This window comes from Pecten maximus, chromosome 1 (genome assembly GCF_902652985.1).
Source record: "Pecten maximus chromosome 1, xPecMax1.1, whole genome shotgun sequence".
Lineage (NCBI taxonomy): Eukaryota > Metazoa > Mollusca > Bivalvia > Pectinida > Pectinidae > Pecten > Pecten maximus.
Window position 1 is genome coordinate 56,064,977 of NC_047015.1, and position 257,793 is coordinate 56,322,769.

The 257,793-nt window shown below is 35.6% G+C and overlaps 9 protein-coding genes and 3 long non-coding RNA genes across 14 annotated transcripts; 7 read left to right on the forward strand and 5 right to left on the reverse strand.

Annotated features, from left to right (window-relative positions):
- Positions 1-20,098: 20,098 nt before the first annotated feature.
- On the reverse strand, positions 20,099-22,825 carry LOC117338671. The gene is made up of 3 exons (XR_004535013.1): positions 22,790-22,825; positions 22,010-22,069; positions 20,099-20,185 (listed from the first exon to the last, which is right to left on the reverse strand). It is a non-coding gene; the product is annotated as an uncharacterized LOC117338671 (long non-coding RNA).
- A 1,518-nt stretch (positions 22,826-24,343) lies between these two features.
- Positions 24,344-31,514, reverse strand: LOC117338681. Its single transcript, XR_004535024.1, has 3 exons — positions 31,468-31,514; positions 25,243-25,287; positions 24,344-24,387 (listed from the first exon to the last, which is right to left on the reverse strand). It is a non-coding gene; the product is annotated as an uncharacterized LOC117338681 (long non-coding RNA).
- A 46,297-nt stretch (positions 31,515-77,811) lies between these two features.
- LOC117338692 lies at positions 77,812-106,507 on the forward strand. Its single transcript, XM_033900043.1, has 22 exons — positions 77,812-77,941; positions 83,790-84,083; positions 84,479-84,634; positions 85,801-85,959; positions 86,577-87,909; positions 88,405-88,586; positions 89,306-89,476; positions 90,874-91,032; positions 91,599-91,720; positions 92,162-92,311; positions 93,391-93,540; positions 94,200-94,337; positions 95,494-95,596; positions 97,418-97,647; positions 98,627-98,857; positions 99,696-100,146; positions 100,368-100,540; positions 102,085-102,318; positions 102,945-103,115; positions 104,045-104,205; positions 104,760-104,873; positions 106,311-106,507. Exons 1-22 carry the CDS (start codon positions 77,866-77,868, stop codon positions 106,381-106,383), a joined length of 5,031 nt encoding a protein of 1,676 aa, XP_033755934.1. The 5' UTR covers positions 77,812-77,865; the 3' UTR covers positions 106,384-106,507.
- Positions 106,508-106,618: 111 nt separating this feature from the next.
- LOC117320969 (polycystic kidney disease protein 1-like 2) lies at positions 106,619-111,435 on the forward strand. Its single transcript, XM_033875486.1, has 6 exons — positions 106,619-106,894; positions 108,080-108,209; positions 108,670-108,929; positions 109,652-109,826; positions 110,778-111,227; positions 111,350-111,435. Exons 1-6 carry the CDS (start codon positions 106,619-106,621, stop codon positions 111,433-111,435), a joined length of 1,377 nt encoding a protein of 458 aa, XP_033731377.1.
- Positions 111,329-112,371, forward strand: LOC117338708 (polycystin-2-like). The gene has a single exon (XM_033900044.1). It carries the CDS (start codon positions 111,487-111,489, stop codon positions 112,252-112,254), a length of 768 nt encoding a protein of 255 aa, XP_033755935.1. The 5' UTR covers positions 111,329-111,486; the 3' UTR covers positions 112,255-112,371.
- A 4,641-nt stretch (positions 112,372-117,012) lies between these two features.
- LOC117338739 lies at positions 117,013-118,600 on the forward strand. Its single transcript, XR_004535028.1, has 6 exons — positions 117,013-117,097; positions 117,139-117,261; positions 117,338-117,397; positions 117,515-117,675; positions 117,714-117,735; positions 118,117-118,600. It is a non-coding gene; the product is annotated as an uncharacterized LOC117338739 (long non-coding RNA).
- Positions 118,601-119,314: 714 nt separating this feature from the next.
- Positions 119,315-133,167, reverse strand: LOC117338724 (suppressor of fused homolog). The gene is made up of 10 exons (XM_033900045.1): positions 132,959-133,167; positions 130,526-130,660; positions 129,871-130,007; positions 127,225-127,370; positions 126,704-126,789; positions 124,852-125,007; positions 123,200-123,361; positions 122,486-122,627; positions 120,296-120,364; positions 119,315-119,484 (listed from the first exon to the last, which is right to left on the reverse strand). The coding sequence occupies exons 1-10, from the start codon at positions 133,135-133,137 to the stop codon at positions 119,392-119,394; spliced, it is 1,305 nt and encodes a 434-aa protein (XP_033755936.1). The 5' UTR covers positions 133,138-133,167; the 3' UTR covers positions 119,315-119,391.
- Positions 133,168-133,366: 199 nt separating this feature from the next.
- Positions 133,367-171,589, forward strand: LOC117338746 (regulatory-associated protein of mTOR-like). Of its 2 annotated transcripts, none has more exons than XM_033900059.1 (32): positions 133,367-133,631; positions 134,739-134,841; positions 135,038-135,198; positions 135,440-135,520; positions 136,194-136,340; positions 137,624-137,805; positions 139,113-139,172; positions 139,939-140,039; positions 142,188-142,332; positions 142,920-143,100; positions 144,148-144,231; positions 145,272-145,382; positions 145,792-145,866; positions 146,801-146,866; positions 147,304-147,402; positions 148,196-148,288; positions 148,637-148,780; positions 149,245-149,410; positions 153,273-153,353; positions 153,846-154,105; positions 154,840-154,940; positions 157,698-157,863; positions 158,349-158,565; positions 160,301-160,415; positions 164,025-164,149; positions 165,691-165,786; positions 166,720-166,826; positions 167,099-167,229; positions 168,026-168,112; positions 168,981-169,097; positions 170,142-170,271; positions 171,392-171,589. In XM_033900059.1, exons 1-32 carry the CDS (start codon positions 133,458-133,460, stop codon positions 171,458-171,460), a joined length of 3,975 nt encoding a protein of 1,324 aa, XP_033755950.1. In that variant the 5' UTR covers positions 133,367-133,457; the 3' UTR covers positions 171,461-171,589. The 2 variants fall into 2 exon arrangements, with proteins under 2 accessions (XP_033755950.1, XP_033755960.1); XM_033900069.1 differs by having other exon boundaries at positions 149,245-149,374.
- Positions 171,590-178,095: 6,506 nt separating this feature from the next.
- Positions 178,096-192,905, reverse strand: LOC117338760 (cyclin-dependent kinase 1-like). Of its 2 annotated transcripts, none has more exons than XM_033900078.1 (8): positions 192,873-192,905; positions 192,275-192,365; positions 188,293-188,449; positions 186,525-186,648; positions 185,693-185,863; positions 184,529-184,692; positions 183,019-183,160; positions 178,096-181,622 (listed from the first exon to the last, which is right to left on the reverse strand). In XM_033900078.1, exons 2-8 carry the CDS (start codon positions 192,309-192,311, stop codon positions 181,503-181,505), a joined length of 915 nt encoding a protein of 304 aa, XP_033755969.1. In that variant the 5' UTR covers positions 192,312-192,365; positions 192,873-192,905; the 3' UTR covers positions 178,096-181,502. The 2 variants fall into 2 exon arrangements, with proteins under 2 accessions (XP_033755969.1, XP_033755980.1); XM_033900089.1 differs by lacking the exon at positions 192,873-192,905 and adding an exon at positions 192,816-192,833.
- An 83-nt stretch (positions 192,906-192,988) lies between these two features.
- LOC117338785 (brain protein I3-like) lies at positions 192,989-200,426 on the forward strand. Its single transcript, XM_033900126.1, has 4 exons — positions 192,989-193,056; positions 193,668-193,722; positions 196,722-196,972; positions 197,603-200,426. Exons 2-4 carry the CDS (start codon positions 193,674-193,676, stop codon positions 197,732-197,734), a joined length of 432 nt encoding a protein of 143 aa, XP_033756017.1. The 5' UTR covers positions 192,989-193,056; positions 193,668-193,673; the 3' UTR covers positions 197,735-200,426.
- LOC117338771 (programmed cell death protein 2-like) lies at positions 199,728-209,811 on the reverse strand. The gene is made up of 6 exons (XM_033900099.1): positions 209,695-209,811; positions 208,360-208,520; positions 206,503-207,261; positions 205,766-205,873; positions 204,761-204,912; positions 199,728-203,125 (listed from the first exon to the last, which is right to left on the reverse strand). Exons 1-6 carry the CDS (start codon positions 209,776-209,778, stop codon positions 202,998-203,000), a joined length of 1,392 nt encoding a protein of 463 aa, XP_033755990.1. The 5' UTR covers positions 209,779-209,811; the 3' UTR covers positions 199,728-202,997.
- A 60-nt stretch (positions 209,812-209,871) lies between these two features.
- LOC117338779 (target of rapamycin complex subunit lst8-like) lies at positions 209,872-221,074 on the forward strand. Its single transcript, XM_033900111.1, has 9 exons — positions 209,872-210,114; positions 212,594-212,645; positions 212,895-213,057; positions 215,240-215,315; positions 216,600-216,674; positions 217,387-217,464; positions 218,275-218,399; positions 218,891-219,033; positions 220,560-221,074. Exons 1-9 carry the CDS (start codon positions 209,992-209,994, stop codon positions 220,679-220,681), a joined length of 957 nt encoding a protein of 318 aa, XP_033756002.1. The 5' UTR covers positions 209,872-209,991; the 3' UTR covers positions 220,682-221,074.
- Positions 221,075-257,793: the final 36,719 nt, after the last annotated feature.

Sequence of the window (257,793 nt, forward strand, 5' to 3'; positions counted from 1 at the left end):
GTACGTGACCATTGTCACCAGACAGGACGATTCAGGTCAGCCGCGCACAACGATTGTAATATTAATTACAAATATACCGGACGTATCCCCGTCGTCTTTCACAATCTGAGGGGTTACGATTCCCATCTCATCATGCAAGCAATAGGTAAAATCCGAGACAAAGAGATCAAGTGCATTCCCAACAACATGGAGAAATACATCTCTTGTTCACTGGGATGCATGGACTTTATCGACAGTTTCCAGTTTATGGGGACGTCACTGGAGAAACTCCTCGGAAATTTATCTGCAGAATGTAAGGACAAGTTCTCACACATGACGCACCATTTTGATGACGAGAAAATCGAACTCCTCCTTAAAAAGCAAGTGTACCCCTACGACTACTTCGATGGCCCCCACAGGTTTCGAGAGACTAGTCTCCCTCCAAAGGAAGCGTTTCGCAGCAGTCTGACGGGAGAGGATATATCAGAAGAAAAGTACCACCACGCATGCAAAGTCTGGAAAGAATTAAGTGCTCAAAATCTTGGTGAATATTCGGACATATACGTCTTGACAGATGTACTAGGTCTGGCCGATGTATTCGAAAACTTTCGAAATCTATGTCTAGAATCATATGGCCTCGATGCAGCTCATTTTTACACTGCTCCCGGTCTTGCATGGCAAGCAGCTCTTGAAATGACAAATGTCAGACTCGAACTGTTTACCGACATCGACCAGCACTTGTTCATTGAGGAAGGCTTGAGAGGAGGCATATCCATGATTAGTCATCGATTTGCTGAGGCCAACAATCTCTACGTCCCAGGATATGACCCAATAAAACCAACAGAATACATCACCTACTTGGATGCAAATAATTTGTATGGCTGGGCTATGTCTCAATACCTGCCGACTCATGGCTTCGCCTAGCTTACCGATGATGAAAAGGACATGCTTGATATCACGACAGTTACTGATGATGCGACACGTGGATATATACTAGAAGTGGATCTAGAATATCCAACAGAACTCCACGATCTACACAACGAATACCCACTAGCACCCGAACGGGTAACCGTGGGGAAAGATGAACTTTCTGACTACAGTAAAACCTTATGGCGGAAGCTGTCACACTGTGGAAATCTACATGATGGTGAAAACCTTCATGATTGTTTGGATCATTATAACTCAACACAAAAACTCGTTCCAAACCTTAGAAATAAGGAAAAGTATGTAGTACACTACAGAAACTTAAAACAATACCTCTCACTCGGAATGAAACTCGGTGTTAACCTTCGAGCAGGCGCCATGGTTGAAGACTTATATAGATTACAACACGGAAAAAAGGAAACAATCTCGAAACAATTTCGAGAAAGATTTCTATAAATTAATGAACAACAGCGTGTTTGGCAAGACAATGAAGAACTTAAGAAAGAGAATGGATGTCAAGCTTGTCAGCAGTGAGAAGAAGGCAATGAAACTTACATGCAAACCCACATTCCACGAGTTCAGAATTTTCTCTGACGATTGAGTCGGTGTTCACATGCTTAAGGCAAAGTTGTTTTTGAATCGACCAATCTACGTCGGATTCAGCATTCTTGACATCTCAAAAACATTGATGTATGATTTCATTATAATTACATCAAGCAGAAATTTGGATCTAATGCCCGTCTTCTCTTTACCGATACCGACAGTCTAGCATATACCATTCAGACAGATGACTTCTACCAACATATGTTAGAGGACAGTGATTTATTCGATACATCAGAGTTCAGGAAAGACAATCCACTCTACAGTATAAAAAATAAGAAAGTACTGGGCAAAATGAAGGATGAGACTCATGGCGATGCGACCCATGCCTTTGCTGGGCTCAAATCAAAGATGTATGCATATACATATAATACAATGGAAGATATTGGAGGTACAGAAGTGGTAACACATGTGGAATCAAAGAAGGCAAAAGGTATCAAAAAGTATGTTATTGAAAACCACACTCGTTTTGAGCAGTACAAGGAATGTCTTCTTCAAAACAGAATTATCATGTCTCATATGAATCAGATCAGAAGTTTCAAGCACCAACTCTATAACATATCGATGACTAAAATAGGTCTGTCACCATTTGACGACAAGCGATATCTGCTAGACGATGGGATTACTAGCTACGCTTACGGCCATTGGAGGATACAAAATTAGGAGAGTGAACTATCCTAGAAAGGTCTCATTTCAGGACCCTGCCTAGTGGGAAAAGGTGTACAATCGACACAGATCACCTGAGTACCATTATGTGGGTGGTAGATGACTCTCAATAATGTAAATAAATCATATTGTCCATTTTAAAGTAGGCTCTATGTACAGGCAGACACAAGATGGGTCCCTGACTTATGTACTGCCTTATTGACAGGGATTATAAATATCGATTGTTACAATGTGTCGAATTATATTTTTACCCATAATGCACTGCCCGAAAGAGTATAAATAGACATAAAGTCTGAAATTTTGTCATTTCATACCTGGACACCGAGGAGTAAACATGTATAAAGTTCAATGTTGTGACTGTCGAAGATGGTTTTCCAGAATGGATGTAATGAAAAGACATCAGAGAAACGTACATGATTATGTATCAACACCACTTCAAAAAGACAGCCAGCCAGCGCCGCCGCCGCCGCAGGAGGGCAGTCATGCGTATCCGCCGCCGCAGGAGGGTAGTCATGCGTATCCTCCGCCGCAGGAGGGAAGTCATGCGTATCCGCCGCCGCCGCCGCCGCAGGATGGCAGTCAGCAAAAGCAGCGGGACTTTGTTTTTAAACATCCCTTTACTGCAAATGTATCGGGACCCACATCATGTGGAAATACTTATTTTATCAAGACTTTATTACAAAATTGTTTGTCAAAGATATCGCCAGCTCCACAAAGAATCTTGTTGCTCTACAAACGCTGGCAACCTCTCTATGATATCATCAGGTCAACGGTTGTACCAAAGGTGGAATTTATTTAGGGGATACCACTTGATTTAGATCAGGACTCGTTCATAAACTCTAGCATTAGAAACCTTGTAATACTTGACGACCTAATGTCTACAGCATCTAAGGATCCGAGGATCATTGAGTTGTTTACATAAGGGAGTCATCACAGAAACCTGTCCGTCGTTGCCATCAACCAAAATTTATATTATAACAAGGACCCTACTCAGAGACGTAACTGTCATTACTTGGTTTTGTTTAACAATCCAGTGGATAAACAACAGGTCATGACTTTAGCCAGACACATGTACCCTGAAAATGTTCAACACCTGATGAGGCATTTCAAGGAAGCTACCAGCAAACCCTATGGATACCTTCTCGTCGATTTAAAACCAACTACACTTGAATCTCTGCGCTTGCGCAGTCATGTCTTCGTTCACGAACCTATAAAAGGGGACATAGAACAGACGTTCGATCATTTTGATAGCAGCAGTCATAGTGAACGGACGTATTTCCGGCAGCAGCAAGAAAATCCTGAACATCCTCACCACTTTACCGAAGATATTCCACAGCAGCCTCGAGAATCAGACCAAATGTCTGCCTGTGACGATTGCGGTATCATGTTCCAAGACATGCACGATTTACAGAGACACTTGAAAACCTGGTGTCCAGAAAATGATTCTAGGAAAAGGAGACGAGAATCAATAGAGGAAGAAGATGGGCCTAAGCCAAAAAGGTGGATCTCATATGAAGAGTCCGACGAGGAAAGTGGTGAAAGTGAAGAAAATGAAGTTTTCAATTCATTGATGAAAGAGGCAAGGTCTTCAAATGAGGCTACATGGAATAAAAAGTATGATAAATACGTAAACGAGGGCATGTCTGATGACGAAGCACAGAAGAAAGCGAACGAGAAGATGAAATTGTCTGATATGGAGCAATTTTACCACAATTATAAAGCCATTATCCAGTACATTCTTCAGCTACGAAATGGTATGATCCACGGAAAGATCATAGATGATGTCACTGAATTCATAGACGATGGATATGGGGATCGTAAAGCGATCAAGATGGCACTTAAAAACATCGTCATGTTTTAGAAGAGTTTTGGGACCATGACTCCGAAGATGATGAATCGGACGTTGACTCCGAGGATGAGGAATCGGACGATGACTCCGAAGCAGATGAAAACTGATATAAATAAGATTTGTTGTTCAAAGCTTCATTTCAACGTCTGGCACTTGACGAGGAAAGATGCCTTCCTGGGAGCATTATCTAAGAGATATTTATTTTAACCCTGCAAATGCGGGGAGTTTCTCCGGACCCGACAAATTGTATAGATATGTACGGAAAGACGGAAAATACGTCGTCAGCAAATACAAAATAAGAAAATGGTTACAACGTCAAGAGCCATACAGTCTTCAGAGATCCCTACGACGTCCATTCAAGCGAAACAAAATCATAGTGACGGGTATCGACGACCAATGGTCGGCTGATCTCATGGACATGGTCAAATTCAAGAGTGCAAACGATGGTTATTCCTATGTATTCGTTGTCATAGATGTCTTCTCTAAGTATTTGTGGATGAGACCTCTAAAAGACAAGAAAGGTGCATCTGTAGCAAAAGCACTACAGGATATTTTATACGAGGGGAGACAGCCGGGTCGGATACGTACCGATAAGGGCCAAGAATTTCGATCGAAAGAGGTGAATACACTCATGGATGGATATGGCATACAGCATTTATATGCCCAAAACGAAACTAAAGCCGCTGTAGCCGAGCGTGTAATCAAGACCATAAAATCCAGACTGTACAGATATTTCACGCACAGAAGAAACTACGAATACGTGAAGAAATTACAAACGTTTGCCGAGAGCTATAATCAAACGTATCACCGGACGATTGGTATGCCCCCCACAAATGTGTCTAAAGATAAGGAGACGTCTATCTGGTGGATAATGTATTGGCCGAAAAAACAACCAGTCTTGCCAAAAACGAAGAAGGTTCGTAAACCTTTCAAGTTCAAAGTTGGAGATAAAGTAAGGTTGTCCCATTTGAGAAACCTTTCATCCCGAGAATATGACCAAAAATGGACGGGGGAGATATTCACCATTTCTCAAAAGATACTTCGTGGAGGCTTACCGGTGTATAGAGTCAAAGACTATGATGGAGACGAGATCAAGGGAACCTTCTACCAGTCCGAACTACAGAAAATAGATGTTCGGGATGATGATATGTGGAAAGTTGAGACCATTCTGAAAACCAGAGGAAAAGGTCGAAACAAACAATACTTTGGGAAATGGCTATACTGGCCGAAGAAATTCAACTCCTGGATACGTGCGTCTGATGTAACCGATTTGTAGGAGAGTGAACTACCCTAGAAAGGTCTAATATCAAGACCCCTTGTTATGGGAAAGAGTGTACATATATACAGATCGCTCAAGTATTATAGCACGGGTGGTAGATGGCTCTCATTTAGTTGTAAATATTCATTTGTCCATGATAGAGTGGGTGTTCTTTGTAAGGATGGATGTGGGATGGTTCTCCGACCTACATTCATTCCATCGCGACGGGGAAAATAAAATGTTGTACATAAAAAGTCTTGTTATCTTATATTATGATCTAGTTTGACCTAAAAGTTATTTCAAAATAAGTTACAACCGATCTAAATATAGAACTGTCAGTAAAACTCGTCACCAATGTCCCCTCAACTCATGACGCCATCGGTTCCCCCCTGACGAATGGGGCGTGACCTCTCTTGCATCATCTATGCCCCCTGAGGGAGGTGCCAGGGAGGTGGAAAGGATTATATAGGGGAGTGCACCCGATGACCCTGCGCCAGAACCCTTACTTTTGTACTACTATGTCCTATACTTACCTCAAACGGAGCTGTCCTATACTTACCTCAAACGGAACTGTCCTATACTAACCTCAAACGGAACTGTCCTATACTTACCTCAAACGGAACTGTCCTATACTTACCTCAAACGGAACTGTCCTATACTTACCTCAAACGGAACTGTACTATACTTACCTCAAACGGAGCTGTACTATACTTACCTCAAACGGAGCTGTCCTATACTTATCCAAACGGAAATGTCCTATACTTACCTCAAACGGAGCTGTCCTATACTAACCTCAAACGGAACTGTCCTATACTTACCTCAAACGGAGCTGTCCTATACTAACAACAAACGGAACTGTCCTATACTTACCTCAAACGGAGCTGTCCTATACTTACCTCAAACGAAAATGTTCTATACTTACCTCAAACGGAACTGTCCTATACTTACCTCAAACGGAACTGTCCTATACTTACCTCAAACGGAGCTGTCCTATACTTACTGCAAACGGAACTGTCCTATACTTACATCAAACGGAGCTGTCCTATACTTACCTCAAACGGAGCTGTCCTATACTTACCTCAAACAGGAATGTCCTATACTTACCTCAGACGGAACTGTCATATACTTACCTCAAATGGAAATGTCCTTAAGTTACTTCAAACGCAATGTAGATTATACGAAAGATACATCTGAGGTTAGGTACGGGAGATGTAAGGAAATTATGATAGACAGAGAGTAAAGGCAAAGCGAGTGATATATGGCTGTGTGGTAGTGTACGGTAGATATATGGTAGTTTGGTAGTGTACTGTAGATAGGTGGTAGTGTGGTAGTGTAAGGTATATATATGGTAGTGTGGTAGTGTACGGTAGATAGGTGGTAGTGTGGTAGTGTAAGGTATATATATGGTAGAGTGGTAGTGTACGGTAGATAGATGGTAGTGTGGTAGTGTACTGTAGATAGGTGGTAGTGTACGGTAGGTAGGTGGTAGTGTGGTAGTGTATGGTAGATAGGTGGTAGTGTGGTAGTGTAAGGTATATATATGGTAGTGTGGTAGTGTACGGTAGATAGATGGTAGTGTGGTAGTGTACTGTAGATAGGTGGTAGTGTGGTAGTGTACGGTAGGTAGGTGGTAGTGTGGTAGTGTATGGTAGATAGGTGGTAGTGTGGTAGTGTAAGGTAGATATGTGGTAGTGTGGTAGTGTACAGTAGATTGGTGGTAGTGTGGTATTGTATGGTAGATAGGTGGTAGTGGTAGTGTACGGTAGATAGGTGGTAGCGTGGTAGTGTAAGGTAGATATGTGGTAGTGTGGTAGTGTACGGTAGGTAGGTGGTAGTGGTAGTGTACGGTAGATAAGTGGTAGTGGTAGATAGGTGGTAGTGTGGTAGTGTACGGTAGATAGGTGGAAGTGTGTTAGTGTAAGGTAGAAAGGTGGTAGTGTGGTAGTGTACAGTAGATAGATGGTATAGTAATAGTGTACGGTAAACAGGTGGTAGTGTGGTAGTGTAAGGTAGATATGTGGTAGTGTACGATAGATGGGTGGTTGTGTGGTAGTGTATGGTAGATAGGAGGTAGTCTGGTAGTGTATGGTACATTGGTGGTAGAGTGATAGTGTAAGGGAGGTAGGTGTAGTGTGGTAGTGTACGGTAGATAAAAGGTAGTGTGGTAGTGTACGGTAGATAAACGGTAGTGTGGTAGTGTATGGTAGATACGTGGTAGTGTGGTAGTGTATGGTAAATAGGTGGTAGTGTGGTAGTGTACGATAGATAGGTGGTAGTGTGGTAGTGTACGATAGATAGGTGGTAGTGTGGTAGTGTACGATAGATAGGTGGTAGTGTGGTAGTGTACGGTAGATAGGTGGTAGTGTGGTAGTGTACGGTAAATAGGTGGTAGTGTGGTAGTGTACGGTAGATTGGTGGTAGTGTGGTAGTGTACGGTAGATATGTGGTAGTGTGGTAGTGTACGGTAGATAGGTGGTAGTGTGGTAGTGTACGGTAGATAGGTGGTAGTGTGGTAGTGTACGGTAGATATGTGGTAGTGTGGTAGTGTACGGTAGATAAACGGTAGTGTGGTAGTGTACGGTAGATAAACGGTAGTATGGTAGTGTACGGTAGATTGGTGGTAGTGTGGTAGTGTACGGTAGATATGCGGTAGTGTGATAGTGTACGGTAGGTAGGTTGTAATGTGGTAGTGTCCGATATGTAGTGTGGTAGTGTAATAGTAATCATTATAAACGAGTGTATGTTTTGGTAACACATTCTATTGTAGACTTAAGACCTTGTTTGATCACTTTGTACCGGTCTAGCGGTGCAAGTATGGCCTGTAAAATCGAATAACTCGATGGCAATATTGCGTTTTCGATTAAACTGATGATGAAATCAAAACTGATGTCGATAGATAGAGAAAACAACTCTCATTCAGACGCACCCTCACACATAGCGAAACACATATACAACGACTGAACACACATGTTAAAGGCATAATTGTATACGCATCACACAATTAAGTATCATACTAGGTACCACACAATGACAATATAGAATTATTACAGTCACTACATAAGTATTTGAAAATACACATATATGTACATATATAAAAAGGATTGGAACCGTCATTAAAATGTCAGAAACGAAAATATGAAAAAATTATTACATACCCCAATCTGTTATTCCTCGTATCACACTCTGTTATTCGCTGTTGCTTTTGCTTGTTGCTCAATAAAGTGAAAATGAAAAAATAAGGGAAAAGTGCCTAAAATTTGTAATTTCAGTAAAACGTTGTTGAAAATATGAGCATATTATCTACTTAAATGAATAATAGTGTAATGCGATGCAATGCACTGTGTTTCATTTTTTATCATTTGACAAAAAAGGTATTGTTTGATTTGTGTTTAAAAATTACAGCGCGGTAATACTTCTTCATTAAAATCTAAAATTGTACTTTTTAAACGTGCGCTTTGTTGACAAATAAATGTTTTTAAACAACAAAATAAAAATCAGAACATCATAATTGACTGAATGATAGCATCTTGATAAGAAAAGAATATTAAAATGGAGATTCTTATTCACTCGGTTCAACAGAGCAGAAGTCGTTGATCGCAACGTCTAAAATGGACGTGGCCTTTTGACGTCCATCGAGTTTTTGCGGATGGTTCTTTAGTTTATTACAAACATCTTAATATATCTCGAATAGGTTTTTTTTCTATGGCTGTTTCCATGACAACATTGTTATTATCGGTTGAATGTCATAAATATAAACCTGTCTTTACCGACATACTTTTGGTCCGAGTCAACATGTCGGCTAAGTATATTGGTTATCGAGACCTAACTGTTGTTTGTGTGTGTATAATAATTTGAAAGTATTTATTTTTAAAAGAAAAGATCCATTACCTGTATAGAACTGCTAATGTTAGATATACTATAGTTAAGATTTTTAGACTGAAAAGCCATATTAATGCAATAATAACTTCATAACAGATATACGCGACGGATGCCATTTGCAGTCTAATGAATCACACTTCTTTTTATATCATATTTTGTCTTTGCCCTGAAAATGCTAACATACATTCATAATATAAATGGCTTTGCATGTGCACATAAATTACGTAATTAAATTTGCATTCGTTTAATTTTGAGTCAACACTATCACTACTATCACTATTGGTCAATGCCTGTCAATAGCTGATTCTTGAAGATATAGTTTATATTAAATATTTGATGATCAAATACGATGTATACATGTATATATATATATGAATGATGTGTGAATGTTTATGTTGGAGTTACCTCCCTTAAATGTTTGTTTTTCATGTAATTTTTTCTTTTCATAGTAAACTACAGTAAATTTATATATCTAATATTTATATTTATACGATCCACTTGCCACCTAAGGAGAGAATTCATATCGGCTTGATCTGTTATTCGATTCTTTTGACAGATACCATCAAAAGTCAATACAATTTGTTGAAATGAAATGAACACTATAAAATTGTATGAAATGAATCATTCTCGACTACTGTGAATATATATGCTCAGGTAAGGCCGGTTTACAGAAGTAACTAGAACTGGCGCCAGGATGGCTGACTAATACCCCCGTAATCTGCACGAGTCAATGGTGAATTGGAACTGTTAATTAGAGGATAACTAAGATAACTCAGTAAAATAGTGACCAGTTGCCATAGCAACCATAATTATAAAAAAAGTGGCATGCACATCTACACATGGTCCTCTAATATTTGTATGAAGTTTCATTGAAATCGGCCCTTCGGTTTAGGAGGAGTTGTCCGGACAAAATTAAAGTCATGGTTCTTATCAGAAAACCTGTTTATAGTGACCAGTTGCCATAGCAACCATAATTTTGAGAAAAGTAAAATGGCATGAACATCTACATTTATATTTGTGCGAAGTTTCATTGAAATCGGCCATTCGGTTTAGGAGGAGTTATCCGGACAAAATTAAAGTTATGGTTCTTATCAGAAAACCTGTTTATAGTGACCAGTTTCCATAACAACCATAATTTTGAAAAAAAGAAAGTGGCATGCACATCTACACATGGTCTTCTAAATGTGTGTGAAGTTTCATTGAAATCGGCCATTCGGTTTAGGAGGAGTTATCAGGACAAAACTTGAAGTTATGGTTCTTATCGGAAAACCTGTTTTAGTGACCAGTTGCCATAGCAACCAAAATTTTGAAAATATAAAGTGGCATGCATATCTACACATGATCATTAATATTTGTGTAAAGTTTCATCGGAATTGGCCCATCGGTTTAGGAGGAGTTGTCCGGACAGACAACTTCAGACGGACGGACGGACGGACAACCTAATTCCAGTATACCCCCACCCCCCTCTAACTTCGTTGCGGGGGTATAATAATGGGTATATTTTAGCCGTTCTGGACACAAAATCTTAGTGTTGTTTGGAATTCAGAGGGATCGGGAGGTTTTTTTTATAACTATAATAAAGAAGGATCGATTCTGTCTAACGCAATTTGTATCGTTATTAAGAGTTGATCGGTTTTGAGAGGGATCGGTTTTCGGAAGCTGCACTGTATCATAAAACTGCTACTACTCTTAATGTTTTTTAAAGTAATTACTTTAATAAGAATACATATGTTTCATGTTTTCGCTTACGTGTTGTCTATGATGGCTACAGTAAAGAGAGACATTAATACAATCCTTTAACTTATGCAGTGGCGTAGGAAGCGGGGGGGGGGGGGGGGGGGGGGGGGGGCACTTTTTGACATCCAAAATCTAAAAAAGGGGTAAAAACACGAATTTATATATTCATTTCGATAAATATCTGTATATTTACGAACCGATAATGTTTTCTTGAAGGCAACGATAAACACTTTATCTTGTACATCCGGAACATTCGGACTTTTATACTAGTATATCAATCCTCAGACCTGTGTGTCGGTCGTCTGCACTAGCCTGGTAAGTCAATATTTATATCTTAATACGAAATTTTGCTTAACTTTATCACATAGATTCATTAAGTTGATTATAATTTGTGAAGTTAATTGAGTCCATAATGAGAACAAGACAGAAACACAACATGAATAAGAATGCGCGGTTTTAACGTGAATCGAGTGATACTATTTACCCCCCCCCCCCCCCCCCCCCCCCCCCCCTTTCGATTGCAGATCCACAGGGGGGCTTCGCCACCCTGGTACCCGCTTGGCGGCCCCCAGACCTCTCGCAAAAAGGGAAAAAAATCGGCTTGCGCCTACGGCGCTCGAATGATCACTTAATTACTGGACCCCCCTTTCGGAAACTCCTAGATCCGCGCCTGATCCCGAATTATTGGTAATGTGCTATATTTCATTTTCCGCGGAGGGCTTAGACCCCCTTGAACCCCCTATCAGGGCGCTGCCCTGGACCCGCTGTACGGCCCCTCAGACCCCTCGTAAAAAGCAACAAAAAAGCCAAAAAAAATCGTCTCGCGCCTACGGCGCTCGCATTATTACTTAATTACTGGACCCCCCGCCCTTTCGAAAATCCTGGCGATTCATGTTTTGCCATCAATAATATATCCTGATTTGCGTAAATAACTGATTTTTTTACTACATAAATTATCAAAATTATCATGGGATGTTGAAATGATATTATCATGGGATGTTGAAATAATAATTATTGGCTAATTTTGCGGTTAAAAACAATTGTGCCCCCTTGTGCGCCCCCCCCCCCCCCCCCCCCCCCACACCCACACACACTTTTTGACGACTTCCTACGCCACTGTTATGTCAGACATTCTCAATATGGTTTCGTTTTGGGGCCGAGAATGAAATATGTAAAATCATTCAGAAAAGAATCCATTTTCGATATTGTAATGTTATACTGTGTGTGTTGGACAAGATAGTCCGGATAAACTTAACTGTTTTCTGTTTATTTCCACTTCCGGTTACATGTATATTACGGATTGTAATTTTGTGTAGCATTATATATCGGAATTACAATCATATGGAACGATACTACAGTTATTTTACACTTTCGCGTAATTCAGAACGCTCTATAAATCATCAGCTGTTTACTTCTAAACAGCATACTTTCATGATCATGAATTGTACGTTTTCATCTGACTATTTACATTATAAGCGGTACGTTGTCAATGCTTAATTAAATGTTTCGCACTCTCTTGTTCATACATTGACCACAGTATGGGTTTCAGTAGATCCCCATGTTGAATTTGACGATTCTTTTACTAGTTTCAAAATTTGAAATCTCATGACGTAAAAAAAAACCTTGAAAGAGTCGACAAATGTCAGAAATAATATTCTAGAAACAAATAAACCTCTTTCGTACTAGAAACGCGTCCATCCAATGATGTCCAGTAAAATGCAAAACTGTTTTTTGATACCACAGAGTGGCTCATCGACACGAGTCCTACTGAGGCCAGAGTCCTGCCTGAAATTGCACCAAGAAAGCCAGGAGAGTCGAACAAAACCCACATCTTAAGAAGTTTGGAAAATATTTGATACATGTTTACATTCTGAACTTACGATATAGCTTACAAAATTTTAAACGTGTACGGCACGGTACAGCAAATAAACAAAAACAAAAACAAAAACAAAAAACAAAAAACAAGGCAGGACTAGAATTCAGAATTTTTAGAACTACTTATATAAATGTCGTAAATTCGACATATTGAACAGTTTTATCTAAGTTCGAACAGTCATAATCTCCTAGCCTAATCATTAACGGTCATCATGCGAATAAAAAAACACATTCCAGTACATCCAAATATTTTAACTGTTACATGAAGTATGCATTTTTATTTAACGAGAATTCCTGACGGATTTAATGCTTTTCTAGTTACACACGACTAGAAGTGACGTCTGCTGATGGAAATTAACCCAGGGTCCTATTTTATTGCTAATATAAATATGTGACAATATCTATAGCCACTGAAAGTTCAGTCTCTGTGACATCATCTATTCCGAAGAACTACCATAGCAAAATGAAGCACGAGTTTCAATTCCATTCAGTTCCATCTGTGGACCATATATGAACGTAAATTGTCTTTCCTTTCTGGAGAAGAAGTCATAAGTACAGTGTTGAATACAGCGACCACGGGGCTTACTGACTAGAGCGATTCTTTCTCTCTATCATCATTCAGGAGGAGAGGTATTTTGCAGACTGAAGGACGCTACGCCATGACAAGAGCTCTTTTGGCTCTCCACCAGTAGAGGTAACGGGAGCTTAATTAAGTTAATCTTTGTTCTGACATGTATGGTAAATAAGGTAAACCAAGTTCCATTAAAAATAAAATTATGCTTTGAGTTTTATATATCTCAACTGTCTTATTCATATGCTTCGAGTTTTCTAATTTACCACCTTCGAAGTTATATGCTTAGACTTTTATAAGTAACCAGTTTCTATGTTATATGCTTGGAGTTTTATAAATTACCACCATCCAAGTTATTTTTTTTCGAGTTTTATAAGTTACCACTTTCTAAGTTATATGTTTCGAGTTTTATAAGTTACCACTTTCTAAGTTATATATTTCGAGTTTTATAAGTTACCACTTTCTAAGTTATATGCTTCGAGTTTTATAAGTTACCACTTTCTAAGTTATATGCTTCGAGTTTTATAAATTACCACTTTCTAAGTTATATGCTTCCAGTTTTATAAGTTACCGCCATCTAAGCAATTTTACGTTAAAACACTAGATTACTGATACGTAAGAGAGTGCCACCTTTAGACCCGAGCTTAAACCGAGTGTTACGTTGTTATTGAATTACTACTTACATTTTTACATGCTAAAATACACAAATTACAACATACATATTTCTGATATTATGAAACTATGGGAAATTAAAACGACTGAGTGTTATGTAAGGTATCTTTTGTACACACACGATATCAATTCAAAAGTGCTCAAGTGTGACCACGCATTGACCATTTAATCTTAAGCGACGACCGCCCAAAGTTAGCTTATCAATAATTTAAATATCGGTGTATCATCGTCAGAGATATGCTGGCTTTATAAGGACCCAGGTGATTAACCGTGATATTGAAAAAGTCTACTTAGAGTTTTGTAAAAAGATTTTATGTGTTAAAAAATCCACATGTAATGTAATGATTTATGTTGAATTGGGTAAATTTCCAATTGTGTATACCTAGTGTTATAATGTAATTAAGTACAGGTTCAAGCTATTAAGTTTTAAGAATTGTATCCTTAGAGCAACATACGATGAATTAATGTATATGTCAAAACGAAAAAAGTATATTCAATTGGTTAACTTTTGTAAAAGATAAACTTTTTTCACTAGGTCTTGGTGATATGTGGACAAATCAAAATAATTTAAATATTTCTGTAGACTTGCCATATATTATGCAAAGAATTTTTGACGCTGCATGACAAGATATGTTTGCATTATTGGAGAATTCCTCAAAATGTAATTTATATAGACTTGTAGTAGATGATATATCACTACAACATTATTTAAGTAAATATATAACAAAACGCAATAGAATTGCTTTTAGTAGATTACGTCTCTCAGCACATACTCTGTACAACTGGTCGATATCAGAATATTGGAAGAAGTGAACGTTTGTGTAAAGTTTGCCATTGTTGTGACATAGAAGGTGAATATCTCTTCTTCTTCATTTGTCCTAACTTTCAATCCTTCAGATCAAGATGCATTAAGACGTATTATAGGAAAAAAATCATCAATATTTAAGATGATGCAATTAATTAGTACAACTAACTTTAAAGATTTAACAATGTTATGTAAATATGTACATGAGGCCACACAATTAAGAGAAAACTTTATTTAATTAAAAAAAAATAAAAAATCACAGATGTCTATTACGTCACTGCTATATTGCTGTGACCGCCAATTTATCGTATTGTATATATGTTACATGTACTGATGAGCTGTAAAGCTTAAAGTCAATAAAATGAATGAATGAATGATTAACCGTATACATTTGTATCGGGTTATTGTTCATAAAAAGATGTACCATCTTTAGTAGTATACTGCCAGCTCTTTTTATAGTAACAGTGACCTTATCCCTGACCCAAGAGACGCTTGAAATCCATATAACACATATGCATATCTCACTGAAAACTCACTTGCCCCTAAACAACGCCACCTTATACTCCAAGCAAGCGAACCATTCCTGCCGCCATTAATGAAGAACTGAACGTAAAACAGACATCTTCCACCAATTCTTATTACGTTTGTTTGTCATAGTCAACAACAGAACACATAACCTGCCACACATGGTTGAACGCTCAAGAACAGAAAAAAATGTTATATAAATAAAGGTATTAAGAAATAAATATGGAACACAAGAAGCGAGACATCAAATATCTACCTATTCCCTTTTATAAGACTGCAGATGAATACCAATGGTCAAGCAATGACCTAATTTTCCCTGAAACAGTAAATTCATTTCCATCACTGGTGGTTATACCATCTTCCGATTATTCCACGGGTATGATATCTATAGGATTACTTGTCTCATGTAAATTTGATTCCCAGATATGTTAATTCTCACACATATTGATTACTGTTATTTATTTATCGTAGAAATTTAAATCTGTAAATCAAATAGAAAAAATCGGCAGGCATGAACACTTAGTTTATAAAATCCCTGTAATATGCTTTGACTAATGATCTTAAATTCTTAAGAAATATAGATATCAGCTGTAAATAAAGGCATACGTTTAACGATTTTCAGCAATGTAATGTCCATATACTTATAATAATCTTAATGACATGTCATAAAGACATTACCATTATCGAGCAGTCGAGTAGACGAACACGTTTCTAAAAAGGTCATTCCATGTTGTTTTAAAATTCACTGTGTCATACAAAGGAATCAATTATTATTCGCCGGGCTAAAAATTCACTAAATATTTGAAATTCCTACTTAAATAGTTAACAATCTCATTGTTACAGTTAAGAGTTTTAGGTTATTTTATTTATTTCTTTTATCTATTTATTTATCTATTTACGGTTAGAGAAAATCTAAATGAATAACCCTAAGCTTATTTAGTTTAAGATAAAGAACAAAACACAATATCATATTTATATTTCCACTTAATTCAGACTCAATGAACCTACCACAGTTAACTCAAGTCATTTTTTCATTGAACTATATCAAGTCCGGCGTAAGAATACATTTGTAGAGCATGGACTATATTTTTTAATTCCTTTTCAAAAGTGATCATATTTATGTGAAATAAATTCAATTAAAACTAATATTTGTTTTAATTCGTTATTAAGTTTGTTCACGAAAAAAATCCGGAAAGTATTAACCATATGTAGACGAAGAGTGATGACGTACATTTCAGTAAGTTCTGTGGTAGACTTGCACAAGTCCCAATTTGTCAAGGACAAAATATTGTACAAAAATATAAAAAAATATATATCTAAATATAAGGATTGAACAATGATATGTTGAGGTGTATGGGGGTATAAACCTCAATAGGTCTTGAGACAAATTTATTATGAACTGCTATAAATGAACACCTGATATCGTTTCAAATGTTCATGGGTTTAAAAGACTATTCCAGAGCAAAGATTCCTGAGTGACGCACCATTGACAACAACTGTCTATACAGTTTACCGCCCAATCTGGTTGTCTTGCATAAATAAGCGAAATTGTCGAAAGTGCAAGCAACCAAGGGTGTTAAACGGTATAATTTAATAATGACCAATTTAAATACATTGGTACCTATATTGACAGTTGAATTTGAGCCCATATTTATGTTTATATGGTAAATATGCAATCTAATTAAAATCTAGATGGTCATTCTCACTACGTCACATGAACATCTAAACACATCGCATAAGGGGTCACGTCAAGATGACCTTTTGGATTAACCAATCTTGGAGATAAATTTCGTATGACCAAACTAGCATGACTAGAGTGTATGGCTTGCAATCTGTTTCAAGTCGTTTCGTCCAATGAAGCATATAGCTATATACATGCTGTACCGAAATGGTTAGCTTCATATGCTTGACGTGACGAATGGGTGAGATCGACAACATCGAAAAATTGACAATTCGACCTAATAGTGAAATGTTGAAAAAACAAAGGTCATTCTGACGTGACCCCTTATGCGATGTAGTTAGATGTTCTTGTAACGTAGTGAGAATGTCCATCTAAACTTTAATTAGAATGGGTAAATATGTTTCCAGTATTCAAACTACTTTCGCATTTATTTAATATCTACAAAGTATTCTATTCTGACAATTATTTGGTCTATGAAACCAAAGCGTAAAACCAGTTATGTTTATATGGTCACGCGGTTGCAGTTAAGATTTAGGATTATCATTTATTTTACATTATAACAACAAAACATGAATGCAAAAGTATACCATATAGACAACTAAGGAATAATTATAATCAACTGTTTTGTACCTTTCTGGCGCGTTCCTGACTTTTTAATTATATTACTGTATTCCGGGTATCGTCAAATTGTGGTACATAGGTAACATTTTGTTTATATATTTCCAAACTAAAAGAAATCATATTAAGCTTAAAACTTTCAAATTTTAATTCAAAATGATAAATGATTGTGTTTTCTTTTTTTCCTTCCTTTTTTTCTGAGTTTTATTTATACATTTTGTTTCTTTAATTATTTTTTAGATATCTTCTAAATTACTACTATATTATATCCTTATATTGTACCATTTGAAAAAATCATTATTTTGCGGCTGTTTGATAAACCATTCATTGTCTTTCCTTAGAGTGACAAGTCAAAAATACCAAACAAACCTAATGTAATGTAGCCATATCAGATATATATATCTACATCTCTATATATAACATCCTTTAATGTGATTTACACTTTTCTCAACAACAAATTATTCATTACATAATATGCCAAAGACTTTGTGTTTACGTAGACGTGAACATCTAGGCAGCCATACAATGGATGACACATGTATATCATAAAATTTTAACATATATATAAACACTAAACGTAGAGAATTATATTCAAAGATTACGATTTCAATGATCAACGTGAATGTTGACTATAAAATGTCATATACTTCTTTCGACCGGCACATTGGTCCGCCAGGTACGTTGCGTTGATTACTGTTCAAACAAAAATTTTGAACAAAAATAAGTGTATTTCTGAAATTTCTGATGAACCGGTTACGACATACACGTATTCAAATATATTAACATTTTGGTTGCCAGGCAACGATATAACCTGAGTAAAACGACTTGCAGTCTATGTGAGCATAATTGGCAACCAAAACATGACATCAATCCATGCCGCGCATGGATATAACGTGCAAATAAACGTGTCATATTGTGCTTAGCACACAATATGATGTTTGTTCGCAAAGCTCTTACATCTATATCGACCATAGACACCAAAAGAAGACAGTTTAATCCTTAAATAATAATCAATGATAGCTAATAAGTGCATTTCATTTTGACGTCATGGTTAAATAAAAGCGATGTGAGCAGAAACTCACCCATATACACCCATTAAGTGCGTGTTTATACTATAAAAATTGATGTTCCGCCGTATTGTGGTGGTAGCAAAACATGGTTTGACTAACATTAATAAGTCTGAACAATAAATATTTGTTTTAAATGTTTCAATCAATAAATGTTTTGAAATAGGAATCAGAAGCACCTGATATAGGCTGGATAAGGACGAAATACACCTTCTTTGATGGTGGGAATCCTAATATTTATAACCCCGCAAAGAAACCTAATATTTATAACCCCTCAAAGGAACCAAGAACAAGTGATAAGCAGATGTCTACGGCTATGTAAACCACGTTTACAGTAATAATATATTAAAGAAGAATCCACTTATTGCATATTGGCTATTTTCAAAACCAACTTATATGCATAAAATATTCCCGATATTTCCCATCTTTTTTATAACCCCGGTTATAAGCTTATAAATAGTCAGTGTTATACTATGCAAATGTGTCTATATATTTTTGGGAGGTCCTCTTTCTGAAAAGTACTGATCTATGATAAGTAGGTGCTTTTAAAGTGAAAAAACGTCACCTACTTATCACATGTTCATGGTCCCTTTAATGGGTTATACATTTTAGGATATCGTCAAAGAAGAAACATTTCGTCCTAACCCAGCCTATATCAGGAGCTACGTGGGTGATTATTTTCGCGATTTCTATTTGTAAACTATACAAGTTGGGTATGTTTCCGCGAAAAGTTCTTTTGCAAATGTTCCATAAATACTATATACGTCATTAAAAGATACGGGGGGAATTTTTGCGACAGGGTGACCTTAGCATATTAAAAGCGTAATGTTGTCTTCACGTAAATTTCCACGTTAAAAGTATATGTCATGATTTTAAAAAAATTAATCAGATTTAGATTTTTTGGTTCTGATGTGATTTTGTTGATGGGTTACGAAGATATTTTATACACAAGTTTTGTGTTACAAACGCAAGGCCTCACGGGCTAACACACCATCTCTGTTAACAATTAAAAATAAAAATGATTGGCTTTCATCCTTTTTGTGTGTGTGTGGGTGTGAGAGAGTGTGTGTAAGTGTGTGTGTAATTAAAAGACGTTTTAGTATTTTATTAAGAGGCAAACTATAAATTTATTAATAAATCTATATAACGTTTCTACTTACATGCTTTCATAGAATTGCACTAAGTTTAGTAAACAAATGCATACACGTAAGTCAGTAATTTGGTACCGACATTGACACGCATGCAGAATCCTTATAAAAATAACCCGCGCCCACCCCACCACACCTCACCACACCAATCCCCAACCCCAATCACCCAACCATCCCCACCCCAACCAAGAGTTCAAAGATCCCCAGCACAGGTTTAATTAAATGCTGGTCTAAACTCTTTTTTCCATTCTGTGTGTATGACTACACATATATTAAATGAGCATAGTTACCGACATGTCTTATCTTGGTGGCAGGACTCTAACCGAACGGCCTGGAAGAAATAAAACGATAATACAGTTTGTATAAATGACAAAAGGAAAATGGTGATAGTAAATTATTAATCAAAGACACAAAAATAATTCATTAAACCAAATAAAAAAACAATCATTTTAATTTCCAATCTAAGTAAAATACAGCCTATTATTATCTATTACGTTAGGAAGATCTGACGATGGCCAGAGAGGGGTCTTATTCAGATGACCAGTCAACAGACCAATCGCAAAGCGATGGGAAAAATTACCACTTGCAGGCCACTGGCCAATCTTTATAACATTATGTGTATAATGATGATCTGTATTTGAGTCAGATTGTTTCATTTGGCCGTTCTTTTTCAAATAAGGATACCATGAACGGTACAATAGCTCACACGAGGACAGTTTAACCAACTGGAATGCATATCCTCATATTGTGACAATTTAACCGGAAAAATTGAAATATTTGCACGGAAATTATATTCGATTTGCCATGTATATGAACAACACTTGCGCCAAATCATTTATAATATGTCAAAAACATTTAAAAACATAAAACATTTAAAGTTGATATTGAGTTCTGACAAAAAACATCTTTCTACAACTATAATTCCGGAAAGTGATATCAACCCAAACCTCAACCCTCAAACTAGAAGTGAGTGCCCTGGTACACTTTTTTTTTTACTGATGTCTTTTTACACTTGTGCCAAAAAAATAGCATCAGCATTGACATAAAATGTATCAGTCCAAAATGTTTAAAATAAAGCATCCTTTTTTCTCCAAAAAGTATCCAATCCAACCTTGGGAAATAATAGTTAAACCGTAAAGCACTACTCAATCAAATTAGTGCCCTAGTACACGCATCACGGAATTTATTGATGCCTTTCAACACTTGCACCAAACACTTAACATTTAGAATCCAACACTGACGCCTTGGCGAAGACATAAGCTTCAAGCTTCCCCTCTCGAACTGAAATTTCCCTGCATTTTCCCTTGGTGGCCGTGGTCGAAGAACCATACGCGCCTACGCGCTCGTTCTTAAGAAAGTAGCCCAATTATGTCATAACTCATCTTAATGTCAATGCAAGCTTATATCAATCAGAATGCCGATATTTATGGCTGATTATTTGCGAAAGAACAAGTCTTTTATACCACACAAAATTTCTAAAACCTTACTCCTTTATGTCGTTATTCGATTATGATAACTATTTTACATTTGACCTAAAATGTTCGGAGCGTATCCTTCTGGGAAGTTGTTGTTTCATGGTCAACGTTGTTAAGGTTAAGGCCATTTCTTATTTGGAACTATACTATTTCCTTAAACAATATGAAGTCAAGCGCATACCATGCTTGTTGATATGCCTAGTGGTTCTGTTGTCACCATCCTACGTCTCATTTTGAGAATGTGACTGAACCCGGACTCGACCTAGTTTTGTATGCGGCCGCCGTCGATGACCCCCAAAACCGCTTACTCTTCCCGAACACATGGACTTAGTTCTTGTTATAGATTAAAGATGGACTCCGTGCAAGTCTATATCTTGCTCTTTATATCGTTCTTGTTTCGTTAGTATGTTACTATTTTCTTTATCATCTCTTTTCACAAAAAATAACTAACTAAATGAATAAATAGATAAAACTATAATTTTAGGCGGAAATTATAAGATTATTAATTTCAAATTACACTTGTTATTAGCCACACCTATATATAAAAAAAAAAAAAAAAAGGGCATCGGTGATATTTGATCAAATTGAATAGTCATATAACTATATAGATATTTGTAACTTTGATTCAATACAGTTAAATACTTGTTATGCTTTTCTGTCACAAAATACTAAAACTATACCTTGAGGTTGCCTGGCGGGAATTCCAAGGTTATTCATATTATGATTGCCATTCGCCTCACCTAATACAAAAAAAAAAAAAAAAAAATGCTCCATCAAATTGAATGATTGATAAATGGAGATATTTGTAACTATATATAGAAGATATTCAATATAAAATACATGGAAACAGTCTGCTTTAAATGATGGATAGCTAATAAATACAAAAAAGTGTGAAACTGCGGATAATTGACATTTTGAATGATACATGTATATATTTTCGAAATTTTAACCACTTTTTACTTTTTTATTTTATATGTTGAAAGTCTCAAACTGACCTTACTTTTCCCGATATTTTTTTTTAAATTGTATTAAAGATGACAATGATGTTATGATGCATCCTATATCAAACTTCCAAAGAAAATAAGCGTAGGTTTTTTCCCCTAGATTGACATTCAAAATCAGCATTTATTTTAGATTTTTGAACCAAACTTTGCAGTATTAATGTCATAACTGTACCTAGATGTAGCTTCATTCTTACAGATTACAAGAAAATCAAACCATATTCTATGATATTGTTACCCTTCGACATGTATTTGGTATATACATTTTGATGCTTTGCATATTTGGTAGCTGTTTTTTTTTTTAAATATAAATGTAAAAAATCATAGTCGTTATAAAGCTTGAACCCCCTCAAAATTAAACGCTCAGAAGATCAAGATATCAATGCTGCAAGGGTTGGCTTTATTAGCTTGAGATTACAATCTTAAAACCTACATTGATGTACATTGTGCAACACTCACATATGGTATTTCCAATGCGGATACGACCATGCCAACCTGGAAATAGAAATGTATTTTGCTATTTGGGAAAGGAATTAATATAAGCTTTAAGCTTGTTTTCCCATCCCATTTGCTATTTTCTGTATATGTAATGTTATTGTGTCTTGTTGAATAAAATAATATTTAAACTAAGTTCCTGATAATGAAACCGAAACTGTAAAATGATATTATCTTATATCACTCTTATTTCATTTCGGGAACGAAACGCACGTGGAAATATAGTATCTTTATAATGAATTTAAGTAATGAATTCATAATATTCTAAACATGAATAGAATACATTATGAAAGTTCTAAGACTATTCAGTAAATCCAGGTACTGAAAATGAAACTTGAGATAGTGATGTCTTTTTATTATTTCAACAATATGATAAATTTGGACATTAAGTAATATGAATGTATGATACACTGTTATAACGATTTAAACATGTGAAAATATAGTAGGACGGCATTATATATTGTTAAGAACTTCGCTTGATAAAAACATATGGTAGAATTAAGTTTGGTTGATACAATAAAGTACAGTACTATATAGCATAGGAAAGTATGGTATGGTATGGTATGGTATATTTAGGATAGGAAGGTATAGTATTTTATGGTACTGTATGGTATGGTATGGTTTGGTATGGTATGGGATAGTATAGCATAGGAAGGTATGGTATGGTATGGTAGATATATAGAATATAATTATATCGTATATCATAGCTTATTATAGTACATATAATATAGAGTATATATAATTTATTTTATTATATACAAGTAGTATATAGTATATCATAGTGCAGCGCAGTGCGGTAAAGTATATTAAAGTATTGTTGAAATTTGAAATTTGCTAGTTATTTGCTAGAGAAGACAAGGCATAATTGAACTGAACGGACATAGGATATACGATAAAAGAGAAATATCGGCCGTATTGAGAAATCTTTAGATCAAATAGGATTTAAAACAACAAAAGCAGAGGCGATGAAACCACTAACCTATCTTGTTCTGTTAAGTAGGATTTCACTGATATGGAAGACAAACAATTGCTGATAAACATAGTCTACATATAAGGTTATTTTCCTATGCTAAACCTAATGGCATAAATCCGTAAATGGACAAATAAAACCAGGTTTGTTTAAATTAACATTCCTCAATAAATATTTTTAAGTATCAATACAAAGCATAATACAAAAGTTTTCGATTGAAGCAAGGTTTAATGTGCATATACCGTAATTTCCTTAGCATTAACAGTACCTATGTATATTCTGCGGGATGTGTAACAAACAATTTTTAGTTTTGTAAAATTAAGTTCAAATAACATGCACTGGCAGATTGTCCCTGGGTAAAATGACGATACAGTGTATTTCATTTTCATGACCGGTAGCAGTGAGCGCTAGATGTTATTTCCTTTTGTTATCCATATCTTGCATTAGTTTGTAAATCTTTAAAATGAAAACAATACATAACAAGGATTTACTTTTATTCCCGTTAAAAAAACAGATAGTCCGCTCTTGACCAAAGAGATATAATTACCTCCTCGCCCTCTTGGTCGTGGTGCAAGGACTCTCGCTGGTCTTCCTGAAAGAAACAAATCATAAATATAGTTTTAAAATAGCAAAACAATCTGTATTTAATTATTCATTAATTACACAATATATACATACAACAGGGGAGGAGAAAATGTAGCAGCCAGACCAGGGTTCGAAGCCGGGACCCTCCGAACTCCAGACGGACACTCTACCACTGAGCTACCAGGTCGCCGATGATCGACCCAGTCCAGTTCCGCTACATTCCTCCCTCCTTTTTTCAAGTCTTCGCCCCCGAAGACAACAAGTTCGGATATCCCCTTGCTAATCATACACCTAATGCTTTAAACGATGATAGGCAAGCTCCCCAATTATGTAACAGGAGAGGAGAAAATGTAGCAGCCAGACCGGGGTTCGAACCCGGGACCCTCCGAACTCTAGACTGACACTCAGCTACTGAGGTACCTGGTCGCCGATGATCGACACAGTCCAGTTCCGCTAAACATACATTAAGATTCGGTAGAAACTTAAGTATTTTTTATTTATGCGTTGTTATAATCATTGTCTTTGTCTGGGATCGATGTGAATATATGTATTAACATACACGTTTTGTAATCAAAGACACTCATGTTTGGTAGACAAAGACATACATGTTTGTTAGACAAAGGCACGCGTGTTTGATAAACAAAGGGACACACGTGTCGTACACAAAAACACACACGATTGGTAAACTTGGTAAACAGAGAAACTCTCGTTCTCGCAACAGTGTTACATATATTGTAAATATACAAACTTACAATGTATGTTTCTTGAAATAAAAAAAAAAGAGAAAAAAACTCACATTTACGGTTGTTATTTTACTTTCTGGATCATTTCACATCACGAATAACCATCGAGAAATAATTACCTGCTTGTCCTCGTGGTCGTGGTGCAAGGACTCTCGCGGGTCTTCCTGAAAGATACAAATAAAAAATATACAGCTTTAAAATCGCAAAACAACCTTATTTACCTATTAATTATTTAAACAAGAAATGCATACATAAATATTAGAGCATAAACTTCAGTATATATTTTCGATCATTGCCAAAGACAAACACGTATTATAAACAGAGAAATACTCGCTTGGGCAACAATGACACATGTGATGAGAAAACACACATGGTCTATATACAAACATGCATGATTATGTTTCTTGAAATAAGAAAAAAAATTAAAAGAAAGAAAGAAAAGCTCACACATTCGTTTACGGTTGTTATTTTTACTCTCTGAATCATTTCTGAATACATATAACCAAATAAAATACTTGCAGTAAAGTACAGTGCACAGTAGAGTAGAGTACAGTACAGTACATAGTAAATCACAGTACAGTAAGTACACAGCAAGGTACAGTAAAGTACAGTACACAGTAAAGTACAGTACAGTACAGTTTGTTTTGTTTGTTTATGTTTTACGGCCCATCGACAACTAGGGTCATTTAGGGCCAAATAATATACTAACATGTTTTATTTTTAAAGTTAAAATCAGATAAAATTTGTCATTTATAAAAGCATCCGTATTGTATATTTAGATCATTATGATAAAAAAAGTTGGTTAAAAATGGTAAAATATGTATATGTACGAATAGATTATGTGAACTTTGTTATATAAATAGAACGTCAAAGACAGTAACGTAAAAGACATCAAAGTCTATAAAATAGATCGATTTCTTTCAAGTAGCTAAATATTGTTTTCGAATCCACGGAATTGAAAAGGATTTTCATATCCGGGACTCGAAAGTATTTATCACGAATGTGCTTGAAATCGGAACATTCTATTAAAAAATGCTCCACTGTGAATTGAGCATCACATGCATAACACACCGGTGGATCCTCTCGTTTGAAAAGGAACGAATGAGTGGGATATGTGTGCCCGGTACGGAGCCGAGAGAGGACTATTTCCTCTCTACGATCCTTCCGAGTTGGTTTTGATGTTTTAAGTTTTGGTTGTACTTTAAAAAGTTTGTTGCTCGTCTCGAGAGACCAGCGTTGCTGCCATTTACTCTGAATGGCAGAACTAATTACAGGTTTGAAATCTGTATATGGTATTTTAATATTTGTTTGTTGCAGATTTAGAGCAAGTTTTGCTTGGCGGTCAACAAGTTCGTTGCCTTTAATTCCGACATGGCTCGGAATTCAAAGTAATGTTATTTTGCATTTTTTTTTATTAAGATACGAGATATTCGTAAAACAAGGTTTTGTATGAGTATATTCTTTGGATCTCGTGATTGTAAATTCTGAAGGACAGATAGAGAGTCGGAACAAATTATTGCCTTTCTAATGCGTTGTTCTTCGATATGGTCGAGGGCCAAATCGATGGCACATGTTTCCGCAGAGAAGATAGAGGCACCATCTGGTAAGCGGATTGAAGAGCAATGGTGATCGGAATAGCATGCTGCGGAGACCTTTACTCCATCTTTTGAGCCATCAGTGAAGATCTGAACGTGATCGGGAAAATCTTTAATGCATTCCCGAAAGGAGGATTTGTGTTCTTCGGGTAATGCACTCGATTTTGCCCTCACGTGTAGAGTAAGGTTAATATCAGGTGTTTCGACAAGCCATGGCGGTACATCCGATATGGTGTATTCGCCTATGTTGTCTAAGCTTATGTTAAGTTCATGAAGAAAATTCGAAATTCTAATGCCAAATGTTGGTAAGAGTTTTTGGTTTTGAGTGAATATGTTTCGGTATTGAGGATTGACAACAAGATCAAAAGCCGGGTTTTTCGGGTTGGATTTCAATTGGGCGGCATATTGAAGCGTAAGTTTTTCCTTCGGTCATTTAAAGATGGTTCATTTGCCTCTACATAAAGGCTCTGCACTGGTGTTGTTCGGAAAGCACCAAGTGCTAGACGTAATCTTTGATTATGGATAGGATCCAACATTTGCAGGTAAGAATTCCGTGCCGATCCATAAACGATGGACCCATAGTCGAGTTTTGATCGAATAAGTGCCCTATAAAGGCGCAAGAGCATTTCACGGTCCGCACCCCAGTCGGTGTGGGATAGTACGCGTAAAATATTCATTGCCTTTGAGCACTTATCCTTTAGGTGTTTAATATGTGGAACAAAGGAGAGTTTTGAATCGAAAATTAGTCCGAGGAATTTGGTTTGCTCTACAACTTGAATTTTGCTTCCATTTAATGTTAGATCGGGATCATTATGTGGCTTTCGTTTTTGGCAGAAGTGCATGCAGACAGTTTTTGATCTGGAAAATTTGAAGCCGTTTTCATCTGCCCATGTTTGTAGTTTGCCCAAACATTGTTGAAGTTGTCGTTCTATCGTGTGCATGTTCTTCGACCTATAGCAGATCAAGAAGTCATCAACAAATAGAGACCCTTCAGTTGACTTACCGAGACATTTAGTTATACTGTTGATTTTCAGACCGAAAAGAGTTACGGAAAGGATCCCACCCTGAGGGACTCCCATTTCCTGTTTAGCTGTTTCAGAATACGTTGAGCCAACGCGAACCTTAAAATGTCTGTCAGATATGTAGTTTGAAATGAATTTTGGGAGATTCCCACATACACTAATTTCATGCAGGTCTTTCATAATACCATATTGCCATGTAGTATCGTATGCTTTCTCCAGATCAAAGAACACAGCAACAAGATGTTCCTTCTTTGCGAAAGCTTCTCGAATAAAGGTTTCTAATCTGACCAGGTGGTCTACTGTTCCTCTGCGGTTTCTGAATCCGCTTTGGAGTGGACTCAAAATATTATTGGATTCAAGGAACCAAACTAGTCTATTGTTTATCATCCGTTCAAGTGTTTTACAGATGCAGCTTGTTAGAGAGATAGGGCGATAATTATTTGGTTCATTGGCGTCCTTACCAGGTTTTGGAATCGGAATAATTGTTGATTCCTTTCAAGACTCAGAGATCTTACCGGAAGCGAATACTTGATTAAAAATATATAAGAGACATCGTAATGATGATTCTGGTAAATGTTTCAGGAATTGGTACGGAATTTCATCTGGCCCAGCTGCTGAATCGGTCGATCTTTTTAGCGATTCAAGCAACTCCTGGAGATCGAAAGGCTTGTTGTAACTTTCTGTGTTGGATGATTTAAAGTTAAGACGTTTATTTTCTTTGTCTTTTTTGAAAGTTTGGAATTTTTGGAGTGATTTTTGGCGGATGAGTTCTGAGCTATATTTTTAGCAAATGCATTTGCAATTTCAGATGTAGAAGAGAAGATTTGGTTACTGTTGATAAGATGGGATGCTAGTGCCGTTTTTCGTTTTCCACTTATTTTTCGTATCTGATCCCATATCTTTTTTGATGATGTGTTTGAAGATATTTTAGAAATGTATTCCTTCCAGCTATTCTTTTTGTCGGATTTAATAGATCGCCGAGCCTTCGCCCTCCAAATTTTAAAATTATTGTAATTTTCAGTTGTAGGGGAAGTCAGGAATCGTCCTAGAGCTGCCTTTCGGCCGGATCTATTGATAAAAGATTCTTCAGATAAAAGGAACTTGTAGGTTTTGGGACGGACTTTGGTATCATTTTTGTGGCAATAGAAGTAATCGTTTCAGTGAATGTTTTAAATGGGTCATCGAGGTTAGTGAAATTTTCAACAGTAAGCTCCTCGTTGCACAGGTGCTGGAATTGGCCCCAATCTGCTTTGTGCACATTCCATCGAGGAAGTGGTTTATCAAGAGGGTTTCCAATATTCTTAAGAAAAATAGGGAAGTGGTCACTCCCACATAGATCATCATTTACCCTCCAGTCATAATCGAGTAAAATGGATGGATGACATAATGATAGGTCTATGTGGGTACGGGAGCCTGTAGCAGGGTGTAGATATGTTGGGGTATTATTGTTAAAAAGACACAGGTTGTTTTTATCTATGAATTCCTCAATACGTCTTCCTCTCTCATCTGTGTTCGGGGAGCCCCACAGACTGTTATGCCCATTAAAATCTCCGAGAATTATGTATGGTGCTTGGAGTTGCGAGACGAGGTTATTAAGTTGCTCACTAGTGAAAGCAATACTCGGAGGAAGGTCAATTGAACAGACAGTTACTTGTCTGTGTAAAGTTGCACAGACAGCAACAGCCTGTAAATTTGTGTTTAACGTGATAATTCTGTGAGGAATAGTTTTATGGACAGCTACAGCTGCGCCACCTCTGTTTCCTACCGTTGCGATGCTATTGTAGAGCGAGAAATTTCTGAAAGTAATTGGGTTTTTTAACATGACTTCCTGCAGGCAAAATAAGGCAGGTCTAAATTCTTTTGATAAGTTTTGAAACTCTTCTAAATTTGCCCTTAGTCCGCGTATGTTCCATTGTATGATAAAATTGTTCGTATTGCTGACCACTATCCAGGTTCGTGATGGACGCCCTTTGGACTGACAGGACTACTTGGTGTAGGTTGTCTGGTAACAGCAGCATTGCTATCACCAAACTCACTGTCTTCCGCAAGACCGTCGGACCTGTTATGACCATGGATAGGGTCATTTGAGCCTTTGCTGGGCTTTGTGTTGTTTAAGGAAGGTAATCTGTGTAGTTTTACCTTCGGTCTTGAGGTGGTGTAGTTGCTGGTCGTTTATTGGTATTACCAGCAATCTTTTAAAGGTCTGACGGCTGTGATACAGTCCGTCTATGGTGGGTGGCCCTGGGCGTCGATGTTTGTGTTATATGGCGTGCAGGTATATGTGCTGAAGGTGCTGGCAAATTGGTCTTGATAACTGCCGTTTCGTCAGGCTGGGAAGGTCTAACTGATGTTGAGGTGGTCTTAGACGCTACCCTTCCTGACTTGAAACGGCATGCCAAACCGAAAAGAATCTTGTCATTCCTTTCGTCCATCAAAGGTGGTACCTCCGCACGCACCGAAAGCTGGCTTATCAAAGTAAGCTTGTACTTTCGCATCGCTGACTGTAATTTGATGCTGTTGTGTTTTAGATTTTGTTATTGATGCATAGGACAACGCAGCAGGGTCATTACTCTCGACCGCTATCCTGGCCTCAGTGAAGGAAATGTTGCGGGTATACTTTACCCGCAGAACTTCCCTCTCCTTCTTCGAGGAAAGACAGTCTCGAGATGAGGCTGCATGGTTGCCCTTGCAATTAACACATCGTTTGCCGGTGATATCGCAACTATCAGCGTCATTATGACCCTCTCGTCCGCAGTGTTCACAAACCTCTCTCCGCCTGCATCTGTCCTCATGATGGCCATATCTCTGGCAGTTACGGCATCGTAGAGGATTCGGTATGTAGGGCGAGACGTTACATCTCATGTAACCTACCATTACCGATGGAGGAAGGTTTGGCACCGCGAACGTGAGGACGAACGTATTTGTGCTTACTGTTTGGCGTTTTATTTTGATCCGCCTTACCTCCGAGATCGGGATATTCTCCGATTTGAAATGTTGCAGAATCTCTGCGTCAGTGTCGTTCTGAAAGGCAGGGCATCTGATTACCCCCTTGCTGAAGTTAAGAGACTGATGGGCCCTAACATGGACACTGATCCCAGAGAATTCTGACAGTTTCAGGAGATTATCCGCCTGTTGCTTGCGGAAGACCTCAACAAGGAGGTCTCCCGATCTCAAAGGCTTGACGGATTTACCTGTACCGATGCATCTTTTAATAGTTTTCTGAATGATAATGGGCGACAGCAGTACAGTATAGTATAGTACAGTACAGTACAGTACACAGTAAAGTACAGTACACAGTAAAGTACAGTACACAGTACACTACAGTAACGTACAGTACAATACAGTTAAGTACAGTACACTATAGTACAGTACACTATAGTACAGTTGAAATTTGCTTATATAGTTATATGGCAGAAAAGGCAAGGCAGACTTAAACTGTTCTATAATAGGATATGCGATAAAATAAAGGTATATCGACTGTTTTGAGATCAAGTTATACTTAATACAGCGACGTCAGAGACGATGAAACCACATATCAAGCTTGTTTTATATAGTAAGACGTCACTGATATGGAAGATAAACATATACCCATATACATTGTTCAACTAAATACATACATATGTTTCTTGAAATGGAAAACACACTCACACATACATAAACAAGTACGGTTATTATTTTTACTCTCTGATTCACTTCTCGATATCCATCACCAAAGAGAAATCATTACCTGCTTGTCCTCTTGGTCGTGGTGCAAAGACCCTGACTGGTCTTCCTGAAAGAAACAACTCATAATACAGCTTTAAAATGTCAACACAAACTGTATTAAACTATTCATTATTTCAACCAGAAACACATACATTAAGATTCGAGTATAAACTTCAGTATAGATTATTTATGCATTTTTATAGCCATTGTCTTGACTGAGATGAATGTTGATATATATTAACTCGCATATGATTGGTGAACAAAGACACACACGTTTGGTAAACACACACACACACACACGTTTGGTAAACAAAAGACACACGTGTTTTGAAAAAGATACAAACAGATATTTTTGAAAACAAACACACACGTTTGGTAATCAAAGTCACAAAAATTTGGTAGACAAAGGCATGCATGTTTGGTAAACAAAGACACACACGTTTGGTAAACAAAGACACACACGTTTGGTAAACAAAGACACACACGTTTGGTAAACAAAGACCCACACGTTTGGTTAACACAGACACATGTTTGGTAAACAAAGACACACACGTTTGGTTAACAAAGACACACACGTTTGGTAAACAAAGACACACACGTTTGGTAAACAAAGGCACACACATTCCGTAAACAAGGGAACACGCGATTGGTAAACAGAGAAACGTTTGAGCATGGTGAGAAAACGAAGACACATGTGCTGAATAAACAATCATACATATTTCCTGAACTAAAAGAAAAAAGAAAAAAACAAAACACACACATTAGCGGTTGTTATTTTTACTCTCTGGGTCATTCTTCTACAGCAATAACCATAGAGAAATAATAACCTTGTTGTCCTCTTGGTCGTGGTGCATGGTCTCTCACTGGTCTTCCTGAAAGAAACCAATCATTAATACAGTTTAAAAATGGCAAAACAACCTGTATCTTACTATACATTGTTTAAACAGGAAATACATAATTTAAATTCGAATATAAACTTTAGTATTTATTATTTGTGTGATTTTATAATCATTGTCTTTAAACCCAAGAATTTGAGATTAAACAATAACAGCAGGAAGTAAATATCATAATCTTATCAAAATCTCATTATAAATAAACATTCGTACTTAATTTAGGCTAAAATTAATATTTTGCGATGTATCACATTATAAATGTGGATTTAGCATGTTATCATACTATCATCAATGCAAACCTACGCACTGTATAGGTGTAACATTTCATTAGGTTAATATTTTTGCAGTTGTTCCAGTCAGACCTAATTTTATCGGTATTAAATTTCATGCAACCATGCCTCATAAACTTTGTGCTGTAACACTTCTGTATGTAATGTGTGTGCACGAGTGTATATACTACCAACTGCACTGTATGTGATAAATATCATTAGAGAAACAGATACTTACCTTGACACAATCGTGGCTGTAGAACATTCAACCCTACTCCTGAAAAAAAACTACATATAATGCAGTTAGCTTATATATTCGAATATTTCATTACAATGGTCATTTCTCCCAAATGATACGTCTGTGGGTAGCCCATAGACGTAATAGTTATGTTATCAATGTCGTTATTTTATATAATAAGCCAATAATCAATCTGCATCTATAGTATCACTTTTACCGTGGCGACCGGGGTTCGATTCCCCAAACGGATGTGAAAAGGTACCAAGATCAACAATGTAGCAATGATCCTTGGAAGGTGATGCCCAGTTAGCTGGTTAGGTTCAAATCCAGGTATCTGAGAGCTCTGGAACTTGGCCACAAAATGCATATACAGCACCAATTTAGCTTATAAGCCACGACTAATTCTGACGAAAATTTGTAGTATTATAATTTGAACGATGTTGAAAATGCTCTTTTTGGTCTATGCATCCACACCAGAGAGAAGATCAATCTACTGACATGAGATTATAATCCCATCAGTTGTGAGTATTGCTATGTTTCGTCAGAATTAGACTTAAGTGGCTTATAGGATGGATTGATGCTAAAAATGCACTCTGTGACCACGCCCCTCAGCCCTAGGTTTAACCAGCTTGCCGGGTATACATTGATACATTGTTTGATTGTAATCAGCCTTTTTGTCTTATGGACGAAATTTATTAAATCTGGAAATGCACTAGGTGTTTCCTTTTGGGGCCAGCCATTAAGCCCCTTAAGGTTTTGAAGGTTCAACAACTTGTCAAATATAGATTATGATCCCTATGTGGTATGAGAGCACCGTGGAAAATTAACTTGTTAGTGATTCACGGCAGTATCTTGACAATTTTTCAAAAGTTTTTGCGACCAAAAACAGAATAGTCAACGCTGGCACCCCTCCTTTATCGTATGTGTCATTTTTAGTTTCGTATAAAATCATCTTTTAGATGATTAGCTTATTCAAGTACTATCAAACATGCCATACATGATGAATAAGTGAACAAGGAAAATTTATGTTTGCGAATGTAAATGCAGAGATGTATCTTGAACATGTTGTTAAAAATAAGAATGCATTAGCTTTTTCAAAATAAATGTAATGTTCATTTTACTTTCTACATTCGTAAATCATTTTGTAACCATCAAAAACCAATTAGTTTGTTATTAACAGGTTTAAAACGATTAATGTGTTTAACATTGAACTAATCTTGTTGCTATATCAAACGTGTTTGATTTAAAAACAAAAAGAAAAAAAAACGTGCTTACCGATAGTATTTCCAATGCGGAAAGGAGGGTTTCGATCTGGAAAAATAAGAATAAGATGGGTTTTTTATTTAGAAACCTACAGGTATTTATCTATCAAACCTAATTTGCAGTATTTCCAAAACGGTATGCCTTTTATTTGACTAATTTCAAAGAGCCCTCTTTTGGCATTTCTCATTTTATTTATGCATGCTAATATTGATATATAATTATTGGTATATAATAAAGCGGGATTCATGGCAAGTAAAATCAGGTCAATTGTACTCCGTTTGATAATTTGACTAGTTACATTCCTTTGATAAGTATACTATGCATTTATTTTTTAAATCCCAATTAAGCATATTTTGTCGTCGATAAGCAAAAAAAAATATTAGATTAGATTAAAATTAGTTACAACTTACATGTATGATCAGCGTGATAATTTCAATTTCCTAATTGTTAACTTTCTTTTTCTAGATAGCAACATTCAGACTTTCTTTACCTACGTTTTTGATTTTCAAAACAAGGATTCGAGAGATACAGGTTAATGAAGGCTATGGGTCAACATCATGATCTCATTTAGCAATATTCTATATGTCCACTGTAACCAACAGTTGAAATTGTTACGTATCCTCGAGTTGACCTAGATATGTATTGCGCGTGTTGTCGATGAACCCGAAGACCCTTACTTTAATTCTCACTTGCTAAAGTTTCTTGTGTTAAATCATCACTTTTTGTGTTCGTATAAATATTTGTATATATGTAAATAGTTCATTAGTTTTCAAATATATCGCCATATTCCCTTTGAATGAAGTATTTTTAAACGCGCGGTGCTGTCAATGTCCTGTTATTTACACTTCCGTGGAAACGAACAAAGTAGCGGACTTCGGTGAATGCACGATTTTAATTGACTGCATTTTCGCCGTTGGTCGCGTGCATTGAGGTATAAAAGGGGGATAACTCTTATATAAATTTAGGCCATTTTCTCACGAAACCGAGTAACAAACTGGGAGTGAGAATATATATTTGTGTTGTTATTTTAATGCATGTCTACTGAATAAATTATTATTATACTGTTGTATTTGTTTTGTTGCATTCCTTACCATGCTGCAGGATAAAACACACAAAGTATTCTCCTAACTGAAATAGTTGAATTGGGCAGAAAGTTTCATGGGTGTCTTAGTGTGAAGACAGTGTATTCAACATAAAAGTTATAATATTACTTTTGAATAATGTTCCTTTTATGCATAAATGAATACTTACAGCGTCCTACTGCAAAATTGAATGACCGTTGGTTTTGGTTGTGATGCGGGTCAGTCATTTCTACAATGAATTAAAAATATACATTGTAAATTATGATCTCATAAAGATTACGTAAAGGATACTTGTTCCAAATATTAATATATTTTATTATCAAAATGAATAAAAAAAGAGATGAAAATTGGCCCACAGAATTAATAATGAGTTGAAGTGAATCAGATGTATTTGTATTTTTTTGCATATCAAGAGAAAGAATGATACAAATTAAAAATGAAATTTATCCATATTTGGAGAATAACAAGCATCAGTTTGTATGAATAAAACATGAAGGAAAAAAAGAACATGAGGAGAGAACCTTAAACAGTTTCTAACACTTTAACAATTATTATATAGAGGTTTTACCTTCTTCCACTAATGGACGTGTAGAGCTAGCTCCAGTGTTTATAAAACACAGTGTCGTGTTCATTGATCTGTGTAGTCTGCCAGAGGCTAGATGATGGTAAATCAAACTCTTCTTCGATGGCATTTTACTGAGAATGATTGTTGTTTCTTGCTGCGGATGTCTTTTTCGAGTTGTCTTTCGCTTCGCATTTGGACCCGGATCTTTGTCATCCTCTTCCATTTTTCCATTGGAATGAGGCGAGTTGTGATCTTCACCTTTAAAAGGTGTCGTATGTCGTGACACACGGTATCTGCCATCTCTTGAACGGGTGTGGGAATTCCTATCTGGTAGATTTTCCTTGTGTGCACGCATTTCCCCTGAGAGGTCATTGAAGTGTTTGCCCGGCGGTGCTTCTTTCTGGGAATGCAGTGATGTCTGTTCATATACATATTTGCCTTTTCCTTCTTGCTGCGTCCTTACTCCAAGGTGTGGAGAATTTAGTAAGACTTTTGTGATTGTCTTGTGTGGTATTTGCCTCATGTTTCTATTAGCAGGTGAATCTTTTACCGAACCCTGATCCAAATCGCCAATTCCTATCGCTTCCCGTAACCTTCTAGGGGGTTCCGTGTTTTCCAGTTTTTGTGTCCTAATTAACGGAGATCTTGATGAACAGCTGTGATACTGATCGGTACAATTATCTTTTAGTGTATCACCGATATCAAGATTGTTGCCTAAACATCCATGTCCTTCGTCCCGCGCACTTTTGTTTGGAGTGCCTCTGGAATGCACATAGTTATCTGAACCTCCATATCCCTTTTCCTCTGTCGTTTTGCTTGTAGTACAAGTAGGCTGAACAGAGTTATCGGAACATCCATTCCCTCCATCCTGTATGCATTCATTACGTGAATTTATGATATGTACATTGTCGGAACCTCCATCGCTGTCTGGACCGCCATACCCTTCTTCCTGTATCCTGTTTACAGTATTGGTAGTGTACTCATCGCTGTCTGGACTTCCATACCCTCCTTCCTGTATCCTGTTTACAGTATTGGTAATGTACCCATCGCTGTCTGGACCTCCATACCCTCCTTCCTGTATCCTGTTTACAGTATTGGTAGTGTGCTCATCACTGTCTGGACCTCCATACCCTCTTTCCTGTATCCTGTTTACAGTATTGGTAGTGTACTCATCGCTGTCTGGACCTCCATACCCTTCTTCCTGTATCCTGTTTACAGTATTGGTAGTGTACACATCGCTGTTTGGACCTCCATACCCTCCTTCCTGTATCCTGTTTGCAGTATTGGTAGTGTACTCATCACTATCTTGACCTCCATACCCTCCTTCCTGTATTCTGTTTATAGTATTGGTAGTGTACACATCGCTGTTTGGACCTCCATACCCTACTTCCTGTATCCTGTTTGCAGTATTGGTAGTGTACACATCGCTGTCTGGACCTCCATACCCTCCTTCCTGTATCCAGTTTACAGTATTGGTAGTGTACCCATCGCTGTCTGAACCTCTATACCCTCCTTGCTGTATCCTGTTTACAGTATTGGTAGTGTACTCATCGCTGTCTGGACTTCCATACCCTCCTTCCTGTATCCTGTTAACAGTATTGGTAATGTACCCATCGCTGTCTGAACCTCCATACCCTCCTTCCTGTATCCTGTTTACAGTATTGGTAGTGTGCTCATCACTGTCTGAACCTCCATACTCTCCTTCCTGTATCATAGTTACAGTATTGGTAGTGTACTCATCGCTGTCTGGACCTCCATACCCTCCTTCCTGTATCCTGTTAACAATATTGGTAGTGTGCATATCGCTGTTTGGACCTCCATACCCTCCTTCCTGTATCCTGTTTACAGTTTTGATAGTGTGCTCATCGCTGTCTGGACCTTCATACCCTCCTTGCTGTATCCTGTTTACAGTATTGGTAATGTACCCATCGCTGTCTGAACCTCCATACCCTCCTTCCTGTATCCTGTTTACAGTATTGGTAGTGTGCTCATCACTGTCTGAACCTCCATACTCTCCTTCCTGTATCATAGTTACAGTATTGGTAGTGTACTCATCGCTGTCTGGACCTCCATACCCTCCTTCCTGTATCCTGTTAACAATATTGGTAGTGTGCATATCGCTGTTTGGACCTCCATACCCTCCTTCCTGTATTCTGTTTACAGTATTGGTAGTGTGCTTATCGCTGTTTCGACCGCCATACCCTCCTTCCTGTATCCTCTTTACAGTATTGGTAATGTGTATATCGCTGTCTGAACCTCCATACCCTCCTTCTAGTATCCTGTTACAGTATTGGAAGTGTGCATATCGCTGTTTGGACCTCCATACCCTCCTTGCTGTATCCTCTTTACAGTATTGGTAATGTGTATATCGCTGTCTCGACCTCCATACCCTCCTTCCTGTATCCTGTTTACAGTATTGGTAATGTGATCATCATTGTCTGGACCTCCATACCCTTCTTCCTGTATCATGTTTACAGTATTGGAAGCGTGCATATCGCTGTCTGGACCTCCATACCCTTCTTCCTGTATCCTGTTTACAGTATTGGTAATGTGATCATCGCTGTCTGGACCTCCACAACCCCCTTCTGGTATGCTTTTGTTTTGGGATATGGTAGTAAATGTATGTACATGATTTTCTAAGCATTGGTGATTTTCCTCTGGTTTATTTTCCTGACTACGTGAAGTATGGCTTTTATCTATACAAGGTACAAACTGTTCTGAATTCAGTTTAACGATAACATCTACGTCGGTCTTTGAGTCTTGGATTGGGGTTTTTTCCTCATTATAAACAGGGCCTTTATTCTTCCTAGTGTGCTTAATTTCTGGGTCTTCTGTAGTTTGCCTTGTTGCTGATACAAGCACTCCGGTGGTTTTATCACATGCATTATCTGCCATCATTGCATCTTCGGAGTTGACTTCCGGGTTATTTCCCGAGTTTTCCCTTTCAGAATCGCCGAATATCTCCACAGATAGCATAGAGACATTATCACCAAAGTCCACTGGCTTCGTTTTTTCCAATTCATTTTTCGATATTGCAATGGTCTCAAACCTGTTTCGGGAGGATGCAGAAGTGTGTGTTCCATTCTTTTCACGTCTGTCTGTGATGTCGAGACCTGCAAAATTGGACAGTATTTTCAGATTACGCAATGATGGAACAGTCTTAGGTTTGAGGCAAAATGTGAAGTATCCATTTGTGTAAATAGAAATGCTATAAATGTCTACAAGAATAATTTAGTTTTCTTTCCAAGCTGTTTTCCTTTGATGGCATTGGAATGCCTCCTATCAAATAGTCCTATATACTTAGTTGTAGTTTTCCGGGTTAAACTACAGTGTGAACATTCTTGATATTTATATAAATAAATGTATCGAATCCTTATTAAGGAATGCACCTTCCAAATCAAGTTCATAGTTGGTATACATTGGTGGCATTGAATCAAAGTCCAGTTTCCAATGATTCAAAACAACACCCAATGTTTTATCAATTGAAATGATAATTTGAATAATGAACAGTTGCACTCCAATACATTACACTATAACGCATTTCATTAAGATTCATTATACTACAATACATTATATTACAAAACATTATTTACATGTCATCACACAATAATACATTATATTAAAAGCTGAAATTAAGTGAAGAAACTAATTCACATAGTAAAAGAAATAAAATAGTAAGAAAAATCAAACTATAACTGTCGCCAGGATGGCTGACTAATACCCCCGCAATCCGCATGAGTCAATGGACAACTGTAACTGTTATCTAGATGCTGAAATTCAGAATGGCATGTGTTCATAATAAAGAGAATTTAGTCATATGTCCTGTTGAAATCAGTCCAGTTGGAAGAGTTGTCAGGATAATAAAAACCTGTTCATATTGGCCAGTTACCATAGCAATTTAAACAGCTGCATGCACATCTGCACATGTTCCGTAACATTCCCGTAACTGCACATATTCCCTATAATTCTTAAAGTTTTGCGAAAATTGGTTCACAAGTTCAGAAGGAGTTGTCCAGGCATGGAACATTTATGAATAACGACCAGTAACCAAAGCAACCAAAGTTTTGGCATTTTAACAGCTGCAAACACATCTACACATGTGTGAAGTTTCATTGGAATCGGCCCAGCGGTTTTGGAAGAGCTGTCTGGACAATAAAAACCTGTTAATAATTACCAGTTACCATGGCAACAAAAAATTGGAAATTTCCTAACATTCCGTGAAGTTTCGAAAAAATCGGTTTACAAGTTTAGGTGTTGTACGGACAAGAAAACCTATGAATAGTGACCAGTAACCATGGCAACCTCAATTTTGGAATTTAAGCAGCTGCATGCATATATGCACATGTCCATAACATTCTCGTTAAGTTTCGGAAAATCGGTTCACAACTTTAGGAGGAGCTGTTAAGACGAGAAAACCTATGAATAGTGACCAGTAACCATGGCAACCAAAATTTTGGAATTTAAACAGCTGCATGTGTGTGAAGTTTCATTGAAATCGGCCCACCGGTTTTGGAAGAGTTGTCCGGACAAGATGTGTCTACAGACAGACTGGCCGGCCGGACGGACAGACAACCCGATTCCAGTATACCCCTAACTTCGTAGCGGGGTTATAAAGAGAAGTTACTCAATAACTCAATTTAAAATAACCTCTTACCGGTTGACACTTTTTCACCTCCCCTTTTCTCGAGTTCTTTGACAGCTTCATCTTCAGTCATCCTGTCTGCATCCAGAGTCTAAAAGAAAATACACGATAAAAATCATAAAGTCTGATACTAATTTCGTTATGTTTGGAAAACAACTGTTATTGAGATATTGCACTAAGAACGTATAGTCAGTCTACTTCTAAGGATCGTGTATATCAATAGAAAGAAATTTAACGATTAACGATGTGGTATTAGTAGAAAAATAACTTTTGACATGAAATGATTTCTCTTTTTTAACCACAACACAATTATTATTTTTTCAAGTCAATTTCGATTAGACAACAATTCATTAAACTATATACATACCGATATCTAGTCAATATACTCACCGATAACTTCTTCGTGTTAACGTCTTCTTTCAGGCCAAACATGTGTTTAACATTCTGTGGCTCAGATATTGTAGCATCTACACCTAGGAATCCTGGGAAAAAATACACTAATAATGCATTTTCAAATAGCAATACTGGTCTGAAAAGTCGAGTCATGTTTTAAGCGTAATTCTTATTACCAATTGGTTCAACATTCGAGTGTTTGCCTCAAACATGATGATATAAAACAGAAGGATATTGCATAAGCATAAAGATCCTTTTAATATTTTATTTTTGCTTCATTCGCATTACTGTTCGTATTAGTTCAAATGTAGTTTTTTTTTTTTTTCTTCATATTTTGCTATCATAGTAATGGGTAGAACACATTGTCGTGAATAACTTGATTAATAACTGCTTACCGAGTGGTCTAGATGCATATTTAAAATCCTCTTCAGTCTTTGCTGTAAACTAAAACAGATATTAAAAGACGTTAGTGAAAATCTTTAAAACTCGTCATACAAAATGTACATACTGTAAACATATCCTTTTTGGTGGAAATCATATTTAGCCCTTAAAGTATTGTGATTTATAATCGTTCTACTAAAAGCAATTCTTTAAATATTGATTTTTTTTATGGTTGTGGCATTATATCTCCAATGCACTACTTTGTTGACATCTAAAAATGGACTCAAATTTAAGCTCGCAAAAATATATCCACTTACTGTAATTGGCATTAATTTTTATATTCTGATAAATATGCGGCATTTTCCCTACCTCATATTTATGTTCGCTGCTATAGACTATGATGAGTCGTTTTTCGGGGTCGAATTCTACTCTTTGAAACGATATGTTTTCTTTCTTGCCGTTTCCTTTTTCATAAACGACGTTAGCGTCTGTAATTTCAACTTTTCTGTCGGCTTTTCTTAATCCGCCTGTTTTTGGTAGAAATATATCATTTACAGACACTTACATGCATTGTTAAAAAAATAAAATGAAATAAAGAAGGAGAAGAGGGAAAATTATCAGACTTCTGTTTCAATTCAAAAACTAATATCGGCACTCATGTAGATCTTTCCTCTTCATGATTATGGAAATGATGATGTCTCCGAATTACAAGTTAACATACGAAATAGCATTACTTCTATTATGTTTAGGTTCATTCATAACTACCGATAGTACTCACATTTTTTCACAAGTGTTCCAGCCCATGTGACATTTCTGGTAGGAACTGCAAATAATAATACAAAAGAACATACGACTTCAATGTCAATACTTCAGCACAAAATTGTTCACAACATTCAGTACTAAAACGTTACATGTACTTTAACATAAATAATATATAAAAAGAGCACCTGTCCACGTCTACCAAAAGAACTGATTTTTTATGAAAAGTAGGTATTAAATGATTTTGCGACTATTTAGCTGACTATATCAAATCAACTGAGAAAAAAAATCCCCCCCCCCCCCCCCCCCCCCTAAATCGAATTTTAAGAATATTCTTTAGACAATATTTTCATACAATTATGAATATCAACAACTATACAAAGTATGTTTTACGTATATAAAATATGAATAAGGTAAGGAGACTTACCAGTTGTATTGAAGTTGTATTGCTATCGAACTGCGCCATTTCAATCATATTTTCCGCTCGCTGTCTGTATTAACGAGACCAAAATTGTGTGTTTTCAAGAAGTGATTTTGATTCTAGTTGAATTGAAATTGTTTTAAGTAGGTTTTTTTTTATCAGAACGATTACAACGAAAATTGTTTCCAATTTAGATTGAAGGCAAGTTTGGTTATTAGCTCACCTATTAAATAGAATTATCTTTAAATAGCTACTAGTCATAAAGTACTGAATAGATTTTAACAAAATTTGGTCGGAAAAATCCTTCGGGAAAGGAAAACAGATTTTGTATAAATGGTGAGTCTAACCCCCTGCGGTCAGAGGGTAGGCCCAATAGGGGAAATAGAGGTAAGTCTTTTAAATCGCCTCTTGTCCATAGTACTAAATTGATTTAAACCAAATTTGATCAAAAACATCCTTGGTGGAAAGGAAACAGATTTTACCAAAATAGTGACTCCGACTTCCTGTGAGCAAAGGGGTGCGACCGAATAGGTGTGATAAAAGCAATTTCTATAAATTACTACTTGTCAAAAAGTTCTGAATGGATTTGAACCAAATTTGGTCAGAAACATAGTAAGGGTAATCGTTACTTATATTGTTTGAAACCGTTGAGATCCCCATCCCATAACCATATATAGGATTGCTTAGTACCAAGAGAAAAACACAATCCTGTTGTATATATAGGCCCTGGGGGTATTTCCCAAACCCTAGGGTCTTAGTTTCTTTGATATATCTTTAAAACTATTGATATTCCCACCCTATAACCATTTATTGCATTGCTTGGCATTAAGAGATAAATACAATCATAGTGTAAAAATAGGCACTGGGGTCTTTCCCCACCCCTAGGGACTTATATTTTTGGCTATATTTTGAAACCGTTGAGATATGCACCCTATAACAATATATAGCATTGTTTGACATCAACAAATAAAGCTATTAACAAATTGAGCATGAGCATTATTTAAAAGTTAGGTCAAATCCGACCAGGTGCGCGATACAAGCCCTCTGGGCCTCTTGTATTTCAATCGGTTGTCAATTTTATTTTTTACTTTAAGATATCTAATTCACTATTCAAAATAACGCGTATAAATAAATTCAATATTCCAACCATTCTGTGCAACACGTAACATACTGTAGATATACTCAAACAATCGGTCTATTGTCCAGTGAATTACCCTGTGATAAACAAAAACACCCTACATATATTCATCATATAGCCGAGTAAAGTATTCTATAGTATATCACCATTGTAATATGTCCTGGAAAAATATCTATGACTGTACTATACTATTCAGAAATCAACTGTGATGTCATAATATAGACAATGACGTTGCATCATGCATTGAAAATGGCGCAACAAAATAAATGTCTCTGTCTGATTGTGTCCCCCACATTTTCATTTGTGATAAATATAGTTTTGTGATCAAAAGTAACGTAAATTGTTTTTACATTGGATTTCATGAAACTCGTCATGAAAATCAAATTACATATACATGAAGTTCGAATTATTATTTATTAATGAACAGTTCTCTGCACTATGAAAACACTTGTCATGATATTGAGTTGTTTCCCTTGCTTCGGTAAAACACATTTTTGTGGTATTGCATTGTAGCAATAATATGTATTTAATCTATCTCTTTGACTGAAAAGAAATAGATAAATGACAGTTTTGTCACATTAAGCATTTTGCATAAAAGATAAAGATCTGTTTTTGTATGTAACATATTATGTAAAGTGCTTTGCATGGCAGAAATATGTCAGCATAAAACACTCAGGAATTCTGTTGTGTATAACATACTTACCCCCTTTTGGAACGGGCCTTCTTGTCAGGCATGGTCGAAGAGATTTTTCTTCAAATTTGGGCTGGAATCGAAAAGAAATATTATTGCAGACAGGTTTACACAAAGTGTTGCATGTGACAATCGTCCGTTGCCGCCTATTAAATTTTTTATGCAACATTAACCTTGATAGCAATTAACTGATTTCTCAATATAATATTCATTTCTTAACTATTTAATGAGGGTGAGCGTGAAATGTGAATCTGGTGATGAAAAACGTATTTCAGTGACAGAGACTTTCGTGTTGGAGATTTGACTTGGTATGCAAGTATCAGATGTAAGGGGCTATTCTATAAAAAAAAAAAACCTATTCCGAGTACTCACAAAAGTAACACATATCCCTGGCTCGATTTCCTTCCTATTAATTTTATGTAAACTAATATATAAATTGTACGGGTGATACCCATAAACAAAAACCTCGAGTCCTGGGGTGTGGTAGATTTGTGGATTGTTTGTAAACTACATAACCCATATATACATTGTATATATATATATATATATACGAAACATATCTATTTTTAGCAACAATGACTTTCGTAGTTGACCTTCCGATCCAAAACTCAATCCCTGGAAACCAACATCCGGACGGACGGACGGACGGACAGTAATACCCATGCCGGTGAAAATGGAAGTAACTAATAAATCGTCTGACCTACATAGACGTGGCATGTATTTTAAAGTCTTGGACAAAATTTCTACTGACCGAACTTATATAACACAGCAGTCTCAACGGACTGTTCAAAAGACCAGATAAAGCTAATATCATAATTAAAAGTAATTCGGCTATACAGGTTGTACCAAAAAAAAACCCATGACATTAGCATCTTAGAAAACAAATAAGTCAGATAGAGTATAAAGCCGAAATGATTTATACACCATACAGCTGTTTTGTTCTTCTATGGCTTGCCAGAAATGCTAAGTTCCAGAAATGTTGATCATAGGAGACGATCAAAGATCAAAATAGGTAAACAGAAATATAAAAATCTGTCAATATCTTATTATATTCTAAATATTTATTTTTTTATCTATCTATCTATCTATCTATTCATTCATTTTGCATGAATTACATTTTCATACGTAGGAATATTGACACTAGTATAAGAGTCATAGTATTTTGTAAATTTCCACCTTCAAAAACATGGCTGACTTGATTTTTTATATGGAATGTAAACAGCCATTCTTAAATGGCCTTATCATGCATGACTGTGTATACTAAATAGATAGTTATGTCGGTGATGACTGTGTGTTCATAATTATCGAGTGGTGTCACCACATAGGTATTTGGCTAAACAATATAGTACAGTTATATACACCCCTATATAGACTGAGTAGTTGTTGGTAGTCACAACAAAGCAAAAACAAATTATGTCGGCTATACGGATTTGGTTTTCGACGTATTTTTTCCATCACGAAAATTTGAGAGCATTAATTAGCATACCAGAATATATATATAATTACTTTAAGTTGTTCCACACATGTATTTTTAATAATCCAACATATCCACGTACCAACATACCGACAATAAGGGATTACACAGCTTAATCTTCCAGGTGTTAGTAAGTATTGAAATTTTGTATATAAATAATGTCTTGTCTACGAAGACAGTACATTATGTGTCTGTTTTTCTTCATTGAAATTTTCTTCATTAACCGCCTGAGAAATAAGGAATTTGAAATTTTGTATATAAATAATGTCTTGTCTTCAAAGACAGTACAGTGTGTATCTGTTTTTCTTCATTGAAAATTTCTTCACTAACCGCCTGAGAAATAAAAAGAAATTTGAAATTTTGTATATAAATAATGTCTTGTCTACAAAGACAGTACAGTATGTATCTGTTTTCTTCATTGAAAGTTTCTTCACTAACCGCCTGAGAAATAAGTATAACGCGATAGGAATTGTCAGCTATTAACTTTGAGTGTAGGCAAATAACCCCCGTTCTATATATTCAATACATAATACGTTTTATCGACCGCGGTTTGGGGATTTGAGCCATTCTTAACACTATTTCAGCAGAACAGAAACTTACTTATATTTTCCTTCTGCATCATTTGCATTGCATTACATAGGTTTGATATGCAAAAAGAATGGAGCAACTGACTTGTAAAAGGTCACTACTTACTATTATAAGTATGAAAGTCATTTAAATAGCACTGCACCATTTTACTATATAATATGTAGCTGCACTTAAGATCAATGGCTACATATTTTCAATTGGATAAACAAACATTTAAGCACAAAGCCAGCAGGAAAGGCTGAAATGCTGAAAATAAAAAAAATAAAAAAGACAGGAAATGCAGACTTTGCTTGTGCACTCAGACATGCACGTGTCATAATAACAGGTAATAACTATTGGAAAATAAGATACAATTCAAAATATCCTGTTTCTAAACAATATGTTATACATATTTCTACCACAATACCCCGTGTTATTCAACTCTCAGACCATCAGTTAATCATTACAGCTGTTGATTAACAATCTGTTTATACCACACGTGGTATAAACTCTGTACGCATTTCGATTGGCTAACACGGTGAACTTTGACCCAAGCTGCAATTGTTATTGACGTCATCAATAATCTAATGACGTCACATCACCGGGTCCCGGACGTCACCGGTACACTTTATTTGCATACGCGAAATTATACTTGGCCACGTTTCCCTTTGATTCAAGCCGATATTATTGTGGTAGAAACAGGTCACACGACTCGTGATTGTTGGATATGGAATTTATTTCACACTCGTAAGTTATTTTTTAAAAGTTGCAAAAAACACTCGCTAAAGCTCGTGTCTTTTGTAACTTTGAAAAAATAACTTACTCGTGTGAAATAAATTCCATATCCAACAACCACTCGTTGTGTAACCTCTATATATATGATACATTATAACGTCTGTTATTTAATCAGGTAATTAATAATCAATTTTATGTCAATTAAATTTTCTGAATACATGTAATTAATTATCCCATGCTAAAGATATCACATTTTGTTATATAATATAAATATGACCGATTTTCGATTACGGCACGAGTGAATTCCCTTAATCGGCAAGCAAAGTAGTTCTTGTTCATTTAAAAAAATTATTTTTCAAATGATAAAAACAATATTGAATGCTTGATATGGTTATGATTTGTTTTTAATTCTTAATAAATATATCTCTGATTGGTCGACTTGTCAAAGTTCAAAGGTTTCTTTCCAAATCGTATCTGTGTTTGTAGGGTACGTATCATCATAAAATCAATAGCCGTCGTATTGGTGAAGAACTGACACATGTGACACACGATTCTTAGAAGAGCAGAATTTCTGATTTTGCTGAAGTATGAGTCATCGTATTGGTATCCAATTGTTTCTAACTCTTCCTCCTTACTGTTTTGTTTTTGTCACGAACAACAGCCATAATCGTGATTTGACTTTTTAAAACTACACAAAATATTTGCTGTTAACCATCGAACCAGACATAAGTACCCTTTTTAAGGCTTAAACCATCGTTTGTCTCAATGGGGGCGGCCATATTTTCCGCTCGCTGCCTGTATTAACGAGACCAAAATTGTGTGTTTTTTAAGAAGTGTTTTTGATTCTAGTTGAATTGAAATTGTTTTAAGTAGGGTTTTTTTCATCAGAACAATAACAACGAAAATCGTTTCCAATTTAGATTGGAGGCAAGTTAGGTTATTAGCTCACCTATTAAGATATTATTATCTTTAAATAGCTACTAGTCATAAAGTACTGAATATATTTTAACAAAATTTGGTCGGAAAAATCCTTCGGGAAGGAAAACAGATTTTTATATAAATGGTGAGTCTAACCCCCTGGGGTCAGAGGATGGGCCCAATAGGGGAAATAGGGGTAAGTCTTTTAAATCGCCACTTGTCCCATAGTGCTAAATTGATTGATTAAAAAAAAACATCCTTGGGGGAAAGGAAACAGACTTTTACCAAAATAGTGACTTTGACCTACTGTGAACAAAGGGACGGGACCGAATAGCATTGTTTGACATCAACAAATAAAGCTATTAACAAATTGAACATAGGCATTATTTAAACGTTAGGTCAAATCCGACCAGGTGCGCGATACAAGCCCTCTGGGCCTCTCGTATTTAAATCGGTTGTCAATTTTATTACTAACTCTAAGATATCTAATTCACTATTCAAAATAACGCGTATAAATAAATTCAATATTCCAACCATTCTGTGCAACACGTAACATACTGTAGGTATACTCAAACAATGGGTCTATTATCCAGTGAATTACCCTGTGAAAAACGACAACACACTACATATACTCATCACATAGCCGAGTAAAGTATTCTATGGTATATCACCATTGTAATATGTCCTGGAAAAATATCTATGATTGCATTATACTATACAGAAATCAACTGTGATGTCATAATATAGACAATGGCGTTGCATGATGCATTGAAAATGGCGCAACAAAATAAATGTCTCTATCTGAATGTGTCCCCCACATTTTCATTGGTGATAAATATAGTTTTGTGATCAAAAGATTGTTTTTAAATTGGATTTCATCAAACCCGTCTCGAAGTTTAAATTTTTGCTCGTCAAGACTCGTAAAAATAAAGAAAAAATAATAAACAACTTAAGGCTCAGTTCATAACATATCATATGAAATGAAAACTCATTTTAGATCCTCTACATATAAGTAATGAAATTACATATACATGAAGTTCGCATTATTATTTATTAATGAACAATTCTCTGCACTATGAAAAAACCTGTTTTGATGTCGAGTTGTTTCCCTTGCTTCGGTAAAACACATGTTTATGGTATTGCATTTAGCAATAATATGTATTTGATCTATCTCTTTTAATGAAAAGAAATATATACACGATAGTTTTGTTTGTTATCTTATATGTAGTGTATATTGTTTAACTAGATTTCGTTTATTATGCATAAAAGATAAAGATCTGTTTTTGTATGTAACATATTATGTAAAGTGCTTTGCATGGCAGAAATATGTCAGCATAAAACACCCAGGAATTCTGTGGTGTATAACATATATACCCCTTTTTGGAACGTGCCTTCTTGTCAGGCATGGTCGAAGAGATTTTTCTTCAAATTTGGGCTGGAATCGAAAAGAAATATTATTGGCGACAGGTTTACACAAAGTGTTTCATGCGACAATCATCCCATGCCGCCTATTAAATTTTTTTATGCAACATTGACCTTGATAGCAATGAACTGATTTCTCATCATTATAATCATTTCTTAACTATTTAATGAGGGTGAGCGTGAAATGTGAATCTGGTGATGAAAAACATATTTCAGTGACAGAGACCTTCGTGTTGGAGATTTAACTTGGTATGCAAGTATCAGATGTAATGGACTATTCTATAAAAAAAATACCTAGTCCGAGTACTCACAAAAGTAACACATATCCCTGGCTGAATTTCCTTCCTATTAATTTTATGTAATCTAATAAATAAATTGTACGGGTGATACCCCTAAACAAAAACCTGGAGTCCTGGGGTGTGGTAGATTTGTGGATTGTTTGTAAACTACATAACCCATATATATATATATAAGGGTCAAAGAAGTAATATGAACAGTATAATCCAGATAACACTGGATTTCTCCACTGGTTTCTCCAGTTACTAAAACATTATTCTTATTGTAGTTTATTGTATTTCCAGTACTTCTTATATATATGATGTGATTGTATTTGTAATTTTTGTGTTTTGATAAAGGGGCGGATTGCCTCGAAAATTTAACACATCTTATTGTTTACACTGTTTGAATTACTTCTTTGCCCTATATATATATATAGCTTAGAAACACAAATGACGAAGGAAGACAACTTTTTGACTCGTGCCCTGACCGGGCCTCGAACTCACGATCTACGGCACCCAATCGCCTAGCCAGAAATATCCGCAGCCTATACCGCTGCGCCACATCGGCGTTCTCAAATTTTCATGATGAAAATATACGTCGAAAACCAAATCCGTATAGCTGATATAATTTGTTTTTCTTTGTTGTGACTACCAACAACTACTCGGTCTATATAGGGGTGTATAGCACTACACTATATTGTTTAGCCAAATACCTATGTGGTGACACCACTCGATAATTATGAGCACACAGTTATCACCGACATAACTATTTATATAGTATGCACAGTCATGCATGATAAGGCCATTTAAGATCACATTGTTTACATTCTATACACAAAATCAAGTCAGACATGTTTTTGAAGGTGGAAATTTACAAAATACTATGACTCTTATACCAGTGTCAATATTCCTACGTATGAAAATGTAATTCATGCAAAATGAATGAATAGATAGATAGATAGATAAATAAATAAATAAATAAATAAATAAATAGAATATAATAAGATGTTGACAGATTTTTATATTTCTGTTTTTATTTCGGCCCGGTCAGGGCACGAGTCAAAAAGTTGTCTTCCTTCTTCATTTGTGTTTCTAAGCTATATCTATTTATTAGCACAATGTATCATATACACTATGTGTTGGTGATCCGAAGATAAAGATTTGAATTTCCTGTCGTAGTTCTACCGAGAGAAATATATATATATATATATATATATATATATATACAATGTATATATATATACGAAACATATCTATTTTAGCAACAGTGACTTTCGTAGTTGACCTTCCGATCCAAAAATCAATCCCTGGAAACCAACATCCGGACGGACGGACGGACGGGCGGACGGACGGACAGTAATACCCATGCCGGTGAAAATGGAAGTAACTAATAAATCGTCTGACCTACATAGACGTGGCATGTATTTTAAAGTCTTGGACAAAATTTCTATTAACCGAACTTATATAACACAGCAGTCTCAACGGACTGTTCAAAAGACCAGATAAAGCTAATATCATAATTAAAAGTAATTCGGATATAAAGGTTGTACAAAAAAAACCCATGATATTAGCATCTTAAAAAAACAAATAAGTCAGATAGAGTATAAAGCCGAAATGATTTATACACCATACAGCTGTTTTGTTCTTCTATGGCTTGCCAGAAATGCTAAGTTCCAGAAATGTTGATCATAGGAGACGATCAAAGATCAAAATAGGTAAACAGAAATATAAAAATCTGTCAATATCTTATTATATTCTAAATATTTATTTTTTTATCTATCTATCTATCTATCTATCTATCTATCTATCTATCTATCATTTTGCATGAATTACATTTTCATACGTAGGAATATTGACACTAGTATAAGAGTCATAGTATTTTGTAAATTTCCACCTTCAAAAACATGGCTGACTTGATTTTTTTATATGGAATGTAAACAGTCGATCTTAAATGGCCTTATCATGCATGACTGTGTATACTATATAGATAGCTATGTCGGTGATGACTGTGTGTTCATAATTATCGAGTGGTGTCACCACATAGGTATTTGGCTAAACAATATAGTGCAGTTATATACACCCCTATATAGAACGAGTAGTTGTTGGTAGTCACAACAAAGCAAAAACAAATTATGTCAGCTGATTTAGTTTTCGACGTATATTTTCATCATGAAATTTGAGAGCATTAATTAGCATATCAGAATATATGTATTTATATGATTACTTTAACTTGTCCCACACATGTATTTTTGATAATTCAACATATCCACGTCGTGTTGATTACAGTACCTACAATAAGGGATTATACAGTATAATAGTTCATGTGTTAGTAAGTATTGAAATTGTGTATATAAATACAAAAACAGTACATTGTGTATCTGTTTTTCTTCATTGAAAGTTTCTTCACTAACCGCCTGAGAAATAAGAAGAAATTTGAAATTTTGTATATAGATAATGTCTTGTCGACAAAGACAGTACATTGTGTATCTGTTTTTCTTCATTGAAAGTTTCTTCACTAACCGCCTGAGAAATAAGAAGAAATTTGAAATTTTGTATATAAATAATGTCTTGTCGACAAAAACAGTACACTGTGTATCTGTTTTTCTTCATTGAAAGTTTCTTCGCTAACTGCCTGAGAAATAAGAAATATAACGCTATTAACTTTGAGTGTAGGCAAATAACCCCCGTTCAATATATCAAATACATAATACATTTTATGGACCGCGATTTGTGGATTCTTAACACGATTTCTGCTGAACAGAAAAGTACTTATATCTTCATGCTGTATCACATAGTATGTCATTACATAGGTTTGATATGCAAATAGAATGGAGCAACTAACTAGTAAAAGGTCCCTACTTACTATCATAAGTATGCAAGTCATTTATATAGCACTGCGCTGTTATATGTAGCTGCACTTAAGATCAATGGCTACCTATTTTCAATTGGATAAACAAACATTTAAGCACAAAGCAAGCAAGACAGGCAGAAATGCTGAAGACAAAAAAAAAGACATGAAATAAAGACTTGGCTTGTGCACTCAGATATGTAAGTGTCATAATAACTTGCAATAATTCTATTGGAAAATAAGTTACAATTCAAAATATCCTGTTTTAAGCAATATATTATAACGTCTGTTATTTAATCAGGTTATCAATAATCAATTTTATGTCAATTAAATTTTCTGAATGCATGTTATTAATTATCCCATGCTAAAGAGATAACATTTTGTTATATAATATAAATATGACCGATTTTCGATTACCGCACGAGTGAATTCCCTTAATCGGCAAGCAAAGTAGTTCGTGGTCATTTAAAAAAAAATAATTTTCAAATGATAAAAACAATATTGAATGCTTGATATGGTTATGAATTTTTTTTTAATTCTTAAGAAATAAATCTCTGATTGGTCGACTTGTCAAAATTCAAAGGTTTCTTTCCAAATCTTATCTGTGTTTGTTGGGTACGTATCATCATAAAATCAATAACCGTCGTATTGGTGAAGAACTGACACATGTGAAACACGATTCTTAGAAGGGCAGAATTTCTGATTTTGCTGAAGTATGAGTCATCGTATTGGTATCCAATTGTTTCTAACTCTTCCTCCTTACTGTTTTTTTTTGTCACGAACAACAGCCATAATCGTGATTTGACTTTTTAAAACTACACAAAATATTTGCTGTTAACCATCGAACCAGACATAAGTACCCTTTTTAAGACTTGAACCATCGTTTGTCTCAATGGGGGCGGCCATATTTCAACTTATTAAGGAATTAGCTGGTGATCGGCTTTGTTGATGTTTCTGCCTTTTCCGGTTTTTACTTTAAGCTTTTACAGTCTTTGGTTGTTAAGATTTCAATTATAAACTTCTGAATAGATATATTTAAAAAACTAACTTACTGTGAGGTTTTTTCTTCGTCCTTATAGGTCCACAGACACTTTCTTTTCGTAGTCAATTGTCCTATATAAGAATATGTATATGGATAGTTTTAAAAAGCATGACGCAATGGTTATATTTCTGGTATGGAGGGAAAACCTGTCATTAACACCCTGTGTTTAAAAGACACAATATATTACAACTGCAGTAAAGGGACAAAAGCAAGTCCTCGTTGAAATAATATGAGTATCTGTTGTATAACAAATGTTTTGAAAACAATGCACACCTAAAATAGTATGCGGTAATCTAATCTGAAGTGAGTACTTCGGCCCCTACATGGGGTAGTGTGTGTTACTGGACAAACCACTTTATATCCTATATCCAATAAGATAGCAGACGACGGGTCTCTCATATGTTGTTGAACAAGGAAAGTACAAGCTTCTGCATGAAGATCGGACTCAATCTCATCCGATACCCAGTGGTAAACACAAGTATATGAAGTTCTACCGAATACAGTTGGAATAACAAAAATTAAATAGAGGATCGTTCAAACAAAATTTGTTTCTTACCCCGATGAAACTAAAAAACAAATGATATCAATGCTTAACACAATAATGGAAACTATTCCATGTTTTAAACATTGGGATTAAGAACAATTAAGTGGATGGTGAGCTTTAAGTTCATAATTGAAGGCTCTGCCAGCATTTTCGTTCTTCGTTTATAATTTGTGTATATTTTATGGCTTGCATTCAATTATCAATATAATTTATCACATGCAATTTTGTTTTTGTTCATTCACATGATACCGACAGGATTAAGTTAAAAGGTTATCTTAACACAACTATTTATCAGCACGAGTCATATTAGAACAGCGATCACGGCCTAGGTATATGATAGTAAATCTATAAATTCCCTCATGATTATATTTTTCTATTAATAAAACATGACCTCACGACTATTTATTTTGTATTAACAACGATAATTGATATGAAATATCTATTTCCATGTTGTTATTTATAAAAATATATTACCTCATTATGATTTCTTACCAGAACTATCATTTCCATGTCCTATATTTCTCTTTATTTTTATTACTTAAATATAGTATTAGTAATTTATCCTTTTAAGATTACATCTGTTCACATATTGAAGCATTTCCAAAAAAAAATGTATTAGATGTATGTATATTTCATGGCTTCCTGCAGCTGGGGATGGAGGATGTGTGTGATGTACAGGCGTGTGTCTAAATTATTCGTGTTTAACTCAAAGTCTTGCTGTTTACAGGTGATCCCGATTCTCAATCCTCGTGTAATAGTCTGGCTGACCAGCACTCGGCAAGCCTTGTTCTGGTCAGCCAAACTCTTACACGAAGGTCAATTTATCCCTGTCCATGGAACAGGCCCGTTTTGATTATTTTCCCCACACACTATACTTTAAAAAATGACAAATTGAAAGTTATTTTGAATCTTTTTCATCGCGTAATCATGAAAATTTGCGTTAAAATTGATGTCGATATTAATTTGCGTTGTGGTAACGCTACATAAAATGATGACGTTTCGCTATTTTAAGCAGCTTTATTTCCCTATCATATGTGAGATCGATTAAACCCTTCCCTAACAAACACGTAATCACCCTGTGAAGTATGCAAGAAATTAGTTTTAGTCTCTTAAATTCCTATCGGTCGATTAGATGTCGCATATCAATTAGTCAAACTATTAACGCTATATAGTAAGTTCCGCCGAAGTTAACTAACTACATCAGATGTGCCTCACCCCGATTGAAAGCTAACCTGGACAGGATACGAATCAGAATTATTTTAATTTTGGATTACGATAAACTTCAGCAGAATATGTAAAACGATACTAAGGAATCTATTAAAACAATCAGTATCTAAAATGCATTTGGTATACATCAATCCAACATTGTATCAAATTGTCAACATACTGGACTTATTTCTTAATATAGTCCACCTGTGTTTGTTGGGTTTCTTACTTTCACAAGGTCAAGCATCATCGTATTGATATTTAATTGTTAATGATTCTTCCGTCTTAGTTGGTTTTTGTTTCACTAACAAAATGGCCACACATGAAATTGATTTTCTTAAATACGAACCAGACATAAATACCTTTATAGGGATTAAGACTTAAGCCATCGCCTGTCTCAATGGGGTCAATATCTGAGTCCTTAGATCCTTAGCTTTGTTTTTCATAAGCAGTTTCACATAAATCTTACGTTGCTATAATTTCGATTATATATTTTGAATAAATAAGTCCTACACTGACTCACTGCGAGATGTTTTCAGTCTTGATAGCCCAACTGACAGCTAATGCGTTAGGGTCACGAGTCCTATACGGGTATGTTTACAAAGACACTATATAAAAACATGATGCAATAATGTAATAATATATTTTGGCATGAATGAAAAGCATGTCATCAATTAGCACCGAGTGTTTAGAAGTTAAAACTCATGCAGTACAGGGGCAAAAGTACATTCTCGATTGAGTAATATGAGATAATCTGAGGTACAATAAATGATTTGATAACAATGTCTACCAAAAAAAACGAAAATTGTTTGTAGAGCAATATGTACTTATAGAACTTACATATGTGCTATTGAATAAACTAATTTAACAGTCATTAGATTTAATATGAATTATTATTGTGTCAGCGAAAAAACCAACAAATTTCTCGGTATCTATTATGGGGTGAATATTTTGATAGCTACTTGTTAATCTAATCTGAGGTGTGTAGTTCGATCCCTACCTACTCTCAGGAAGCTAAGTAATGTCATTTGTCAAAACACTTAATTCCATTTGTACTAGATAGTAATCTTCTCAAATATTGCTCGGTGAGATAACCACTAACTACTACAGGGGGATCGGGTCAACATACTCCGTCTGTTCACGGGGGAGAAGCAAAGCAAACAAACTGTCATTTACTTGATTGTTGTGAATACTGGTATTGTTCAACCAATGATCTTAAGTCGGAGTAAAAAAAATGAAAAACAAAATAATTTGCCATTTAGAATCCATACATTTGAACAAATATCAAAGTTGCATTTGTATGTCACATACTCTACAATAAGGGCAGGTACTTAATATTCTAAATATAAGGATTAGCAATACCTTGAAGATTATACATTATGTTTAAAATTGGACACCAAAGACATCATTTCTTTCTTTGTTATTTGCGTAACACTTGTAGTTTTATCTTAATATGAAGTGGGTTTTTTTTATACCAGAATTGAAAATTCCCCGATGACACATTATCTCATTAAGATATTTTCATTTTCTACCAATAACGTAGCTTCATAGGAATTTCAGAGATCTTATTTATAAGCATAGTTCAGAGCTACAATTTTAAATAGAATATTACCTCATTAATATTTTGTCTATTAATATTGTTTTGTCATACATCACATGAGGTTTTGTCAAAGCTTTTTTTTAACCTATTCTATTTTTTTTTTCTTTTTTTTTAACTCTTGAATAGGGAATGATTCCTTTAAATGTGATGACGTCATGAAGCATTCAGATTATATTTCTGCCACGGGGTGCAACAATGATAATTATATTTCTATGTATTACTTTGTTCATTAATAAATCTTTTCTAAGGCAATAAAGAATATCGGCACAACAGATAAACAATGACTATATTATTTAGATATTTCCACAACTATCTATACCAAAATTTAAATTAAATCTGATTTTACGATCAGTGTGGGTTGTTTAACTTGTTACCGTATTTTTACTACAACCTACAACGATAAAAAATAAAAATTTACATGACAAAACAAAATTGTTTGCATTCAAGTAAGACTGTGCCAAATTATCAATTTCCACACAATATTGAGTACGTTGAATCGTTTATATCTAGATTTTATCCAGTGCTTCTTATGGGAGGTGCTTACTTTGAATAGCATTCCCTGCCTAGAGCAAAAAAAGAGGTCAAGGTGATTGTCACTTTAAATAGCAAATCAGATAATGCAATCTCAGATCTTATGGTATCTGGAAACGCTGGCATGCGGAACCTACCAAATATACTGGCTTCGATTTAATATGATGTCAAATTAGGTTCTTATACAAACCACAGGCAAAATGTAATGTTTGAACTCAATTTTCCAATAACTATAAAGATAACCCCATTTTGCTAAATATTGTAATGCCCGGTTGATCAATATATAATGCCATTTATTTTTCTTTCTTTTTTTACCTTGACCGATGACAAATACATTTTAATCAGGTTCAGAATTTTATGCTATGACAAGTTATGTTGTGAATTTGAATTGCATCTGTGTAGATTTTCATGAAACATTTAAATACAGAAACTAATCATGAACGGACGCATGCATGTCCGCACGTACGCACGCATGCGCTCACGCACACACATTGTAATAACCATATATCGATTTTTCGGAGGCAGATAAGCTATTCGAATGTTATCTAATGATACAATAATATCGCATATAGTAACTTGTATTTTATATCTAGAATCGAAAACAGAATGTGATTTGAGTTCTGATTTATCGTTGGCTTATCCGACGTTAAAGGAACATGGTGTCCTGAAATTTATTAGACTCGATATAGGGGGCGCTGCAGTCATATCAACAGTCCTTCGGGGGTTAAGGTGTTTTAACCCTCAATGTACCACCTCCTCCCACAGGATATTGTCACAGCTATCTGGTTGAAATTGTTCAAATTCTATATTTTCTCGACCCCTTTCCATCGAGAACATTCGTGCGGAATGCATCCTGTTTTTTGTGTGTGAAATAATCCGGTTGCACTCGGAAAATCCGAATGAAATAATACAGAGGCTCCGAATAAAGGCGACACAATTGAGTTGACTCGATCGAGAGTGGGTGATAATTATGTTTTGTCATCAAGACATGTGACAACTTCATACAATAGAATACACTGTTATATCAATGAGGTTTAATGATGTCGCATGTCAATATTCGAGACAGAACTCTATACCAACGCTTGTTCCATATTTTCAACCCACCCAACAATATCTCGATTCCCGATGTGTGATAAAATAATGTTGCATCATCGTGTTCTATGTACAATTGTATCAGATATATCTATAAGGCTGATCGATACTTGGACTGATAAAGCAGTCACACTGCCCCAGATCAAGTGCAATGCACTTCCCGTACCTGAACAAGGAAAGAGATTCACCGTACGTACTTATATTAAAAAACAAGGCCACATATGTATATTGCAATTCCACAAAACCATACAGGTGACTCCAAATTAAGTTTGAAAAGGAAGAAGAGGAGTATATTATATTTTACCGTGAGGGACACCACCGCTTATTTACATATATTTGGAGATGAAACATAATGCAATCATTCAAAATTTGCAATCAGTGAAGCATTTTTTGAATCACTTAAGTATATAGCGTCTTATGCCATACATTAGATAATAACCCACGCTGCCGTACAAGATCAAGTGAATGCATCTGCTAAAAACACAGAGGTCTGATATATGTTTCCTTGATTCAATGTATAATGATAAGTACAGTCTACTGAACTCAATCTATAATGACATTTTGTTATCAGTTTGATATTTTGATAATTTCATCAGACCCTTCAGGTCATAAAGCATAGAAAGATACCCAATTGCTGTGTGGGTTCACACTTTTTTGTTTTTAATTTTGTATATAAACAATTGAGAATAAAGTTATATCAGCTGATCATTTTTACTGACCTGGATGACAGTGCGGGAGGAGTGTAAATGAGGGAGGAGCCGAGGAAAACTCACGTGATCGGGCAGATGAACTACATATCTTTTCACATGCAATCGTGAATTAGTATGCCAAATTAGAAATTAATATATGTATCCCAAATTATTATTGTACATACCCTAATCTGACAAAAATGAAAGGTTCAGTTTCTCTTCGTGATGTTCGTGTGCTCTCATATGTAAGTAAGTGTGTTGAAAGGCTTGAATTAAAAAAAAAAGTGTATGAGATTTGTTTAAAATTTGCTGTTTATGTAACACAAACGTGTGTTTCTTCAGTAATCAGAAACCTGAAATCAGGAACAAAAACGTCGGTCGCCTAGGTGATAGGAAAGTTAATACCCTGCCACCCGTCAGCTCTGAAACGTAATGTGATACCTGCCTTCGTACATTACATACAAATGCATATCACGCAAGCAGTAATCAAAAGAGCATAGCTTAAAAGATTCTTTAAAAATAACAATATATCAGCATAAATTGAGAGTTGTAGATACAGTAAAGCCAAAACTGATTTAAATTAAACTATGTTTTTAAAAATAGGATACTTTTATAATTGTTTTATTTTTCAAAGCATTTAATACCGATACAATAAGACGAGAACACAGAGGGACATACACACTTACCCACACACATTCCCATGTACACACACATAATAACTCTCACGCTTAATAATTATCATCACATTCTGCTCACCATTAAATAGTACAAAGAAGCACCTACATACATATATATAATTACTGCATGTGTTTTCATCCAAACTACCACACTCACAGACTTGTAAAGAAAGAGAAGGAAAGTGAGACAAGACAGACAGAAAAACAGACAAACAATATGGAGAGTGACAGACGAGAGGAGACATAGCGAAACACAGGTAGAGAGGTTCCTATACTTTTATGTACTTATAAGGTACCATTTACTATTTTCTTCAATAAACATTTTCAATCTAAGGATTTTTTTTATTACGCTCAATGGAGATACCACGCAAAAGCCTTTGTTAGCTAATTGGCGGGTCCCAGGTCAGCGATGAGAGGAGGAATACTGCCCATATAGTCTGTCAGGTTTTAACCTCAATTTAGATCTCTACATAACTCCCAACACACGCTACATCAATAAAATTTAACACACGTCAGTCTCAAACAGCATAATTGATATCAATTTGGTTATAAATGATTTAACATAAGACACACACAGTATTAGAATCTATCAAAGTAAATAGGAGTCATAGAATAAAGCCGAAATGAAAATAGTAATTTGAAATAAGTATACTGTTTGAAAGTTTTCTTTGAAATTATAAATAACATTATACATGTAACTACAACAGTATGTGTGCTTAACATATTAGTTCATGCATTTTTGATTTTCGATTTTTAATCTTTAATTCATGATGAAAACAATATGAAATATCACATTTACATAAAATTGTGTACTGTGATCAATGAACAGACATATCCATATATGCATAAAGGAGATCGTTGCATTTGCAACTAGTCAGATTAGCTACGTACAAACGTGTAAGAGGAGTTGGAAAATGCACGTGCAGACCGGGGTTCGTACCCGGAACCTCCGAACACTAGCCGGATGCTCTACCAATTGAGCTATCTGAACTCTGGCGATCGACCTGGTCCAGTTCCACAAGACATGTACCTGGGATTTGACTCTAGGATAAAACCAGAACTTTAAAATATCATTGATGACTTTGAAGGCTTATAACAACTTCATTTTATGCTTAAAATGTGCCCCTTGTTGGTTAGAGTTCTGAAGGTTTTTATCGCGACAGCTAGTGAAAGTGAACTTCATGTGAAAAATGTTTATACTTTCAGCGGCATCAGTGTCAGTCCGTTCCACAAAAATCACGTGATTATTATTCTACCTCCGATAAAAATATTGATTGTATATCAGTGAAAGTTTGAAGTTTACAATCAATGTAATTTGTTTATAAAGAAAAGTATACTCCTGTCAGTAGTCGAATACCAAGCATTCCAACATTTACTCGAAAGCAAATACCGGAGAGAAAAAAATGAATTAGATTTATAATGAATATGTCCATTTAAACACGCTATAGGCGTGTCTGCATTACATCAGCCTGTTATGTGTATATAGATATATTCCATATATTTCAATTTCATTTCAAATTTCAAATTGTTTTGTTAGAAAACAAATGGATTGAACAACAGGCAAGCCTATATAATTCCGCACCCTTTTGAATTTGAATTGTATGACTAACGATATGGGTTTGGATTGACTTATTGCAGTTAAACCTACATGGTGAACAATCAACACACACATGCCTAAATCATGGTACAATGTTTTACATTTATTGTTTAATACATAAATACAAGTTTTCGGACATTTTGAAAGCCTATGATATGATTACAGTAACTCTTACCTAGTTCAGTACTGTGAATTCTTGTCGTAAGTTTCTAAAGATGGCCGCTGATCTATAGCATAAAACAGTTCGTGTCTTCCTAAAGAATATATCACGTGAGAGTATCATGGTGTCGGTGGCATACATTGGTCAACAATGTAAGCGTATGTATCAACGTTGCCTATTGGCTGAAATCTAAGATCACGTGAAATACGCATATTGTCACTGTATAATAACGTGTTATCTTTGTATGTGTATAAACAGATACATAGATCATTTTGAAGAAGAGTAATTCCTAGAAAGCTATTTTGTTATATAAGAACATTTATTGTAAATGTACTTCATTTCGAGTTTGCATCTCAAAATGTCTAATTGTCTCCCATAATCTGAGTTAGTATCTCTAAATTTCGACTTATTATTTTAAAATTTATAATCCAGATGTTGAAATAAAGACTCTATACCCACAGTGATTTCTCCTTTGGTCTCTTTTTCCCTTGTACGTTTGCTAATATATTTGTGTGCATGATTTGCTTTCGTTTTGTTAAGTAGTAGTTGGAATCGCGGTTTCGTTTTTTATGTCTTCAGTCCTTTTTTCAGTGTGGTTTATCTGATTCACTTTTAAAGTTTAATCCTATTTTGAATGAAACCTACTTTTATTCTGATCCTGTCCGCATCAATGATGGGCTTGTGATACATATGATTAATTCTCAGCCATGATGTCCTCAGCATCACTGATAAGTCCTAGAAAGTCAAAACAGCTGTGGCAGTGTGATATCATGAGCATCACTGACGAATCATAGAAAGGCGAAACAGCTGTATGATGTCCTTAGCATCACTTAATAGCCTGTTTGAAGGACAAAACAGTTGTATGATGTCCTAAGAATCACTGAATAGTATGTTTGAAGGACAAGATAGCTGTATGATGTCCTTAGTATCACTAAAGAGTCCTAGAATGACGAAACAGCTGTATGATGTCCTTAGCATCACTCACGAATGATTAAAGGACGAAACAGCTAAAGGATGTCCTTAGCATCACAGAAGAGTCCTAGAAAGACAAAACAGCTGTACATATGGTGTCCTTATCATCACTGAATAGTATGTTTGAAGGACAAAACAACTGAATGATGTCCTAAGAATAAGAGAAACGTCTTTTAGAAAGACAAACAGATGTAGTATGTCCTTAACATCACTAGAATCCTAGAAGGACGAAACTGCTGTACGATGTAGTTTTACACTCATTGTTTACATTTTATGTATAAAGTACTTCACTCACATTAAAAAATGCATTTCCTTGCGTCTCTTTTTAACCATTATTGCTACATTGTCCACACGTGTGTGCATAAGATGAATTTCAACTGGACCTTGAAAACAATATTTAGGGAATTTAAATATACATGTAACACGACCACTCATTTTGATTGTTTGATAAATATATCATTTCTTCGGACATAGATAAGCCTTTATAAAATCAAAATACGATATGTTTCTGTAGCGAATTGCTATTTTAAACATTCACTTATCATGAATATTCATAGATTCTAGTTTAGGTTTAATGTACACGTATTGACAAAGATATAAATATTCTAAGATTCTAGTTCAGGTTTAATATACATGTATTGACACATCTATACCAAATAGATACTTGTTGGTGATCTGATCCAAAATGAATACTTAATCACTGAAGTATATAGCGTCTTATGCCATACATTAGATAATAGCCCACGCTGCCGTACAAGATCAAGTGAATGCATATGCTAAAAACACAGAGGTATGATATATGTTTCCTTGATTAAATGTATAATGATAAGTACAGTCTACTGAACTCAATCTATAATGACATTTTGTTATCAGTTTGATATTTTGATAATTTCATCAGACTCTTCAGGTCATAAAGCATAGAAAGATACCCAATGGCTGTGTGAGTTCACACTTTTTTGTTTTTAATTTCGTATATAAACAATTGAGAATAAAGTTATAGCTGATCATTTTTAATGACCTGGATGACAGTGCGGGAGGAGTGATAATGAGGGAGGAGCCGAGGAAAACTCACGTGATCGGGCAGATGAACCACATATCTTTTCACATGCAATCGTGAATTAGTATGCCAAATTAGAAATTAATATACGTATCCCAAATTATTATTGTACATACCCTAATCTGACAAAAATGAAAGGTTCAGTTTCTCTTTGTGATGTTCGTGTGCTCTCATATGCAAGTAAATGTGTTGAAAGGCTTGAATTAAAAAAAGAAGAGTGTATGAGATTTGTTGTGATCCACCATGCATAAAACTTGCTGTTTATGTTAGGTAAAACCTGGGTCGTCTAGGTGATAGGAAAGTTACTACTCTGCCACCCGTCAGCTCTTAAACGTAATGTTATACCTGCCTTCGTACATTTATTATACGCAGTACAGGCGAGTCGACATGCATATAGACAATGACATATGCATCGTGTTACAAATACATATTACACAAACAGAGATCAGTTGAGCATAGCTAAAAAGATTCTTTAAAAAATAATATATCAGCACCGTTCAATATCAATTTTTTTTTATATTTCTTTTATTTCAAACATTTTACATGGTATACATAAATAGACATCAACAAACAATCACTTGCACACTCGCACCCGTTCAATATAAATTGAAAGTTGTAGATACAGTAGACTCAAAACTTATTTAAATTGCACCAATAGTGGTGTTTTGTCTTACAAGGACCCGTCAGTGATGCTAAAGGCCAAATATCTAGCTGATGATGAAGGAAATTCATAAATAAAAAGTAAAAACATCACCAACATCATTCAAATCAAATCAAATAATAAATAAGTATATCTGCTTCCTTTTAGGCTGTTGTATAATGTTATATAATACCAAAAGTTACTTAAGGACTGACTTGAATATAGTATGTTATGGCGATGTTTTGTTTTAGTGTTAAGACTCCATAACAGAAATAAATCCTTATATTGTTATATACTATACACAATCTCTGTTGAAGTCTGCTTTTATGGATGAATTCTTTCTCTTAGACATTATTACGCTGCTGTGCCAGCCAATCAAATGTGACCTTACCAATGGCGACGTCATTTTTTTTACGTTATGGGCTAAAATCAAATTTCTGAGCCAATGAAATCGCTTTTTACAAGCAAGGTTAAAGTATATATAGTTAACGCTATCATTGCCCTCCAAAGATTTTAGTGGGGTCATTAAAAAGTAAATAAATACTTAATTGTATCCCGAAAAAAAATTATCGTGCTTCACCTCTAAAATGTGAAAATCAAATGTCCCGGTATTACCTTATTTACTTATATTAAATTTTAAAGGGGATATTTCTAGTACATATTATAATTCAGATCATTTGAAAACAAGAATATGCTATTTAAAAAGAGTTTATAATTCTATCTTTTAATGATATACATTAGATGTTTGTAATGAATATATAATAACTGACCCATAAAAGATTCGTCCTCGGAGGAGCAAACGACCAAAAGTATAGATTAAATTCGCTGATAGTCGTTCGTACAAGTGATATTTTGTTAGTGAGTGGGTTTTTTTATCGAATTTAAGACGAAAAATTGCTTTAGTTAGTCTCTAGGCTGATAGACGTACGTAACAGCCATAGTCACTGGATAAATAAAATATCACATACCTGATAAGATAAAAATTAAGATATGGCGAGGTAGTCCGATAAGAGTGACAAATCGAGTTGACCTCTAGTTATATATATACATATATACTGATTTAATGCAGGTTTACATCCATATAAGGTAAATGGACAGGAAATAAATAATGTTTTATTAGCTCGATAACAGATATAACAAGTACAACCACTCAACAAAAAAGGCACAATAACGAAATCATAATTTTAACTTAAAACCTATCAAACGAAGGCAAAATGCACACAAAAAAGTACAGATATAACAAGACTATGTGTTCTGGAGGGGTAGTTTTTTTCTGCTTCGACGATGACACCCCCCATGCAAACAAATAATCATGCAAACATTATATCGAAATGAAGGCAAAGCCGTGGTGTTCCGAAGAAGCAAATTGTATACCTTACGTTTTAATCCTTAATAAATAATAGACGTATACACCTAACATGGGTCTAACATAACGATACAAAGTACCGTGTAAACAAAGAGCCCAGGTGCATGCATGGAGATATTTAAATCGATAAATTGTCGCTCTTCATGTCATGCTAATGTATTTTAATATATGTGTAACCACCGTGTTCCTCAACAAAGGACAATGTCATGTATACCGAGACACTTTATTACATCCAATTCCTAGGTTGATAGATGTGTCGGTGATCTTAGGAAGATGATCCTTAAAGTTGCTTACAAATTAAAGTCAGTGAAAGTTAACCGTTGACACCAGCAAGGGGTCAAAGTTTGTTATTATTTTTTTTGTATTGTCTTTCGCTATTATAACACAATCACAATAAGGTCATTTAAAGGCGATGACCGAGAAGGATCTGTTTATAGTACCTGCCCACATATCTGGACACGGTAGTGTAACCTCCCACGTACATTATTCGGAGCATTATTTTCTCTGCAGACTTCGTTTTCTCGAACTGTGATAACTCGACAAATGTGCTTACCTCAAAGTAAAAATTAAGTTCAAACATTGAAGATTATATAGAAATTATACTCGGTTATCTCGAATGACCGGGATATCTCATAGTTTCTTCACCACCCGACTGGTGTCGAGATAACGAGGTTTGACTGTATTTGAAATTTGCACTCGACTAACGAAACCCAGCCTTAGCCAAAGGAAAATACACACAATTGGATGTTAAATGTCTGTGTCAGAGAACCTCTGTGTAACAAAGTCGACATCAATTATGGCAGGTGTTTCAATAGTAAGCTTTTGAAAACAGGAAACAAGACGTTGACATCAACACATTGGAATTCTATTATGACTTATAGGAGGTTTCGTCCTCAACAATAAATATTACGAAATGTCTGATATCTGACACCATACTAATAACTCCATTGGAAGATCCCCAACAATAGACGATATACATTTCCAATCTAAGGAATTTGTATTGTGCTAAATGGAGATACCACGCAATACGTGTAAAGCCTTTGTTAGCCAATTGGCCGGTCCCAGGTCAGCGTTGAGAGGAGGGATCACCTGCGAATACTGTCCAACAGTCTGTCATGTTTTAACTTCAATTGAGACCTCTACATAACTCCCAACACACGCTACATCAATAGAATTTAACACACATCAGTCTCAAACAGCATAATTAATATCAATTTGGTTATAAATGATTGTACATAAGACACACATAACATTAGAATCTTTCAAAGTAAATGGGAGTAATAGAGAATAAAGCCGAAATGAAAATAGCAATTCAAAATAAGTATTTTGTTTGAAATTTTCTTTACAATTATAAAAAAAACAACAACATTATAACTACAACAGTATGTGTGCTTAACATATTAGTTCATGCATTTTTGATTTTCGATTTTTAATCTTTAATTCATGATGAAAACAATATGAAATATCATATTTACATAGAATTGTGTACTTTGATCAATAAACAGACATAACCATCTGTGCACAAAGGAGATCGTTGCATTTGCAACTAGTCAGATTAGCTACGTACAAACGTTTAAGAGGAGTTGGAAAATGCACGGCCAGACCGGGGTTCGTACCCGGAACCTCCGAACACTAGCCGGATGCTCTACCAATTGAGTTATCTGAACTCCGACGATTGACCCGGTCCAGTTCCACAAGACATGTACCTGGGATTTGACTCAAGGATAAAACCAGAACTTTAAAATATCTTTGATTACTATGAAGGCTTATAACAATTTCATTTTATGCTTAAAGTGTGTCCCGTGTTGGTTAGAGTTATGAAGGTTTTTATCGCGACAGCTGGTGAAAGTGAACTCCATGTGAAAAATGTTTATACTTTCAGCGGCCTCAGTGTCAGTCCGTTCCACAAAAATCACGTGATTATTATTCTACCTCCGATAAAAAATATTGATTGTATATCAGTGAAAGTTTGAAGTTTACAATCGATGTAATTTGTTTATAAAGAAAGGTATACTTCTGTCAGAAGTCGAATATCAAGCATTCCAACATTTACTCGAAAGCAAATACCGGAGAGAAAAAAATGAATTAGATTTATAATGAATATGTCCATTTAAACACGCTATAGGCGTGTCTGCATTACATCAGCCTGTTATGTGTATATAGATATATTCCATATATTTCAATTTCATTTCAAATTTCAAATTGTTTTGTTAGAAAACAAATGGATTGAACAACAGGCAAGCCTATATAATTCCGCACCCTTTTGAATTTGAATTGTATGACTAACGATATGGGTTTGGATTGACTTATTGCAGTTAAACCTACATGGTGAACAATCAACACACACATGCCTAAATCATGGTACAATGTTTTACATCTATTGTTTATACATAAATACAAGTTTTCGGACATTTTGAAACCCTATGATATGATTACAGTAACTCTTACCTAGTTCAGTACTGTGAATTCTTGTCGTAAGTTTCTAAAGATGGCCGCTGATCTTTAGCATAAAACAGTTCGTGTCTTCCTAAAGAATATATCACGTGAGAGTATCATGGTGTCGGTGGCATACATTGGTCAACAATGTAAGCGTATGTATCAACGTTGCCTATTGGCTGAAATCTAAGATCACGTGAAATACGCATATTGTCACTGTATAATAACGTGTTATCTTTGTATGTGTATAAACAGATACATAGATCATTTTGAAGAAGAGTAATTCCTAGAAAGCTATTTTGTTATATAAGAACATTTATTGTATATGTACTTCATTTCGAGTTTGCATCTCAAAATGTCTAATTGTCTCCCATAATCTGAGTTAGTATCTCTAAATTTCGACTTATTATTTTAAAATTTATAATCCAGATGTTGAAATAAAGACTCTATACCCACAGTGATTTCTCCTTTGGTCTCTTTTTCCCTTGTACGTTTGCTAATATATTTGTGTGCATGATTTGCTTTCGTTTTGTTAAGTAGTAGTTGGAATCGCGGTTTCGTTTTTTATGTCTTCAGTCCTTTTTTCAGTGTGGTTTATCTGATTCACTTTTAAAGTTTAATCCTATTTTGAATGAAACCTACTTTTATTCTGATCCTGTCCGCATCAATGATGGGCTTGTGATACATATGATTAATTCTCAGCCATGATGTCATCAGTATCACTGATAAGTCCTAGAAAGACAAAACAGCTGTGTGATATCATGATTATCACTGACGAATCATAGAAGGACGAAACAGCTGTATGATGTCCTTGGCATCACTGAATAGACTGTTTAAAGGACAAAACAGCTGTACTATGCCCTTAGAATCACTGAATAGTCATAGAAGGACGAAACAGCTGTATTATGTCCTTGGTATCACTGAATAGTCATAGAAGGACGAAACAGCTGTATGATGTCCTTAGAATCACTGAATAGTCATAGAAGGACGAAACAGCTGTATTATGTCCTTGGTATCGCTGAATAGCCTGTTTGAAGGACAAAACAACTGCATGATGTCCTTAGAATCACTGAATAGTCATAGAAGGACGAAACAGCTGTATTATGTCCTTGGTATCACTGAATAGTCATAGAAGGACGAAACAGCTGTATGATGTCCTTAGAATCACTGAATAGTCATAGAAGGACGAAACAGCTGTATTATGTCCTTGGTATCACTGAATAGTCATAGAAGGACGAAACAGCTGTATGATGCCCTTAGAATCACTGAATAGTCATAGAAGGACGAAACAGCTGTATTATGTCCTTGGCATCACTGAATAGTCATAGAAGGACGATACAACTGTATGATGTCCTTAGCACTAGAGAGACAAAACAGCTGTATGGTGCCCTTAGCACTAGAGGGACGAAACAGCTGTACGGTGCCCTTAACACTAGAGGGACGAAACAGCTGTATGACGTCCTTAGCACTAGAGGGTCGAAACAGCTGTATGATGTCCTTAGCACTAGAGAGACAAAACAGCTGCATGATGTCCTTAGCACTAGAGAGACAAAACAGCTGTATGGTGCCCTAAGCACTAGAGGGACGAAACAGCTGTACGGTGCCCTTAACACTAGAGGGACGAAACAGCTGTATGACGTCCTTAGCACTAGAGGGTCGAAACAGCTGTATGATGTCCTTAGCACTAGAGGGACGAAACAGCTGTACGGTGCCCTTAACACTAGAGGGACGAAACAGCTGTATGACGTCCTTAGCACTAGAGGGTCGAAACAGCTGTATGATATCCTTAGCACCAACAAAGTGTCCCAGAGGGACCAAACTGCTGTACGATGTAGTTCTACACTCGTTGATTACATTTCATGAATAAATTACTTCACTCACATTAAAAGTGCATTTCCTTGCGTCTCTTTTTACCTATTCTTGCTATATTGTCCACACGTGTGTGCATAAGATGAATTTCAACTGAGCCTTGAAAACAATCTTTAGGAAATTTAAAACATACTCGTAATACGACCACTCAGTTTGATTGATGGGACATAAATATATCATTTCTTTGGATATAAGCAAGCCTTTAAAAAATCAAAATAGGATATTGGAGATTGTTTTCTGATGCGAATTGCTATTTTCATTCATAGACACTAGTGTTTGTTTAATGTACATATATTAACACTTATCATAAATATGCATAGATTCTAGTTTAGGCTTAATTTACATGTATTGACACATAGATAAATATTCATAGATTCTAGTTTAGGTTTAATGTACACGTATTGACAAATATATAGATATTCATAGGCACTAGTTTAGGTTTAATATACATGTAATGACACAAATTTAAATATTCATAGATTCTACCTTAGGTTTAATATACATGTATTGACAAATATATAAATATTCAAAGACACTAGTTTAAGTTTAATATACATATACATATGTATTGACAAATTTATACCAAATAAATACTTGTTTGTGATCGGATCCAAAATATATACAATTTCTAAGGTATGTATGACCATTTAAATATTATGGTGGTGTAAATAATTTTACGTTTATTTGAAATTTGCAGAATATTCAGAAATTTCATCCTCAGGGAGCCAGATGAAAAACGAAATAAGAAGGATTAATTTTATTTCTTCTGTGGCAAAGTGTGAGGTACAAGGTTACTGTTGCATGACCTTACTAAATCTAACTTTTTCTTATAAAGCCTGTTTTTTAACGCATTGTTATGTTGATGAAGACGAATAGTTTTGCAACGTGTCAGTGGTATTTACATGTAGTTGTATACTGTTCCTACACCTTTAAATGAGTTTTTCAGTACAGTTATATTAATTGTTCTGTCAAACTAAATAATAATATATTTGTAAACAATATGTCTTTTATATCACATTTCATACCATATGAATTATATAAAGAAGATTATTATCACGAATGTTATTTTTATTTAATATCATACCGTATTGCTATAAGGGGAAAATGGGGTGAAAAAAGAAAGAGAAGCTGATAAAAGGACAGATATGAGACAGAAGGAAACAAGATAAGGAAAGAAAAGATAAGGATAAATGATAGAACAAGCACATCATGGAAGGAAATCAATCAATCAACTGAGCTAGATACCAATGGAGGCTAAGTCATAGGATAGTTACGGAATAATCAAAACTTTAATAAAAAAAAATAAGAAATTATGGAATATACTAGTATTTGGTCTCTGTGTCTCCCCCAAAGAAGGCCAATGTCATCTATATAAAGACACTATGTAACCGCCAATTCCTGACGACGAAAAATAGTGCTTTTGGGGAAAGAAGATTATTCCTAAAGTTGTTAAGTTGTATATCACATATAGTACTCTAGAACTTAAAGCCTTAGAGACGATCTATGGTGTCTTATTAGTGCTGTTTTTGAGATAGAATTTACACCCCTTATCGGAATCTGACTTAATCCATGTACTAGTTGGGGGTAGCCTTCCCTACAGATTAAGTCCATCTGATCATGTAATCTTTGTACTGCATAGTTTCTTATGTGTGTGTTAATTAATGCGTGTGAAAGCCTGAGAGGACTTTGCTGGTAGGGCTCTCCCCATCCCATAGAAACCTCAGGCTTCCAATGTATTATAATAATTTTGTATTATTTGCTATTTTACGTGACCTTTCTTTCTGTAGTTATTTAACTATTTCATAATATATTACCTTATCATTTCATCTCTGTAATTAACTGATGCGTTAATTAATGTTCATTCAATTACCAATTGAAGATACTTGATTAGTGTTTTCACAAAAATGTCTTTTTGTAAGTCTTCAATTTAGAGGAAATAAAGAAATAATACTTGTTTATCTCGAATACCTGTGATATCTCGAAGTTGTTATACCACCTCCACAGCCTTCGAGAAAACGAGATTTGAAAGTAAAACGCCTAAGGCCAAGGTAAATAAGTGGATATGTGTGTAAAACAGCACAAAATAACAAAGTCGTCTTCAGTGATAGCATGTGTGTCAAAGGTTTGGTTTGTTTGGTGTGTTTTTGTTTAACGTCCTATTAACAGTCATATAAGGACGTGCCAGGTTTTGGAGGTGGAGGAAAGCCGGAGTACCTGGAGAAAACCCACCGGCCTACGGTCAGTACCTGGCAACTGCCCTACGTAGGTTTCGAACTCGCAACCCAGAGGTGAAGGGCTAGTGATAAAGTGTCGGGACATCTTAACCACTCGGCCACCGCGGCCCCTGTGTCAAAGGTAGAAGGGTGGTTGTTTTTTAAAGACCGATTGTAAAGGTGTGAGGGGGATTTTTTTTTCAAAGACTGATTTTTAAAGAAATACGGGAGGTATTTTTTAAAGACTGATTTTTAAAGGAATTAGGGATGTATTTTCTAAAGACCGATTTCTAAATATGTACATGTAAAGGAGTAAAAGGAAAAAAGATTTTTTTTTTAATTACGCAAGACATCATATTGGATACCATACATGTCTTTAACTACATTTTAACGTCTGTCAAAAACTATGGTATAGATATCAATTTCATCCATTGGTATTTGTATTATGTCAAATGATATGGGCGTGAGGGTCAAAGCACATAATCCATATCTATCAATCCTATGTCAGCCACCTGTTCAACAATAGATCAGACGAAACCAAAACAATTTTGTGTAGGTATGTATTATGTACATTTGTATAGCACTGCAAGATATGACAGAATTAAAGGCATACGGTCATGATATTTCAACAAATAAACAAAACAAAACAAAAATCTCTCGTTTTCATTGACTACATTGTATATAATGTATAATGAAATAAAACGCTTAAAACATTCTTTTTCGATCAACTTCTCCAAATCGAACCCTCTCTAGTCTGAACAAATATCCATGTCCCATGAATGTTCGGTTTAAACAGGTTCAACTGTACTTTGAATATTTCGCGAGGAACGCAATGTTTATAAATGTATGTTGAAAATAGTACATTTAGTTTTATATTCAAATGTTTCCTTAATTACGATAATAATAAGAAAAATAAAACGATGTAAGGATTTTGTTTTTAATTCATTTACTCACCTTAAGTCCTTTTCCTGAAAACTGGAAACGTTTGTTTCTTTGCACAGCTTAGACCCTGTGACTTAGGAAAATAAAATAAAAAAACAAAATTATAACTTTTCTGACACGTGTGTTGCTATCATTTCTATGCGTCATTTTCTGTCAGAAGTGATAATGCTATGTTAACCAAAGGTTTATGTAGGAAATTAATAAAGTATCACTTGTATCAACAATAGGTTAAGGATAATTTGGCAGATTATAGTTTCACGTTTATAAAGATCTATTGTTTCGGTATTGATTCGAAATTGAATTTATATATTGTTGTCTAAGAGCTGTGAGAATTGCAATATATCATGAATATAATATTGTGTTATATCATTTCTCGCTACAATTTTTATTTATTTATTTATTTATTTATTTTTTTTGAGAATGAAAATTAGTCTAAAATATCAATATGTTGATAAATTGTGTCTAAGATAAATTCTAGATAATAATGCAGCTTACACGACTTTCAGCACTTTGGGATCGTATTGAGTACCGCAAGTGGAATATCGATTTAACCATTTTTATTGAGTTAACTCCAAAATAACCTTATGGCTGAATTTGTATCGCGACAGGACATCAACTGACCAATAGTACGTCAACATAAAGGTGTTTGTTTGTACTGACCATCGGTGACGTTAATAGTTAAATAAACAATCCCTTCCGTCCGTTTTGACGATCCTGACAAGATAAACCGGAAGTCCAAGGTTTTGTTGTTCTCGTACGTGCAAACACGCGAGAAAGGATTATCTATATAGAATACAATATATGACTGACAAGTTTCATATTAATTCAATATATGATTGAATGCCTTGGTAGATGGCTGAATTGATTTGGGGTTTACTGAAAAACCAATTCACGTAATGACGCAAAAGGTCAAGTGACGATATCGGTCTATTTCAAAGAATTTACAAATGTCACACAAATTAATAGTGCATTATATTATAAAAATAAAACAAATGTACAATGTATACCCGATAGTGAATAAAAAACTTAATATGCTTCGTCCTTCTAGAACTCGTCAGTGATGTTACAGGCCGGAAGTGTGATAATATAAAAAAAAAAGGAGTAAGGGGGAAAAATCGAAACGGGCTTAAACGAATAATTCAATATAAAAGTTAAGGTTAAAAAAACATAATTGTAAACTACGGGTGTATAACCCGAATTCATATGTGACGTACAGGATAGCAGCCAAACGCGGGGATACAAAGTCCACCAGCACGACCTTCCTCCCGGTTTTCCTAATGGATTCTACAAAAGACATTTAATTGTAATGTGAATCACGTGATTAAATCTCACCAGAAATTATTTTCAGCAGGAAAATTTAACATCGCTCACGCGAGATCTCGCCAATTCACATAAATGCGGTTATTAAAAATATGGCTGCGAAATCTTTGGTAACTCGGAGCTGGATTGTAAAATGAGTGGAGTGATATGTTTATGTGATGACAGGTATGTCTAGAAGGGCCAAGGGGCCGCGGTGGCCAAGTGGTTAAGGTGTCCCGACACTTTATCACTTAGCCCTCCACCACTGGGTTACGAGTTCGAAACCTACGTGGGGAAGTTGCCAGGTACTAACCGTTGGCCGGTGGTTTTTCTCCGGGTACTCCGGCTTTCCTCCACCTCCAAAACCTAGCATGCCCTTAAATGACACTGGCTGTTAATAGGACGTTAAACAAAAACAAACCAAATGTCTATAAAGGATTAGTCTTGCGATATGCAATATGTATGTGTGTTTTCTATTCAAACGACGGAATTTAATAGTTGAAAACATACGATGAAGTGCCCCCCCCCCCCCCCCCCCCCCTTTCCTTTTTTTCACTATGGCAGGAGCTCTGTTGTTAGTCGGCCTATTTCAGATTTTTAAAAGGTCCATAAAACATCAGAAACCTTCGGATTAACCTGACTATACAGACATACATGGCATGTTACTTTATAATCCAACTCCGAGTTTCAAAACATTTCGCGGCCATTTTTGTATTTACCGCGTTCCTGTAATCTGGGGAGATCTCGCGTGGCACAGGGCAATCCTCATAATTGTTTTGTCTGGTTTTATACAGTTAGAAGGTTGTTTTTTTCGATTTCAACTCAAGTTTTAAACTACGTGAAAAGTTTTATCAAAATCAATGGCTGTTTTATCTGGCTATGCATATGAATTTGTGTATAATCTCACATTGCCAAATACAAATTTCAATCTGCCACAGGAAGGACATGGTTTTTGGGTACTTGTCGAAATAATAAAATGATTGCCAGTAAAATACAATACATACTATTCGGGGCAGAGGGTCGCCACAGGAGGTTCCGTTCCTGTATGGTCTTTTAGCTTTGAATCTGGTCTACGTGGGCCCTTTCCATCTTGTTCTGTTCACCACCTACACAGTTCTCAGCTAGGGGATCCCCGGCCTCTCTCGGTCTTTTTCCTTATCCTATATGGTGTCCAAGGAACAGCTATCTAGGTGATGCCTCAGCCTTCTTCAACATCTTTGTTATAGTTGTTGAAGGATTTATAGTTGGACGAGGTCAAGGCAATTATTTGGAAACCGGGTGCGGGTACGCAAGTGCGTACTCATAATTTTAAAAAAATCCTGAAGCTTTGATTGTTTTAGCTTTTTTGTTGTTGTTTTTTGTTGTTGTTTTTGTTGTTGTTGTTTTGTTGTTGTTGTTTTTTGTTGTTGTTTTGTTGTTGTTTTTGTTGTTGTTTTTTGTTGTTGTATTTTCCCCCATAACAACCCCCCTACCCCTCACTTTCGGCACCACATCTGCGTACACATCAAAACAGGTCTAGCTACGCCACTGGAAACTTTTACGATAGCAGACACGGTGGAAGACACGACAGGTCTCCCTTGACCCTGTGATACTTCAAGACAGATTTGACATTACTCATGCTTGTAGATTCTTGACTTTTAAACGTCCGAATGATGATCTTATCTGAGAAAGTCCACAGTTCTGACGAAAATGGATAATAATTTGCAATATCCACATGTTCATATATATAGCAACATTAATTTGATGTTTGAGGTTGGGTCGTATTTGCTGAGTCTTCTGTGTATTTACCTGAAGTCGCGTGTCGTTTGCATAGAGTCTTGGTCATCTTTTTGCCTGCATAGGGTCCAGCCAAGATGATGCTAACTTCAACCCTTCGGTACAATTAGGAGCTTCCAAAGTTGAAAACATGTCATGCTTCCTTTCTGGTTTTCTGACTGTCGACCTATGTCAAGCAAAAATCAAGATATAGACAACAAGTCTTTGAATGTCAAATCATCCGAGAAATTACTACTACATGCTGGGAAAGCAGGAACGCTACTGTTAAGAAAGGGAGTGTTTACATGTGGGTTATGCTGACCGCAAAAATGGAGGTAGGCGATTAATACAGAAATGATATATAGTGTCCCTGATTTTAGGTTGTGAGGGATAGTGAAGATGTGGATATGCACAGGGGCTTACAAAGTGACCATGATGTGGTTTATAGATTTTTTTTTTTTATTTAAAGTTAAATATATACGGTAACTGACAAATTTATACATTTGAATGTATTGAACTTACACCTAGAAATACACTTTAGCGATGTTCTTTTTTTCGTCTGTGGTCAGTCCTTGGGGGTAACGAATTATTGTCTTTATGTCAAAAGTAATTCCATGCGTCCAAAATTCATAAAAAAAGTTCACTTTTAAAATTGTATTGGCCTGGGAATGTTTGGAACTCGAATAACAGTTAAAAACCCGAGAGGTTAAGTTGATACAGCAATTCTGACACGTGAAAATTCTCTCATATAGAAAATACACACACTCGGTCACGCATAAATATTGCTATTTTGACAGCATAAATCAATCATTTGCACCCTTTGTTGTTAAAATCACACTAGGGGAAGCTAATTGCGTTCGTCTATATTTCCTGTCCGTTCATCTCTGGACCAAAGATCTATTCAACACTACCAAAGCTATCACCGCTTGTTTTTGCAATCGATCAACCGACATCACACGTTGGCAACGTCACAGTCACCGGTCCACGCACTGAACAAAGCTTCGACGAAACTGTCCAGATTTGTCAGCTTAACTTAAGATACCGTCGGTTTGTACTTATTTCCCTTGTCAATAATTTATCAGTTATAAGGGGAAAATATCCTGGTTGAATATGTACTCCTGGGCAACTGTCATGAAAATGCGAATAGGTTTCAAGCGTCTAAGTGAATTCGAACATATTTTGTAATTTTATTTATGATTATTTTGAAACTGACTATACATGTGATTACGTCATATTTCGGTTAATTGAACGTTGGCAAAATATGATGTTTTATCTTGATTTTTTTAAACTCTCTGTTGTACATGTAGTCCGTCATATATTATGGAAGTTTTTGATCATGTGCTTATTTAGTTTTTAGTCGTAGGAAGCAGTCGATATTTCCACTTTTCATTTCATCGCCATCGACTAAAATTTTCCATTTTAACTTTTTTCAGAGATATCGGGTAGTTGAAGTTGCATGGTTCAATATAAATTTGCATCAATTTTAACACGAGTTTACCTAGACAAACTGTTTTTAAGTGCTGTATATTAGATAAGATACTTGGTCATTGAATATTGATATTCAGGTGGTGAAAACGTCACACAGCTACACTCGGAAACCGATACTTGATTCTGGGATGTCAGGCATCTGTAAATATTGACAAACCTTGGTCCATCGTTAAAAGGTGTCGAAACTAGCCAGGTTTTAAACTATTCAAGAGATCGCTCACTCACCAACATCTACCAAATGGAGAATTAGAAAATCCGAATTGTGGAAATGGAGGATGCTCGAAAACGTTTATTGTGTTTTTACGTTTTGTTATTTTGGAGTCTGCATGCAGTTTACGTCTTTGGTAAGTCGTTTTTTTTTCTTTCAATTTTCAAATTTTATAAACAACCTAAACTGAATTACAATAAAATGTGGCTAGCATGCTCTTATTTCACTCAAAAATAATTTTGAACTTTCCAATAGATTCACTTAAGGTTAATTTAAAATCAAATCGACAGTTCACTCAATTGTTTTCTTAAATAAAATATAACAATTTAATTAAAGTTAGTTCGATTAGTTTAGATTCAACTGGTTAGATCTTTTTTGAAAAAAAAAATGGCGTCTGATTAGTTGATATAGCTACAAGATAGTTCCAATACGAAACTTTATTATATTATTTTTGAAATATTGTTGATACGAACAAATAAATAAATAGATAAAATTCCTGAGAGTTTTTGTGAACTAGGTATGCCCTCGCTTTGATGTAAGTAGAATGAAATGGAAAAAAGTCTATGATGTATTGGTTTAAACTGTATTTTATTTGGTTATAGCAATGTTACGTACAAATAATACAAATATAAGGATACAGAAACAAGTACTTGGTACTTATATTAATCCGTCACCTGATGTAGATATATCTTGCATTCAAATTCATCTTGGTTGTAACAAATTATCAGGTCACTGTTAAATATTTCAATATGTGTGAGGTGTTGCTGTTATACGATGCTCATTTTTATATGAATGCGTTGTGTTTGTCCTTTTAAAAATAACTGATGTCATGTCATGTCTTTCTTTCTTGCAGTAGTATTCGGGAGGAGTGATTTCATGGGTCAAAGCAAAGAGTATGATCTATTTTTTTCTATAAATGTTAACCAGATGCAGACGCCTGTTGTCATAGCATGTAAATTTAACAAGAGAGAGATTTCATAATATTAAACCATACAAATAGTAAAGCGGTTAACAATACTGTATAGCAATTATGTATAAATATACATGTATATTTACAATTGTATGGCACTGCCACTATATAACCCTACCAATTCAGTTGCGAGTTCACCAGCTTATGAACTGCCAACTGAAATTTGAATTTGAAAATTTCAAAAAAAAAGTCACGACAAATAAAAAAATTGCAGATGGTAAATATAAGCATTGAACGGCTTTCAGTTGGCATTCATAGTCAATATGAATGCCAACTGAAAGCCGTTCAATGCTTAAATGTATATGATAAGCCCGAGTTTCCTCTGGCCCTACATAGTGTCAGGACCAGAAGAAACTCGGGCTAGTGCGAATATCTACCGTCGTGTAATCAAAGACCCCTAAACTCCAAATTACAGTGTACCCTTGCGGATTTTACATTGTACAACACTCTTTCAATTATATGTGCAATTACTCCCCTGGTTGGGCAATTCTACTGATTACCTACCTAATTATTGAGTGGTCGCAGTGGTGACCAGCCAAGCGACTAGGGTTCGATTTCCCGATCGGACGTGAAAAGGTATGGAATCACATACGCTACCACGTGACTTTCCCCGAGTACTCAGTGTTCCGCCCACAGTTGGACCCCTCGCGCGCGCTCCCATCTGGGCCAACAACAGTGATTGATATCGGTTTATACAACTTTGTTTCGCAATCGTAAAATTAATATAAAGTTTATAAAGGTCCAAACATTGAATATATTCTGATTTGATACATGTTACTTGTATGTATCGAAAGTGTTGTTTTGCCACCCCTTTAACCACAGGGGCTTGGAACGATTTTATGAATGATAGTCCATATATATATATGTATTATAGTGACTATAATACATATACAAAATGTATATGGACTATCATTTATAAAATCTTGCCAAGCCCCTGTGCCTATAACAATGCAGAGGGAGACGAGAGTATTATGATCTTTCAAAGTCAATAAAAATCAATCCGTTATTTAAAGATTAACTTGAATATTAAATTAACATTGTGGAGCTTTCACAAATAATAATAAAAAAAAAAAAAAAGGAGAATATTTTCATCTTTAACCGCTTTCCGGTTTATTTCGAGTACACTGCGTTATATCTCCATAACATAAAAATATAATTAATTTAATCCTTATAATTTGATTTATTATACACAATCCTTGTGGAAATTAATTTTATATGGACTATTTTCACTTAGAAATTCTTACGCCGCTGTATCAGCCAATCAAAAGCGACGTTAAGAACTGCGACGCCATTTTTTTTTACGTTATGACCTGATAACCTAAGCCAGCGAAAATGCTTGTTACAAGCAATTATGAATTGCATCACACGTATTAACACGACGTAAAAATCCAGTATATTAAGCTAACGATAATGAAATGATAACCACGAACAATCTTATTTAATACGTTCAAAGTACTATCTTAATGACGTCGGTGGCCATCTTGCTTTCTACTCTCGCTGTCGAATCAAGAAATGCATACCGTCGAAAGTCTTTTTCTCACAATCTAGATATTTCACTTACCGTAAATTTTAAGTTACCAATGGTATTTAGAAAAGCTGGAATTCGTTTAGGAAGAAACAGATACACGCATTTTATAGACGTGGTGTAAGGGATGTGCAGATTTTAAAAGATTTATTTCTGGTGTTACACAAATTCTCAATAACATCTGATGACTGTGAGGGCACGTATAGCATTGCTGTTTTTCTCTATTTTCCAGAAATATGTAACAGTTTAGATCATATGCCTTGTCTTCTTCGAAAATACATATACGGTATCTATTGTCGATATTTAGCCGCAATTGTTGATTGACTTCCGAAATGAGTTCGATACGCTTTCACAAGATTACATTTCCGTCGATGGGCGTCAGCTTAACTGTAGGGAATGCTGTTTTTTATTTCATTTTTTTTCTCCCGTTTTCTTGTAAAATCATAATGTTACCTGTCACCCATTTATGTTATTTTATTTATTTTTTTTTTTTTATATATAAATCGGAAGAAAGGACGTTGATAATGTTGTGATAACTTGTGGCCAATCAATACTCTTGTCATCTTTTTGGCAAATAAATATGTTTAAACTGAAAAAGAAGGTATGCTGATCATACATTTAGGTACGGAATTCTCAATTTTTGAGAACAGGTAACCAGCAATTGGTAAAACTATCGGTGAAATAAAAATTGCACGACCAGCTTTTTACAAGAGTTTTTAATTCCTTTGAATATATTTGTTATAGAATATATGAAACTAATTGTGATTTACAAAATTATTTAGAATGGTTAAATGACAATGAGCGAATTTAAACCTTGTAATCATAAATTTATAGTGGAAACTGGGAGATGGAATAATATTGAATATCAAAATAGAACTGTTTTTATTGTTATACACATGAAATCGGTGATGAATTTCGCTATCTATTGAAATGTCCTTATTTGAATACAGAAAGAAAACTATATTTAGATAAGTATGTATATGAATTGCGAAATTTTATTAATTTTTCAGAAATAATAAACATAAAAAAATGTCAAAAAGTCAAAATTATCTTTCAAAAAGTCTCATAATTTGTCCCCCAATGCATCAAATTTGCTTTGTGTGTACATTGTAGTATGTTTTTCTCTGTACATCAAAAGACGTGTACAAAATGTATATCTGATATACACGTCTCTGGTACATGAAGTTTGTGAAGAAAAATAAAATAAAGTTCCAAAGTTCTATCGCTGCATTAGAGCCAGGCTACGCCCTGAAAGGTCGTTCATGTCAAAATTAAAAAAAATTTTTTTTTTTTTTTTTTTTTTTTTTTTTTCAAAATCAATTTTATTCAACAAGCATGTATATATATATAAACAAATGTCCTCACGCAGGAGGGCTTTCACTCATCAGACATCCTATCTCTCACTCATCAGAGATCCTATCCTCACACATTCTTTTCATATTTTACATACATGTACTGTACACTCTGAACATTTTCGTTCAATCTAAATTATATACACACAATATCACTTAAAATCTATACTAACACACATTTTTTCTTCTACTACTTTGGTCTACTATAATCGGTATATTATAAAAAAACTATCCAGTGGTTAGCCCAAATTTTGGTATTCGACTATTTTGGCCTTTATACAATACTCAATATTTACTTCCGGTTTGTCGTAGCACGTTGTTTGTAAGTAACCAGATCAAATTTCTTGTAATAGTGTTCGATATTTTGATATCAAATATCTCTTTTTAGCGTCGGGTGTAATTTTAATGTAAAGTGATATGTTTTCTTTCAATAATTTCTTCAGTATTATATAAGCCGATTGTGGAGACGTTGTTTTGTTTTGAAATTTTTTAATGTTTCTAGCCTTCCATATGACCCATTTAGTTGTCAAGATAATTGTGTTAGCTATGGTGGCTGTGATGTTATCAGTTGTATCTCCTAGTATCATCTTCTCTTCGTCAATATTCCATATTTGATTAGCTGTGACATGAACAGGGTTATTGTACAAGTTAACATGAATTATATCTAATAGCTGATTTGAAAATGTACAATGAAAAAACAAGTGAGTTAGAGTTTCAGTTTCAGTGTTACACATATGACATAAGCCATTAGATCTGTTCATTAAATTTAATTTGCTTTCAGTGTATATAATTTTATGAATACTTTTCCAATGAAGTTCTTCTATCTTGCTAGTTATTGCAATGTCAGTATTTTTGAAGTTTTCCCATACTTTCTCCCATGGTATTTCCTTATGAAAATGAGTATTCCATTTCATTTCTGATTTAGGTCTTACAATTGGATCTGAAATATTGTGGAGAATTGAAAATTTTAGTTCATGTGGTTTTAAAATTTTAAAATGATTTATTTTCAAGACACATATCTCTAACTTATTGTTAACATATATTTTTTATTTTTTAGCACCAGCTGTTCTGTCAGGTTCTTGTCCTTGCATAATCTCAATATATTGTTTAGGTATAGCTTTCTTTATTTTTGTTATTTCTGCAATCCAGTTTGTTCTAACAACAAGTTTTCTTAATAAATGTTGGTTATTTATAAATTGATTCCTATCCCAATCCCATAAGTCTGATATTTTTTTAATGCCACTTTTTGAAAAGGATGGTATAAATAATGGTTGTCTGTTTAGCTGTATGTTTTTGTTTCCAAACAGTGGCTGTGATGAAATTTGTGAGATTCCTTCTGGAACTATTTTTGATTTCATATTTGCCCATGCTTTTAAATTATTGTAATAAAACTTAGGAATTTTATTGATAATGTTTAATCCTTTCAAGTCTGAGCAGCTTGCTAAGAAGTTACTTTGCATATATTTATTGTCCAATATTTTCAAATAGGATTTTCCAATTGCATTCCAAGCCTCAGTCTTTGTGTGTAGGATTTTGTATATTGTTTTTACTTGTTTATTTTCTATAAATTGCATTAAATTTATCATTCCTATACCTCCATCTATTCTACTGTTACAGCAGACTTTCCTCTCTACTAGATTTACTTTCCCATCCCATATATAATCCCATATTAATTTGTTTATTTCTTGCACGTATTTCTCAGGAATGCCTCTGGCTTCTATTTCAAACCCTATCAAGGATATTATGAAAGATTTTATTATAAGTGTTTTTATTATAAGTGTTTTATTATAAGTGTTTTTTTATTATAAAAAAATAATTTAGATAAAATCTGAATTGGAAAAAAAAAAAAAAAAAAAATCAACACAAATTTGAAATACTTTAACTTTTTATCACGTGACTCAATCAGAAAACTTTTAATTTTTAAAGGGTTTAATTTCAAATTGTGGAGGATAATATCAAATAAATACATGCAGCGCCAGTTGGTATTTTCAATCTCAAATATAGATGCCATACACGTCTGTTTGTCAATTTATGACTGGCAAAGCCAATTTAAACGACCCTGAAGATATGTCTGAATAGCGGATTCACTGGATAAGGGCCGATTATGTGAAACATTTATATTATATACATTTGACAGGAATGATGCCTATGGCAAACGATTATGAATGGAGCACGTGGGGCAACTGGTCCGACTGTGAAAACAAGCTTACGGGTTCGAATCCGTGCTACGGACGGCAGAATCGCACCCGGTCCTGCTACTGGAACCCTGCATTAAATTCTCCAAATCAAACGTGTGAGGGAGATTGTACCAACATAACAAATCCGAACTGCACGTGCACTCCTTTTGACCAATATGCTGTTCAGCCGGACAGTATGTGTATTGATGGCGGATCATCAAGTAGGCATCAAGACGTCCCGTGCCCGCTCACTGGTACGCATTCTCGTTTATGGAAAATACAAATGAGTCCTAATTATAATGAATTTTTTTCTCTAAATTTTATTTCTATTAGAAATAGTCTGATATCTACATTTTTTTTTATTTATATCAGCAGTTTTTATTTATTTTAACCTAAATTTATTTCAGTCGATGTTTAATTAATTTAAATTGATATGGAAAAGGTTAAGATATCATCATCTGTTCTATCCCAAAATAATTCTAACGGCTTATTGGTATTTAATTTGGAACAAATTTAATACAGAAAACTATTTTTAAATTCCCGCCAAAATTATCTCCCTTTTCTATAAGGAAAATAAGTTAAGTATTACAGACGCATACCTTTAATCCAATTACCAATAAGTTTTTATTTTTTATGTTTTGATTGACAGTTGATGGTGGTTGGTCAGACTGGATCAACATCTCGTGCAGTGTCTCGTGCGGTAGTGGTCAATTCCACAGGTATCGTACCTGTGACAACCCAAGTCCGTGTAATGGCGGACAAAATTGCATTGGAAACGACACAATGGTACTCCCGTGTCAGCAACGTATGTATACGCTGTCAAAATGATAAGCTTTGTCCATTATTATACATAAGTCAATAATTGTACTCGCACAAAATAAAACATTGTATGCATAAATACCGTGGTGGCCGATTGGTTAAAATGTCCCGTCACTTTAATTTATCACTAGCCCTCCACGTGCACCTCTGGGTTGCGAGTTCGACACCCACGCGGGGCAGTTGTCAGGTACTGACCGTAGGCCGGATGTTTTTCTCCGGGTACTCCAGCTTTCCCTCCAACTCCAAAACCAGACACGTCCTTAAATGTTAATAGGACGATAAACAAAATAAATCAAACCAAAATAAATACCTCCCATGCCGTTTTTGGGCATGAAATGATAACACAACCATGCTATCAGTATACTGTAAGCCCCTGACTCAAGCCTCTCTTGAAATTCTTAAACAGTAATTATTAAAACTGTCAGTACCTCACCCCAAAATTAGTCCAAAGAAGTTGAGTACATTTTGCAGATTAATGTTTCAGAGTCTGACCCTACCCTGAAGTTAAAAGTCTCTGTATCATCATCAGAAAATGATTGAGATCTACACGATGTAGCCACACATTCAGTTATTTAATGTTGTGTGATTAAAACCCCTTTTCTTTGCTGAGCCCCCACAATTATGACAATATCCCGCCCCCTGCATGCCACCATAACTTTCATGGATCAGACCTCTATCTTGTGGAACAGCCTCCGAATTATATAAAACTATCATGGACATTTGTTGAGATGCCAACCCAAGACTTCAACTACATTTTTTACGAACCAATTAAATGTTGAGAAAAAAAAATTTTTTGCAATATTTTTTTCCAGTGACTGCATATTAAAAATCTAGGTGAGAACATTTAGGCCTCTCGGTTTTAGAATAATATAAAGATAGTGACCCTAGATACAGATGGTGTGTTAATTATATATAGTCTAAATATGAAACTGATCACCAATTCGTCTTTTATGAATGATATTTGATGACCGTATTGAGGAAATTTGAACTACCATATTTTAAATGAGGAATCTACTACACTTGATACATGATTGAACATGCGTACTGTAAATAGAATGATATAAACAGGTGGTCAAGAAGCGGACACACATATATGAAGACCGATGGCTGCTATTGCTATTGCTAGAGATTGTGTGATGATTTTGTTGACAGCGACTGTTGATGGAGAATGGTCAGAATGGGGCAACTGGTCAAGATGCTCAGTGTCCATTGGAACAGGAAGCACGACAAGAGTGAGGACTTGTGACAACCCGCCTACCTGTGAGGGAATATTTTGTGTAGGGGAAAGCAACCAAACAGAAGAGTGTGAAGGTAAAAAAATTATCAGTGAATAGATAAGCTAGTCACTGATGATAGATTTCAGTTAAAAAAACTTAAACTGGTTTTTATGAATTCATATTGAATGTTAAACAATTAATGTTCATCAATATCAATGTTCCAAATGAATGATCTTGGAAATTGATCATAATTGATCATAAATATTTATCATGAATGATCATGAATATTCATGAGAATGATAATATATTCATGAATATTCATGAGAATGATAATATATTCATGAACATTCATGAGAATGATAATATATTCATGAATGATAATGAATATTGATAATAAATTATGAATATTCATAAAAATAATAAAGATCATGAATATTAATAATAAATTATCATTAATATTCATGAGAAGGATTAAGATGATATTCATACATAGTCACAAATTATTCATTGCGAATTGATATCCTGAAGTATACATATATCTTTATAACCACAATGATAATTTGGAGGAATATGTTCCTGGCACTGAGATGAGAAAGTAAAAGAAACACTAATACAGATAATTATTTGTGACACACATCATTGTTATGAAATTATTCTTAAAATATTTTATATTTGTATCATTGAAGTCCTTCAAAAACATTTTTTTTTCAGTTTTACCTACATGTTTCAGCAACAATGTATTGGATCCATTATACTCCTCCATTGACAACCCGATGTCTATCTACATTGCTGCTAATTTCGACATATACTCTATCGTTCAGATATACTACCAGGATATATATTGCAAAAGACAAAATCTCTCTCCTTACTATGTTTGGAATGTTTACTACAGCCCAACGTCATCCAGCAATGAAACGCACATCCTCCACACGACAGAGACGAACCTTCCCTTCTCCGCCAGCGAGTTAGGGTTGTATAGAGTTGTCCTGAGGGTGCACTATCGTGGTGGATCGCCGATCTGGCTGGAAGATGAAATGTACATCAGTGTATCATATCCTCCTCCCTACGCGGCCATTGTAGGCGGGTCTGTCCGTATGCTGGGTGCAGGTGTCCACACAATAGACGGACTCACTTTGTCGTACGATATGAGTAAAGGTGCTGGCCATACGTCAGCACTAGAAATTGCATGGGTTTGTACACCACTTGCTGTTGCCTCGTTCTACGACTTGCTTAATGTCGACATCGATGAAGAGATTCTCTTTCCTGATGACCTATCAACAAACCTTTGGTCTAATCATAGCTTTGTAATGGACCGGATCGATGACTTGCTTCTTGCTGTGGACAACTTCACCTTCATTACCTATCTCAATGGCAATCCTCTAAAAGAAGAATTCTGTAACTTTTCCCTGAGCCCAAATTTCACAGAAGAATTTATCCGGTTTGACAGAGATATAACACGTTATGGATATATGTATGCAGATTTGGTGAACTTGATAGACATAATCACAGAAAAAGTGGACTATTTTCAAAAATTTCTTACTTTCACCGATTACTCTGTTTCTTCTCCTTCCATGGCAACAATTAAGACCGAGGTTCAAAACTGGCTCAACACAGTTCAAACTGAATTCACGCATTTGACAAGATTACGATATATCATAAATAGCATACAAATTTTAATTCCGGAAAACAATGGGGCAGACTATTATTATATTTGCCAAAAGAAAGATTCGGATTATACATCTTTAATAGGGTTTTTGGTTGAGGCTCCTGTGCGAATTCAAGCCCTTCCCCTCTCGGATTGGAACACGCTGGCTTTGGAGGATGAGCAACTGAGAAATACTACCGAGATCTACATTCAACAACAATCATGTTCAGACTTCACAAAACAATCTGATGGTAATGCTGGATTAGGAATAAGTGACGTAGATGTTTTAAATTCTGTAGGATTCCTTATTACATTGAGAATTAGTGCTAATGATTCTTATAGCTATTTTCAGCAAAGAATCCAAGCCGTTCCAGGGGATCCTCCAGCCATCGACATCAGGTAGCATTTAAGTTTGAGTTGTTTACAGTTAAATTTGTTTAAAATTCCCCTCAATGCTTGTTTATTGGACAAAAAAAAACCTATTAAATCACAGAATTTAAAACACTATAATGTAGCATGTGTAATTCATTTATCTATTCTGACACAAAAATTACCTGTATGCCCTTAGACATTTTTTTAATAAAATACCAATATACTTCTTATACTGAATTCACTCACCAATTGTGTTTATTCAAATGAATTGTTCATCAGTTATTTTGAATTTTTCTTGTATAATTTGGAGAAAAATAAAACTGAAAATTCACACAGTAGCTTATTTTAAAAAAACAAGATCTTTGCTGACTGCAGGGATAAAACTTTGTAAAATCTGAATTTAGAAAATAAAATGTTCAAGGGAGATAAAAATATATTCAAGGGAGATAATCAGAATTACCTGAAAATAACTTGGGCCAATGGCTCCGGCATTGTTTTAATAGCCATGTTTTCGTATTTTAGTTGCCGCCTAAACTGCTTACCAAAGACTGCAAGTAGCTCAATTCTGTCTCTACGTGCAAACTGTTTTTCCTGTGACTACAATGAACTCAAATTCATCAGCTACTTTTGGAATGTATACGAGTTTAACACAGCTACCAAAGTTAAAACTGAACTCCAAAATTGGAAAGCTGGATTAGAGAGTGGTAAGTATCATATATATCTGCAGACAAGTACCTTCCTACAAATAAGCCCCCCCCCCCCCCTTCCCTTATCATTTATGTAGAATGATCAATTTTTTAATAGTAAGCAGGAAGTGGTTCACAAAAAAGTCCTCCCCTAGTTCAAATCATACATTTTACACTAGAGAAAGTGTTGAGGATTAATATGGTATGATAATTATATACAAAATGTCCTTGTCTGCAGCTGAAGGGTTTCTATTCTTTCTATCTGTCCATATAGTAACCATTTTATTTCCAAACTAATAATTTGTATCTGCTTTCTGGTTAATCGACTTGTATAGTGTTGCATGCATTTCTGTTGCAATATAAGCATTAATGCATAAACATTTAAAGTGAAAACTCATATACATTTGCACTGTAAACGTACTTTACTCAAATTTTAGCAGATAAGCCTAGAGCCCGATGTTTGTTTTGGCCCTATCACCATGTCTGGTGTAGGGCCCCTACACCAGACATGGTGTCAGGGCCAGAGAAAACTCGGGCTAATTAGCCCATTGATGAATTGGTGCACCAAAATTAAAGAGTACTGGTAAAGTGCAATTTGCCCAATGATAATGTAATGTTCCAGTGCGAAAAAGCCCTAAAATAAGTTGACCACAAAAATAAGAATATTTACAGTATAAAGTGTAGGTACACTTGAATTACTAAAGTCATAACTTATTAATCTCCGTAATATTTTCCAGAACTGAACTCTCCTGCATTTGTGCTCAGTCCGTACATGCTGTCGCCAGATAGCAGTTACATCATTGAACTTAATATCACTCTTTTTGGGAACTCTTCAAGTTTGACTCTTGTTTTAATCAAAACCAACTTACCACCATATGGAGGAAAGTGGGAGATCGCACCAGGCAATGGTAAGTTCACTATTCAAATATAAAGCACCATAAATTCCTATACATGTTACTGCTCCGTAAGACATGGATTCAGAATTTGACTATTATGATATGGTGGCGTCCGTTTGACATACCGTATATCGTTTTTTTTTTAGCGAGTGTCTAATTTTCGCTATTTTCGCGACCCAGACTCGGTCGCGATTTTTAAGATATCGCTAATATATATATATATATAATATATATATATGCCGTATATAGGTGTGCTTAATTGGCCGTGACTCGACTGAACTGTTTTATTCAATAAAAATGTACTCACAGTTGACCATATGTTTTGTCCTTTGTATAGATCTATTTAAAATCATAACGAGAGTGACATTGCCAAGTGAAGCATGGCCATGCTACGATTTGTAACCGTTACATGGAAGGACAAAGAAAATCTGGTTAGGGACAGACCTGAGTTTGCTGAAGCAAACAAACGTGTAGATAAATTATTATTATTACTGTACTTCTTCGTTTTTGTTGTATATGAAACATGTGTACGCTAAAATTTGAATTGCACGCTGTGAAACGCTAAAAATGAAATACGCTAAAAATAAAACGTGTCATTTTGTACAGAAAACGCGAAATTTGGCATACGCTAAAAAAAAACGATATACGGTATGTAATTTTTATTTGTGCAGACGTCTCCTCCTGCGTTTCTCGATTGATCTCTTTAAAAATTTAGTATACTTATGTAGTTGTGTTTTTTTGAATGGCACTTTGATTAAACTATTTTTGCAAGTAATTGCCATTTATAAATCCCCTACCAGTGAAACCAGGGGAGTTTTAGTTTTCCTCCTCTCCGTCTGTGTGTCTGTCTGTCCATCTATCTAATCAGTTTTCCAAATTATATAGGAAGGGAATGTGGTATATATGTACTATTGCTGTTTTGCTGGTGTTTGTTTAATAGTCCACAAATGAGGGATCGAGTGAAGGTCACAGAAAGGCGAGCAGTTTGTGGGGAAGTAAAAGTCAATCTGTTCGATTGCCACTTAATAGTTAGTGTTTTCCATCTGAGTGAGGTGCGTGGTTCGATTCCCTACCCGTGTTGGTTTGTGTTTCTCAGAAATCTGAAAAATGAACTGGTCTGTGCTGTCATGGTTGTGTCTTTGGGCAAGACATTTTACTGTAGTATTTGGATGGCATGCCACGACCTCCAGTAGTTGTTCAGTGTGGTAGTCACCAACTACTACAACAAGACCCTGTCTCAAAATGACCCTGGTTGTTCATGTGGTGATAAACCCAGTAAATAAAATATGGTAAACTTTTACTGTTGTTTAGTAATAGAATAAATTTAAATTTTCTGAAATCGGATATATATTGATAGTTTATTCACTGGTATCAGTGGATTTAATATTATATATTTTTGTTTATTTTAGGGCGAGCAGGAGTGACACAATTTAACTTTAAATTTCAAGATTGGAAAGATGAAGGATATAGGAAAAAGCGGGATTCTAATCTAGACTGGAAGGAATCTCTTTTCTACAGAATTTTTGCCAAGAAGGGAACAGATGAACCGACTCTCCTTTTTCACGGTGGTGAGACTTCATGGTTCATAAGGATATGAAAAATACTGCCTGAAAAGTTTTTGGAATCCAGCGCCTTGAAACTTTTGATATTGGCATAAATGCTTTGAAAAGTCTTAGAATTTATGTTTTTGGTGTTGAAATAAACAAAAAAAAGATAAGTTAAATTTTCCTAAAATATTCGGAAAACATTATTATCCAGAGTGTTGTCATAAAATCATTAACTATGTTACATGCAATCAATTTATTAATAATTTATCTCATTAATTTTGCTATTTAGCTACATTTAAGCCACATCACATTTTACATTGAACATCATTTAGCAAAATAATGAAATAAAATTGTTTATCCTAGCTATTTAATAACACTTTATTTTGTACTTTGTAGCATAAAAAATAAACTAGGAGAAAAATATTCTAGGAATTCAGAAGTTGAAAATTTAATCTGTGAAAAATGTTCTTAAAAAAATCAGATTGGATATGTAAGTTTTTTTATATTAATTTATATACTCGGTTTGAGATGAGGAACCAGAAATATACATATTATGTAAACTTGGCCTTATGTTGTTTGTTTCAAAGCTGAACGGAAAGTGGGTGTTTACTTGCCGGAGGGAAACTCCTCCAACCTCTTTAACCTTGAGATTCTACTGAGGATTTACGATATTTTTGGAGACTTTACTGAAAATAGTGTTACTGTCAAAGTGAGTTGTAGCTTTTCATTGTAAACATTGTACATAGTGATATTGTTGTAAATGTATGTGTGGGGCCGCCGTGGTCGAGTGGTTAAGGTGTCCCGACACTTTATCACTAGTCCTCCACCTCTGGGTTGCGAGTTTGAAACCCTTGTGGGGCAGTTGCTGGTTACTGACCGTAGGTCGGTGGTTTTTCTCCGGGTACTCCGGCTTTCCTCCACCTCCAAAACCTTGGCACGTCCTTAATGACCCTTGGCTGTTAATAGCACGTTAAACAAAAACAAACAAATAAACAAAGGTAATGTATGCTGATGTGTTTGTTTGGCCATACATGACTATAGAATCAGCATATGTTGTCTATATTTGATTCTAAGAATTTCAATCGACTTATCAATCAAATTAAAGTTTTAAATATACAATTAAGCAGGGTCTGTTGTTTTTTTTAAATAGAGCCGTCCATCCATTACCAATACGACCATAAGTCAAGTGTCATCGTTTGTGGACACAGTGGATGACAACATAGATTCGGCCATTGGTTCAGGGAATCTGAAGCTGGTCACGATGTCTGTAGAAAATGCAGCTTCAACTATCAATGACTTGGTAAGATTTTATAAGAAAGTAGATTATATCGTCAAGCCTAATTAAGGTAACTCTGTTTTCACTGATAATGTAATGTATGTATAATTGGAATCCGGCCTTGCCAAGGGTTAACATATAAAAAAAAAAAAAAAAAAGGCTTTGCCGCTAGGGAGCTTTTCTGCCCTCTCAGGTTTTTTCAGTCCGCTCGAAGAAGCCTGAAAGGGCAGAAGGGCCGCCTAGTGGCAAAGTCTTATTTTTTTGTTAAATTATATATATAGTGTTTTTTAATGTAAATTTCTAGTATCTGTTTATATTGAAATTCAAGGGATAATTTTTAGTGCATGTAATTAAGTAACTGTCTAACCTAATATTCTTATTTTTACTTTCATTGTGCAGCAGATATTCCTGTTTCAGTGATTTTGATTTTTCATAAGTTTTTATACATATGTCAAATTTGATTGGAGTATCATTGTATGGGATCCGACTTTGTGGACGAGGGAGTAGTGTAAAAGTAAAGAGTAAAAGTTATCTTACTATCACAAGTTTTGCCCTTTAATTAGCCTAGCTAGTCTTAGGACGTTGGCCTAAAATGTCAGAGTGTGAGGTAGCTAGTTTGATCCCAAGCACGGGTGTAGAATGGTATTTTGAATTGTGGTGAAATGACACCCGCCGGGGACCAAAATACCATTATGGTGAAATGACCCCGGGGTCAAAATATCATTATGGTAAAATGATCCCCCCTCATGGTAAAATGATTCTCCCCTCCTTCAAAAAAATCAAAAAAAAAATCACTCTAACTTGTTTTTTCATATATTTTTTAACATATTTTTTATCAAAACTATTGGTGTCAGATAAGTGATTTGGATGTGAGTCATGTAGGGGAGAGGGGGGTGGGGGGGGGGGGGGGCGGGGGGGGGGGGGGGGGGGGGGTCACTTTACCATGGCCACCTTTTATTTAGTTTACTTCAATTAATCTATATAACAAAATAACAAAATTTGAAAAAAAAAAAGTTTTGAATATGGAGGCTGGAAGCCTGCATCTATTTGTAAGCTAAGTGTTAAATGTTATGTGAAATTTAAACTATGATTTTATTACACAGGATTTTCCAACATCAAGTTTACCTGAAGATACTGGAAGTCTTGTGGTCCTGCCAACATCTGACGACAATGGGACAAGCTACAGTTGGGATACACTCTGGGCCGACTACATCGATCCACCATTGAACACAGCTAAGGAAAACTTATCTATTGTAATTGTTATTTTAAAGGGACTAAATGGCTAGATTTTCACTTAAATAATATATAAAAAAGGGTATACGATTTAAAATGATGTAAAAAGTTATGCACTTTATGTTAATTATACATTTCAAAAGCGTTCATAACAATTTGTTTAAAAAAAATGAAAAAAATAAAATAAATATGAACAACCTAGTAACTATTTCATATTATAATTTTTGATGTGTGTAAACAAAGTTGATAAACATTGCCAATATTTCTCAAAAAGTGCCATAATTTTGTTAACAATCTAATTTCAAGTATCACAACGCTTTCCGGAAATCAAATTTATGAAGAAACTATTGAAATCTAACCATTTAGTCCCTTTAACAATTGACAAGCAAATAAATTATATACAATATATTTTTATAATTCTAAAAGGAAATATGTCATATTTTTGTGTCTGATATTTGACATCAATTTAAAAAAATATTTTTATAATTCTACTACTCCTGAATGGCTAATCAGATTTCAAATTCTAAACCAAAAATTGATAAAACAGGACAAAATATGAACAAAAAGAAAAGAATGCTAGGTATTCAGGAAGGGTTAAAGGTCAAATTATGTGTCTTGTACAATATAAATCTACGTACGTCAATACCTATTAAATTATAAATCATTTTTTGTATCCAAGGTGACGGAGCAGTATTCCTCCATATTACACACCACCACAGTAGCCGAGCAAGGGGCCGGTATGGTTACCGTCAAGCATCTGGCTCAAGGGGTCGGCTCTGTCATTATGGATCGGTCTCTTATCGATGTGGATGTTGTGGTAAGCTAATAAACTGTATGAAATATGTATTATACTATATTGAGTGATATTTTAAAATGCTTTATAGCATATTAAATATGAATTTACAATAATAACCTTTTTAGTATTTTAGGAATCGGACACTTTCTTATGTGTAGATCATTTAAGAATAAAAAAAAAAGAAAATTGTGAAAATTGTGGATCAACACTTGTCCAAAATGCTCTGAAAAAACAAAATACGAAAAGTTTGAGTTATTAGTCCTCTGCCAGTGAAACCGAACATACTGTAGGTTTTCTTCCCCTCCATTTGTCTGTCCACTCAGTTCTCCACACTTCTTAGCCATGCATCAAGGTACATTGGTGAAAGTTGGTATGTAACTTCAGTGTGAGTATAGCTACAGATCTAGTTTGAGTTTCAGGGTTTTTGGCTCAAGGTCAAGGTCACTGTTACTATTTTTAGTGGGGGCCAGTAGGGGATATGCATTGCTAATGCACAGTATTTTGTTTGAAATTTCAGAGCTACATAATAATGATGAAAATGATATGGTGGTGGAATGCAGCACCTCCTGGTGGTTTAATTGGAGATTCCATACATTCAAATTCAATTTTATATAGAAATTTGGTCATTACAGAAATTAAATCACAATTTGATATTTACTTATCTGCCTACTTGCATTTTGGTTAAGCATGTTCCTTTGACATGAAACACATGTGAGAATATTTTTTGTTATTGTTATTGTTGTTTTAAAACATGTAATTTACTAAATTTGAGCTATTTCTTTGAAACTATCCCTGGTCTGTTGTTATCTGCATAGTTTAGTGAAATGAAGATTTCAACACTTTAAATGTTAATGATCTGAACTACACCAAAGCTTGTGAAAATCACAATTAAACTTTCAGTAATCTTATTTTCTATTTGGGGACCCCGGAGGCCGAGTGGTTAAGATGTCCCGACACTTTATCACAAGCCCTCCACCTCTGGGTTGTGAGTTCAAAACCTATGTGGGGCAGTTGCCAGGTACTGACCGTAGGCCGGTGGTTTTTCTCCGGGTACTCCGACTTTCCTCCACCTCCAAAACCTGGCACGTCCTTAAATGACCCTGGCTGTTAATAGGACATTAAACAAAACAAAACAAACACGTGATAATTGGTGTGAGTTATTGCCCCTGTTTTTCAGAATACAGCAGTGACTACAAATGACCTGATATTGACAATGTTTCATAACACGACTATTGGAGACAAGTACCCACTCTTTGCGGACTACGAGACTACATCCGAATGTGAGTGATTTATCAAACATCTTATTTCTATTGTTCTATATCATATAGATAGTAATAGTGAAGTAAAAATATAGATACTAAGAGAAGTGAACAATTAAAAAAAAAACGAAAATAAAAAATATAGATGTGGGGAATCATAAAATCGGTCATTATAGACAGGTTGTTATAGACAGGCGGTCGTTTTAGACAGGCTGTCGTTTTAGATAGGCGGTCGTTATATTGAGGCGGTCGTTATATACAGGCAGTCGTTATATACAGGCAGTCGTTATATACAGGTGGTTATATACAGGCGACCGTTATATACAAGCCGTCATTATATATAGGCGGTCATTATATACAGATGGGACTTGGGTGGACGAGTTGTTAAGGTGTCCCTACACTTTATCATTAGCCCTCCACCTCTGGCTTGCCAGTTCGAAACCTACATGGGGCAGTTGTCAGGTACTGACTGTAGGCTAGTGGTTTTTCTCCGGATGCTCCGGCTTTCCTCCACCTCCAAAACCTGGCACGTCCTTAAATGACCCTGGCTGTTAATAAGACGTTAAACAAAAACAAACCAAACATTATATACAGGCGGCGGTTATATACAGGTGGTCGTTATATACAGGCGGTGGTTATATACAGGCGGTGGTTATATACAGATGGTCGTTATATACAGATGGTAGTTATATACAGGCAGTCATTATATACAGGTAGTCATTATATACAGGTGATCATTATAACAGGTGGTTGTAATATACATGCTGTCATTTTATACAGGTGGTCATTATATACAGGTGGTCGTTATATATAGAAGGTCGTTATATACAGGCGGTTGTTACATACAGACAGTCGTTATATACAGGCGGTGGTTATATACAGGCGGTGGTTATATACAGGCGGTTGTTTTATACATAGGGTCATTATATACAGATGGTTGTTATATACAGGCGGTCGTTACATACAGACAGTCGTTATATACAGGCGGTGGTTATATACAGGCGGTGGTTATATACAGGCGGTTGTTTTATACATAGGGTCATTATATACAGATGGTTGTTATATACAGGCGGTCGTTACATACAGACAGTCGTTATATACAGGCGGTGGTTATATACAGGCGGTGGTTATATACAGGCGGTTGTTTTATACATAGGGTCATTATATACAGATGGTTGTTATATACAGGCGGTCGTTACATACAGACAGTCGTTATATACAGGCGGTGGTTATATACAGGCGGTGGTTATATACAGGCGGTTATTTTATACATAGGGTCATTATATACAGATGGTTGTTATATACAGGCGGTCGTTACATACAGACAGTCGTTATATACAGGCGGTGGTTATATACAGGTGGTGGTTATATACAGGCGGTTGTTTTATACATAGGGTCATTATATACAGATGGTTGTTATATACAGGCGGTCGTTACATACAGACAGTCGTTATATACAGGCGGTGGTTATATACAGGCGGTGGTTATATACAGGCGGTTGTTTTATACATAGGGTCATTATATACAGATGGTTGTTATATACAGGCGGTCGTTACATACAGACAGTCGTTATATACAGGCAGTGTTAATAGGCAGGTGGTCATTATATACAGGCAGTGTTAATAGATAGACAATGTTTACTCCTTACATCAAAAATGTTTACCTATAAAATGTCCGGAAATAGAGTGATATGAATACAACAGATATGCTTGTTGTTTAATTAATTCTTATAATTGAAATTAGTGATTGACATTTTGATACAAATTTTTGATAGTCATTATAAAAGTACTACAGACAGAAAGGAACAAACAATTAAAACTATTTTCATCTGATTGGTTTTAGCAATTTTGCGCGTGGCAGACAATGCTTTAAATAGCATCATCACAACCCGGACCCCTAACAACCCCACAAGTACAGATTTGTACGACATTCAACAGACCATTATAGGGAACAACGACTTTGTCACCTCCAACCCAGACAGCTTGGAGGACATGACACCAATGGAGCGTGCTTTCCTCGTCTCTCAAATATCCAAGTCACAGGGGCTGAGTAAAAATGAATCTGATGAAACGGTACTTATACACTCTGTTTTTGTTCTCTGCTGATAATATATGGAAAGATCTGATTCTGGCGAAAAAGGATTTTTGATGTTTCATAAAGCATATATTAGATACAAAATTCAAAAGTAAGATTCTTTCTTTAAAACAATATTTTTATATTGAGTATTCCAATGCTCATCTGATTTCAACCTAAAGTCGTATTATCCGTGAAGTTTTTGTTGAACTTTTCCTAAGACATCACATTCAGGGATCATATTAGACAGGATGTCAGAATACTCAGGGATCTTATTAGTCAGGATGTCGGAGTACTCAGGGATCTTATTAGTCAGGATGTCGGAGTACTCAATGATCAGTTTAGACAGAATGTCAGACTACTTAATTTCGGGATGATAATTCAAATTGACCAATCAAGCTCAAACTTAACTTCACACACTGTTTCCTTACTGGAAATGCTTGCTTCAGATTTCTTTTAGGGTCAAAATTCCAAAGGTCAAGGCAATCAAAAGGTGAAAGGCCAAGGTCATTGTTACTGTAGACAAAAAATTGGTTTTTGTCCAATAACTTAGTTTCCTTGGAAAAACTACATGAAAATATCACACACATCCCTTCGGAAACAGCTTGGTAGGGGCTGCTTAATTTTTATGCCGAAGGTCAAGGTCACTATAACTGTTAATAGAAAGTTTGTTTCCTCTCAATAAACTGAATTCCCTTGGACAGAATTCTTCCGCAGGGATCACCTATTCTGCACAAGTTCAAGTGTCAAGGCAAACTCAACCTTCACACACTGTTTTCTTACATGCATTTGGAATTGCATGCTTATAATCAAATAATATTTTTCAATTTCATCAAAAGGTCAACAGTCAGATGTAAAATGTCACCATAACTGAATATTCAATGATACCTTGTGTAACACAAAAGGTAGAGTTGTACCCTCAAACCTATTAAATTGGTTCATAAAAATAATCTAATGTTTGTCTTTGTTGCTCTCTAGGCTTTAAAATTTGTACCTGAAATCCTTGCGTCATTGTCATCGCTGGGAAAAGTGTTGAAAGGCATGGTCCACATGAAGCAACTTCCGGTGTCCGTCAACAGACCTGGCTTAAGTACAAGTATGACGACGCTGACATTACCCGAACTTACGAAGAGTCCGTTAGTAAGAAACAACATCACGATGGAGTTTTCTGGGTCGCAGGATCAAGGTGTTGACAACAACGACGTACAGGTTTGTCTTAGGACAAAATTTACCCAAGTACTGTTATTATCCTGTAATAAGCAAAAAGGTTCCAACACATAAATTCAAAGAAGGGAGTGGGCTTATTGCAGGCTTATTTTGGGCTTATTTACTGAACTGCAATAGACATAGGTGGCCTTAATGAAATGCACGTATGGGATTATCGCAGACATTAAATAGATTTTGATACCTTTTGGTTCCCTATACAATTTTCATCCTCCGGTTTGAAATTAAAAAAAAAAATGTTATAGATTGTACTGTTTACCTGAATCATAGATTGGCCGGCCGGGTCCTGAATATAATTCACTGCGGGTGAAAATGAAGAAAGATATTAGACTCTACTGTACACCTGTATCTAAAAAAAATTTAATGATTGATTGGTAGATTGTTTCAGTTAGTCCTGATATAATTCAATTTTTAATAATAATTTTAAATATTTCAAAATCTCAATCTTATCGGCCTACATGCCTGTGTTTCTGAGGACTTAAGTGAAAACCAGTTTTTACTGTCATGACTCACGACCGTGTATATAGTCCTTTTGTTTATGTTGTATACAATTTAGTTGATAAGAATCTCTTAGAATGGCATCGTGTAACGAAGTCAAGTCTCTTTGTCAGATTTTACACAGTGTTACAAAGCTTTGTTTTCCATCCAAATTTCACACGGAAACTTTACCCTGTACATGATTTTAATAAGCGCTACCCTTTTGTGTTTTTGTTAGTGTACAGAGCGCTCATTAGGTGGAATATGGTACTGATATTGGTGTAATTACTGATGATCGACCCCACTATTTATCACCTGAGGGTGTATGTTTTTCTCTGTTTTGTAGATCACCGTATTTGAGAAGAATCCTTTCACGTGGGATCCAGAGGCGCAGTACATAACCTCAAATGTGCTGTCCATGTCAATTAAGGACTCAAACGATGAAGAAGTCAACGTATCGGTCAAGGTCAAATTTCCGAACAAAGGAGACAACAATCCTAAAACCGTTTATCTAGCTTTCCCAGTAGATGCAAATGAAAGTGCATCCCAATTTATCAGCTACAAATTCTTCTGGCAGTTTCCTGCAGATGACATGGCGTTCAGGTTGGATGGCGACACACACGGTATGAAGTTTGTCGTGTATCTGAAAGGCGGCAGTGGAGCGACACGTTCCTCCTACGACTGGCGGTATGAAATACAGGATAGCGATGTGTACGACAGTTTCCTTGTGGTCGTCGTTCCTGGAGGGATGTTCAAGCAGCAGGTCACAGTGTATTTCACCGTCACTGTAGACTCAGGTATGCTAGTCAATATTTCAAGGTCAAGGTCGGATTTGATATCTTTGTAAATTTGTAAGAGAGCTGAAATTCCTTCCTTCCTTCCTTCCTTCCTTCCTTCCTTCCTTCCTTCCTTCCTTCCTTCCTCATACACTTTAAAAGTTTGGTATGTTTTTGGTATTTCTATGGTTGTGGCAATCTTCAGTTCAATATCAATTTACTTTATAATAACATTTTCACAGTTCCTGATGGGAGCGCATCAAGAACTCGTCGTAGCGCTGGTAACGCTACAGCGTCATCAGACAATAGCACAATCCCAGCCACGCGAGTTTTACCATATGACCTGACAGTGTGGACTTCAGGGTGCCGAGTGTGGAACACCGCTGAAGCAAAATGGGACAAAACGTCGTGTCAGGTGAGTGATGTTCAGTAAGGATTCTAGCAGATATTATATATCAAGAACTGATATTATTGGTATACTACCAGAAGGCTGTAGTGGTAGAATTTTTTTGTTTTTCCGGGATGAGGACCCGGGGAGTAATTGCTTTACCCCAGCATCGTCATAGGCCTCGTTGTTGTTGTTCTCCATAGACATGCATCTATTACATACTGTGTTAAATTTTTTTATAAGGATACAGCTTAAGTATTTGATATGTGTTCCTTGTGACCTGCTTATCATGATATTAACCTACTTTCAACCCACTCAGCAAGCTATGTTGTCATCTGATAACTCAGCAAGCTATGTTGTCAGATGAAAACTCTTGTTTACGAGGATTTTGGTGCCATATGCAATTAGCTCATATCCTCCGACTCAAATTTATTTCTACTCAAAATTATAAGTACTTTTTGATAGTTCTACTAATGAGCTATAGATATAGATAGACTTATTGGTAGGCAATGGCTTAATGTCAGACAATTACGGTAAAAAATGATAAAATGAAGATATGTGTTTCAGTAAATAAATGTCATATTGTAGTTGAAGGGATGAAATGACATGACATAAGTTAAACCTGCTGTAATGGACATCTCTATATACAGGACACTTGTCTATAAAGAACTCATCAGACCCACTCCTCCCAATTTACTTTATAATTAACCTCTGTATAAAGGACACCTGTCTATAAAGGACACTTATGTTCTGTTCCTGTGGTGTCCGTTATAGACAGGTTTGACTGTACTGTCAAAATGACAACATTGTGAGGTCATGATCGGAATGATAAGTTAATGTCATGACCTGACAAAGTTAAAAAAAAAAGAGGGGGGGGGACACCATACTGTGATTGAAATTGAAGTGATGTCATTTTGTTGTAATGATAAGATGATGTAATGTCATGAAGCGTCGGCGTCCCACCCCAAAACTTTAAAGTTTTTGGAGTAAGTTTTTGGAAAGCTTGTAAGTCCAAAAGTATACACTTCATGCCCTTCCAAGTTGGTATATACATTCATTAGAGGTCTAGGAGTGATGTTATGGCAAAATTATGCAGAAAAAAATTGGCATTTTGGCATTTTACTATTTAGTGGACTTAATTTTTTTGACACAAAAACTCACTTTAAAGATTTTTGGGGTTATTTTTGAAAAGTTTGTAAGTACATCCATTAGAGGGTCTAGGAGCGATATTATGTGACATACAATTTTAAAATGACATGCCTATGCATACATAAGAAATGAATGCATAGTGTGATTGCTGCCGCCGGTGAGCTTTCGCAATCATTGATTGCACTTGTGTTGTTATAAGATGATGTAATGTCATATGATAGAGACGTGAAGTGATGAGCATGACGTCAGTTGTGATATCATCAGTGTCATGCTGAGATCTTTAACGACATGTTAGGCAAAAGTAATGATTCTTGAATTTAATGACATTTTGTCCTGACACTTCATGGATATTAACGTCATGAATGTCATGTTGTGTATTAATGACGTCATCTGGTTTATTTCGCTCTACTTCTTATCTGTAGATGTCTGCCGACTCAACAGCGACGGAGACCGTGTGTATCTGTAATGACCCGCCAGGTCAACACTTTGCCACCTCATTTTATGTGCCACCAAACTCCATCGACTTCAACTCGGTCTTCGGAAAGTTTGACATTGTCAATAATGGTGCTGTGCTGGGAACTTTAGTCGGAGTGATAGTTTTATACATCATAATGGCGGTATGGGCATGGCGACAAGACAGACGTGACCATGAAAGGGTACGCCAATATATGTATTCTAAATGAACAGCTCAGATGCTCCGTTCGAGACTAATTTCAGGCCTTCAATTTATGGTTTGTCATTTGTGACATTATTCTTTACAATTTTTGTTATAAACAAATACAATGACCTATTAAATGAAGTTGAAATGAAAAAATGTAGATCATGTCATTTTACATTTAGTTAATCAATTAACAATGACTAAAAAATAAGCACTCCCCAACCTTCATACTTAACACTAAGCGTATTTGAGAATGAATATGGCACTAAACTTTTACACTAAGGGAGGGGGCTTATTTGAGGATAGACATTGTACTAAACTTTTATACTAGGGGAGGGGGCTTATTTGAGGATAGATACAGTACTTAACTTTTACACTAGAGGAGAGGGCTTATTTGAGGATAAATAAGGTACTAAACTTTTACACTAAGGGAGGGGGCTTATTTGAGGATAAATAAGGTAAACTTTTACACTAGAGGAAGGGGCTTATTTGAGGATAAATATGGTACTAAACTTTTACACAAGGGGAGTAGACTTATTTCAGGATAATTACAATAAATACTAGTAGGTAGAATTGGTTGATTAAACTGCAAGGTATTACCTTTAAAATGCAATTATTTTTCAGTGGGCGTTATCATATTTGTCCGACAACGAGAAGGACGATAATTATATATATCTTGTTACTGTCCATACGGGACTTGGAAGGAATGCTGGGACCACGTCACATGTTTACATGGCTGTCACGAGTAACAGACGGAGTACTGGCATCCGAGGTCTGGATGACGGCACAAACAAAGTGAGTTGTCTTGTATGTTTATACCCATGATATAATTCTCTTCTTCTTTTCAGTGGATCAGTGAAAGTCAACCTTTTTCGTAATAGCCGTATAATATTCTTTTGGCCCCGGATATGACGCGACAGGTGGCGTTACTGGTCAAGATGAAGTATGTGATCGGTCAATGTAGCGGTAAATGCAAAATGCAGATATGCAGAGAGAGATTTATGGGGTGGTGGGTGAAGGTACTTTAATAAATTACATGTGGTGGGGTGGGTTCAAATTAAAATCATATCTATGGGTCAGTGGGGTTGGAAATGAATTGGCCCTCTGTTGTTGGGTGCATGTGATGTGTTTGTACCATTTTATACCAGGGTACCGTTCACAAAAAAGAGGATATGTGGGAGGGTCATCAAAATTTAAAATCACTTCTATAGGTGGGTCCCCTAATTTCAAAGTGCCTTCCCCCATCCTGTATATGTTTCCCTGCCCTAATTAGTTTCATATAAAATACAAAATACCTGAAATTTTGTATTTTTCCAGCATTTTAATTTGAATTTCCTTTAAAAATATTAAAAGGAAATAGCAAAAATATTATTAATAAGAAAATAACAGAAATATTCAGAAAATAGCATTAAGAAAATAACAACGATGTTAAGAAAATAACAAAAATATTAAGAAAATAGTAAAATTATTAATAAACAGTCTATTACATTTTCAGTATTTTATTGTGAATTCCCTTTAAAATTAAGAAAATAATAGATGGCTGGCAAGCTGGTCGCAGCTTCATGGAGCATATTTTAAATAAGAATTTTACCATAAACTAAACTTTTAGTTTCCCCATATATGTAAATTGCTGCATACCTTAAAGGAAAAATCTTGACATATTTTCCATTGCAGTCAGTTTGATGAATGTGATTTGCTAAATTTACATAATGATCGTGTTTTAGGGATTCGGAACTGGAAGTGTACGGAAGTTCATTATGTGTGTACCTAAATGCCTGGGCAGCCTGACCTGTCTGGACATCTGGCATGATAACAGCGGAAAAGGAAGTGCTGCCTCGTGGCTCCTCAGCAAGGTCGAGATTATGGATCTACAGTCAATGGAAAGGTAATTGCTCTGTTTTTTTTTGTGGCATATCTTGATCAACACCCATCATCTGCTCATCTGTTGTCCTTCAACTTTAAATTTCAATAACATAATTTTGAAGACTAAAAAATGAATAAATAAAAAAAATGGCCAAGTTTAACAAGAAATGGTCTATGGAAATTGGGTTTTTCAGAATAAAAAAAAATGTCTCCGGCCCTGAAAAGTCCTGTCTAGTAGAGCTACTTAAAAATATTCGATTGCTGGACATGAAGAGACAATGCACTCATGCTGCAAGTTCTGGTCTGATGGTTAGGCCCTTTATACCTTTTGGGAATTCAAGATTATACAATAGAAATGGTATAAATCCCCAGACAGATATATACAATTGATGGGTATGAAAACACAAACAGAAACATGCTACACCTACCAAGTGGTATATTTTGGAAAACCCCCCAAAAAAAATTTCCAAAGAAATTTAATATTTAATTTTGTACTAGCTGATAGATTGAATACAGTATATGTTTGGTTGAATACAGTTGATGTACAAAAAGGTTGAATAATTGCCTCTGTTGCAGATTCACCTTTATTTGTAATCGTTGGCTATCCCTGGATGAAGAGGATGGGACAACACAGTGTGCTCTACCTGTATCTGGCCGAGAAGACCTGGACTCGTTTGGGTATCGATTCAGGTATGTTTAAGTATCAAAATACATTGTTAAGGCAGGATTGCCGTTTCATTTTCAACATTTCAAGAAGCAGGATCGTTTTTATGTTGAGTTGGGACAATTTATATAAGTAATTGTAGTTTTTATCTGTAAATAAGACCCTGTCCACAAATAAGTCCCCCATCTTCATTTATGCAGAATCATCAATGCTAAAATTCAAATAAGTAGGTAAGCTGGAATTAGTTCACATACATGTATATTAAAGCCCTGCCCAAACTACCTTAAAATACCTAACTTTTACACTAAGGGAGGGAGCTTATATGAGGACAAGAGGCCCAACAGACATGTATTGCTCACCCGACTCTACAGCAACTTTGAAGTTGATCTAGGTACTTTGAAGTTGATCTAGGTCATCTCTACAGATACTATGCTGATTACAACTTTATTCATATATCAGAGTAAGCTAGGTTTATTCATTTCAATCAATTTTCTAGTCCTTAATTTCAGCATACTTTTGGCTTAATATCAGGTCTTGGAGTCTCTTAGCTATCGATAAATAATTGTTTAAAGATTTAAACCTATTGTATTTGATCCATGTGACCTTTAATGTAGGTCAAGGTTATTCATTTGAACAAGCTTGGTAGCCCTTCAGCCCCAGTATGTTACAGACCCAATATCAAGTCCCTTGGCCTCTTGGTTTTTGAGATGTTGTTTAAAATGTTTAGCCTATTTAACCCATGTGGCCTTGAATTAAGGTCAAGGTAATTCACTTGAACAAACTTGGTAGCCCTCCACCCCAGCATGCTACAGTTCTAATATCAAGTCCCTGGGCATTATGGTTATTGAGAAGAAGTTTTTTTTTAAAGATTTTAGTCTATTTGACCCATGCGACCTTGAATGAAGGTCAAGGTCATTCACTTGAACAAACTTGGTAGCCATTCACCCCAGCATACTACAGGTCTAATATCAAGTTCCTGGGTCTTTTGGTTATTGAGAAGTTGTTTAAAGATTTTAGCCTATTTGACCCATGTGACCTTGAATGAAGGTCAAGTTCATTCACTTGAACAAACTTGGTAGCCCTTCACCCCAGCATGCTACAGGCCTAATATCATGTCCTTGGGCCTCTTAGGTTATTGAGAAAAAGTAGTTAAAAGGAAAAAGTTTGCGCCTGCCGGACAACGGATGCCACACAACGGCATAAGCTCACTTGCCCTTTGGGCAGGTCACCTGAGGTGAGCTAATAAATATGGTACCAAACTAAACACTAGGGGAGGGCTTATATGAGGATAAATACAGTAAGTTAATTCCTAGCATTACATGAGTGCACAAACAATAGTAAGTGCCAAGTGGCTTTGAATCATGATTTTGGCCATACAGGGACGATGGAAGCACTATTAAGTTTGTTGTAAAGATGATGATGACCTTGTTGTTACTGTTAATTCTTGTTTCTGTTTTATACAGAGACAACTCTAGACATTCCACTAACCGATGGCCACCTGTGGCTCTCCGTCTTCATCAGGCCAGAAGACAGTAACTTCACAAGATTACAGCGGCTCTCCTGTTGCTTATCTCTGCTCTTCCTGGCCATGATCGCCAGCGCCATGTTTTACAGAACGGACAGCGGACAAAACCAAGTGACCTTCGGACCGTTAAAGTTTTCACTGACCAGTCTCTACATTTCGTTTATGAGTATAGTCATTAGTGCTGTACCTGTATTTTTGATGACAATATTGTTTCAGAAATCAAGGAAAAAATCAATTATCGAAGAAATGGATGAAAAAGCAGTTACCAAGTTTGCAAATTTACCCGATATCGCCCAAGTTGATGAATATTCTCGCCGGAGAAGTGTTGGAGATGAGAAAGTGTTCTTGCTGCCGTACTGGTGTGTGTATGCGGCCTGGGGTCTGGCCATCTGCTCAGTTCTGGTGCCAGGGTTCTTTGTGATGCTGTACAGCATGGAATGGGGGAAGACAAAATCAGAAGATTGGCTGTTATGCTTTCTATTTTCTTTCGTAGAATCGGTACTTATTACTGATCCTATCAAGGTAAACACACGTTTGATCCTGATTTTCTTACAGTAAATATGTAGACGAAAAACAAGCCCTTTTCTTGTCCTTTTGACACTCAGAATAAATTGTCTCATGAACTTGTCTGTACTGTATTTATCCTAAAATAAGCCCCCTCCCCCAGTGTAAATGTTTTTTACTTATTTATCCACAAATAAACCCTCCTCCCCAGTGTAAAAATTGAGTACTGCATTTATCCTCAAATAAGCCCTCTCTCTTTGTGTAAAAATTTAGTACTGTATTTATCCTCAAATAAGCCCCCTTCCCAAGTGTAAAAGTTTAGTACTGTATTTGTCCTCAAATAATTCCCCTCTCCTAGACTAAGAGTTTAGTATTAAGTTTGGGGAGTGCTTATTTGTGAACTATTTTTATCTATATCATTTGATGTTTCTGCAAAAATGAAGGGAGCTTATTAGCAGATTAATGTGACAATGAATTGATGTTACATGTCTCATGGGAATTGGCATAAATATGTTGATAATTAATGTTTTGTAATAATTGATATTTTATAATAATTAAAATTTTGTAATAATTTATATTTTATAATAATTAATGTTTTGTAATAATGAAAATTTTGTAATAATTAATGTTTTGTAATAATTAATATTTTATAATAATTAATGTTTTATAATAATTAAAATTTTGTAATAATTAAAATTTTGTAATAATTAATGTTTTGTAATTATTATTTTGTAATATTAATATTTTGTAATAACTAATAATTTGTAATAATTAATATTTTGCAATAATTAATATTTTGTAATAATTAATATTTTGCAATAATTAATATTTTGTAATAATTAATGTTTTGTAATTGAGAATTGATGAATGTCATTATAGGTCAAACATTTCTGTATTCTATGTGGAACGTCTGATTAACAGGCTTAAATATCTGAGGGCCATAAAAGAGGAAACACGATGTATTTATACAGGCCCTGGTTTTGTCAACAAACCCTTAACTTAATAAAATTCCTAAAATTTCCCATAGGAAAGCATTGCAGAATTGATGGAAGATTCCTTAACCAAGATTTTTTCCTTAAATTCTGCTTTCCTATGGTAAATTTTAACTTTCTTTAAGTGAAGGAATGTTGATGAAACTGAGGTCAGATTTTTTGTCAAAAACTTCATGAAGTTTATCATCAGATGAATTTTGTTACTTTTCAGGTCATCACTGTTGCTTTCATCCTTTCTTATTTCTTTCGGAAACAATCTGTGGAGAGCCGTGCGGATCTAGACATCCACAAAGTGATGGAGGAGGCCAGGAAACATGCCTCCGTACCCAAGGAAAAAAAAGGTATTACTCTAACTAATTCAATTGTCCCACTATTCAGCCTCATTAATCCAGCCCCACAAATCCAGTTGTCAAACTATCCAGCCTCATCAATGTAGTCCCTCTAATCCAGTTGTCCCAATATCCACCCTCGTAATTCAGCCCACTTAACCAGATGTTCCACTAACCACCCTCATTAATCCATCTCACTATAATCCAGTTTTCCTATCTGCCCTCTTCAAGGATGAAATAAATTTCTTACATCACAAAGCCTTCACAATTTCTGTATAGAACAAAAATAGCGAGCTGGATCGACAAGGCTATTTACCTGGTAGCTATTTTAGAACTGCTTGCAAAGTGTGAAGTGAAACTCAAAGTTGAAATTGTTCAAAACGTATATGGATATATATATACTATATTCAGTTTGTTTTTTGACATAAATATACCCAGATTTTAAAAAAACACTACTTTAATGTTTTAATAGACAGTGTGAAGCCGGAATATCCAACCTCCCAGCTTGGGCGAGAGTTTGTAGAGAAAATGAAAGAACAGAGACAGAAGGAGTTGAAGGCAAAGATGGTGTTTCTGGAACTCTTCTGTTACATCCTCTTTATCACTGTCCTCTACCTAATCAGCTACAGTAACCGCGACAGCCGATCGTACCAGTTCAGGGCCCATATTGAGAACCATCTGCTCAAGAGCCCTCTGGCCAAACCAACATTGGATACACTACGTTTCAACAATGTACGATACTTTACACTTATTTAATGTAATGGCGATATTTTGTGAGGATAAATTTTCATTTCATGACAATTTCATATCAGGGTAAATTAATATATGACAATTTCATATCAGGGTAAATTAATATATGACAATTTCATATCAGGGTAAATTTTCATTATATGACAATTTCATATCTGGGTAAATTCCTATACGACAATTCCATATCAGGGTAAATTCTTTTATGCAATTTCATATCAGGGTAAATTCCTATATGACAATTTCATATCAGGGTAAATTCCTATATGACAATTTTATATCAGGGTAAATCCCTCTATGACAATTTCATATCAGGGTAAATTTTCATGATAATTCCATAGGAGGGTAAATTTTCATTTCATTAAAATTTCATTGCAGTGTCAATTTTCATTGGACAGTTTTTCATAGGCTATTTTCATGGGATGGAAAATTGTCACTTTGTGTGCAATAGTCTGCAAATTATAAAGTTATGAGATTTTTTGGAAACATTTCACAGTTACAATGAGAGAGGTCCATTGTCAGAGCAGGATATATTAGAGTGAGTTTAATCTACATACTTTCAAAGAACATTGGAGAAAATCACATGAATATCTCCCTTTACACATTTGCCTTGCTATTCTTGCATAGATATTTCAGATATTTTCTCTCTCTCTCTTTCTTTTCTTTAAATTAATCTTGATGATAATATATGACATTTTACCTTCCAGGTTGTTAAAACAGAAGATTTTTACACATGGATGGAAGACACATTTCTGCCATTTGTGTTTCCGACACTTTCCTACAGCGGTACTAAGCTAACACTCAGCGAGAAAAGCTATCTCCGTGACAACCAGAACTATAGAGTGGGCCCTATACGCCTCCGACAAGTCCGTGTTAAGGCTGGTACGTCATCAGCACTCCTAGAATTTAAAATATAATTATTTAAACTAGAAATATGATTGTGTGAACATGCATGCCCCTGTTTCGATGAAATTTAATTTGATCATTTTAGGGGTTAAACCTCGAAACACTTACAGTCATACGAGGATGGTGCAGTACTATGTTTGTATGGGGTTTGTCATCCTCGTTAAACCAAGGGTCATATCAGGACAGCGTATTAATTTGGTTTGGGGATTAGCTTATAGTTTGAACAAGCATTCTGAGAGTATTGCTAAAGCACTATACATTTCCCCTACCAGCCCCCGTTAAAAAGTAGCAGTGACCTTGACCTTGACCCAAAAACCCTAAAACTCAAACTTGATCTGTAGCTACTCATACTGAAGTTAAATACCAAATTTCAGCAACATTATGAAGCCCATGAGAAAAGTGCGGAAAACTGAGAAAAATATATATTTATTTACCCCGATTTAACTGCACAGTATTGAGGAAAAATTTTATCACAAGATCTGTAATACAAAATATCAACAGGACCCTTTACTATCACTACCATTCCAAAAATGTTATTTTTGTTAGTTGTTTACTAAAAACAGTAAACATACTTTTAATGCAACTGTTTATTAAAGCATGATGGACAGCAAAATGCTTATTGGCCTAACCTAATTTACGAGAGAAAATTTTAGTCATAATTTTTAAGTGTTTGGCCATTTTTCAATATTGAATAATATTTGCTTGGTTGATAATAAGTAACTTTATTTTAATAAGTAAATGGATGTAAAAATCCACAATTATTTATCGATTATTCTTACTTCTTAAAATGAAATAAAACCCTAAAGATTTAGCAGCAAATGCCAGAACTAGTAACTAGTTCATGCCCTGATACCATAATGTTAACTGCTAATTAATTTTGAATAAAATAATTTGTATATCTTATGATTTTTTTTTCTGCATTTCCAGGTGGCTGTCCTTTTCCACCAATGGCCTCTCGTACATGTTACAAAGGCTACCAAATTTCAAAAGAGGATGACCAGGATTACTGCCTCGGATGGATAGACGGACCGTGCCCCTCGGACGAAATCCTAAAATTGAGTAGCTCTGCTTGGCAGTTCACCTCCGCTGTTGACCTTTGGGGTGTTCCTCAGTTGGGGGACTATAGTTTGTATGGGGGAGGTGGATATGTGGCAGACATGGGCGTCAATTACGATGTCTCGCTTCAAACATTACAAGAACTTAAAGCGAATTCATGGATCGATCGCAAAACTCGTGGTGTGATGGTGGAGTTCACTTTATATAACAGCAATATAAACCTATTTGCATATTTGTCGCTGCTTGTCGAGTTCCCCGACACTGGAGGAACAAACCAATTCAACTTCATCCAAATTTTTCGGGCCTACCAGCACCATGGCAGTTTGGGAACATTCATCTTCTTGTGCGAGATAATTTTTCTGATCAGCGTGTTCGTCTGCTGTGTAAAAATGGTTCAATCTCTCGTCAAACTGAAACTTAGAGTCTTTGAAGATCGTTGGCAGATTTTGAACTGGATTTGCCTGGTTTTGACGGTCGTCGCTATTGCAATGTACTGTGCACGGTGGATCTTTACAAGTCTGACACTTGATGCTTTTGAGAAGAACAAGTACAAGTTCGTGAACTTCAGTCACATTGCCGTATGGGACGAAGTTCTAGCCTCTTTATATCTTTCATTGTGTTCTTGTGTACTATTCGTCTGATGCAAGTTCTGAGTTATAACAACAGAATCACGCAGCTCATCGCGGTTCTGAACCACTGCTCAAGAGATCTGATCGCATGCGCAATCATGTTTGGAATCGTATTTTTCGCCTACGTGCTAGTAGGTCATCTTCTCTTTGGCCGTAATTTGTCATCATACAGAAACGTCCTTATTGCCATGACAACAATAACAAATGCTTTGATTGGCCGCAACAGCATAACAAATTTGATAGAAGTCACACCGTATTTTGCACAGTTTTATTACGTCACTTTCGTGTTTTTCGTCATGTGGGTTCTTATGACCATGATTAATGCCACTCTAAACAAGAGCATATCTATCATCCGACAACAACAACGTCAGGATATGGCCCCATTCGGAATTCACGACCTTGCTGTACGTATGCTTAAGGACTTCGTGGCTATTCTCAAGGCAAATCACCCCGGAAAGAATGACTTCAGTACAAATAAACCATTCAGTGGAATAAATCAACAGACAACAACAGAAAAATACATAAACGACTGTTTCACTGAGGAGCTTGTTGAATATGACCTCGATACTCCAAACAAACACGAAGAGGAACCAGATCGTCCAAATGAATCGGAAGTAATTTGTTCCGCAACACCACAAATCACAGATCCTGTGACTGTGCATGTACCAAAAAAAATATTTTTTTTTTTAACCAAACAGCAGAATAGCCACAACATTTGATAGCTTGAAAGTATTATTTTATTGAAAAATTAATTTTATGAATGCAAACGTCGTTAATGTAACTGTTTACCTGTAAATATACTTGTAATTGTAAATAAAAGGACTTCATATTATTTATTTTGATCTTGTTCCCTCGTCCACTCACATTAAAAGTATTCTTGAGATCTTTGCCAAGTCAATGTCTTAGAATATGGGGCTAAAAAGTCTGCTGCAATTTGAGTAAAAATATCTATGAAAATGTTTGACATTCTTGTTCAGAGTTGAAATATTTGTAATAATTGGTCAGTGACAAAGTGATCTTAATAATCTTTTCAGGATAAATAAAAATTTACATAATATTAAAATTATTATTAAAATTTGGATAGCCTCTTTTAATAAACAATTCTTAGATCATCATCATCATCATCATCATCATCATCATATCATCATCATCATCATCATCGCTCAGTGTTGACATAAAAACAACTGGAAAGTATTTCAATCTGCAGGGAAAACAACCTATGCTATGGTACAGCTTCCTTTGTAAATTCGTCAGATATCAACATTTTCTACCAATTTGAAATAACTTTTCTGAATAATCAAAAGACATGTATATATAGGTTCCTGAATGCAGATTTTAGTGAGCTAGGTTCACATTTTATGGATGTACAATTGTGATAAACGTCACACATATAAGATAGTTATGTAGATTGTTTAAAGTCACAAGTCTCACATTGTCATATTACTTTCACACCTGTATCAGAAAAGACATTAAGGTTTCTTACCCCAAAGAAAATTCAACAATACATTAAAGATGCACACACCCAAAATTTCATTCCTAAAATCTGAACCCGTCACATTAGTCCTCTTGTAATGTATAATACATATAAACACAAACACAAATTCAGAAAAAAATAACATTTATTTAATATGTTCAACATGAATATCGTACAGTCCCTATACAAAATGTATGTGTTAAAGGTTTTTAATATGTTAAAAATGAATGTCATATGTAAGCCCCTAATCAATCGAAGCATTAGAATAACGAACATTTGCATTTCCGATGTCAATCGAGACATTATACACAACTTCATACCATAACAAATCGCTCACACAGTTCTGATCAAACACTTACATCATAAATTGCACTTACAAGCAAATACACAAAGGTTATTTAACAATGTTAAACTCTTTATGAGTCAATTTCTTGTTTTATTCTCTGATAACAAAATATTAAACTCTCTTCAGATGTCAACAACAAAATTTAAAGTGAAATGTCCTATTTATCAAATTTTACAGGTTTTGAAGTGGAACTCTTCTAAAAAAAGAGATAACAAAAGGTCACCTCAATGTAAGGTCGTAACAAGTGGTTTGATCAAAATTTTAAATTCTCAACAGCTTTTTTCAGAGTACGAGTTATGCAAAAATAAATGTAATTTGTATCATCTCGTACGGTCTGGAATATCTAGATCCTGAAGTACAGGTAGTGTTTTTTTTTTAATCTTTTGACCCTTAAACAGGGTTTTGATACATATACATATCTATAAATGTTTTGATATCCTTACTGAATTCTGTAAATCTGTGAAATGATGCCTGTGAAAATTGTTCTTTTCTGAATTATTTTATTAAATTCAACCAAAATATACAAATTCAGGTTTTAACATCGCCTGGCTTTTTTTTTTTTTTTTTTTTAATGGGTTTAAAATTAATATATATCCCACAACAACCAGGGTCATACGAGGATGGGTTAAAACAGATTTTGTTGCAACTTTTACATATTAGTAAAACTGTCAATCATATATTTCAACTACATGTAGTTAAAGAACAGGATAACAAAATTCCAAGGATCACGTTCACAAACAAGAAAAGTAATTAAGAATTGGTTTTAGGGGATGACAAGGTAAGAAATTTGGCTCTAGCAAATGCTGTTCATGATAATGAAATTTTTTTTTAAGATTATAATTATTCATTTTTGTAAAATATGACTGAAAACTTTGCACAACCTTCACACTGCAACCACAAAAATATTATGTAAACTTTTGTATGGAACTGACTTAACCAAATGATTAATAGTATGCGTCCACTTCAAAGGAAATCTTGCTTGTGTGCAAATCTGAAATCTTATTCTATGGATCTTGTATTCAGCAATAAATTAATCTGACTTTTAGGTGCTACATCACCGACAGAATAAACCTAGCTATATAGGCTATATTGTACAGTATATTTCCTACAATTCCAAAAGTTATTATCTATAAATATATTAATTTTGGTGCCTCAAATTTTTGCGCATTTCCAAAAACATGACATTAGCACAATGAAGAATATCAGCGCATTCTCATATTTTCAGTAGGAATAGCACATAGAAAATGTAAATAGGACAATCATGACTTACCACAATGCTTTAAGAGCGAAAAGCGCTAAAATTTTTGTGTTTACATTTATGTCTATGCTATTACCACCCTCCAAAAGTTAGATGTTTTATCTTTTGAAAAAAAAGTATTAAAACAAGAGGCCCAGATGGCCTGCATCGCCCACCTGGATATTTCAGTAATTATGACAAAATAAACTAATTTAAGCTATTAATATATAATACCAGGTATTTCAAATATTTTCCCTCTGCCAACAATGGTTCAAACTGCAGATGGACCAAATCCTGTTATTCTCGAAAAAGATTAAAAAAAAAAAAAAAAATTTGCTATATTCCCCTATTTGGCCCCTTTTTCCCACCCCAACAGGTACCATTTATACTACATTAGATTTTCTTTACCCAGTAATGCTCCAGACCAAATTTCACCAAAATCCATTCAGGTGTTCAGGACTAGTAGGGATTTAAAGGATTTACCTCTGTCAATTTCCCCGATGGGCCCTGCCTCTCCAGCCCAAGGGGACACACCCTCTGTTCATACTAGTAGGGATTTAAAGGAAATGTTGACGGACGCTGCACCACGGCATAAGCTCACCAGCCCTTTGGACCAGGTGAGCTCAAAATGAATTTTATCCCATCCTGCTTCCATATTTTGTATGCAGCTTTTGGCTGTTATTCTTATATTAAAGTGATCAATTTTAGTATGCTGGTATCCCCCCCCCCCCCCCCCCCCTCCCTCGTTGGTGTTGATTAGATACAGTTCTAAATAATTGGTGCCATTTAAGGGAAGCATTGTAAATTCTGCTGGTTATGCAGCATCTGTATCCTATAGATTTCCATATCATACGGTTTAATGAAACCAAAATACAAATCTAATACCTGATGCAGGTAATTGTACATTTAGCTATAATTAACATTTTTATAACATAAAAAGCATATGGCTGATACAAAAAGCATTCTTAGCTAGCCACATTACGTAAACATAATACTTTTAAAACAACTATATTTGGTTGTTTAAAGGCTTCATAACAAATCTGTTAACAATGAACTTAAAAACGTAACAAAATATTCAAAGATCAATCCATGAACACTGGCCACAGGGTACATAGCAGATGAAAAAATCTATATTGCATGAACAATGATTCTGTCAATCAACAATTTCCATAAATATTGTTTACAATGTCATTCAAAGATTTTGTAGGAAAAGAAAGTACAACTATTAAGGATTATTGTCACACCTTAATTACTTCTCGAGTGCCGAAGGCATTATCAGTTTAGATCATGATGTTTTCGTGTTTTGTAATTTCTTGTAAATAACATCTTCACTATCCAAGAGTTCCAATCCTACTACTTCACTAGCCAAGAATTACGATCCACAGAATTTTCAATTTCATGATTATACTGCTTCTGAATATTTTCATAAATTCTTGCAGCCAAATTCTGTATATGATTTGAAAATCCAGAGAAGCATCAGGTTGGGAAAAAAAGAAAGAAAAAAATCAAATCATCTGACATGATCCGTGAGAAGATAGTGCTATAATCTGAGAGACTGAAATGGTGCCAAATATGTGTATATATTCAAATTTTAAAATTCCCAAATATTAGACATATTGCTAGTAATTATTAACAGGATAGATCAATTACTAAAATAACAAGGTCAGTATTTTTTTTTAGTAACAAATCAGATTATGTTTCTTGGTAGAAGATTTCCAAGAGTTCTATTTCTACAAATGTAATTGTGAAAAAATTCTACATTGAAATTAATTGTGAACAATAGAAAAACAAAATATATATTGCTACAGATATCACCACTAAAACTACATAACAGTCTCCTTGTAATAGGTACGATAGAGAGAGTTTAAACACCTTGGTATTTATGGATGAAATTCTTAACTTTTCCCTGTTCACTATTCTACAAAAAAATGGAATGAATACTGGGTTTTAAGCTTTGATCATAAAAACAACATGTCATACTAACAAGGTTAGGGTAGACAAACAAGGTCATGTCATACTGACAAGGTTAGGGCAGACTAACAACAAGATCATATCATACTGACAAGGTTAGGGCAGACTAACAACAAGGTCATGTCATATTAACAAGGTCATATCATACTGACAAGGTTAGGGCAGACTAACAACAAGGTCATGTCATACTGACAAGGTTAGGGCAGACTAACAACAAGGTCATGTCATACTGACAAGGTCATGTCATACTAACAAGGTCATGTCATACTGACAAGGTTAGGGCAGACTAACAACAACGTCATGTCATACTGACAAGGTTAGGGCAGACTAACAACAAGGCCATGTCATACTGACAAGGTTCGGGCAGACTAACAACAAGATCATGTCATACTTACAAAGTCATGTCATACTGACAAGGTTAGGGCAGACTAACAACGTCATGTCATACTAACAAGGTCATGTCATACTGACAAGGTAAGGGCAGACTAACAACAAGGTCATGTCATACTAACAAGGTCATGTCATACTGACAAGGTTAGGGCAGACTAACAATAACGTCATGTCATACTGACAAGGTTAGGGCAGACTAACAACAAGGTCATGTCATACTAACAAGGTTATGTCATACTAACAAGGTTAGGGCAGACTAACAACAAGGTCATGTCATGCTAACAAGGTTAGGGCAGACTAACAACAAGGTCATGTCATACTAACAATGTCATGTCATACTAACAAGGTCATGTCATACTGACAAGGTTAGGGCAGACTAACAAGGTCATGTCATACTGACAAGGTTAGGGCAGACTAACAACAAGGTCATGTCATACTGACAAGGTCATGTCATACTGACATTGTTAGGGCAGACTAACAACAACGTCATGTCATACTGACAAGTTCATGTCATACTGACAAGGTCATGTCCTACTGACAAGTTCATGTCATACTAACAAGGTCATGTCATACTGACAAGGTTAGGGCAGACTAACAACAACGTCATGTCATACTAACAAGGTCATGTCATACTGACAAGGTTAGGGCAGACTAACAATAACGTCATGTCATACTGACAAGGTTAGGGCAGACTAACAACAAGGTCATGTCATACTAACAAGGTCATGTCATACTAACAAGGTCATATCATACTAACAAGGTTAGGGCAGACTAACAACAACGTCATGTCATACTGACAAGGTCATGTCATACTAACAACAAGGTCATGTCATACTAACAAGGTCATGTCCTACTGACAAGGTTAGGGCAGACTAACAATAACGTCATGTCATACTGACAAGGTTAGGGCAGACTAACAACAAGGTCATGTCCTACTGACAAGGTCATGTCCTACTGACAAGGTTAGGGCAGACTAACAATAACGTCATGTCATACTGACAAGGTTAGGGCAGACTAACAACAAGGTCATGTCATACTAACAAGGTTATGTCATACTAACAAGGTTAGGGCAGACTAACAACAAGGTCATGTCATACTAACAAGGTTGGGCAGACTAACAACAAGGTCATGTCATACTAACAAGGTCATGTCCTACTGACAAGGTCATGTCATACTAACAAGGTCATGTCATACTAACAAGGTTAGGGCAGACTAACAACAAGGTCATACTAACAAGGTCATGTAATAATGACAAGGTAAGGTCTTAGAAACAACGAGGTCAGGTCATCATAACAAGGTCGGGTTACAGAAACATCAAGGTCAAGTCATAACAACAAGGTCAGACCATAGAAACAATGAGGTCAGGTCATATTAACAAGGTTGGGTCACAGAAATAACAAGGTCATGTCGTATTAACAAGGTTAAGCCATAGAAACAATGAGGACAGGTCAAGCAATAACAAATTGAAAGTTAACAGGTTTTTTAGAATAAAAAGCAAAAAGAAATTTGTAATAAAAAATTGAATACAATGTATCTAAACTTTGTATCTATTCCAGTGTGAATTAAATGACAGAGGTTTATTCAATCACAAAAAACCAACCAGATATATCGGTATAGGTCACCCAGACCTGATATAGGTCACCAAGATCTGATATAGGTCATCCAGACCTGATATATGTCACCAAGACCTGATATAGGTCACCCAGACCAGATATAGGTCACCCAGACCTGATATAGGACACCCAGCCCTATATAGGTCACCCAGACCTGATGTAGGTCACCCAGACCTGATATAGGTCACCAATACCTGATATAGGTCATCCAGACCCGATATAGGTCACCCAGACCCGATATAGGTCACCCAGACCCGATATAGGTCACCCAGACTTGATATAGGTCATCCAGACAACATCTTGACACTGGCCATGCTCAACAAATTCAACATATTAATACTAAATTTCCACAAGTCACTTAACAATTACTGCATATCACAACTAACAAACAGTCAGGATACATATAAAAATATCTAAGATTCATACCACTCCTCCTATTGAACAGATCTATAGCTCTTTTGAAGATTCTGGCCCCAGTTTTCCTAAGATCATATTTTGTTACTTTACCTTAAATATCAATAATGTTACTAGTTCCATCTTTTTTATAAAGATTTCATGGACATAAAAATACCATTATGATATTTAACAGAAAAAAATGTCTAAAAGTCAAATTACCACTCAAACTTAACCACATTTTTTTTTTAAAGGAAGGACCTTCTAAAATGAATTTCGAAACAAATATTTTTTTTTTTTTTTTTTAAGAAAAGTGTTTTTGAAAAATTTTAAATCTGATTTTATTTTTTTTTTTTGTAGAGAAACTAGGGCCAAATAGTTTAATGCCAGTTAGTATTCATATCTAAAACCTGAAAAACTTGTCCTATTTCATCATAGGTCACAATACAGCTGGCCTCTTGGTGATACTGTTATCACAATGGTTGGGTCGGAAAACCGGAACTCGATTGGATAATTCTGGTTCTCCTAAAATTGAGAATAGTTTTAATTAAATCTAATTTGAAAATAGTTTAAAGCGTACAAAAGTTTTATATGACACAGAAGGGGTGTATTTAGATTACATTGGTACAAAGTCATTCAGGTTGTTACTCCAAATAAGCATTTGCGCCGTGACAGTTTACAGAGTTACTTCCCTTAGAGTAAGTGTAATCACAGAGGGAGTTCCGACTAGCTTTAGAAGTATGAAATGATTTAAAAAAAAACACTCAATCTTATATTTCATGATTTGAAGAGTTTAATTTAACAAAAAGATTTTGGAAAAAGTAGGTACTATTTGCGACTGATCTATCTTCAGAAGAACATGACATGACACAAATTAATCAAAACTAAGATTTAATTTTAAACAGTTAATCACTCATCAACCATGACACAGCTTGGCAGTGAAATAAAAGGTAACATGGTCAAATTTTGTGTAATTTATCATCCAAAATCACCAGATAGATAAGGTCAGCATGTGGTGATTGTATGTGTGTCTTGAGAGGCTACGCTAAGTTTGTGTTTGTCTCCTTGTAATAAGGTGAAACTGATGCCAACTTTATAGTGCTACCTCACTGAAGCATACAGCTAAAGACATCCATCAGGACACCCCACCCAGTCACATTATACTGACAACAGGCGAACCATGTAGTCATCCCACTCCCAAAAATGCTGAATGTGGACAAGTAGACATCCAGAAAATTAATAAAAGCACAAAATAACCCAATTTTATGGAAAACTTCAAGAAAAAAGGGAATGAACAGGATATACAACAGGTGACAGTTACATGTGTTCCACTTACCTCAGAATTATCCTGTAATATTTCAAACTCCTGTGACATTTTTTCGATGAGTGCCTCTGAACAGTAAATCTGTAATAATAAAGTCAAGCAACAAAATTTATTATAACAGATGTATGTTTAATATTTGTGTTTCCAGCCTGACAAATGAAGTGAATGGATCATTTATACACTAAAATATATTGTGAGATATCTATATCACCGCTTCGATATCAATGAAAAGAAACACAAAAGTCCATTTCATTTCAAAATTAAAAAAAAGAATCAATTTTTCTTATTATTACAAGACTCTGAAGATTAACCCCAAAAGAACTTTATATCAAAATATCAGCATACCACATGTATATGTGCACTGCAATTTTTCTATGACTACTCTCTGGCAGGACAATGAAAGTCTCACATTTTTCCTGATGTGGAATTCAAGTTTTGAAAACAAAATAAGGGAAAACAAATAACTGTATATAAGTCTCCATGTCACAGTAAGGTAGCATACATCCTTAAGTCTCCATGTCACTGTAAGGTAGCATACACCCTTAAGTCTCCTTGTCACAGTAAGGAAGCACACATCCCTAAGTCTCCATGTCACTGTAAGGTAGCATACATCCTTAAGTCTCCTTGTCACTGTAAGGAAGCATACACTGTACATCCTTAAGTCTTCATGTCACAGTAAGGTAGCATACATCCTTAAGTCTCCATGTCACTGTAAGGTAGCATACACCCTTAAGTCTCCATGTCACAGTAAGGTAGCATACATCCTTAAGTCTCCATGTCACTGTAAGGTAGCATACACCCTTAAGTCTCCATGTCACAGTAAGGTAGCATACATCCTTAGTCTCCATGTCACTGTAAGGTAGCATACACCCTTAAGTCTCCATGTCACTGTAAGGTAGCATACATCCTTAAGTCTCCTTGTCACTGTGAAGTTCCTAGCCCATAACGTAACTTAAAAATGTTCAAAGGTCAGAGTTACTGGATTTAAAGGGACAATTTAGTCAAGTTTGTTTACTTTTTTATCATTTCACAAATTATTTCATGAAAGTGTACTTCAGTTCTCCTTATGAACTATCCTTGGTCATATATTGATAGAAGTTTATGTTTTCTATGTGTTTTTTTAATTAATTGTAAGGGGGATCATAATCGTATAACCATACGATTTATATGCAAATGAGCAAGTCATCTCTACACACTTTGTATACATGTGTGCAAGCACAGCCCCGTCTCGTGACTGTAAACAACATTGGTTTGCATTTGAAGCTGTTAGCGATATTTTAACTATAGGTTGCGGGTCTCGTACCAAACGTAGACAGTGAATGGATAAACAAAATATATGGAGAATTACTGTTAGGTCATGAATATAACAGATGTGAGTTTTTCGAACGGTTGCGACAACAATGAAGAGGTTCATACAGTTGCGAGCGAGTTTGCCGAGACTTGACCTAGATCGGCCTACGGAGTAATGTTGAGGTGCGACATATTTGTTCTGTACAACTTCCATTATCATAATTCCATTCGTACTTGTTATAAGTATTGTTCTGATTACATCATGGATGAAATAAATCACCTAGGTGGGTATTAGCGTTTGTTTGCATTCGTACACAAATGAAAATACAATCTTTTTCTGCATACGTATCGGCCATATACATGCATGTGTGTACACAATTACATGAACACGAATTCCCGTTCGGTGACCCTGGAATAAACCTGTATTTGGTCGATTTGAATTGTCAAAACAATAAATCATTATTGAATCTATCAATTATGATACATGTAACAACTGTTTGCCACGCATGTTGTTAAAGCAATATCCAAAGAAATAAGTATATGTGAAATTAGATCTACAGTGTCGTCACTCTGTGCTTCGATCGCGTGGATGTTTTTACAAGTAACTCTGTTCCCGCCAGAGGGCGCAACACTATATTTTGAGTATTGCTATATTTGACGTGGGCTTTCTCCAAACTTAAACTGACCATACTGGACATTGGCTACGTAGTAGATAACTGTTGACCGCGAATTCTTTTGTCTGGATATATGTTTTATCGATTCTGCTTGAATTATAAAAAGCATGCTTGACTAAATTGTCCCTTTAAAGAAAACATCTTAGTCAACAAACTTTTCTTAAATTCTGTTATTCTTTTCTATGAAACGGGTGTTATAAGTAGGTTAATAATAGTCCAATGGAGTTTGTAAACCTACCTGTAGGAATGTACTTTGTGCTTTGAGAGGCTCTCCTTGGCTGACAAACTGATTGTCTTCCTGGCAAGATGGTGGTATCAAATGTATTGCATAGTTTTCTGCATTGTGAAACACGAAGAATCGACCCTTCTGCAGTCTAGCTCTGAGGTGAATAAAAGAGATGAAATTAAATCACTACTACTTAGAGAAAGTGTAGCACAATCTCTACATTCTGTGTGATCAGAGGTGCTACAGCTCTGTAGGTAGAACATCAGACAATGTCAACATCATTTTTCGATCCCTACTTGTGATATTCCCTACAGTGTTTTTTTTATGAAAGCTGAGAGCACTGACTATCCTAGAAGTTGTGGTTGCATCTATAGACAAGAAACTTTACCCCCAATTCAAGGGGCCTACCATATCAGTTCAGTGAGGTAGCCACCAGCTACTACAATGAGACAATGTCTCAAATAATTGTGGCAGTTCATGGAGAAATATAAACAAATAAGCCTTGTGGTTAAACTGAGCATATGTCAACATACTTAAGACTGACGCATCTGGTTGGATGAGACATTCTATTCATAAATCTTGAATTTGTCTGTCACTAAATATCTTGTATTCCTAGTGTATTAATCAAAATTGCTAAATTCTCTTGAAAGGTGCCTTTTTTAAGTAGCAATCGGTGCTAACTTCACTTCCATAGTTAAAATCATACTTTTTTTTCACAGAACTTACTTGACAATTAGTGGCAAGAGTTCAGCTGCTTCAGCATCAAACTTGAGATGTACCGCCTCGAGAGTCTCCGGCGGACAAAGTGTGACTGTGTCATCACCAGTGTCCATCACATCACCTGAAGGAGTCTGTGTCACCATGTCAGCCTCCCGCTCAAACACGGTCCTGATAAAATCCCAAACACTGTTATTGTCTACTGTTGACATCAACAAAAAGATTTTTTTTCTGTTATTCTTCTAATTAACAAGAGATCACAGAGGGATCTTGGCGCCCACCATTGAATGATCTTTATAGGTTCCATGTCAGATTGATCTTTACTCTTTTTTTACCCTTCCTCTTACTAATCTGTGTAAATTGAGAAATATCCCTCCAGTGCTTTTTAAACAAGGGTAACTTATATATGAAATTTGAGATTTAGTGATAATGGCTGTATGTCGACAATGTTTTCAGATTGGTCCAAAAATGCATCACAACGGACCAAGGGGAACCTACATATGAAAATTGAGAAAGATCCCTTCAGTACCTTCTATAAAATAGCAATAACAAACTTCAGTTGTCAAAATCCAAGATGACTGTCTGTTGGCCATGTTGTTTTCCGATCGGTCCCAAAATGGAATATGCACAACTAGGGAACAAGGGCAACAGATATATTAAATTTGAGAAAGATCCCTTCAGTTCTTTCTTAGAAATAGTGATAACAAACTTCAATTGTCAAAATCAAAGATGGCTGCCTGTTGGCCATGTTGTTATCTGACTGGTCCCAAAATGAGATATGCACAAGTAGGGACCAAGGGCAACCTACATATGAAATTTGAGAAAGATCTCTTCAGTACTTTCTCAGAAATAGCGATAATAAACTTCAATTGTCAAAATCCAAGATGGCTGCCTGTCGGCCATGTAGTTTTCCGATTAGTTTCAAAATGCAATATGCATAACTAGGGACCAAGGGCAAACTACATATGAAATTTGAGAAAGATCCCTTCAGTATTTTCTGAGAAATAGCGGTAACAAACTTCAATTGTCAAAATCCAAGATGACTGCCTGTCGGCCATGTTGTTTTCCGATCGTTCCCAAAATGCAATATGCATAACTAGGCACCAAGGGGAACCTACAAATGAAATTTGAGACAGATCCCTTCAGTACTTTCTCAGAAATAGCGGTAACAAGAATTGTTAACAGACGGACGAAAGGATGGACGGACCAGACGAAAGGCGATTTGAATAGCCCACCATCTGATGATAGTGGGCTAAAAAGTGTAGGTATATTTCTGACTGAATACGTTTTACTTTGAAATCTGTGTCCTATGATATAAAGATTAAGCCTTTTAATTTCCAACCAAATTTCATTCATCACATCTACAGACTAAGATAGTGCAGTCATTTCCTTTTCGATGATAATCATTTCCTTTTTGATGATATAATCATTTGCACAATTACAGTACACATCAATCACATGCTTCCTGGCTTCAACTTAATATTTTGTTTGTTACAAACTCTGGAAAGATTTCGATTGGCTCTCGCAATATTTAAATCAAAACAGCTAGATTTATACTGAATGACTGCAACTTCAATGCAGCTCACTCATATATGACAAGAAATTTATGATGCTGTTGAGTTGATCTCTGAATCGGGGAAATCCCTCCTGGATAAACCTACCCTGCCGAAATTTCCGCCCAGGAACAGACAGCTGTCACGTGACCCAGATTTGATCCGTCCTGTTCTATCCCAGCCGTTACCTGGTGCAGCAGGTTTGAGTCCATCTCAAAGATTGACCGTGTTCTGGACATGTCCGTGATGAAATGAGGACCGATCCTATTAAAGCAATTATTATAACAGTAAAAATTATTGACAGTATAAACTGTTATGTGAAAATGTTAAATCTCCCTAAAATTACAAAAGTAGGAATCCAACTAAGCTTTTGTTTGTTTGCTGGGTTTATCGCCCTGTGATCAGTCAGAGCCATTTTGAGGTAGGGTCTCCTTGTAGTAGTTGGTGACTACCTAACTGAACAACATACAGGAGGCTCATTGCACACATGCCATCCAGAGAGTGAGAGCAATTTGTGTAAAACCTTGTGCCCAAAGGCACAACCACGACAGCACAGACTTGTCCGTTTCTCAGCTTCCCGAGAAACACAAACCACCACAGATAGGCAGCGTCGAACTACACAACTCGGACCTTCACCCAAGGTTATGAGGCCGGTGCTCTAACCAACTGAGCTATCATGGCACCAAATCAACAACAACTTATGAAAGAAAAGTTAAAAGTTAACTAGACATTTGTTTTTGTCAACAAGAACATGCCTCCCCTTCTCCCCTTAATAAGTAATGAAAACTCTTAACTATGAAGTGAAGGTCATAGTGTCACTAACTGTGCCTGTGGGCTGTTCCAATATGTTTAAGCTTCATTAAGGTATCTTTACTGGTCAAAAGTTATTATCTTGAGAAGACAGTCTTAGAACAACAATTTGAAGGGAAGACAGAAAAAAATGTCTATGAAGGGCCAAAAGCGGTAACACAAGAACCTTGGCCTTTATATGTATGTTTTATTTTTTTTGTATACTGTATTTAGGGTTATGATTTCCTGTGACATCAACGTCATATATATATAGTTTAATCATGAACAATACCAGAATGTCAGCCATACAGATTTTCTGATACATTGAAACAAACACAAAAGAATATGTCCACATACGGAAGAAAACGGTAAAGGGAGATAACTCCTACAGTAAGATAAAATGTAAACTTTATGCATTTTACCCGAATTGCAAAACAAGCCATATCAACTAATATTAATCACGCTTGCTGACCCAGATGGAAGCGCACAAGAAGTCTAAATGTATGAGCAAACCGGGGTACCCAGAGACATTATAACTTTTCACGTCAATCGTGGAATCGAACCCCAGTCGCCTTGGTGAAAGGCAAGTGTGTTACCACTGTACCACTCAACTACTCAGTTAACTATAGGGAGGTCTCAAAGTGGAGCCTATTTTAGTGGCCATGGCGCCTTAGATTCACCATTGACAACCAATTATTGTCATTTAAGGTGCCTGCATGGCCAATAAAAAAAAATTGTGTAAATTTGCTGTTTGGTTAATCTTTCAAAGGTTGCTGTTAATGCTAAAATGAGGTTCACAACTGTAAAAAGTTAGAGAGGTGTTATATTGATCTAAAGAATTAAAAGATTCTTTCCATAAATTTAAGACAACTAGGCCAGGCGAGTGTTTCACAAACAGGGTGTAACTTACACCCGAGTGTATCAATTTACGTGTACACAAGTCCCCATTCGTAAGCTACATATGCTTTGTGAAACGGACCGTAACTTTTACATACGGTTTACATACGGATTAACAACCACTCATAAGTTACACCCTGTTTGTGAAATGGGTCCCAGGTGACTAACTTTGCCAATTGGTGCCTAGATTTTTTGATCTGGTAGCCAATTTCGCCACCTGGTAAAAATATCGTCTTTGAGACCCGACAGGAGAATGAGATCAAACGGTACCTACTCTTTGACCGTACACATAAGTTCAAGGACACCAGCACCTTTCCATTTCTGAGCTGCCTTTAGCTCATCGTCCTTTACACCGACAATCTACAAAACAATCAGTCCAATATGTATAAGCCGTAGCCTTTGAAGTTTTCCTTTATTTCTGCATTTAACCACTGTCACAACATCCAGCAAAATATAATGAATCCATTTTTGTGCACAAAAGTGCTTCCGACATAAATTAGCTTTGTAAAAGTATACTTATTTATTTAATATGTACATGTATAAATTATTTGTGCAGGAATATTTTCAAGGTAAAAATTATTTTTTTTGATGTAATTAGCTTGTGAAGAGACGTTGATTCTTCGGCACATTGTAAGGAAATGTAATCTCCTCAAATACAAATTGTCAAATAATTTATCTACTAGATGACATAGTATAAGCATTTTATATAGACATGAAATACCCACAAAATATATTGAAATTTTATTGAAATGTTAATAAGATATTCTTGTGTACCTCACAGTTGTATCCCCTTACCTGTCGGAACTGTAGATATCCAAATGGAGTGTCCAGGTCAGCGATTTGTGGATCCGAGGTAATTAACATATGTTGTATTTGCGAGTTACTACCTCCATCTAATGGACAGTGCCAAGGTATATGGTCACCCACTTGTAAGACGTTTCCTACAAAAAGAAATATTACGGGTCAATTTTGGAAAAACAAAAAACAACAAGAGGCCCATGGGCCTTAACGGTCACCTGATTTTTGAAATATTTCAGTAAATTTGACACTTTTTGGCCTGACCCATCAGTCTAAGGGATCAGCCAGGGCCAACATTTGCATACCATTAAGCAGTCATCCCATGCTGATAATGTTAACAAATTTAGAATGAATTTCAAAACAAATAAAACAAATGATAGTCAAAAATGTGATTTCCCTATATAAACTATAGTAAAGTTTATCCCCTCCCATGGGGCAAACATGAGACCCCAGGGCTAGGAAATTCACAATTATGGTAAAGCACCTTAAGACCCTTCCATCTGTGAAGAGTATTTGATTCTACCATATCTGAGAGTAGAGGAGAAGATTTTTGAAATTTCAGTTAATTTGACCCTTTTTGGCCCCGCCCACCAGCCCCTGGGGGTCAACCAGGGCCAACATGTACATACCATCAAACTGTCATCCTATGCTGATAATTTGAACCAAGTTAGAATGAATTCCAACACAAATCCAACAAATAATAGTCAAAAATGTGATTTCCCTATATAAACTATAGTAAAGTTTACCCCTTCCCCAGGGGCAAACGTGAGACCCCAGGGTCATGAAATTCACAATTTTGGTTAAGCACCTGAAGACCCTTTCCATCTATGAAGAGTATTTGATTCTACCATATCTGAGAGTAGAGAAGAAGATTTTTGAAATTTCAGTCAATTTGACCCTTTTTGGCCCCGCCCACCAGCCCCTGGGGGTCAACCAGGGCCAACATGTACATACCATCAAACTGTCATCCCAAGCTGATAATTTGAACCAAGTTAGAATGAATTCCAATTGAAATCCAACAAATAATAGACAAAAATGTGATTTCCCTATATAAACTATAGTAAAGTTTACCCACTCCCCAGGGGCAAAGATGAGACCCCAGGGTCATGAAATTCACAATTTTGGTAAAGCACCTTAAGACCCTTTCATCTATGAAGAGTGTTTGATTCTACCTTTGATTCTTTTGGCCCCGCCCCTCAGGCCCCTGGGGAATGGGGACCATGTAATTTACAATTCTGGTTGACTTTTAGCCATAGAAGCTCCCTACCAAATTTCATTGAATTTGGTTCAGTGGTTTTGGAGAAGAAGTCGAAAATGTAAATTGTTTACGGACGGACGACGACGGACAAAAGGCGATAAGAATAGGTCACTTGAGACTTTGTCTCAGGTGACCTAAAAAAAAACACAGAACTATACATTTGCTATTATATCTAAATGAAGCCAAATCAATGTCATTTAAACAGAAAATGTACAGAGTAGATTTGTCATAATGGTTTATATTTGATATAATAGCCGATACGTAACATAATGTATATTTGACACCATGACCTATATTTGATACACAATGACCTACATTTGACACAATGACCTATATTTTATACAAAATGACCTACATTTGACACAATGACCTAAATTTGACACAATGACCTACAATTGACACAATGACCCACATTTGACACAATTACCTATATTTTATACAAAATGACCTACATTTGACACAATGACCTACATTTGACACAATGACCTATATTTGATACACAATGACATATATTTGAAATGACAAGTCATTGATACAAAATTACCTACATTTGATAGGATGACCTATATTTGAAACAAGTTAACTCACTACCATGTGTTAAACTCTTAATGTACAATTAGGTACTAGCATTGTTTGTTCATACAACAATATAATAATGAATTTTAGATAGTCTGCATTTTCTCTGATTGGCTAAATCATGTTAACATAACTCTTGCATTTATTAATAATGTCAATTCAATTGTGACATCTCTACCAACTGCAGAACTTTTTATCCAAAAAAACTGTCTTGACCTCTGTATTGCTCAGTGATAAATTAGCATATTCATATGTCTAAAAATAAAATACTTTCATTTTAAGATTTATACCATTTTTTTTATACAAAATGTATGTGGTTTTATAGACCCGATACTGACACACAATGCATTGTTTCTATTTTAAGACTCCACTATCACCAGAAGACATTAATAAGTTAAGTTTATTACCAGTACAGGATCAATTTTTAATAAGATTCTCTACAGCAAAATCAAATATACAACATAAATATTAATTGAAATAAATTAATTATGAAAACAGTTCCATTTCTACAGAATTTCTGATTTATAAATATATAAATAATTTTAAAATTCTTGATCTGCCTAATGCCTGTCTAAGTCTATTCTTTGAAAGAATTAACTGTTGGTGCTGATATTAATTCCTCTGCCAAATTGTTCCATATTTTTACTTTTTTTTTTAATTTTATTTTTGCAGTGCAATTTTTTTTCTGAAAGTCCAGCTTACCAGGTAATACCTCACCTTGTAGTGACATTTCTCAATATACGTTTTTTTATAGTCAGTATTAAAAAGCTTCCAGTCGCGGACACATAGACAATCACATTATTATGTACCTGTCTGAAAAACATAAGTAGCTAGTTTATTCATAAGGTTTGATGGCCACATTGGAGGAGCACTTTGGTCATCTTCCTTCTTTAACCTGAATGTCAGCTCAAATCCAAACCCACTCGGCTGACCCGGTCCAGAGATTCTGTTAGATAAATAAAAAAAAAAATCAAACATTTCCCATCTTAAACTATATTTATATCTTATACTGAGATAGTGTATAACTGTTTAATATAACTGTTGAATTACTAACTAATATTAGAGTTCTATAAGAGATGAGCATACAAATGGTTTGGTTTGGTTTGTTTTTGTTTAACGTCCTATTAACATCCAGGGTCATTTAAGGACGTGCCAGGTTTTGGAGGTGGAGGAAAGCCGGAGTACACAGAGAAAAACCACTGACCTACAGTCAGTACCTGGCAACTGCCCCACGTAGGTTTCGAACTCGCAACCCAGAGGTGGAGGCTAGTGATAAAGTGTCGGGACACCTTAACCACTCGGCCACCGTGGCCCCTTACAAATGGACTTTTTGTTGCCATAGGAGATCAATGATATCAATACTAACAGGTCAATATTTCTTAAAATATATTCAAATCTTACATGGAACTGATTTACTGCTTTCAATGTTAAACTACTTATATATAAATAAAGTAAGTGTCATACGGATGGACTCTGTTGTCGCCATGGAGATCACTGAAGCCATAGCTGACATAATGCCAGTGAGGGAGAATGGCACGATCCGGGTCGCCAGGGTTAGAGTACATTGAGATGTAGTCCAGAGGGTCCGGGCCTCCTAACCTACAACAGGAAAAAGATTAAAATGTATTGTTGATTAAAAGACCTCTAATCCAATTACACACTGTAACAGCCAGACACTAAAGGTGCAGTTGGTTTGACTTTTACTAAATTTCTACCTCTCAACAGTATGTAATAGAGATTTAGACTAATTTTGTCAAAGTAATAAATATATAATTAAGCTCGAACCTGGGACCTCTGAAGTCTCGTCTCGACAGACATACAGTGCCGTGCCAAAAGTGAGTAGCCACTTTCAACGTCAAAAACGACGTTTTCGCCGTTACGTCATATTTTAATAAAATGAAAGAAATATATTTTCAAGTAATATTGTTATTATATCATACATCATTTTAATCGTGATCATCATGTCCATAATCCGGATCGTGGAATACAGTATTTGGTTTCCTTTTTAAGCACTGTTGTCGGTGTAAACAATATGGCACCACACGGTAGTGAAATGTCACAGTGCCAGAAGCAGACGATCACAGCAATGCACGAAAGTGGAATTTCTGGACGAAAAATTGCTGAAATATTGAACATATCCCGTTCAACAATTCAGAAGTTTCTCCAACGTTTTCACGAGAGAGGAAGTTTAGAAAACAAGCCCCGAAGTGGTAGGAGCAAAATTACCACCGTCTGAAGTGACACTCGGCTTTCGCGGCTGATAAAACAGAACAGACGTCAAAGTTTTCCAGGAGTGGGGGTATTGACCCCAGTGGAGGGTAATATTAATTCTGAGAAATATATAAATGTTTTAGATACACATTTGTGGCCAGTTGTTGCAAAAATGTTTGGAAATTCTTATTGGATATTACAAGAGGACAACTGTCCCGTCCATGTGTCAAGACAGACCTGTCGGTGGAAAACGGAACATAATATTGAAACAATTCCTTGGCCAGCACAGTCCCCACAACATAATAGAAAATCTATGGAGATTACTAAAAATTAAACTAACAAACAGACTGAATGACATTAGGTCAAAGGCAGATCTGGTGAGGGTCGTTTCTGAAATTTGGAATCAGCTGGACCAGACAAGAATACAGGCATTATATGAATCAATTCCGAAGAGAATACAGGCAGTTATTAAAGCAAAGGGGTGTATTACCAAATATTAGCAAATAAGTTAAATTATTTTTGCTATTTTATTGAAAAAAACGTCGAAAATACAAAGCCATATACTTGACATTGCAAAATGACGTTGCGTAGAAGTGGCTACTCACTTATGGCACTGCACTGTAGGTTCTAACCACTTGAACTAACTGTCTTATGGTGTTTGGTCCAATCCACTATATATTCCTCCCCTCTTCCAACAAACTCTTTGACCCACAAGACTGTCATGAGACTATATGCATCAAATATAATAAAAGGACAGCCAAAATGCAATGACTAATCCAGGACTTGAACCCAGGACCTCAATCCAAACTCTAAATTGACATTCTAAGCCAAATATATGATCATGAGCTACCTTAATTAACATTGGCATGCTGTGTCCAGTCAACCAATAAAATTTGCACTTCAGCATGGTGTGACACAACAAGAGTAAAACACATTTTGAAGTAAGATATTAGCTATCATATGGAGCTAAGCTATGGAGTAAATTACAACAAAACTGATTAAATTATATACATTATTTAATTTACAACAATTGTGAAACAAGTTATATGAAATTAAATATATGACTCTTGTTGGCCCAGATGGAGGCATGCAAGCTCAGGGGGTCTTATTGTTGAAATAAAAAAAAGAGTTCAGCATCCAGAGACAGCCCATGTGGTCAGACCCAGGTGACACCGATATGTGTCTTTAAATACCTTTTCATGTCCGATTAGAGAACCAAACCCCAGATGTCTACATATTTGTGAAAGGAAAGTTTGTTAACACTATGTCACCAACCCAACTAAATATAACCACCTAATTCAGTTGTTTGTGACCAGTTAATTTTCCATATTTTTTGTTAATGAGAACCAGCTCTTAAAGTTATATACTGATTCTGAGGCCAGAGTCACTGTACACGTGTGTTCCAAACACAAATGTCGCATGTAATACATCACGTTTTGTATAGCAATGTGTATTTATAATCAATAGGCCATTCTACATTATTATGTGTATTTTTTTTTTACATCCATCACCTGTAAATTATGAAATACAATTTACGAGAAGTGCCAACGGAGGTTGTACTAACAAATAAAAAGATAGACTAAGATAAAGTTTTAAAATGTCAAAAAATACTCCGATCATGAAATGGGTAAATTTGAGGGGCATTTTAATTACACAGGTGTGAAAATATCAGGGCGACACTTTTACCATAGTTTGACGACAGCTGTAGCTTGAAGGGGGTTTGGTTGGTCAGGGTAAATTTCAAGACACGCCCTGTCAATAGACTCTAGTCCTACATAGTCAGGCTCATCCGCCTGGCTCCGACCCCCCGGGATAAACACATCCGCCTGATCTCCATCGTCCTCAGCATCCGCCACCGCAGCCATGCTGGCTAATGTTTTGGTTCACCTGCCCGATAGATGTCACTTCAATACTCTCTAATTTAAAAACATACAAATTATCGCTTACATGCGGACATTTTTAGAATTTAATTTGCTATCAATAAATAATATGAATCGTCTTATTCAAAATTATATATATGATCGACAAATATAGCCATAATTCGTAAATGTATTTTTGTTTAGAGATTAATTGTCCCAAAAGGAAAATAAACATGGCTGCTTCCTTGCCATGCCTCCGTCCGCTCTGGAAAATGTTCGCTTTTCAGTGCATGACACCAATAGCCCCTGATAGTTGACAAATCGCAATGTTGAATCTCACACAATCAGGGACGTCTGAGGTGGATGTCATCGCAGAGTTGTTTGACGAAGAGGATGAGCTGTTTGACTGGCATTTGCCAGTGGCTTTCAATGAACTTCGCCATCGAGAGAAAATAGAGGGTTCTACCAAAGTTACTCAGACATGGCGAATGAAAGAACGAGTATGCATCAAATAGATTGACTTTAGCGTGTATTGAATTAATTTACATTCTGTCTAAATATACAGAGTACTAAAAAGTTTCCTAAAAGTATTTTCATTTTGCACACATGACGTGTAGTCAGATTGTGTCATGTCGTTTTCATTTTTGATACAGTCTGAATACTACGGTACGCATGTCTTCTTGCTCCGCTCTAGTGGTGGCGGAGGTGTCTTTTAGCTCAATCGGTTAAGCATCAAACTGGTAACCTTGGGTTCGCAGTTCGAATCGCTGGTGGGGATCAACACAATATGCTCAATACTCACTTTCCTGTTAGTGTGTTGTGGAGTGGGCAGACTAATTTTCATATTACCACTTTAGTTTTTTAAAATTATAAATTTGGCACCAAATATAACAGAAAGTTTTGTGCTTGTCTTCACCAGGAGCCAAACTGATGATCCGCATCTTTGCAGTCCACCACTCATCAAAACTAATTGAAAGTGAAGTTAAGCTAGACGGCAGCAGTATCTGTGCATTTCTATATACATTGTACAATAGATAGGATCTGCAACAATATAATTATAATAAATACTATATTTAATGTAAAATGTAGGGAATGTATGTACTAGATTTCTCAAACACATAAGGTGACAGATTCTATTGATGCATCAACTCGATCAAATTAAATGAGTCGAGGCCTGGGGCCATGACTGTGCTTAATTTTTTTTGAAATCAGCATAATTCAGTATAATCTCCTTTATTTTTTTGCTTGAATTCAATGTTGTTGTTTTTTTATGTAAGAACAGAATTATTTAAGTAATGATTTCTGTATGATTTCAAACTTTTGAAATTTTGACATATATGGTTCAGCTTTTATTCTTGGAAAAAATCAAAGGGTGACATATGAGACTGATTGGCTCTCCAAAATGAGATTTGACTCTTGGGATTGAAGGGACATATCAATATGACATATATCTTGACCCCTCTGATTTCTGAGAAATAGTGATTTGACTTCTGAAATGGCTAAAGATCGAGGGTCAACTGGATGCCCTGAAGCAATCTTTTCAATCCGGATTAATATTTGATTGATTTAATTTAATAAACTCATTATATAATGCTTCTCATTTGCAGATGAAGACCGTGAGTGTTGCCTTGGTGCTGTGCTTGAATGTCGGAGTCGACCCTCCAGATGTAGTTAAGACGTCACCTTGCGCTCGTCTAGAAAGCTGGATTGGTAAATTGTTTACACTGTATATTTGGTAACACTTTAACACAATTTTCATCAGACAATGAGGCTTGATGGGCTAAGTTTGACCAGAAAACAATGGCATGTAGAAATTCAAAATAGTTAGTCACGTACGGAAAGATGATTTTAAATCCCTAGATATAGTTTCATTGTTTTTACATCTGATTAAAATCTTTTCCAACAGACCCGACCACTTCTAGTCCACAGAAGGCTCTGGAGGCAATTGGCAGTAACCTCCAGAAGCAATATGAGAGATGGCAGCCGCGGGCTAGATATAAGCAGAGTCTTGACCCCACGGTGGATGAGGTCAAGAAGCTCTGCTCTTCACTGCGGCGTAATGCGAAGGTCGGAAAAATGTTTCAACAATATCTTTGTAAAATTATTGAATTATAACTTCACAGTCACATGATTTTAGTTAGACTGTATCTCGAAAATTGTGATGATAAAATCTCTGCTCCTCCTTTAGGGTTGAGACAAGAGGATCTCCAAATCCAACAGAAAGATTCTTAAAATGACAAACAGGAGGCTTTATTTCCTCTGATAATTTATGTAAAAATGATTCAATATTTTTTCATTTTATATTTAGGAGGAAAGGGTTCTTTTCCATTACAATGGCCATGGAGTACCAAAGCCAACAGTCAATGGGGAAATATGGGTTTTCAATAAGGTAACAACTGTCTTTTCTATGGATCCAATAAAATTTGTCCTAAATCATTTCGATTTGACCTTGTTTAAATTATCTTACATGGTGACTATTTTATTGAATTTGTTTTAATTATCTAACGGCTAAGATATACTTTACTCTGTTTGATAGAATTATCTTAAATTATCTCCCTTTGCTAAGATTTGATTGACTGTGACTTATCTCCCTTGGCTAAGATTTGATTGACTGTGACTTATCTCCCTTGGCTAAGATTTGATGACTATGACTTATCTCCCTTTGCTAAGATTTGATTGACTACTATTTATCTCACTTGGCTAAGATTTGATTGACTGTGACTTATCTCCCTTGGCTAAGATTTGATTGTGACTTATCTCCCTTGGCTAAGATTTGATTGACTGTTACTTATCTCCATTGGCTAAGATTTGATTGATTGTGACTTATCTCCCTCGGCTAAGATTTTAATTATTTATCTTGCTGCGGCTAAGATTTGATTGACTTTGACTTATCTCCCTTGGCTAAGAATTGATTGTCTGTGATTTATCTCCCTTGGCTATGATTTGATTGATTTATCTCACTGTCGCTAAGATTTGATTCATTGTGATTTATCTCCCTTGTCTAAGATTTGATTGTCTGTGACCTATTTCTCAAATCTAAGATTTGATTTAACTTCTTGTAGAGCTACACACAGTACATCCCACTCTCAGTGTATGACCTACAGACATGGATGGGGAGTCCGTCTATCTATGTGTATGACTGTTCCAATGCTGGTATCATTGTCGAGTCCTTCAAGCAGTTCTCTGTGCAAAGAGAACATGAGGTGGAGGTGAGTTGTCACTATTTGTATTTCATTCCTTGTTAAAAAAAAAATTCAGAAGTGACACCATCTATTTAAAGTCAAAGGATTCTTAGCTTATCATGACATTGAGGTACATCAGTAGTTTCTTGCATTTTCAGAACAAGACTTTTCATAAGCTTAAATCTTATCCAGTGGCAAACAATTCCTTATGTCCATCTTTCAGTTTCACAAACACCGGAACTTATCAGCGACAAGTTAAAAATGTTACTGTTGATCCGTGATGTATTTATTGTACCAAAATTATTTTTTTCTATGGCCGCGTTGGCTGAGTGGTCAAGGTTTCCCGACACTTTATCACTAGCCCTCCGCCTCTGGGTTGCGAGTTCGAAACCTATGTGGAGCAGTTGCCAGGTACTGACCGTCGGCCGGTGGTTTTTCTCCGGGTACTCCGGCTTTCCTCCACCTCCAAAACCTGGCACGTCTTTAAATGACCCTGGCTGTTAATAGGACGATAAAGAAAAACAAACAAACAAACAAACAAACATACCCCCCACTAGCTTTAAAAATTAAGTTCTGCCATCCAGTGTTAGATTTGCTATCCACTATTCAGTTTTGTAACAGCTTTGGTTCAGAGGGTCAGAACACATACTCGGAGTCTAGACCTGGCCCTTTTACCCCAAATGTGTAATTCTGTGCTGAGGAGTCAAAAACACTCTTTATCAACTGTTCCTGAAGAAATATTTTGTCAGCTTGCCTAAGCCATGTAAGCTCTGCAGACTAGTTCTGTTTTGCATGGTCTGTGAAATTTTTCTTGGTCAGTAAACAAAATGTATATTGAGGAAACTTGCTTGATAATTAATAAAAGGTCCTGAACCAGTGTTACTGGTTTAAATGAAAATTTATTTCAAAATAGCCATATCAAAAAGTGTATTTTGAATTTCATTTTCACTGACAGTAAAAATGAATTTACAAACAATAGTTTTATTTACTAAATTCAGTTTTTTGTTTTTGTGTATATTGATATGAAATCAGATCTAAACTAGTCCACTGATTTTTAGGCTATTTGATATTTTAGACATCATTAATGTAAATTAATGTTAATTAGTAAAGATAAATTATTTTAACCGATTTAATGCTATTTTCTTGTCTTTCCAACGAGTAACAGACATCCTTATGTTTGATTTAAATTTCTAAATTAATGTATGAAGCAATGAAATAAAATTTATTTTTACTGATTAAATGATGATGTCTTGCCTTATTTTTTTACCGAGAAATCCTTATGTTTGATTTGAATTTCTGTTTCTTTTCAGACATCATCGTCAATGAGCAGCAGTCAGAGATTCAACAGCCCAGCACCTTCACCGTCAGCGGTGAAAAACTGTATACAACTGGCAGCTTGTGGGTCCACAGAGTTCCTTCCTATGAACCCTGAACTCCCAGCTGACCTCTTCACCTCTTGTCTCACCACACCCATCAAAATAGCCCTCAAATGGTCAGTATTCTTACTTTATTAGTCCTCTATCCGCCATCCGTCCGTCTGTCAGTTTTCCACATTTTTCTCAGCCATGTTTCAACTTATATTGGTGAAAGTTAGTATGTAACTTCAGTATGAGTAGCTACATATCAAGTTCAAGTTTCATGATTTTTCGGTCAAGATCAAGGTTATAGTTACTATTTTTTAGGGTGGGTCGGTAGGGGACATGTATTGCTTTAGCAAGCAATACCCAGCATGCTTGTTTTCACTGGAAAGAAATTATGATATTATGCCAGAATTAATCTTTGAAATTTAAGAGCTATTCCCGTAGTAATATAGCTACCCTTCATGAGGACTTAGGTTTGTCAAACAAGAACCAGCAACGGAAATTATTTAATGAATATGGTACCTTATCAGAATATTATTAAGTTTTCCATGCTTATAGTTTCTTTAACTCTGGAGCCCTCCCATAGGAAACTATTTTACTAAAGCAACCATAATTAACTTCCAAAAAGTACAAGTGATATCCTGTTTATTAGCTAACCTGCCCGAATGGCAAGTGAGCTTATGTAGTGGTGTTTTGTCTGTTGTCTGTCTGTCTGGCCAACATGAATAGATGATTTGAAATCATTGAATTGATGAAGTTTTGTTTGTTCAATTTGAGGGGGGGGGGGGGGGGGGGGATCCTTCATATAAAAATCTGTAATTGCAAAGGTGATAGAAAGTTTTGAAAAAAAAAATGAAGCACAAATTTTCACACATTGAAAAATATACCAACACTGTAGGAGCTTAAACAAAAAAAAAGATCCCTATCACCCATATTCTCTAACTTTCTAAATAAATTAAAATAAATGAGAAACAAGATAAACTAATTTAAATAAAAAAAAAGTGAAATTAATTTTGATTAAGAGTAGCAGAGAGTAAAATGTTGTGCTTGTACTGTAATGACTGACATTGTGATTTCTGATGATAATTCCAATTTTTTGATCACAATATAATGTATTTTGTCGAGATTAGAAGTACCTTTGATGAATCTGGTAAAAATATATGGACACAGCTCTATAAATGAACCCAGAAACTTGGTCGTTGCAATTGATGCCTGCTACATGTTTTAAGATTTATTTTCAATTGATAGATTTTTACACAGATTTGGTTATAGAGTTACTGATGTAGCGTAATTACAAAGTAATTAGTGTAATTAAGAAGTAATTAAGGAATAATTAGGAAGTAATTAGTGTAATAAGGAAGTAATTAGTGTAATTAAGATGTAATTAAAAAGTAATTACATCTGGCTTATGAAGATCATATTACATCTCCTTCCACAGGTATGTCCTACAGAACACCAGTAAACTTGTGCCAAACCTCACTGCTGAGCTGGTAGACAAGTGAGTACAAACAAATAGGGATATTATAAATTACCAGGTTATAAAGGTGTATCATCCAAAATTGTTTTCTTTTAAAAAAAAAAACGAGCCACCTATTTCTCCACAGTTAAACCAGTTTAACCATTTCCAATAAATAACCCTGTCACATTGTTTCACCAATAAATAATCCTGTCACATTGTTTCCTTAGTAGATAATCCTGTCACATTGTTTCCTTAGTAGATAATCCTGTCACATTGTTTCCTTAGTAGATAATCCTGTCACATTGTTTCCTTAGTAGATAATCCTGTCACATTGTTTCCCAAATAGATAATCATGTCACATTGTTTCTACAATAAATAACCCTGTCACATCATTTCCCAAATAGATAATCCTGTCACATCATTTCCCAAATAGATAATCCTGTCACATTGGTCCCCTAGTAGATATTCAAGTCTCAAGTGTGATTAATATAAGTTGATATTTACATTTACACTGCAGCCCCACTATATAACATTAAATTTGTCTTTGTCCAGTTGGCATTCATCAGCCAATAACTTCCAACTGAAAGCAGTTCAATGCTTAAATATTACTTGTTTTGCAAGTGTTTTAAAATAAATCAAGTTTATATTTGTAAATTGTTATATGACTCCCAGTATTAAATGATTCCCTGTATTTATTGACCCCCTACAAGGGTGACTTTTCGTTCCTCTGATATAAATTATTTAATGAATAATTTTGGAAACTCTTAGCAAAGTTTTGAAATATTTATTGTGTTTATTCGGACAGAGTTCCAGGTCAGTTAAATGACAGACGGACAATGCTGGGAGAACTCAACTGGATATTTACAGCCATTACTGACACCATAGCATGGAATACACTACCAAGAGGTAGGAGGGGGATACAATAGCATGGAATACACTACCAAGAGGTGGGGGGGGGGGGGGGGGATACGATAGCATGGAATACACTACCAAGAGGTAGGGGGGGGGGGGGGGGGGGGGGGGGGGGATACGATAGCATGGAATACACTACCAAGAGGTAGGAGGGGGATACGATAGCATGGAATACACTACCAAGAGGTAGGAGGGGGATACGATAGCATGGAATACACTACCAAGAGGTAGGGGGGGGGGGGGGGGATACGATAGCATGGAATACACTACCAAGAGGTAGGGGGGGGGGGGGGGGATACGATAGCATGGAATACACTACCAAGAGGTAGGGGGGGATACCATAGCATGGAATACACTACCAAGAGGTAGGGGGGGGGGGGATACGATAGCATGGAATACACTACCAAGAGGTAGGGGGGGGGGGAGACGATAGCATGGAATACACTACCAAGAGGTAGGAGGGGGATACGATAGCATGGAATACACTACCAAGAGGTAGGAGGGGGATACGATAGCATGGAAAACACTACCAAGAGGTAGGGGGGGGGGGGGGGGATATGATAGCATGGAATACACTACCAAGAGGTAGGGGGGGGGGATACGATAGCATGGAATACACTACCAAGAGGTGGGAGGGGGGGGATACGATAGCATGGAATACACTACCAAGAGGTGGGAGGGGGGGGGGGGGGGGATACGATAGCATGGAATACACTACCAAGAGGTGGGAGGGGGATACAATAGCATGGAATACACTACCAAGAGGTAGGAGGGGGATACGATAGCATGGAATACACTACCAAGAGGTAGGAGGGGGATACGATAGCATGGAATACACTACCAAGAGGTAGGGGGGGGGGGGGGGATACGATAGCATGGAATACACTACCAAGAGGTAGGGGGGGGGGGGGGGATACGATAGCATGGAATACACTACCAAGAGGTGGGGGTGGGGATACGATAGCATGGAATACACTACCAAGAGGTGGGGGGGGGATACGATAGCATGGAATACACTACCAAGAGGTAGGGGGGGGATACGATAGCATGGAATACACTACCAAGAGGTAGGGGGGGGATACGATAGCATGGAATACACTACCAAGAGGTAGGAGGGGGTTAGTGATGGGGGAGGGATGGTTGGGGGGGGGGGGGGAGGTATTGTAGTAAGTTATAGTCACGTCTTGACAGAAAGTCTGATATGTATTATGTCCAACGTCAATCAAAAGGGGGCCGTGGTGGCCGAGTGGTTGAGGTGTACTGACACTTTATCACTAGCCCTCCACCACTGGGTTGCGAGTTCGAAACCTACGTGGGGCAGTTGCCAGGTACTGACTGGTACTCCGGCTTTCCTCCACCTCCAAAACCTGGCATGTCCTTAAATGACCCTGGCTGTTAATGGGACGTTAAACAAAAAACAAACCAAACCAACATCAAATTGAAATGATACAAATAAAATAAAGGAACGTTTTCACTCAGGAAATGTCTTATTCTAATATAAATTAAAAGGTCATATGTTGAATTTCAGCTGAATTTTCTCCACAATTATACATACAACAGTGAATCATTGTTGTTTCTCTTCTTGTTGACAGCAAAAGTTTGCTGACTTTTGGTGAAGACAACTTGCAGGATTCAGTCTAAATCCTGGATGAAATGAAAATCAAGCAATAGCTAAATGTTCATATATTTCATCAATCTACATTGATTTAAGATGTCATTTATTTAGAAAGTTATTTTGTTTGAAGGAATAAAAATTTAACATCAATGCTGTATCGAAAGTGCCAAGGCTAAAAAAGACTTTTGATTACTTTTGAGAAAATGTTTTCATGTTTTGATTGGTTGGATAAAAAGGTCATCATGTTTTGATTCGTTGATTGAAAGGTCATCATGTTTTGATTCGTTGATTGAAAGGTCATCATGTTTTGATTTGTTTATTGAAAGGTCATCATGTTTTGATTCGTTGATTGAAAGGTCATCATGTTTTGATTCGTTGGATGAAAGGTCATCTGAACATGACCCCTAATTACCGGCTATTATCCGATCTTCCCAACATAGTGTAGTGTATAATGATAATCTGAGTTTTAATCCCATTGCGATTTGGAATGACTACTGTATGAAACATATTACACCTTGTTCTTTCAGATCTGTTCCAGAAGTTGTTCCGGCAGGATCTTCTAGTGGCTAGTTTGTTCCGTAACTTTTTACTGGCCGAAAGGATAATGCGTTCCTACAACTGTACACCAGTTTCCGGGCCTAAATTACCGCCTACCTACCAACACCCCATGTGGTATGTGTCACCAATATTGTCAATTGTTAGAGGTGACACATCTGTAATAACAACCAAACAACTTCAAGTGGCTTCCAAATTTAATTTGAAAGTTATATTACAGAAGTCTTTTCAGAAATTATCCTGGCTCATTGACAGAGAATTGATCCAAGGGTATTCAATGCTTGGAGCTTACCAATTACGCCATGTCATGATATTCTTATTATATTAATACTTTTCTGCTACGAATGATTTAAAAACTTCCTGAATGAGATCGCAACCTATAACTACTTTGATATAGGATCGCAACATATAACTACTTTGATACGAATATCTGGAAGAAAACACAAACTTTTTGGGAAATTACTTTCAATGGCATGTGTATAGTAAAAAAAACTTGCGACATACTGTATAAGTCATCTAAGTCATGATGTTAGTTTTGAAGAAGTTTATCTTGCTCAGAAGAAATTTTTTGTATATGATGTATATCAAGGTGAGCGATACAGGCCCTCTGGGCCTCTTGTTTGTATATGATGTATATCCAGGTGAGAGATGCAGGCCCTGTTGGTTCTTGTTTGTATATGATGAGAGGGATTTGATAATTTCAGGCAAGCATGGGACTTGGCTTTGGATTTGTGCCTGCGACAGCTACCTCGTCTGTTGGAGGACGAAGGCTCGACATTCCAACACAGTCCCTTCTTCACTGAGCAGCTCACTGCCTTCCAAGTATGGCTTACGTATGGCTCCGAGTCTCGTAACCCTCCGGAGCAACTCCCCATAGTGCTACAGGTAAGCTATAGGTGCCCCCAACGGAACGAAGCAACTCCCCATAGTGCTACAGGTAAGCTATAGGTGCCCCCAACGGAACGAATGTGAAAAGTCGAAGTTTGCTTTGTTTCTGTCTTATGGTCTGTACCGTCCTTCCTCAAGGTATCTTGTTAGAGATCTTACTCTTTGACTACTTACCACTGGAACTTCAAAGTTCATACCTAGGGCATGAAGTAAGAAAAGTAGGTCACTTTGACATTTGACCTACATCAAAAAAGTTTTGTCTAGTCTCCATTTCACACACTGCTCGTCTCTGGAAGTTTATACTTTCCGTATGGGTTGATCTTGGTAAGACAGTGTGTCATTTATCTGAACTAGGTCAATATGACCTACATTAAGAACTTTGACCTACATAGAATAAATTTTGTCCATTCTTGGCAAATAATTTCACATTCAGTTTGGTATTGTAATTTGCGGAATTGTCTTCTGCAATATATGTAACCCTCCATAGAAACTTCCTAAATTTTTACAGTTAATTTTATATAAGATATGTAACCTTGGGTAATATTTCATAAACATATGTAACTCTCCTCCTTATAGTTGTGCAAATGATCATGTATATCAGATTGAAATTGTAATTTATGGTCGAACAGATGGGAGCATTTAGTATTACCAATGTCTTTTCCGTCCCAAGTTGATGTCATAGCTTTAGCCTGTAAGGGCTATTGAAAGGTCAAGTATGAGAATACCTCAGATGAGTTTGTCTTTCAAATTCTTAGGAATAAGGTCACTGTTACTATTCATAGAAATTATCAAGCAAATTTATGTCATCACTGACAAGCTACTTGTCTGTAAGGATCAAACTTTAATCAAAAGTTCAAGTTTGAGAATTCAATGTTAGTGTTTCAGGGATAAGGTTACTATTTATGAAAAAAAAAAAAATTAAATTCAAACTACTCTTCCGGAGAGTTAAGTCATCCCTGTCAGACATTTTCTAGTTTAGTTAATAATTCTATAAGAAATCTATTTGTGCTACAAAATCTCATGATTTCAACTTTTCTGCTTCAGGTTCTCCTAAGTCAGGTACACAGACTGCGTGCTTTGGACCTGCTGGGGCGGTTTCTAGACCTTGGACCCTGGGCGGTCAGTTTGGTAAGTTGATATCAGAACACAGCTTGCTGTATAAATGACCAGCTAGATTCAACCTGATAGGGTCGGTACAACATATTAAAGGACTAAGCTAGCGCTAGTATAATTGTAGCCAACCTATCTAGGTGATAAAAAATATTGCTTTGCTTATCATGCCAGCCCACATCCATTGAAAACTGCACTGCCCATATTTTTTTTTGAAAATAGATTTTTTTATAACGTCAAATAAAAGTTTATTCTGGGGCGAATTTCAGGAGTTCTGCCCTAAATAAACTTTGATATCTGCTCTACACCCATTGAATATATGAGAAAATCTAAATCTTGGTGCCTTGTTATGGATGATTCGATTAATCTAGAAAGTTATTCTACCCCAGTGATTTATTTGAATACAAGGCCAAAACAAGTTTCACTTTACATTGGTTTGCATGTGGAGGTCTTTGTATCCTCAAGTTAAAGTGACCAATTAGATACAAGTTAAAGTGACCAATCAGATACAAGTTAAAGTGACCAATCAGATACAAGTTAAAGTGACCGATCAAATACAAGTTAAAGTGACCAATCAGATACAAGATGAAGTGACCAATCAGATACAAGTTTAAGTGACCAATCAGATACAAGTTAAAGTGACCAATCAGATACAAGTTAAAGTGACCAATTAGATACAAGTTAAAGTGACCAATTAGATACAAGTTAAAGTGACCAATTAGATACAAGTTAAAGTGACCAATTAGATACAAGTTAAAGTGACCAATCAGATACAAGTTTAAGTGACCAATCAGATACAAGTTAAAGTGACCAATCAAATACATTGCCACAAGCCTTCAATTTGGTTATGGCAGATATTCCAAAGGTACAGAAAGATATGTATAGATAGAGAGAGCAGAACTCATGGAATTTTTTATATATTTTGGTATTCCCAGACACTAAATGATTTAGGTGGTGAATTCATGTAACAGAACAAAATTAATTTGGTATGTCTGTGTCAAATTTAGCTTGTATATATCTCTGTGAAACATTTGAAAATTCTTTGTTTTATTTTTCAGGCGTTATCTGTTGGTATTTTCCCATATGTTCTAAAGTTACTACAGAGTTCTGCTCGAGAGTTACGGCCCCTGCTGGTGTTCATCTGGGCTAAGATCTTGTCGGTGGACAGCGTGAGTAAACAGAAAATTTCCCTCAAAAATCTTTCTGTGAAGCCATAGACTAAGATAATTACTATATATCCTATTTCTATATTCTTGATCGGAGGCACATAAGATACCAAAAGACTATCCATTTAAGAGTTTGTTGTATGATGTGAAATAGATTTTGTAATTTTTTTTTGTAATCAGGGCCATGGTGGTTGAGTGGTTAAGGTGTCCCGACACTTAATCACTAGCCCTCCACCTCTGGGTTACGAGTTCAAAACCCACATGGGGCAGTGGTCTGGTACTGACCATAGGTCGGTGGTTTTTTCTGCAGCTACTCTGGTATCCTCCACCTCTAAAACTAGGCATGTCCTCAAATGACCATGGCTGTTAATAGGACGTTAAACTAAATAAACCAAAGTTTTTGTATTTACAGTCCTGCCAGGCTGACTTGGTGAAAGACAATGGCCATAAGTATTTCCTGGCTGTACTGGCAGACCCCTATATGCCGGTAAGTAGTCCTCAAACTATGAATGTGGACAGATCAATTTGTCTCTAACCCTGGACAGGGATATCCTCAGTTTTACCGGGGTGAGATTTTCTTATCTCACCCTAGGGAAAAGACAAGCTACACGTGCTCTTCTCACGTTCTCAACAATTATATTTCGTCACGTCAACAATATTATGATGTCACGGCAACAGTACATTGATGTCAGGTTGACAATTCAATTACGTCACGTCAACATTTCCTTGCATTGATGTATTGTCAATATTAGATACATAAGAGGGTAAACAGGGTAAGAGAAAAATAATCATTCACCCTCATGGCAGTGAGACAGGGGAATCTCAACCCTCTGGATAATATAATTAAGCTGCCAAACACTTCGCAAGCCTTATGTTTGGCAACTTAAGAATCTTTTTGTTTAATGATTGATGATTAATCTTGTTTAATGATTGATGATTAATCTTGTTTAATGAATGATTAATCTTGTTTAATGAATGATTAATCTTGTTTAATGAATGATGATTAATCTTGTTTAATGATTGATGATTAATCTTGTTTAATGAATGATGATTAATCTTGTTTAATGAATGATGATTAATCTTGTTTAATGATTGATGATTAATCTTGTTTAATGAATGATTAATCTTGTTTAATGATTGATGGTTAATCTTGTTTAATGAATGATGATTATTCTTGTTTTATGATTGAAGATTAATCTTTTTTAATGAATGATGATTAATCTTGTTTAATGAATGATGATTAATCTTGTTTAATGAATGATGATTAATCTTGTTTAATGATTGATGATTGATCTTGTTTAATGATTGATGATTGATCTTGTTTAATGATTGATGATTAATCTTGATTAATGATTGATGATTAATCTTGATTAATGATTGATGATTAATCTTGTTTAATGAATGATGATTAATCTTTCTAGGCGGAACACAGGACGATGGCTGCTTTTGTCCTGTCCATGATTGTGAATGACTACAGACAAGGACAGGTAAATCCATGTATTAATAAATACTTATTCAAGTAGTACTTTATCAACATGTCTGATGTACTTCCAGAATTTTTTTCTGAATTGAATATCCAAGAAGACTCTCATTGTAAATAATGACCATATAATATTTGTGAAACAAGAAGCACGCTTGAATTGTCGTTTTCAGGACATTCAATGTAAATTATTTGCTCTTAGATAGAGGATCATTTCCTATGATTTCAGAAATGAGTCAAGTATTTCTAATTTAAATGATATTGTATGACAAGTTTCATATTATTGTTATATGAATCTGAATGGAAGATTCCACATGTATTCATTCCCCTTAAAATGATGTAGCTTGTACAATGAGGTTCAACTGTGAAATTATATGAACTTTTTCGTTTTTGAAAATGGCAGGCTGTAATTAGGTAACTGGTATTTCATTTACACTATTACAGGAGGCTGCCTTACAAGGGAATGTGATATCCGTGTGTCTAGAACAGTTGGCAGACACAAACAACTCTCTACGTCAGTGGCTGGCCCTATGTCTTGGCAAGGTAGGACGATGTAGCTACAATAAGGGTTGTGAATTTCCTCTGATTCAATTTCTCACAGAATAAATTAAATAAAAGCGAAAAAAAAAATTATTATTGAAAATAGATTGATGGAGATAATCATTGTCCATTCCAAGAAAAGTTTATAAAATTTTACTTTTTGTGAAAATTGGGAAAAAATTAGAGCTCTCTTTTAGAAACTTCCTTACATTATAATCAACCAGAAACTTTTCGTTTATGAATGTAGGAAGACTAATCTTTAGATATTCCACAATGAGACTGATTTGGTAATCTACTGCGACTGAATAATATATATATCTGACTTACTTCAGATTTGTATGTGTCTGTTTTGATTAACTCGGATTTGATAAGTCTATAAACTTAAACATGGCCCAAATTACTCTAACCAGTGCAAGTAAGTTCAGAGGCCCAAAAAAAATGAAGAAAATTAGAAAAAAAATTTAAAAAGAGAAAATCATTAGTATCAATACTGTATGATTTTTAAAAAAAAAAAGAGAAATAATCATTATTATTAATACTGTATAATTAAAAAAAGGGGAAAAATCATTATTATTAAAATTATAATTTAAAAAAAAAAGGGAAAATCATTATTATTAAAACTATAATTAAAAGAAATTGAAAAATCATTATTATTAATACTGTATAATTAAAAAAAAAAAAGGGAAAAGTCATTATTATTAACACTGTATAATTTAAAAAAAAAAAAGGTAAAAAGTCATCAATATTAATACTGTATCATACATGTATGTACAGAATGTAGTATTTGTACCTGTAGGTGTGGACAAGTTTTGACAATGCACGATGGTGTGGAGTGAGGGACAGCGCCCATGAGAAGCTAGCTAAGATGTTGAACGATCCAACCCCAGAGGTACATACTGTGATATAGTTGTCGAGGATTCAGATTACCTCGATAAAACTCCTTATATTAAGTTATTTTCTCAATACATATGCAATTTTGTTTAGATCTTATTTCAGATTTACCTGTTCTTTTAACAGAAACAGTATTTAGGTCCCAAAAAAACTTGACGTAAAGTTTACAATTTACTATGGTCCTTCCTTGATCTTGTCAATCAACTATTATGAAACAGACTTTAACCAGACAAATTTGGCTGTAGTACATCGTTCAGGATTGATATGGAAACTTTCCTTCATTTTTGGGGAAAATATTTTTTTTATCTAAACTAAATAATGAATAGATATTTGTTTATTTACACAGGTGCGGGCAGCCACTGTGTATGCCCTGGGAACATTTATAAACAACAACTCATCGGAGCGAAGTGACCACGCTAATAATATCGACCTTGGAGTTGGTATGACCTTGGCATCGGTTGGTCAGGATGGAAACCCTCTCGTCAGGAAGGTTTGTCTGGATACTGTATAGAACACTTACTTCTCCCTGGAATGAATTTTAACAAACTGCTTTATTTATCACCTACATCAATTCTAGGGTGAGGGATGGCTTATAAAAGTATTCTATGTTAGACTGAAACTTTTTTCATAATATATGCCCTTGTCCTTCCCAGTATATGAATCTTATAAAGTGTTGTCCTTGTTCCCCCTGTCCCATGCACAGGTCACATGGTTACATAGTTGTGGGGATATTCATAAACCAATATTTTCTATGTTACAGTAGTAATCATCAAGATCAGTATATTAGGGTACAAGCCTTACAATACCACAGCCTCTGTAGCGAGTCCTAGAACAAAGCATGCTGTATAATGACACTACTGTACTCTCAGCTTGTATTCGAAAGCAGCTAATATCCTGTGTGCCCTTTGCGCATCCCTTTGACATAGACGATATTTACCGTATGTTTGTCGACAGGAGCTTGTGGTGGCATTCGGATACCTGGTGACCCAGTTCGAGGCCCAGTTTGCTACCGTGGCGACACAGCTGATTGAGGAGGAGAGACAGAAGGATAAAGCAGTGCCGATTGTGGCCGCTGAGGCCCCGGGTGGGTGGAATGTTGTAGCATCCTCCGGTATCCCTGGTAACTAACGCACACCTGCATGACTTCACCGATCACCATCCTAAGGCCTTCTCTGTTGTGTGGTTCGCTTGGCCGATGAAATTTTTTTTGTCAACCCATGTCATGAAAAACTTACTAATGCTTCTTAAAGAGAAAAAAAAATTGAAAAAAAGAAAACAAATTAAAAAAAAAATGAAAATTCTCTTCATTTGTGATTCACAACCAAAATCTCTTTGGAACTGGTTGCCAATTTTCAACTTGAAAAGGGCATGATGTTTGTATAACAATTTGTATTCCAAGAATTATATGTGAGAAGTCCGACTATTTCTATGAAATAATAATTTACTTGAGAATTAAATTGAGTAAATTTTTTTTTTTTTTTTGGTTTTTGTGATGCTAAACTTCAATTTTAAAAGCACCATAAATTGTTTGACACACTTCAGGGTAGGCCTTGTTGTTCCACAAACTCTAAGGCTAGTTTATTGTGAAATTATATAATAGCACCAGGTATTATTGTACAGATTCTTATCATTTGAAGTTCCTAGAACTGGCATAGCTGGCATCTTGATTTAAATAAATAATTTGAAATGAAATTTTCATTTTTCTCTTTTTTGAAATATAGAAAAAATGTATATTTCAAAACGATCGATTAAAATTTCATTAAAATTGTCCCTTTGGTAGGTTAAAACTAATAATCAACTCACCTTTTTTGAATTGGAAAAAATCATCTTGATCCGTTTTAGTGTGGTGACCTGCAAGATTATTGATTCCTTGTGCTATTATGGTAGTATTGTATTGTATTGTGTTACTGTAACAGTGTATCTTGCTGTATTGTATTCTATTGTGTTAAAGTGTATTCTGTTATATTTCATTGTGATATTATAATAGTGTATCTTTCTGTGTTGTATTTTTCATTCAATAAGCTTGAATACTCTGGTGACCATAGATTTGATCAATAAGCTAGAATTCTCCTGTTGACCCCTACATATGCAATAAGCTAGAATTCTCCTGTTGACCACTACATATTCAATAAGCTAGAATTCTCCTGTTGACCACTACATATTCAATTCCTCTGACCCCCTGGGTTGATGGGCGGGGCCAAAAAGGTTCAATTAAAGTAACTTAAATATTTCAAAACTCATGTGACTGTAAAGGCCTATGGGCCTCTTGTATTGTTACAGTGTATCCTGATATGTTGTATTTTATGTAGTGTATACTATAATTGTATTTGTATCTTTCTGTTCTAAGGTCCAACTGGATCAAATTAATTGAGTATTACAACACAACATATATATTTCTCTTTCAGAGATTTTCACAACACCAGGCAAAACAGCCAACCATAATGGTGTGGGTTTTTTTTTTTTTTTTTTTTATCCCCACGAGTTGCTTAAGATATTTTCTGTGAAAAAAAAAATATGTGCGATGTAGCTTTGTAAAACTGCCTCTAAAACATCATATGTGTAAATTGAGTTTTATATTAATGATTCGGTCCATAAATTTTCTGCTCTATGTTTAAGTGTCATTTGTACATTAAGATTACTGGGTGGTTATATCTCTGCTGGTGGCATTAAAAGTACCAAAGGTTTGTTGTTATCTGCATGCCGCATTAAATATTACATAAAAATTCATGCTCCTTCAGAAATTATCCAACATCTAAAAACAAATTGAAATGGATCAAGTCATAGGTCGGAGCAATACACCTTCCCTTCTAAACATAACATTTGTTCAGGCCCATTTGGGTTTCCGACTCATTTGTTCAGGCCCATTTGGGTTTCCGACTCCCTCCAGGATTTTCTCACTTTTGTCGCATGGCATCACTGATGAGTCCTGTCAGATTAAACTGTATGGTGCTGTTTTGTATGATACTAAAATTCATACTTACAGGTGCTAAATTTTGTATAATCCTTGGTCATATGTCGATCTAACCCTGACGTTATAATGTCTGGACGTAAAGCTTCACATTGTATATCTGTCTGTCAGTCTGTCGGTTTGACTTTGTATTTGGATCTGTTTCACTATTGAGATTATGGAGCTCCTGGTGATCACAGCTTCATTCAATAAGCTGGACTTGTTTTGGTGATCACAGCTTCATTCAATAAGCTTGACTTGTTTTGGTGACCACAGCGTCATTCAATAAGCTAGATTTGTTTTGGTGACCACAGCGTCATTCAATAAGCTAAATTTATCTTGGTGACTACAGCTTTATTCAATAAGCTAGAATTCTCCAGTTGATCACTGCTTCCTTCAATAAGCTAGAATTCTTCTGGTGATCACAGATTTATTCAATAAGCTTGAATTATCCAGGTGACCAATGCTTCATTCAATAAGCTAGATTTGTCCTGGTGACCACAGCTTCATTCAATAAGCTAGATTTGTCTTGGTGACCACTGCTTGATTCAATAAGCTTGACTTGTTTTGGTGACCACAGCGTCATTCAATAAGCTTGACTTGTTTTGGTGACCACAGCGTCATTCAATAAGCTAGATTTGTCCTGGTGACCACAGCTTCATTCAATAAGCTAGATTTGTCTTAGTGACCACTGCTTGATTCAATAAACTAGAATATCCTGGTAAGCCAAATTCATCTGACAAATACTACTAGTTTAGCTACAGTTCATATTACTTTGTACATTATGAAGTCAGAATTCTTCGTTTCATTATTTCATTTTGTTCTCGGTACATCTGGCAATTATCTTCCTAATTTAAGTATTTATTGGTTTAAACATATTTCTATTGTTAAAAAGGGAAAAAAATAATAAAACATCATTGCTGACAGTTGTTTCTCGGTATACCAAATAACCTTGAGTGTATTACCTTGGTTGCCAAATGTCTAGTAATGTGTAACTTGTAAAAGATGTTGTTTGAAAAACTACTAATTATGTCTTGAATTAAAAGTGGGTGGTTTCGTTAATGTATTCACAGACATAATTAAAAAAGTATTTATCAAAATCAGAAAAATCTCTTTCTCAAATGTGGTAAACTTTTCTGCTTTGAATGATTTTGGCTGTCTATGTGTTCTGTAAGTTGTGGCTTTATTAGTTATTTGTGTGTTGTATGTTTGTGTCATAATCTTGAATATCATATTTACTGTTAGACTCACCACTTACACTACCGGAGTAAACTATAGAATCTCATTTGTGTGTCCGTCTGTGCTTTACATAACCTTGTACATTTTATTATTTCCTGTTCTGTCACTATCATCTACAAATGTACAGATATTGTCTGGCATTGTTTGGGATGGCATATAGTGTCACATAACAACAATTTAATCCTAATTCATCTTTTTGGTTTGAGAGCAATCTACCTATATACCATTTATATTTCTAATGAAAGACTTTAACCTGTATACCGCTTGTTAAAATTTACCTGTATACCATTTGTTACTAGAAAGAAAGTTACCTGTATACCGTTTGTTACCAGAAAGAAATTTACCTGTATACCGTTTGTTACCAGAAAGAAAGTTACCTGTATACCGTTTGTTACCAAAAAGTTTTTACCTGTACACCATTAATTTGACCAAAGCTGCATAAGCTGCGGGTATTTCTGGCTAGGCGATTGGGTGTCATAGATCGTGAGTTCGAGGCCCGGTCAGGGCACAAGTTGTCTTCCTTCGTCATTTGTGTTGCTATGTTTTATATCAAATATTTAGCACAATGTATCATATACACTATGTGTTGGTGATCCGAAGATAAAAATTTGAATTTAATGTCGTAGTTGTACCGAGAGAAATATATATGTATATATAAATACATTGCTTGTGATTGCAGAGAATTTTTACCAGTATATATTCAAGTGTTTGTGATTGCTGAGAAACTTCAACAGTATAGATATGAGTGCATGTGATTGCAGAGAAATTTCACCAGTATATATTATTTTGCTTACAGAGAACTTTGCCTCCGTCATGACCAGCGGAATGAAGCGTAGTTCCTCGCGTACCAGTGTGAAGAGCTTGTTAACCAGCACGTGTAAGCCCCCCCCCCCAACCCCACCCCACCACTTTCCCCACGGCCCTCCCATACACACCTTATACACACACTCCCTCCAATATTCTCTCAAAATACCAATCCCTTCATATTCATTTACAAGGTTTAAGGTATTTCAGAGGTTTTCCTCCCAGTCTTGTCAATAATTACATGAACTGGTTGGGTATTTTTTCCTGGAAAAGTCTAGTGTGAAATTTACTATTACTAGGCAAGTGTAGAATTATCTCAAAAGCCTGAAAAGAATTTTCGAATAAATTTCATAGACAAATGTATTCTGAGAACCAGTAAGATGTTACAGGGCATAAATTCAAGTAAGCAAGCAAATAGTCTTCATTTCTAATTTGAAGATTTGGTGAAAAAACCTGCATCCTATTCCTTTATTGCAGTTGTATTCTTAAGCTTACATAAAAACTGTATAAAGATGTTCTAGTTTGAGAACCATCTTTAAGTAATGGAAACCTGTTATGTACTTAGCTTCAGGCCAGCAGCCGTCTCCAGGGAACACAAGTTTCTGTAGTAGTATTAGCTCTATGGACAGTACCTCCAGTGTGGAGAGTATGCCCGGAGCTTCTGACTCTCGTAGCAAACGTGCCGGATCCAACCCCTCCATCCCCGGACTCAGCTTCAGCAACATTTACATCATGGTATGGAAAACCCTTCTACAGCTTGCTATTGATCCTGTCAACGAGGTCGCGGACATGGCCAAGTATATCGTCAACACTATCAAACTCAAGGTACGACACAGAAATAGCACTACAGTGTGGTAAAGTACAATCATAAAAATTCATAAACTATAAAGAGCAGAGGAATAAAATTTTACAAAATTGGTACTAAAATCATTTTGGCACACAGCTCTGTGTATTTAGACTGTACCAGTGAATTGAATTTGTTTAAGAAAATTGAATTTTCTATTTGATAAATAAAATCCAATATTGTTTCAATCTGTTCTTTTGAATTTTGTGTCTCATTTGATGAGAGAACATAATTTGTTTTTAATTCGGTCATTTTACATACTGTAAAGATACATATTTTAGTGGTAATCTTATTTTAGCGATTTTCTATTAATCCCTGCAGAAAATATGAGAAAGAGCTTATTCTTCATTGCGTTAATTTGTTATAGTTTGGAAATGCATGAAAATTTGAGTGCACCAAAATTAGTGTGTTAAAATAGTTGGTTATCCTCCTTCGATAGTAAAGCGTATTGTTTTGTCTTTTTGTCTATCAGTCCGTGCATCACATTGTCATGGACATATCTTATATAACCTTTATCTGCAATAGCCAGAACTTCTATTCATATGACTCTTTTGATAGCATTGAGGTATATCTAGAGTTATGGCCCTTTATTTGTTTGGCATCACTTGTACACTTGGGTCAGCTTATGTGTTGAATTTGGAATGAGAGTACCTGTTGTGATTATTCATTGCAATTATTAGTAACGATTGTTATTGGTGAATTTTTTCTTCAACAGGCAACAACCACCTCAAAACCTTCACAAATGATGCCCAACCCGGCCATGACTCATTCAGCCCCAGCCAGTCCCTCTAACAGACCTGTCAACACTGCCCAGGGGTAAGTCAGCACATCCCAGGGGTAAGTCAGCACATCCCAGGGGTAAGTCAGTACATCCCAGGGGTAAGTCGGTACAGGGGTTAGTCAACACTGCCCAGGGGTAAGTCAGTACAGAAGTAAGTCAGTACATCCCAGGGGTTAGTCAGCACTGCCCAGGAGTTAAGTCAGTACATCCCAGGGGTAAGTCAGCACATCCCAGGGGTAAGTCAGCACATCCCAGGGGTAAGTCAGTACATCCCAGGGGTAAGTCAGCACATCCCAGGAGTTAAGTCGGTACAGGGGTAAGTCAGTACATCCCAGGGGTAAGTCAGCACATCCCAGGAGTAAGTCAGCACATCCCAGGGGTAAGTTAGCACAGGGGTTAGTCATAGTCAGCACCGCCAAGGGGTAATGCTGCACACACTTCAGTTAACACATCCCAGGGGTAAGTCAGTACAGGGGTAAGTCAGTACAGGGGTTAATCAGCACATCCCTGGGGTTAATCAGCACATCCCAGGGGCTAGTGACCACCTCTCTGGGGTAAGTCATTACAGGGGTTAGTCACCACCTCTCTGGGGTAGGTCAGCACAGGGGCTAGTTACCACATCTCTGGGGTAAGTCAGCACAGGGGCTAGTTACCACGTCTCTGGGGTAGGTCAGCACAGGGGCTAGTTACCACCTCTCTGGTGTAAGTTATCACAGGGGCTAGTTACTACCTCTCTGAGGTAATTCAACACAGGGGCTAGTTACTACCTCTCTGGGATAAGTCAGCACAGGGGCTAGTTACCTCCTCTCAGGTAAGTTAGCACAGGGGCTAGTTACCACCTCTCTGGGATAAGTCAGCACAGGGGCTAGTTACCACCTCTCAGGTAAGTCAGCACAGGGGCTAGTTACCACCTCTCTGGTGTAAGTTATCACAGGGGCTAGTTACCACCTCTCTGGGTTAAGTCAGCACAGAGGCTAGTTACCACCTCTCTGGGGTAAGTCAGCACAGGGGCTAGTTACCACCTCTCTGGTGTAAGTTATCACAGGGGCTAGTTACCACCTCTCTGGGTTAAGTCAGCACAGGGGCTAGTTACCACCTCTCTGGGTTAAGTCAGCACAGGGGCTAGTTACTACCTCTCAGGTAAGTCAGCACAGGGGCTAGTTACCACCTCTCTGGTGTAAGTTATCACAGGGGCTAGTTACCACCTCTCTGGGATAAGTCAGCACAGGGGCTAGTTACCACCTCTCTGGGATAAGTCAGCACAGGGGCTAGTTACCTCCTCTCAGGTAAGTTAGCACAGGGGCTAGTTACCACCTCTCTGGGATAAGTCAGCACAGGGGCTAGTTACCACCTCTCAGGTAAGTCAGCACAGGGGCTAGTTACCACCTCTCTGGTGTAAGTTATCACAGGGGCTAGTTACCACCTCTCTGGGTTAAGTCAGCACAGAGGCTAGTTACCACCTCTCTGGGGTAAGTCAGCACAGGGGCTAGTTACCACATCTCTGGGGTAAGTCAGCACAGGGGCTAGTTACCACCTCTCAGGTGTAAGTTATCACAGGGGCTAGTTACCACCTCTCTGGGTTAAGTCAGCACAGGGGCTAGTTACCACCTCTCTGGGATAAGTCAGCACAGGGGCTAGTTACCTCCTCTCAGGTAAGTTAGCACAGGGGCTAGTTACCACCTCTCTGGGATAAGTCAGCACAGGGGCTAGTTACCACCTCTCAGGTAAGTCAGCACAGGGGCTAGTTACCACCTCTCTGGTGTAAGTTATCACAGGGGCTAGTTACCACCTCTCTGGGTTAAGTCAGCACAGAGGCTAGTTACCACCTCTCTGGGGTAAGTCAGCACAGGGGCTAGTTACCACATCTCTGGGGTAAGTCAGCACAGGGGCTAGTTACCACCTCTCAGGTGTAAGTTATCACAGGGGCTAGTTACCACCTCTCTGGGTTAAGTCAGCACAGGGGCTAGTTACCACCTCTCAGGTGTAAGTTATCACAGGGGCTAGTTACCTCCTCTCAGGTAAGTTATCACAGGGGCTAGTTACCACCTCTCTGGGGTAAGTCAGCACAGGGGCTAGTTACCACCTCTCTGGGGTAAGTCAGCACAGGGGCTAGTTACCACCTCTCTGGGTAGGTCAGCACAGGGGCTAGTTACCACCTCTCTGGGGTAATTCATCACAGGGGCTAGTTACCAACTCTCTGGGGCAAGTCATCACAGGGGCTAGTTACCACCTCTCTGGGGTAAGTCAACACAGGGGCTAGTTACCACCTCTCTGGGGTAAGTCAGCACAGGGGCTAGTTACCACCTCTCTGGGGTAAGTCAGCACAGGGGCTAGTTACCACCTCTCGGGTAAGTCAGCACAGGGATTGGTCAACAAATCAGAAGGGTTCACAAAGTAAGAGTTGTCATATCATTTTCATCCTGGAGACCTGTACATCTGTGTCACAGGATATTGAAGCAAAGCTAGTGAAATATAAGCAAGTTCTTAAACTGATCTTCCTCTTGGTTCTGCGTCTAGATACTGTTTAATTTCATTGATTTATTGTGTATATTGTGGAAATTTTGATGGCGATCCTTAAAAAAATGTCTGGAATTATATGGAGACCAGTATAGGAATTGATGATTTTAAGTACTGTTTGAAAAAAAAAAAATGAAAAAAAATTCCATGTTCAAAATATTTTGTAGTCTTTGTAGTAAAATTTTGATACACCTACCAAATCTATGCAGTACGTTTTGGAGATGAATTAAAGATTTATTCAGATAAAATAATGAGTAACTTCTCAATGTTTACAGAACACCTCCTCAGAACTATTTGTACGACGAGTCTGGGCGGCCAGTCATGGGTGGCATCAAGCGAGACTTCTCGTCACCACGATTACCAAGTAGTACATCTAGTCCTTACACATATTCCACACAATTCAGCCGCAATCGGAAGATATTCGATAAAGGTCCTTCTCAGGTAAATTCCACTTCATGCAAAATTTGACTCAGCTGGATATTGTACTATCAGGGGAAAATTAGGCACAATTTCTCTCTAAAAGTTTGATACGTTTTTGTCAATTTCACCAAAAATAATAATAAACAGTTCTGTTCTAATTAAATTGATTTAGAAAAATTTGATTGATAATATGGTAACCACTGCCTAGAAATATGACTGATCATATTCGTAGATTTTCACGTGAATTTTAACATATTTATCCTGTAATAAACCCATGTCTATTAATATTCCCTACTGTATATATTGCTCATCAATCAAATTACAAACAAATGATATTTCATTGCCCTAAAATAAACCCACCCCTTAACTTTGAATTATGTTTAACTCTCATGGCCTTATTATATTGATCCTGAGAGCTATACAAGCCGAATGCTGTAACCGGGAGTATTAGCATACCGCAATTCTGGGGCTCAGATTTATGAAACATTTTACGTCATTACTTGCAGGTAGAGGAGAAGGAAGAGGAAATCGCCAATCGTGTAAAACAGACATCAGTTGTTTCAACAGATTACTTTCCCTGGTGTTGTAAACACTTTGCTCAGCCGTTGATGCGACTTTCGGACGAGCAGGACCCAGAGAGCTTCCCGCACCACGAGCGAGAATACCACTTCACACGCAACGCTCACGTGAGGAATGAGGCCAAAGAGGAGCAAATGCGTGCAGGTAAACATTGTATACAAGTTTATGTAAATCATTGTTTTGGTGAGCTGTTGGTAACACGGACCCATAGCAAGAAATACATGTACAGGCAGGCATATAATGTGTAGTAGTAAAGTCTATAGTGGATTATTATAATATTAGTAATGTTTGGGGCCATGGTGGCCGAGTGGTTAAGGTGTCCCTACACTTTATCACTAGCCCTCCACCTCTGGGTTGCGAGTTAGAAACCTACGTGGGGCAGTTGCCAGGTACTGACCGTAGGCTGGTGGTTTTCCTCTGGGTACTCCGGCTTTCCTCCACCTCCAAAACCAGGCATGTCCTTAAATGACCCTGGCTGTTAATAGGACGTTAAACAAAATAAACCAAACCAAACCAAACCAAATTAGTAATGCTCATTAGAGGAAATGTTGGCATGGTGCAATGAATCTTGCATGCTTGGGTCTATATATTTTCATACAGATTTTATAAGTCAAATTTGTGGAAATTTACCTAACACCCTAACACAGGGGTTTATATCAACAAACATAGCCAGATTGTAGCACTGTCAACAAATTTTGTAACAGACTATTGTCTTGTAATTTAACATACAGAGCAACCCGCTTATTTGCATAGCCCTTTTTCCATGACAAAATATGCAAATAACCGGAGTATTCGTATAGGCGGAGTTGGGTTTTGGCCCCTCTTATACACTATGTAGATCGTCAGGTAGGTACTCAAAACGGGCGCTATATGATTGTTTACGTTATTTGCATTAAAAACATATTTTAAAATAAACATTAAATAAAATATAAGAATAAATACGAAATAAATGGGTTGTTATTCTTTGTAAATGTACAAATATTTGCATATACTTCATCGTTTACTACTTGTCACTCCGCGTCTCTGGGTCCGATATCGGTCATACACACGTGGGTTGGCACTACGATGTACAATGTCATCGTTTCAATTAACATTCATTATCGTCTCGAGATGCGTTTTGTTCCTGTTATGAGTATATTAGTTTGGCCATAGATGATGAACTGCTTAAGCAATAGACTGTCTTAAATGACCGTGACATGTGTATTGTCGTTTGGGTTTGTTTTGGAAAATGGCGCACAAACACAAAGCGTTGTCGTTCATTACACATATGCCCCCACAATGCAACGCGCCTAGTAAACAATCATGGCGATCGCAACCTGCCTCAGCGAGTGTTCAAGTGCACAGAACACAGGTTTGGATCGAAGCTATAATAAATAAACAAATCTCATCAAAAGATGAGGCATATAAATATTTTATTCAGTAATTCTTCTGCACATTGCTACTGATATGGTCTGGATAATAACTTAATGTCGATATCGATGCATCGAACGTAACCTGTAATGACGAAGTGTGAACCAATGATAAGATAACTTTGTACATCGTGTAGAATCAATATGTAAGTTAAAACACTTTTCATAAAACTTTTATTACGGGAAAATCACAAAAATACCCTAAAATCAATTAAAATTTTTCGATTTTTTGGAATTTTTATATGCATATAAGCGGGAGTCGGTGTTTTAGTTGCTGCAAATACACGGGATTAAAATACAAAGATAAAGAAGAAGAAAATCGGGACCTGATAATTTTATGCAAATAAGCGGGATATTCAAATAACCGATATGCAAATAAGTGGGCTCCTCTTAATATGAATTTGGAAGCACAATTTAGAATTTTGAAAGATTCCATTTCCCAAATTCAATGTTTAACTCTTTGTTTGCAGGTTTTAATCGGTTGGACGACCAAGTATTTGTAAATAGAAATCAAGGCATACCTTCTGTGATAAAGTTCCACCCGTACGAGTCCTTCATGGCTGTCGCTGACAAGGAAATGGTCAGGTAAGCACAGTGCCCTTGGCATAGCTCCATCATTAGGTAACCAGGTCATGGATAAAAAAAATAAGGCCATAAGAAATTAAATTCTTGTTTCTCTGGCTCACTACATCTTTTTAGCCCAACATCATCAGATGGTGGGCTATTCAAATCTCCCTGCGTCCGTGGTCCGTGGTCCGTCCGTCCGTCCGTCCCTCCGTCCCTCCGTCCGTCCGTCCCTCCGTCTGTCCGTGCGTCCGTGCGTCCGTCCCTCCGTCCGTCCGTAAACAATTCTTGTTATCGCTAATCCTCAGAAAGTACTGAAGGGATCTTTCTCAAATTTCATATGTGGGTTCCCCTTGGTGCCTAGTTATGCATATTGCATTTTGAGACCAATCGGAAAACAACATGGCCGACAGGCAGCCATCTTGGATTTTGACAATTGAAGTTTGTTATCGCTATTTCTGAGAAAGTACTGAAGGGATCTTTCTCAAATTTCATATGTAGGCTCCCCTTGGTGCCTAGTTATGCATATTGGATTTTGAGACCAATCGGAAAACAACCTGCCCGACAGGCAGCCATCTTGTATTTTGACAATTGAAGTTTGTTATCGCTATTTCTGAGAAAGTACTGAAGGGATCTTTCTCAAATTTCATATGTAGGTTCCCCATGGTCCCTGGTGTTGCATTTTGGGACCAATCCGAAAACAACAGACAGCCATTATTCCTAAATCGTAAATTTTATATATAGGTTCCCCTTGTTTGAAAAGTACTAGAGGGCTGTTTCTGAATTTACATAGATTAGTAAGACTTAAAGGAAGGGAAAAGTAGAGAAAAGATCAATCTGACATGGAACCTATAAAGATCATTCAATGGTGGGCGCCAAGATCCCTCTGGGATCTCTTGTTAGTCCCGTGCCGTTTGAAAAATGGGGGGACTATAGGTTTACCCTCGGTCCGTCCGTCTGTCTGTCCGTCCGTCTGTCTGTATGTCACGCAATAGTTGTCCGGACAACTCCTTCTAAAGTACTACTCCGATTCTAAGGAAACTTGGTATACATTATCAGTATAATATGTAGTTGTGCATCCCACATTTTTTTCCCCAAAAAACCAATTTTCAAATTGGCCGCCGACTTCTCATTGGTTGAGACTTGTCCGGACAACTACTCCTAAAGTACTACTCCGATTTTAACAAAACTTTGTATACATGACCAATATAACATGTAGTTGTGCATCCCACATTTTTTTTTTCAAAAATTCATTTTTTAAAATGGCTGCCGGCTTCTCATTGGTTGAGGCTTGTCCGGACAACTCATCCTAAAGTACTACTCCGATTTTAACGAAACTTGGTATTCATGATCAGTATAACATGTAGTTGTGCATCCCACTTTTTTTCCCCCGAAAAACCAATTTTCAAAATGCCGCCGACTTCTCATTGGTTGAGACTTGTCCAGACAACTCCTCCTAAAGTACTACTCCAATTTTAACGAAACTTGATATACATGATCAGTATAACATGTATTTATGCATCCCAATTTTTCTTTTCAAAAAAAACATTTTTCAAAATGGCCGCCGGCTTCTCATTGGTTGAGGCGTGTCCGGACAACTCCTAAAGTACTACTCTGATTTTAACGAAACTTGATATACATGATCAGTATAACATGTAGTTGTGCATCCCAATTTTTCTTTTCGAAAAAAAACATTTTCCAAATGGCCACCGGCTTCTCATTGGTTAAGGCGTGTCAGGACAACTCCTAAAGTACTACTCCGATTTAACGAAACTTGGTATACGTGATCAGTATAACACGTTTAAAAAATGGGAAATAAATCAGTGATTTTTCAGCCTATATAAATAGAGTCGGGTACCGATCCCATTCCCAATGAGATTTCATTAAAAAAAATCCCAATTGTCCAGCCGAAATTCCCAAATAATTACCGATTTCAATTCCGGATATTTTGACCCGGTCACTGTTTTTGCCATTAGTATACAAGTAATGTGCAAACGCTTGGGTGATCACGAATCGTCGTAAAATGGCGGCCTCACATAATGGCAAGTACTACGCAAAGAAAATACGATTATCCGACAGCAAGGGCTCCGAAACCCTGACTGAACTATTTAAACCCAAAACACCAACACAGACGGCATTATCAGAACCCATAGTACATGCCATCCATTCCACTTTCGATTGTTGAGACAAAGCCTGCTATGTCGGTATCTTCGCCACCTTCAGTCGCCGAGCTGGACACCCGACTGTCGAGTCAACATGGGTGTACTTAAAGGAAAACCAAAATCAGGTTGACGCCTTTTGATGAGAATTAATTTTGAGGGACCAGAACACTTGTCCGCAAAGGACCTCGGATCTCTGATCCTCTTGTTCAAAAACAAAAAAGACAGACAAATACCCTTGTGAACACTGTCACAACAAAATAGAAAAATTAAAACCAAAGTGATCTCCATTAAAATTTTGATTGTTCTTTTATTGTTTTAATGTATATAATAATTTATTTGTAATTCAAATTTACAATTTTTCCCAAAAATATCATTTTCCGCGTTAGATTTTCCCAATTTCCAGGAAAGTTAATTTCCCAAAATAGGCTGAAAAATCACTGTAAATAGGTGCACTCCTGGGTCAGGCAGGGGACTTTGTATTGCTGTTGCAATACTATCCATCCTTGTTAAAACTTGGCACACTGACCATTCTTTTAACAAAAAATTATAAAAGGTGTCACAACAGGTTACTGTGAATGTATCTTTTTTAGCGGTAAACTTATTTTAGAGGTAAACTTTTTTAGAGGTAAACTTATTTTAGCGCATATTGCTCTTGAAGCATCGTGCTAAATTGAAATTGTGCTAATTACATTTTCTATGCCCTTTTCCTACAGAGAATATGAGAACGCACTAATTGTTTATTGTGCTTATTTGTAATAATTTGGAAATGCGCCGAAAATTTGAGTGTGCCAAAATTTATTCATTTACAGTAATGAGTTAAACGATGGGCTATTAAGGGTCGCCGTTGCTGGGCATACCCATTGTTATTTAAACCGGTTTCTATTAAGTTCGAGAAGAAAAGAAACTTTCCTGTAGGGTTTGACTGTTTATCAAGTGTCAAGTATGGTAAATCAAGGCATTCTTCACAAATATTGTCAGAAATTATATAGGTTGAGCTTTGTAGTGTGAATTTAAACATAAAACAAATTCCTCACATGTAAATGTCTAAAACTTAAAGAAATACGTGATGACTTTCGTAAAAATTGGAGCATTTCTATTTTTTTGGTCGGATTGTCGTAGTCGAATAAACAAAAAATACGACTTTTCCAACCCAATTAAGCGATTTTTTGTAACATGATTCAAGAGAAAATGGTTTTGGTTTTTGGATTTTTCCCCCAATAAACGAAATACCCTATTGAGCGTTACCCGATTAAGTGGAATGTACTGTATTTATATGCATATTCAGTAGCACTTCATTTCAACTTCCAATCACACTTAAAACTGGATTGGAATACCCATCAGTCAGTCATATTATCATGTATTTATATTCACGTTGGAAAATTTCTGAATGGATTGATTTAAGAAAATTTAAAGTTGAAATTTTTCTCATAATGCTCATTAAATTAATTGGATCATATTTTTGTTGTAGTTTTTGGAACTGGGAACAAGGAACCAAACTTGGAAGTATATGTAACGAAAATCCAAAACACACCAAGATCACATCTGTGGAGTTCCTCAACGCTCACGATGATACGTTAATGCTGACTGGATCAGGTACCAACCAATCAGAGCAACTAGCTTTTATACACCTGGCTTTATAATCATGATATATTTCGGCATAGCCGTATAATATTCTTTTGGTCCCGGATAAGATGCGACAGGTGGCGTTACTGGTCAAGATGAAGTATGTGATTGGTCAATGTAGCGGTAAATGCAAAATGCAGATATGCAGTTAAAAATGAAACAAATGTAGCGGTAAATGCAAAATGCAGATATGCAGTTAAAAATGAAACAAAGTTGAATTAGTGGATGTATCTTTTCAAATGACAGATTAATGAAATTTTATTCCGGATTCATATGCAGTCTTATTATCACCAAAAATGATTCAAACTGATATTATTTTGTGATCCGTGCTGAAACGCGTTCGTTAGTAGATTTATTTCACCAGCAGTTTTACATTATAACCACCAGCATTAAAACTATGCCGTTTATATTTTTCAAAGATATTTCTTGTTTTGTGTTAATCCTTCATTACTGTATTTGTGTTTATTTTGATACCATGATGTACCTCCATTCTGCATGGGACTGGTGAATAGATAGTAGATAGTGTGAAGTGCATTGTGACTTTCACTGCTAGGTGTAAGGTCAGAATAGTGAAAAATATTGTAGAAATCATGATTATAAACCATGTAAAGAATTCCTCCGATATGAAACCTTAAAGATTACCTCGCCCAGTGCCTGAACCACTCTCAGTGATTATAAAAGTGCCCTAGAATAGCCTGAGGCCTACTCGATTTGCACTCTTCTCCTTCTAGAATATATCTTCCGGTCACTCGATTTGTAGCTCTTCTCTGCTTCTGGAAGATATTCTACCTCTTCCGTCTCGAAGCTGGTGTCTTCCAAGATGGCGGCGACCATGTTTTAAGTGTGCGAGTGATGAGTTTCACTAGTGAAGGATTTATGACACATACATGCACATGTTTGTGTCATAGTGTTTGAGAAAACTTAAAAACTTGTTTGTTTTGGGTTATGTTCTTCCGGTTTACTCGATTTACATATAACGGAATGCGATCTTCTTAGAAGGTTTCTCTTCCGAGAAGAGTGTAAATCAAGTTAGGCATAGGATTTGCTTCACCACGACCTTCAAAGGTCAAACACTTTTCAGCATATTCCTGTCAAAGAGGGGCCGAGTGGATAAAGTGTCCTGACACTTTATCACTAGCCCTCCACCTCTGGGTTGAGTTCGAAACCGACGTGGGCAGTTGCCAGGTACTGACCGTAGGCCGGTGGGTTTTCTCCGGGTACTCCGGCTTTCCTCCACCTCCACCTCCAAAACCTGACTGTTAAACAAAACAAACCAAAATCCTGTCAAAGATAAAGCACATTGATTTAAATGTAAGGAATGTGTGTATTATTGAAGAAGAGGAAATAGAACAATTTTGTTTTGTGTGCTATACCTGGGGCATTCTGTCCTTGAACAAATGTTAATAAAGGACTATACAATTGTATATAGATATAAATGGATGGGAGAAAAAAAACAACAAGTAATTGAAGGAATGTGATCTTATCAAAAATTGTCATGATGTCTTGTTTAGATGATGGAGCAGTGCGGATATGGAGGGACTACATTGAGAATGTGGAAATGGTGTCGGCTTTCCAGGCTCTCTCCGACATGATCCCATTATCCAGAGGTATGCTCCATGGGTGATAATTAGGATCCGATTAGGATATCAATCTCTAGAACATTAAATTTTGTTTCAAACTTAACTATGGGAAGTCGTTCTGTAAACTGCTGTTTTTTGTCCCCTTTTTGTACTTACAATTTGTCCCAATTTCCATCAGTTTTAAGACTACTTTTTCCTCACTAATTTGATTTTTAGCTCATCAGGCCCAAACCAAGGATGTGGCACTGATGGAACAAGAGAAAGGGGGCCCAAATAGTAGAAATATAGCATAAAGAAAAAAGAAAGAAACTTTAAAATTTTTTTTCTTTTTGAAGAATGATAGGATTTGGTCCACCTGTAGTTTTAACCATTGTTAGGAGATGCAGTTCAAAAGTAGGAGAATATTTGAAGTATAATTTTGCCATAATTACTGAAATATACAGGTGAGCAATGCAGGCCCTCGGGGCCTCTTGTTTAAAAATCTGTACTGATTATATTCTGTTAGTTATTGTATAAAACTGATATTATTTGATATGGAGAATTAGCTGTAAAAGATTAGGATTGGTTTGCATTAAAGTTATTTCTCAATTCAATTTCATTTTGATTTTTCCAAAAAGGAGATATCATTACTCTATTTATTGTCAATAAAGCCCCTCCCTTAGTTTACAAGTTTTGCACCGTATTTCTCATCAACTAAGCCCCCTCCCGTAATGTAAAAGCTTAGTACATATTTATGATCAAATATGCTGGTGTAAAAGTTCAGTACCATATTTATTATCAAATAAGCCACCTCATCTTTTGTAAAATTTTAGAACTTCTTTGTGAATCATGTCTAATCATGTCTATGTTACTGTTGTAAATTTGAAAATTTTGTAAAATTTAAGAGAGAGCTTATTGTCGGATCAATACTGTAATTTAATATGGAGTTCTTGGATAATTGCTTATATATTTACTATGAAGGTTCTGGACTGGTGATTGACTGGGAACAAGAATCAGGCATGCTACTGGCATCAGGGGATGTTAGGACCATCAAGATCTGGGACTCGCGGTCAGAAACCAAATTACAGGTATGTGTTGTCTTAGCAAAGTTTGTTTGATACAAAAATTGAAAGAATTTTTTTTTCTTTTTTTTTTCAAAGAAATTATTTTTTTTTGCATTAAGAAATTAAAAGTCTTTGAAGTGTTAAATGATGTGTTTCAGTTTTTTTTTTTGTTTTTTTTTTACATAACAGGTGTTTTACCATTCAATTTTCTAGTTATCTATTTTATTCTTATGTGTCTGTTATCTTTCACATGATATGGCCTAGTCATTGATATTACATGTGTGGTTGTTTTGTAGGACATACCTACTGGTGCAGACAGTTGTGTAACCAGCCTTGCATCAGATTCTGTCGGCCGCTCACTCCTTATAGCAGGCTGTGGGGATGGTACAGTGCGCTTGTTTGATAGGAGACTAGGACCAACAGAATGGTAAGCAAGCATTTCCTGTGGCCTAGCTTGTAATCAAACTTTTCTATGACCTAGATTTTCTGTAATCAAGTGGTTCTGTAACCTAGATTTTCTGTATGGAAGCATTTTCGGGACCTAGATCTTTGGTAATCAAGCATTTCTTTGATCTAGCTTTTCTGTAATCAAGTGGTTTTGTAACCTAGCTTTCTTGCAATCGAGTGGTTCTGTAACCTAGCATTTCTGTAAAGGAAGCATTTTGGGACCTATATCTTCTGTAATCAAGCATTTCTGTGACTTAGTTTTTTATGCCCCCCACCATTTTAAACCATTATTGAGCATGTAGAGCTACCCATGTCCATTTGCCGTGTCCCATCACATCCCATCATGCCTATCTTGAGAACCTCGTAGTATAATAGCACCAAGTACCTGATCATATTATGATGGTCATTGGTCTAGATTAATGGTCGAAGATGACCTTTGACCCCTTCATCAAAGGACACAATGACTCTTTATTGTGAAGCTTCTTACTTAGAAACTTATATATTAAATTGTCTTAAATCATTTTCCTCAACAATTTATAGCTTTATGCTTCAATCATATACTGAAAAAAAATATTTTTACATAGATCATTTTTTGCGTATTTTGCAGCCATTAAAATTCGTGAAAATTAATTGGTACGAAATAATTTCAATCACAAGCTCGCGAAATTCAATCAGAGCGTAAAAAAAATAAAAATTAATGTGTACAGAATAAGCTGAAGCCGTGTCATTTGGGAAAGATTAGTCAGTTTAACCATATGTGTGTTTTTATTTGACAGCCGAGTGATGACCCTCAGGGAACACAACCACAGAGTCCTCAAGGTTCACTTACAGAAGGGGTCAGAGGGCAAGATTGTCAGCACAAGGTAAGGATAAAAAGGTCAAGGGTCAAACAGAACCTGTAATTCTAGCTGAAACTTTATCAAACCAAGAGCAAAATTGAAGCAAAATTTATAAGATTTTGCATGGAGACCCTTTGAAATGTACAAGGAAAATTATTGTACATACTGCTAAAAATAGCACATATATGTATGATGCTTGCATGCCGTTAGCAAAAATGGCAAAATTAGGTCACTGTGACCTACTTTTTTCAATAATTATATTAGGGCAACAGAAATAGACGTTATGCAACGGGCTCTTTTAGATGGCTTTGTCTTATTTAATAAGCATTGAACTGCTTTCAGTTGGAAGTTATGGGCTGATGAATGCCAACTGGACAAAGGCAAATTTAATGAAGCACTTGCTTGTTGAATTTGCCTTTGTCCAGTTGGCATTCATCAGCCCATAACTTCCAAATGAAATCAGTTCAATGCTTATATTTACATTTGACAACCATTTTTAAAGACTATATCCAGGAATTTTGCTCCCACGATGAATGAACAAATTATTATCGTCAAAGACGGAACAGCCTTTTCAACAGCCATCTTTCGTTATCGCCGACGTGACAATTATGACATCACAATAATAATGATGTCATAATAAATATTTGGAAGCTATGCACTCAGAACCTTCAAGTGAGCTTGGTAGAGTTATATTGTGGGGCTGCAGTGTAAATGTAAATACGTATGACTTGCCCTCAGAGCTCACATTGAGAAAGTCTCATAGCTTCAAAAGCAGACATTTTACATAGCTATACTGGTACTAGTTTCTTATAAAGTGTTGAAAACATGTCTGAAAAACATGTCAGTTGATTGTATGAAGCATGTTACCAAATGGCCCATGTCTGTTTTTCAGTAATGGTGGCGACGTGAGGTTCTGGGACCCGAGGTTTACGGAGTCGGTCCGTGTATTAAATTTACAACAAGGACTCACTGCTGTTGATATGCATAAATTAGCTGATGTTATAGCATGGTAAGTCGCTACAGAAAATAATAAAGCACAGTGATTCGTAGAAAATCTTAAGCTTAGGTCAAACCAAGGTTCTTATATTTTTTATTCATATAAATTTGCACAATAATCTGGAACATAACACATAAAATCATTTTTTTTTTGCATATGAGTTTGATTTAGAATCAAGTTTTTGCAACTTATATAAATTCTTATATTTTATGTATCTAGCCAAGACTAAATGTGAAGTCAGGTAACTAAAAAATTGATTGTATTTCCTTTCTCTGAAAAATACTTTAGGAGAATTATTTGGTCATTGTTATATAGCATGAAGCCCTACCCAGTCACTACTGCATCCAGACTCCAGTTTCATCAACATTCCGAATCTTAAAGAAATTCCTTACTTAAGGAAATCCCATTGCTTAAATTTGTTCATAGCAAATCATTACAGAATGTAAGGAAAGTTCTTTAACCAGGATTTTTTTTGGAATCCAATAACCTTTTGCCATAGAAAATTTTATGTTAAAGAAAAATTCTCAAATTAAGTTATGTTGATGAAACCAGGACCAGGGACAAAGAAAAATTCTCAAATTAAGTTATGTTGATGAAACCAGGACCAGGGACATGGATAGCATTTCAGTATGTTGGCACTATAATATATCATATGACCTTAGCTGTTGCAAGAATGTAACCCCCTCCTCCCTCCTCACAAGAAAGATTCAAGATCTAGAAAAATCTGCCAGTACAACAAGGTTTGATTGTATGATGTTACATGCAAATTTCACAATTTTGGTAAAGACAACAAAAAAATGCCCATCTTGTTAATCTAGCTCTGTCTGTAGGACATATAAGAAAAATGATTTTAACCTTTTTAATCAGTTTAGTACAAGGGGGGCTAATATTGGCTTTTTTTTCAAATGACTAGATTTAGTTTACGAGCTTTTCAATCCTTTTGAAAATATTTCAAGAAAAAAACAGCCAAACTTACCGTAACCCCGTGGAGTATCGAGGATGGGTTTCCAGGTGGGGTGACACAAAGACCAGTGTAACGTGTGCTTTTCCTTTCAGTGGGTCCATGAACCAGTACATAGGTATTTATAACCAGTCCGGGGATAGTCTGAGTACTATTAAATACCACGAGGGCTTCCTTGGACAGAGAATCGGCGCTATCAGCTGTCTGGCCTTCCATCCATATAAGGTAATATTGCTTATGTAGTCTTTTATCACATAATTTACCTTTTATCCAGTAATTTGCCTGTATAATATTTAAAGTTCCCACTGTGAAAGAAGTGGGACTATAGGTTTCCTCCGAGTCCTTCTGTCTGTCTGTCTGTCTGTCTGTCCGTCCATTCAGTTTTCTGCACTTTTCTCAGCCATGCTTCAAGGTATGTTGATGAAAGTTGGTATGTGACTTCAGTATGAGTAGCTACAGATCAAGTTCGAGATTCAGGATTTTTTGGTCAAAGTCAAGGGTCACTGTTACTATATTTAGTGGAGGCCGATAGGGTTTAGCGATACCCTAGCATGCTTGATTCATATGTGATAAGTGTGTACTGTACCTTGAAGCGTTTTTTGATTGGCTGTGCCTGTCAAAATCCATTCTGAGGTAATGATGTGGACAATGACCTTAGGTCATGAATTGTGAATGGTGAAACAAAATGGCTGTCTCCTCTTGATAAAGTCCTCAAATTTTTACTATAAACCTGTCAAAAGTCAAGAGTGTTGTGAAAAACCATATCTTAAATTTGACTTCATTTTGAACGAGATTGTGTGAAACTTGTCTCAAAGTTTTAATTTTTGCGCATAAATGCACACAAAAATAAAACTTCTAAGACTCGTTTCATAAAATTTCATATGAAAAGAAAACTTATTTAAGATCCCATGTTTATATACATTCTCGTGGTCTAGAGGGGTTTTGCGTAGGTTTACACTATTGCTAAACTTGCCAGAAGCATTAAAACACATATGAATCAAATCCAAATGAAACAGAAATATAAGAAAGAGATGAAAGAGTGTTTCATAGAATCTCATACCAAACGAAAACTTATTTAAGATCCCATGTATATATAGATGAATAAAATCCAAACGAAACAGAAAAATTACGAAAGAGATGAAAGAGTGATTATAATAAGAAATATTGTATTTATCCTCAAATAAACCCTATCAAGTGTTTAAGTTTGGTTAAGGCTTATGTGTAAATTATTTTAGCTTTAATGAAAAAGGGGGCTCATTTGAGGGCAGGGAAAATATGGTATACCTTATGCATAAAGTAAAGATATTAATTTGGTTTTTATGTTGGACCATGTTTCTGTTTCCAGGTGAAACTTGCAGCTGGAGGTTCCGACTCTTTCATCTCCGTGTATTCCACGTCAATGAAGCGTAGCTGATAGTGGCTCCCCCTAGGTACATCTAGAGCTGTGACTTTTTTGTGTGTAATTCGAGGATGTGATTTTATACTGTGTAAACCTGTGGAAGTGTTGTGTGTCCAGTGTCTAGCCAACTGCTGCTTTCTGTTTTATTTTTAAACAGCCAACACCCCGTTAGTAATATATTTTGATAACGTACTTTGATAAAAAATATTCCCAAAATATGGGAAATTTTATCAAAATTTCATTAAATTTGTTTTGGTTCTCCCCAACAAAAAAAAATACCCATCTTATTAATTTAGCTCGGTCTGAAGGACATATTAGAAAAGGGATTTTAACCCTTTCTAATCAGTTTTAGTACATGGGGGGGCTAATTTTGGCTTTTTTTTCAAATGACTAGATTTAGTTTACGAGCTTTTCAATCCTTTTGAAAATATTTCAAGAAAAAAAATTAAAATATCTTAAGCTTATTCAGTAAGGAGACCTGGTTTTAGACATCAGTGCCTCAAGTTGAGACTTACGTTAGCTTGCAACAAGTAGAATAAGTTTTAAATTAGTTTCGTTTTTAGACAATTTTAATTTATGATCAGGATTTTTGATAGCTGAGAGGTAAAAGTGAAGAAATGTCTTATTGAGATATAATACACCTGAGGACAGCTTTCTAGTCCTTAATTTGTTCTTTACAAAATATAGTGAATCTACTGAGCTCAAAATTAATAAATTGTTTGGCTAAAGGATTGTAATTAGCTAAAACTGGAATTATTGGACACTACAAAAGTTGGCTAAATTTAAGACACACGAAATAATCTGTCGTTGGCTAGACTGGCTAAATTTAGTGGAACAATTATGGCTAACTTTTTAACAATTGGGTAACTGCCAAGTGCTAGTATTAAAAGCATTTAGCCAACACTTAGCCAAACTGGAACCTACTACCACATGTAGCCAAACTGGAAACTACTGCCACATATTGCTACATGTGTTCCAAAAAAAGTGATAGGTTGTGTCCAATTTTGGAACAATTATACCAAAGTTGGAAAGATAGGACAATGTTGGAATATTTTTTTCCAAAGGTAGAAGAAAAGTGGGTTCAAAGTTGAACATGTGGGGCCAAATTCAAGATTGGCCCAAATTTCATTTCCATGGGTGCAGGGGATTTTAGCAGGGATCGCTGAAGCCTGAAGTCCTGTTGAAGTATTTTACCTCTGATATTGTTTTTGTTTTTAGGTTAATATTTGTCTTTCATAGAACTAGCTACATGTTGATGATGTTCTAAACTGCAAGCCTTTTTTCCTGAAATTCAAATGAGTGGATTTCAGTTTGTTGTAGTATCATTTTCATTTCATATACAAATATGCTGTTTTCATAATATGACTGTATTATCTTCAACCAAAGAAATGGTGGATACCAGCCATGTAGAGAAAGGCCTACTGGCACCAAATGTCACCTTGCTCACGTTTAAATTATTTCTTTTGCAAGGTAAATTAGTACCAAACTCATGAATGCCTTGCAAGCTATGAATAAATTCATAGGAGAGTTGATCATGAATTTCACTTGTATCAATTTGATTGTCTCCCCTCCTCCATTCCCAAATGTGTCCCAATATGTTGATGTTTTATTTCAGGCTAAATGAAATAAAATATTTGTTTCCTGTTAATTTCAACTGAACATAAACAAGTCTGAAGTGAACCCTAAGGTCAATGAATTGTGTTAATTCACTACAGATAGAACTTGATATCCGTGAAATATACATTTCAGAAGTATGTATTTAAAAAACTTACTAAAAATTGATTAATTCATTATGCTTATTTAAATGTTCCATTTAGTGGGACTGTTGACAAGATTTTTTTTTTTTTTTTTTTTTTGCAATATTATTTATAATCTCTTAATTTGTTCTGGAAATTCAGTAAGTTTCTTATTGAAATTAATGATTTATGAATGATATATGTAATGTCCGGTTTTAAGTAATCATTTTATTTGTGACAGACTTAGTCAATATTTGTGCATGCTTTTTCTTTATGTTTGTCCTATATCGGGGTATTTGTTAATGTATCAAAGGTGTTTATGCATTGCGCGAGTGATTATTATTTAAATGATGTGTATATGGGCTATGAAATCTTTATGAACTCTTCCGACTTACTACATAGTAACCCCTGTCCTTTTGTTTGTGTCCATTTGGGAAGTATTACTCGAATAAACCTTTCTATATGCAATTTTTCTCTATACTGGTGCAAAAAAAGTCTTATTGAGAGATAAAATAGATTGAATTCACAATACATGTACATGTATAATTTCAGTTTTTTTTGTTTTTATTTTACTTTGTTTACATATTTTATCAGAATTCACAGTGAATTTGAAATTATAATTATTTTCTGTACACTATACTATACTATACTATAGACAGTTTGTTTATGTTGCATTAGTTTTTCTCTTTTTTTTTTTTTTTTTTTTGAAGATTTTTTTTTTTTGAAGAAATTGTCTTGGTTTAACTGTGCAAATTACCGTAGATTAAAAGTATTTGTCAGTTTCTGAAATGAAGAGACCATTTTAAGGCAGATGTTCCAGCTGTCTTTCACTTTCTGACTAATGCATTTATCTTCACAATGAAGTCCTCTTAATTAAGTATTATATATTACTCATAGAAAACAGTTCATACAGACATAAAACTCCTTGAATTTCAGCCCTTACCTGGAAAAGTCTTCAAATTTAAAAATGTCTAGAATTTATGTCTTTGGTGTTGTAATAAAATGCCAAAGATTATTAAATTTTCTTAAAATATTCACAAAAACTAATCTGAAAATGTTGCAATCATGAGCTACTTGTATATTCATTTTCCATTTTTTTTTCAATTGTTACGGGTGATATGTTAACAATTGTACATACTATGATATTGTTATTGTGAAGGAAAATATGTATCAAAACTTAAGACATTTTCATACACAATATATATATCAAAATTTCACTTAAAATCGATCACTGATCCAAATTAAGTTTTTGAAAAGTCCTTGAATTAAATGACAAAGTCCAAAAAAATGTCTTGGAATTTGAAAACTTAAGTCTGTATGAACTACGATAAAACTTTATATTACACCATTGTGTATCTACAGCCTTTCATATCCCAATCGTACTTTTATAGCTATGCCCTTTGTTTATTTTTAGATGCTGTGAAATAGCAACTTTAAGCGGTCATCATCAAATTTCGCTGGAACAAATTCATTCAGAACTCTCGGGGGGGGGGGGGGGGGGGGGATCAAAATGTCACTTTTTTCAATGCTAAATTCCCGATGAGTTCAGGATGGGACCGGAAATAATTTTTCCCAAAAAACTGCTAACAACACAGTACACAGTAGACAATCTTGTTTGCTAGAGATTGGAGACTGGGTTTCTTGCAATATCTTTCTTACTGAAGTAGAAGTTAAGTGACAATTTTTTCCCCGATGACTCGGTATAAATGTAATAATATATATATAGACCTACCCCTTGGTCCAAAATAGTATGCTACGAAGGGGCCTGTTCGTTTATGCGAACAAACTGGTTCATCAGTTTTTAAATGTAGCATTTCAAACATATATCTTGACAGACCTGCTGATGTTAATACAAGCCTTGGAAGTCTTTGTCAAGGCTCGTCTAAAAACAGATAAAATCACCAGGTCCATCTTTATTTCATAAACGAACTGGTCCAGCCGTTTGGACCACAAAAACGAAAAGGCCATGTATATGAAAAGTGGGTTTTGAAATCATGGAAAGTCCCTGTGGATAATAATTTAGTTCATCGGGGGATTTATTATTAAAGATTTTTTACATATAGATAAACAGTAATGATTAAATGCTAGCCAGAAGACTCAGACTTGAATGATAAAATTATTTCAAGCTTAACACTAATAAGATGTACATGTATTATCGCATTTGTTATCCTCACCATTTGTACCCGGTAAGAGAACATTTACATGTATTTTATATAAGTTACTTCCCTTTAAAATGAAGTTTTGACGGATTTCATATTTATCTGAACGGGTATACGTACTAGGTTAATTACGTACCAGGTTAATATGCGCCCCTTATGTTATTTTCTGGTTCCAACATCCAATTCCTTTGCATAATTTACCATCATACCTAGGGAATAAAAATTCATAAGTTTACGAAGTCGATCTCATTTTACCAATTGCTAAGCGGCCAGGGTGTTCGTTCCGACCGACGGGTATGGTGACTCCGAATGACATGTCCTCATTGCAGGCATTATTCAGTTAATTAACTAATCATGATTGTCATTAAGGATTTTTTCCCCTTGTGTAAAACTAAAGGTATTGTCTCCGTACGTATTAAAGGTAGTGTAGCATATACCCTTAACTGAAATGGTTTCAAATTTTTCTTGGATATAACTGTTGTAATTCAGCCTACCCATGTAGTTCCATTTATTAATGTGATTCTGATCTGACATATTCTAGGAAAATTTTGTTTATTTTGCAATGTTTCTTCAAATTTTCTTCTATGATCAGTGTCTGACTTGAATGATATGGATCTCCTATCAAAAAGAGTAATCTAAGGGAGATAACTACAATATGCAACCCTCTTGAGGTTTGTTTGTAATGCATTATATCTAAATAGCTTGTTAAATATTGATAAATTGTTAAATATTGATAAAAAATATTTTGATTGGTTGGTTAATTTGGTTAATTTTATAGGGCATTTAAATAAGGCCAAAATAAAAATATAATTGGTTTGGCGTAACCGGCCCGACCCAGAAAAAATGTGCCAACTCAAAAAAAATTATGATGAAAAATAAAACTTTTTTTTAATGATTTGACTGTTCTGAATATATTTATGTCTATAACTTGCTGTGCAGGTTTAAAACTACGTCTCTATAACCCAAATAAGGTTGGTGTAAGCTGTTGTTTTTTTTGTTTTTGTTTAAGAACACAAAATAAATAATGATTTCCATATTTTGATTTGTTTCTATATTAAAGCTTGAATATCTGTGTTCAGAACTGAATAAAAATCAGCCCTACCTACCTACCCATATGTAAGATACCCTGGTCGGGTTACAGCAAACCAAGATATTTTTAAGGGTGGCCTAATATTGATCAAGAGAAATATTTGTAAACCAATTTAGTGCTTCCATTTTAATAATTTCAATTTTTGCTTAATTGCACACATGAAATGAAACGGTTTATTGAATTTAAAGGCGATGTAGAAGATGAATGGAGAATGTCAAGTTAAATATGCGAGAGAATTATGAAGATGCGAGATGTGCACTGTTATAATAAATGTTGATGAAATTGTTTTATTTCAGGGTTTTGTTAAGATTTTGTGTTCGTAGAGCCGTTGGATTATGAACCACCATTTCAACATTTAATGCACAGTATGCAATTTGTGTCCTTTACTTGTGTCATGTAATCGTGTCAATTAAAATTCAATGTCAATGATATCATTGAAAAGATGAGAAATGTCTGGGTTGTTTTTGTGTTATCCGTGTTGTCCATAAAGCAACAATCTTGAATGAAACAGTATCTTCATGGATGGTCCCTGGTCATGTGTCATGATGACAGAAAAAAACAAGAGGCCTGTATTGCTCACCTGGTTGGATTTGACCAAATGTCAAAATAATATTCATGTTCATTTCTTTAATACGTAGCTTTATTTGTCGATCTCGAACAATGCTATAATAGTATGTGGGGATCCCAACTGCTTTAAAGAAATAATGAAGTCCAGACTCTCTAAGGGTGTGAAAAGACCCCAGGGATTATTTTTACAACATGATTGTGTTTAAAGAAACCAAGTCCCTTAGGGTGGGGAAAGACCCTTGGGTCTATTTTGACATCAGAATTGTTTATCCCTTAACGTCCAGCGATGCTATACATGGTCTGGAATGGAGGGTCACAGCAACCATTTACGCAAAATCTGTTCCCCTTTCCCCAAGGATGTTTCTGGGCAAATTGGGTTCAAATCCATTCATAACTTTACGACTAGTAGTGATTTAAAGGAATTGCCTCAATTTCCCCTATTGAGCCCCGCCCCTCCGGCCCCTTGGGGGTCAGAGTCACCATTTATGCAAAATCTGATCCCCTTCTGCCAAGGATGTTTCTGACCAAATTTGGTCAAAATCCAATAAAAACTTTTTGACTAGTAGCGATTCGAAGCAAATGTTGACCGACGGACCATGCGCCATAACATAAGCTCACCAGACCTTTGGTCCAGGTGCGCAAAAAAAAAAAAACCTGATAGAACTATGGAAATGATTCTAATTATAAGTAAAAAGAAAGAACAACAAATTAATTTAAATTGTTTATTTCTTTTACATCGTGATCAAATAAGTATATAAATATACAACAATTAACTTTGATCACTAATTGAAATATATTGCATGATATCCTTCTTACACAACCACACTGTGCCATTCAAACACAACAAACACACAAAATGAACAAAAAGTACCCACACACTTTCTATAATCAACTCAACAATGATTAATTTGTTAAATGCTTGTTGAATACCAGCACTGTATCAACATATTTACATAAATTTCATGAAAAATTGATATCTTTGTTAAAAAGGGTTTATCAAACTTGTGTAGCTATAGTCAACCCACAAAAGGCTAGCTGCAAGAATTTTGTGACTAGCTTTAGCTTCAACACTTTTAAGCATCAGCTGTAATTTTTTTTCTTAATACTGTACAAGTATCTGCAGCACCGCTTTTGAAAAAGTAACATGTATATAGACATTGCCTTTTGACCAATGTAGGACAAGTCACTAACCAGAGGCCAGCAACCTAATACTGGGCGTTAAATATTAGTGTTATTATTTCCGGGTTATCTGACCTAGTTTGCGGATATTATATTTTGCGCAAACCATGCATTTGTTAGGTAATTATTTTCGTGCTATATTAAAATGGCCGCGAATATTGCAAAATGAAATGCCCCAAAAATCTAATCAACTGTCCACTTTGCAGCCGAAAATGCTTGCGTAAAGAAAAAGATTTTTTTTACACAGGTAGTTCAAAATCTCAAAATCGGGAATCAAATTGAGCATTTCCTTTACATCGGAAAAGGCATATATGTCGATGATGTTGATTTACTGATTCAAGAATAACAGATTCTTACATACAGATCATGTTACTGAATGATGAAATGCAAGCTTTGCAAATATGGTTATACTACATGCAAGTATTTAAAATCACAACTTTCAACATTTTAATAAAATGGTGATATTCATCCATTGAACACATTTGTGGAATGGTAATCTCATGCAGTGCTGGAAATCCTTGACAATGAAATATTTAAAGGGACGTTGTCCAATCAAAAAAAATATTTGATGGAAATTTTCAAAAGCAAAACTTGTCAAATATTGATGGGAGCATTTTCAAAACAAACCACTGCCTTGCTTTTGCAAACAAAAAACTGAAACTACCAGGGACCTTTGACCCCTTGAAACTCTGGCTTTTCCTGCTTAGATAGTAAAAAAGGGCACATTCCCTTAAAGCTGCATTGATCCTCAACATCAGTTGTCCTTGTTAATTGTCTGTTTAACGAGCAAGCTAATTTGACATCTGTTCCCATGTACGGTTGGTCATAGTACTGGAAACAAACTATATTGAGAGAATTACTTGTAAGATTCAAGACAATGATATTTTTTTCTTAAATGTTATTTTTGTCTGTAAATAAGTCCCTTTAAATATTTAGTTCATAAAAACAACCACATATTAGAAGATCTAAATATTAAGTAGTAAAACGAAGAAATAGGGTACCAAACATGCTGTGAACATACACACACAAACTTTACTCTGGTCATAACTTGCTCACTACAAAAATTTGTGAAGATGCTGAAAAATATAGAAAAAAAAAGGACAAAGAAGTAACAGAAGGCAAGAAAGGAAAGATCATTAGAAGAGATAGAGAGATGAGGAAAGTTTGAAGATGAAATGAAGGACAGATAACAGTACTACAATATAATTGGCTAAAAACAATAATTAGGTCATAGTTCACTGTTAAATGTTACATTGTAATTTTAGCAATCAGATTCATGACATGCAATTAACATGTTATGGAGATGTATCTATACTGGAATAGCCATTTCAGTTTTGGGTTAAAAAGAAATTATTCGAGTTTAATGAAACAGAATAATCCAATGGTTATTTCCCCCTCTTTGTCATACTTTCTGATAGGGGCATATTGTAGACTGTGCGACTTGCTCTGACAATGTACTTGGTTTTTATTTTATGAATCAATGTTCTAAAAAAAAATCTTTTGCATCTATAAAGTGATTTATTAGAAATCCAAAAAAATTGTTTTTAATTTTTGTATAAAATGTGATTTGATCGGATGTGTAATATGTACATGGAAAATTTCAGTTTGTAAGTGTACTACACATGTATGTTCATTGTATGTGTAAATGGTGGCAATTATGCACTCCAAACAATAAATACATATGTATTACATACTGTTAAATTGGTGATGGGCGTTTCCTGTCAGAAAAAAAAAAATTAAAAAATTTTCCTATTTCAAATTATGAAAAAGTTCATTTTAATTATATTTGTATGTAATATGAATTTATCAATAAATTTATGAATGTGTTGCTTTTCTGAAGGTTATTAAAAAAAATGAAATTGTATGCATTATGACAAAATCATTATGAAAATGACTTTTACAAAGATTGTTTTAAAAATACAAAAATAAAAATAAAGTTTTCTTTCTGTTGCTTATGATGTAAAATGTGCTGATGACAGTAAAAAAAATGAAATTTCATATATAAAGTGAAAATTTTCTTGACCACTGATTTTTCATAAACCTATAAACGATATATACACACATTTAGTTTATTGAGACTTAAAATAGTCTTATGGAGATCAAGGAATAATTCAGATGGTTTGTGAGAATCTTACGTCCTTGTAAAATCAGATCTTTCATTTGCAATTCTATGATTAATATGTCATTTTGAGAAACTTGATTACTACTGCCCGTAGCCAGAATAACTGCCTACCTGGCAGCAATCGATCATCCACAGAAAAAAAAAACCAGTAGCTTTGATATTATAATTATCATGATTTAATAGAACACAACACATTTTTTCTCCGAAAGCACCAGCATATATATATTTTAACTGGAATTTTGATCAACCTTAGGAAATATTTGTTCTTACTTTCGTTTTTTCCTGGCAAAATGACTATTCTTTATACAAACCAACAGCGTTCTGGTTTTGCTTTTTAAGTCAAATGTCATGTAGAGAATAATGGGAGATAATGAATATTTTCAAACAAATATCTCAAAATTAAACATTCAGAGGTAGGAAAAAATAGGAAGAAATAAAAGTGAACATGAAACAAGGGACACAAATAGCCACTTTTATAGTAAAAATGTCAAAAGTTTAAAAACTTTGACAAAAATTTCTCTTTTAAAAAAATGGAAAAACTCAACATGAATTCCCCTGAATTTCATCCCTGAATGCTAGTGCTGTATACGTGATTGGCGTCGTAAAATCTGTATTAGATTCTGCATAGACAGGTACACATATGCATGAACAACACAACTTTTGAATTTTGGCCTCGGATATCAATCTTACAAAACACATCCTATCACTGAGGAATGATCTTTACATGTTAAAATTTGTGAGGTCATTTTCTTTCAAATTACATATAAACGCACTATCAAAGATCTAAAATGAAAAGGCTTAACCGACTATCTCCTCACAATTCTATAAAGCACTATAGCACACAAATTTCAAAAGCATTTTTTCATAGATAGGCACTATTCATGCACAAGCACATCGTGAAGTTTAAAATGTCTTGGTTTTCGGCTGGTTGTAACTTTCTTAAGGTAACTGATTCATTCTGCCTCAATTAAAAGAGATTCATAACCATATTTGAAAGAAATAACCTTCAAAGAATTATGAGCACATGAAATAGTGATCTATTTTCCTTTAGCTAACAATTAAACCATCCGATCGTCAATGGATGCACTCAAAATCAGCTGCCGAATCCTATGTCAGTTTCTTTATCATCCTCTTAGGCAGCCAAATCCGTGAACTAATTTTGAGATTAAGGTCCTATAGCGGTTTTCTCATGTGTGACTAGAAATCAAAATCCAGGAGTGGTCAGGTTTGCTGGAAGTCCAGATTTGTCTAAGTTGGCAAAGTAGGTATGGTTGAGCGCTCTCTTGGCAGAGATTCTGTATGCAGGATCATAAATCAACATTTGCTGAAAAGAGAAAAAGAACAATTCTGTAAGTTCACATGCTTATGTCACAAGGAGAACTTGCAATTCCACATACTTAATTCTGTAAAGTGATTTCAGAGGACAAGAATTGTTTTTAGGGTCAAGTGGTAAAAGGGGTCAGGGAAAGAGGAAACAGTGAACAGATGTTCTATAAAAGTTAATACCTGTTTTTTCAAGATCCAAAAAGATATATATCAAAAAGTGACACAGAACTATGGTTTGGTTTGGTTTGGTTTATTTTTGTTTAACGTCCTATTAACAGCCAGGGTCATTTAAGAACGTGCTAGGTTTTGAAGGTGGAGGAAAGCCGCGGAGTACCCGGAGAAAAACTACCGGCCTACGGTCAGTACCTGGCAACTGCCCCACGTAGGTTTTGAACTTGCAAACCAGAGGTGGCGTCCCCAGTTCACAGAATTATGGACAAAAATTAAATGAAGAAAAAACCAAATGGAATCTAAAAGTTTTGACAATGAAGCCTACTAAAGGTTAGGTTAAAAAAAATTGAGAGTTGATATTTGGACATAAAGAGTTTTAATACAATGGATTGAAAATGCCATGCCATATGTGACCCTTTAGAACTATTGACAGCTTTGTAAAAATGTGTCGGATGTGTCCACATTTTGGTACAGTAATAGCCAGCCTATCAAAGGAAATATTGTTCCATCTTAATTGGTCATTTTAGAGACAATAAGGATGATTTCGTCCTTCAGCAATTCAAAACATATACCCTGTTTTAAATTTGCTCTAAATTGTTTTTAAGAAATGTCACTTTCCATGTTCGTAAAAAAATCAAAAAAATTTGTTCGGAATTCTCAATACAGTTGCATTCAGAATACTCTTCACAGAGTGAAATAATGAATAGTTATTTTGATGTTTAATTCCTTGAAATTGTGTATTTATCAGCAATTACGTGGATTTATCTAAGTCGATCGTGAGCCACACGTTCCGTACACATACGATCTCACTTGAGCATGTTCTCGTACTCAGGTCCAAAACGATGTATAACATCTCAATTAACATCAAACAAAACTTGAAATGATATAGCAGTACTTAGTTATTTCATACTTGATTGATTGATGGGGCTTAACGTCCTTGTTCCGGTTATAACCGAGCCTAGGACACGTTATTTCATACTTCTAAATTAATCACCTTATAAATCCAGAGTGCTGCCAGAAACTGATAACGTTCAACATGTTTATTTACGGAAGCTGTAACAACACGCATGCGCAATTAGGCAAGGGTAACACTAATGCCTTGATCTCGTGCGGCAGTCCCTGACCAACTGGCCATATAAAATACGATCTGACTGTGAAAACTACCGAGGTACTCTTATTTATCGTCTGCACTGTAGATCCAAGTATACCATATTTGTTTGTACCTGTAAGATGTCAAGGCCGGTGTTGTCAAGCTGTTTGACTGCTGAGGCTAGCTGGTTTGTCCTCCAGTTAGGGAATGTTGGTTTATAGTCGGGCATATTTGTGACTCCGGGCCAATCTTCTTCAGTGGGCGTGGTCAGGGTTCTGTTTCATAAAGGAAAGGTTGAGAGCAAAAAACCCTTAAGGGCTATTCCAGTTAAAAATGTTATCCACTAGCGGACTTCCCTTTTTGAAAAGGGGTATCACCAACAGAAGTGATTTCTTTCAGATCGCCATATGGAATAGAAGCATTTTCTTCATTTAGGGTACCACCCAAAGAAGCGATTTTTTGGTCAGATTTAATGAAGCAGTCATTTAGCGAGATAGTTTTAATTGCCTAGTATATTATAGTTTGATTAAGAATTGGTTGCAATATTTTGGACATTTACTGATGTGTAACATACATGGAACTATTGATACTTTGATAAAGATACAACATACATGCACTATTCACAGCAAGATTTCAGAAAATATTTGTATATATATATATATATAGGGTCTAATAAGTAATAACCACCGTATAATCCATTATAGGTACTGGATCCTAACAAACAAATGTTCATTGGATGCGTATTACTAGAAATAGATAATTGTCAAGTAGTAATAATGACAGTACAGACTAGTAAATTGTCAAATTTTCGAGGCAATCTGCCCCTTTATCAAGACACATGTAAATCAAATACGATCACATATAGACATAGAACATAGAACAGTTACACATAAATATAGTGGGTACAAACAACAATAAATATTGTTATGTTGTGAAAACGATCCCCCTCAGCTGATAATTAATTCGCCGAGGGCCTATTATGATTAATTAGAAACATCTTAGTTGGTGTACAGATGGTAAAAGTAAATGAATAAATGAAAAAAGAAATCAAGAAATCTAAATCAATATTTGATCAGAGATGGGAAGATGTTTTGGAAAGATGTCAAGTGATATATGATTTCCGGTGTTTAAGTTTTTCTTTCATGATATTGGTGATTTTAAAGGAATTTGGGTTGAGCACAGATTTTATACTTCAGCATGAGAATAGTTTCATTGAATATGGGCCCTGGACCTGGTCAAGTTACTTTGTAGTTTTCATTGGTCTCAGTGTGTAGAATCTTTCTTTGTTCTAATTATATTCTAGTTTTACAGATCTTGAGGTTTAGTTTTATTTAATGTCCTATTAACAGCCAGGGTCATTTAAGGATGTGCCAGGTTTTGGAGGTGGAAGAAAGCCGGAGTACCCGGAGAAAAACCACCAGCCAACGGTCAGTTCCTGGCAACTGCCCCACGTATGTTTCGAACTCGCAACCCAGAGGTGGAGGGCTAGTGATAAAGTGTCGGGACACCTTAACCACTCGGCCACCGCAACCCCTTGAGGTACAGTTTGTTTTGCCTCAAGATATTAACAAATCAGTATTCTTCTTTACTGTTTTAAAACGACAAGCTTAACTTCAAATGCAACTCAGATTTGTCTGACTCACCTGAATATTCGGAATAGTTGATCGATTTCTGAATCTCCATGGAACAGTGGTCGTTTTGTTATCATTTCAGCAAATATACAACCAATACTCCAGATGTCAACTGGAGTGGAATACCTCTGACAACCAAGCAGGATTTCTGGCGACCGATACCACAGCGTCACAACCTACATAATATTATTCAATAGGTTTTACACAGAAGCAATATTAGCACATAATATTTTTTCTAAATTGTCACACCAAACAATGATGTCTAAATGTGAATATGGAAACTCCTATCCTGGAATCTTTTGATGAAACATTCTAAACTATTTTTAACAAGAGTACTGCAGGGTAGAACAAAGTACACCTTTTAGTATAGTGTTATATATAGTGATGGGAAACAGTTTCACTTTCAGATCTGAATATCAGAAACTCAAAATCGATCAATTATGCAATTATCAGTTTTCTAAATTTAGCACAGATTTGCCCTCTTGTAGAAAATTTATGTACAGCTCAAGTATATATTTTATAACACGTCGTTAGCCTTTGTTATCAATATTTTCAATACTGAACACAAACAAAGCATTAAACAGTTGTTAATTAATATAATTAAATCTCCTTAATTGCTTGTAAACGACCAATGAATATATCAGTAAAATATAAGATCAACAACTTCTTGGTTCAGAAACATTACAAAAATATGTAAAGCCAAAGATTTATGAACACTTTCAGAAATTTCCAATTAATTTCCTTATCAAAATCGTAATCAATAATTTTTTTCCCACCAAATTTTGATCATCGACCCACCACTAGTTATATATATATACTATTTTGCAATGAAATAAGATTTGCTTCATCTAATGAGTGGTTATTTCAATACAAAGTTCATAAATATAAATTTTCTAACAATTTGAGAAATACAAGAAATTAGAACTTAATCTCCAACTCATTGAACACCATGTCATATCATGATTATAAAGCCTACCAAGTTTCTAAGAAATCAGTAGGAAACTGCAGAAAATCTCCAGACAAAAATGTCAAGTAAAGAAATAAATGGAAATTCCAGGGAAACACCTACATATCATGATCATAATGTTCGCAAAGTTTCAAGGAGATCGGTCAAAAATGTGGAAGGACGAACAGACAGACAATGCAATACCCTAAAAGGGATTGTTACCCACTCACCTCATGTGTGTACACCCTCACAGGGATACCGAACGCCCTTGCCAGGCCAAAGTCTGCCAATTTGATAATGCCTTTATTGTCGATGAGAAGGTTCTGTGGTTTGAGGTCACGATGTAACACTCGGCGTTGGTGACAGAACAGTATGCCCTGCATGATCTGGTATAGGTAACTCTGGTAACACAAACAACAGATCAGGTTTTATGTACGTTCCACTCTAACTAAACTAGAGGTGTGAAAAAGTGTCTTCCGAAAAAGAGGTTGGGGTTGTGTAAATGTTGGGAGTGAAATTTCCTGTTCTTCAAAAGAAAAAAAAAACTACAAAAAATTTACAAAACATATTACCTATATAAGGGATTATTTTCTCCCATCAAAGTTGTACAAATCAACTAGCCCACATCTAGGGCTAGAATTTTTTTTCATTATTTACTATATATATCAGAGGATTAAGGTAGAAAGGACAGGGGTTTTTTTTCACCAAAAAAATTGTCAGTGGATCCGGCTCTAAATATGCCTGATTGTGCACTTTCAGTAAAAAATTGTAAGTAAAAATGAATTTAAAATTTGGAGTTGTAATGTAACCAAAGAGATGAGATTTTTATACATATACGGAAATTCTTTAGAATACATTCTCAGACAAGTTGAGCTCTATGAAGAATCTGCCAAAATGAACCAATTTTCATTTCGTGTGTGTATCAGAAAGATCACTGATTGTTTTTAGAAATCTAGAGTCAGCTGAGATTATAAAATGTATCCTAAAGCACACACAATGACGTTTTAACAAACTCGTCTACATAAAGACGCAGAATTTCTTCTTCCTCCTCTGACCACTTACCTTGACCAGCATTTTGTCCATAAACTGACCAGACGGTATAGAGTCCATGTATCGTTTCAGGTCCATTGACAGAAACTCAAACACCAAGAATAGTTTGTTCTCCTGCATGAGGACATCTTCCAGTCTGTAACAGTCAATTTTTAATCATTAACTACATGTATTATGATTTCGGAATCAATAATCGGAAATTTGAAAATCGATCAATTATTAATTATGATCAATTTTCTAAATTTAGCACAGAATTGCCTTTTTGTAGAAAATATTATTTCACATCTTAGCCTTTGTTATCAATATTTCAAATACTGAACACAAACAAAGCATTTAGCAGTTGTTAATATATTTGAATCTCCTTAATTTCTTGTAAATGACATATGAATATATCGGTAAAATATAAGATCAACTAATTCTTGGTTCAGTAACAAACATTACGCAAACCTGAAGATTTACAAACACTTATAGAAATTTCCAATGAATTGTCTTTTCAAAATCCTCATCGATGATTGGTTTTAATTTTTTTCCAAACTTATTTTCAATCATCACCCCACAAGTATCATTAACTACTATCCAAACTCATTAATTGAAATAAAATCCAAGTCAATTGAAACAAAATCTAAGTCAGTGGGAACTAATCTAAATATTGTTGACTACAGCATTTCCTACCATTCAATCTAGATTACCACAAAAATCTTAATATTAAACAGATTGATAGCCTGATGCAATTCTATGATAAAAATAAAACCCAAATTTTAATATGGAATAACACAAGAGATGATACAACGGGCACCATTAAGACTCACTTTATTGTTTTAATCACCGGACAGCCAGATTTTGAATTGAGACAACTAGTTTGGCAGCCATAGCTGGGTGTTATTTATCAGACCGCAGATTACCTCAAAGGGGTCAGAGGTCATGTTCCTCTGGAACATTTTGAAATATTAGATGCAAAATTCTTGCATTCCTAATTTCCCGCTAAGTCTGAATTATTGAAGTAAATGATGAAACTTAAGTTCATGCAAATGGCTGGAACTATTAACAGGACTGGCTCACCCTGGCTGTCCAAATCTTCTGACTACTGTTAGCGTCAACCCCTTTTATAATAGATACCTGATATATAAATAGATTTTCATTTTTTTTTCTTAATCTGATTCTCCTTGATTAAATTATTTTCTCATTGTTTTATAAAAGTAATGTACATGTTATGAATTTAAGGACAAAAAAAAATATGTGTGTTTATGGTTCCCAACAGACCCTACATTTTGACTGCCTACTCCAAGCAATTTTCTTTTACTGAATACTGTCGGGTCCAAATATAAAAACTACTAGAGCTATATAGCTACCTGTAATCAAGTAATAATTCTACCCAAACCCAGGAATTCCCCATAAGGTTAATAAATTTAATTGTATGGATGGTAGCAGTAAACAAAACCTGGCATCCTAGCCTCCTAGGTTGTAATAAAATATTTTATAATTTAAGAATAGCACAAAGGAGGGAATGTTAGGAAAAACACATCAACATGACCAGTTAAGCTATCGATGGCAAGCACAATTAACTTATGATTTTGCTAAAAATATGTTCGAATTGACTTATTCCAAATAATATACCACAAAAATAATAAAATAAAATAGAGAAATAAAATAACTTTCCTACCTACTGACCCGAGCAATATTCTCAACTTGTAACTCTAAACATATATATCTTTTCATTTGGCCTAAACATCCAACATGACATCAAAATGGTCCCTCAGTAGCTAATACAGTATGAACATACCCCACAATATTAGGATGCTGTAATTCTTTTAACAAAGATATCTCTCGGATTGCTGTGGATGGAACACCTTCCTCCTCGCTCTCCAGACGGATTTTCTTTAAGGCAACAGTTCTGTTAGACTTCTTATGTCTGCCTTTATACACAACTCCATAAGTTCCTAAAACATCAATGACAACAAAATTTCTTTACAAACATTTGTGGAAACTGGCAAGATATCTTTTACTTTAACTTATCTTATTTAAAACAGCATGACTTAAAATCATATCATGTACCAATTTTGCTATTTCCTCATTACAAATACAAAATAATCAGATTATTTAATCATTAAGTATTTAGTAGAATGATTTTAAGCAAAGTTTTGTGCTAATCTGTGTTAGTGTCATTTTCATACACCGTTTTCGAGACCCCCTGGACATTAGATTTTTGTCAAAATTTTTCACGCGGAAAATATACAGATAGAAGTTTTTTTCAGCATTTTCAGCCCCAAAAAGTACCTGCGGCTGCGCAAGTTACGCTGAAGCGCAAATTATACGGGATTTTTTTATGGTAATCAAGAATTAACACTGCCACTGCTTAACAACAAAGACACACAAATTAACCCATTGTTCATTATTTATTGAAAGTTGATGGCTGTGCTCACGCTATCGATCGCATTTTGCGCATTTCGCGAAATGTAATCACTAATTGCGAAAATATAATTAAGTATTTTCGCAACTTTTGTGAAACTGTTTTTAACCTAAGACATACTATAGACTGCATAAATATCCCCCTGTCTTTAATCTTTAATTCAACCACTTACGTTTTCACTAATTACGATGTCATTGCATCTAACTTTTCCTATGATTGAACTACATGATTAGCACATGTCATGTATGTTACGGAAACGGAAGTACTTAAATAAATCTGAATCATTTGAGCGTTTGTTTGATGGGCAATGCTTTGTAAAGCGTTTAGATAACTTGGGCAAAAACATGGCAGCTGTGACCCTATGGCAGACGAATGTTCTGCCTGTGCCGCAAGCTTACGTTGCTCTAAAAACAAAATGACAATTGTCTGTTCAATGTTATTTCAACTTTCATTAATTGTATGTACAATATTATTTAGTATTTAACAAGTATGTATCATTCAATGTCTTGTATCACGAACATATTACATAAGGTACAATTCACGGTAAACTCCACGTTGTGACAGGGCTGCAAAATTATTTGTTCAGGGCGATTTATGTATGAAGCATCTATTTGGAAATGCATCTGTTTGGAAATGCTGTGAATAGGTTATGCAGCAGATATTCTCCAAATCCAATTACTTATAATTATCACAAATATGATCTAAAGGAATAGGAACAGTCGATTCAATTTTCGCAAAAAAAAAAAAAAAATACGTATATAAAAAAGATTAAAACATCAGTTGTGGTTTGAAAATCAAGTTGAAAATAACATTATTTCAGTGTAATCTAAAGTGCGTTCTTTTTCAATATGAAAATAATAGCAGCTAAAACACAACTGTTTTGGTATGATACAATGCTTTTTTAGTTGGTTGAATATTTTTTGTTTACGCTGAGGTAAAACATGATATTTGGCAGTATTTTGTAATTTATAAATTCGTAAATAATGAACACTTTTAAAGCCTGCCTTTACTAATAAAATAGTTTAACACATTGTATTAATATATTAATATATATCAAACAAATATGCGTGTGCTATATTTAGTTATCAAATTCTAAGCAATAACATTGTCTTGCTAAAACCATTTCTTATTTGCTAAAGAGAAAAAAGGTATTTTAGCAACTTTTGCTAAAGGATTTTTACGCCTAGAGTGAGCAGAGGATGGCATGTAATTTCCAATATTCAATGAATTTTGATTCTCAGTAATTACAGAAGTCAAATACAAATTTCTCAGAAATATGACAATCCCTTCAATCTCAAGAGTCAAATCTTAATTTGTAGAGGAAAAAAAACAACAACAACAAAAAAAAACAAAAAAAAAACACAAGGGTATACAGGATGCCCTTTTTTGAGACAGTTTGATAGCATAATTGTACAGTCTTTTTTGGTCATAGCACAGGAGTTTGACATCCAATCAATAAAAATATACACATATATCCATGTTTCACCTGGTGATTTTTTTATAGTATACAGGGTCTTTATTACTTATATGTGTATTATAAATCTTATTGATAGAACGTCCTGTGGTTATAGAACTTACAAATATGGATCTCACAAGTTTTGTTGTAACACTTGATTTTGATATGATTTTGTGAAAATTTTAGGAAATCATCTCTTCGAATTCTATGGTTTAAATTATTTCAACACAAAAGAAAACATTTGAGGACATTCAAGGCATGACATTTAAAGACTTTTCCAGATAAGTACAGATATCCCAGGACTTTTCTTATCGGTAATACGACGGTATGATCCATGTTATTTCAGCCATCATCGATAGACATCAGATAAATGACCAAAAGATATATCAACAATAAATAGTATCTGGGGCAACCAATAGAATTTTTCTATATCCTCTTTTGACATAGTAAGGATGGGGTGGGAACTTAACCCAAGATTCTCAAGTCGATGCTTTAACTGACTGGCACTAAGAAGTTAGGCTCTAAGGGAGTTGTTATCAGTTTTAAAATACTTTAGTGCTCACTGCTTACACTGTTTTTGTGATACTAATTCATTATATCATCTAAAACAGTGAGACAGACAATTTTTAGTAATTTGAGCTTTTCCTTGATAAGTTTGTTAATCAGATATTTTATCAGCGAATTGTTATCATATATACTATTTAATATACAAAAATAGCAGCAAATAGTGTAACGGAACTGGTTCTCACGTCTGTATTTTCATTTTATACTTGATAACCTCTCGTTGAACCGTAGTCTCAAGGTATTTGGAAAGTATAGATATGCAAATTATAGTTCATGGTCTTTATTTCCTGCCTGTTTGATGCATATCTGTGACAGCACTTTGCACGTTATCCTTGGATGTTCAACGGAAATAGTTTTGTTTAGAGATTATTTCTAGTCAGGTGAATTTAATCCAGGCTTTTGATTGGATTCATACATCTAGGACATGCGATATAAAACAGTGTTCCCAAGTACATTCGCTGATATTACGATTGAATTCATGGGCCGACGGTCACATATTGTCTCCCTTAGGTGCGATGGGTTATATATGGTATGGGAGATTATTAGCAATTAGTGGTATGAGGTTCGGGGTTCATCTCAAAGGATGCTTGTCATGTGTTGATTTTCAAGTTCATGTTTGCCTTTACTGCTGCGGTAGGTGTGTTGTTTCTTGTCAGTCCTTTCTTTTCATTGTTAATAAATCAATGTTAAACGTTTAAATAGAGCGGTCTTTGGTCATTATTTCCTCAAGTCAATGGTACAAACAACTCAATTTGAACCTGGATTGGTCCGTAAAAAAAGGGCAGTACATGTACACGGAGTAGATGTACACCGCTTCCGTTATTACAAAAAGTATAATAAAATACTAATAAAATAGAATCACATCTTCAAGGAATTTTAGATAAAAGAAACTTCCATACAATTTTTTGTTACACATTATATAGTTATCAATTAAAACTCAATGTTTTTTGAGGATATATCTTAGATCCTATGCGTTTGATGTACAGGGCAAGAAAAAACCCAGGTCTGATGGCCCGGGGCCAGTAGATTTTGTCCGTGGGCAAGTAAATATTGGTGACTACAAAATTTCTCATTTTTTTAGAGTAACTGAAGATACTACTAATTCAGTTTAATTGGACCATTATGTTTCACCTTTGGGCAAGTACTTTTGAACCTAAACTTGCCCGAAGGACCAGTGATGCTGAAATTTTTCTTCCAGTCGTGATGTAACAAGAAATTATCCTTATTTTTCAAAAAAATATCTGAAATTTAATCAAATTGATGATATTGACTCTAACAGAATATTACACAAATGTATATCATAACCTGCCCCTGTGGCTGATTACCTATACCCACCTTCGCCAATTTTCTCGATTTTGATGTAATCCTCCATTGTTCCTCTCTCAGTGTGAAATGATATCTTCTAAGTTCTGTAGATAATTCGTTTCTGAAAACATAAGAATCCCATAATTTACATGGTTGTTCTCAATGTCCAGGGTGTTATTACTAACACTTTAGTTTTTTTCATGTATTCGTATTTTGTTATTCCTTTAGCTGTTGTGTTCGAAACGGAAGTGAACCCGCTCAAGTTTGAACATGTTGAAATAACGAACTATGATTCGAGTTCATCAATTAGCAACTCAACTACTGCAGCATACATCTCTCATGTGAAAATAAAATTGATGGAGACATTTACTACAAATAAAAGAGATTAATTAGACCTACATTGCAATTTTCGAACTTTTAAAAATAACTTCGTCATACATCAATCGTACGCCAGTTGTCTCATAAGAATTTGTTATTTTTTGGTAGGTTTCTTGTTTCTAGAAAATTAGAAGTGATGTCGCCTTCATTATATATCGCAATCAAATGTTTTTAAAGTGAACATACAGTTTACCTGATTCATAAACAGATAATTAAGCGAAAAATCATTCACACATGTGAATCTACAAACCTTTCTCCACTTCAGAAATGCCGCTGTTTCGAATCAACCAATCAAAACCGAGCTTTCAAAATGTAAATAAGATGCATCGGCAGCCTCGGATCTTTTCATTCAAGTTCAATTGTGATATAAACTCACGAGGAATCCGAATGAGTTGAGTCTTGTGACAGAAACCGAAAGCTGTTCAGAGAGACTGGTAAACATTTTTTGATGTAAACAACACGTTTCTTTGACATCGAGTATCGGAATAGCGATCAGTGGATACTCAATAGAAATTTAACCGGATTTCAAATTCTGTCAGTATAATTTATTTTCTGCTTTATTAGAATCATCCGATCATTTGAAGTCTGATTTGTGACCTATAGCTGCAGTAGTAGTAGAGCTATTTAGTACTGTACTGTCGAAACATATGACTCTGACTCATGTGTATTATTGATGACTTATAAATCAGTGTTATCTATTTATTGTTTTAATATGAAGTTGTTATTACTATTTCTTCATCGAACAACGTGTAAAATCCCGTTAAAAGAATGCATATTTTATCAAAGACATAAACATATTGAGACTGATGCCTTTGAATGTCAAATAATTCCAAGAATGACAAGATAGTTCCTAGGAATGAAGTTAATGACATATTTTTTATTAATTGTGTAATCATAAAGACAAAACAGTACAATGCAATAGATAAAATATTGATTTTAATGAATCAGTTTGATTTTAAAGATTTATAATATCATACACTGCAGATTTTTCCATTTAAAATTTTGACTTTTTGTATTTGCACATTTTTCTTCTTCTAATTTTCAGGTAAAAATGTCTTCAGGTGATCCCCCACCCTACCAGGAAGTTACAGGCCAACAAGGTAGCCCAATCAGTCTTTAGCCATAATCATCAATTGAAATAGAATTGATTATTGAGAAAGTTGCAGATCAGTATACATGTATATTAAAATGTTATACCATCTCTCTATCATTCAGACAGAACAATTAAGCTTCTTGAGCCCTGGAGGTAGAGTTCATTTCAAATTATTGTATTGTTAACACAACAAGGATAATGTAAGTGGTAAGTAGTATAGGAAATATTACCGTAATGTATTAACAAAAGGGATTAGACAACAGACTAAGCCTATATAAGTCCTAAGTAATTTCCTATAGATTTCCGGTATTATTGTATCAAAAGTGTTGTGTAGTAGGACAAAATAATGGAAGAAGTTAGCGTAATACTTAATATCTACAGTGAAATAAAAATAATGATAAAAAAGAAACACTCACTCTCATAAAAACTATATATATTTTGAATTGATTCAATTTACATATTGTGGATAAGATATTATCTGTGAATTAGAAAACATTTGTTTAAAAAAAGATAGGAACTAGTGTGAAAAAGTATGGTTCAGCTCTATAAATTTCATTAGACATATACCAACAGTGCCAAATATAATAAAATCTGAAGATCAACATATCCTAGAAAGTAATATAAACTGCGATGATGTGAGGTCAAAAGTTCATATAAAAAGGGCATATAGGGATCAACACTAACAGTAGCCCAGCAGCCCTGGGCTGTCTGAAATCTGGTCGGGCTGCCAGAATGTCCAGACTAGCAGCCCACTGGCTGTCAACATTTTCAGTCAAATGTATAATGTCGAGCTAAATTTTCTTCAATAATTTGTTTTTTTATAAAACCTGTTGGTGAGAGATCTAATTTTTTTTGCTCAGAATGAAGTTAGAAAGCTCACAAATCTCCCAGGAGGAGCTTCACCATTGGCAGTCTGGGCTGCCTCATTTCAAAATCTGGCAGCCCAGTGGTCTGTCAAGGCTATAAAGTTAGTGTCAACCCCTGGCATAGACACAAAAACTGTATTGCATTTTCAACAGTAGCATTGGCATATTTACACCAAAGCCACCAATGCCTTCTATTACCTGCATTACCAAAAATGCCATCCTAGTCACCAAAGGGGAATTATCCCAGTCGCTCAAGCATTTAGAATAAGAAAAATACATAGTGAAGAAGAAGACTTCTTCAGGACCTGAGGAAGCTCTATAGATGGGCAAAACCAGTCAATGGTAATCAATAAAACCAAGTAAAATTTCCACTCTGAAGGTGCTGTGTTTGGTAACTACTTTTGATTTTTGCCGTTGTCCAATAACCCAGCATACCTTTGGGTATCCAGTTGACGAGTACAGGAACCCACTATCATCCAATTAGAACGAGGAAGCTGGCTTTAAATTTACTACCCGATTCATTCTCTCATGTACTCTAACATCATAATGTTTGTCCTCAGCACAATGTAAATGTTTACATATGACGTCATAATATAAAAGTGAGCCCTATTTTAGGTACTTCAGAATTTAGAATTGCTATACAAATAGTCCTGATGAGGCCTCACCCTAAGAGGCGAAACTAGTTGCCATAACTAAACATATAACTATTCACTGGTGACGTTTGGTATTTTTTGACTGAAAATACATTTTTCAATATACATTTGTATATTTCTTAAACCAGTTAAAAATTCTAATTCTCATCACTTTACAGATTTAAGTAAATCTAAAAGTAAGGGTTTTGCTATAGATTTTATAAGCCTGTATATATATCTTGGTCCAAATATATATGTTGTGTATGACTTGTGACCATGTGAAGTGTCCTACATGATGTCTCTGGTAGTACATTTCAGTGAGGTAGCACTATAAAGTCGACATCAGTTTCATTCTATCACAATGAGACAAACATGAGTGTACCACAGTCTCACAAAACACTCATACAATACACACATATATCTTGCACGCAGGGGAGGCCATCCTTAAAAGACCATAGCTGTTGATAGGACTCTAAACAATACAAAACCAAACTGATCCAAGTTTATTCAAATACTTACATAATATGTTTTTTTTTTTTGCAAGGACATAGAGTCCAGCAACCAATGCTCTTATTTCCCCCTAATTTTAAAATTTTCTGACTGAAAAAAATCCCAATTTCCACGGGATGACAATTTCTGAAGGACTATGGAAAGCAATGTGGTGACATCATCACTGGATGGAATTAGAAGTCTTTGATACAATTATCATATTTAACTTAACAATAATGATAATTTTGAGTTTTATATACTCTATATCTGAGCAACATAGCTGTCTCATCAAAGCGATTCACAAATTATTATCTGTGGTTTTACAGAAGTTAATCTAGACTGATTTTATTACTGAAATTAGGCAGTATTCCCTACTGATGATGTTTTTCCCTTTGAATATAAACAAATTCTCCAAGAAAATTCCCATAAAACAGGGGGAAATTCTCCAAAACAGGGGAAATCCCACAAATATTGATGAAATATGCAAGAATTATAGAATAACAGAATAGCTTTGAAATGTTGAAGTTTAAAGCCACATACTCCCGAACAACCTAATATTCTAGTTGCACACATGTATTAATGGTAATCCAAGATGCTCATTCGCGCTCTCCTAACATAAAAATGACCACTGGCCTGGACGCTTGACCAGGGGAGTCCTTGAGACATCAGTGTATAAAGATAATTGGCCACACTTATATTTATCGCGATATTTGTCACGGAGCCGAGAACGAGGCTATAACAACATGCGTTGCACTAAACTAAACTACACATATTGCCGATGTTTACAAATGTACATATCGAGCATACATGAACTTTGTCTAATTATATATATAATAATGCTTTCATTTAAACAATATATTAACAGAATATTCGCGTAATAACTGAACAAAATAAATAAACATAGTTTACATATTGTGGTTTTAGTTACTATGTCATAAATATTTTAGTAAATAAACATTGTGTATACATATATGTTATTCTTACATAAATATATTTATAAATGTAATTATTTCTTGAAGGTTATGGAACAGTACCAGGAGCAGTACCTCAATATCCCCAACAAGGAAAATACCCAGGTGGACCACAGCAGCCCCAGGGAGGGTATACCAGCCCTGCCGGACCCCCAGCAGGGGCCTACACTGGTCCACAATATGGTAACACACAACAAACAGGATACCAACAAGGCTATCAGGGCTACAATAGCAGTAGTGTTATTGTCCAACAGCCTGCTCCACAGGTCGTCATCGTTGGAGGATGTCCAGCCTGTCGGGTGAGTCAGAGGTCAAGTTGTGGCCATAGTGAAAGGTCATCTATAATATTTTAGAAACATTTAATGTTTCCTGTAACATGTTGGAGACATTTAGTGTTTCCTGTAACATGTTGGAGACATTTAGTGTTTCCTGTAACATGTTGGAGACATTTAGTGTTTCCTGTAACATGTTGGAGATATTTAATGTTTCCTGTAACATGTTGGTGACACTAAGTGTTTCCTGTAACATGTTGGTGACATTTAGTGTTTCCTGTAACATGTTGGAGACATTTAGTGTTTCCTGTAACATGTTGGAGACATTTAGTGTTTCCTGTAACGTGTTAGAGACATTTAGTATTTCCTGTAACATGTTGGAAACATTTAGTGTTTCCTTTAACATGTTAGAGATATTTGTTTTCCCTGTAAAATGCAACAAACAATACATGTATTTTTAATATGTTTCCTAATTATTCTATGTTATTTTGCACTTGAAATCTCATTCTCAATACTCCAAAACCAAGGTTCACTTGCATTCTCTGTATAGTGAGTGAAAGTGAATGTTACCGCCGGAGTACCGAGAATATAGAAATCTATCGCTACACCTGTAGTCGCTGTACGTTTGATATCAAATGTGTATGTTTCTGTCAACAGGTTGGTGTTTTAGAGGAAGACTACACCTGCCTTGGAGTATTATGCGCCATTTTGTTCTTTCCCCTCGGAGTTCTGTGTTGTCTAGCAATGAGACAAAGACGCTGCCCAAGTTGTGGAGCTGTGTTTGACTGAGATTCCCAAAGATTCTAGTGGGGCTTAAGGGTTCACAGTAATATGATCCACCTAAAACAATGAAAAAACACATTCTGTTCATATCTCTTCATTTTAATTGTATTTAATTTGTCGGAAAATAGATTGTCTTATTTTCAATGGTGGAGATTATGATTATTGTGTTATTTAGTGCATCCCGTCCCATCCGGAATCAATTTGCGGATTTTGATCAGTGATAACACAAATATCATGTTTACCAGTAAGTGTATGTATGAGGGCTCTAAGGTTGAACTGTTACTATTTATAGAAATTTGTCAAGCTACAATGCTCATTTGAATAATATTGGACAAAATTATTGTTAAATCTTCAGTGTTGTTTGAAAGTTCGGAATTTAGAAAGAGTAAGAAAATTTTATATTTTAAACTTTGATCCAGAATAAAAATTGCTTATTAAAAAGTGTTTGCTGTTGAAATGGTAGATGATGCCAAATCAATATGAAGTATGTGTAAAATGGGTTAATATTCATAGGTAACAAAATGCAGAAAAATCCATGTGCTCACATTTGATTTAAGGGTATATGTTACCCTATTAAATACTGGTAACAAATTCCTTTTCCAAAAGTGTTCAAATGTGAAAAATAAATGTCAATTGAACATTGTATGCATGCATTAACAACTAATCAAAACATTCTGAATTAAGAGTTCATGAAGGGAGATAAATCTTATTATATAAGATAACTTACTGCCTTAAATTGATTTAGAGATTCACAAAAAAATGTTTTGTTTACTACAGTGAAACCTGACTTTACCGACCACTGACTTTAATGACATCCTGTAATATTTAACCATATCCACTAGAATGGCTACAAGCCCCATTGTCACTGCTGTACAAGTAGTTTGCTTGTATGAAATATAGATCTTTCTGGTAAAGTTTTATGTTAAAATATGCTATATTTTTATCCTAACATTATGGCAAATTCACTCAGCATTGAGATTAAATTTCATTGATCTCTGTCATTTCATATAATTTTCTGCAACTATTCAACATACAGGTAAAGCATTTTTTTTTTTTAACTTTCAGATCGCATTTATGAAATTGAAATCTTTTTCATTTATTTACACTTGTACACTCCAATTTTTTGTACCAAAAAGATATATTGAAGAAAACAATACAATGCTTGCACTGCAATTCGTGTTACGCAGGAAAATAACTTCTAACTACCACTTGTCATATGATGGTAAATATGTTTGTGCAGTACAGTACTCAAAAATTACTTTGGATGAAAGGATCTAGTGACCTTTGATATCACTACTGTCACCAGGTTCCAAAAATTTGTATCTGTCATATTTGATTTTAGAGTAATATAGGTCTGTATGTGGACAAAAGAGCTTTTCTTTGCTTCAACCCCCCTCCCTCCCCCCTAATATAAATATATATCAACTAAGTGTATATCAAAATATCCTGCCTTGATCAGCAGTTGTATTCAGACCAAATATTAACAGAATCTGTTTTAAAAGTCAATTCCAAATGATGTTATGATGTAATTATATAAAATTCACATTTCAAATCGCTTGTATACAATTCATTGTATTTTTCGATAATTGGATACTTAATCAAATTCTGTGATGTACTAAAGACAATGAAAGATTTGCAGGGCGATGACACGGTGCTGTGTCCTATGGATATAGATAATGAAAGGTTTGCAGAAGATGACACTCAAGAATGATTTGATGGTTAAAATGATGTTACCATTTGTATCATAGAATAGCATATGGCAGTGAACCCTTATGTACCAAGTGTAAATATCTAGATATTTTTTGTCTACAGGTGAACTGTTTAGGCAGCGGAAGTGAAAATACTGCTAGGTTATCAATTACCCAATACATACAATATTTATTCGCAAATAAGTCCTTGTCCACAAATAAGCCCTTTCTTAATTTTTAAAACAGTAACCAAAATTTGGTTCTTGTAGCCATATCAGCCCTTCCCAAACTTTAAAACAAAAACTTGTTAATTTTTGTTAATTTGATATGTACATGTATACAATACCTGCCTGTACATAAATTTACATCTTATTAATTTTTTTGTCTTTTTGTCTTTTTTTTATGCTAAAATATAGTTTGAAGTTCTATAGCTTGCTCTGCTTGAATACTAGTCCCAAATGCTCTTTTTTAAAGTTAATTCTTTAAAGGTAATACATTAATATCAAGTAGGATGCAATTAGTAATGAAATATTTTTCATAACTTTTATATCATGAAATTTTCGCCATGTACAGCATACATATGCATTAATGGTCAGTGATAATGAAAAAATATCATTTTACCACAGGGACTTGTCTCAAATTTCCAACCCACTGTCTCGATTGGTATTCTTGATACATATTGATATAGACCATGGATTTGAATTTTGTGTCCGGTCCCTGTGACGTATCCTTGATGTATGTACACGTATACATGTTAAAAACTGTTAAAGATATATACATGTTCAGAAAAAAATGAAGTTAGGGCTCTATATAAATTTTATAGGAAAAATTATAGGTTTATAATCGGCTTCTCTTCTTAGAATGTGATAAGGTTTACTGATAGTGCAATAAAGGTACCATTATAGAGTTTCACTTATAAATGTGTAGTTTAAAATGTATGTAAATTATTGAATAAATGTATGTAAATTATTGAATACAGTTACATTAAATGTAAATAGTTTATGCAAGAATAACTTGTGTTGAATTTTTTTCATCTATTTTGTTTTTATATTTTGGAGTGATTTTGAAGGCCAGACTAGTTAGGGCCTAAGATAAATTTTGGCTGCAACTTCTCCCATCAGTCTGTATATATTTTCCATTGTGTTTTTCCATCCGTCTGTCCATACTTTTCGGGGTTATTTCAGAACCGAAAGTATAAAATTCTGAAATTTCACGTGGTAATGAACTGATCATAGTATATATCTTTTTAACAACTTCTCAAGTTCAAGGTCAAGGTCAGAATATCTCAAGATCATACAAAGATACAAAATGATCTGGGATCTTGATAATCCTGTCGGTCAACTAATTGCAGTTTTAGGCAAAAGCATCGATTTACAGAGTATCTGTAGGAACATGAAAAGATTGTTTAACAATTTGATATTATTTTTCATCTGGTTTTTCATTTTCACTTTATCAACCAGATTTTGTTTTTGCTGTATTGTGTGACTGTGTGCTGTAATAAGAACACTAGGAGTCAAGGAGTCAAGGTTGTGATTGAAGTATAACATGTATCTGGATCAATATACAGTTGACAATATCTAAACCAGGCAATACATGGTACAATTTACAGATTCCGCTGTAAAAAAACAGAGTACGATACCATTTACAGATTTCACTGTATGAAATCGGAGTACGATACAATTTACAGCTTCCGCTGTATAAAATCTGAGTATGATACAATTTACAGATTTCGCTGTATGAAATCGGAGTATGATACAGTTTACAGATGCAAACAAGATGACTCATTTACTTACACAATATAGTTTTGATCCCAGGTGTCACATTAAACAGTTGCACTGTCCATAAAAAAATCATAAAAGATGACTTTCACCATTTCATTTTATTCGTGTTAAATGTAAATACATGTAATTTGTAATTATTCACATAATCACATATACATTATACAGTTTAAGTTTTAATTTGTTGAAATAAACCAAGCCAATACTTTATAAGTTGTTTGTTCTTGATGTTGGTACGATTTAAATCTCACTTAACTCCAATGGGCATCGCACTTTGTTCATCTGTAGTTATTTGCCCCTAGTCTGTCAAACTTTTAGGTCGCATGAGTTAAAGGGTCAAAACAATTCACTTAGGATGTAAATAAGAAAATTATCATCATGAAGCCACATCTGTCATGATGAACCATTAACTGATGTTCCCTGTGGAGGGCCTCAATTTTCGCAAAGGTTTGGAATGAGATGGATGGTAAAGGGTTTCCTAAGAATTCCCTGTGGGGGGCCTCAATTTCCTCTGGGGTTGGGAGGAGAGGGATGGTTAAGGGTTTCCTAAGAGTTCCCTGTGGAGGTCTCAATTACTTTTGGGGATGGGAGGAGATCGATGGTAATTGATTTTCTAAGAATTCCCTGTGGAGGGCCTCAATTTTCGCAAAAGTTTGGAAGGAGATGGATGGTAAAGGATTTCCAAAGAATTCCCTGTTGGGGGCCTGAATTTCCTCTGAGGTTGAGAGGAGAGGGATGGTAATGGGTTTCCAAAGAATTCCCTGTGGAGGGCCTGAATTTCCTCTGAGATTTGGAGGAGATGGATGGTAAAGGGTTCGCAAAGAATTCCCTGTGGAGGGCCTCAATTTCCTCTGAGGTTGGGAGGAAATGGAAAGTAAACGGTTTCCAAAGAATTCCCTGTGGAGGGCCTCAATTTCCTCTGGGGTTGGGAGGAGATGAATGGTAAATGGTTTCCTAAGAATTCCCTGTGGAGGGCCTCAATTTCCTCTGAGGTTGGGAGGAAATGAAAAGTAAAGGGTTTCCTAAGAATTCCCGGTGGAGTGCCTCAATTTCCTCTGAGGTTGGGAGGAAATGAAAAGTAAAGGGTTTCCTAAGAATTCCCCGTGGAGTGCCTCAATTTCCTCTGGGGCTGGGAGGATATAGGAAAGTGTTAGTGGGTGGCCTCTGTTAACTGATTGATTCAGTGTTTCTCTGAGGTCAAGAGTTCCCTGTTGTCTCTGAGGTCACAGTTCTCTGTTGTCTTTGAGGTCACAGTTCTCTGTTGTCTTTGAGATCAGAGTTCCCTGTTGTCTCTGAGGTCAGAGTTCCCTGCTGTCACTGAGGTGAGAATTCCCTGTTGTCCCTGAGGTCAGAGTTCTCTGTTGTCTCTGAGGTCAGAGTTCTTTGTTCTCTCTGAGGTCAGAGTTCCCTGTTGTCTATGAGGTCAGAAATCCTAGTTCTCTCTGAGGTCAGAGTTCCCTGTTGTCTCTGAGGTCAGAGTTCTCTGTTGTCTATGAGGTCAGAGTTCCCTGTTCTCTCTGAGGTCAGAGTTTTCTGTTGTCTCTGAGGTCAGAGTTCCCTGTTGTCTCTGAGGTGAGAATTCCCTGTTGTCTCTGAAGTCAGAGTTCCCTGTTGTCTCTGAGGTCAGAGTTCCTTGTTGTCTCTGAGGTCAGAGTTCCTTGTTGTCTCTGAGGTCAGAGTTCCTTGTTGTCTCTGAGGTCAGACTTCCCTGTTGTCTCTTGAGGTCAGAGTTGTCTATGTTTGTGGCATACTGCTCCAGGATTAAATACATAACCTAGCTGGGAACTCTGGATACTGCCACTACTATCTAAACAGGTTATAATCAGGGTCAGGCTGAACTATGGTGACCTCTGCCCGAGTGATATCTGTTTCCATCCAACAGCTAGCTCGGCAACTGTACAAAATGACTGTCCCAAACTCTGTCGCTGGATCTGAAAAATCAGTAAAAAAACACTCAAATGATGTCTGTTGTAAAGGGAGACAAATTGTTAAATATTTTCATGATTAATATGTCCCCCACACCCCCTTCTCCCTTAATAGGCATTGAATGTTTTTGCATTCAAAAGATGCATATATGTTTTTAATCAAGACATCTTTAACTGTTCAAAAGTTATGCCCCAGACAAGATTTTATAAAACAGCATCATCTACAATTATTAGAAGAAGCAGTGCTTATACACTAATAAAATATGTATCCCTTCATCTGAAACTGTTCCATGCAAAGATCCAATCATAGAGCACTGCACATCATCTGAGAGTGATTAAGGTATACAGCAACATTCATTACAATATCTTAAATGGTTCAAAAGCTATTCCCTCCAACCCAAAAATTATTGAAAAATTGAAAATAATTGACCCTTGACCTTTAGGTAGGTCAAGGTCGAAATGATCCAATGAGAGAGCACTGCACGTCATGTTGGGTGATAAAGGTATACAACAACTTTCATTGAGATATCTTTAAAAGTTTTAAATTTATCTCTAAGACAGGACATTATTGGAGGTCAAGGTCACAGTGATCCAATGGCAGAGCACTGCACATCATGGTGGGTTAGGATATCTTTGACTGGTTTAAAAATTCCTGAAAAATTGCATTTATTTGATCTTTGACCTTAAGGTCAAAGTCATAGCTTCTTTCACTCCAAAGGTGTCACATCCTTCATTTATACAACATACAAAATTGCCAAATAATCAATCAGACCAAATTTCATCAAAATCCATTAAGTTGTTCAGGACTAGTACTGATTTAAAAAAAGATTTATTTAGGGATTTAAAGCCAATAAGGATTTACCTCAATTTCCCTTATTGGGCCCTGCCGCCCCAGGGGAGCTAAATCCTCCATTTATAAAATATTAGGTCTCCTATGCCAAATAATGCTCCAGACCAAATTTCATCAAAATCCATTCAGGTGTTCAGGACTCGAAGGGATTTAAATGATAAACCTCAATTTCCCTTATAGGGCCTCGCCCCTCTGGCCCATGGGGATCTAAACCCTCTGTTTAAACATTAGATCTCCTTTTGCCAAATTATGCTCCAGACAGACAACGGATGCTACACCATGTCTTAAACTGATGGGTGCTTTGGGCCAAATGAGCTAAAAAATGGTCAATAACAGTATTATTACAAAGGGCAATAACTCTGTAAGTTACTGTCAATAATTCTTATTTTCAAAAATGTCCATGACCTTGTCGATATATGGCAACATACAAAGTTTCATCAAACTTGGTTGATATTTATTTAAGTTATCGTGTTCACAAGGTAATTGTTGATGGACAAACGGAAACCACTGGACACCGTGGTATGGAATATGCTCATCTTGGTCCTTTGGACCAGGTTAGCTAATAATTTACTCAGTACCATTTTTGTAACTTCTATGAAGATATTAGTTAAACAATAGCTCACTTGTATATATCCATTGTCATGCACTTTTGATTCCTTAGAAGCATGATTATTTTTTTAATAATTTCAATAAAGGTATCATCAACGACATGGATGTTGGTTTTATGTTCTCATGATATTGTTGTAACTTATAGCACAGGAAAGAGAAAATAATAGGATAGGATTTCTCACCGGACTTGTCCTGGACATGGAGAAAGTTGACCAAAGCTGGCAGCAGCTGAAGTTCATACACAGCTTGACCCCCGCAGTTATTACAAACGAGTGTTGAGGTCAATTTGGGGTCAGGCCGAGAAATGTACAAAGGATTTCCATTCCAGTGGTAACTGTAAATACAAATCATAATATAAGCATGTGGATTTGACTGGGTTGAGAAGTGCTTGTGTTTGGGAGAAATGTGCTGGCACATTCCATGATGGCTGTGGACCATATTATGAGAGAAGCACAGATATTATTTCATGAGGCTTCCCGTGTATTTCCCGACTAGGAGAAGAACATTAGTACAGAAAACCAACAATATCAGTTTGCATGGCCTATCTCCTGACTAGGTGAAGAATATAATTTTTTTAGTACAGAGAACCAAAGATATCAGTTTTGCATGGCCTATTTCCTGACTAGGAGAAGAATATTAGTACAGAGAACCAAAGACATCTGTTTGCATGGCCTATTTCCTGGCTAGGAGAAGAATATGAGTACAAATAACCAAAGATATCTGTTTGCATGGCCTATTCCTGGCTTGAAGAAGAATATTAGTACATTGCTGAGCACCAAAGAAATCAGCTAGCATGGCCGATTTCCTGGCTACGAGAAGAATATGAGTACAGATAAACAAAGATATCTGTTTGCATGGCCTATCTCCTGACTAGGTGAAGAATATTAGTACATTGTACAGAGCACCAAAGAAATCAGTTAGCATGGCCTATTTCCTGGCTAGGAGAAGAATATCAGTACAAATTACCAAAGATATCTGTTTGCATGGCCTATTTCCTGACTAGGTGAAGAATATTAGTACAGATAACCAAAGACATCTGTTTGCATGGCCTATTTCCTGGCTAGGAGAAGAATATCAGTACAAATTACCAAAGATATCTGTTTGCATGGCCTATTCCCTGACTAGGTGAAGAATATTAGTACAGATAACCAAAGATATAAGTTTGCATGGCCTATTGCTGACCTTACCGTATACATTGTTGTGGACAGACTGCTATCCTCTTGCTGAACTTGTAGAAATACTTGTCTCCATGGACAACGTGGTCCTCCTCATAGGTTTCAGCCCCTCCTTTCATCCTATTGAACACATTCAAATTAATTCTGATCACTACACACTGAAGGAACAATCCGCTTTTTAGGTACGTACAGTACATGAAAATTTAGGATATACTGCAGTCTGTAGGTGTCAATATGAGAATTTTAATGGACAAATTGAACTAAAACGTTCTAATTACAATGTCTGAAATGAACTCCTTAAAAAAATTCTAACAATACCTCATGGTCCTTCACTATGACCTAATTTTTTTTCTTAAAAAACTCGGCCCTTCTTCAATTTAAAACTGCCTGTTTAGAAGTAATTATACTGAAATATCCCTATAAATTTCTGACATTGCATATCAAAAATTCAAGATCATCTATCGTGAAAAAATATTTTAAGAAAAATTTACAAATTGAATCTATGCAATAACAACCTTGATACCTCAAATCCACTCAAATTAGGATTTAAAATTTTCTTTGGGAGCTCTAGGGAACTTAACCCTTAAAGGGTAATCATGCTCTTCAATGCCTTTAAGTCCTAGGACAGCTTTTAATCATTTTCTGTGGCTTCCTTCATGTATAGATGAATGCAAAAGAACATGTGAACGAACAGACAGACAGACAGATGGTCACAAGGACGTCAAAGGAAAACAAAAATGTACACCTACCCCTTCTTGCCTTCAGCTGGCAACGAGTCTAAATCTCCCCCTTCCTTCAGTTCATAGTTTCGGAGTAGCTCTTGTATATGACTGCTGTTTTCTTCAACAGCTTCTGGTTCATTGAAGACACTTATGTAATAAGATTCAAAATCAAGGCTGGGTTCGTTTCCATGGCAATAATCTCCAGAACTGCTCTGACCTTGACCAGAACAGTTCTGACCTTGACTTTGACTTTTATTAGCCAGTAAGTTCATCATTTCCTCAACGCCTTCTTCTGTTACTTTCATAGAAATGCTATCTGTGTCCATGACAATATTTGAATCAGATTTTTCAGATTCACTGTCCTCAAAATCATGAACATTTAGCTGTGCCATTTCTCCATGGAGATCACTGTCTCCTTCTGTCAATAATACACCAGCCTCATCCTGACTTTCACAAGTATGACTGGACATTTCTGATATGCATTCATCCTTCCCTGCTCCAGATCCAACTAAAGCATCTCTCCAATTTGTCCCAAGGTCATGGCCTCTGTTGATATCTGACCTCTGACCTTTGATTTGAGTATCACTTAAAGTGTCCTCTGCTATGGAATTAGTACTCCCAGACTTGCAGTCATCTGATACGGTTTCCCAGTCATCTGCATCCACCCCCCAGTCATCAGCAGCAACACCCCAGTCTTCAAATGTAGCACTCGGTTTTACTTTCTCTGGCTTCTCTGCCTTGGTAGCAAAACTTTCATCCAGTTTCTGTGATCTTAGGGCTGTCCAACTAAATTCAAAATGCAGAATATTATACACATGTACAGATTACAAAAAAAAAAATCCTCTGAGCAAAAGGCAAATTTCAGAAACTTGAAGTCATTATTAGAAATATGAGTGATTCAATTTGCCATTAAAAGACAAGAGATCATAGAGGAATCTTGGCTCACACTATTGAATGGTTGTTATTTGGCTTATGTTAGACTAATCTATTCTAATCTTTCCTCTATTGCTCCTTAACATTAGAAAGCAAATGGACGTACCAAACCAACATGAAATAATAACTAAAATCAATCATGATTTCCAATATGGCCACCTGTCAGCCATTTTGTTTTCTCTATCAATCTTTAAATAAACAGAACCAAGGGGAGCCTACACATCAAGTTTCAGAAATAACCTTCGAGTACTTCTAGAGGAATAGTGATATAAATGTAAAATTTCAAGATGGTCCCTTGTCAGCCATTTTGTTTTCAAGATGATAGCCAGATTAAAAATCAAAATGACACTATTAGGGGCTAAGATCCTTCCAATTCTCCTAAAGAAATAAGCAATAACAATGATTGTTTATGGAAAGACGAAGGGCAAAGGACGATTTGAATATCTCGACATCTGATGATGGATGCATGCATAACGGTCAATTTCAATAGCCCGCCATCTGAAGATAGTTGGCCAAAAAAGTATTCATTGACTAAATTAGCAGCTATAATATTGTAGTAATCATACCCCTGATTCAGTGCCGACACACCACCATTAGGATGGGTAGTTGTAGATGAAAAAATATGAGATATTCAGTATACAACCAACATACAAAATGTAGTGACATGCAGAGAACAAAGGGCAGATCACTCTATATGTAGGTTGAGTCTGAGATACCTTTCTAATGCAAGACACTCACACTCCTCCAATCCATACTAAGAAGACATTGGCAGTTGTAGATCAAAGCGTATCTGAGGTTTGTCCTATACAAACTGAGGCCGATGCAGTGTATGGATTTAACAAACAGACCGACATCAGCAGATTGACATGATCCGCAGACCTGTGCAAGTCTATTGCAAATTATTTCTCTTCCAATATCTAGAACAGTATAGAGGACTAATATTATACCTACCTTTCTGACTTTCCCCAACAGATCTTATTATGACAGGAAAACAGATAAAGAGTCCTATGGTATGGAGAACCATCTAATGGGCAGTACAGTTGAGCTGCAAGGGACATAACTCTACTACAGCTCCGACATGCTGGTATTTTACTTCCTGGAATAATCCAATCCTGAAAGAGGTAGTGAAAATTTACAAGAATAAATATACCATGACACAATGGACTTTATGGGCAAGCAATTGTTTTATTCACTACAGCATTTGTCTTTTTAAGGTTTATTAACTGGGATAAGAAATTATATTTATGTGTGTATATAGTAATACAAGGCTATAAAGTATCCATATGTAATTTCTTACCTCTAGCACCTGTGTTTTTATCACAGGCGCTTGCATAGGAAATGTGACTTTTTTTTTATGGCAGTTGTATGTGTACTGTGGAAAGTACTTAATTAGTACACATACCACAGCTATATAAAAAATTACATTTTCTATGCAAGCGAATGTGTTATTTACCAGGGAAACTAAATCATACAACACAGTTCCAACATTGGTATTTCAAGTCCCTGTGCTACATTTGTACGATGACTTGATAATATCAGAGACCTATATACTAAAGTATTTAACAAATATTGCATGGCACTGAGGGCAATATGGGAGTTTATGGACTGGTCAGTCACCCAAATATATGTATATGGACCGAAGCGAAGCTGAGGTCCATATACATATATTTTGGTGACTGACCAGTCCATAAACTCCCATATTGCCCGAAGTGACATGCAATATTTGTTATATTATACCGAATATGACCAACATGACATAAAAATATTAGTCCTTAGTTCAGCGTAGAACTTCCTCAACTTGTTGTTTAGTTCCTCATTCGTAAAGTTTTCGAAATCCTCTGTTGTAGATTTTTCTTTTAAATAGGAACGGAAGGTGTTCACTGCGTATTTAGTTGCTTGTTTGGTATTGATGGAGTCCTTCGCATCGGTTATCGAAACAAGTTCGGTTTCGTCCAAGGACGCAAATCTATCACTGCCAGACGCCATTTCGCTCAGTGTCTGAAATGATGACGTCATAATATGACGACGTCAACTTGGTATTATGACGTCATTTTCATATAGCGTCGGCCCGGAGTCAAGGACTTCGGCCCTTGACTCCGGGCCATATACTATATATGGACCGGAGCAACTACTAGACTCAAATAGGCACTTAAATGAATGAGGTATAATATATAGATATAGCTGTATAGTATATACTAGGTCTCTGATAATATGTCTATTTAATAACACATTACAATATAAGCTTAGGTATCATTCACCCAACACTAGTATTTCTCTGAAACTAACCGGGAGTCCTCCGATTTTGTTAGTCGTGAAATCGGTCGTCCTTGAACCGACTTTTTCGTCTGGAACTCCAAGTAAACTTGACATTTTCCCCACGTGAGTTAACGAAATGGAAAACTGTTTTTATCCAATCAGAAAAGAGTTGCACAATTTCATCTTTTATATTAACCAATCGCCGATCAGTTTTTATTCACCTCAGATATTTATTATTTACTTCCGCAAGGTGCACGCTATGGAGCGAGTTTGACACCGACCTACTATTATGGAGAATATGTAGCCCAAACAGAAGATTTTAGAGATATGAGCGGGTCTAACGGTAACACGGATCCGGTGATCTTGGCCACTGCTGGATATGACCACACGATCAGGTTCTGGCAGGCTCACAGCGGGATATGTTACCGAACTGTACCCCATCCAGACTCTGTATCCTTCAGCTCAAGCTGTGTTTCATTTGCTGCTAAAATATTCCTCAGCTACTTTTCTATACATATTATTAGCTCACCTGGTCCGAAGGACCAAGGTGAGCTTATGCCATACCGTGGCGTCCGTCGTCCGTCGTCCGTCCGTCCGTCGTCTGTCGTCCGTCGTCCGTCCGTCCGTCAACAATTGACTTCTTCTTCATAACCAATGATCAGAATTTGACCAAATTTGGTCAGAAGCATCCCTATGGGTAGGGGACTCAAAATCGTACAAATGATGGGGCTGACCCCCCAGGGGCCTGAGGGGCGGGGCCAAAAGGGGTCAATTTGGCTATATTGATATAAGCGACTTCTTCTCTGAAACCGAGCAAAGGATATTGCTCCTATTTGCCTGGAAGCAATCACTATGGGGTGGGGATTCAAAATTGTACAAACGGTGGTGCTGACCCCCTAGGGGCCTGAGGGGCGAGGCAAAAATGGGTCAATATAGCTATATTGATATTAACGACTTCTTCTCTGGAACCGAGCAATGGATATCACTCATATTTGCCTGGTAGCATCACTTTGGGGTGGGGATTCAAAATTGTACAAATGGTGGTGCTGACCCCCTAGGGGCCTGAGGGGCGAGGCAAAAATGGGTCAATATAGCTATATTGATATTAACGACTTCTTCTCTGGAACCGAGCAATGGATATCACTCATATTTGCCTGGTAGCATCACTTTGGGGTGGGGATTCAAAATTGTACAAATGATGGGACTGACCCCCTAGGGGCCTGAGGGGCGGGGCCATAATGGGTTAATATAGCTATATTGATGATACCGACTTCTTCTCTGAAACCGAGCAATGGATATCGCTCATATTTGCCTGGTAGTATAACTTTGGGGTGGGGATTCAAAATTGTACAAATGATGGGGCTGACCCCCAGGGGCCGGAGGGGCGGGGCCAAATGTGGTCATTTGGGCTATATTGATATAAACAACTTCTTCTCTGAAACCGAACAAACGATATTGCTCATATTTGCCTGGTAGCAACACTATGGGGTGGGGATTCTAAATTGTACAAATGGTGTGGCTGACCCCCGGGGGGCCTGAGGGGCGGGGCCAAGAGGGGTCAATTTGGCTAAATTGATATGAACAACTTCTCATCTGAAACTAAGCAATATATATTGCTCAATTTTGACTGTGAGAATCCCTTTGGGGTAGGGATTCAAAATTGTACAAATGGTGGGGTCTACCTCCCTGGGGGCTGTGGGGCGGGACCAAAAGGGGTCAATTCGGCTAAATTGATATAAACAACTTCTTCTCTGAAACTTAATAATGGATATCACTCATATTTGCCTGGTAGCAACCCCATAGAGTAGGGATTCAAAATTGTACAAATGACAGGACTGACCCCCAAGGGGCCTGAGGGGCGGCGTCAAAAGGGGTCAATTTGGCTGTATTGATATAAGCGACTTCTTCTCTGAAACCGAGCAAAGGATATTGCTCCTATTTGCCTGGAAGCAATCACTATGGGGTGGGGATTCAAAATTGTACAAATGGTGGTGCTGACCCCCTAGGGGCCTGAGAGGCGGGGCAAAAATGGGTCAATATAGCTATATTGATATTAACGACTTTTTCTCTGAAACTAAGCAATGGATATCACTCATATTTGCCTGGTAGCAACCCCCTAGGGTAGGGATTCAAAATTGTGCAAATGACAGGGCTGACCCCAGGGGACCTAAGAGGCGGGGCCAAAAGGGGTTATTTTGGCAAAATTGATATAAACAACTTTTTCTCTGAAAATAAGCAATGGATAACTTTAATATGTGACTGGTAGCATTCACTTTGGTTAAGGATTCAAAATTGTGCAAATGATGGGGCCGACCCCCTGGAGGCTGAGGGGCTGGGCCAAAAGGGGTCAATTTGGCTAAATTGATATGAACAACAGCTCATATTTGACTACTAGCATCCTATTGGGGTAGGGATTCAACATTGTATAAAGGAAGGAGCTGACCCCCAGGGGGCAGAGGGCAGGGTCAAAAGGGGCCAATTGGTCTTTGATCTTCTCTGAAACTAAGCAATGGATATCACTCACATTTGTGTGGTAGCATCCCTATGGGGTCGCACCAAAAGTCAATTTCATTTCATGGATTAATGTACCTTTTGGCATTTTTAGTATTAAAATAAAACCAATGTACATGTACCCATATAAAATGCTTATGATATATACAATGTATTGACATAGCAATACCAGCGACAAATATGCTTAAGCATCATTCCTGTTTCATATCTCATGAAACCAGGTGAGCGATACAGGCCCTCTGGGCCTCTTGTTAAACATTAACAGGGAGAAATATGAAACAAAATAATGATTTATGAATGTAAGAAGATGCTTTTTAATTAGTTAATAGATTTAAAAGATTTTGTAAGACGTCTATATAATATTATCTCAAACAGGAGTTGTTTTTTTTGTAAGCTTGTAATCTTTAACAGTTTGCAGCAAGTCAATGCATTGGAAATAACACCAGACAAACAACTAATAGCAGCAGCAGGTAAACATTGCATATATTCAGTTCAGCTGTCAATCAAAAAGCTGTGTTTACATTTCTTGCATTGGTAATATTGTGATAAAAGAATTTTTAATTCAATGTTTTAAGTAATTGTTTATAACAATAAAATTAATTTATTGGACACTTATTTGGAAATGTTCATCAACATATACATACATGAAACAATCTGATAAAAAATGCACTTTCATAATCATAAATCATACATAAAAATTTACAAAATTTCTGTTACAGGTTATCAGCATATACGTATGTATGATCTTAACTCCAACAATCCAAATCCTGTCATTAACTACGAAGGCATTTCCAAAAACATCACAGGTGTTGGGTTTCAGGAAGAAGGCAAATGGATGTACACAGGTGGTGAGGATAACAATGTGCGCATCTGGGACCTCAGGTAATCATGAATAAGAATTTCACAAACACCTCGGGTAATCATAAATGTCAAAACTTCAGGTAATGATAAATGTTACAACCTCGGTTAATCATACATGTCACAACCTCAGGTAATCATAAATGTCACAACCTTGGGTAATCATACATGTCACAACCTCAGGTAATCATAAATGTCACAATTTCAGGTAATCATAAATGTCACAACCCTGAGTAATCATAAATGTCACAACTTCATGTAATCATAAATGTCACAACCTTGAGTAATCATACATGTCACAACCTCAGGTAATCATAAATGTCACAACCCTGGGTAATCATAAGTGTCACAACCCCGAGTAATCATAAATGTCACAACCTCAGGTATTCATAAATGTCACAACCCTGAGTAATCATAAATGTCACAACCTCAGGTAATCAACAATTTCACAACCTCAGGTAATCATAAATGTCACAATCTCAGGTAATCATAAATGTTACAATCTCAGGTAAACATAAATGTCACTACCTCAGGTAATCATAAATGTCACAACCCTGAGTAATCATAAATGTCACAACCTCGGGTAATCATAAATGTTACAACATCTGGTAATCATACATGTCACAACCTCAGGTAATCATAAATGTCAACCTCGGGTAATCATAAATGTCACAATCTCAGATAATCATAGATGTCACAACCTTGAGTAATCATACATGTCACAACCTCGGGTAATCATAAATGTCACAACCCCGAGTAATCATAAATGTCACAACCTCAGGTATTCATAAATGTCACAACCCTGAGTAATCATAAATGTCACAACCTCAGGTAATCAACAATTTCACAACCTCAGGTAATCATAAATGTCACAATCTCAGGTAATCATAAATGTTACAACCTCAGGTAAACATAAATGTCACTACCTCAGGTAATCATAAATGTCACAACCCTGAGTAATCATAAATGTCACAACCTCGGGTAATCATAAATGTTACAACATCTGGTAATCATACATGTCACAACCTCAGGTAATCATAAATGTCAACCTCGGGTAATCATAAATGTCACAATCTCAGATAATCATAGATGTCACAACCTTGAGTAATCATACATGTCACAACCTCCGGTAATCATAAATGTCAACCTTGGGTAATCATAAGTGTCACAACCCTGAGTAATCATAAATGTCACAACCTCAGGTAATCAACAATTTCACAAACTCAGGTAATCATAAATGTCACAATCTCAGGTAATCATAAATGTTACAACCTCAGGTAAACATAAATGTCACAACCTCAGGTAATCATAAATGTCACAACCCTGAGTAATCATAAATGTCACAACCTCAGGTAATCAACAATTTCACAACCTCAGGTAATCATAAATGTCACAATCTCAGGTAATCATAAATGTTACAACCTCAGGTAAACATAAATGTCACTACCTCAGGTAATCATAAATGTCACAACCCTGAGTAATCATAAATGTCACAACCTCGGGTAATCATAAATGTTACAACATCTGGTAATCATACATGTCACAACCTCAGGTAATCATAAATGTCAACCTCGGGTAATCATAAATGTCACAATCTCAGATAATCATAGATGTCACAACCTCAGGTAATCATAAATGTCACAAGCTTGGGTAGTCATACGTGTCACAATTTTTGGGTATCATGAATATCACAATTTTTGGGTATCATGAATATCACAACCTTGGGTAATTATAAATGTCACAACTTGTATTCATCAACGTCTTGATGATAACACACTGGCCACTTCCTACCAACTCAGCAAAGATACATTTCTCTTTAGCCTGTTAGTAATCTACTGGCAAATTAGACATGTAAACCAGATGTCTTTGATTTTATACCATCTTGTCCGAATCTCAGATTAACACAATTTCAACAACAGCATAATTAGTTAATAGTTATCACAAGTAATATATGCTTTCCAAAATTTCTGATTCCTTGTTTATTTTGACGGAAAAAAAAATGAAATATCTATAAATGGTCTATTGTTTAAAAGTAAGTTTCAATCACAACACACTCAAGCGTCACAAGTGACTGGTTCTTTAATTACTCTGACTAGATTCGCCTCTTTTGTGTAAATATTGTATAGTCAGGTGAAAAGAAAATTTTAAAAATACACAGAAAAATTGTTTGACTCTTATAATTGATCTGGCAATGTGTTGCATTCAGATCCAGAAATCAACAGTGCCAAAGGCTGTTCCAAGTGAATGCTCCAATCAACTGTGTCTGTCTCCACCCAAATCAGGTAAAGTTATAATGGGAACCGACAGAGGGTGGGTATGGCCACTGGTCACTATTTACAAAGGGAGGGGGGGGGGGGGGGGGGGGGGGGGGGGGGGTAATTGTGTAACTCAGGTACAACAGGATAAGGGATTAAGGGAAGGAAGAAATCTATACAGAGGATGGACAGTCATTTCATTATCAATGGGAGGTAATTGTATAAATCTGTTACCAAGGGGAGGTAATTGTATAAATCTGTTACCAAGGGGAGGTAATTGTATAAATCTGTTACCAAGGGGAGGTAATTGTATAAATCTGTTGCCAAGGGGAGGTAATTGTATAAATCTGTTACCAAGGGGAGGTAAGTGTATAAATCTGTTACCAAGGGGAGGTAACTGTATAAATCTGTTACTGACAACATGGAGAATAAACCTACAGGGAATGGGTAGTTATACATTACTAAGGGGAGGTAATTATGTAAATCAGTAAAGGACAAGATAGGAAAGGTACCTATAGGTCTCACACAACTAATTCAGCCAATCATCTGGTGTTTCACCTGAACTAAGTCCCTAAAGAAAATTGTTTTCTTAGGTTTTTTAGCGTTTTCCTGAGTAAATAACACATGCAATGGGTACTTTATATATACCAGAATGAAGAGTAGGAGTAAGAGTAGAAGAATAGAAAGACCTAGGATTCCAGGTGTAAAAAGGCGGGAATTTCCCAGGTGGGGGTTCCCCAGTCCACTGTAAATGTCAGGGTTACTGTCTTCAAAGTACTGGTGGGCTCTTAAATGCTATTAAACCTATCCAATAACATCATTTTTCTGGTAAGGAAATCTTCAAACTTAATCTGATATAAATTTCACAACATTTGAACTTCGAATGAGTGATTGAGGGGATTGAGTCATTGGTAATAACATATAGTGAAATAATTAGTTGGAAAAGTTAGTAAAGTTAGTCGCCTGGTCTAGTTGTTGTAAGTTTGAAAAAAAAAAAACTCTTTTAATTCTTTAGATCAGTATAACATCTCTGTAACTTTTTCGATTGTGAACATCACTTTAGCATTGACCGCAACCTTTGAAAGATTAATCAAATTGCAAATTTACAGAATATTTTTAGTGGCCATGCAGGCGCCTTATAGGTCAATAACTGGTCGTCAATGGTGAATTTAAGGTGCCATGGCCACTAAAATAGGCGCCACTTTAAGCCCCGTAATAAGGGAAGCATGCTGGCAGAATGTTGTGATTTAAATTTTCTCGTCTGTCTGATAAATGCTGTGTCAAATAGTAATAATTTCAAATTCTTTATAGGGAGAATTATTTATTGGAGACCAAAGTGGGTCCATTCATATATGGGACTTGAAGACAAACAATAACGAACAGCTTGTAAGTATTTCTCCAGATTTATTCCTTTAGCTCTGTACATTTTCTAAAAACTGACAGAAACTTATATATAATACACAATACTTTGAAAGATGCAGGCTGATGAAGACTATAGGGAAGTTTTCATCTTAATCCAAATGAGAAATGTTCTGTATTCAATGCTTATTGCTTCTTGGTTTTTGTTGTCACTACCCCAGTTCTCATTTTGAGATCATGGCATTATTTGGATTCAACCTAGATGTACAACACAGGCAATGCAGGAGGAAATGCTTTTGTAAATGTATTCATTGACATTTTGCCATTATTTCAATGAAGCTCTTTAAATTCTGAGAAATGACACCCTCAGACAGAGTTACCTCCCTTCCCATATATCTTGGCTATGAAAATAGTATGGTCCGGAAACCGGAAGCAATACTCCTATAGACAACTACCCTTGAACCAAAGTTAAATGTAATTTTGATGTGAACACAAAATTCTGGTGGAATAAAGAAAATCATTTTGTACTGTCTTTTGAGTTTTGGTAATGAAAACCCTTACATATTTAGTGTTTTAATTTCTGCATTTTTTTTTTTATTTTTTTTTTCGCAGCAATGAGACCTATCAATTTCCAAAATGAGGCTAGGAATTATTTAGAATTTCGGTTAGGTTTCAACTTTAATTTTGTCGTCGTTCTGTGTCCCCACTTTCAGCAAATGTATACTGCTTGTTGTTATAGATACCTGAACAAGACGCCTCAATCCACTCCATCAGCATTGACCCCATGGGTACAATGATGGCCGCTGTAAATAACAAGGTGAGGATGACTTACAGATAACATTCAGTAATGTATAGATAAAACAAAGCCTATTGACCTGGTTAAATAAAATTTCAATATTCAGCAAACTGAGAAAATATCAGGATGAAGTATTTGGACAATTTTTTAAAAATGTATCATTACCTGTTATTTTCAATAAAATAAATGAACTATGGCTTAATTTTAATTAGTAATTAACTGAAAGGTGCGGTGTTTTAAGAAATGTCAACAAAAATTGTTGAGAATTGACAATTGTAGATGTCACATCATTTATAAATTTTTGCATATTGTTTCGGATAATGCTATGGTAAAGAACTATTCCCCAATTGGATGTGAAAGTGTATGGACGTCGCATGCCCAACTTACATGGGTTTCTCTCTAAAGGGCCATTGTGCATGCAATTTCATCAGAGCCAACAAGAGTATCAACTTGTTTCACAATTGTAATGAAACATCATTTCTATTTCATGACATCTGCCATCAACCATTAGATGATGTCATATTCAAACAAATATTTTTCTTTAAAATGTATGATTTTAGTGACAGAGTCTGCCAATAGATGGTTTAATACCAATATCAAAAGTTTGTAACTAAGCTTTAGAGGATTTTTTTTAATAAATTAGTAAAAAAAAAAAAGAAGTGAAATTCAAATATGACTGCTGTTAATGAAAAAAGGACAAAATTTATTTTGATGATTATGATTCAAATAAAAAGAAACTAAGATAACTAAAACCTTTGTTCCAATAGATGATTTAAGAGGGGCAGGAACGTAAAAAAATTCTACAACTTGTACCCGTTTTAAAATTTACAGTGTAGTTGTTACATATGGACGCTGACAGGAGGGCGGGGCACAGATCCAACTAAACTACACCCCAAGACCAAATTTGAGGCACACAGTCGATACGCACTCAAATGTTTGTTCAGTCCAGATTCCACGTAAGTAGATTTGGACTTGTCTATAGGGCGTGATGAATGTATGTGGGATTGGCAATAACGAGGTTCTGTATCAAAGTTCAGGGGCTGTTTCACTGTAGTTAAAATAATTGAATGGATTTTGTATTCTACATGACTGAGTACTGTGAAGAAACAGTTACAAATTGTATGAATTGATTCTCTCTCTCTCTTTCTCTCTCTCTCTTTCTCTCTCTCTCTCCAGTTAATTATTGATTTTCTCCCCCTCTCTCTTTCTCTCTCCAGTTAAGAATTGATTTTTTCTCTCTCTCTCTAGATTTTTGATTCTCTTTTTCTCTCTCCTAGGTTTTTGATTCTCTCTCTCTAGGTTTTTGATTTTTCTCTCTCTCTAGGTTATTGATTTTTCTCTCTCTCCCTCTAGGTTTTTGATTTTCTCTTTCTCTCTCTGTTTTTGATTTTTTTCTCTCTCTTTCTCTCACTAGGTTATTGATTTCTCTCTCTTTCTCTCTCTCTAGGTTGCTGGCCACTACTTCAGCAGATCACACAGCAAAGATTTGGCGAACAGCCGACCGCACGTTGATGACTGAACTCAGGGACAACACCCAGCGTTGGGTATGGGATTGTGCCTTCAGTGGCGACTCCCAGTATATCATTACAGGTAAAACAACTATTCCATCAAAATCCAGATTCCAGACTGGTACCCTTTATAGAAAAAACTGACAGAAGGATGGATAGACGGACGGACAGCCGGCCATCTGTTACTGTAATGCAATTTAACTTTACCCATAATAAAATCTTATCTATCGAAGGGTTATAATTCATCCTATGGAAATGTTCATGTATGCTGTCTGAACCCTAGAATAATCTATCGTGTGGTTAGAAGGGTAGAATTCATCCTATCGATATGTTCATGTTTGCTGTCTGAACCCCTGGAAAATGTCATGGCAAAATTCAAGTCTTGGTCACCGTCATATTGTGATTAAACAAAAAAAAAAGTGTGATCCTTCAACGTTCATCAAACTAAAACTGAGGTTGCCATTATATGAAATTGACTGGATTTTAAGTTAGCTGTCAAAATAAATGCACATGCATAGTTATTTTGTGAGTCATATTTCCCGACTTTAAATTAATAGTTAGTAGTATGTCTATGATTTTGTCATGGTAACCGCTGAAGTATCGGGGATGGTAATATCTAGAAAAAAATGTAAGCTTTATTAATTTTGCAACAATTGCGAAACAAGTTATATCAACTTGTATTAATCATGCTTGTTGGCCCGGATGGAATCGCGCGAGGGGTCTAACTCTGTCAGGAAACCGGGGTAAACATGTGGACAAAAACACATGTATAAACCCAGGAAACATGTGACCCCTTTGGGGCCTGTTCGTTTATGCGGACAAACAGGTTCGTCAGTTTTTAAATGTAATATTTCGAACATATATCTTGATGGACCTGCAGATGTTAATACAGGCCTTGGAAGTCTTTGTCAAGGTTCATCTGAAAACAATATAATATCACCAGGCCGTTTTATTTCATAAACAAACAACACCGACCCAACTCGTCCAACTGTTTGGACCATGAAAACGGCATTGGTTTTGTTTTTTTACATCTTTAAAATCCAGGGGTTCATATTTTTTTACATCTTTAAAATCCAAGGGTTCAAGTTTTAACTTATTTTCATTTTGGCTTTACCTTTGACATATATTATGAAAAAATGAAGGTTCTTATGTGCCACCATGCGCAAAGGTTGTAGAATTCATAAGTTTGAGTAGAGTATAGAATCGCTTTATCAAAATTATTTCTCTATATAACTGTTGGTAAGGTTTCAAGTATGTCTAGACCAGTCTCATGGTCATCAAAGTCATTTGTCATGACAGTGAAAAAGACAGAAAGAAAAACCCTTGGGATTTTGAAAATAGGTTGATAGGCTTATTGGTTTGCGTCATTTTCACATATTAAAAGTAAATGGAAGGAAATTTAGAATAATAAGAATGCTTTGTTCACGTACAGTGTACATTTAATGTTATGATATCAAAATTTCAAAATGATGCCAACATTTCATATAATGTTGAATGTTACAAAAATCTTTGATGTTGTGGTCTACCCTAATTTAATTTACTTACTTTCCACTCTCAACTTTTCATCATATTTGATTTGGAATTAATATCACTTTCTCTCTCTTCCAGCATCTTCAGACAACACTGCAAGACTATGGAGCGTTGACACAGGAGAAGTCAAGAAGGAATACAGCGGCCACCAAAAGGCTGTGGTTGCCATGGCATTTAGGGATGAAATTGTTGTTCATTGATGAAGGAGTTTTAACATTGGACTGTAAAACCTTGTCAGTTATTTATTTCATGTATCACCGATGAAATGCAAGATGCAAGGACTTAATAATGCCTTTTATCAAATCCTAAAAGTATTGATGAATAAGGTATTCAAACATGATGTGTTCTTGCATAAGTGTCTTTCATCCACTCAATAAATGTTGAGGATTAATGAACGCAGCTTTGCCCATATATGGACAATGTGACAAAGAAACTTTCATTAGGCACGGCCGACGTAACCCAAACTGACCATTGGCTGGTCAGTAAGAACTCTTGCTTTTAAGGAGAGGCTGGCAGATGAAGTGAAGGGACGAGTATGGTACGATAACGCTAATTAAAACAACAGTATATATACAACACAAATGAATCATAATAAAAAAAAATGTCAGAAAAATTTTGTTTTGTTTTCTATCAAATGCTTTTCTATCCACAGGACAAATTTTGATGGTAGGCGTGTCGGCTTCCACCTAAATCTGAAGTGTTTTCATGCTTGAGAATGTCAGCCTACCCACATAAACGTTTACTGTAAGCTGATAAAGGGAGGCCTCCTCAATAAAGAACCATATACACTATACACTGTACTACTAAAAATTTATTTAAAAGAATTCGTTTTTTAAAAATTATTCAAATTTATCTGAAGAATTAACTCAAAAAGAAATATTTTAAAATGATTTTTAAAAAGATATCTAAAGAATCTATTCAAAAATATATTTGAAGAATTAAAAATTGATCTGAAGAGAATAAACTCAAAAGAATTAAAAGAATTCATCTATTACTGATCTAAAGAAGGAATATAAAAAATATAGTGAGAAAAAAAAACTTAATTAAAATTCCAAATTTATTCAATTAATGAATTAAAAATGTATCTGAAGAATGACTTCGAAAAATTTAAAAATAGATATAAAGTAAAAAAAAATCAAAGTACTGGAAGTACTGTAGCGCTAAAACTCTTGTGCAATTTCATCAGTTGACAATATTTTACACGTTTTTCGGCATAGCCGTTTAATATTCTTTTGGCCCGGAAATGACGCGACAGGTGGCGTTACTGGTCAAGAAGAAGTTTGTGATTGGTCAATGTAGCGGTAAATGCAGACATGCAGTTAAAGACGAAACAAAATTAAGATTGAATGCAAGCTGAATAAGTGGATGTATCTATTCAAATGACACATTAATAAAATCATATTCCTGAATCAAATGCAGTCTTATTATCACCAAAAATGATTCAAACTGATATAATTTTGTTATCCGTGCTGAAACTGCGCATTTATTAATTAGTTCTTTAATTTATTTCACCAGAAGTTTTACATTATAACCACCAGCATTAAAACTATGCCGTTTATCTTTTTTAAAGATATTTCTTGTTTTCTGTTGGAATTGTAACACAAACAGGATTTCCCTTATTTTTGAGCAAGTCGATATTCAGTTCTTCAATTGGTTCATTTCCGTAATTTGACATATAACACGTTTGGACCTGACCAAACTTACATGTCCATTGTATTCATTTTAGTTAGCCAAAAGCTGTTTGAAAGTGTTAACACAGTTGTTTCATTGAATACGGTTGATGTTAACTTATTCCAACACATGTTGTTGACTTCTAATGTCAGACGGACACTGCAACATTTTGAAGCGTTTTACCCTGGTCATTGTATTGAGAAGATTTACTGAAAAGACTATTCCGACTCTCAACGCTACCAGTTTAATTAAATCTTAAAGAATGAAAAATTTGGTCGGACTCTACTAAGTTTAAGGAAACCCGCCATATTCTGATTCAGTCATTGCATGGAAAGGGTAGATGGTATATCTTATCAATAAACGGGCCACAAATCCACCGATTGCAAAAGTGGCAATCGAACATGGCCGAACTGTTAAGGCATGTCAACATGTTACTAAGTTTGATGGAAATCTCTCGGACTACACGTACTCCCAAACAACCTAAAATTCTACTTGCACACATGGACCTATAGACCTCCATTTTTCACCTGCGAGATATATCCAGAATTTCCTAAGACTGTCTTTATAATAACTTTAACTAGATGTAAATCATCTTTGACTGAAGGTTTAAAGATACAGTATAATTTGTCGTTTTGTATCGGATTAGAAAACTCTACTGAGCTAGATCTAGTTACACTTCTTTTGCATTAAAACATATGTACTTGTGCAATTAATATAATAATTAGAATAAAACCATCAAATGTTAGATGGCTATAAAAATTCAAATTTATGCGGTGCAGATATGATTAAAAAGTTGTTGCATTCCAATTTAAATATATAAAGTCAATTTCGGATCAATATTAAAACGATTTCCGGTGAAGATAGACGACAGAGTTTTTACAAGAATTTATTTAATATATCTGTGTTTCTTTTATACTCAGAACATTTTTAACATACAGCTATTACAGTCACAATATATATATAAGTATATATACGTCTGTCTTTTTTTTAATAAAAATTCATGTTTATAAGTTTCGTTTGAAAAAAAAAAAACAAAGAGAGATTTTGCCGATTTTTGTGAGAGAATGGCTGCAGTTCAGTCCCAATATTCTTAAATCAATTGAAATACACAGGTATACTGTTTCTTAGCAATATCTAGGTTGTAAATCACTTAATTTCACTTCAGGTAAAGTTGTTAATTGCAGAATTCACCTGTGACCCAATTTGGCGACAGCCAGAGTGTTTCACGGTTGGCTGACTCTTGTAATGAACCCCTTGGGGTCAATTAGTGTCACTGACCATAGCTAACCTACACTTTGGTGAGTCTGTATATAGGACAAAACAAAAGAACTTACACGCAGCACTAGTGTTAGTCAAAATTTGAAGCGTCAAATTGACGAGCGGCTCAAATTATTTTCTGCGTCAATGCACTGATTTAAGATATTGAAATTATTATAAAAAGCGTTGCGTGCTCATCTCTCAAAAGCGGTGACAATAGCTGCTAAAACATATGGTTTAATAATATGGTTTTAGCGCTAAAAATGACAGGTAGGCCGAGTAAGTTTCTTTTCAAGTATACCGACGCGGCCTGTCCTGGTCAAAACCGACATGTCCAGTCTGAAAAATAGCCATAAATAGCTATATATATATATAAAGACAAAGAATCCATGATCGCCAAATTTTGACCCATTTTTTTTTTTTAATTTCCCACATACAAAATCTCCACATCAAGACCAAAGGCCACGTCACTTCAAAGAGGCCATGTCAGTAGATTTTGTTTTCTATCGTAGCTGATGCTATTTCTTATGTCTGCCCCTGCGACTAGACACGGTGACTTTTGGCTGTTTTAAAAGCGTCAAATGCATTTTCGTATACTGTATCAGTAGCTAGATATCGGGCCGAGCATATAAATGTTACACGATATGATGAAGTGAAACTTATCTAAAGTGGTGTTTAATTAACTACAATTCAACGCAAATACATATACCAATGACAATCCGGAATTGATTGTAAGATAAAAACAGAACAAAAACAGGAACAAACACTAACAATCAACTAAATATTAAAATTGCCATGCATGATGCTGAAAGAAAAAAAATAATAACCTTGACTCTATTCTCTATAGTCTTTAAAATTGTGTTATGTGTGGGGTGGCCGGGTGGCACATGGGTAACACACTTGCATTTCACCTAGGCGGCCGGGGTTCGATTTAACGATCGGACGTGAAAAGTTACGGGGTCACCTGCCCGACCACGTGGGCTTTCCCCGGGTACTCCGGTTTCCTCCCACAGTAAGACCCCTCGCGCGCTTCCATCCGGGCCAACAAGCGTGATTAATGCAAGTTGATATAACTTGCTTCGCAATTGTTGTAAAATAAATAAAGTTTGCATTTACATTGTAAACAAAGGCTAAAAACTGTCATCAAAATATACACAAGATCGAATATTGAAACCCATATTGATGTACGACAGTGAAATCTGGGGATTCACCGACGTATATATAATATAAAACGCTTTTATTCAAAATTTTGTTAGTTATTGTTCGGATTTTAAAAAGTATTGTAACAGCAAACTAGGTACCAGTCCACTTTTATTTGACATTTCCTGGATTTTGCCCGACGCGAACCACTGACACAGACACTGATACTACATGTAACTCCGAACCTGGAGAGATGCCGAACCCACAGTTACATTTAATGTATAATTATGTATTACATACATATGTATCACTCGTGCACAAATAAACACCGGCATATATGGATTGTGATTTTGTGTCAAGTCCCTGTGTTAAAATGGACGAACACAGTGTTTGCGAACATCACAACCTGTATATGTATGTATGTATGTATGTATGTATGTGTGTGTGTGTGTATGTATGTATGTATGTATGTATGTATGTATGTATGTATGTATGTATGTATGTATGTATGTATGTATGTACATTAATGTATGTATGTATGTATGTATGTATGTATGTATGTATGTATGTATGTATGTATGTATGTATGTATGTATGTATGTACATTAATGTATGTATGTACATTAATGTATGTATGTATGTATGTATGTATGTATGTACATTAATGTATGTATGTACATTAATGTATGTATGTATGTATGTATGTATGTATGTATGTATGTATGTACATTAATGTATGTATGTATGTATGTATGTATGTATGTGTATGTATGTATGTATGTATGTATGTATGTATGTATGTATGTATGTATGTATGTATGTACATTAATGTATGTATGTACATTAATGTATGTATGTATGTATGTATGTATGTATGTATGTATGTATGTATGTATGTATGTATGTATGTATGTGATACCTACATGTAATACTAATTGAAACTTGAACACAGTAAGACCCCTAACGCGCTTCCATAAGGGCCAACAAAAATGATTATATACGTTTTTAATAAATAAAGTTTGTTGTAAAAGAATGGTGTTGTCTAGAGAAAATAAACTTAGTTTTTGTAATGCATATCTTACACATGTTGTCTCATATCTTTATAAGCGAAAATCGAAAAAAGTCCATATCTATATTTACTACAATTTTTTTTAACTGGATGTGGATTGCGTTGTATTTGAAATTCCCAGTTACAATTGTTAGTTAAAGGTTTACCACCTACGTGACTCCGCCTATCGCTAGGTTTCGTCTCGCCGAATTTTTAGTCAGTGTTCTGTCGGCTTTAGTTTGTTTTTGGTTTTATCGCCTACATTAATCCGCCTACCGTTAGGTTTCGTCTCGCCGACTATCTACCGCTAGGTTTCGTCTCGCCGACTTTATAGACAGAGTTCTCTCAGTGTCCCAGTTACAGGTAAATATTAATCCATAATGGGTAAAACTGAGTAGTCAAGCAAACTCGAAATCTCTGTGTTTCAAAATTTATAACAAGAGGCCCAATGGCCCTGTATCGCTCACCTAGCATTCATCCGAGAAGTGGGTTTATAGAGTGAAACATCTATGACTTCAATGACCCTCAAAACATGTTTTTATTTATTGATTAGCACTGATCACATATTCAAATATATGTGGAAGTAAATGCTATCCAAGAATATTTCCTTACATTAAAAAAAACAAAACAAAAACAAAACAAAACAAAACAAAACAAACAAAAAAACAAAAAACAAAAAACAAAACAAACAAAAACCGCTTTCACCGCTGGCTACTAGTATAACTGACATATTGATATATACACAATTACTGAATAACAGTGAAATGATGTGATTTATTCACTTCACAGTTCTTACATTGAAGAGTCGTGAAACTGATAATAAAGAGAGTCAGTCTGTAAAATGAAAAAAAAAAAAAAAAATTTAAAAAAATATCTAAACTTCATTTTTTATGACACAGGGAGTAATCCTTTATACATTATCTCGTGTTTTGAAATTATTGTATATTGTTAATGTGCCACTCGAATGTAATTTCATAAGAGTTCAAGGAATGTATTATGTCAAAATGAAACGTACCCAGCTGGTTATGGATTTTGATTTGCCAGTGATCAATTACACAGAAAGAAAAAAACAAAACACACACAACACACGCACAAATACATTTTTTACAGCGACAAAGGCACTGCAATTCAACTGACAAAATTATATAAAATATTCTAACCTTAAAAATCAGTAATCGATTTTTCATATAATTTCTTAACATACTTTAAAATTGATTTCAACAGGATGTTTAATACCAATACATGTTTAGAATTACAGGCCGTACAGTATCGATTGAGTCCATGAAATATAATCATATTTCTTCAAAAAACATAAACATCGATGGATAATACCCCCATCATCAATACTATCTGTCCCTGTACACCTCACTACATGTACGTGGTGCCAAATTTAAAGGCTAATTCCATCTCAGGCGCACCATCTGCACGTGCAAATACATACCATAAAAAAGTTGAGAGAAAATAACCGGGGTTTTTCACAGACGCAAGGCTACAGTCTTCCAACCCTACATATACTCATTCTATAAATGGTTCATCATTCATATCATCAAATTTCAGGAAATGTAAATTATAAACAGACAATTAAGGCGCATTTTGTGCGCACTTTATGCTAACTATTGTCTTCACTGTTGTAACAATGCGCGACACAGGGGACCGATATCACGTGTTTGCGTATGAATTCCTTACCAACGTGACTATATTGACCAGTGAAAATGTTGCTTACAAACTGTCCATATGTAACCAGCATTTTTACTGGATGCCCGTCGATCGGATTAGAAAAGATTGAAACTTGTTAAGCGTTTTGAAGTTTAGCGTCACTTTTGCTCGAGTCTATGTGTTCAGAAGATGTGGGCTGATCCAGTGCTGGGTGTGAGTATTTTGTTGAGCAGAAGCCATTGTAGATTTTGAGTTTTTTTCAGCAACATATTTTCATTTTCAGGGTCAAACATTTTATCATATTAGTGTAAATCTATTACGAAAAGTTTAATCGAGATATCTAGTTAGTACTAAATTTGGCAGCTGCTGGTTTCTCATGTTTTCATGTACTCCTGTTTACAAAGAACTTGTTATGAATGTTTTATTACTGGTGGTGGAGGAGTGTCCAGTATAGTAAGAAATTTAATGTTTAATTACTGGTGGGGGGGGGGGGGGGGGGGGTCCTGTATAGTAAGAACTTTAATGTTTTATTACTGGTGGGGGGGGGGGGGGGGGGGGGGGGAGGGTGGTCCTGTATAGTAAGAACTTGAATGTTCATTACAGGTGTGGGTGGGGTGGGGGGAGGGGGGTCCTGTATAGTAAGAACTTGAATGTTGTATTACTGGGGGGGGGGGGGGGGGGGGGTCCTGTATACTAAGAACTTGAATGTTTTTTTACTGGTCGGGGGGAGGGGGGTCCTGTATAGTAAGAACTTTAATGTTTTATTACTGGTGGGGGGGGGGGGGGTCCTGTATAGTAAGAACTTGAATGTTCATTACAGGTGGGGGGGGGGGGTTCCTGTATACTAAGAACTTGAATGTTTTATTACTCGTGGGGGTGGGGCGTCCTGTATACAAAGAACTTTAATGTTTTATTACTGCTGGGGGAAGGGTGAGGGGGGGGGGGGGGGTCCTGTATAGTAAGAACTTTAATGTTTTATTACTAGTGGGGGTGGGGCGGGTCCTGCATACTAAGAACTTGAATGTTTCATTACTGGTGGGGGAAGGGGGGGGGGGGGGGGGGGTCCTGTATACTAAGAACTTGAATGTTTTATTACTCGTGGGGGTGGGGCGTCCTGTATACAAGGAACTTTAATGTTTTATTACTGGTGGGGGAAGGGGGGGGGTCCTGTATAGTAAGAACTTTAATGTTTTATTACTAGTGGGAGGGGGGGGTCCTGCATACTAAGAATTTGAATGTTTCATTACTGGTGGGGGAAGGGGGGGGGGGGGGTCCTGTATACAAAGAACTTTAATGTTTTATTACTGGTTGGAGGGGGGGGGGGGGGGGTCCTGCATACTAAGAACATTTGTTTTATTACTCATGGGGGTGGATGGGGGTGCCGTATACAAAGAGCTTGAATGTTTTGTTACTAGTGTGTGTGTGTGGGGGGGGGGGGGGGGGGGGGGGGGGGGGAGGTCCTGTATACTATATGAACTTTAATGTTTTATTACTGGTGGGAGGGGGTGTTCCTATATACTAAGATCTTACATATTTTATTGCTTGTGGGGGGGGGGGGGGGGGGGGGGTCCGGTATGATAAGAACTTGAATGTTTCATTATTGGTGGGGGAAGGGGGGGGGGGTCATGTATAGTAAGAACTTTTTGTTTATTTCTGGGGGTTTGGGGGGGGGGGGGGTCCTGATACTAAGAATGAAATTTATTTTCGTGGGGTGGGGCATCCTGTATACAAAGAACTTTAATGTTTTATTACTCGGGGGGGGGGGGTCCTGCATGCTAAGAACTTGAATGTTTTATTACTCGTGGGGTGGGGCATCCTGTATAGTAAGAACTTTAATGTTTTATTACTGGTGGTAGGGGGGGGTCCTGCATACTAAGAACTTTAATGTTTTATTAATCGGGGGGGGGGGGGGGGGGGGTGGGGGTGTGTGTCCTGCATACTAAGAACTTGAATGTTTTATTACTGGTGGGGAGGGGGGTCCTGTATACTAAGAACTTTAATGTTTTATTACTGGTTGTGGGGGGGGGGGGGGTCGTGCATACTAAGAACTTTAATGTTTTATTACTGGTTGGGAGGGGGGGGGGGGGGGTCCTGTATACTAAGAACTTTAATGTTTTAGTACTCATGGGGTGGGGGCTCCTGTATAGTAAGAACTAATGTTTTATTACTGGTGGGGGAGAGGGGGTCCTGTATAGTAAGAACTTTAATGTTTTATTACTGGTGGTAGGGTGGGGGGTGTCCTGTATAGTAAAATTTTAATGTTTTATTTCTCTTGGGGGAGGGGCTCCTGTATAGTAAGAACTTGAATGTTTTATTACTCGTGGGGGTGGGGCATCCTGTATACTAAGAACTAATGTTTTATTACTGGTGGGGGAGAGGGGGTGCTGTATAGTAAGAACTTTAATGTTTTATTACTCGGGGGTGGGGGGGGGGGGGGGTCCTGCATACTAAGAACTTGAATATTTTATTACTCGTGGGGTGGGGCATCCTGTATACAAAGAACTTTAATGTTTTATTACTCGGGGGGGGGGGGGGGGTCCTGCATACTAAGAACTTGAATGTTTTATTACTCGTGGGGTGGGGCATCCTGTATACAAAGAACTTTAATGTTTTATTACTGGTGGTAGGGGGGGTTCCTGCATACTAAGAACTTGAATGTTTTATTACTGGTGGGGGAAGGGGGGGGGGGGGGGGGGGTCCTGTATAGTAAGAACTTTAATGTTTTATTACTGATGGTAGGGGGGGGGGGGTCCTGCATACTAAGAACTTGAATGTTTTATTACTCGGGGGGGGGGGGGGGGGGGTCCTGTATACTAAGAACTTGAATGTTTCATTACTGGTGGTAGGGGGGGGGGGGGGGTCCTGCATACTAAGAACTTTAATGTTTTATTACTGGTGGGAGGGGGGTCCTGTATAGTAAGAACTTTAATGTTTTAGTACTCATGGGGTGGGGTGGGGGTGGGGGGTGTCCTGTATAGTAAAAATTTTAATGTTTTATTTCTCTTGGGGGAGGGGCTCCTGTATAGTAAGAACTTGAATGTTTTATTACTCGTGGGGGTGGGGCATCCTGTATACTAAGAACTAATGTTTTATTACTGGTGGGGGAGAGGGGGTCCTGGATAGTAAGAACTTCAATGTTTTATTACTGATGGGAGAGGGGTCCTGCATACTAAGAACTTGAATGTTTTATTACTGGTGGGGGAAGGGGGGGTCCTGTATAGTAAGAACTTTAATGTTTTATTACTCAAGGGGGGGGGGTGTATGTTGGATACTAAGAACTTGAATGTTTTATTACTCGTGGTGGGGGGGGGGGGGGTCCTGTATACTAAGAACTTGAATGTTTCATTACTGGTGGGGGAAGGGGGGGTCCTGTATAGTAAGAACTTGAATGTTTTAGTACTCATGCGGGGGTTGGGGGGTCCTGTATAGTAAGAACTTTAATGTTTTATTACTCGGGGGGGGGGGGGGGGGGGTGTTAGATACTAAGAACTTGAATGTTTCATTACTGGTGATGGAAGGTGGGGGGGGGGGGGGTCCTGTATAGTAAGAACTTGAATGTTTTAGTACTCATGCGGGGGTTGGGGGGTCCTGTTTAGTAAGAACTTGAATGTTTTAATACTCATGGGGGGGGGGGGGGGGGTCCTGTATAATAAGAATTTTAATGTTTATTTCTGTTGGGGGGGGGGGGGCTCCTGTATAGTGAGAACTTGAATGTTTTATTACTCGTATTACTGGATACAAAGAACTTTAATGTTTTATTACTGGTGGGAGGGGGGGCTTGCATACTCAGGGTTTTGATACTAAGAACTTGAATGTTTTATTACTCGTGTGTGTGTGTGGGGGGCGGGGGGAGGTGGTGGTTCATGTATACTAACAGCTTAAATCTTTTATTACCTGGGTGTCTTCTAAGAATTTGAATGTCCTGTATACTGAGAACTTTAACGTTTTATTACTGGTTTCGGGGGGGGGGGGGGGGGGGGGGGGGTCCTGTATAGTATGAACATTTATGTTTTATTACTCATGTATTTAAATTGAACATTTGATTTCAATGTATCCATATATTCTGTATTCTGTATATATGTTTTCATTTGACCGTTTTCATTTTGTTTCACTTCTTAGAATAGCAAATTGTAGATCATGGAAGTAGAGGACCTGAACAACAGGAGTGACAATATGAGCGATTGATGGCCTGGTGATGTACTACCTTCAGAACTTAGGTAATGTCTGTTTCTGTTTTTTCGAAGAGTGACGAAAAATCTCAATTAAAAAACAAATAAATTTGCTTCACAAAAATTACAGATAACAACAATTAAACAAAAGCAAAAGCAATAGAATTAAAACAATGAAATAAAATCAACCTAAAACTAAACTACAATAAGCTGTTGAAATAACACAATAACAATAAATAAATAAATGAAATCAAATGAAATCAATAAGTAAAAAAAAGAAAAAAAAATCATGAAAAATAAATAGGGAAATAAATCAATAATTAACATCAATAAGTCAATGAATTGTATAACAGACTAAAATAAAACACGAAGAAAAAAATTAAATCAAAAATTTTAAAAAATCTGAATAAAAATCAATGAAATTAAATCAATAAAAACCCAATAAATCCAGGGAAAATAAACGATTAATAAATCGACACTTTCAATAATTACAGATGTTAACTCTTCTTACATACATCAATCAATTGCAGATCCCGTATCTACATTGTATGGATGACGGCAGCGACAATATGGCCAATCCAATAATTTGGTAAAACGGTACTTTCAATAATTTTAAATTCTAATGCTTCTTAGATCAATATATTGCAGATCCCAGAAGGACTCGCCGCCCATTGGACCATGACGACGGAGATATGGCCGACGGACATCCGGTCAGGTATTTCCGGCCAGTCTAGGTAATGATTTTTTTTCTGTCTTTTTTTGGCTGTTGTAGGATTGAAGGGCAGATTATTTGTCAGATTCAAGTTCTTACAAGGCTACATTCAAACCTTAACGGGTTGTTATGAATGCACCAAGTTTGAATGATGTTTCTGTACATTTGCTTCCCTTTCTCTACAAACAGTATCTTTTGATACAAGTGATAGTGCCTTGTAGCATCAGTGACGCGGCCTGGTGATACAAATCTGTCCAAAGGTATCTTTCGATTTGATCGCGGCGGTGTATATAAAGTATCGCCGATTTTACCGAAACGATTTGGTAAAACGGTACTTTCTTTCAATAATTTCAAGTTCTAATGCTTATTAGATCAATACATTGCAGATCCCGGAAGGACCAGCCGCCCATTGGACCACACGACGGAGATATGGCCGACGGATATCCGGTCAGGTATTTCCGGCCAGTCTTGGTAATGATTTTTTTCTGTCTTTTTTTGCTGTTGTAGGATTTAAGGGCAGATTATTTGTCCGATTCAAGTTCTTACAAGGCTACATTCAAACCTTAACGGGTGGTTATGAATGCACCAAGTTTGAATGATGTTTCTGTACATTTGCTTCCCTTTCCCTACAAACAGTATCTTTTGATACAAGTGATAGCCTTGTAGCATCAGTGACGCGGCCTGGTGATACAAATCTGTCCCAAAGGTATCTTTCGATTTGATCGCGGCGGTGTATATAAAGTATCGCCGATTTTACCGAAACGATTTGGTAAAACGGTACTTTCTTTCAATAATTTCAAGTTCTAATGCTTATTAGATCAATACATTGCAGATCCCGAAAGGACTAGCCGCCCATTGGACCGCAACGACGGAGATATGGCCGACGGATATCCGGTCAGGTATTTCCGGCCAGTCTTGGTAATGTTTTTTTTTTGTCTGTCTTTTTTTGCTGTTGTAGGATTGAAGGGCAGATTATTTGTCAGATTCAAGTTCTTACAAGGCTACATTCAAACCTTAACGGGTTGTTATGAATGCACCAAGTTTGAATGATGTTTCTGTACATTTGCTTCCCTTTCTCTACAAACAGTATCTTTTGATACAAGTGATAGTGCCTTGTAGCATCAGTGACGCGGCCTGGTGATACAAATCTGTCCAAAGGTATCTTTCGATTTGATCGCGGCGGTGTATATAAAGTATCGCCGATTTTACCGAAACGATTTGGTAAAACGGTACTTTCTTTCGATAATTTCAAGTTCTAATGCTTATTAGATCAATACATTGCAGATCCCGGAAGGACCAGCCGCCCATTGGACCACAACGACGGAGATATGGCCGACGGATATCCGGTCAGGTATTTCCGGCCAGTCTTGGTAATGATTTTTTTCTGTCTTTTTTTGCTGTTGTAGGATTTAAGGGCAGATTATTTGTCAGATTCAAGTTCTTACAAGGCTACATTCAAACCTTAATGGGTGGTTATGAATGCACCAAGTTTGAATGATGTTTCTGTACATTTGCTTCCCTTTCCCTACAAACAGTATCTTTTGATACAAGTGATAGCCTTGTAGCATCAGTGACGCGGCCTGGTGATACAAATCTGTCCCAAAGGTATCTTTCGATTTGATCGCGGCGGTGTATATAAAGTATCGCCGATTTTACCGAAACGATTTGGTAAAACGGTACTTTCTTTCAATAATTTCAAGTTCTAATGCTTATTAGATCAATACATTGCAGATCCCGGAAGGACTAGCCGCCCATTGGACCACAACGACGGAGATATGGCCGACGGATATCCGGTCAGGTATTTCCGGCCAGTCTTGGTAATGTTTTTTTTTGTCTGTCTTTTTTTGCTGTTGTAGGATTGAAGGGCAGATTATTTGTCAGATTCAAGTTCTTACAAGGCTACATTCAAACCTTAACGGGTGGTTATGAATGCACCAAGTTTGAATGATGTTTCTGTACATTTGCTTCACTTTCCCTACAAACAGTATCTTTTGATACATGTGATAGTGCCTTGTAGCATCAGTGACGCGGCCTGGTGATACAAATCTGTCCAAAGGTATCTTTCGATTTGATCGCGGCGGTGTATATAAAGTATCGCCGATTTTAACGAAACGATTTGGTAAAACGGTACTTTCTTTCAATAATTTCAAGTTCTAATGCTTATTAGATCAATACATTGCAGATCCCGGAAGGACCAGCCGCCCATTGGACCACAACGACGGAGATATGGCCGACGGATATCCGGTCAGGTATTTCCGGCCAGTCTTGGTAATGATTTTTTTCTGTCTTTTTTTGCTGTTGTAGGATTGAAGGGCAGATTATTTGTCAGATTCAAGTTCTTACAAGGCTACATTCAAACCTTAACGGGTGGTTATGAATGCACCAAGTTTGAATGATGTTTCTGTACATTTGCTTCCCTTTCCCTACAAACAGTATCTTTTGATACAAGTGATAGCCTTGTAGCATCAGTGACGCGGCCTGGTGATACAAATCTGTCCAAAGGTATCTTTCGATTTGATCGCGGCGGTGTATATAAAGTATCGCCGATTTTACCGAAACGATTTGGTAAAACGGTACTTTCTTTCAATAATTTCAAGTTCTAATGCTTATTAGATCAATACATTGCAGATCCCGGAAGGACTAGCCGCCCATTGGACCACAACGACGGAGATATGGCCGACGGATATCCGGTCAGGTATTTCCGGCCAGTCTTGGTAATGTTGTTTTTTTTCTGTCTTTTTTTGCTGTTGTAGGATTGAAGGGCAGATTATTTGTCAGATTCAAGTTCTTACAAGGCTACATTCAAACCTTAACGGGTGGTTATGAATGCACCAAGTTTGAATGATGTTTCTGTACATTTGCTTCACTTTCCCTACAAACAGTATCTTTTGATACATGTGATAGTGCCTTGTAGCATCAGTGACGCGGCCTGGTGATACAAATCTGTCCAAAGGTATCTTTCGATTTGATCGCGGAGGTGTATATAAAGTATCGCCGATTTTACCGAAACGATTTGGTAAAATGGTACTTTCTTTCAATAATTTCAAGTTCTAATGCTTATTAGATCAATACATTGCAGATCCCGGAAGGACCAGCCGCCCATTGGACCACAACGACGGAGATATGGCCGACGGATATCCGGTCAGGTATTTTCGGCCAGTCTAGGTAATGATTTTTTTTCTGTCTTTTTTTGCTGTTGTAGGATTGAAGGGCAGATTATTTGTCAGATTCAAGTTCTTACAAGGCTACATTCAAACCTTAACGGGTGGTTATGAATGTACCAAGTTTGAATGATGTTTCTGTACATTTGCTTCCCTTTCCCTACAAACAGTATCTTTTGATACAAGTGATAGCCTTGTAGCATCAGTGACGCGGCCTGGTGATACAAATCTGTCCCAAAAGTATCTTTCGATTTGATCGCGGCGGTGTATATAAAGTATCGCCGATTTTACCGTAACGATTTGGTAAAACGGTACTTTCTTTCCATAATTTCAAGTTCTAATGCTTCTTAGATCAATACATTGCAGATCCCGGAAGGACCAGCCGCCCATTGGACCACAACGACGGAGATATGGCCGACGGATATCCGGTCAGGTATTTCCGGCCAGTCTTGGTAATGATTTTTTTTCTGTCTTTTTTTGCTGTTGTAGGATTGAAGGGCAGATTATTTGTCAGATTCAAGTTAATACAAGGCTACATTCAAACCTTAACGGGTGGTTATGAATGCACCAAGTTTGAATGATGTTTCTGTACATTTGCTTCCCTTTCCCTACAAACAGTATCTTTTGATACATGTGATAGTGCCTTGTAGCATCAGTGACGCGGCCTGGTGATACAAATCTGTCCAAAGGTATCTTTCGATTTGATCGCGGCGGTGTATATAAAGTATCGCCGATTTTAACGAAACGATTTGGTAAAACGGTACTTTCTTTCAATAATTTCAAGTTCTAATGCTTATTAGATCAATACATTGCAGATCCCGGAAGGACCAGCCGCCCATTGGACCACAACGACGGAGATATGGCCGACGGATATCCGGTCAGGTATTTCCGGCCAGTCTAGGTAATGATTTTTTTTCTGTCTTTTTTTGCTGTTGTAGGATTGAAGGGCAGATTATTTGTCAGATTCAAGTTCTGACAAGGCTATATTCAAACCTTAACGGGTTGTTATGAATGCACCAAGTTTGAATGATGTTTCTGTACATTTGCTTCCCTTTCCCTACAAACAGTATCTTTTGATACAAGTGATAGCCTTGTAGCATCAGTGACGCGGCCTGGTGATACAAATCTGTCCAAAGGTATCTTTCGATTTGATCGCGGCGGTGTATATAAAGTATCGCCGATTTTACCGAAACGATTTGGTAAAACGGTACTTTCTTTCAATAATTTCAAGTTCTAATGCTTATTAGATCAATACATTGCAGATCCCGGAAGGACTAGCCGCCCATTGGACCACAACGACGGAGATATGGCCGACGGATATCCGGTCAGGTATTTCCGGCCAGTCTAGGTAATGATTTTTTTTCTGTCTTTTTTTGCTGTTGTAGGATTGAAGGGCAGATTATTTGTCAGATTCAAGTTCTTACAAGGCTACATTCAAACCTTAACGGGTGGTTATGAATGTACCAAGTTTGAATGATGTTTCTGTACATTTGCTTCCCTTTCCCTACAAACAGTATCTTTTGATACAAGTGAAAGCCTTGTAGCATCAGTGACGCGGCCTGGTGATACAAATCTGTCCCAAAAGTATCTTTCGATTTGATCGCGGCGGTGTATATAAAGTATCGCCGATTTTACCGTAACGATTTGGTAAAACGGTACTTTCTTTCCATAATTTCAAGTTCTAATGCTTCTTAGATCAATACATTGCAGATCCCGGAAGGACCAGCCGCCCATTGGACCACAACGACGGAGATATGGCCGACGGATATCCGGTCAGGTATTTCCGGCCAGTCTAGGTAATGATTTTATTTCTGTCTTTTTTTGCTGTTGTAGCATTGAAGGGCAGATTATTTGTCAGATTCAAGTTCTTACAAGGCTACATTCAAACCTTAACGGGTGGTTATGAATGCACCAAGTTTGAATGATGTTTCTGTACATTTGCTTCCCTTTCCATACAAACAGTATCGTTTGATACAAGTGATAGCCTTGTAGCATCAGTGACGCGGCCTGGTGATACAAATCTGTCCAAAAGTATCTTTCGATTTGATCGCGGCGGTGTATATAAAGTATCGCCGATTTTACCGAAACGATTTGGTAAAACGGTACTTTCTTTCAATAATTTCAAATTCTAATGCTTCTCAGATCAATACATTGCAGATCCCGGAAGGACCAGCCGCCCATTGGACCACGACGGAGATATGGCCGACGGATATCCGGTCAGGTATTTCCGGCCAGTCTAGGTAATGATTTTTTTTCTGTCTTTTTTTGCTGTTGTAGGATTGAAGGGCAGATTATTTGTCAGATTCAAGTTCTTACAAGGCTACATTCAAACCTTAACGGGTGGTTATGAATGCACCAAGTTTGAATGATGTTTCTGTACATTTGCTTCCCTTTCCCTACAAACAGTATCGTTTGATACAAGTGATAGCCTTGTAGCATCAGTGACGCGGCCTGGTGATACAAATCTGTCCAAAAGTATCTTTCGATTTGATCGCGGCGGTGTATATAAAGTATCGCCGATTTTACCGAAACGATTTGGTAAAACGGTACTTTCTTTAAATAATTTCAAATTCTAATGCTTCTCAGATCAATACATTGCAGATCCCGGAAGGACCAGCCGCCCATTGGACCACGACGGAGATATGGCCGACGGATATCCGGTCAGGTATTTCCGGCCAGTCCAGGTAATGATTTTTTTTCTGTCTTTTTTTGCTGTTGTAGGATTGAAGGGCAGATTATTTGTCAGATTCAAGTTCTTACAAGGCTACATTCAAACCTTAACGGGTGGTTATGAATGTACCAAGTTTGAATGATGTTTCTGTACATTTGCTTCCCTTTCCCTACAAACAGTATCTTTTGATACAAGTGATAGCCTTGTAGCATCAGTGACGCGGCCTGGTGATACAAATCTGTCCCAAAAGTATCTTTCGATTTGATCGCGGCGGTGTATATAAAGTATCGCCGATTTTACCGTAACGATTTGGTAAAACGGTACTTTCTTTCAATAATTTCAAGTTCTAATGCTTCTTAGATCAATACATTGCAGATCCCGGAAGGACTAGCCGCCCATTGGACCACAACGACGGAGATATGGCCGACGGATATCCGGTCAGGTATTTCCGGCCAGTCTAGGTAATGATTTTTTTTCTGTCTTTTTTTGCTGTTGTAGGATTGAAGGGCAGATTATTTGTCAGATTCAAGTTCTTACAAGGCTACATTCAAACCTTAACGGGTGGTTATGAATGCACCAAGTTTGAATGATGTTTCTGTACATTTGCTTCCCTTTCCCTACAAACAGTATCTTTTGATACAAGTGATAGCCTTGTAGCATCAGTGACGCGGCCTGGTGATACAAATCTGTCCCAAAAGTATCTTTCGATTTGATCGCGGCGGTGTATATAAAGTATCGCCGATTTTACCGTAACGATTTGGTAAAACGGTACTTTCTTTCCATAATTTCAAGTTCTAATGCTTATTAGATCAATGCATTGCAGATTCCGGAAGGACCAGCCGCCCATTGGACCACAACGACGGAGATATGGCCGACGGATATCCGGTCAGGTATTTCCGGCCAGTCTAGGTAATGATTTTTTTTTCTGTCTTTTTTTGCTGTTGTAGGATTGAAGGGCAGATTATTTGTCAGATTCAAGTTCTTACAAGGCTACATTCAAACCTTAACGGGTGGTTATGAATGCACCAAGTTTGAATGATGTTTCTGTACATTTGCTTCCCTTTCCCTACAAACAGTATCTTTTGATACAAGTGAAAGCCTTGTAGCATCAGTGACGCGGCCTGGTGATACAAATCTGTCCCAAAAGTATCTTTCGATTTGATCGCGGCGGTGTATATAAAGTATCGCCGATTTTACCGTAACGATTTGGTAAAACGGTACTTTCTTTCCATAATTTCAAGTTCTAATGCTTCTTAGATCAATACATTGCAGATCCCGGAAGGACCAGCCGCCCATTGGACCACAACGACGGAGATATGGCCGACGGATATCCGGTCAGGTATTTCCGGCCAGTCTAGGTAATGATTTTATTTCTGTCTTTTTTTGCTGTTGTAGCATTGAAGGGCAGATTATTTGTCAGATTCAAGTTCTTACAAGGCTACATTCAAACCTTAACGGGTGGTTATGAATGCACCAAGTTTGAATGATGTTTCTGTACATTTGCTTCCCTTTCCCTACAAACAGTATCGTTTGATACAAGTGATAGCCTTGTAGCATCAGTGACGCGGCCTGGTGATACAAATCTGTCCAAAAGTATCTTTCGATTTGATCGCGGCGGTGTATATAAAGTATCGCCGATTTTACCGAAACGATTTGGTAAAACGGTACTTTCTTTCAATAATTTCACATTCTAATGCTTCTCAGATCAATACATTGCAGATCCCGGAAGGACCAGCCGCCCATTGGACCACGACGGAGATATGGCCGACGGATATCCGGTCAGGTATTTCCGGCCAGTCTAGGTAATGATTTTTTTTCTGTCTTTTTTTGCTGTTGTAGGATTGAAGGGCAGATTATTTGTCAGATTCAAGTTCTTACAAGGCTACATTCAAACCTTAACGGGTGGTTATGAATGCACCAAGTTTGAATGATGTTTCTGTACATTTGCTTCCCTTTCCCTACAAACAGTATCGTTTGATACAAGTGATAGCCTTGTAGCATCAGTGACGCGGCCTGGTGATACAAATCTGTCCAAAAGTATCTTTCGATTTGATCGCGGCGGTGTATATAAAGTATCGCCGATTTTACCGAAACGATTTGGTAAAACGGTACTTTCTTTCAATAATTTCAAGTTCTAATGCTTATTAGATCAATACATTGCAGATCCCGGAAGGACCAGCCGCCCATTGGACCACAACGACGGAGATATGGCCGACGGATATCCGGTCAGGTATTTCCGGCCAGTCTAGGTAATGATTTTTTTTCTGTCTTTTTTTGCTGTTGTAGGATTGAAGGGCATATTATTTGTCAGATTCAAGTTCTTACAAGGCTACATTCAAACCTTAACGGGTGGTTATGAATGCACCAAGTTTGAATGATGTTTCTGTACATTTGCTTCCCTTTCCCTACAAACAGTATCTTTTGATACAAGTGATAGCCTTGTAGCATCAGTGACGCGGCCTGGTGATACAAATCTGTCCCAAAAGTATCTTTCGATTTGATCGCGGCGGTGTATATAAAGTATCGCCGATTTTACCGTAACGATTTGGTAAAACGGTACTTTCTTTTCATAATTTCAAGTTCTAATGCTCCTTAGATCAATACATTGCAGATCCCGGAAGGACCAGCCGCCCATTGGACCACAACGACGGAGATATGGCCGACGGATATCCGGTCAGGTATTTCCGGCCAGTCTAGGTAATGATTTTTTTTCTGTCTTTTTTTGCTGTTGTACGATTGAAGGGCAGATTATTTGTCAGATTCAAGTTCATACAAGGCTACATTCAAACCTTAACGGGTGGTTATGAATGCACCAAGTTTGAATGATGTTTCTGTACATTTGCTTCCCTTTCCCTACAAACAGTATCTTTTGATACAAGTGATAGCCTTGTAGCATCAGTGACGCGGCCTGGTGATACAAATCTGTCCAAGGGTATCTTTCGATTTGATCGCGGCGGTGTATATAAAGTATCGCCGATTTTACCGAAACGATTTGGTAAAACGGTACTTTCTTTCAATAATTTCAAGTTCTAATGCTTATTAGATCAATACATTGCAGATCCCGGAAGGACTAGCCGCCCATTGGACCACAACGACGGAGATATGGCCGACGGATATCCGGTCAGGTATTTCCGGCCAGTCTAGGTAATGATTTTTTTCTGTCTTTTTTTGCTGTTGTAGGATTGAAGGGCAGATTATTTGTCAGATTCAAGTTCATACAAGGCTACATTCAAACCTTAACGGGTGGTTATGAATGCACCAAGTTTGAATGATGTTTCTGTACATTTGCTTCCCTTTCCCTACAAACAGTATCTTTTGATACAAGTGATAGCCTTGTAGCATCAGTGACGCGGCCTGGTGATACAAATCTGTCCAAAGCTATCTTTCGATTTGATCGCGGCGGTGTATATAAAGTATCGCCGATTTTAACGAAACGATTTGGTAAAACGGTACTTTCTTTCAATAATTTCAAGTTCTAATGCTTATTAGATCAATACATTGCAGATCCCGGAAGGACCAGCCGCCCATTGGACCACAACGACGGAGATATGGCCGACGGATATCCGGTCAGGTATTTCCGGCCAGTCCAGGTAATGATTTTTTTTCTGTCTTCTTTGCTGTTGTAGGATTGAAGGGAATATTATTGTCAGATTCAAGTTCTTACATGGCTACATTCAAACCTTAACGAGTGGTTATGAATGCACCAAGTTTGAATGATGTTTCTGTACATTTGCTTCCCTTTCCCTACAAACAGTATCTTTTGATACAAGTGATAGCCTTGTAGCATCAGTGACGCGGCCTGGTGATACAAATCTGTCCCAAAAGTATCTTTCGATTTGATCGCGGCGGTGTATATAAAGTATCGCCGATTTTACCGTAACGATTTGATAAAACGGTACTTTCTTTCAATAATTTCAAGTTCTAATGCTTATTAGATCAATACATTGCAGATCCCGGAAGGACCAGCCGCCCATTCGACCACAACGACGGAGATATGGCCGACGGATATCCGGTCAGGTATTTCCGGCCAGTCTAGGTAATGATTTTTTTTCTGTCTTTTTTTTTGCTGTTGTAGGATTGAAGGGCAGATTATTTGTCAGATTCAAGTTCTTACAAGGCTACATTCAAACCTTAACGGGTGGTTATGAATGCACCAAGTTTGAATGATGTTTCTGTACATTTGCTTCCCTTTCCCTACAAACAGTATCTTTTAATACAAGTGATAGTGCCTTGTAGCATCAGTGACGCGGCCTGGTGATACAAATCTGTCCAAAGGTATCTTTCGATTTGATCGCGGCGGTGTATATAAAGTATCGCCGATTTTACCGTAACGATTTGGTAAAACGGTACTTTCTTTCAATAATTTCAAGTTCTCATGCTTATCAGATCAATACATTGTAGATCCCGGAAGGACCAGCCGCCCATTGGACCACAACGACGGAGATATGGCCGACGGATATCCGGTCAGGTATTTCCGGCCAGTCTTGGTAATGATTTTTTTTTTCTGTCTTTTTTTTGCTGTTGTAGGATTGAAGGGCAGATTATTTGTCAGATTCAAGTTCTTACAAGGCTACATTCAAACCTTAACGGGTGGTTATGAATGCACCGAGTTTGAATGCTGTTTCTGTACATTTCCTTCCCTTTCCCTACAAACAGTATCTTTTGATACAAGTGATAGTGCCTTGTAGCATCAGTTACGCGGCCTGGTGATACAAATCTGTCCAAAAGTATCTTTCGACGACGATGATATGGCCGACGGATATCCGGTCAGGTATTTCTGGCCAATCTAGGTAATGATTTTTTTTCAGAGGTATTTTTTCTGTTCTTTTTAAGGACCAGCATCTTTTTTAACTACGGCTGATGAACATAGTTATGTCATGTATTTTTCTACGTTTCATTAAAGTTAAATAAGATTAACAATAATCATCTTATTAAAACTGAAATAAAATAACACTGATAAAAATTTTAAAAGAAATATACAGAATAACGTTAATAAAAAAAAAAACAGAAATAAGATTAAAAATGTTTTTAAAAAATAATTAAATTTTAAGTGAATTAAATAAAACAAAACAAAAAACAATAAAAACTAAATTTAAAATGAAACCAAATATAAAGTTAAGATAGGTCAAAATAAACAAAAACAAAAAATAAACAAAAACAAAATCTAAAAATTAAATGTAAAACCAAAATCAAATTGATATAATACCAATAATTAAAAATATGTGCAAATCGAATGAAATAAAATCATAAAACCAAAATATTACAGAATTGGTTAGAAAAACATTTGTGCGACAATATCGATTTGAATCTAATATCATTGATATTACTAAATTAGTTGGTAAAACGATACTATATTAAATATTTCCAAATAACACTCTTTAGATTAATACTTTTTCAGATCCGGAAAGGAGCAAAAGACCATGGCGGCTGGAGCGGTGAAGTGTTTAATTGGTCAATTAAATAATGTTTTGATTTGATGCTTTAAATATTTTCAAAAAATATCTTTTGAAATGTGTTTTTGAATTTTTGATATACATTTTAGAAAAAATATATTTTAAAATTTATTCTTGGGGTCAATTTTTTTTCGCTTTTTTCATTTTCAGATCGATGTTAAATTAAAATTTGAAATAATTTTAATATTTAATTCTAGAATATTTTTATCATCAGATCAATAAGCTATAACAAATTTCAAATATAAATTTTTGAATGCATTCCTCAAATCATTATATTTATTGGATTCTTTGAGAACTTTTTGAGTTCAAATATTTTAATGTATTTTTTAAAAAGTTTTTCAATACAGTCTTCACATTAATTTTTGACTCGTAGATAAAACTTTTAAAACTTGATTTTTCTGATATAAATATTTTCAGGTCATTGTTGAATTAAGGTCCTAAATGTTCTTCTGAATAAAGTTTTAAGTTAAATTTATTTAAATGTATTTTTTAATAAATTTTTGAATTCAATTTTCAGATTAATTTTGATATGAAGTCTAAACATGTTTTTACTTATTTTTCAAATACTAATTCTTAGATCCATCTTTCAGGTCATTGTTGAATTAAGTCATAAAATACTTTTTTGATTCTTTGAAATACATTTTAGAATATTTGAAATATTTTTGAAAAATTCTTGACATCAGTATTTTTATGCATTTATTCTTGTAATAAATTTTTGAATTCATTTAAATAATCTCATATTGATTTTTCAAATAATATTTGAATTCAATCTTCATATGTTTTAATAAATTTTTGAATATAATTTTCAGATTAATTTTGCCATGAAGTTTAAATATTTTTTTACTTATTTTTCAAATACTAATTTTTAGATCCATCTTTCAGGTCATTGTTGAATTAAGTCATAAAATACCTTTTTGATTCTTTGAAATACATTTTTAAATATTTAAAATATTTAAAAAGAATTCTTTACGTCCGTATTTTAATGTATTTATTCTTGAAATAAATTTTTGAGTTCATTTAAATAATTAAATATTTATTTTTTAAAGAATATTTGAATTCAATCTTCACATAAATGTTTGACTTGTAGATGAAAGTTTTTAAGCTAGATGTTTCATATATGAATTTTTGAATTCATTCTTGCCATCAGTATTTCAATACTTAGTCTTTAATAGATTTTTGAGTTCCTTCTTTACATCAATAATGTATCTAACCTTTAATGAATTTTTGAATTTGATCTTCACATTAATTTTTGACTTTTAGATGAAACTTTTTAAACTAGATTTTTCTGATATAAGTTTTTAGATCCATTTTTCAGGTCATTGTTGAATTAAGTCTTAAATATTATTTAATTCATTTGAATAAATTTTTGAGTTAAATGGTTTTTAAATATATTTTTTTAATAAATTTTTGAATTTAATTTTCAGATTAATTTTGCCATGGAATTTAAATATTTTTTTACTTATTTTTCAAATACTAATTTTTAGATCCATCTTTCAGGTCATTGTTGAATTAAGTCATAAAATACTTTTTTGATTCTTTGAAATAAATTTTTGAATACTTAAAATATTTAAAAAGAATTCTTTACATCAGTATTTTAATAATGTATTTATTCTTGAAATAAATTTTTGAATCATTTAAATAACTATTTATTTTTTAAAGAATATTTGAATTCGATCTTCATGTTTTTTTAATAAATTTTTGAATTTAATTTTCAGATTAATTTTCACATAAAGTGTAAATATTTGTTTACTTATTTTTCAAAATACGAATTTTTAGATCCAATTTTCAGGTCATTGTTGAATTAAGTCTTCAAATACTTTTTTGATTCTTTGATATAAATTTTTGAATACTTGAAATATTTAAAAAGAATTCTTTGCATTAGTATTTTACAAATGTATTTATTCTTGAAATAAAATTTTGAATTCATTTAAATAATTTAATATCTATTTTTTAAAGAATATTTGAATTCAATCTTCATGTTTTTTAAATAAATTTTTTAATTTAATTTTCAGATTAATTTTGACAAAGTGTAAATATTTTTTTACTTATTTTTCAAATACTAATTATCGGATCCATCTTTCAGGTCATTGTTGAATTAAGTCATAAAATACTTTTTTGATTCTTTGAAATAAATTTTTGAATACTTGAAATATTTTTGAAAAATTATTGACATCAGTATCTTAATCATGTATTTATTCTTTAAACAAATTTTTGAATACTTAAAATATTTTTAAAAAATTCTTCACATCAGTATTTTAATTATGTATTTATTCTTGAAATAAATGTTTGAATTCATTTAAATAATTCAATATTTATTTTTTAAAGAATATTTGAATTCAATCTTAATGTTTTTTTAATAAATTTTTGAATTTAATTTTCAGATTAATTTTGACAAAGTGTAAATATTTACTTGCAACAATAAAAAAATAAAATATTAATTTTGAATACATTCTTGATGAATTTAATAGTCCTTAATGTTTTCAGTTTTAAAAGTAAATTTTTGAATGCAGATATATTTTTTTCAGATTAATTTTAACTTTTTAATCAATTTTTTTTCAAATACAAATTGTATTATCTTTTTTTCAGGTCATTGTTGAATTTTGTATTTAAATATTTATTAATTCTTTTAAAAAAATTCTCGAGTTGAAATATATTCCTCAATAAATTTTTTAATTCAATTTTCAGATTGATTTTAACTTGTAGTCTTAACATTGTTTTAAAGATTTTTATAAATACATATTTTTGGATACATTTTTCAGGTCATTGTTGGATTTAACAGTCTTTAAATTTGTTTTAATTCTTATAAATAGATTTTGAATGAATTCTTGAAATATTGTATAGTTTATTATTTTTTAATTCAATCATCAGATCAATGTTTACTTGCCGCTTTAATTTTTTTTTTTTTTTTTTAATTTTTTAAAAATAAATTTTTGAATTTAAGTATTTTGAAATGTATTCCTGAAAGCATTTTGGAACTATCCGATTTGTTGACTTGTATTTTTATATTATTTTTCAAATATTAATTTTTTCCGTATATTTAAATTAATGTTTAATTTATTAAAACAAAAATGAATTCATTCAAATATTTCAATATTCATTGTTAAATAATTTTTGAATTCGATCTTCGGATTCATTTTGACTTTTTCAGGTCATCGTTCAGTTAAGTCTTTAAATATTTTTAAATTCTTAATTTTGTTGAATTCTTTTAATTGTTTTTTTTCTGTTAAGATCAATTTTTGATTTTTGAAATTCATTCTTGAAATTGTTTTTGTTTCCTTTAGATATTATTTCAAAATTTATTCTTAATATATTTCGGATCAATTTTAATTACTTTTTCAATAATTCTAATTTTTGTTTTTATAAATTGATCTTTTTGCCTCTCAACTGATGAAGCCCGGGCAAACTTGTAACTTATTATTAAAGGGCAGAAACTCAATTGCCATATCGATTTCATATCATTCTCTTTCTATAATTGACATTCACTAATGTTTTGGCTGTTATTATGACAACAAAACTTTATTAATAGTAACAATCCAGAAAAAGAAACATTTTCCAAAATTTATGAAATTATTTTGGCAGTTGAGTCTTGAGGTCATTACACACCTCTTCTAATATTATGGAGCAGTTATCTCCGTTGTCAGTCCATTAATATCAATTATAGTTAATTATAGTTAACGTCACAGCATGATAGGAACATAAAAAATATTCATTGAATCTTACAGTGCATCTATTCTTCAAGAATAAAATAATTGGGCGATATAGCTTTTGTGGCGAAATGACACTTGGGGATATATGGTTCCAAGTGGCTAAATGGTTTTCGAATTTGGGCGGTAGGAATCAAATTCGTGGCAAAATGTTTTTTTTCTTTTCTTTTTGGGACGAGTCTGTAATCCGTTTATATAGTAAGGAATGAAAAAACAGACATACAGTGAAAGCGCTAGTGCAAAATATTACTTTTGTCAATCATCAGTTTTATATATAATTTACTTGAAAATTTTCATCATATGTGTGTATATATAAAGAAAAATAAAACAAGCCAAGATTTACCTTCATTTGCGGACTTTATTTGACGTTGCCGGGATATATGACGTCAAAAATACTGAAAACGCCATAAGTTAACAACAGCTGTGACATCATTAACAAATTGTGCATGTAGGTTAGGTTTAAACATGTTGATAAACATTTTTTCTTTCAGTTCTTGAGCGACCAAATACATGAAACTAATTCCTTGAACACTGGTGCATATGTGTGTGTGTATGTATTAACAAAGGAAGCCATATACATATATAATCAAATATAAATCTTTGAATGCATTCTTCAGATCATTGTTAAATTTAGTCTTTAAATATTTTTTTTATTATTTAAATAAATTTTTGAATTAAATATTTTGAAATACTATTCCTGAATACATTTTGGAATTCATCCAACAGATTTGTTGACTTGTATTTTTGTATTTTTCAAATATTAATTTTTTGCAATATATTATTTACATCAATGTTGCATTTATTAAAACAGAAATGAATTCATTCAAATATTTCAATATTCATTGTTAAATAATTTTTTGAATTCGATCTTCGGATTCATTTTGACTTGTAGCCTTAACCTTTTTGTATCTGTTTTTAATGTAAATTTTTTAATACATTTTTCAGGTCATTGTTGAATTCAGTCTTTAAATATTTTTAAATTCATAATTTTGTTGAATTCATTCTTGAAATGCTAAGAAATTTATTCTTGAAAAATAAATTTTTGAATTTAATAACCAAATCAATTTTGATCTGTAGCTTTAACATTTTATGTAGCTTTTCAAGATTTTTTTTAATTAATGAAATCATTTTTAAATGCATTTAATATTTTTTTAATTCATTTTTCAGATCAATTTTTAATTGACAGTTTTTCTGTTTTGGTCAATTTTTGATTTTTGAAATTCATCCTTGAAATTGTTTCTGAATTTATTAATTCTTTTTAATTGATCCCTTTAGATATTATTTCAAAATATATTCTTAATAGATTTCAGATCAATTTTAATTACTTTTTCAATAATTCTAATAATAATAGTAATAATACATTTTGAACTGATATATTTTTTTAAATTTTCTTTATCTTTTTTTTTAATTTAAATTTTTTTTTCTTTTTTTTTTTAAATTTATCGTTTTGCCTCTCAACTGATGAAGCCCGGGCAAACTTGTTTCTTATTATCAAAGGGCAGAAACTCAATTGTCATATCGATTTCATATCATTCACTTTCTATAATTGAACACTAGTACTGGTGCATATGTGTGTGTATATGTATTAACAAAAGAAGCCATATATATATATAATTGTGTGTGTGAAGCTATTGTAGTAATCACAATCCAAGATGTTTTACCTTATATTGTGACAACTACATTAGTTTAGAAAGGAGATATATTCTTTGTCTGAAGTTTGATTCTCTGGATACGTACGATACTGGGTTCGGATAATCTCAAGCATTTCTTATTCATAAAAAATGGCCATTTAAAACCCGTGAAACCATTTATTTATTTATTTAACGCTCCTGACGATATTTGCTAAAATCAATTTTCCATGTTCATAATTATGGCTTACCTTCCGAGCCACTGAAAGCCGGTCAGAGAGAGAGAGATATGTAAAGTCTCGACAAAGTGAATGAACGAGTAACTACCGTGGTGTTAGGTAGAGTATCAGCTTACAAGGAAACGAAAGCACCTGTTCCGATGAAACAAAAAGTGTTGTACATGTAGGTTTTGTGAGATAATTTTTCATGATTATTTTCGTCTTTATTGTTGGAAGGTACATGCAGAGTTTTGCTTCTCAGAGTTGAAATTGCAGTACTGTCTTGTGAAAAATGGATGTGGATTAAATCTTTTTTAACTTTGATTTTCCATCCTACGTCATCCAAAAGACGCTTGCATAAATGTTAAATATAAATTTTGAAAATGGCAGGGGTCTGGGTACTGTCCAAGCACAAGGGTTCGTTACAAATGACATGATATGCGAGATGGGTCGCACTCGCATATGTATGCTTATAACATATATATATTGATTCATATCGGAATGTAACTAACCTGATTTAACTTCCATGTTGGATGAAATAAATACAATTCGTACGTGTTCTTTGCGCTACTCTTCCAGATGTAACAGTGCTGTAATGGCATTGACTTGAAAATGAAAGCAGTTCAATGCTTAAATGATCAAATAGCAGATAAAGGTGTGTGTTTTTTCATTATTTGTAATACATCTGTCTAACCAGATATAGATTCCATATTGTGTGTCACACACTCAGCAAACCTAAGGGCCCAGTAGTAATGGCTATGGTGATCATGAGGCTGAGGTAAAGAGAAAAAAACACATAAACAGTTAACTTACTTTCTACCAGATTTATGCTCTTTGTGAGGCATTTAACATCGTTTTGCTCCGATAATGAGGGAGGCCGGGGTGGCCGAGTGGTTAAGGTGTCCCGACACTTTATCACTAGCCCTCTACCTCTGGGTTGCGAGTTCGAAACCTACGTGGGGCAGTTGCCAGGTACCGACTGTAGGCCGGTGGTTTTTCTCCGGGTACTCCGGCTTTCCTCCACCTCCAAAACCTGGCACGTCCTTAATTTGTTTGTTTTTGTTTAACGTCCTATTAACAGCAAGGGTCATTTAAGGACGTGCCAGGTTTTGGAGGTGGAGGAAATCCGGAGTACCCGGAGAAAAAACCACGTCCTTAAATGACCCTGGCTGTTAATAGGACGTTAAACAAAAACAAACCAAACCAAACTCCGATAATGTACAGAAGTGCAGTAATCTCTGCAATTCAGGGGAGGTAGCTATATGTGCTTATGACCATAATATTTCAGATAAATGATAAAAACAAATATTTCATTAAAATTTAGATAAACATTTAATGAAAACGATTCATTATATTTTTTCAAAATACTATCAATGGAACAAAGCAAACTAAATAAATAAATTCCAAAACGTATGAGGATCCAAATTATCATTAACTAACACAATTTTTTGAAAAACACGATCGCTTCTCATTCTGTCCTTCCATATTTGTTCTTCGTATAAGTGTTCATTATATTTTACTTTCGTTTTCCATGTATTTTTCACAGGAAATATTCCGTTTGATAAGTATTACTATTCTGGTAAGAATTTGTATAAATCATACTTTGAAATTATTATTATATCACTTACAAAACCGTTATTGTACATATTGGTCTCCGTATATACGCCATAAAAGTCGATTAAGAAATACCAGATATGATACACAAGTTCTTGCTGGTTAATCTACCAAGAACCAACAATTACTTAGTGTCTATATATTCCGTCATCCAAAAGAGCCGTGCATATATCAGCACGAGTTCTTTCATGAAACCCATTAATAGATTTAAAAAAAAAACATTGTGATCTTTCTAGCATTGAAATTCAACTTTTTGGAATACACCACAATTCATACCCATAAACTGCCTAAGCGTATACTGTTGATTTAATTAGTTTACCGATAGATAGTGGATTTAACGCACATGGTGAGCTCCACTTTTAATTAAGCTCATAACACCACTTTTGAATTCATTACAAGCACGTACAGGGTGTTCATTACTATGAAAATTATAGTTTGACATCATACCAACACGTGTTATATCCTTAACCAATGGGAGAAGGTGCTCGTAAAGATACAAATTCTCATCAATATTGCGCTTCTTTCTCTCTCGACAAAAAAACAACATTTTACTTTTCACTGCAGAAAAACATAAATTTTAAATATCCATAAATCGAATTATGGATATCCATAAATCAATTTTAAATATCCATCAATCGAATTATGAATATCTATAATTAGGATTTATGGATTTCGGTCATGTATATTCATTTCATCATTTATGTTATACGGGAAAAGACGTATTATACGTTTTATACTTGTGTCTAATCCCATTTGTGTTTTGACAATAAAATATGTTTAAATCAAAAAATCCATAATTCGATTTATGGTTATCCATAATTAGGATTTATGGATATCCATAATTAGGATTTATGGATATCCATAATTAGGATTTATGGATATCCATAATTAGGATTTATAGATATCCATAATTAGGATTAATGGATATTCAAATTTGATCTATGGATATATATATATATATATAATCAGAAACTGAAAATATAACTATCAGTGAAAATTCTAAAAAAAAAATCCATTACGCTTTTTTCTGGCTTATCAAGAGTGAGAGCATACATATATCGCGGCGAATATCAGGTTTTTTGATAGTTATCAATAATCCTTCAAGTTTGAAATATTAAAATATCTTAAAATGGTCTATTAATCTACGGTAATTGTCTTTACTGAAAGCAAAGTCATTTTCTGTGTGATATGTAAAAAAAAATACAGTATTTTATATGTCCAATAAAAGGTAATGGTTCTGTTACGTTTTGCATGCAATCTGTGTTAAACTCAAACGGTTACCGGGTATTTGATTTGACATGAATAACTTGTTATTTTGTCGAATTCCGTTTTATCGTTTACCTTTTGCAAACATGACTTGGACATCAGATCGTTCTTGAAGTGACTAAGTGAACGAAACTTTATCGTGACTGTATATCGGCAAAACTACACCAAATTACAAGTAACATAACGAAACATTACATATATATTTACATGTATTGACCAGTCTTCAGACTAAACTGATGAGCGACAGAGCGAAGTTATAATGATTATATAATGTTGACAAATATTGACCAAACTTTTCACCAAAAATGATAACTCGCTTAATTCGAACACTCGGATAACTCGAAGTTTTTTCGTGATCCCGTCGCCTTCGAGTTAACGAAGTTCCACTGTACTGTACATGTACATGAGTTTACACAGGTAAATGGTCACCTAAGATTTTGTTTGTTTTTGTTTAACGTCCTATTAACAGCCAGGGTCATTTAAGGACGTGCCAGGTTTTGGAGGTGGAGGTGGAGGAAAGCCGGAGTACCCGGAGAAAAACCACCGGTCTACGGTCAGTACCTGGTCACCTAAGAATCAGCTACTTTTCCAAAACAGGCTATAACCCTGCCTATAGCTAGTATCAAAATGCCTTCAAATCTTACCTGTGCCCAATGCGTCAGTTGACACTGATACGTTAATTGCTCTGTGGATTGGCACGGTGACCTCTTCAGTGGACAACTTTACTACGAAATGTTACGAAAAGTGGCGACATAGGATTTTTTTTTCTTCTGAATGTTCCATATGTTTGAATCGGCCACAGTTTTCAAAGTAAAAAGTTTATGCCTGGTATTTCAACTATTATCCATTCAATTTGGTATATTTATCAGTTACTTGTCTACGCATTGAAAACACGTTTATAAAAAAAAAAAAAAAAAAAAAGCGAGTAAAACGAAACGTACCTTGAATTATGGGTATCCGTAATTCGAATTTTGTGTGATATTTGCTGATATAACATTGTACAGCATAAAACCGTAGGATACATGTCATTTGGGTCAATTTCTCTTTTTTTCCAAACTGTAACAGCAGCGCCACCTTACAGGTTTTGCTGGAAGTCCACAATTCTAACCTTGTCAAGTTTTCTTTTTTTATCTAACCCGAAGATTTTAAAAGTTTGTTTATTTCCATATGCAGAGAACATAAAGGTAGCATTAATACATTATTCAATATATATTTAAGGATTGAATCTTGATTTGGTCGATTTCATGGGGTCATGAATTGAGTTGCTCTTGAGATAAATTTAATGAACTGCGAAGCATTTCATGTTGAATTTGTCTCAAGAGCAACTCAATTCATGACCCCATGAAATCGACCAAATCAAGATTCAATCCTTATATTTCAATTTGTTTTTTTTTCGAATAAAAAAGTCGGTCTAGATATTAATGTCTCGAAGCTTGTGCAAGTCCAAATGCCCGATGAGTTCCGGATTGTGCATGTCTAGTCGGTCGAGTAAAATAGTCCGCAATTTTAGGATTGAAAATAGCATTATTTTGTCAAAATAGAAGTATCTAGCATATCTGGTCTTTCATAGAATACAAGAATACATTATCAATTTGATAATTTTAATAATTATTCCATGTTTATAACAACAATATAGAAAAAAGTGAAATCGTTCCGCGGAAGGATTTTAACCATGTATTCATACGCACTGATCAGTGTTAATCTGGTCAAATTCATGAGCAAATGAAACAGATTAAGTTTGGTAGTTTCATTGAGTCCAACTTGAGTAGAAATTGAAATATTAAGATTTAAAAGGAGGCGGAGGACATACAGTTGATTTAATATCTTGGTTTCTGCATACGCCCAATGTCACAAGCGACAGCGGTACGACTGCGGGGACATTTGGGGGACTTCTGTCAATGTTTCCCATCACAATTAGTAATTGTTTTTTTATTTTATCATACCAGAAAATTGGCACTAGAACACGTTAAAGTGCTCGAAAGGCCTATAAAACAAGAAATATCTTTAAAAAAAGATAAACGGCATAGTTTTAATGCTGGTGATTATAATGTAGAACAGCTGGTGAAATAAATCAACGAACTAATGCGTTTCAGCACAGATAACAAAATTATTAAATGCATATCTGCTTTTTGCATTTACCGCTACAATGATCAATCACATACATCAACTTGACCAGTAACGCCACCTGTCGCGTCATATCCGGGGTCAAGAGAATATTATACGGATATGTCGAAAAAGCAGTTGGTACCTTCGGCACCACATCTGCGTACACATCGAAACAGGTCTAGCTACGCCACTGATACGAAATATATATTTGTCGGTGCTCTTACATAGACAGTTAATCTATATAAGGATTTGACGTGAATAAACTCACATTTCAAATTTTTGAACACTGATTGAGTTTAACGGCATGGTGACGTTATATAACCGTCATTGGTTAATTAATTCGATATCATGTATATCTAATTTTAATGTTGGAAATGTAAATGTTTATAGTGTCGCGTAAGTCTGATAAGTTTGGACATTTTAATGTATGATATCTATGTGCTTTTATGTATTCAAAAATGAGTGACACTTAAATGAAATATATCTTATATTTTTTTTTAAATTATCTTCAATTTAGATGTGTTGGTAGTTAAATCAGATGACACATGTGTAATAAGTCATTTCCTTTAATTAGCTTCGTATTATTCTCTAGCTTTTGTCATTTAATTGGTCGTCTACTAATTACCAAGAAGATGACACCACCAAAGTGTAATCAACCAGTATACTATACCGGTCAGTTGAACCAACCATTTAAGTGATTTAGATATAAATATATCTTTAAGATTATTACTTTTTGGAAATGAAAATATGTCTTTGTATTTAAATTGTGTTGTATTTAACAAAGTACAAAATTTTATAAAATCCAGCGGAAGATTTTAACAAGTTTTTAACAATATTTAACATGTTTGAAAATTTTATTGACTTTGTTATATTATTTTGTGTGAGTGCCTAATGTTATGTAGGCCTATATCTCTTTCGTACTGCAGTTGATCAGTCTGTAATATCATCTGTTGTCTATGTAACTATTGTAAGGAAATGGCTTCATAAGTTGTAATAACTTGTGCCAAATCCTATTTGCAAATATGTGTAAATAAAATATGTTTAAAGTCAAAAAAAGTCAACCAACCATGGTATCTTTGCTGCTAGACAGTGTGTCGACGCAGGTTGTCGTTGAAATAATGAACACTAGTACTGTATCGCTAAATCTTAACCTAAATTAAACAAACAATTGCAGCATACATTTGTGTAACATACTTTGATGAATATCTCGTTTTGAACATATTTCTCCAGTAGTTGAATTTCTTTCCTCTTTTTTCCCTGTAAAAATTGACATCAAATAATTCTTCCTTTTATTTTCGATTGGGAAATTAAACCGTGATATTTAGTATGTTGATTTGTTTTGAAGATTCACTCCATGCAGATGACCTTTCCTCGCGAGGCTAATTTAGAATGTAAAATTCTTAATAGCTTACGTTGTTTTTTCGTCCGTAGCAAGCTTTGATTCAATTGGAAATTTCATGCTGGTTAATTTAACTCTTGGATATATTATTCTGGCATCAAAATGACATATGATTAATCGATATTCATATGAATCGTGTAATGTAAAAAGAGAGCATTGTTTCCATGAAAGAATTTAAACTTCAATATGTCTCAGTATTACGTATAATGTGAAGGATCCAATACACTTATATCATTTTCCAATTAATATATTCTGATCAAATGCACTGACTACCTGATCACGTACTAGTAACCGTCACGCCCCTTTGTTTTTTTTCATTGGTTGTGAACTCCCCCCCGCCCCCCCCCCCCCCCCCCCCCCTCCCCTCTCAAGTTCACTCATTGGTTAATCTGTGTTCTGTGTAGCAGCATATCCCCCTTATACAAGTCATCAACGCCTTTATTGAACGCTCGTAACATTCGTCATTTGATATTTTGAACTTAGCGCTGCCTTGGATGAGCAGAAACATACATGTATATAACAATATATGTTTCTGGGATGATGAGGACACAGCAACCTTACAAGACATGTTAAATACTTTAGAAGAATATATATATAACATTTTTTATATAAATGCAATGTCGTCCACTAGCAGTGTTTAGGGACGAATCGTCTTTGAACTCTTCGGAATACTTTCACGTGCGGGGGAATTCAAAATATCTCTGCCGTTGGTCGGATAGCGTTCTAGTGTTTGAACATGATGCAGTCACGCTAGTATCCGCATTCGGCCCACGTTTGCCGAAGGGTTCATTGTGGTTTCTCCAGTTACTAAAACATTATTCTTATTGTATTATATTGTATTTCCAGTACTTCTTATATATATTATGTGATTGTATTTGTGATTTTTTGTGTTTTGATAAAGGGGCGGATTGCCTCGAAAATTTAACAAACCTTATTGTTTACACTGTTTGAATTACTTCTTTGCCCCATATATATATATATATATAAAGGGATTTAAGACACATCGGCAGCTTCGCCCATATCTGTTCCGGCCATTATGTAAAACAACCCCGTTTTCACGCCGCACCGACTTGTCCGATAGGTGGCACTGGTTTATGGATATTTATAATGCACATGCCAGTAACATCTTGGATCGATCATTTGTAAGTCTGTATCAATCAATAATACTATTTATACAATACAATGTCTATGGCTTAGGTATAATCAATTAATCAGTCTCGACAATTACGACCCACTTTCATTTAATAACTATATACGGTCTATATTTCACCTATGGTGTTTCGGAACTCCTCGTGCATGTGACCAAATCTACTGGTATATATAGAGGGCGCTGATTTATGGATATCCATAATTCATTTATGGATATTTAAAATTGATTCATGGATATCCATAATTCATTTTTTAATATTCATAAATCTCTTGCTATTATCCATTAATGAATTATGGATATCCATAATTCAAGACGAATTATGGATATCCATAATTCAAGACGAATTATGGATATCCATAAATCATTTATGGATATTTAAAAATTAATTATGGATATTTATAATTATTTATGGATATCCATAAATAGTGACTTTTTTTCCACTTTGGCTTGCCATAGGGGTGAACCCTGGGTATCAACCCTGGCATCCCTCAATTTTGCTTGGATAATAAAATTCAATTTGAAACATTAAATCCGTCAGTGGTCTGCATTTAGTTAGTATTAGCCCCTACTCCTACTATTTTTCGGCATAGCCGTACAATATTCCTTTGGCCCCGGATATGACGCGGCAGGTGGCGTTACTGGTCAAGATGAAGTATGTGATTGGTCAATGTAGCGATATATATGCAAAATGCAGATATGAGTTAAAGACGAAACAAAGTTAAGATTGAATTGAATGCAAGCTGAATAAGAGGGTGTATCTTTTCAAATGACGCATTGATAAAATTATATTCCTGATTCAAATGTAGTGTTATTATCACCAAAAGTGATTCAAACTGACATGCTTTTGTTATCCGTGGTGAAACGCACTCGTTCGTGTTGTTTTTCAACAACAGTTTTACATTATAACCAGCAGCCTTTTATCTTTTTTAAAGATATTTCTTGTTTCTATATAAATCTTCTCATTTTTATGGCAAGCCAAAGTGGAAAGTCCCTATTCATGGAATTCCATAATTCGATTTATAGATATCAGTAATTATTTTCTGATTTCCATAATTCATTTTTGGAAATCAATAAATATTTATTGATATCCATAAATGAATTATGGAATTCCATAATTCGATTGATGGATATCAATTAATACCTATTTTTGGAAATCCATAGACACATTTGTTAATATCAATAAATGATTTCATGTAAATCAGAAAATTATCCCTAAAATTGTATGAATCTATCGTGAAATACGCTAGAATGCAGGATTTAGCATTTTCCTGGTAATTTTTTCCCTGGGG

Excerpts from the sequence above, each read along its gene's own strand:
- LOC117338771 (XM_033900099.1), bottom strand. The coding sequence starts at position 209,778 with ATGTCAAGTTTACTTGGAGTTCCAGACGAAAAAGTCGGTTCAAGGACG. Across the intron at positions 205,874-206,502 it reads CCAGCTGAAGGCAAGAAGGG|GATGAAAGGAGGGGCTGAAA; the intron begins GTAGGTGTACAT and ends TGTGTTCAATAG. Across the intron at positions 204,913-205,765 it reads TGTCCACAACAATGTATACG|TTACCACTGGAATGGAAATC; the intron begins GTAAGGTCAGCA and ends TTGTATTTACAG.
- LOC117338708 (XM_033900044.1), top strand. The coding sequence starts at position 111,487 with ATGGGACGAAGTTCTAGCCTCTTTATATCTTTCATTGTGTTCTTGTGT.
- LOC117338760 (XM_033900078.1), bottom strand. The coding sequence starts at position 192,311 with ATGGAGGATTACATCAAAATCGAGAAAATTGGCGAAG. Across the intron at positions 186,649-188,292 it reads CAGCATCCTAATATTGTGGG|ACTGGAAGATGTCCTCATGC; the intron begins GTATGTTCATAC and ends TGACTGTTACAG. Across the intron at positions 183,161-184,528 it reads CAACTATTCCGAATATTCAG|AACCCTGACCACGCCCACTG; the intron begins GTGAGTCAGACA and ends TTTATGAAACAG.
- LOC117320969 (XM_033875486.1), top strand. The coding sequence starts at position 106,619 with ATGGATGAAAAAGCAGTTACCAAGTTTGCAAATTTACCCGATATCGCC. Across the intron at positions 109,827-110,777 it reads ACAAGTCCGTGTTAAGGCTG|GTGGCTGTCCTTTTCCACCA; the intron begins GTACGTCATCAG and ends CTGCATTTCCAG. Across the intron at positions 111,228-111,349 it reads GGCCTACCAGCACCATGGCA|ATTTTGAACTGGATTTGCCT; the intron begins GTTTGGGAACAT and ends GATCGTTGGCAG.
- LOC117338746 (XM_033900059.1), top strand. The coding sequence starts at position 133,458 with ATGTTGAATCTCACACAATCAGGGACGTCTGAGGTGGATGTCATCGCA. Across the intron at positions 135,199-135,439 it reads CACTGCGGCGTAATGCGAAG|GAGGAAAGGGTTCTTTTCCA; the intron begins GTCGGAAAAATG and ends TTTTATATTTAG. Across the intron at positions 168,113-168,980 it reads GGCAAGATTGTCAGCACAAG|TAATGGTGGCGACGTGAGGT; the intron begins GTAAGGATAAAA and ends TCTGTTTTTCAG.
- LOC117338785 (XM_033900126.1), top strand. The coding sequence starts at position 193,674 with ATGTCTTCAGGTGATCCCCCACCCTACCAGGAAGTTACAGGCCAACAA. Across the intron at positions 193,723-196,721 it reads GGAAGTTACAGGCCAACAAG|GTTATGGAACAGTACCAGGA; the intron begins GTAGCCCAATCA and ends TATTTCTTGAAG. Across the intron at positions 196,973-197,602 it reads GAGGATGTCCAGCCTGTCGG|GTTGGTGTTTTAGAGGAAGA; the intron begins GTGAGTCAGAGG and ends TTCTGTCAACAG.
- LOC117338724 (XM_033900045.1), bottom strand. The coding sequence starts at position 133,137 with ATGGCTGCGGTGGCGGATGCTGAGGACGATGGAGATCAGGCGGATGTG. Across the intron at positions 127,371-129,870 it reads TACTTATGTTTTTCAGACAG|GAAACGTCTTACAAGTGGGT; the intron begins GTACATAATAAT and ends TTCTTTTTGTAG. Across the intron at positions 119,485-120,295 it reads TATTACAGGATAATTCTGAG|GAGAACCAGAATTATCCAAT; the intron begins GTAAGTGGAACA and ends TCTCAATTTTAG.
- LOC117338692 (XM_033900043.1), top strand. The coding sequence starts at position 77,866 with ATGGAGGATGCTCGAAAACGTTTATTGTGTTTTTACGTTTTGTTATTT. Across the intron at positions 84,084-84,478 it reads CGTCCCGTGCCCGCTCACTG|TTGATGGTGGTTGGTCAGAC; the intron begins GTACGCATTCTC and ends TTTGATTGACAG. Across the intron at positions 91,721-92,161 it reads AAAATAGTGTTACTGTCAAA|AGCCGTCCATCCATTACCAA; the intron begins GTGAGTTGTAGC and ends TTTTTTAAATAG.
- LOC117338779 (XM_033900111.1), top strand. The coding sequence starts at position 209,992 with ATGAGCGGGTCTAACGGTAACACGGATCCGGTGATCTTGGCCACTGCT. Across the intron at positions 213,058-215,239 it reads GTGCGCATCTGGGACCTCAG|ATCCAGAAATCAACAGTGCC; the intron begins GTAATCATGAAT and ends TGTTGCATTCAG. Across the intron at positions 219,034-220,559 it reads CTCCCAGTATATCATTACAG|CATCTTCAGACAACACTGCA; the intron begins GTAAAACAACTA and ends TCTCTCTTCCAG.